The sequence below is a fragment of the Cryptomeria japonica genome, chromosome 7 (genome assembly GCF_030272615.1).
Source record: "Cryptomeria japonica chromosome 7, Sugi_1.0, whole genome shotgun sequence".
Classification (NCBI taxonomy): domain Eukaryota; kingdom Viridiplantae; phylum Streptophyta; class Pinopsida; order Cupressales; family Cupressaceae; genus Cryptomeria; species Cryptomeria japonica.
The window spans coordinates 356,706,769-356,995,126 of NC_081411.1; the positions used below are offsets into that span (position 1 = coordinate 356,706,769).

General features: G+C 35.8%; 2 protein-coding genes across 2 annotated transcripts; both read left to right on the plus strand.

The window, feature by feature from the left end:
- The first annotated feature begins 231,132 nt into the window (after positions 1-231,132).
- On the plus strand, positions 231,133-238,174 carry LOC131054598 (uncharacterized). Its single transcript, XM_057989140.2, has 5 exons — positions 231,133-231,206; positions 235,641-235,718; positions 236,094-236,948; positions 237,310-237,402; positions 238,070-238,174. Exons 2-5 carry the CDS (start codon positions 235,656-235,658, stop codon positions 238,172-238,174), a joined length of 1,116 nt encoding a protein of 371 aa, XP_057845123.2. The 5' UTR covers positions 231,133-231,206; positions 235,641-235,655.
- A 217-nt stretch (positions 238,175-238,391) lies between these two features.
- Positions 238,392-239,487, plus strand: LOC131857050 (uncharacterized). The gene is made up of 3 exons (XM_059209062.1): positions 238,392-238,435; positions 238,686-238,756; positions 238,851-239,487. The coding sequence occupies exons 1-3, from the start codon at positions 238,414-238,416 to the stop codon at positions 239,298-239,300; spliced, it is 543 nt and encodes a 180-aa protein (XP_059065045.1). The 5' UTR covers positions 238,392-238,413; the 3' UTR covers positions 239,301-239,487.
- Positions 239,488-288,358: the final 48,871 nt, after the last annotated feature.

Genomic DNA, 288,358 nt, shown 5'->3' on the forward strand with positions numbered 1-288,358 from the left:
GAAAGAAGACAATTGAAGATGTGAAGAATGAAATGAAAAAGACATGGATTAAGAAAGATGAAAGAAAAGAAGGAGAAATTCCTCTGGAAACTAAGTCATCATCCACCGGTGATGACAATTCCTCTTCAAACTAGGCATACCGATGCTTAGGGGGAGCACATATGGTAAGTTTACTTTTGAATTCCCTTAACAAATATAAGGTTATGTCTATCTACATAGTTAATATGCATAAAATTTAGTGTGAAAGTTCTTGGTTGAAGAATGTCTGGTGGGTTAGTTGTTTGTGTATCGGTATCGATAACAAACAACAAGTAAAGGGTAAATCGGTGTACCTTAAGTTGTAAGTTTTAAAGCTAGCCGTTGTATCATAACACCAATAAATCTCAACGGATAAATAAGAAAATGTCAATACATTTCACTTACCCTTATTTCTTGTAAACTTTCTTGAGCTCTTATGCGACCAAAGGCAATTGAAAACTTGCTAGTAATATTTGCACAAAGAGTTCAACCAGAGTGATAGTGTGTTTGATATTTTTGAGGAGAAGGTATTCAAACCTTTCTTGATAAATTTGTTTGAAGATCATCATGGTAGCACCAATATCGACTCCTATGTTGGTTGAAGCTATCAAAGAACCCCAACCCAAGTTCAAGCTGCATCTGATGAAAGATGATGAGATCAACATGATCGGTGCCTTATCATATGTTCCCTCTAGTGTATTATTGGTTGAAGATATTCGCTCCTACATCCACTACAAGCTCAAAACACTTGGAGATAAATTCATTTGAAATTTATTTAAAGGGTTTTGTGTTAATGATCAGTTGAAGGCAAAATATCTACCTTTGAAGACCAAGGGTTTGTCTAATACTATCAATTTTCTCGATCAGTTTCATGTTGACTAGGTTAGGTATGTACTAAGAAGAGTTCATGATCAATTCTTGTGGATGGAAACTCAAGCACCAATCAAGATCACAAAGGATGTGATTCGAAGAGTTATAGGGTTTAGTGCAACCTGTGAAGCATTAACCCTAAGAATAATTTCATCAACTGAAGTCACTAGGTTAACCAAATCCAAATGTGATAGTAGAGCAATGACAATCGCTCATATTGAGGATGCTAAAGTAAGATTTGCTTCTACAGTGCTGGGTTACAAGGTTTATCAATCAAGCTAAATAAATAGTGTACTGAGTGGTGCCATACATGCTACTTATCGAATCATCAAGGAGGATGCTCCATATGATATCTATGAGATTATCATAAGCCAATTTTTGGTAAACATGGATAGAATCAAGAAGGAAAAGAAGTAGTCTTTCAAATATGGGTCACTATTGGTATGTATATTTTTCTATGTGCAAAACTTCTTTCTTGGTAAGGGTAATATAGTATGCTCTAAAGAAAAACCTATCATGGTTCAGATAGGTGAGATGGTTAGGGATCTAGGAGATAGGTTTGGTGAAACAATGTGGGGATACTTTAAGGAATTTCATGAAATTAGGATGCACAAAAGGGAAATACTTCCAACCAGTATAATGCTGAAATACAAAGACAACATTTCCTTTCTTGTAGAAATAGATTGTTGTATCATTCAAGCGGTTCAACTTAGAACCTTTTGGGTTCCACCTGTGGGCTATGAGGTTGCAACAAATATTGTTAAAATACATGTCAATATGCTACTATCCAAACCGGTAGACTCGAAGGAAAAGAGATTTGGAACCTGTGAGGAGGCAAGCTCCAAAATAAAACAAGAACTTCAGGTGCCAACCATGAAAAGAAAAGTAAGAAGAATGATTGATACTCCCAACAAAAAATATGGAGGTGAAGCATCTGGTGCCACTACCTCCACTGGTGCTAATGAACAATCAGGGGTCAACCCTAATAAATATGAAGAATTAACAGGTGAAAAGAAGAAAGTGTCAAAGACAAAACCAAAGGGGACTGCAACAACCAAGCCTGCAACATATACAAAAGAAAAGGATTTAGGTACTTCGGTATCTTCCCTAAGTAAAGATAGACCAATAGGACTGACTTATACCAGAAAGAAGAAGAGTGAAGGAAATGTTGATACAAAGACCCAAAAGGATGAAAAAGAGGGTGATATCACTGACACCCAATCAGATGTAGAAATTAAAGAGGTTAGAAGAAGTGGAAGAAACAAAGCCCCAATAGTTGATGAATTGGTCCATGGGATCAAATAATTTGAAGGCCTATCTGGTGTTCAGAAAACATATTCCCTCTGTAATGAAGAAGACAAAAGGAAAATTAAAGAAGCCCTAATCTGGAACTTGCACAAGTTTTGTAGGACTCCCAGAGAATTATATGGAATAATCCCATTAGATTTGCAAGATAAAATTGAAGGGAGATGGAAAATGACTCTGGCTATTAAGAAAGAACATAGAATAAAAGCACTCATGGAAGTGCAACATGATTTAAACCTTGATCAAGCTTCACTAGTGGCTAAAACATGCATTCAACATTTCAAGATAAGAAATAGAACTGGGAGAGTGGAAGTAGGTGAAGTTGAAACAGTGCCTGAAGAAGGTGTTTCCTTGTGGAAGAAAATCATGAATCAACAAAAGGAAGATGAAGAAGAAAGAGCAAAGGAAGCAAAACAGGACCAAGGTGCAGCCGCCCTTGACAAAGAAAAAGGTAAGGAAAAAGACTCTACTGAAGATTTTGATGTTTTCTCAGTTATTGAGATAATAGGAAATGTTGTGTCAGACATTCCTAATTTGACAAAGGATGTCGAGCAACCGGTTCACACTACACCGGTGAAGGGAGGTGATCAAACTAAGCATCCTGGTCAAGATGAAGTGAGAAATTGAAGACATTACTTATGAAGATACACCTCATAGAAATTCATTAACACCAAATCCTATTCTATCAGAAGAGGGCAAAGAGGAAGAGAAGAAAGTAGAGGATAAGAAAGCAATGATGGATACTCCTCCAGAAAAGAGGAAGTTAGACTTAGAAAAGGAAAGTGAAAAGAAGAAAGTAAAAATATTCACAACAACTAGTTCAGAGGTTGAGACTACAGAAAAGGAAGAAGAAACAGAGGAGGAAGAAGAGGGAGAATCGATCATTGATATAAATAAAATGGCTCCCAAGTAATTGATGAAAGTCTTAGAAAAACTAAAAAATTCAAGCTGAAATGGCTAAATTAAGAGTAAAGAAAAAGAAGGCAAGAATTCTCAATTCTGCCAAGACAATTCTATTTGACCTAATTCTTGATATTGTAGTTGATGACATTGAACCCATCATTATTCAATTGAGTACTCTTGTAACAACAATTGGTTCAAAGGCAATATGAATCAAAGAGAGGAGAAATTATAATGGAACAAATATCAGTTGGAAAAGTTGCCCTCTCCACCCAAACATAAGAGGTAAAAAATATACTACAGGAAGTTGGCCAATTATTGGTCAAATCTTCAAGTTTTACTGATTTAATCAAAGATCTAGAAGATAAAAGAAATCAGACTCAAAAAGAAATTCAAGATCTGATAAGTTCTTTTGATCCTCTTACCAGTTCAACATCAACTTTTAGTGGCAAGGTCAAATTGCTTAATCATGAAATCAAAAGGTTGAAAGAAGAAGAGGACAAATGAGGTCTTATTTTGTTAGAGATATAGTGCTATCTGGCATCAATTATTAATTTCATGCAAATGAATATTAAAGAAGAAGAATGCCTCATAAGTGAACCTAACTACAAGACAATCAATGATATGGAGGTTTTTATTGCAGTTTTGCATGGACACTTCACCAAGTCATCAAACAGGTAAAATCTTCATGGGAATCCTCTTTGAAAGTAGGTCAAGAAAATTTCAAAGAGATTTTTTCTTTACTTTGACAAATTACTTTGTATAGTCTTTGCCATTGATGGAAAAAGGGGGATTTTTGGAGATTTATACATTGTGAGTAATAGGGGTCAGAAATAGGGGCCAGAACCGACACATTTTTGTAGTGTTTTCAACCAATGCCAAAGGGGGAGTTTGTTGGCATCTTGTTGCATTTTGTATGACTGATGAATGAAATGGTTGTCATTGTTGGAAACATCATCTTCCAAGTCTTCATAGTCTATCAACAACGAAGTAAAGGATAACTAGTAAGCAATGTGTAGATAGGGCAAGCAGTGAGTAGACTAACACATAGGAGGTCAACCGACAAGTAGTGAGTAGACTGACACATAGGAGTTCAATTGGCTAAGTAGTGAACAGATTGACACATAGGAGGATAATTGACTAAGTAGTTATTAGGTTGGTATACAGGAGGTAACTGACTAGGTAGATTTTGATCCGTACATCGACAGAGTCTGAAACCAACAGACTTGGTAACGTTTAGTTAACATCCAGTTAAACCGTCAACCTTCTCTAGTCAACTGATAGACTTATCGGCATGAATGACTATTTTGACAGATATTCATGGAATAATTTATGGAGAGTGATTTATGGCATGGTAATAGAATTTTGAATCTGATGTTTTGGAGGGAAAGTTGGCAACAGATCCAAAGGGTAATAAATTCACATAATTCATTTTTGATGAGGTTGTTGTTAATGAGAAAGGAGATCTGTGAAAGTAAACATAGGGGGACCAAAACAAAGTGTAGAGCTGAGGGATAGAGGACTGACAGAGTGAAGAGCCAAGGGATAGAGAACTGACAGAGTGAAGAGCCAAGGGATAGAGGACCGATAGAGTGAAGAGTCGAGGATCAGTAAATAGGAAAACTGCAGAGATGAAGGTATATTTAGGAAACCGGTGTTGTGCAGAGAAGACATAACCAGTGTAGATAGAGTATGATTTTCAATGTGATATGATCAAGCTATCAATTTCCACTCCAATAGATCATCTTTCTATTTCTTTCTAACCATCACAACTAAAATCCCTTAATAGGGTGGACTTTAACAGGTCCCATTGCAAAAATCCCTTAACTGGGTGTCATCTTAATTGATGATCCTAAGACCTTTAACTAGGCTACCTTTAACAGGGTAGAGGCACTAACATGCCTTAAAAAAATCCCTTAACAGGGTGGCACCTAACAATGTCTTTGTAATCTCCTAACAGGGATGGATCCTCACCGAGCATACTCTAAAAGAGTACAAATTTTGTGATTTCCTACTCACACCGTGGTTTTCTCCCATTTGGGTTTCCATGAGATAAATATTTGTGTCAGTATGTACCTTTTTATGCATGCATATTCTTCTCCATTAATTATTTATATTGATGAATGTTAAGTTAGTGCATACTTGAGTTAAAAGTTTTAATTGTGTAAAACCGGTAAAGTGTTGATTCACCCCTCCCCTCTCAGCACCGGTTGGGACTAACAACTTGCTCTATTCCTAACAACAATGCCTCATATTGTGTGGTGTTATTAGTGTTCTTAAATTATAATTTGAATGAAAAGGGAATCTTTTCACCTTGTGGGAAAATAAGCACCACTCCAGCACCAGATCCAGTCGATGCATAGCTACCATCAAATTCCATCTCCCACAAGCCTGCAGTAAGATCGACTTCAACTTCTAGTGTACCTTTCTTATCATCGGAGAAGAGAAAATAATTGCCAAAATCACATTCATGATACAATATTTGAGATTTTGTGTCATCAGAGGGAAAAACGATATACTTGGACTTTGGTTCAGGTTGAAGAGAAAATTTCTATTTACCAATGGGAATTATTGCCTCAGACCAATCCATTTTAATTTCTCCTCCCAAATCCTTACAAAAGGTCCCACTTAACAAAATTCCATACTTTGTGGGAATATCAACAACTAGAATACTCAACTTCATTCTTTTGTTAGGATGTACCGCTAGAGCAACCTACACATCTTTGATTTGACCTAGTAAAGGAATTTTGTTTGAGTCCATTGATTAACATTTACCAAATGTTTTAGTGAGTGAAAGGTCTAATGCTTTAGCAACTGTAGAAGGTATAATATTATTGGAGGCTCTAGAGTCAATAATGCAATTATTATGTTTAAACCCATTGATAAATAAGGACACATAAAATGGCTCAGGCATTTGGTCACATAATAATGGTGATTCAATTGTTTCATTAACTAATGTCTTTAGAATAGTACTAGATAACTTTGTAGACTTGGTATCTTTTCATCCTATGAAGACTCAAGATTAATCAATTGTGTGTTGGTGTATTACAACTAAGAAGTTTCCCCTTGAACATATTTGATCAACTTCTCTAATTATTTAGGATTCAACCTAAGATATTCAGCGAGAGAAATCTGAATCTTTGATACCTTACAAAATTCAACAATATCAAAATAAGAATCGGGATCAGCACGCTTTAACGTCTAACCTCTTAAACTCTTGAACCATTCTCTAAGTTCCAGTTCAAAGGTTCTTTAACTTTAGCTATAGTTTTGGGAAAGGTTGTGGTACCTATATTTTTGGATTGACAATGACCTCTAGTGAGGATGGCACAAGAAGGATCTCCAAGGGTCACCAATATATCACCTCCTCTGTCTGAATCTGATTCATACTCTAGGAAGTGTAATCCAGAGTCACCAGGCTTCCCATGGAATTCTTCTTCTGGACCAAGTTCACTTATGGCCTCTTTTGTATTTATCATTTGTGCATACTGCACCATCTCCCAACAAGAATTACCATCATGATCATCAGTGAGATGAAAAACACACATATTCCCCTTAAGTGGTGGAGCTTAAATTGCTAGTCTTTGTTGAGCTGAAGGTAATTGTAAGGCTTTATTCCCAGTTCCCATAGACTGATTTGTAATCCTCCTTGGTATGTCTTGATAAGGATGTGAGTAAGATGTACTAGCCTTGGGTAATAGTCTTTTGAGTGTTATGACATCATTCATCAGTCTTTGAATTACAGGGACTTAAAGAGGTAGAGGGTTGTGAATTAGCCACCTGCACTTCTCTCTTCCATTTTCCCACAGTAATCAAGTCATCTTCTATTAGTCCCAATCGGTGTTGAGAGGAGAGGGGTGAATCAACACTTTACCAATGAAAAGATACACAATGACACACAAATTTATCTCATGGAAACCCAATAGGGAGAAAACCATGGTGTGAGTAGGAACTCACAAAATTTGTACTCTTCTGAAGTATGCCCAGTTAAGAGCCATCCCTGTTAGGAGATTACAAAGACATTGTTAGGTGCCACCTAGTTAAGGGATTTTGAACAAGGTCGGTTAGTGCCTTAACCCTGTTAAAGGTAGCCTGGTTAGAGGACTTAGAACATTAGTTAAGATGTCACCTGGTTAAGGGATTTTGAACAAGGCCGGTTAGTGCCTTTACCCCGTTAAAGGTAGACTGGTTAAGGGACTTAGAACATCAATTAAGATGTCACCCGGTTAAGGTATTTTACAATAGGGACCTATTAAAGTCCACCCAATTAAGGGATTTATGTTGCATTTATTAGAAAGCAATAGATGAATGGTCTACTAAAACTACTACTCATTAGCCTGGTTAGATCACATTGAAGAATCACACTAAATTTGTATTAGTTCTATCTCTTCTACACAACTCTAATTTGTTGAATGCTCTATATTGTTAGTCCTATGTTACTTGAGTCATCACTCTTTAAAACTCCACTCTACCGGTTCTCCATCATTTAGCTCTGCAGTCTCTTAAACTCCCCCTGCGTCCACTTTCACACTATCTTCATTCACTTTGACAACAACCATCTCAAGAATAAGATATGTGTATTTATAGACCCTTTAGTCTATCACCAACTTTCCCTCCAAAACATACCATTTAAAATTCCATTATTAGGCCTTAAATTATGCCTCTAAATTATGCAAGAATCTCTGTCAAATAGTTGAACATGCTGATAAGTCCACCGGTTGACTGGAGAAGACTCCTGATTTAGCTGGATGTAACTGAATGTTACCAGTCTATCAGTTACCAAATCTTCCAGTGAACCGATCAAAATTTGTCTAGCCGGTTCCTCCTAAATATCAGTCTATTCTTTGCTTAGCCGATGGACCTCTTCTGTGCCGATCACCCGATCTTCTTACCGTTTGCCAATCTACTTATAGTTTTCTGGTCTACTTACTGCTTATACCATTTACTTATTGCTTAGCCGATGTATCCTAGTCTGCTTACTACTGATGGACTATGAAGACTTAAGAGATGATGTTGCCAACAATGACAACCATATCATTAACCGGTCATACAAAACTGCATCACAATGCCAACAAACTCCCCCTTTGGCATTGGTGGCAAATACTAATAGCTGCTACACAACTTGTTGGCATATGTGTAGAGCTTGATGACATGATGATACTGTATGTTCTCATTGATGTCAATATGCTGAAGTATGAACCGATATATTGAAGTAATCAAATTGGCAAGAGAACCGATATGATATTGTGAACCGGTATATGTTGTCAATATGCTGAAGTATGAACTGGTATATTGAACTAAGCAAACTGGCAAGAGAACTAGCATGATATTGTGAACTGGTATATGTGAAAAAGTGAAGCGGTATTTTGGAATGAGAACTGATATATGGGAAGTCTTGTATCGAGGTTTCATTTGGCATGACTACCGGTTGGTAGTCTCAGCTTCAGGGTTTCCAATTGATGCATTCAAAGCCCGCGTGATTCAACCGATGACATCTTGTGATGAGTTAGCATTGTAATGAAGATCAGATCATGTTGCCACATCAGCCTTGTGCACATGAAGGGTTTCCTTGAGGATCTTGCATGAAGAAGTCTGATCCTATCTACCTCAGGAATGTGCGAGGTCTCTGTAAACGGTGGAGAGCATGTGATGAGTTATCAACTTCCTGAAGAGGCAAAGAATGAATGTTGGATTACATCTTGAGATCTATTCAAGACTGTTGTATTCAATGCAGTATGATTAACGGTCAGGATTGAACCAACTGAATTGTTAAACCTAAATGTTTAGGGTTTAGGGTTTATGCTATCGACCTATCTATTTCCTATAAGGTCAATGATGTTTTTCATTTTGAAGTTGTTGGCAAATGTTATGTGTGTATTCAAGTGAAGAGATACTTGATTCTTGCTAGACCAGAGTAGTGTGTGGATACCTGCAGAGTGTGATTGTAGAAGCAAAGGAGCTAAAGAGGATCTGCCTTGGCATTTTGTGTTGTTATCAGATCAATGTATGACCTGTTGACTTCTAACCATTTCAGCAGTTGGAAAATCCCTTAACCGGGTAGCTTTAACAGGATTTTGTGTAAATCCTTTAACAGGGTGACTCAATTCAATGAGTTCTTCAAATCCTCTTGCGAGGTAACCTTTAACAGGGTTCTAACCTTTAACCGGGTATTTAGATATCCCTTAACCGGGTGATCCCTAGAAGGATCGATTCCTAGCAGAACCTATTGTAAAAGTCTTTAACCAGACTAGGCTCCTAATAGAGAGGACTTTAGAAGAGTTCAAAGAATAGATTGTGTGTATTCATCCCCACCATGGTTTTTCCCAGTTGGGTTTCCACGTGAAAAATCAGTGTGTCATGTGTGATGCTTTTCATGTGATTCTTTAATATTTTCTATCAAGTGGTAAAGCATGTTGAAATAGTAGTCATTATATTTATGATGATATATTACTTGTTTATGCATATGGGTGAAGTGGAAATGAGATATTAGATTGCGTGGAGATCTAAGTGTTACCAGTTTATATCTTTCACATTCTCACTGTGTTTTACCGGTAGTGCCCTGATTTAGACCGGTGTTACTGTTTACCAGTTAAGTGCAGTCTTTGCAGTCAAATTGGTTCAGGGAAAGTTTTTTTTGTCTGTACTGATTCACCCCCCTCTCAGTACTAGTTTGGTATTAACTATTCATCATTATTCATCATAACTGTGCTGGTTTTGGCCCCTATTCCTGACAAAATTCCAAAATTCTCCCTTTTGCCATCAATGGGAAAGACTATCCAAAAAGAGTTATCAAAATAACGGAAAAATCTCTTTAAATTTTTCTCGAGCCACTTTCAAGGAAGATTCCCATGAGGTTTGAATTTGTTTCATGGTGGTGAAATGGCCATGTAAAACTACAATGAAGACCTCCATATCATCAACTATCTTGCAGTTGGGTTCAGTAATAAGGCAGTCTGCTTCTTTGATATTTAGTTGCATGAAGTCAATGATTGGTGCTAGATAGCACTGGAACTCTAACAAACTAAGACTTCTTTGGTCTTCTTCTTTCAACCCTCTGAATTTAAGATTGAGCAGTTTGACTTTTCCAGTGAAGTTTGATGCTGAACTGGTAAGAGGATCAAAAGAGGTTACCAGCTCTTGAATCTTCTTTTGAATCTAATGTCTTTTATCTTCTAAGTCTTTGATTAAAGCAAGAATACTTGAATATTTCACTAATAGTTGACCAACTTGTCGTAGTATATTTTTAACTTCTTCTATTTTGGTGGAAAGAGCAACTTTTCAAACTGTTATCTGCTCCATTAGGTTATCTCCTCGCTTTGTTTCATATCGCCTTACTACAACCTTTTCCAGATCGGTTGAATCTGAACCGATTTATTTAACTAGAGTGTCCAATTGATCAATAATGGGTGCAATATCATCAACTTCAATGTCCAGGATGAGATCAGAGAGAATTATTTTGGTAGAAGTGAGGATTATAAGAGTTGAGAAATACAACCCCACAGTAGCCTGAAGATCTTCTGCAAGCTGAATAACCTGTTACAAGGAGAAGCAATGAAGCAATAATTTGAAGAACACACAAAACATAGGAAAAATATTCTCAAAATATGAGAGCTCCAATTTACCAAAAAAGTATTGTAAAAAGATAATACAATGAAAAGAAAAAATAACCTCTAATAGGTCAAGAAACCCTAAAAAGGGAAAACCCTAGGCTTGCACATAATAATTAATTAAAATAATTAATTATATGCACCTAATGTTAGCTTAAGTGTAAAAAGATAATTGGGAACTTAAATAATTAAACAAATATTGTTTAATTAATCAAGTAAAGACCCAATTAATCCAACACCCCCTCTTAAGCTAGACTTAGGGAGAAGCTAAAACCTGGAACAACTACTGAAAGCATGAAAGATAGGTCCCAGCAAAAAGGCCTGATCAAGTACCCAAATACACAGAAATCTCTATGAAATGGAGACAAAGGAGAAAACCCAGTGGGAAAAAACTCCTCTCCAAAAAGAGATAAAAGAACATGCTGAAAGAAGAAGAAGGAAGGAAGGCCTCATAAAGACCCTCCAAGGACAACTTCCTTCACCCCAAGCATAGAGCGCAATTGAAGATAGCACGTTGATGCAAAAGGTTTCATGAAGATGTCTGCAACCTGCTCAGAAGTGGGAATGTACTCCAGAATGAGAACACCATCCTGAATCAACTGACAGATGAAATGCATGTGAGGCTCAATGTGCTTCATCTGCTGATGCTCTACTAGGTTGTAAGAAATATGAATAGCACTCTGATTGTCACACCAAAGAATAGTGGGACTATCAGGAGGAAAACCAAACTCAGTCATCAACTGTCGAAGCCATAAGATCTCCTGACTAGCAAGCACAACAACTCAGTACTCAGCCACAGTAGATGATAATGCATAAGCAGTCTGCTTCTTACAAGACCATGTGATAGGACTAGAGCCAAGATAGAAAACAAAGCTAGAAGTAGACTTCTGATCAGTGACATCACCAGCCCAATCTGAGTCAGTGTAGCCAACAATGTGAGGGTCCCCTGATGTGTAGTGAATGCCATGAGAACTAGTGCCCTAAATGTACCTCAAAATACGTTTGGTAGCTTGACAATGAATCTCATGAGAATCATGGGAGAATCAAGAGACAAGACCAACCGCAAAGGAAATATCAGGATGGGTGTGAGTCAGGTACAACAAACTGCCAACCAACTGCCTGTAAAGTGTAGAATCGACTAAAGGAGTGGGACAAGCTGTAGTCAAAACAACCCCTGACTGGAATGGAGTGGGAGAAGGCTTGCAATCAAGCATACCAAAGTGCTGAAGCATGTCAAGAGCATACTTCTGCTGGTAGAGAGAGATCCCATTATAAGATTGAATCACCTGAAGACCAAGGAAATAGTGCAAAAGACCAAGATCTGTCATCTCAAACTGATCCATCAAGGCATGCTGAATATGCTGAATCATAGAGGATGAGCTACCTGTGATGAGAAGATCATCAATATATAGCACAAGAATCAAGATGTCACCCTCAAGAAGCTGAATGTAGATGGTGTGATCAGAATGACTACGAGAGAATCCAATGGAGAGCAAGAAAGAGTCCATCTTCTCATACCAAGCCCGAGGGGCCTGTTTGAGACCATACAATGAACGCCAAAGTCTGCAAACCAAAGAACTATCCTACACAAATCCCTGAGGTTGTTCCATGTAGATTTCCTCTTGTAGATCCCCGTGCAAGAAGGCACTCTTCACATCCATCTGAAAAAATAGGCCAACTCCGAGAAGCTGCAAGAGATAGGACAAAGTGAATGGAATTCATCTTGGCAATAGGGGCAAATGTCTCAGAGTAATCAATTCCCTCAACCTGTGAAAACCCCTTCGCAACAAGATGGGATTTGTACTTATCAATGGAACCATCAGTAACATATTTAGTGTGAAACAACCAGCAACACCTAACCATCTTTCTACCCTTAGGAAGAGGATAGAGATCCCAAGTATGATTCCTCATCAAAGAAGAATACTCCTCCTCCATAGCACAATCCCACTCAGGGTGACCTGTCACCTCTGACAACTTTTGAGGATCATCTAAAATAGCATGACTCAAAATACTAGAACCCACAGTATGAGAATGAGTGCAACGAGTATCTGAAGGATCACCAACCATAGGACCTGCCGCCTCAACAGTAAGGCGAGCTCACTTGGGCATCTGAGGTGGAGCAGGTGGAGGTGGGGATGGTGGATCATCAGCACCATCATCAAAATCATCCTCAAAAAGATCCTGAAGGGGTGTAGTGGCCGGAGTAGGCAGAGGAGTAGACACTGGAGTTGGGGTATCCATTGTGGGAAGACGCTCATCAAACTAAACATCCCGTCGAAACAAGACCTCTCTGGAAGCAGGATCAAACAACCTGTATGCCTTAACATCCTCACAGTAGCCAACAAAAATGAGTGGTCAGCTCTTCCACTCCATGGATTTCCTCTGAGCATCAAGAATAAAGGCCCATGCCTCACTGCCAAACATTCGAAAAAAGGAAACATCAGGCTTGTCATGAGACCAAGCCTCCTCATGAGTCATATGTCGAATAGCCTTGTGAGGCATCCAATTCTGAATATAGTTGGCACAATTGATGACCTCAGCCCAAAAAGCCAAATACATGGACCTAGACTGAATCATACGATTCGCCATCTCCTGTAAAGCTCTATTCTTGTGTTTAGCAACACCATTCTACTGAGGGGTGTAGGGAATAGTAAACTGATGCTGCAAACCATGCTTAGTGCAAAAATCTCTGAAAGCTTGATTCACATACTCCCCCCCATTATCTGTACGTATCCGCTAAATAGAACAGTCAGACTGCTTCTCTACATATGTCTTGAAGATTTGAAATGAATCAAAGACATCAGACTTGTACTTAAGAAAGTACACCCATGTGCGTCTAGAGAAGTCATCAATAAACGCGAGTACATACTTGGCCCTTGAAAAAGAAGGAGTGGGAAATGACATGAGGTCACTATGAATTAACTCCAAGGGTGCCAAAGCATGAGAGGCTCTCCCCTTTGGAAAGGGATCTCTGTGATGCTTGCCAAGAACACAACCATGACAAACACCATTAGTGCAGGAAATCTGTGGGAGCCCAAGAACAAGTGCTTGTGTACTCCTCTGCTAAAGATATCTGTAATTGACATGGCCTAATCGCTCATGCCAAAGCTTACTCACTGAATCTGCATGTGTTATGAGAGATGAACCTATACCCGAAAAGGGCTCAAATTCATCAAATCTGTAGAGACGAGATGCAGAATCAACACTACGAGAAGCCACAACCAAATCAGGGTCATGGAGGTCCCGAATAACCACATCATGTGGTAAGAACTCAACTATCTTACCAGAGCCAGAGTGGCAAATCTGATAAATGGACAGGAGGTTCGTTGAGATGTCAAGGACAACCAAAACATCCTGTAGAGTACCCCCATCCAAAGAGACAGAACCTGAACCCAAGATGGAAAGTTGAACTAAGTCACCCACTAAAATTTGTGAAATACCACAAGAGGCAAGAGAAGTAACCAACTGCTGAGTGTGTGTCATATGGTGAGAAGCACCAGAATCTAGAATCCATGTGGACCAATAGGTCAAAGCTCTAGCAGTGAGAGTATGACCTTTCCCTATGGAAGGAGAAGATGCTTGAGATGAGGAAATGTGATGCTACTACATGGCTTCCTCTAAAGCCTCTAATCGTTTCCAACACTTGGAAACTGGATGTCCTTCCTTGCCACAAAAATTGCAAGTGTCTGATGATTTCTTCTTAGTCTTGGAGGAAGACTCGCCAGACTGTGAAGATTTCCCTTGTTTGGGAGGAAATGGTTTTGAATCAGACTTAGGAGCAAGCTTGGAGGAATTCTCACTACCTGCAGAAGGCTTCTTCGGCTTCGGTTTCTACTTTTGTTTCTCCTTCTCCTTAGAGGACTGAGAAACCAATGCTTTGTTCTTGGAGTCTGAGAGCGTATCCAACTGAGAAAGATGAGACTGCTCACAAGACAATCGCTCACAAAAGACATCAAAGGTAGGCATGTTGAAAGGAGTACCCAAGCCATCCATGGTGGAGTAGAAAGCAGAGGCAAAAAACTGAAAGTGACCCCGAAGCTTTGAAAGAATCAAATGAATGCACTCTGTATCAGTCTTGTTCTTTCCACATCCCTGAAGAACAGATCTAGTAGTCTTGAATTTGTTAAAAAAATCCTCAATAGTGGGAAAGGAATCAGGTAACAAAGAAGTCAACTCTGCCTCAATCTGTAATGCCTGAATCTCATTGACCCTCCTGAAGAGAGAATCAAACTTCAACCACATATCTCGAGGAGTAAGCAACTCATCAAGATGAAACATAAGACTGTTAGAGACATGCAAAGAGATCAAACCCATGGCATCATCCAACTTGTTCCGGTGCATAAGAATCTCATAAGGACACTGCAGGAAAGGCTAAACCTCATCCAAAGAAGCCCACAACCCTCGTTCCCTGAGAATCCTCGTGATACGAGGCTTCCAGGTGTGATAGTTGTATGAAGTCAACAACTCAACTGAAGGATCTGCCATGAGAACAAAGAAAACTTTGCACTTGCACTTGCTTTTTGGTTGTTTTTATTATGTGATCTTTCAGAATAGACAGAAGATGTAGAAGGGTTTGTTTGTTTTGAGAGTTTAGGTGTTCTTGATTTCTGATATAAATGATAGAAAGCGAGAAAAAAAACACCCCCCCATAATAGAGAAACCCAAACCCTAGTACATAGTAATGAGAAGGAAGTAGTGCATAAGCACAAAAACTTCAAAATGATATCTCATATACCTAGTGAAAATTCTAAGAAAAAAAATCACAAATATGAATAGAGCATGCTGAGAGCTTTCCAACACCTATTTGTTTTCGAAAAACGGAGTCTGTTTGCCCATTCTACGGCCTCGGAAGTGCAAAAAAGAAGCCCAACTTTGACTAGTAAAAAATATATCCAAACAATAGATTCCAGAAAAAAATCCACCACCACTAGGTCCAGCTCAGAATCACCTTTCCGATGCCTATTTGTTCGTCAAAATCTGACTCCTGATGCACAATCTAGGCCCAAAAAACCAACCCCTTCTCAAAAAGACTAGAGAGGAGGAGCTGGTGGTGTTTTGGGCAGAGGTGGTGCAGCCCAAGCTGAGTGGAGCACTGGCCAGGTGTAGGTGGCATGGCCCTGGCTGAGTGGAGCTTGGCGGGCTGCCGGAAGGGATGGTCGAAGGCTGCAGGGGATGCCGGAGCCAGCGGGTGTGGGCGTCGGTGTTTATAGCCGACGGTGGGGGCTGTCGGAGCTGGAGGTGGGGGCCGAAAGCTGTAGCCAGTGAGGCCAAGTGACCGGAGGGTGGGTGGGGCCGATGGGGCCGGCCTGACTAGCCTACAGGCGCCATACAGTGCTGGACAGTTAGGACCGGTGCCCAAAACAATGAAAAAAAACTTTTTGCCTACCAATTGCAGTTGATTTTTTTTTTGATTTTTTTGTGTGAATTTTTTTTTTTTTAAATAAAAAAAATCCAGCCTACATGCTGTAAAAAGGCAATTTTTTTTTCTTTAATTTTTTTTCTCGATTTGTGTGTCAGGGCCATATGACTTGGTTGGGATAAAAAAATCACCCAGATGCTCAGGAGTAAAAAATGGACAAATTTTATATGACTATAGGGGTTTTTGGGCCTTCTGAGCATGTTGGTGAGGTCTGTTTAGGCCCAAAGTGCTTAGAAAAAAAAAACCTTAACCCTAAGCACACAAAAAATGCTTGAAACCCTAGATCTGCTTCAAATGCAAAATTCTCAAAAAATAGGAACAGGTAGTTGTAGATCTGAGCTCTGATACCACATAGGAGTTGAGAAATACAACCCCACAGTAGCCTGAAGATCTTCTACAAGCTGAATAACTTGTTACAAGGAGAAGCAATGAAGCAATAATCTGAAGAACACACAAAACACAGGAAAAATATTCTCAAAATATGAGAGCTCCAATTTACCAAAAAAGTATTGTGAAAAGATAGTACAATGAAAAGAAAAAATAACCTCTAATAGGTCAAGAAACCCTAAAAAGGGAAAACCCTAGGCTTGCACATAATAATTAATCATATGCACCTAATGTTAGCTTAAGTGTAAAAAGATAATTGGGAACTTAAAGAATTAAACAAATATTGTTTAATTAATCAAGTAAAGACCCAATTACTCTAACAAGGATTCTTGTCTTCTTTTTCTTTTCTCTTAGTTTTAGCTTTTCAACTTGGATTCTCATTTTTTCTGAGACTTTCATCAACTGCTTGGGGGTCATTTTCTTCATATCAATGACCGAGTCACCTTCTTCTTCCTCCTCTATTCCTTCTTCCCTTTCTAGAGTCAACCTTTGAGCTAGTGGTTGTGATGATTCTTACCTTTTTCTTTTAACTTTCATTGTCTAAGTTTAAATTCCTATTTTACAGAGGGGTATTCATCACTAGTGTGGTATCCTTTATTATCTTCTCTTCCTCTTTTCCTTCCTCTGCTTTCTTCTCTTCCTCTTTTCCTTCCTCTTCTTTCTTCTCTTCATCTTTGGCTTCCTCTATTCTCTTATCCTCCTCCATCTTCTTTTCTTCCTCTTTCTCTTCTTGAGAGAGAATAAGATTAGGTGACAATAAGGTTTTGTGAGGTGTATCTTCATAAGTAATGTCTTCAATTAACACTTCATCTTGACTGGAAAGCTTAGTTTTATCATCTTCCTTCACCTGTGAAGTATGAACCGGTTGTTTGATGCCCTTTGTCAGATTGGGGATGTCTCACACAGTAGTTCCTAAGATGTCCTCAACTGTGAAAGAATCAAATCCTTCATTGAAATATTTTTCTTTAGCTTTTCTTTTGTCAAGAACAACTACAACTTTGTCCTATTTTGTTTCTCTTTCAATTTCTTCTGCAACTTCCTTTTGCTGGACCATAATTTCCTTCCACAAGGCAACACCTTCAATGTGCATTGCTTCAACTTCACCAATTGCTACTCTCCCAATTCTATTCTTGATTTTGAAATGTTGAACACAAGCTTCAGCCACTAGTGAAGCTTGATCTAAATCTAACTCATATTGTACTTCCATGAGTGCTTTTATTCTGAGCTCCTTTTCAAGAGCTAGAGCTGATTTCCATCTCCCTTCAATTTGATCTTGAAAATTTGATGGGATTAAGCCATACAATTCACTAGGGGTTCTAAAAAAAATTGTGCAAGTTCCAGGTTAGGGCTTCCTCTATTTTTCTTTTATCTTCTTTGTTGTAGAGGGAATATCTTCTTCCAACACCTTCTAGACCTCCAAATTCTTTTATCCCATGCACCAACTCATAAATTGTTGGGGCTTTGTTTCTTCCACTTCTTCTAACCTCTGTTATTTCCACATATAATGGGTTGTCAATGATATCACCCTTTTTCTCATCCTTTTTAAGCTTAGTATCACTCTTTTTTTTTCTGGTGTAAGTTACTTCTACTAGTCTCTCTTTACTTGGTGAAGACAGAGGAGTACCTAGATCCTTTTCCTTTAAGTATGTTGTAGGCTTAGTTGTTGCAATCCCCTTAGGTTTTGTCTTTGGCACTCTCTTCTTTCCACCTGTTGATTCTTCATCTTTACTAGGTGTGACCCCTATTTTCTCACTAACACCGGTGGAGGTAGTGGCACCAGATGCTTCACCTCCATTTTTCTTATCAAGTGTATCAATGATTTTCCTTACTTTTCTTTTTATGATAGGCGAATGAATTTTCTATTTAATTTTAAAGATTGCCTCCTCATAAGTTCCAAACCTCTTTGCCTTAGAGTCTATCGGTTTAGACAGAAGCATATTAATATGAATTTTAACTAAATCTGCTACAACCTCATAGCCCATAGGTGGAACCCAAAAGGTTTTGGGTTGAACTGCTTGAATAATACAACAATCTATGTCTACAAGAAAACAAATGTTGTCTTTGTATTTCAGCACTATTCTGGTTGGAATTATTTCTCTTTTGTACATCCTGATTTGAAATTCCTTAAAATATCCCCACATTGCTTCCCCAAATTTATTTCCCATATCCCTAATCATCTCACCTATCTAAACCATAACAGGCTTCTCCTATGACCATACTACACTACACTTACTGGGAAAATATTGTTGCACATAGAAAAATATACATACTAGTACAGAGCCATATTTGAAAGACTACTTCTTGTCCTTCTTTATTCTCTCCATGTTCACCATGAATTGACTTTGAATCATCTCACATATATCATACGTTGCATCTTCTTTGATAATTCAATATCCAGCATGAATGGCACCACTCAGAACACTATTCATCCGACTCAATTGGTAAACCCTGTAACCCAATATTGCAGAGGCAAATCTTACTTCAAAATCCTCAATATGGGTGATTGTCATTGCTCTACTATCACACTGAGATTTTGTTAACCAAATGACTTCATTTGATGAAATTGTTCTTAGGGTTAATACTTCATCGGTTGCACTGAACCCTGTCACTCTTTGAATCACCTCCTTTGTAATCTTAACTGGTGCATTAGCTTCTAGCCACAAAATTTGATCATGAACCCTGCTCAGTACATATATAACCCAATCGTCATGAAATTGATCAGGAAAATCAATCACATTAGCCAAACCCTTTCTCTTCAGAGATAGAAATTTTGGATTCAATTGATTATTGTCATGAAACCCTTTGAACTCAATTCAAATGAACTTGTCTCTAATTTCTTCGAGCTTGCAGTGAATGTAGGAGCAAATATCTTCTACCAACAATACACCAAAGGGCACAGATGATAAAGCACCTATCTTGTCAATTTCACCGGCTTTCATTAGGTGCAGTTTGAACTTGGGTTGGGGTTCTTTGATAGCTTTGACCAACATAAGAGTTGACAATGGCATTTCCATGATGACCTTCTAACAAGATTTTCTCAGATGAGGATGAAAACCTTTTCTTAGGGAATATCAAACACTACTACCACTCAACTTGAATTTTCGCACAATCTAAACTTAGCAAGTTTCAACTCACCTTTGATCACACATGAGATCAAGAAAGTTCATAAGAAGTCAGTGTGAATGAGAATGTGCTAACATTTCCCTATTTATCCATTGATATTTATCGACACTATGATCCAACGGTCAGTTTTGAAACTTATAACTTAAAGTACACTAATTTGACTTTACTAGTTATTTGTTGCCGAAACCAACACACAAATAAATAACTCACTGGACATACTTCAATTAAGAAGTTTTATACCAGCTTTTATGCATCACATCTATGTTGATAAACAAATCCTTATATTTGTTAAGGGGATTCAAAAGTAATCTTACCATATGTTCTCCCCCTAGGCATCAATATGCCTAGTTAGAAGAGGAACTGTCATCACCGATGGATGATGACTTGGTTTTAGAATGTCCTTCTCCTTCTTTTCCTTCATTCTTCTTGATCCATGTTCTTTTCATTTTAATTCTTACTTCTTCAGTTGTCTTCTTACCTTTCAGGTCATTTTGTTCTTTCTTTTTGCTAAACTGGTTCTTATCTACAAACTGGTTGTAGGATTGGCTCTTGCATTCTCTGGCTAAGTGACCGGTCTTATGGAAGTTAAAGCATGCCATACCAATTGTCCTCCATGGTTTTGAATTGTTTCTTTGACCAATTCTCATTCTACAATTTTTTGTAACATGACCAAAATTACCACATGTGGAACATGTGGCAATCAACTGATTACTCCTTTTCTAGGATTGACCGGTTTGAACGATGATCTTGATACATTTGTCTTGAACTTGCATTCTTCAGATCTATGTCCAAACTTGTTGCATGTGAAGCAACGTCCATTAAATCTTCTTCCATTTGTCATACTTCTATATTGAGATCTACACTCATAAGTAGTGTGGCCATACTTATGATAATTATGGCAATAACCATGAAAGGTGAAGGTCTTCTTTTGACTAACTAGTTTATTTCTACAGTCATTGGTCTTATGACCAGATTTACCACAATGATTACAAGAGAATTTGAAAGACTTCATACTTTTAGCTTCTAGATGGTTTCTTTTATCATCCTTCATCCTTTTTGATTTAGATTATTCTCCAGTTTCCATAGGACCTGAATCGAGGTAACCAAGACTGGTTGTTTCCTTTGTTCTTCTCTAAGCTTTCAGCTGTTTATCTACCTTCTCAATGTTAGGTCCCAGAGACAACTAAGGGGGGGGGGGGGGGTGAATCAATTGTCAAATAAATTTAAACCAAAAACTTATTAACCAACTTAATGCTTAATACCGATAAACTAGTTAAGTATGTCAGTAGACAGTGTCAATAGTAAATTGCCATACCGGTAAGAATTAATGCATGAAACATAAACACAAAGTCATCCACAACACATGACACCAATATTTGTACATGGAAACCCTATAAGGGGAAAAACTATGGTGGGAAACCTTACCCACAATCAGATGATACTACTGGAGATAGTAAGTGTACAAAGAGGGGTTTGCACATGCAGAAAGGCCAACAGCCTAGAGCTCACTGCTCAATCACAAATGGGAGTCACACTGACTACATTTGGATGGTTAAATCCAATAAGAATGTACTGTACAAAATTGCATCTTTATATGCTAAATTCAGTACCGGTGTAATGCTGATATGCTTCTACAAAAACCTAACTTCACCTTCAGATGATGTCTTCATGTATACCTCTACTTGATCTAGCATATACCTTCACTCAAATCTTTTTCACATTCCACACTTGATCTTACAAATAAGATCTTACATTTATACCATACCCTAAGACCAATTTTAGTAGGTCGGCTCTACAAGATATTACAATAAAAACATTTTACAAATAATATAATATCCGATGCAATAATCAATTAAACATGTCGACTTAATGCATTTAAAACAATAATAAATCATCTCCATAGCGTGCCATGCTGATCTAGAAAAGATAAACCTGTCGGTGTAACCCTAGATAACCTGGACCTATTTGCCGGTAAAAGCAAATATGCAAATAAGATTATATCAATGATTATTACTTCAAAATAAAGTGTCCACATGATGTCTTCGACATTACCAAGTGTCTGCCATGTCATTCCAGGTACCGGTGAACAATATATCCTGCCGGTGAACCATATACCAGTAACTGTTGCACAGTTTACTGTTTGTCGGTGAATGTTGCTGGATCTCCAAAGTAGGTGTATTTAGTAGGTGTTGACATCAATGACAAAACCATACCAAAATACCAACAATCTCCCCCTTTGGCATTGATGGCAACACAAGATGGAAAAACCATCAAAGTGCCAAATACAAAAACCAACAATCTTCATTTCTCCCCCAATCTTTCATGTGTTTTTCAAAATCTCTCCCCTAAAATCTCTTTTTCTTACCAAAAGGATAATTTGTTTTTTCATAGATATCTCTCCCCCTTTGACATCAAATGCCAAAGTCACAAAAGGTCAAGTTCATACAAAATACCAACCAATTTAATATACCAACTACTCCCCCTAAGAAGTAGCTTCCTCATCAAATACCAGAATAAAAGATTTGTCCATTTAATTCTGTCGGTTGATGACAATCATCAACTATCTAAGTCACTACCAGTGGAGGTATGACTCTGAGCTGATCTCTGAGATACTCAAAAGTTTCCTTAGGCAAGGGTTTTGTGAAAATATCTGCAAGTTGTTCTTTAGTATTCACATAAACTAGTTTTATCTCTTTTTCTTCAACTTTTTCCCTTAGAAAATTTAGTTTGATAGAAACATGTTTTGTTTAGAATGTAATACCGGATTTTTAGATATATCAATTGCTGCAGTGTTATCATGGTATATAGTAATAGGTTCCTTGCATTTTACCTTTCTGTCTTTCAACATTTGCTTAAGCCAAAGTACTTGTGTACAGTTTGTTGCTTCTGCAACATATTCTAATTCTGCTGTTGATAAAGATGTACAACTCTGTTTCTTACTCAACCAAGAAACTAATCTCTTTCCAAGAAAGAATGCTCCTCCAGTGGTGCTTTTTCTATCATCCACATCTCCTGCCCAATTTGCATCTGTATATGCATATAGATCAAAATTTTCATCTTTAGGATACCATAACCCAAGATTTGTTATGCCTTGTAAGTACCGGAAAATCCTTTTTACTGCTAATTTATGATTTTCCCTAGGATTACTCTAAAATCTAGAAGCTATACATACTGCATTCATAATATCAGGTCTGGTTTGTGTCAAATATAGTAAACCTCCTATCATAGATTTGTATCTAGTTGGATTAATAGGTGTAGATTCATCCCTTTGAGATAATTTATCATTTGTAGTCATAGGTGTGCTTACCGGTTTAGAGTTCTCCATCCCAAATTTCTTAAGTATTTCTTTCAAGTACTTAGATTGACTCAAAAATATACCTTTATCAGTTTGTAAAATCTGTAATCCTAAAAAGAATTTTATTTCTCCAATCATAGACATTTCAAATTCTTGCTGCATTTCAAGAGAAAATTCTTTGCATAATTCATCTTCTCCTCCAAAGATTATGTCATCAACAAATACCTCAATAATCAAGATGTCATCATTAGTTACTTTGTAATATAAATTGCTATCTGCATTTCCTTTAGTAAAACCAATCTTTAAAAGATACTTATCCAATCTTGCATACCAAGCTCTTGGGGCTTGTTTTAATCCATACAAAGCTTTTCTTAATCTACAAACCATATCATTGTCATTTGTTAAAGAAAATCCATCAGGTTGTTCAATATAGACTTCCTCTTCAAGATCTCCATTCAAAAATGCACATTTAATATCCATTTGATAAAATTTGTAATCCTTGTGAGCTACAAAGCCCAAGAATAATATAACTGCCTCAATTCTGGCTACCGGTACAAAGGTTTCATTGTAATCAACTCCTTCTTTCTGAGAATATCCTTTACATACTAGTCTTGCTTTATTTCTGACAACCTTACCATCTTCATTAAGTTTGTTTCTAAATACCCATTTGGTTCCAATTACATTTTAATTTTTAGGCCGGGGAACTAATGTCCAAGTATTATTTTTCTCAATTTGTCCTAATTCTTCTTCCATAGCTTTAATCCAAAATTTATCTTCACATGCCTCATTGATAGATAATGGTTCAATTTGAGAAATAAGACATACCTCTTCATTTGCCAATCTTCCTGCTGTCATAACTCCTTTAAATTTGCTTTCAATTATCTGATCTTCAGAATAATTCAGTCTTACATACCGAGGTGTCTTAGTCTATTGTTGTTCTTCAATTACTGTGGAATCCTTTGATGATACCAGAGTAACTAGATCATCATTATGTACTGGTAAATTAATTGTAGGTTCATTTGTCATAATTTCTATTTCTGGTTCAGAGTCTATATATCTTGAAGTTTCTCTGAATTGTTCATCAAATTTTACATTTGTACCCTCAACAATTTTCTGTAATCTTTTATTAAAACATCTATATGCCTTTCTCTTAGATGAATAACCAAGAAATATTCCTTCATCACTTCTAGGATCAAACTTGCCAATATACTCATCTCTTCTAATATAACATTTACTTCCAAAAATTTTGAAGTACTTAAGAGTAGGAATATTACCAAACCATAGTTCATGAGGGGTCTTACCGATTTCACCTTTGATGTGAACTTTGTTGAATGTATAGATAGCAGTACTTACTGCCTCTCTCTAGTACACATGGTAGATTTGCTTCTAATAACATACTTCTTACTACATCCAAGATAGTTCTATTTTTCCTTTCAACAACTCCATTCTGTTGTGGTGTTTGAGGTGCTGATAACTGTCTTTTGATTCCATTCACTTCACAGAATGTATTAAAATCTTTAGATGTGAATTCTCCTCCTTGATCTAATCTTAAACATTTGATTTTCTTACTGGTTTCATTTTCAACCATTGCTTTGAATAGTTTGAATTTTCCAATTGCTTCTGATTTTTCTCTGAGAAAAGTAACCCAACACATTCTAGAATAATCATCAATAATTAGCATGAAATATCTATCACCTTGTAAGCTTTTAGTTCTAGCTGGACCACATAAATTAGTGTGAATTAAATCAAGAGCATTATTGGATTTTTCTGGAATACTTTTGAAACTAGCTCTAACTTGTTTTCCAAATTGACATTCCTTGCAAATTGTATTCTGAGGTTTCACAATTTTAGGTAGATCTCTAACTGCCTTAGAAGTACTGATTTTTACCATGCAATCAAAATTTACATGACATAGTCTTTTATGCCATAGTCAAATTTCATCTATATGTGTAATTAAGAATGCCTTTTCACTGTTATTCAAATGAAAGATATTACCTCTAGTCTGATTATCGGTTGCAATTTCCAAACCAGTTCTATTCATGATTTTGCATTTTCCATTTTTAAATTGTAACTAAAAACCTTTCTCAACTAATTGACCAACACTTAAAAGATTATGTTTTAATCCTTCAACATAGTAGACATTGTCAATGTTATGTTTACCATCAAGAGATATTGAACCCTTACCTTTGATTGAATAGGCTTTGTCATCTCCGAATCTTACTAAACCTCCATTGTATTCTTGAAAGTTCAAGAATTTACCTTTGTCTCCAGTCATGTGATGTGAGCATCCTGAGTCAATAATCCATTCATCCTTTGATTCAACTTTAGCTGATAGGGCTTGTTCTACCGGTTGAGTAATAGGTGCCAGTTGATCTTCTGTTATAGCAACAAAGACCAATCCATTGTCTACTGGATCCTCATCGGAATCATCAATCACACCTTCATCAGCAATGTAACAAGATTTATCTTTGTTTTTCTTAAATTTGTATCTCTGATATTCAAGATTAGGTTTGTATGTTCTTCTAGCTTCTTCTCATAGTCTAGCATGTCTATCAAGGCATCTTGAAGCCATATGACCAATCTTATTGCAGTTAAAACATTTAAAGGGTGCTTTACCTTCATACTTACTTCCAATTGGGCCTTTTGGCATTTTTCTTGCAAATAGTGCTTCAAGTTCTTCAAGCTCTTCATTTTCCTTCCTGGTTTCTTCAAGTTCACTTGCATAAAAGGCTCTCTAGTCTGATTTGTCAAAAGATGGAGCAAATGATGTTGATGCTTTGAAGGCCAAATCAGTTTTTATAGGAGCAACAGGACCAAATTCCTCAATTTCAAAAGCTGAAAGTTTTCCAATCAATGTATCCCTAGTTACTGATGTATTAGGCATTGTTCTCAACTCATTTATAGTAGTAACCTTCATTTTATATGCTTGTGGCAAACCTCTTAAGATTTTTGAAACAATCTCATCCTCACTCAAGGTTCCTCCACAACATTTGATACCCAAAACAATTTCATTTACTCTTTCCATAAAAGCAGAAATCCTTTCATCTTCTTCCATTTTCAAATGTTCATACCTGACTCGGAAGCTTTCAAGTTTTGCAATTTTGACTATGGAGTCTCCTTCATTCAATGTTTCCAAATGATCCCAAATAGCTTTAGTAGTATACCTATCTGATAGTCCCACGATTTGTTGATCCGATAATGCGCTCAAGAGTGCTTCTCTTGCTTTGCAACCATTTTCTTCATCTTTAGCTAAAGTAGTTGGAGCAGTCTGACCAGCTACAATAGCAGTATAACCATTCTTAGTAACTTCCTAGATGTCTTTACCAATGCAATTCAGATGTGTCTCCATTCTGATCTTCCATATCCCATAGTTGGTTCCATCAAGTTTAGGACTATCCTTTTTGAAATTAGTAGTCATTGGATCTTCTCAAGTTGTTAAACTTCTACAAAAAGAGGACTAGGCTCTGATACCAATTGTTAGGTCCCGGAGACAACTGAGGGGGGGAGGGGGTGAATTACTTGTCAAATAAATTCAAACCAAAAACTTATTAACCAACTTAATGCTTAATACCGGTAAACCAGTTAAGTATGCCGGTAGATAATGTCAATAGTAAATTGCCATACTGGTAAGAATTAATGCATGAAACATAAATACAAAGTCATCCACAATACATGACACCAGTATTTGTACATGGAAACCCTGTAAGGGGAAAAACCACAGTGGGAAACCTTACCCACAATTAGATGATACTACTGCAGATAGTAAGTGTACAAAGAGGGGTCTGCACATGCAGAAAGGCCAACAGCCTAGAGCTCACTGTTCAATCACAAATGGGAGTCACACTAACTACAGTTGGATGGTTAAATCCAATAAGAATGTACTATACAAAATTGCATCTTTATATGCTGAATTCAGTACTGGTGTAATGCTGATATGCTTCTACAAAAACCTAACTTCACCTTCAGATGATGTCTTTGTGTATACCTCTGCTTGATCTTGCATATACCTTCACTCAAATCTTTTTCACATTCCACACTTGATCTTACAAATAAGATCTTACATTTATACCATACCCTAAGACCAATTTTAGTAGGTCGGCTCTACAAGATATTACAATAAAAACATTTTACAAATAATATAATATCCGATGCAATAACTGATTAAACATGTCAGCTTAATGTATTTACAACAATAATAAATCATCTCCATAGTGTGCCATGTTGATCTGGAAAAGATAAACCTATCGGTGTAACCTTAGATAACCTGGACCTATTTGTCGGTAAAAGCAAATATGCAAATAAGATTATATCAATTATTATTACTTCAAAATAAAGTGTCCACATGATGTCTTTGACATTACCAAGTGTCTTCCATGTCATTCCAAGTACCGGTGAACAATATATCCTGCTGGTGAACCATATACCAGTAACTGTTGCACAGTTTACTATTTGCCAGTGTATGTTGCTGGATCTCCAAAGTAGGTGTATTTAGTAGGTGTTGACATCAATGACAAAACCATACCAAAATACCAACACTCAGAGCATTCATTGAACTTTCTCAGCTTCTCATTTCTCTCATTCTCAGTTTTCAACTCACTCTTGAGTTATTCAATCTCTTTCATCATCTTCTCCTTTTCTTCTGCATTTTCATTCATATGTTTGTGTATGTATTCATTCTCCTCAGTAAGAACTCAGATTTCTTCATCTTTATCAATCATGATTGCATCATTTTCTCTCAGGGCATCTTCAGCAAGCCTCTTGACTCTTTTAGTTTTTGATAGTTCTTCATCTACCTCCCTTTTTATTTCATCAACACTTCTTCTGGCTTCTAGTATCTCAGTCATTCTTAGGGCCTGACCTTCATGTTCTCTTTTGAGATGTGTGACTTCTTTGGTCAACTTCTTGTTCTTTTCCATGAGTTATGAGACTACTTCTTCAACTTCTTTAGATCCACTTTGTTTAGAGAGTTGATCTATGATATCCTGACTCCCATTAAGCTATTGAGCTAATTCCTTCCTTTTTACAAGAGATTTTCTTAGTCTCTCCTTTAGTTGAGAAATGATTTCATTGGCTTCATCGATCTACTTCTAATACCTGTACTCTTCCATGATCTTTTTCCTCAAGCTGTCAAGCTTCACTTCAGAGGAACTTGGCTCTGATACAAATTGTTAGTCCCAACCAGTGCTAAGAGGGGAGGGGTGAATCAACACTTTACCAGTTTTAACCAATTGAAACTTTTACTTTAAGTTTGAATTAATTCACTATTCATCAATATAAACATTTACTTCAGAAGATTAAGCATACATAAAAAGATACACAATGACACACAGATTTATCTCGTGGAAACCCAATAGGGAGAAAACCACAGTGTGAGTAGGAACTCACAAGATTTGTACTCTTCTGAAGTACACCCGGTTAAGAGCCATCCCTATTAGGAGATTACAAAGACACTGTTAGGTGCCACCCGGTTAAGGGATTTTGATCAAGGCCGGTTAGTGCCTTTACCCTGTTAAAGGTAGCTTGGTTAGAGGACTTAGAACACCAGTTAAGATGTCACCTAGTTAAGGGATTTTGAACAAGGTTGGTTAGTGCCTTTACCTTGTTAAAGGTAACCTGGTTAGAGGACTTAGAACATTAATTAAGATGTCACCCGGTTAAGGGATTTTATAATAGGGACCTAATAAAGTCCACCTAGTTAAGGGATTTATGTTGCAGTTGTTAGAAATCAACAGATGGATGATCTGCTAAAACTACTACTCATTAGCCTAGTCAGATCACATTGAAGAATCACACTAAATCTGCATTAGTTGTGTCTCTTCTACACAACTATGATTTGCTCAATGCTCTATCAACTCTGCCTTCTACTGATTTACTAATCCTTGAATATCACACTGCTAGTCCTTTGTTACTTGAGTCACCACTCTACTGGTCCTCTATCATTCAGCTCTCTAGTCTCTTAAACTCCCCCTGAGTCCACTTTCACACTATCTTCATTCGCCTTGACAACAACCATCTCAAGAATAAGATATGTATATTTATAGACCCTTTAGTCTATCACCAACTTTCCCTCCAAAACATACCATTCAAAATTCCATTATTAATCCTTAAATTACACCTCTGAAATCATGCAGGAATCTCTGTCAAAATAGTCAAACATGCCGATAAGTCTGCCGGTTGATTAGAGATGACTCTCGATTTAACTAGATGTAACTAAATGTTACCAGTCTGTTGGTTACCAACTTTTCTGGTGAATCGATCAAAATTTGTCTAGCCAATTTCCTCTTGAATACTGATCTTTTCTTTTCTTAGCCGATGGACCTCTTCTGTGCCGATCTACTCACCGCTACCTGATCTTCACACTATTTGTCGATCTACTCACTGTTTGCTAGTCTACTCATTGGTTATCCTATTTACTTATTGCTTAGTCAGTGTATCCTAGACTTCTTACTACCGATGGATTGTGAAGACTTAAGAGATGATGTTGCCAACAATGACAACCTTATCATTAACCGGTCATACAAAATTGCATCACAATGCCAACATATTCTAACTCAACAGAGAGTGTTTTAACATCATTCATAGTTGCAACTCTCTGTTTGCAAATCAAGAAACTTATCTCTGAGAGAATAGAGTTTATAAAAAAACATTTCAAATTATCATCTAAAGGTTTCCGATTTGTAGGAAAATTAAGATCAATTTTATCAAACCTAGCTACGAAATTTCTCATAGATTCGGGGATCTATTTTTTTAATTGAGATAATTGGGCCAAAAGGGAATGCTCATCTTCTAGTACTTTGAAGCTAGCTTCAAATCTAGTTTTCAAGTCTTGCTAGTTTGTTATTACACTATTTGGCAAATGATAAAACCAATCTGCAATGACTTCAGTTAATGTTTGTACAAACAACCTTACTACAACATCTTCATGTTGGACAACTATTATACCACATGCAATATTAAATGCATTCAAATGTTCATCAACCGTGACCTTCCAATCACCATTGAATTTTGGCAAATGATCCCTCGCTTATTTGGGTAAAGCATTCAAATTCAAACCAAGATTCAATGAACCTACTACGGACCCCCAAGGATTGTTGGCTGCCATTGGAAGAATGATATTAAGAGGTGTTGGTTTTATTACACTGGGTAAGGTAACACCATGCAAGGTTAGGGATTGACAAACTGAAGATACAAGGAATGAAGGGGATGGAGAAGGAGGTCTACTTCTTGCTCATCTCTTAGGTGAAAAGGACAACTGAAAGTTTAGGTTCTACAATTCCTGAAAGACAGAGTCAACTATTCCTTCATGCCTTTGAGACCTAGTGTATCTTCTTGGCTCCAACTTGTTCACAATAAAATAACCCTAAATTCTTAAACTCTACCCTAGAGTTAAAAGAAACTATTTGCTTCAAATTGGATAAAACTTAAATGAACAAAGGCCACAGACAGGATGACAACTCATCCATAAACTGATCAAGACTCCAACGTCGTAGAAGAAGCTGATGATTTGTCTTGTTTTGTTGCAGTACATATTCACCTTTATTTTTCCCTGATGTAAGTTTTTTTGATGGGCCCGATTGTGATCATTTTTTTTAGCCAGCAGGGCAGAGCGCACAAGACACTTGGTGGCCCGGTGTTGCTCCGTCATTACGTCTTTGGCATCCAATTTTTGAAGTAGTGCGGAAGTGACAAATGGCAATGCTTGCTGACTGTTCTTCTGGCCAGACCCACTCATTAGCACAGTATCTGAGTAGTTTCTTGCAGCTGTGCCCTTTTCCACAGTCCTTTCTCTTCTGGCAGAATCTTTTTAGTTCTTGATAACCTCCAGTCCGTTGTAGGTGTAAAGTCGAGTTGTAGGGATTGTTTTGCTGGGTACAGTCTCTGTAGTGACACGCCGTGTTTTTCTGTTCAAAGGGGGTTGTACCATTTTTGGCTTTTAGGGAAGTTGTTTTAGGAGCGGTGGCCTATTTAAATGCAGTATTCTTCTTTCCCAAAAGAAAAAAGAAAAAAAAGAGAGAAGTGTTTGGGGAACACAGAAGAGAAACGTATAGTCCAGTTTGCTAAGTAGGAGTTTTCTTTTGTTTCCAGCCTTAAAAAACTATTTTGGTCTTGCTATAAGAAGATTATTCATATTGTGCCTGCAGCCTTTATGATGTCTCTTTTGGCCTACTATTGATAGTGTTTTTTGTGCTATTGTTGTTGAAAATTCTAATAAATTTTGGGAATATATCTATCCAAGACTTCACCGATTAAACTATGTTTCTATACTTGTTATCTTGTGAATGCGTGATGAATGTTTCCCTTATGTTTTCAAGTAAATTTGGTTGTAACTTTTGATTATGTTCTCGATCCAGATTTGTGGATTATTGGATGGACTTACAGAAGTTATGCATGTTTGTTAATTTCTATTAGTTCATTGTCTCTTAATGATCTGGCGTATCGCCTAAGTATTTTAGTATCTCTTTTTTAAAAAGAGTATTTGTCTCCTTCCCTTTCCTCAAAACCCCAAGGAAGAGCTGACTTCTCAATCCCAGAGGTCATTCAGTGTTTCCCTGCACAACTTGGTTCCCCAACACTGAATTTCCCATAAGGTTGTTCATCCCCAAAGCAAAATTTAGAGTCAACAGTTCTTTTTCTGGCATGCCTGGTGGGACCATTTTCTTTAGAAAATTAAAAAAAAACACATCTTAGCTAGTTTATGAGTCATAGGCCTGTCACTAGGAGTCAAACAACCCTACATCCTCATCTTCTTTTTCCTCCATTGGTGACCGTCCATTCCACCTCAGTTTCACCTCCACAGGGTCTCCCCACTATCATATATGTTGCAATGGCCCAAGTCCCTCCCCAAAATTTCATGATGTGGGACAATGGTAGCCCTCTCATTCCTCCAGTTCCACCCATAGTTTGGGGAGCCATTCCAGCAGTTGCGCTAAAGGTCGTTCCCAAATTCACAGGAGAGTGTCATAAAACCCCCGAAGAACATCTGCAGGATGTAGCTACTGTTTGTACTGTACATGGCATCACCGAGCAGAATGTGGCTTTGCGATTGCTCGTAGCGTCTTTCAAAGGAAAAGCTCTGGACTGGTTTAGATCTCTAGGCCCTAGTACCATAGGGGACTGGGATCAATTGGGAAATTGCTTCTTTCAGAGATTTTTAGACAAAGTTGATAGATCATCCCTAATGCACCAGCTCATTATGTTCAAAAGAGCTCCTACAGAGGCATTAACTGACTTCAACCTGAGATTCTAGCAAACCTAGCAAAGGATACCATTGTTTGCCCACCTCCCATTAGATATGGCTTTCATATTTTATCTAAAAGCTTTCAATTCTAACATATCAGTAATGATTCAATCCTTAGGGGGTAACACTCTTCCGCGAGCTTTTGACTTAGTGGTTCAGGCTAAAAATAACCTTATCGACACTGGAAAGCTCGCACCTCACCCTACAATGCCAGTGTTCCCCGAAATATCTACCCAAGTAATGGAGGAAGCCGCCCCAAGCACCTCCGCTCCACAATTTATGTATTCATTCCCCACTCCTCAAGCTGCTCCCCAAACTACCTCTCTAGCTGCTGAGGTCAACGATATGAAAAATCTCTTAAGATCCTTCTCTAATGAAATTGTCAACCTAAAAAGGGCCTAGGTCTCTCCTACCAAGCCTCCTTTTCAAGAAAACTTCCAAGGAAACCGACCTCCCTATCAACATCCTAATTATTGGGCTAAGAAAAATACCATGCCTAATGGCCAAATAGTCCCTGACCCTAATCCGTTACAGGCCATCCACCCAAACGGTGGTAGAGAATTGACTGTAGGTTAGAAAATTTGGCTGACGATACCAATTCTTGGTGTTTTCCATGCAACAATGCTCATACCCCGAGGAATTGCCCAAGGGGGAATTTGCAACAAAAGGTCATGGAACAAAGGAACTTAGGTATAATACAAGATGAATCCATGTATACATCCTCGGGCATGGATAATGCGGCTTTTGTTGCTCAGATGCAAGGAATGTCATTACAACAGGAAGTGGAAATCACCCCTGATCATGTGCTTTTTTCATGGATGGAGGATGACGATACAATGCTAACTATTGATGGAGGAACTCTGAAAGATGGAGCCCCTATGGTGCATTTAGACTACAACCTATGCTCTAAAAGGTGTTTGACCGGGGAGGATGCCAGCAATATAAGGTCAATACCCATGAATAGGCCCCCGGAACCACCAGTCATCGTCTCTGCCTATCCCAGGAAGGAGTTCATCCCTTACAAGCTGAAAGAGCCTAGGGTTTTCATGCCCTCGGCGTTAGATGTAGTAGATCAGTTGAAGAAAGCTCCAGCTCATGTCTCTCTCTAGGACCTCCTGAGTATACCAGAACATAAAATCTGGCTAAGGGAGGCATTGTCCCATGATCAAAAGGATACAGGTGCGGTAGCTCCGCCACTCTCTCAGACGAATGGAATGGATCGCCACCCAGCAGTTAGAAAGACATGTCCCCCTGCTACTTTGATGAATGAAGGATCACCCTCCACTGCACAAGGAGAAGGTAAACCTAAGTTGAATCCTTTTTACCTTACCTTGATAGTTGGAAATAAACTTTTGCATAACTCCATGATAGATTTTGCTACTAGTACCACGGTCATGCCTAAGAAAATTGCTGAAGTATTAAACATTAAGTATGACCCTTTAAGTAAGGGGGTAATGCAGCTCGATGGGAATAAAGTCGAGATGATAGGTCTCATCAAAAGCCTCCCTTTTGCTTTATTTGTAGGTCCTCCCATCTTTGGGCTATGTCCCTAGATTGGTCCCACCTAATTCTCCATACCCGACACTGCGCTAAGATGAAGATCCTTTCAGAACCCCTTCATGTCGAGCATATAGATGACCAAGCCTTGATCAATTTTGAGCCTACTCACACCTCTATAACTCATGATGAGCGAAAGGTGGTAGAAATTTTAGAAGATGAAGAAGTAATCGAGGAAATGCTACCTGAACAAGAAGCTTTCCTAAATGAGTTCATAGACTCTAATCCCTTCTCTAATTACCATGCCACTGGCCTAGGAACTTATTGCATTTTTTAAGAGGATCAGCTGATCCCAAAAATCACCAAGGATTCGTTCTCCAAAGATCAACTGTGTTTGACACTATGGACCCTACACTTTGATGACACCAAATACAAAATGGGCTCTGGAGCTGGAGTTTGTCTCACCCCTCTTGCGGGCGATCAAATACGAAGGTATTTCTGACTGTAGTTCGCATGTTTGTATAATGAAGCAGAGTATGAAGGGTTAATTCAAGGTCTGAACATGGTAGAAAAAATGGGCATCAAGAAGTTTAAAGTCTTTGGTGATTCTGAATTAGTAGTACACCAAGTTCGAGGGATATCAAGTGCCAAGCATGTCCATATGAGATCCTACCGCTCTAGAGTCTGGGATTTAATAGAAAGTTTTAATGCTTTCAATATCACCAAAATTCCCTCGACACTAAATACTGAAGCAAATCACATGACAACCATAGGAGCTCATTTTGATCTAGCTGTAGACCTCTTGGCTGGCCACTCAGCAGTCAGCATGGTGGTCTATCCGACTGTTCCTGATAATGATACATATTAGTAGGTTTTTGAAACTGATGAGCAGATTGCTTTGTTTATTCAAAGCTTGGGAGAATTTGCTGACCACCTGCAACCCAGGGTTAAAGAGGCTTACGGAAACCAGATTATCCAGCTAAAATCCAACAAGCTCCCTAATGGTTTTATCACCTTGGAGAATTTGTTTGATCATGAGGATGTTAAGAAGGATAAGTAGAAGCTCACAACATACAAAGGAGATTGTGCTGAAATGTCAGTTGGAAGCAAAAGAATCCTCAAAGTGGGCAAATGTGTTTCCTCTAAAGATAGGGAGAAATTGGCTTGATACTATGATGAGTATGAAGGCATCATGGCTTGGTCTTATGATGATTTAAAAGGTTACGATCCTAGCATCATTTAGCACACCATCGAGCTCACAAATGAAGCTAAGCCAGTCCGACAGAGACTTGTTAATCCCAAGATCAAATCCCTCATGGCTCAAGAGTTGAAGAAACTGATCGAGTCAAGGATTATTTACCCTATAAAACATAGTACATGGGTGTCAAATCTGGTCCCTATGAGAAAAAAGAATGGAGATATTCGACTCTGTGTGAACTTCCGGGACTTGAATTGAGCATCGCTCAAAGATCATTATCCCTTGGTGTCAATGGAGCAATTATTAAGCATTGTAGCTGGATCAGAAATGTTCTCTATGCTCGATGGTTTCTCAGGATATAATCAAGTAAGTGTCAAAATGGAGGATCAACACAAGACCACTTTCACCACCAAGTGGGGAACGTTTGCATATCAAAAGATGCCCTTCGGCTTGTCAAATGCTGGGGCCACTTTCCAAAGGGCCATGGATTTGTCTTTCAAAGAGCTAATAAATAATATTATCTTGATATATTTAGATGACCTAACCATGTTTTCTAAACACTGGGAGGATCATTTTGATCATCTTGAGTTAGTCCTGCAAAAATGTTTTGAACTTGGGATCTCCCTGAACCCAAAAAAGTGTATTTTTGGGGTTCCTCAAGGGAAGTTGCTGGGGCATATAGTTTCTAAAGAACACGTCTCTATTGACACTGATCAAGTCAAAGCTATTAAAGAGCTTCCCCTTCTGGTCAACAAAAAGGGAGTGCAATCATTCTTGGGAAAGGTTAATTTTGTCTGCGTTTCATTTCTAACTTTGCTAGGATAATAAGACCTATCACCCTCATGCTTAAGAAAGATATACATTTTAAATGGACTGCTGAAGCCAAAAATGCCTTCGACCAAATAAAGCATGCCATCTATTCAGCTCCAGTATTATCTAATCCAGACATGTCGAAGGATTTCATAATGTATGTCTATTCTGGTCAACATAGTATCGCAATGGTGCTAACTCAAAAGGACACCCAAAAGGGAGAAGAGAACCCTATCACTTTCCATTCAAAAACTCTCAAAGATTATGAGCTCTACTATAACTTTGTGGAAAAGCAAGCCTTAGCTGCCGTAAAAGGACTAAAGAAATTCAAGCATTTTATTGTCTGCAACAAGACCATAGTGTATGTAGCTCATCCCAAAGTAAGAGAGTACATCATGGAGGGAAACATCACAGAAAAAAGAGCGAATTGGATCACCAAGATCCTAGAATACGATGTTGACATCAAGCCCACAAAGCTGGTCCACGGGAGAGGTTTATGTGAGTATATAGTGCAGGATAGTGAACCCTATGGTTTTGAAGCCATCTCAGAAGAGATGGTTATGTTTATGCCTGACACCCCCAGTGAAAGTTGGATTGACAAAAGAAAATATTTCATGAAGATAGGGACCTTTCCTAAAAATCTTCCCCCAGCCAAGAGGAGATTTTATCGAGTCCAAAACAATGGTTTTCGCCTCATAAATGAAATTATTTTTAAAAGAAATTTTGATGGAGTTCTACTCTGATGTGTGGACCGAGGCCAAGCTGATAAAATTCTCCAAGAATTTCACTATGGCCCCTCAGGAGGCCATTTCTCCACACCTACAACCGTGATCAAAATTACTCAAGCCAAATACTTTTGGCCATCCATGTTAAAGATGTACATGCTCTAGTAAGAGGATGTAAAGAATGCCAATATTACACAAGGAGGGGTAAGAAAGCGGCCATGCCACTTAGGCCTGTGTAAGTAGAAGAGACCTTTTCTCAATGGGGCCTCGATTTTGTCAAGATGATCAATACTCCAAGTTCAGCTAGACATAAATGGATCTTGACTGCCACGGACTATTTCACCAGATGGTCTGAAGTCGTTCCCCTACGGAATTCATCTGAAAATGAAGTGTTATCTTTCCTAGAAGAACTGACTTGTCGGTACGGTCCCCCCAAAACCATTATAGCAGATAATGTGCGTGCATTCATTGGCTCGCGAATCACACAATTCACTCTTAGCAGAGGTATTTATCTCAAAACCTCCTCTAACTACTACCCCCAAGGGAATGGTCTGGCAAAATCTACTAACAAGAACCTGATCTAACTTATCAAGAGGATAGGCGCAGAATATAAGAGGGAGTGGCACCATCACCTAAGGAGTGCATTATGGGCTGACCGCATAACACCCAAGCAGATTCTCAAAACTTCCCCGTACAAGCTGGTATATGGGAAAGACACATTTTTTCCTCTCTCACTAGAAATTTTGGCGTTATAGTTGCTAAAATCTATGGATATTGCCAAAAATGGCCCAATGGCCGTAAGTCTAGCAGAGATTATGGAGTTAGATGAAGCAAGGGAAACTGCCTTCACAACTCTCTAGGACAGGCAAGAAGTCATAAAAAGGTGGTTCAATAGTAAAAAGAGTTCTGATGTTATATTCACCCTCAGAGACCTTGTTCTGAAGTACAATGAGAGGATGGCAAAGCCAGGTTAGCACAACAAGTTTGACTGCCTATGGGAGGGTCCTTTCCGCATCATAGGATGTAAGGGTTTCAACGCTTTTGAGTTAGAGGACATGAATGGAGACTCCCTCTCCATCCCAGTTAACGGTTTTCATCTTAAGCCTTATTATTAAGGGTCCCTTCCCCTTTTCCATGTAAATAGTGTATACTATGTGCATATTTGTGGTGTATATTTATTTTAATTATTTCCAGCTCAGCAAGCATCGGGAAAGAGAGACTAGATAAAGAGAAAAGTAAAATCATTATATTAAGTCTTTCTTGTATATTTTTACAAAATGTGTGGGCCCTCGGCCTCTGTCTTGTTTACATCTTACAATTTCAAGCACAAGTCATGCTTTGCCACTCTTCTAAGAGGCTAGCTTTAGTATCTTCCTCCTTAGTATCGGAGTCCCCTTCTTCCCCTAGCCATTCTGAATAAGAAGAACTCTTAGGCTTCCCGTGCATGAATATAACCACTAGGTTAGGAGGCTGATACAACAATAGGACTCTTGGGAAGATATAGTCCCTAAAGCCAGTATACCATTCCGTGCCTTCCGAAATGGAGACCATCATATGTACTTGCAGGATAAACTCTGCAGCTAGCTCAGTGTGGTACTTATGGGAAGACAATGACATGGTTTTCAAGCTATTGATAAGTGGATACCACCTCACTTCTTCATTCTGTAAGATAAAGCATCCTAAGTCAGACGCCACAGGGAGTCTGAGGAAAGGTACATGATACACGACTACATCTTCAAGGCCTCCCAGATAGTCTAAAGGAAAGAGTGCTTGAGTCAGCTGTGTTTCCAGTAGCCCAGATTGGCCACAATCCAGCAGAGAAGCCACAAAATGCAAACAAATATCCGTATTCACTCGGTATCGGTCTGAATTGCCAATGAAATCTTCCCTAAGTATCCATTTGATGGCAGCAATTATTAATGGATTTTTCCTTCTCGTCATCCCTTGCAGCCTCTGGTCTGATATATTCCCTAGGAAAGCGACTTGCACCCTTCTGCTAACGAGCCGAACCGAAGTATCCATTTCTTCAGAAACTCTACCGTTATAGCTCATGTTGTGATGAGAGAATATCTAAAAGACATATTTATAGCAAAAATATTGGTAGGTAAGCAATCAACAACTTGAGCTTACCCTTGTCCCATTTTAATGTCTCTGTCACACCTCTATTAATTCGCGTCACGTGAAATGGATTATTTCCAAGATATCAACGTCTCGTCAGTCACTTTGAAAAGAGGAATGGATGGAAACAAAGAGCCATACGTACTTTCAGGTACGTCACCCTTAAATGTGAAAGCTCCGCCAGCCTATTTTAGCTCACGTGGAAATTATTCCTAGCTGATACTCTCAATTATAGAAAGATTTTGCCTAAGGAACTTTTCCCGAGGAATGCCAAATCAACCAAGTAGTTTTTCTAGGAAAGTGGGAATGACGGCTCCCCTCATTCATGGAGGTTGATCGCAACAGCATTTTGAGTTGGCATGTATGTAAGCCGAGCCTTACCTTTCACAAAAAATAAGGCATGTCATGCCTTTAAAAGTTCAAAGGTTCTCCTGGTCATCAATCTGTTCATTTTGTTGCCAAGGAGTGAGGCTAGAGGAAGATGTGCAAGTTTCCATTCCTTATCTTTGGTTTGATAGCAAAACAAGAAAGGACGATTGTCTGCCTTGATGGATTTTGAGGCTTCATCCACAAAAGCTACTCTCAGAGGTTTCTAGGTTGATATTTTCAAAGAACTATCTTACTCCTCTCATGCCATTCCACCAAAGAAGGATTATCCAAAGACAAAGGCAAAAAAGAAAATGGTGATTTGGAACTCATCGGTTGTTCTGGATTCCTTAGAAAACATCTATGAGCCTGAGGTATGAAAGTATCCCAAAAACCTTAGAGAGGCTGCTTGTTTGAGGATGTTGCATCACAAAAATGATCCTCATTCCGCCGTGGTGCATTTCTAGAAGAGTGGTGCTCCCCAATCTTTGGTCCCCATAGTTCCCTACTGTCTTGAACTCATGGCCACCTGTGTGGAAGTTTTTTATCCCACCTCATTTTCTATCAGCGGCTCACACCTGAAACTGATCATATCTCCAGAGGCCATTAGGAAAATGCTATGCTCCCCAATCTTGGAAAATACTGAAGTCTTCTTGGAAAAATCCATGGAGGGATTCTGGAGCACTAGGAGAGATGCGTTAACTTTATGTCAAAATGCCCTCAACCAGAGTTTGTTAGTGGGGCTTCCAAAGTTCCATTTGTCTTATAGTGATCTGAAACAAGATGACCTTAGAGATATCTCGTCTACCCTGGCATGGCTATGTGGTCATGATAATGACCGGGATATCACAACTTCCATGATGGGCTTTCTTTTTAAATGCAAGAAGAAAAGGGAACCTTTCCACTTCGACTTCTCCATGATTATCACTAAGGCAATGGTCATGCAATTATCCAAGTTTTAACAGTTGTGACATTTTAGGTTCTCTTTAGTATTGGTGCATCTACTTCTACATTAGAATGAAGCTTTCTTCGCACAATTCATGCGTTTGGCCACTTTCGATGAGGCAAGAAATGTAATGCCGGTGTCTTGTTGGATGCCTCTATTGCTGGCCTCTTATGACTCCTACTAGTTTTCAGATTTGTTCTTGGCTCTTGTGCACAAGGATTTTGAAGTGATTCCCAATGAACCTCTTGCTCGTTTCTCACAAGTTCAAATGAACTGGATGTAGAATGAAAGCCCTCCTTGTGACTGGTTCATGGGCCTTGATTTCTCTTTCATCCACATACATGGTTTCTCTAAAGAGCTGTTCCAACTACCTACTTACATGACTGGCAGAACCCTAGCTCTGGAATGGCAAGGCAGCTAACAAGAGTCGAGCAAGCAATTGGCACTGGGAAGAACGATAACTCCATTACAGAGGATAACAAGGCCATTGCCCCAATTACCCTAGTAAGAAGAAAAGTAGCTGAGGAAAGCCTGACTTCAAAGATGGTGCAACTAGGTTTCATGGTAATTGATGACTCTTAGAGTTATGACCTGGATGACTTCTTAAGAAAAAGAAAAAACACTATGAGGCATGAGCCTCGAGACTCATGGGCAGAACGTACCAACCCCCAGGTTGATGATCCAAGAAAATATGTGGGTCCTGACGATTTTCCTATTTTGGATCACTCCTCGTGGTTAAAATTTTATACCCCAGTACAAAGGTTCAACCCCGTGAAGCCTATTCCTCGGGCGTTGTTGGAGGGCATGAAAACTTTATCTTGGCCCAAAAGGAAAAGGGAAAATTTTTGGGTCTATCGTCAGGAAGTAAATCAACTTAGAGCTAGCCTTGGAAATGCACCCCTGGATGAGTGTTTCGAGCAGGAATGGAGTAAGGAAAATAAATCTGACGATGAGATAGGTGACAGTTGCTCACGAGGGGACTCATCTCCCGAGATAGCTTCTCAACAGGAAGTTGGGATTATAAATATCAAAAGGCAGGACCTAGAGCCAAAAATCCCCCTTTCTTTAGATAGTGCAACTTGCAAACCTCGTTTGTAGTCTTGTAAGAGGTGGTCAAAGAAACAGTCTTCTGAGGGCCCCCTGAGGAAGAAGCCATATCTTAGTGGGTCAGAAGGGGTTTCATCTAATACATCAATGACAACATCTACAGATCTTCAGCCACTACATCCTTCAGTCGATCAGGTACGCCCCTTTTTTCCCTCTTCCCATTCTCTAGATGTTCTTGCAGCTACCCTCACACCCATCATGCAAACCTTAGTCCCTACTACTCTTACTTTGGCCCTGGCGGGTATGATGGTTAATCCCCAAGACGTACTCACACAAGCTTCCATTCCTTTCTCAGGCACGATCCCCATATCTACAACTTTTCAGTCGCCCACATCAGAAGCAGTCCTTGTGTCGCGTAAGCTAGGTTTTGAAGAGTCTTCCCCCCAGAGTATGGTTGCGACGTCTGTCAGTTCCTTCCTATTAGTGGGCTCCCCTTTTGTCCCATTATTTTCCTCGCTGGCAATGACTCATCCGGTCCAATCCTCTTTCGCTGCCCCTTTTTCACATTTCCTTTTCATTGTCCCTCCTGGTGCAGTTTTTGCAGGTCAAACCATCGATCATCCAGATAGTTTCCAACAATAGGTTGTTTATGATAGAGCCGTTGGTTTGAATAAAGCAAATAAGCAGAAGGAGAAGGAAGGTGCTCGTCATGCTTGCCCTCGCCTACAGACCCATTTTAGTGAGCAAAGAGATTGCCTTTACTTTGCAAATCTAGTTCCCAAGGTTGACAAGCTGGAATCTTAGATGAGGCCCGATGATTATGAGCTACAGGAAATGGGTGTTAGTCTCCAAAGTACCACGACATCTGAAAAGGTTGGAATGATGGAAGAAAATTCTAAAGCAGTGTCCACGGACTTTATTAAGAAGAGTCATCGTTTAGAAAAGCTCCAAGTAGAAAATGTTAGCCTCCGTGATTCTCTTTCCCAGCAAACAAAGGAAGATAAGGCTCGAGTATCAAAGATCAATCATCTGTAGAGCCTACTAACTCAAGCTAATTCAGAGAAAGGAAAGTTGCAGTCAACCCTTAACAGCGTAGGTTCCCAGCTAAACGGTCAAGAAGTGACAAGAAATGTAATTCTGAAGGAATTACAAGATAAAGATTCTGAGATACAACGATTGAAAGCTTCTTCAAGGGATGTCACCCAGGTTTAGATGCAATTGCATGAAGAAATCCCTCTCAAAGAAGGTTATGCCCATCAACTGAGTGAAGCCCAAGTATCATGATCAGACGAGATGATGAATTTCGAAGCTGAGCTAAAAGTGAGAGAAACTAATCTCGAACAATTCGGCAAACGCGTTTCAAAATTGGAGACTCTTCTGCAGTAGGAACAAAATCATACATTGCAGTTGCAACAGACCGACAGGACTAGGGAGGCAAAAATCTTAGCCTTAGAAAATCAAGTGGCTATTAAGCAAAGCAAAATCTAGTAGCTCCAGTAGGAGACGATTGGGAAAGATAATGAGATATCTCGATTGATGAATCTCCCACCCCCACAGTCGATTGCTCCAGACTTCTCCACCATGCTGATAAAGTTGTATGTTTTCCATTGGAAAAAAGTAAAGCAGTACTACCCATCTTTGTAGCCGGTGTTAAGATTTCTCAGTAATGCGCAGTCCCTCTGTGTCGAAGCTGGGCACCTTATTAATAATTCTATACTTATCATCAGTCTGAAGTTCCCAATAGCCCAAAATCTTATTTAGTTGCTTTATTCTACTCAAGAGGAGGAGCTTAGGAAGAAAGGGATTGCAGATCACCGGCAATTAATCAAAAAGACTAATGTCTTCATAAACCGCCATAGGATAATTATGCAGGTGTTAGCTGCTCTGGCACCTTTGCAATTTTTAGTACTAGACATTAAACGTCGTGTCAAGAAATTTGTTTCTCTAGGCTTACCTTCTCCTTTCCCTGTGGATGGTTTTGTGCTACGGATTGAGCAAGTATTGCAGTAGATCGAGAATGTACAGCAGGATAAATTTTTCCTATCACGACTGGGAAGCCCTATTTTAGTAAATGAGGTAGAATGCCTTTCACATCCTCTAGCCCAGCTCTCCGCCCTCCTGAACCAGGTCCAAGAAGAGCCTTTACTTCTTCCCTTGGATGAAGTAATTTGCCTTGAGCAATATTTCCAAGATTTGGAAGCACAAGTTACACTCTCTGAAGACAAGTGGTTGCCTTTGCAGCAAGCTTTTGATCTTTTCCATCCTATTGTGGCTTGAGGTCTGGTCTGTGAAACCAGTAATTTTGGGTTCTTCTATTTCGTAGGTAGAATCGCCCTTGATAGTCGCAAGGAAATGTTCACCTTTATTTTTCCCTGATGTAAGTTTTTTTGGCAGGCTCGGTTGTGATCCTTTTTTTTAGCCAGCAGGGCAGAGCGCATCGGACACTTGGTGGCCCGGCGTTGCTCCCTCGTTTCGTCATTGGCATCCAGTTTTTGAAGCAGCGTAGGAGTGACAAATGGCAATGCTTGCTGACTGTTCTTCTAGGCAGACCCACTCGTTAGCACAGTATGCGAGCAGTTTCTTGCGGCTGTGCCCTTTTCCACAGTCCTTTCTCTTCTAGCAGAATCTTTTTAGTTCTTGGTAACCTTTAGTCTGTTGCAGGTGTAAAGTTGAGTTGTAGGGTTTATTTTTCTGGGTGAGGCCTCCATAGTGACACGCCATGTTTTTCTGTTCAAAGGGGGTTGTGCCATTTTTGGCTTTTAGGGAAGCTATTTTAGGAGCAGTGGTCTATTTAAATGCAATGTTCTTCTTTCCTGAAAGAAAAAAGAAAAAAAAGAGAGAAGTTTTTCGGGAACATAGAAGAGAAAAGTACAGTCCAGTTTGCTAAGTAGGAGTTTTCTTTTGTTTCCAGCCTTTAAAAACTATTTTGGTCTTGCTATAAGAAGATTATTCAGATTGTACCTGTGACCTTTATGATGTTTCTTTTGGCCTACTATTGATAGTGTTTTTTGTGCTATTGTTGTTGAAAATTCTGATAAACTTTGGGAATATATCTATCCAAGACTTCACCGATTAAACTATGTTTCTATACTTGTTATCTTGTGAATGTGTGATGAATGTTTCCCTTATGTTTTCAAGTAAATTTGGTTGTAACTTTTGATTATGTTCTAGATCCGGATTTGTGGATTATCGGATGGACTTACAGAAGTTATGTAGGTTTTTTAATTTCTGTTAGTTCATTGTCTCTTAACGATCTGGTGTATCACCTAAGTATTTTAGTATCTCTTTTTTAAAAAGAGTATTTGTCTCCTTCCCTTTCCTCAAAACCCCAAGGAAGAGCTGATTTCTCAATCCCGGAGGTCATTAAGTGTTTCCCTATGCAACTTGGTTCCCCAACATTGAATTTCCCATAAGGTTGTTCATCCCCAAAGAAAAATTTAGTGTCAATAGTACCACGTACATTTTTCCACTCGAAATATGTTGTTGAGAAATTAAGAATAACCTGATAGTGTTGGAGTCTAATGTGCAGAATGCACTGCTTCCAAACTTCTTTGTCCATTTTCACCCGCATAAATTTAATTTTATGTGCTTCCAAGTGATTGAAGCAAACTGCTAACATTGATTCTATCCTTGCCACTTTGGATAAGTCATCTGTAGTTATAGACTTTGTCTCTTTAAAAATTTGCACCCTTTCTTTAAAGGTTTTGACCATATATGTCACTGGTTCAATTGTCTGTCCATCCTCCTTCAAGAGTTGTATATCGATGCATTTTAGATCTTTTTGCATCGTATCAATAAGTTCTTTTAATCCTTTTAGTAACTTGACAAATTCTTCACGACCTTGTTTAATGATAGAGTTCCTCCATTCAACATTCATTCTTGATACATACAACATGTTGTCATCCAGGTTATCCACTGGCTTCTCAGTAAGAAATTTCACGATGCCAAATTTTTACATCATTCATCTGTGCCAAGACTACTACCCATTTAGTTCTTTCTTTTTCCCATGTGGTAGCTTCCAATTCCATCTCTCTACTCACAGTTATGGCGTTATCATATACCTTGATCAGGTTAGTAATGTAGTCCATGCCCTGCTGCACTATGGAGTCAAGACACTCATAAAAAACTTTAGCTATCATGCAGCTTCTCTGGACCTAATCTAATAGCTTTTGATTCCCTTGTGATTTGGGATCAAAAGATAATGTCATTTGTGTTAGGGGCTGAGGACTCGGGTGATGTATGGCATTAATATATTCTACCATCTGGGTAACAACTTGTTTCAACTCCCGTTTGTCTTTCTCATCTTTCTAGGTCTTGGATATCATTATCTTAGTAGAGAATTCTAAATGTTTGGCATCCACAGCCCTTGAAGCAACTCCGAGGTTGATTTTCTCAATAATAAAATCATTCTCACTGTCTTTATCTGGATCTCTATCTAAGATAGGCTTGGCTACTTTCGCTACCTAATGGTCTGTTTCATCATCAACTTCCATCATTGCATGTGGTTTAAGCTTCTTGGGTTTGGACATTTTCCCAAGGCACTTAATTACCATATCCTCCATGGGAATAGTAATAGGAACAATACTACATTTCTTCCCAATTGAAGCTCCAAGCCATCAAGAAGTACTAAAAATTTCTTTGGGCGGAGGTGTCTGATCATCAAGTGGGTTGACAATAGTCATAGTGCTCATCAGATTTGTATCTTCTTCAAGTTATTTTTCTGCATCCACATCCTTTACTGAAGGGTTATTTAACACTTGTTGATCCATGATTACGTGGGTTTCTTTGCTTGAATTCAAATCCACAACAATTTGATCCACCATTGGTTCCCTATTTTTCTTTTTGCTCCTTGAACGAGTGATTCAAACTGATGAAGAACTCAATGGGGATCTCTTTGATCTTCTAGTTTGAACCTCTCCAATTTTAATCCTTGTTGCACCTGCAACATCAAAAATTTTGTTAGAGGAGGAAGTGGGAATCTGTGTTGTAGCAAGTGGACCAACTGTTAGTTCATTAGGAGTGATAATCGACTCTTTTCTAAATTTGCGGTCTCTTAACCACTTCTCCATTCTTCTTATGACATTGAAGGACTTGGGTTGAATATTATATTCTTCTCTCCTATCCCAATCAATTTCAGGGATAGGTGCCCTTGAACCCTTTCATTGAATTTAGGATCTAATACATCTTCCCCTTCCTCTTCTTATATTCTAGTAACATTAATGGACAACCTCATTGTGGAAATTTGTTGCAGAGTGAATATTGACCACAATATCCTCCTCCCTTCAAACTCATCACAATAATTTTCCCAATAATCTTCTAATTGAGGTACATGGAAGAAATGGTCATCAACATTTAGATGTTCTACAACATATCTCCTACTATCAAACTTATGTCTGACAATGTAGGGCTGCAAATTCATTTTCTTGAACCCTAATTATAGGTTCAAGGCATCAGAAACAAATTTACAACTATAGTATCCAAGTTCAATCGAAAAGGCAACCCCAGATTTACACTTCATCCCTAACCTTTTGTCAATGTGGGTTAACTGTCTGCAAACTTCAATAAGCACATAACTATCAAAGGCATACCTGGGCAATTTGAATGGTTCACCTTCAAAGCCCCCCACTCTAATGTAAGTAAAAATAGGAAATTGGATAAAGTAGCTTCCGTATATACTGACCATCTGCATGGCCTTAGCTGACATTCTTTTAATTACGTCTCCCTACAGCTCAAAGGCAAGACTTCCTGTAAAAACATGATTCCATCTTGTGAAATTTTTTGCATGTCTCTATCATTGTAGGTATGGGTAATAATCATAAACCTTCATGTTGTCCACCCAAGGCTCATTATGAAAGCCTTTCCATTCTCTGGTACAAGACAATATATAAAATAGATATGAGGACATGTAAAAACTGGACATTCCAACAAAGTTACTCAAACCCTCATGGAGCCTTTCAACAATAACCTATGCCCAGTCAAGATATTTCTCGTCATCTAACAAACCTAAATATAAAAGTACATCCAATATTCCCAATAGAAAGCATGTGAATTTCCTTTGAGTTTGTTCAACAATATTATAATATCCCACACCTCCGTGATGAAATTTTCTCTTGTAAGAGGCTTGGGTAACCGAGACCCCCCTTTCTGAACCTTTAGAAGCCAATTCCTTGCAATGACACTTTTATAAATGCTTTTCTTCTAAGAGAAAAATGCATATGAGATACCAATTGACCAATCTTCATATGGCTCTTTATGTGGGATTCAAATTGCATCCATCACTATTTCTTTGTTAATTTCTATTAACAGTTCACCACTTCTAGTCCTAATGCACCTACTATCGACATCATATTTGTTCATACATGTTATCACTAATTTTGGACAAGGAGCTAGCAGCAGTTGGGAAAGAAACAACTTCAATCAAGCCACTTCTAAATATTCTTTCCATCATCAAGTTAGCCCTAGGGTTTCTAGCTCTTACTAAGAAATCTCCTAAGTCGGATTGGGCTTAAGAAGTGTCACCCAGCTCTGGAAGTATACTATCTAGGCATGATGTGCGACCAAGTTTTGGAAGAGTTGGCCTCATAATAGCCACTTTTACATTCATCAAACAAGTCCTAGAAAGAACAAAATTCTATTCCAAAACAAAGAATTTTCCTACACTGACTTTTTGAGCTAGTAACACAGAGGAGGGGAAATTATCAAAACTCACCAGTTACCACCATCAAATATGTGAAACCCTCAGAAGTATGGAGTTGATATTACCTTCGACGTCTTTCTCTCCTGCAGCAAAACAACTACCACTTTCACAATTTAAGAATTCACATGTTAAGAAGCAGAAAAAATGAGTAAAACCTACACATGCCTCATAATGATTTATTTGAACATGTGAGATAATCAATGATTTGATGGGAACTTGACAAATTTCTTAATTACACATCAAATCCGCACAAATGGCTTGATTTTTCATGTTTTCTTTCCAAAATTAGAATTTTAAAATATAAGATGACCAAAATATTCCTTTTGTCGCACCACCTTTTGTGTTATTAATGTCCTCGGGGCCAACTTGAAATGAACCTTTAAAATTTGAACCATCTCACAAGAAGTTCAATGGTTCAAGTTCAATCCTGAGACCCACACAAAGGGTTGAGTTGAACTTTTAACCTTTAACCAATACATAGGTTCAATCGATGGGTTCATTGGAGCAGAAAAGGTGAAACATAAAGGAACAAAGGAACATGACTAAAGACAGATCAAACCAAATGAGGGAAACAAAATTAAATAAACATTATTTTGTTCAAGAAAAATAATGGGGTAACAATTCTTCTCATGTATCACATAGAAAAACACATCTAGCATGTATTTGTGCTCTCTCTTTCGTTCTTCTCATGAGCTAATAGATTTTCTATTGGTGGTTCATGGATGATGCATGCTTTTCTCTTTATGTGATAACTTGTGTTCTTGGATGACATCTTTCAAGAATGATATTAGTTGTTGAGAGATTTTGATATTGAGATCTCTTTGGCTACTTGACTTGAGGCCTTGTTTTTGGTGTTTAGCTTTTGTGTTATGCATCTTTTTCCTTTTTGTCTTTATTTGTCTTTGTTTGCCTTTTTTTCTTGTTTTGTGTTCCCTTCCATGTATCCTTTGCTTCTCTCCTTCTTCTCTCTTTCATCTACTTTACTACGAGTATTTCCATAGGCTCATACTCTCGCTAAGGTGGGGGATAAATGTAGCATTTCAAATTGTCACTAGGACAATTTACACCTCATGTTTGTGCCCCTACTTTAGCATGTCTCCTCCTCACCTCCTATCTAGGTTTGTTCAGTGCCTTGACTCCAAATTTTATGCTTAGTACACGTACCAAGTGATTCCCTGGAGAGGTGTCCTCCTCCCTTGGCCATAAATCTAGTCCCTACTTGTAAAGGAATAGAGCACTAGTGTCCTGGTCTTGGGCCAAAGCACCCAACACCTTGGTGCCCCTCTTTGGGGCCCAATTTTAATGGAGGAGGTGATACTTCTCTAGTGGGAAAATAAATCGGTTTCCCAATATGACCGTTGGAGGTCATCCTAATTAGTAAATTGGCCTAGATCCTTATTTGATTACATTTAAGAAGCAAGGCATCATTATCAGTCATTGCACATCTAAGGTATACCTTTCCATTAACTATTTTAGTATTTGCAATATTTCAATCAAGGTTAATTCCTAAACTAGGGTTTGACTTAGGTAAACCCCTATTTTGAACCTATTTCCCCTTCTTTATGTGTGTAAGAAGCAGGTACAAAGTAGCAATTTTTAGGATAAGCTTTATTTATAGTGATGAATCATTCCCCCATTGGAGTGCATTCAACATATGTTATTACATTCAAGAAACAAGGCATCATCATTAGACATTGTAGATCTGAGGTAAACCTTTTGATTATCTATTTCAGTATTTGCAATATTTCATTCAAGGTTAATTCCTAAATTGGGGATTAACTTAGGCAAACCCCTATTTCCAAACTATTTACCCTTCTTTATATTGGCATTATGGAGGAATTGATTATGTATTGTCATTGATGTCAACATTGGTTTGGTTTGTTACTGACTTGCTCCAGTTGGTTGCTAACCTGTTCTGGTTTGACATGGTCTTGCCTGGGTTTATCAGAGATTTTGATCTGGTATGATCAGATTGTTGGATTTAGTTCTGGATGGTTATTCATGATGATTGTATGCTTGTCACATTCAGTTGGTTCATGATTTGGTGCTCCGGAAGCTATCATTTATGTTTTGGTTTGCCGGTTGATATTCTTGGTACTAGTTGGCGATATTGGTTGGTGATATTTGGTGAAATGGTTAATTGGTTTTGGTCTGGCTTCTAGGAATGGTTCATAACATGTTGAAGGTGTTCTTGATCATGTCTTAATTGTTTGGTGGCTTTACATTGGCTAGCATGATTATTTGGTGATCCTATTTGGATCCGGTTAGTTATTTTGTGTCATTGACACTGAGGGTTTCTACTAGTTGGTGAAACGTGTTACATTTGGTCTTGGCAAATATTTTGCTGGTTATAATTGTTTGGGAATTTGTATTAGGTCCATGCTATGTAATGTAAATCATAATATTGGTCTGGTGGTATCATGTGATGTAATTTTGTAACTATGGGTTATGGGTTTAGGGTTTAGCCGACATTGTTTATCAAGGTTGATGATATGTATATATAGGTGATGATGAGCTGAGATGAGTTCTTTTTATTTCTAGGACTCATAAGTTTTTGTCATGTTTTGATTTATATGATGGGATGGTGATGATGTATTAAAATTTGACTATATGCATTTCAGATGTTAACTGAACCCATTAAATCATGTTTTATCTTTGCCAGTTATTCCTGCAGCCATGTGATTGATTCTTGTGCCTTTGTTAAAATTAGTTTTCTTCTTTTGCTGCAGTAGATGTCCTTGCATCAACTATTCTTGCATCCATTGGAAATAGATCCATTGACTGTTCCTACAGCCAAAGCAAACAGAGTAATTCTTGTTTGGCAACATTGGACTTAGCTAGTATTTCTTGAGTGAAATTTATGTTAATGCAGTTTTTCCTGTAGCCATTCAGTTGTTTCAATTCTTGCTTACTTTTCCCGTATAAGATTTTAGTTGTTGCAGTAATGCAGGGTAGCTATCATAGGAACTTAGTGCATATATAGTGTAGGCCCATTTCAAGTATTACGTCTCTGGGTTGACAATCAAATGAAATTCAGCTACGGAGATAGTAACTTCACAAAGTGAATGTCCAAACTTCGGGTTGAGACTTTAACTACAGTTATTGTTCCTATTATTGAACTAAACATTTTTGGTGCTATTGCCGAGGATGGTGTCAAACTAAGAACCTGTTATGGTTATTATCTTTCTAGCTTTTAGTTTAGTTATTCTTAATAGATCTTGTTGTTAAATAATTTCTATGAACCTGCATGCATAGGTGAAGAAGAGATGCTTAAGGTAGATTCATTCTCAGTCATCTTAATCATGCAAGAATTGATCCCCCAGATGTAAATCCTTTTTTTGAACTTTATCAAACCCCAGATAATTTTAACCACCTCAAATTTGAATTTCCTGAGAACAACCTCCATTTCCTTTTTGGACCTCTAGAAGAACTTCATCTAGTAAATTCCCCAAAAATTCCAATGCAAGGGAATCCACCTCATGGTGGGAATAATCCACCCCCACCTTTGACACCAACATTTGAGTTTCCTATCTTTGATCAACATGATAATGCTAATGTCAAGATCATTCCATCTTCTTCTCTCCCTAAATTCTATGGATTGGTGACAGAGGATCCAAACACATTCCTGTTTGAGTTTGATGTTCTCTGTAGGAGTTTTGATTATACTACAGATGCCCATAGACTCAAAATATTCCCTGCCACTCTGAAAGAATCATCTTTAAGATGGTTTATGAGTCTAGGGAGTAGCACAATTACTACATGGGATGAGATGAAATGGTTGTTTCTTGCAAAGTACAAGGATTATTGTAGAGGCACTGATCACCATGGGGATTATATTTTTAGAATGACACAGAAAGAAGATTAGAGTCTTGAAGATTATCTAGAGAGATTTCTTTTCAGTGTCAAAAAGTCCAAGCATAGAACCCTAAATGAAGATTCTCTTAAGCTAATATTTTTTAGAGGCATTAGTGATGAATGCACTGATGCTTTGGATCTTATGGGAGGAGGTGACATAATAGAATCCACATGGAATGACATTGGAAAAATTTGTCAGAAGTACTCCAGATCTGCTTCTAAGAAAAATAGACATTTCAGGCTAGGAGTTTCTTCATCAACATCTGGTACTAGAGTTTCTAGAACATAACTTAGCAATTTGTTGAAGGACTTTAAAGAGGATATCATAAATAATATGGCTACTCAACTGGACACACTCTAAGCTAAGAAGAAGCACAAGGAAGCTAATGCATTTCTTATAGAATTCTACCCCCATTGTAGACAAAAGAAAAGAGATTGCATATGTAAAATGGTTGCAAATATTGATGTTGCTGACTTCAAGACAATACAAAGTGATGATGAACAAGTTTTCTATGTTGCTCAAAGAAGGCCAAATTTTCCAAGACAAGGTATGCCCCTTGATCCACTTTGTTTTTCTTATTATAGTGGAAATTCCTATGCACCAAATAATCAATGGCAATCTCCATATTCTCAAAATTTTGGTAGTTATCCAAATTGGTATGGTCCTCAAGGCCAAGGGAAATATTTTGTCAATCAAACGCCATAGTGGCAGTAGCCACAAGGAAATTGGTCTCTACCTCAACCACAGTGGCAACCACAAGGAGATTGGCAACCTATTCCTCAATGGAGAGGAAGCCAACCATGGATAAATCAGCCTACTAGATACCAACAACCTATGCAACAACCACAACCACCTGCAATAATGCCTCCCCCTGCAGCCACCACTATTCCACCCAAACCCACATAGTTGCCCACTCAATCAATGCCTAATCCTAATAGCAAATCTCAACAACAACAACAACAAGTTTATTCAGCTGATCCTAATCAATACCCAACCTATTCTCTATCTATAAGTGATATTCATCTTAGATCTGGGACAACCTTGCCTAATCCATCCCCTCTAGTTATAACTAAAATACCCAAAGAATAAGAGATCTCTAGTCCAACAGTCTCAATACCTCAAAATCAACAACTACCCCCATTTCCTTAGAGGCTGGAAGAAAAAGAGATTCCTTCATAACAGGAACAAAATTTTGATATTATAGATCAAATGAAACATGTGTGTTAAAATCCCATTATTACAAGCTATAAAGGATGTCCCTATATATAGTAAGGTGCTTAGGGAAGCATGTCTAAAGAAGCCTAGAAGAAAGAAAAAAGATCCACAAACAGTGCATTTAATGGGTCAATTGGCTGATATTATGTTAGGAAAAGTTTTAGTTCCTAAAAATGTTGATCTTGGTAGCCCTGTTGTGATATAGTCATCAACGACACACAGATAAAGAATGCTTTGATAGATTTAGGAGTGACCATTAATGTTATGACAAGATATATTATGCAGTGGCTTGAAATAACTAGTCTTAGATCTACACCTACAGTCCTACATCTTACTGATAGTTCTACAGTTAGATCTGATGGTATGATTGAAGACATAGTTGTTGCTTTGGATTCTTGGGAATACCCTGTAGATTTTATAATCCTGTCTCCTAAAGATACATTGGAAGGGTACCCAGTAATTTTGGGAAGACCTTGGCTTGCTACAACTGATGCACATATTGGATGTTGGTCAGGGGATATGACTATTTCAGATGAAAACACTACCAAAATATGAGCTTTGTATTCCCCTTCTCAGCCCCAAGTTGATCAACAACAAGTCATTTGGCCTAATTTGGGTAAAGAATTTGAAGAAGGAGTTGACTCTATCAATCACCTTATGATGATTAATAGAGGGCCATTCATCCAACTTCAAGATGACAACTTAGTCTTTAATAAAATACTAACAAATGAGTTCAGTTAAGAACAATAGTCGCAAGAGTTGGTACCAAATATTTCAGAATCAAACTTTCCAGCAACCACTGATATATTGCATACTTTGTTGCCATGGGAAGTCTGCACTTCTCGTTTTTTTGATGTATCTTAGATTGATCTTACTATCAAAGTGGAAGTTGATTCATATAAATATTTGAATATCAATAGTACTCTTACAGAAATTGAAATCATAGCACTTATGGATTTGCTCAAATGTCATAGACATGCTTTTACATGGGATTACAAGGATATGCATGGAGTTAATAATACAGTTTGTACCCATCATATTTACATAAAAGAAGATTGTAGACCACTTAGACAACCACAAAGAAGAATCAATCCTGCATTAAGAGAATAGTTAAAGAGGAATTGCAGAAGTTGTTGAATGTTGGATTTATCTATCCTATTTCTGATAGTCAATGGGTATCACCTTTGGTAATAGTTCCTAAGAAAGGAGGAAAATGGAGGGTATGTGTTGATTACAGAGCCTTGAAATTGGCAACCAGAAAAGATCATTTTCCATTACCATTTGTGGATCAGGTATTGGATTCTTTGGTAGGGAAGCAATATTTCTCATTTTTAGATGGAGTTAGTGGTTATAACTAGATTTAGATTGCCCCAGAGGATCAAGAGAAGACTACATTTACTTGTCCTTAAGGAACATATGCATATTATGTTCTTCCTTTTGGATTATGTAATGCTCCAACTACTTTTCAAAGAGTAGTAATAAGCATATTGTCAGATATTTCTCAGGACACCATGGAAATTTATATGGATGATTTTACAACTTATGGTTCAGAATTCAAGGAAGCATTGGAGAACCTAAAGAAAGTTTTGCAATAGTGTGAAGACTATAATTTGTCATTGAATAGTGAAAAGTGTTTCATAATGATGCAGGAAGGTATAGTCCTTCATCATCATATCTTATAAATGGAATACAAGTTGACCCAACAAAAATTGAAGTTATTCAAAATATCACTACACTAGTAAAGAAAAAAGATGTCAAAAGTTTTCTTGGTGATGCTGGATATTATAGAAGGTTTATCAAAGATTTCAACAAAATTGTAAGCCCCTTATATTCTCTGTTGACCAAGGATATGGAATTTAAATGGACTCCTTCATACAATAAATCTTTTTTAAAGCTCAAACAAGCTTTGACCCAAGCACCAGTTCTAAAAGGTCCAAACTGGTCCTTAACATTTCAAATTCATACAAATGCATCTGATTATGCAATAGGAGTAGTCTTAGGATAGAAGACTAATAAGTTGGAGAGTGCAATATATTATATCAGCAAGAACATGCAGGGGCCTGAATTAAATTACACGGTCACTGAAAAGGAAATGTTAGCAGTTATATATGCACTCAAGAAATTGAGGCACTATATAACAGGATATCCTATATTTGTGAACACTGATCGTACTGCAATCAAATATCTCATGCAGAAGCTTTTAATTATAGGAAGATTAAATCGCTGGTTATTGTTGATGTAGGAATTTGATATCATAGTTATTGATAAACCAAGAAAGTTTAATGTGGTTGTAGATTATCTTTCTAGGCTCCAATTGCAGGATGATCTTGCAGCCATAGATGATGCTTTTCCAGATGAACATTTATTCCTTATACAAGGACACTCCCTTGTATGTTGATATTGCCAATTATTTAGCTGCTAGTAAAATGCCTATTCATTTCTCTCCTAAAGAAAGATGGTTGTTAGTTGAGAAAAGTTGTATCTTCTCATGGATTTCTGATTGTTTATTCTATACTAGACCTAACCAAGTTATGAGAAGATGTGTTAGAGAGGATGAAACATATGATATCCTGCATGCATGTCATGATGAACCATGTGGAGAATATTTTGCTGCTAAGAGAACATCACTTAAAATACTGAATACAGGATATTATTGGCCAACATTATATAAGGATGCAACACAATATAAAAGAAAATGTGACAGATGCCAGCACATGGGTAGGCCTACTAGATCTGATCAGATGCCATTATATCCATAGATATTAGTTGCACCATTTGATAAATGGGGATTGGATTTTGTTGGGCAATTGATCCCCCTTCTAATGGAAAATCTTACATTCTGGTATGTACTGATTATGTAACCAAATGGGTGGAAGCACGAGCTATAACACATGCAAGAGATAATAAAGTGGCTGAGTTCTTCTATGAAGAAATATTTACCAAGTATGGGGTTCCAAGAGAAATTGTTTCAGACCAAGGACCACAATTTACATTCACATTAAATGCTGCATTGGTCAACGAATACAATATAAGGGACAAAAAATCTACCCCATGTTGGCATTCTACACTCTTATGAGAATAGTTGATGTTGTCATTGATGGCAACCGACTGGCAACTCACTGACAACTGGTTTCTATATGCCTGACATCACAAACGTCATACATTGGTAGGCACTTTCAATGATATTCAGATTACATCGACAACAAAGCATACCAGCACTCCAGCTAACATGGGATGAACTTTTGTTTATTGTAATATAATTATCTTTTGTAATCTGACATGGTATATTGTAAAAGACTCATATATGTATGAGATCTTATAAGTCAATTTGGTGTGTGTGGAAGAAGACATGCATGGTAGATAATAATTGTTTAGTGGCAATGAAGGTTTTTGGATAAGGTATCTATCTGAGCTTAAATTGGTACTAAACATGGCATTAGAGATGTTGTTTTAAGAAGTACATTGTATTGAATTTATTAATCCATTTTGTAGTCATTGTGACTCTTCATTGAGTAGTGAGCTCTAGGTTGTTTGCCTCCCTGCATGTGCAGGCCCCTTATTGTAAGTAGTATTTATTCATTGGCCAGTGAGTAAATATTTTGGGTCACAAATCCCACTGAGATTTTTCCCACATCGGGTCTCCTCGTTAAAGATCTTGTGTTATGGTGTGTTTCTATGTTGTCTCTATTATTTTTGTTTACTGCAATAATTCTTATTTATCGGTACACTATTTTGGGTTGCAAAGTTATCAATAAGTTTAAATATTCTACTAACTGGTTAGACACTGATTCACCCCCCCTTCTTAGTGTCTTTGGGACTGTCATTGAATCTAACAATTGGTATCAGAGTTTGGTCCTCTATTTGTAAAAGCCTAACAACTTGAGGGAGATTCTGACACCAGTACAAATAGAGAACTTAAGAAAATAGCTGGAAGGAGCTCTTGAAGATTTTGATGTAGAAAAATTGAAGAATATCAAACTTGAAGATGATCTGAGGACTGCTAAGGAATTCATTAAAGGACTTCAAGAAAATCTGGTTATAGCACAAAATAAGAGAAAGGAACTTCATGAGAAGATGTAGAATGATGATGATGAAAGGAAACTCTTAGAGACATTGCATATAAGTTGAGACAAGAAAATAGTAATATGAAGAATGAAATGCAAGATATGACTATGAGGTTATGTAAGGATATTGAAGACAAGAAGATGAATGAAGAAGACTTGACTAGGAGATGTAATGATGCTGGAAATGAAAATCCGAGACTTGGTCATGAAAATGATATGTTAAAGATAGATCTGATTCACATGCAACATGAAAAAGATGATCTTGTGAGACAAGTTGGAATTCTAGAAAATGAGCTGGTTATTGCAAATAAACACAGAGACAAATTCAAGTAAAGTTTAGAAGAACTCTATGACATGCTTAAAAGACATAAACCTGATGGAGATACAAATGGACTTGGATTTAAAATTGGAGAAAGTTTCGGTACTACAAATAATCAAGATCAGAACAAACCGGTAAGACAACCTAATGCTTATAAATTTAATGGGAAATGTTTCAATTACAACAAATATGGTCACAAAGAAAATCAATGTAGATTTAGAAATAATCAAAATATAAACTAACCCACCTATCAATGTTCCAAATGCAACAAAGTTGGTCATAATTCAAAAAATTGTAGAATGAATGTGAAATGCTATGTTTGTGGAAGATTTGGGCATTTATCTAATCAATGCAAATCGCAAACCAGTCAAGGATATGGAGAGGATATTTAGAGGAATAATGTAACTTGTTATGCATGCAACAAGATTGGACATATTGCAAAATTTTGTAGAAGCAAGAATGCACCGACGAACAACAAAGGATCTAGTTTGAAGGGAAAAGAAAAGGTAGATGAAGTAAAGCAAGAATTTTCAAAACAATGGATTAAGAAGAGTGATCAAAAAACTGATGAAACTATCTTTGCACCAGTAGAACAGAGTAATCCTCCACCGACGAGAGATTCTTCATCTAACCGAGGAATAATCCTTAGGGGGTATTGCAACAAGTTGAAAATCATGCATTCTACCCTCGGTTGATGGTGAGAAGATACAATTCTTCTTTACTGACAGATGTGTTAAGTTTTCACTTAACCGATGAGCATTTAATGCAGTTTTTAAGAACCTTTTTGGCTATAAAGCACCGAAAAACCCTCATTTCAAACTCACCGAGCATTCAAACAATCAGAGAGCATGAAACTGAGCAAGGGAATTCTAAGGCAAAGTTGCGAAGTGTTTTTCAGGCATTTAAAAATTTGGTTAAGAGGTATCTATCTTTGAAATGGCTTCCCCATCTTCTATTCTAGAGTTTATTGCAAAGCCCATCATTGTGGAAAATGTCAAACACCCTAGACCCGTATTTAGGATTATCCCTGAGATTGCAAAACAAGATGATTTTGTCAGAGCTTTTTCAAAAATTCCAAAGAGTGTAGCATTTGCAGAAGACCCTAGAATCTACATACATTGCAACATAGAAAACCTAGGGACTGAGGATCTAAAGAAAATATTTAATGAGGTTATTACCGATGGAAATGATGTGATTAAACCTGAACATAAGATTGTGGGAGACTTAGGTTTTGTAGAGATTCTGAACATTCCCAAATTTCCAAAGGAAGTTGTTAGACTTGTATTGAGCAGAGTCCATGGAGAATTCATGTGGTTAGAGTCAATTTGCAAGATAACCAGGGAAGCAATTAAGGCAGTTACTGGTTTACCTTCAACCTGTAGTAGACTTGATAAAACCAAGAAAATACCTCAGGGAGTTCTGGATTTAATCGGAGCCACATTTGGTAACAGGTCACTTAGAGTGAATGATTTTAAGGATATAAATGTGAGATATGTGATTATGGTACTAGGATACAAAGCAACTCATGCAAATAGACTGAATTTTGTTTCTAGCCTTTGTATTCATAGTGCACATGAGATGGTGAACAATAGTGCTAAGATTGATGTGTGTGAATGACATAAAGATGAATTAATTGACAATTTGAAGAAGATAAAGGGAGACAAGAAATGTACTTTCCATTTTGGAAACCTACTAGTATGCCTAATGTTATACTTTACTAAAGAGATACTTGACATAGGTCACAAGGATTTTGGTTATGACATCCCGGTAGGAAGACAAATACAGGAAGATTTCATCAATATGTGCACTGACAGTGTTAAGAAAATCACAGACTACTTCAAAAAAAATTAAACTAAGATGAGAGCAAGAGAGAGACTACCGCATAGCATAATTGATAAATATGACAAGGAAATCTATTTTGTCATTAAGCAAGATGAAACTTCGATGGAAGAAGTAAGCCCTAGAACTATTTGGGTTACTGAGATGGGATATAAGGTAGACCTATTTGTTTTGGAGACATATGCTAAAGCTCTACTTGATGCACCAAGGGAGCCATCTGCGAAATTCTTTGGAAATGTAGAAACTATTGAGAGTAATATATCTATTGAGAAGAGGAAAAAAAGAAGAGAAAAATTTATCAGAGATGCCTCCAAGAATGTCATTGAAATCAAAGAAAATTTCATGAATATCAGTGGTATATCAGTAAGTGAGCTTGAAGGACTACAACCTAAAGCACATGTTTCACCGGTTGTAATATCCTCTGATATTGATAGTGGTAAGGTTGTTGAGTTTAAAAGAGTAGAAAGGAAGAGAAAACCCTTACCAGTACCCTCTCCTTCACCTAAGAAAACCAAAACACTAAGGAAGAAACAACAAGCAGTTAGGGAACCAAAGAAGAAGCTTACACCTAAGAAGAAACAGACACCAATTACCCCCACACTGGATGATCTATTGAATGAGATTATAGAGGAAGGTAGTATGTCTAATGTAAATAAATCGTATAATTCTTCCAATGATTATGATGAAAATACAATTGAAGAAAGCATTATTTTGCACTTAGATATTTACAAGAAAGTTTTGATAGAAGTGATTGATGAGTTACCCAATGATTTATACATGAGATTGGAAGCTAAAAGGCTATCTGTAATGGAACTGGACAAGAAGTTGAAAGTTAAAGCACTCTTGGCTGTACATCCAGTAAATTCTATGGAAGAGATAGATGAGCTTATCTCTGAAGCTAACCGGTCAGTATTTGTTAGTGGACACCAACAAGTGAGCCTGATGGCTAGAAGGGTTAAGGAAATTGCAGATGAGACTACAGATAAATGGGACATATTCTTTGTAGAGAAGGAAAATCAAGAGGAAAGAAGCAGACCAAAAATGGAAAAGTCATTCAAGGTATATCAAAAGGACAAAGGAAAAGGTAAAGTAGGTGGTATACTCTATATAAAGATAATAGATAAAATTCCTCCACCAACCCAGAACACCCCTCCATTAGCACCTTCATCACTGGTTCATATAGCTAATCCATCAGATATAGCTACTAAAGGTATAACACATGATGACACTAATCCAAAGTTGGGGATACTTTTTACAATAAATGTAGATACTCAGGAGGTAAATATTGTTGTGGACAAAGAATCTACAGAGGTTAAGGAAGATAGTGTTGAGGACAACAAGACTTAAGAGAAATCGACACAAACTATTGACTCTTAGGAAAATAAGATACCAACTCAAGTAGAGAAACCAAAGACTGAGAAACAAACAAAGGACAAGACAGCTAGCATAGGGCCACCAGAATCTGAGAAACCGACAGTGGTATAGATAGAAAAACAATCTGAGATAGAAGTTCATGTTGAGTTCATGACACTGATAGTTACAAAGAAGCCTAATAAAATTTAGAAACCATTAAAGGTCGAGGTATAGACATAGATAGATCCACCAAAAGAAAAGATAAATAAAGTGGATGCATCTGATGGAAATAAAGATGATATAGTGAAGGTGATTGGTCAGACATCTGTTGAGAAGAAACCTACAACAAAACCAAGAACATCTACAGGTGAATTCACACCCATTAATATTACAGAGGTACTTTTGGATTCAATTAAAAGGATTACTGATTGCAATGCCTTAGCATTTAAGGCAATTGATAACACATTACCTATTTTGAAGATGATTGCACCTAATTGTAAGATAGATCACATTAATGATTCTTTAGGGAAATTGGACACATTGTCCAAATTCATTGCCGATAATGTAATAACTATAGATAAGGTGAATGAGGATACCATAAAGGAGAGAGTTGACAAAGAGAAAAACACATTCTTTGAAAACACCATAAAGAAATACACCAATCACTTGGATACACTTTTATCGGTACTCAATTCTACAATTTTGGAGTATAAGGAGTTATATAGAGAAGCATGTAAACCTCATTGTTTAACAAAGGACATTGATGAGGAGATCAAAAAGACACACAAAAAAAATTAATGACATTGCGGATAATATAATAGGTTCATTTGGACTTATATCTGTTTTTGAGCAAGAAATGACAGTTTTTGAGGAGAAATTGGAAAAACTTGAGAAAGAGAAGGCAAGAATAAGGTCTAATGCCCGAGAACTAAAGGATAAACTTGGTCCAAGGTTAGATAGTCTTATTACTTAGAGAGTTGAAATATCTAAGGCAACAGTTCAAGGAGAACGATCACTGGAGCAACAAATGCACTATCTCATCACTGGAGCAACAAATGCACTATCTCACTGGTATGATCCAACAGACAGAGGCAACTCTAACTGACAGCAATAAGTTTATGTAGAGTTTGAATATGATTTTGGTAGACATCTTTCAGATTGTAACCAACCAGTTATAGACTTTGAGGTAGCATTTTTGTACTCTTTTGATTACTTTTTATATCCTTTTTCATTGATGTCAAAGGGGGAGTAGTGATGAGAAAAATGCATGTACAGAGGAGATCACTTGCTCAGGGGGAGCACATCATTTTGGATTTTAGTTTTGGATAACAGTTTTTTTATTTTTCTCATGAGTGTTGCCATCAATGCCAAAGGGGGAGATTGTTGGCATTCTACACTCTTATGAGAATAGTTGATGTTGTCATTGATGGCAACCAACTGGCAACTCATCGACAATTGCTTTGTACACTCCCGACATCACAAACATCATACACCGACAGACACCAGCACCGATGGGCACTTTCACCGGCATTCAGATTACATCGACAAGAAAGCATACCGACACTCCAGCTGACATGGGATGAACTTTTGTTTATTGTAATATAATTATCTTTTGTAAGCCGACATGGTATATTGTAAAAGACTCATATATGTATGAGATCTTATAAGTCATTTTGGTGTGCGTAGAAGAAGACATGCATGGTAGATAGTAATTGTTTAGTGGCAGTGAAGGTTTTTGGATAAGGTATCTATCTAAGCTTAAATTGGTACTGAACCTGGCATTAGAGATGTTGTTTTCAGTAGTACATTGTATTGGATTTATTAATCCATTTTGTAGTTAGTGTGACTCTTCATTGAGCAGTGAGCTCTAGGCTGTTGGCCTCCTTGCATGTGCAGGCCCCTTATTGTAAGTAGTATTTATTCATTGGCCAGTGAGTAAATATTGTGGGTCACAAATCCCACCGAGGTTTTTCCCACACTGGGTTTCCTCATTAAATATCTTGTATTATGGTGTGTTTCTATGTTGTTTCTATTATTTCTATTTATTGCAATAATTCTTATTTATCGGTACACTATTTTGGGTTGTAAAGTTATCAGTAAGTTTAAATATTCTGCTAACCAGTTAGACACCGATTCACCCCCCCTCTTAGTGTCTTTGGGACTGTCATTGAATCTAACACCCCATACCATCCACAAGAAAATGGACAAGTAGAGGTCACAAATAGGGATCTAGAAGCCATTCTTACTAAAACAGTAGTTGTTCATAAAAAATATTGGTCTCAAAGACTTCTAGAAGCCATTTGGGCATATAGAACATTGAAAACACTAGTTGGTTTTACACCTTTTGAAATGGTGTATGAAAAGACAAAAATGATACCTATTGAGTTTGAACATAAAACTCTAAGAACAACTCTAAAATTGAATATGACACTTTCTGAAGAACAAAAGAATTGTATTCAACAATTGAATGCTTTGGATGAGTGGAGAAAAATGGTTGTTGAACAGATAGAACTAATTCAACATTAGAGAGCTAGGTGGCATGATAAATACATCAAGGAGAAGAAGTTTCAAGTAGGTGAATGGGTGTTACTGTATGATTCAAGATATAAAGATACTATGGGAAAGCTACAAACTAGATGGTTAGGCCCATATGAGATAGAAGAAGTTTTCAAAAATGAAGTTGTTCGTTTGACCACTATTGATCCAGTTTGATTTAAGCTTTTAGTAAATGGTCACCGAATACGTCTCTATTGTAAGCTTGCAACCAAAGAGTAGTTCCTATAGAAATTCACCAGTAAAGATCAAACATCAGTTCCTGCAGCAACTGGGAAAGTTCCTGCTGCTACTGAAGATGATATTTGGGGTGCACTTCCTACAGTTTCTGCAAAGAACATTCCTAACACTGCATAAATCTTCCACTATCATTTCATAAATATATTTCCATGTCTTATGGAAATATTATTCTCCATAAATAATTTTTCTTTCCATCCATGTCATCCCACTTCATTTCTTTATCTATCATCTCATTCATGTCACATCATTTCATTTCACCATTCTTTTGGCTAACTGTTTTCATGCAACATTTATTCACACGACTACAGGTATGTACATATTTTATTTTTTTAAATTGTGAATTTATTATTTTGTTGTGATTATTGCCTACTTCAAATCCATGTACACTTCCCTAAATCCTTTCTGTATGTGCGGACACATGCCAAAATAAGTTTTGATTGATTGAAAAATAGGTTTTAAGGACCTGAAACCATTACATCATAGAAAGAAAGAAAGCAGCAAAAGGAATAAAAGTCGACATACAAAACGACTGGCCAAAAGACCAGTGAATAGAAAGAACAACAAACCAACAAAACACAACAAAGAGACCAAGGAGACACTACATTGAAATTTTCTTTAGCAGATCCTCTGCCTTTATCACCAGCTCATCATAGGTCACCCCGACTGCTTTCAGCTCCTCCATATCCTTATTCACTTTCTTTTCCTTCCTCTTGCCTCTGGTGCGGGTTCTGGGACCTTGGGCTTCCCCTGTTCCTTCAGCATCCAGGTCAATTTCCTAGATTTACTTGTCATCATCAAGCTTGCTAATGAGGGTATGGGTATTATTGGCCAAGATTTTCAGAATGCTAAGGCTCTGCTCCACAATATTCTTAAGGCACTCCTCAATCTTTTCCACTTTGATGACTGTGTCTGAGAGTGTTTTTTCACTAGTTTCCGCCAGGGTTTTTCTGTCCAGCATCTCCTTTTCAATCTTCTCAAACCTGGGATTAAAAGCATCTCTGATGTCTTCCGCTTTAGCAATAGTGTTTTTTAGATCCTTGATATAATCGGCCATTGTATTCCCCTCACCAATGTTAATGGTCTCCAGAATCAGGACTCTGTTGCAAATTTTTTTATACTCATCCGCTGCTTTCTTATACCCATCAATAAGCCATTCAATAGTTTTCATAAAACCATTCAAGGCCTCGAGAGGAGGGTCAAAAGAGGCATTCACTTTTCCAGGGGTTACCTGTTCATTTTTAGGAATATGGAGGGCAGAAATAGTGTCAGTGGCCCTGAGAGTCTCCTCCATTGTCTTCATATCCAAGCTATGCTCGGCTTCTAGGGTCCTAGTTTGCTTGTCATCTTCCAATTCCTTGCCAGTCTCCTCCGGTTCCTTGCTAGTTTCTATTTTCTTATGCTTTTTCTGGGTCTGGGCTTGGTTTTTACTTTTCTTCTTCAGCAACTCCTTAGGGTTCTTCTTTTCTTTAGAAAAATCAGAGTACTCTTCTTCCGAAGAGATACTGATCAAGGGTTTGCTTTGATGTTTTTTTCTCTTAGAAGAAGAGGGTCTTGATTTCCTCTTCTTACTACTCTCATACTCTGAATCATCATAGCTATCCTCATTATCAATCGAGGAATCATTATCTAATTCCTCCTCCTCCGAAAAATCAAAATCAGACATATCTTCCTCAGAGTCCATAGAGAGCTACTTCCGGTTGATTTGACTGGCCTTTAAATGGTCATAAATGAGGACCATAAGACCTTGATGCATTGTGATATCGCCTCGAGGATTTTCTTTGTAGGATTTTAGGGAGGCATTCATTAAGCAGAGAAAGAAGTAAGGAAAATTTACCTTATCATTATGCCTAAAATGGTTTAACAGAACAAAATGATACCCATAGACTTTCGTAAACCTACCATCTAGAGTTATATACCGCATTAAAACAAAGATAATTTCCTGCCAGGGTTTTGCAAAAGCCCTAGGTGGGTAATAGGTTTTGCTCAACTTTACATGTTTTTTTTTCTCTTTCTCTATAACCGGGTACCTTTCGATGGCTTCCCTATTGACCTTCCTATCTCTATAGAAGTTGTAGCCCTCCCTGTTGAGGCCTATAGCTTTAGCTATTAAATCTTCATCAATTTCCACCATTTGGTCACCCATTTTTAGCATATCCTTCTTCCAATTTTTGCAGAAGAGGCTAGTTACCTTTCCATCATGACCGTGGAGTCTCTCTATGAAGCTTGAAAGACCACCCTTCTGCAAAATTTCCCACACCTCTTCTTTCTGTTTCCACTCCTTGCAACTACTTGGCTCATATCATCTCCTATTTTTGCCCATGGTGTCGTTTCTCACAGCCAAATTTTGAAGTTTACAGAACTGGTAAAATAGAGAGCTTTTCGGAGCTAAAACAAATACCCAAAAAGCATGTGTAGCCTTAATGATCTGATAGATTATAAAACATGTTTTGCTGGCTTTGATGTTATAATGAGTGGTTTTCTCATTATAGAAGTAACTCGAGGTGCTTACATCAGTCCTTTTCATAATTACCCTATCAATCAAGAGTCTTTGGGGTACTTCGATATCTTTCATCAATTATGATTTGTCTAACATCTTCAGGGAGACCGCTCTCACCCATCCACGTGGTAATAGTCTCATTCTTAACCGCCACATTTGCATCCCAATCAGCAGAACAGTTGGCCTCCCGATAGATATGGGATATATGGCATTTTTTAAAGGTTCTAATGATGTCAATAGTAGAAGTAATTATATTGTGAATCGACCAAGAGGGGTTTGAAGTCCCATTGAGGCACTTTATTATATTATTAGAGTCCCCTTCTATCCAAATATAGGGGCAGTTCCATTTTTTGGCTAGGATAATGCCTTGAAGGGCTGCCATAGCTTCCGCTTTATGATTGGTTTGAGTACCAATAGGGACAAAAATCATACCTTTGCAAATGCCTCTGTAATCTCTAAGAATTGCTCCATAGCTTGAAGGACCTGGGTTTCCTTTGGCTACACCATCGAAATTGATTTTGAGCCAGCCTTGGGGAGGGGTTTGCCATTTAGCTTCAAGCCTTTTATTGTAGCTGAGATTAGGACCATCAGTAATCTTCATATTCCACACTCTTAAGATATTTGACTCTAGGGAGTTATTTGAGTAACAAGAGACCTCCATGATTCCCATATTTTCCTGGATAGCCCTTTGAATTTTCTAAAAAACAATGTCTTGTTTTAGGGACACATCCCTGAATATTCAGTTGTTTCTTTCTTTCCAAAGACCCCATAAAATGTGAGGAAGAGAGAGCTGCCACATACATCTCAGAAAAGAGTTAGTCCATTGAATTTTCCAGGATGAGAACAAATCTCTGATGTTACTGGGAAACACCCAAGCTAAACTAAAGCTCTTGAGGAAACTTTCCCAAATAGAGGCTAAGAAGGAACAGTGGAGGGAAAGATGGTCCACTAACTCTTCCTCTTGAAAGCACAACACACACCTATTTGGAAGGGCAAAACCTCTGCATTTTAGGTTGTCAATAGTAAGGATCTTATTTTGGAGGATAGTCCAAAAGAAAAAATTGATTTTGGGAGTGAGACCTTTTAACCAAGCTTTAGACCAGAAAGGATTTATAGGAGGGGGGGATTAGGATATAATACATCGAAGACACAGTTAAAATGCCTTTGGGATCATGTTTCCAAATCAAGGAGTCCTCTTCCTTATTCAGCCAAATAGCAGACAGATGGGTTTTGAGCTTAGAAAGGCTAGGGTGAATACTATCAATGTTCTGCCAATTGTTCCCATCCCAGTAATCTGCCACTAAGGAACCAACAGAGCTAATACAGGAAGGGGCATGAGAGGCCCACTCATGGGAATCCAAAAGGGTTTTATCAAAAAGCCAAGGATCCTCCTAGAATCTAACTTTTTTGCCATTTCCAAGTTTCCATATCACTCCTTTAGCAATCACATCTTTATATTTGGAAACATGGTTCCAAATATGGGATCCATTTATGCTGAAATCCGAATTAAGAAAAGAAGAGAGAGAAGAAGACAGGAGAGAATACTTACTTCTCCAAATTTTGCACCATTCAAAATCAGAGTGAAACCATCTCCAAGCTTGTTTGGACAAGAGAGCTTCATTTAAAGTGTGAATCCTCTTGAGCCCCATACCACCTTTGCTTTTCGGCCTACAGACCTGATCCCATGCCACCAAGGACATTCTTTTCTTTTCCTCAATCCCAGACCATAGGAATCTTCTTTGAATTTTCTCAATAGCTTCAACAAACTTAACTAGAATTCTGAATAGGCTAAGAGCATGAATAGGGATACTTTGAAGAGTAGCCTTAAGGAGAAGGAGCTTACCAGCTTGACTTAAGAGGGCCCCTTTCCAACCTGCAAGTTTTTTGTGAATTTTATCAACAAGAGAACTCCAAAAGGAGTCAGGAGGGGCAATCCCCATGGGGAGTCCAAGGTAGGTAGTAGGAAGGTCAGCAATCTTACACTCCAGAATTCTGCAGATCCTCTATTGTCTTCTCTCAGGAGTATTAATGAAAAAGACATCACTTTTGGCCCAGTTAATAAGCTGCCCTGTTGCAGATGCAAATTTGCACAAGGTACTCTTCAGTACTTTAGCTTCTGAGATGCTTGACTCCCCCATAATTATTGTATCATCAACAAACTACTGGTGTGAACAAATAAGGTCAGTAGAAGAAGGTTGGAGGCCCTTAAAGGATCCGTGTTGCACCAAATTTTCCATGGTCCGATCAAAGCATTCTGCCATAATAATGAAAAGGATGGAGGAGATAGGATCTCCTTGCCTAAGACCTCTCGATGCTTGGAAAAAAGTTGAAGGAGAACCATTGACAAGAATAGCAAAGGATGCAGATGTGATAAGTTGGGAGAAAATATCCACAACTCTAGGGGCAAACCCAAAAGAATTAAGAACTTTCTGAAGAAGAGACTAGTCAACCCTATCATAGGCTTTGGAAAGGTCAAGCTTAAGGATGAGACCCTGCTTCTTCGCTCTCACAAGAGAGTGAATATTCTCATGAACTGTAATAATGGAATCAAGAATTTGTCTTCTAGGAACAAAACCATTCTGCTGGTGTTTAATTAAGGCAGGGAGGATAGACAAAAGTCTAGAAGTTAGGACCTTAGATATGATCTTGTAAAAGGAGTTGCAGAAGCTAATAGGTTTGAACTTGTCCAAAGAGTTAGCACCTTGAATCTTGGGGATGAGGGCAATAAAAGTACCATTGATTTCTTTCAAGAGTTTTCTAGCCCCACAGAATTCCTTAACCCCATTGGCTACATCAATCCCAATAATGTCCCAAAACTCTTGAAAAAAGAGCATTGGGAAACCATCAGGTCTAGGTGCTTTGTTTCCATCAAAGGAGAAAACAACATTTTTAATTTCTAAGATAGATGGAATGGAAGAGAGGAAGGCATTATTTTGGGCATTAATGAGACAAGGGATGTTCTGAAGAAAAGAGGACTGAGCTTCAGCATCCAGACTATGATCCCTCTTAGGAGGTCTGAGAAATACCTCTTAGCTTCATTCCTTATTTCATCTTCCTTGACTAGCTCCCCACTTTCCACAGCTAACTTGTTAATCTTGTTGGCTACTTTATGCTTGATAGTTGACATATGGAAGAATCTTGTATTCCTGTCCCCTTCCTTGAGCCAAATGCATCTCGATCTCTGCTTCTAGAACATTTCCTCTTTGGCAATAATGTCATGGTATTTCTTAAGGATCTCATTTTCATCAGCAATAGACACGGTACTAAAACCATCCTTCTGGATCTGGTCCTGTATTTCTTTAAGGTTTTCCTGAATTTTACTCTTAGCCTCAAATATATTCCCAAAGCTGTTCTTATTCCAGAGTTGAATGTTGTCCTTCACACTTTTGAGCTTCTTAACAACTTTGAACATAGCTGTTTCCTCAACTTGGATACTCCACCATTTTTGAATATTTTTTTTAATGTCTGGGTGAAGGGTCCACATTTTTTCATATCTAAAGGGATATTTTCTCCTTCTATTGATAAGATCAGCATTGAAGGTGATTGGAAAGTGATCGGAACCAACCCGAATATGTGCAGACAAAGAACAGAAGTACTAACTATACCAGTCATCAGAAATGAGAGTTCGGTCAAGACGCACTTGAATAAGGTCATTACCACTTCTCCTATTTGTCCAAGTGAAATTGCAACCATGTATCTCCAAGTCATTAAGAGCTTGGGAATTAATAAAATCCATGAGGGCCATCCTACTTTCCAGCTGAGGAGGACTACCTCCAAATTTTTCCTCCTCTTTCAAAGGCATATTGAAATCCCCCATAACCATCCAACTAAGATTTTTGAAGCTATCCCTAGCCTGTCTGATCTTTTTCCAAAAAGAGTTTCTAGCCTTTAAGGTATTAGGAGCATAAATGTTTGTGAGAACCCATGAAGAACCATCTTTAAGATGCTTGAATTTGATACAAGAAAAATTACTTTCCTGAATAATGACCTGGCCTTTAACAGTGCTAAGATTCCAAATGGTAGCAATGCCTCCAGAAGCACCCTCAAAACTACCCCCACTAACATTACCATTTTTGAAGAACTTCAAAGATTCAACTTCTTCTCTACTCATTTTGGTTTCTTGAATAAGAAAAATGTCAGGATTGCTGTCTCTTATCATATTCCTAATAATATCATGTTTATGGGGATTGTTTAGTCCCCTTATGTTCCAAGAAATTATCTTCATAGCTACTTACCAATTCCCAGCTCCTTTAGAGTTTTTTGAGTTCCTTCTGCTATGTTCTTGCTGGCCTCCATGTCTCTAACTTTTTGGTTAGAGGGTCATCCTGGGGAAGAGGAGATGTATCCCACATCAACTTGAGCTATTCTACTGGATTTCCTTATCAGAGATGTTGAGGGAGTTGTTGCTTTCTTGTTCCTGTGTTTAGGCTGCTTCCATTCTATTTCTGTCAAAGGAGCCGCTTCCAGATTGATGAGGATTTTGGAAATTTCTTCTTCATTACTCCATTTAGGAGCTCTGGAATCAGTTGAAACATTGTTTGATGTTCTTGATTTCTCATCCGAATCTGAAAGATTCATACCCAAAATTGCACAATTTTGGGCTTCTTGAATTTCAAAACTAGGTATGGCTATAGAAGAGTCAGTCCTTTCAACTTGGGGATCAGGGATCTCTCCTTCCTCAGGTTGATAATCTCTTTCTTCTACTGCCTTGTTTTCGTATGTGTCATCAACCACTTCAGCTATCACATTTGGAGGATCACTCTGATCGTTCAATTCCTTTTTTTGAGTTGTTCTTATGGGACTGGCTTTGGTTGTTTCATTTCTCTCTACTTCCTGAGTAGTGGGACTGAAGATAGAGTTTGAGGCTTCCTTCTGTTCCCTCAAAGGAGAAAAGCGATTGGAATTTTCTTCCTTATTTTCTGTGTTTTTAACTTGCCACACCCGTTTCTCTGGCATATTTTGACTTTCAATCTGAGGTTTGAGCTACTTGGGCTCCACCTTTTGCTTTTTTTGGGCAGGATTTTGCCAAATGACCTACTCTTTTATAGTGGAAGCACGCGAAAGGAATAGTTTCATATTCTATATGTTGCTTCTAGGTTCCTAGTTTTGAAACTAGGTCTATCTATTCCAGCATATTTGCCTCAAGGGCTACTCCAACACAGAACCTTGCATGGGTTAATCTTCTTTTTGAAGCGGTGACTAGGTCTATAGAGAGTAGCTCGCCAAAAGAACTTGCTATTCTAGAGAAGATAGTTTCTGCCCAATATTCAAGAGGCAATCCTAGTTTCTGCCCAATATTCAAGAGGCAATCCTGGAAGCTTTATCCAAACTAGAACTTGGGCCAAAAGAGAATCATTCATGTTTAGTTTCGGATGCCATTTTCTTAGAACCAGAGCTATCTTTCCTACCATCCAGGGACTCCCGCACAAGATCTTAACCTTATCTTCTTCACACGAAAAGGAAAAAGACAGAAAACCCTTGGGTAGCACAAAGACCTCAACGTTTCCTTTAAGGGCCCATTTTTGTTTGACAAAGGCCCTAAAAACTTCAATGTTGGGGCATGAACCCATAAATTTCCCTACCAAGGAGTTCGACATACTATTGATATTATGGTCCAGAACCTAGTCAGGGATGGAGATAGCAAACTTACCACCACAAGGGTCAAAAATGTTCTTAATAGGAGGAAGGGAGGATTTACCAGTTGGTCTAGTTCCAAAAAGGGAAGACCATTTTTTTCCCTCCCTCCTGCTATCCACAGGGTCATCTCGTGGAATGGGCCCCCCATTGGACCCTTCCCCCAAATGCCCAGATGAATCTGCTATCACCGCAAATAGAGTACCATCAGACTGTGAGTCAGCAACAACAACTGGGAAGTCTGGGGGCTTGTCCTTATCGCCAATAGGACCAGCACCATTGATTTGGCCGATCTCACCATTGGAACCAGGGTTCCCGCCTTGCTGAGAATTTGAAATTTGAGCTCCCGCTCCCGCTCCTGCTTCTACCATCATAATCTCCACATGCCAAAATAAGTTGGGTGGTATTTTATGGTCCGATTTCCAAGATTAGTAATTATTCATCCTTTTTAGTAACTTGATTTGATTGCCAACCATCATTATTTTTAATGAGATATTCTTTAACATAAGTAATGAATTCTACTACCAAATTTGGAAGTAAGGAAGGAATTTTCAAGAAAATATTTTCAGTCTACTGATTACATCAGTTCCTCATTCTCAGTTGCAGAAATTGTTTCATTAACTAAGATAGTTATGGGTGGAGATCCTATCCACCATGAACCAGTTGATGCTCTGCAAAATGGACAATGGTTAGACTAATCCTATAGTGGAATAACACACAAAAACACAAGAAACTATTAGTGTTAATCAACCAAAAACTAATCTAAGCAGGCATATCAAAAGAGACGCTAAAAACATGATAAAGGATTTAACTATGGAAGTAAATACCACAAGGCATCTCCAAATTCCTTTTATCATGCTCTTAGCTCCTTCTCCCTTGTTCCTCTCCTCTCCAAGTTCCAAATTAGTGTACCTCTCAACAACTTTTTGCACTATGGATGCTTATGGAGGTTCAAGATTGAAATGTTTTAACTATGTTATGCAAGTGTAAAACAAACTTAATTAGACATGGTATGAAAATGAACTAAGATTTATTTTAGTCCAAAATGACAAGATATGTGATTTATGCTAAATGCTCTCTCTAAAATTCCCTATAGAATAAATGCATACAAGTTTTCAGGATTATGACTATGAATGCTAAATGCTTGAGGCTTGAAAATGAGGAATGAGAGCTTTATTTATAGTGAAAATGGGGCAATGGATGGTTGAGATTGTGTAATCTCAACAAGGGGCAGGATTGAATGGTATTCAATCCATGTGAAGGCTTTCAACCCAATCCCAGGATGACAAGTGTCAATATGAGATAGGTTGAGAGGAGAGGGAATAAGCATTAAATGCTTGACATGACCTGAGAGTTAACTTAGGAGTTAAGGTCAAGGTTGGGTTGAGTGAATAAATTCTTTATCCAAAGAATAAAGTCTTTATCCAATGGATAAACTCTTGTGCAAAGGTAAAAGGGATAACCATGGTCAAAGCAATAAATGCTTGAGGAGACACATGAGTCACATGAGGGTTGAGCTAGGGGTTAACCATAAATGGTCATGTAAGAGCCATTAATGGTTTGGAAGACTTTAGAGGTTAAATTGTTGAACACATAAAGCATTAAATGTTTTTCAAAGACTTTGAAGTCTTTGAGAAGTGACTCCAAGTTGCTTAGGAATGTGACAATAATTAGGGGATGGATTAGGCTAATTGATTAGGGTTTAGAAGAATCTAGAAGGGGGTTTTAGGAGTGCAAGTGGATTTGGTGGGTGAGGGAAAATAGGATTTTAATTAAAATAAAATAAATTTATTTCAACTTGTGGTTGCAACTTGCATTTGTAGGAAAATGCAAGTGGGGGGGGATAATGATTTAAATAAATATTTTATTTTATTTATTTAAAAGAGGAAAATGAAATAAATAGGATTTATTCATTTAATTGAGTGTGAATTTGGTTTAATGAATTAATTAAAATAAATTGAATAATTTATTTAATTAATAGGAGAATGTTTTGAAGATGAATTAATTAAATATTAATTTAATTAACTGATGGCTAGTAGATTTTTAATTAAATAAATAGCAAATATTCATTTAATTAAAATGGACAGACTTATGTGACCAGTAATCCATGATGTGTTGCTACAGGATGCCCCGTGTGAGCATTATTTTTGGCTGCATGGTTGGATTGATTACTTCCTGAAAAATAACAGATTATAATGAGGAAATTGCCTATAAGTTCATGCATTCATTCAACCAAGGGGAAGCTATTGTCAAAGGATTAAGGGTAATTGCTATAGAGCAGCGAATAGCTAAAGTTACTGGGTTGCTGCATGAAGGGGAACTATTTCCCGAATCAAAGGATTCAAGAAGCGCCAGAGCAGAATTTACGCAACCCACGGATGGACCTCTAATGGTGGATAAGTAGGGAACCAGATGGGTGTCTCTTCCAACAAAATGGCCCCAGGTGGCCTTGTATATAATGAAGTACATTACCTACGATGAAAGATTCAAATTTACATTCAACCCATTTCAAATTTCTTAGTCATTTACGACATGGCCAGAGGATAAATGTTCCAATTTTTTTATACCACCTCATTTTCACAAGTGCCAAAGAAACACGAAAGAATGGAAATTGTTCTGTCAGTCATCATGGTCTGATAAAATTGTTGGTAGAACGTTCTCTTAGGTATGTTTCACAAATGGCATGGGGGGTATTTAAAGACACTACAGTTTAGGTTTGAAGATGCTCCTATTGCAAATGAGTTAGCAGTTCAAGAGGAGGATACAGGAGGGCCCTTGTCTCCTATAATTTCTGCAAGAAATGAATCTCTTGTCGCCAAAGAAGCTTTGACTATTACAAAGGAAGAGATGGCGGAAACAAACATTGAGCAACCCTCCACTTCTTTCCAAAGAGGAGCGACATCTTCTAAAAGAAAAGGGAAAGAATTAGAAGCAATTAATGCAGAAGATGAAACTATGGCTCGATCGCAAACAACGTAGGTTTCTCCTGCAGCCAAGAGGCATAAGCCAAAGGAAAATACCCCTGCAATAAAGCCTCTAGTAGAAACCGTTCCTGTAGCCACTCTAAAGGTTTATGCAAGAAGAACATAGAATAGTACGCAGAAAGTTTATCCAACAAGTGATGCAACAGAGGTTATTTCAGTTGAAACATCAAAAGAGGAATGAGAGAGTCCAACAAAGGTTGAAATCCAGGAGGAACATGATGTTGATAGAATTTCAAGTCTGGCATATGGGGTAGAACAATTTGAAGAACCTATTGAAGAAATTCTATGCCTTAAGGTAACAGTTATTATACCTCCATCATCTCTCACTAGTTTATCTATTGCATTAACATTCTATAGGCAGTGGGAGATAGAGAGGGTTAGGTTATAGGGAATTATTGATAAGCAACAGAGGGAAATAGAAAAGAGGGATGATAAAATTGAAGAATTAGAAGCCAAAATTGATATAATTACCAGGATGGTCCCTAAGTTAATGCAATGTAGGGCTCCGCCAAGAGTTTATGCTATGCATTTAATGAAGTAGTATTTAAATTTTAAGTTAAACCGCATTATTAGGGACCTTAGCCATTCTTTAGACACCCTTGAAGAATTTTATGATGCCTATCAGACCTCTCCAGCAGGTGTAAAAAAATTATTGTGTGAATTCTACTTGCATAACTATGTTGTGACTTTTGACAATGAGTGAAATCCCTTGCTTTACATCGGTGATATCCACATAAAAACCTTAATGTCATGGGTTCAAAATGAGATCATCAAAAATCAGGCCAAAATATATAAGAATATTGAATTTGATTGTCCATTGCCATTTAGGAAGGAAGCAAAAGACCCAAGGGTTCTTTATTATGATTGGTAGAAGCTTTTAGCAAGGCCAAATGTAAGGGATCGAGTATTACCAATGAGGGAAGAAATATTCCAAGCATATGAACACTTGATTCAGAATGACAATGCAACTGCAATTGACTGCCTGACTCAGCTTTGGAAAAACTTGCTAGAGGAATTGAAATAGGGAGAACCTCATTCACTGCCAAATTTTCATGCAACTATACAAAGAGCCCTTAAATATATCCATCTGGGTAGGATGAAAAACTATAACTGGTTACCCTTGATCTTTCAGCCCCCTATTCTCATGTGGCCATTGTTGGGATGTAGGATTATAGAAAAAACCTATGAGGTGGCTACAGAAGAGGCTAGATGGTCCATGATAGAAAAGATGAAGGGTTTTTATTGGAATTTGGCTTTAGGAGGGATAAGTAAAGGAACCATTGGTGACTTAAGAGTTAGTGCCTGAATCGGGAACTTTCCTCTTGCTGGAGGATCAACAAGACCTTAAGTTGGGGGGCATGATGAGTTGAGACATTAGTTCTTTTTATTTCCAGAAGTCATAAGTTTTTGTCATGTTTTGATTTATATGATGGGATGGTGATGATGTATTAAAAGTTGACTATATGCATTTCAGATGTTAACTGAACCCATTAAATCATGTTTTGTCTTTGCCAGTTATTCCTACAACCATTTGATTCATTCCCGTGCCTTTGTTAAAATTAGTTTTCTTTTGTTGCTGCATTAGATGTCCTTGTATCGATTGTTCCTGCAATGATTGGAAATAGATCCATTGATTGTTCCTACAGCCAAAGAAAACAGAGTAATTCATATTTGGCAACATTGGATTTAGCTAGTATTTCTTGAGTGAAATTTATGTTAATGCAAAGTTTTTCCTGTAGCCATTCAGTTGTTTCAATTCTTTCTTACTTTTCCCATATAAGATTTTAGTTGCTGCAGTAATGCAAGGTAGCTATCATAGGAACTTAGTGCATATATAGTGCAGAACCATTTCAAGTATTACGTCCATGGGTTGACAATTAAATGAAATTCAACTATGAAGATAGTAACTTCACAGAGTGAATGTCCAAACTTCGGGTTGAGACTTTAACTATAGTTATTGTTCCTATTGTTGAACTGAACAGATGATAGACTCATGTAATTTGTATGGTATGGTATATGTCTATATTATCAGAGAGTAGTTTATGTGCAAACAAGGTTATATCTTTCAGCGAAGGGTTGTGAAGGAATTGGTGTTGCAGGACAGACATCTATGCTTAACCAGAACTTTATCAATAATGAGGAGATGATATTTCCATAGTTCATTTCCTCCAGATTGTATTTCGATGTTTATGTAAATTAGTGAGACTTCCCTTTTGTGTTGAGCAGTGCGCTCTATGTGGTTGGCGTGATTGCAAGTGAATTCCCCATTGTAGTATCTCACATACTACTGCAGAAGTATTATCTGACTATGGGTAGGGTTTCCCATCATGGTTTGTCCCTTAACCGAGTTTTCCACATCAAAAATATTGGTGTTGTGTGTTCTGTAATTTCATGCTTTATCTTTCACTATGTTATTTTCATTGTGCTCTGGTAGAAGGTTTATAACCTGCAATAATTGTTTAACTTGTAGAAAACTGATTCACCCCCCCTCCTTAGTTTTCCTCCAGTTCATTGGAATGAAAACTTGTTAACAATTGGTATCAGAGCAAGATCCTCTTTGAACCAGCTTAACTACTTGAGGAGATCCGATGATATAAAGTTCTTCATTTAATCCTTAGCAGAAAGAGAGCCCTAGATTTGATGGTACAAATTACAAATTATGGAAGGAGCGAATGAAGATTCATCTAAGATGTCTTGGAGCTAAAGTTTGGGAGATATTAGAAAAAGGATATACACCTCATGATCCTAATTCTGGAACATTGGCACCTGCTGATGAACAAAAGAGAGCTAATAATGATGTTAGTGAAAAAGAAGCATTGTTAAGTGCCCTATCTGATGAGAAATTGTTGAGTGTCATAGAGATAGAAAATGCAAAGTAGATCTAGTTGAAGCTTGAAACTCTATATGAAGGCGACCAAGTAGTAAAGATTGAAAAACTTGAAGGTTTTTGGGTGATATGAAAATTTGAAGATGGAAGAAGATGAGAAGACAAGTTCTTTCATGGATAGAGTGAATGAGATTGTCATGGGAATCAAATGCTGTAGTGGAACAATTAATGTAGATGAGTTAGTTTTAAATTTTTTGAGAGTTCTACCTTTGGCTTATAAGATGAAGGCTACTACAATAAATGAACTCCAGACTATGTCAAATGCCCTTGTTACTAGAGATACATTACTTGTGAAACTGACTACTTTTGAACTTGAGTAGCTTGGAGATCAGAGTGCTACTAAAATAGAGACTACATTTAAAGCATCTGCCTCTGGTAAGCAAAAGATAGATTGGAAAGAGTTATATGATAAAGAGTTGGAAGACATTGAGAGGGAAGACAAAGAACTTGAAGAGCTGGAAGCCCTAATAGCTAGAAGAATCCCTAAAGGACCAGTTGGAAGTAAGTATGAAGGAAAAGTTCCTTTTAAATATTTTTCATGCAATAAGATTGGTCATTTTGCTTCTAGATGTCCTAAAAGAGCTGCTAGAAATCATGAAAGATTTATGAGGAATTATAAACCTAATATATAATATCAAATTAAACCTAGATATATAAGGAATAAGGACAAATTATGTTATTATGTTGGCGATGATGATTTTGGTAATACGGATGATTCTGATGATGATGAACCTATAAGTGGATATAGAAATGAAAACTTGGGTAAATATTGGGTCATTGTTGCTATCAAGGATGAATCTCTAGAACCTATCAATGCTACAACTCATATTGAGGAGAAAGCTCTAGCCGCTAAAATTGAAGAGAAAGATGAATGGGTTATAGACAGTGGTTGCTCATATCATATGACCGATGATAAGAGGAAATTCCTAACTCTGTAAGAATTTGATGGTGGACTAGTTAGATTTGGAGACAACAAGGCATGCAGGATCAAAGGAAAAGGGGCACTATCCTTGGATGGTAAGACTAATACTAACAATGTTTATTATGTTGAAGGTTTGAAGCATAATCTTTTTAGTGTAAGTCAAATGGTGGATAGACGATTTCATTTGCAATTCAAAGATGGAAAGTGCAAGATTATAAATAGATATGGATTGGAAGTTGAACCCAATACTCAAACCAAATGAAACATTTTTCATTTGAACTCTGGTGAGAAAGCTTGCTTGATTTCTCAGATTGATGAAAGTTGGCTTTGGCATAAGAGGACATGTCATGTGAATTTTGATTGCATAGTGAAGATCAGTTCAACCCAGACTGTCAGAGATTTGTCCATGATTATTAAACCTCACAATTCGGTATGTAGAGAATGTCAAATAGGTAAGCAAGTTAGAACTTCTTTCATAAGAATACATGATAGATCTAATGGAATTATTGATCTTATTCAGACCGATCTATGTGGATCGACAAAGACTAAAAGTTTTTAAGGTGATAGATATTTTATGTTTCTTATTGATGATTATTCTAGAATGATGTGGGTTGCATTTTTGAAAGAAAAATCAAAAGCTCTTGAGAAATTAAAAATTTTCAAAGCTATGATTGAGACAGAAACATGATTGAAGATAAAATGCTTAAGATCAGATCAAGGTGGTGAATTTACATCCAGTGAGTTCAACAATTTTTGTGAGAAGCATGGAATCAGAAGGCAATTGTCTACACCTGAAACTCCACAACAAAATGGAATATATCAAGGTATCTTCATTTGTCTGCACCTATTACTCAGACTGATAAAGGTATCTTTATTTGTCAAACTAAATATGTGAAGGAATTGCTTAAGAAATTTTGATGTGAAAACTCAATTCCTGTTGGAACTCCTATGATAACCGGTTGCAAACTATCAAAAGAAGATGAATCTCCTAGAGTGAACCCAAGTAGATACAAATAAATGATTGGTGGATTACTATACTTAACTTAGACCAGACCAGATATAATGAATGTTGTTTGCATTGCTTCTAGATTTTAGTTAGATCTAAGAGAAATTCATGATATTGTTGTTAAAAGGATATTCAGCTATTTGGCAGGAACAAAAGATTATGGGTTATGGTATCCAAAGGATGATGATTTTAGATTATGTGCCTATATAGATTCTGATTGGGTAGGAGATGTTGATGATAGGAAGACTACTATAGGTGGTGCATTCTTTCTTGGGAATAAATTGGTCTCATGGCTTAGCAAGAAACAATCATGCACTTCATTATCTATTGTTGAAGCTGAATATGTAGTTGCTACAACTAACTGCACCCAGATCTATGGATGAATCAGATGTTGAAAGATATAAGGGTAAGTTATGATGAGACTATTATTATTCACTATGATAATACAACTGCTATTGATATGTCAAAGAATCTAGTATTTCATTCCAAATCAAAACACATATCTATAAGGTATAACTTCTTAAGGAAAAGGTTGAAGCAAATGAATTCAAATTGGTTTATGTACCCACTAAGGAACAAATTGTAGATATTCTAACTAAAAAATTACCTAAAGATACTTTTCAATATCTCAAAGATCAGTTGGGGGTCACGACTCGTCTGGAAGAGACTTAGAGATGCAGGGATGCATCAATCTGTTGAGCTTATCAGAAATATCTTCTGATCCGAGTTGATGGGATGTTGCTGCTGCTCAGGGGGAGTAGTCAGTTGTTTAGTTTGGTGGTATCAACCCTTTTTCATTGATGACAAAGGGGGAGAGTTTCTCGTATGAAAAATAAGAAATCTTAGGCAGAGAGATATTATATGGTGGAGAGATATTTTAGATTAGTTTTGGGAGATTGTTTGGGATTTCTTGGTACTTGGATGTTTTTCACATTCACTGTTGCCATCAATTCCAAAGGGGGAGATTATTAGCATTATGAAGGAATTGATTATGTGTTGTCATTGATGTCAATACTGGTCCAGTTGGTTGCTGACCTATTCCAATTTGACATGGTTTTGGCTGAGTTTATTAGCAATTCTTATTTGGTATGATCAAATTGTTGGATTCAATTTTGGATGGTTATTCAAGATGATTATATGCTTGCCACATTTAGTTGGTTCATGATTTGGTACTTTGGTAGCTATCGTTTATGTTATGGTTTTCCGGTTGATATTCATGGTACCAATTGGCAATACCAGTTGGCGATATTTGATGAAATAGTTAATTGGTTTTGGTAAAACTTCTAGAAATGGTTCATAATGTGTTGAAGGTTTTCTTGATTGTGTCCTAATTGTTTGGTGGCTTTGCATTGGCTGGCATGATGATTTGGTAATTTTATTTGGATCCAGTTGGTTATTATATGTCATTAACACTAAGGGTTTCTATCAGTTGGTGAAACGTGTTGCATTTGGGCTTGGTAGAATTAATGGTGGTTATAATTGTTTGGGAATTTGTATTAGGTTCATGCTATGTAATGTAAATCATAATATTGGTTTGGTGGTATCGTATGATGTAATTTTGTAATTATGGGTTATGGGTTTAGGGTTTAGCCAGCCTTGTTTATCAAGTTTGATGATCTATATATATAGGTGATATATTCATGTAATTTGTATTGTATGGTATATGTCTACATTGTCAGAGAGTAGATTATGTGCGAACAAGGTTATATCATTAAGCGAAGGGTTGTGAAGGAATTGGTGTTGTAGGGAAGACATCTGTAATTAACCAAAACTATACCAAGCATTAGGAGATGCTATTTCCATAGTTCATTTCCTCTGGATTGTAGTCTGATGTTTATGTAAGTCAGTGAGACTTCCCTTTTGTGTTGATCCTTGCACTCTAGGTGGTTGGTCTGATTGCAAGTGCAATCCCCATTGTCATAATTCATATACTACTGCAGAAGTATTATCTGACTGTGGGTAGGGTTTCCCACCATGGTTTTTCCCTTAACCAGGTTTTCTAAGTCAAAAATATTGTTGATGTGTGTTTTGTACTTTCATGCTTTATCTTTTATTGTGATGTTTTCATTATGCTCCAGTAGAAGGTTTATAACTCGCAGTAATTGTTTAACTTGTGGAAAAATGATTCACCCCTATCTCAGTGTTCCTCCAGTTCATTGGAATCAAAACTTCTTAACACTTTCTATGTGTAGGAAGTAGGTACATAATTGCGATTTTCGGAATAAGCTTTATTTACAATGACGAATCATTCCCCCATTGGAGTACAAAAAGTGTGGAGGACTAGAGCGACCGTCACACCAGTCCCAACAAATTAGGAGCTCCTTCTGAGAACATGTTCAAATCCTCTCACAATCCTTAGATCTAGGTTCCTAGATTTATTTGATGACTGTACTTCATTTTTTTCACATAATTACTTTAATTTCAATGTTTTTACTCTAATTTCGACATCTTCAACAAAATCAATTCAACTCAAGGGAAAGAAGAGGCACACTTAACCCCTTGGAATTAGAACAAAATTTAAACCTCTTATGTTTAGATCTATCTATTTCCTATGTTTCCCTAATGTAATGGTCCCTAAGTCATAAATTAGTGGTTTTTATCCTTCTTGTGGTGGAAACCCTAAGTTTTCACCATTACAAGAAGCAAAAGTTCTTTTCCTGAACAAGAACCTTAGAGGATTCCTACACCACCATTTCCAAAGAGGCTTATTATGCAAAAATCAAACTTTGAACCATCCTTTGATATCCAAGACCAACTCAAGAATGTTAATGTAAAAATCTCATTAATCCAAGCAATTAAAAATTTACATTTATAATTAAATGATTAAGGAATTTTGGCTCAAGAAACCAGGTAAGAAAAAGGATCCAACAACTATTCATATGGTGGAGCAACTAACACATATTATTCTAGGAGGGGTAATTGTTCGTAAGTATACTAATCCTGGTAGCCCTTTGGTCAATATCATAATTTATGGAATGTTAATACCAAATACAATGCTTGACTTAGGGGCAACCATCCATGTAATTATTAGACAAACAATACAAAATTTGTAGTTATCAGTCTTAAGGCCTACACCAATAGTCCTACAACTAGTTGATAGTTCAATAGTAAAACCAGGAGGATTGTGGAAAGTCTAGTATTAACATTAGAATCTTGGGAGTCTCCTACATATTTAATAATCTTGCAGCCAAAGGCTAACTTGAGAGGGTATTTTTAGGAAGACCTTATCTTGAAACAATAGATTCCTTCATAGGATGTAGATCAGGTGAAATGATCATTTCAAATGGGAATGTTACTAGGAAACTTGTTTTATAAGTACCATCTCAACCCCACCCAAAGATTGATCAAACAATATGGCCTAGCATTGGGTATAATGGAGAATATACTCTATAAACTCTTATGATGATATAAAGAGACCAAATGTTTTAGATGCAAGATGAAGATATAATCTTAATCCATATAATTCAAAATGACTACAATAGAGATGTGGAAAATCTATCATGTAGGCTTGCAACTCCTCTTAATTGTTGTATTCCTTATAGTGTCCTACAACGCCTTCTAAAAACTACTTATCTACTGTACAATTGCATCATCAATTAATTCCTCATACCATTAATTTTGGTATCACATGCTTGAATATTGCATCAATGAGTCTTCTCACTACCTAGGTGGAGATCACTCTTGGTAATCATTTTAATAGAAAAAACACATTGGGTTAGCAGTATCACTTGTAGTTAACTTCTTTGTTGTAGGAATAGAGAGCAAATTTTACATAGGATTATAGTGGCATGAAGAGACTTGACCCAATCCTTTATACTCATAGAATATATAAAGGATAGTTGCAGACCAATTAGATATCCTCAAATAAGGATGAATCCACTTATCAAGGAAATGGCTAAAACAAAGCTGAATAAATTGTTGAGCATTGGACTCATATACCCCATCCCTGATATACAGTGTACATTTCACCTCTTGTTATTGTTCCTGAGAAAGGAGTAAAATGAGGAGTCTACATGAACAACATAGAGTTTAGTTCATAAAAAAGAAAAGATTGTTTCCCTCTTCCATTTATTTACCAAGTTATGGACTATTTAATAGGCAAGAAGTGTTTTTCATTCTTGGATTGTTTTAGCAGCTACAATCAGATAAGAATTGCACTAGAAGAGACAATGTTCACTTGGCTTGGGGCACCTATGCTTATGTTATTTTTCCATTTGGCCTTTGTAATGCCCTTTCTACCTTCCAAAGAGAAGCCTTTAGTATTTTCTCAAACCTTACCCATGATTGCATATAAGTATATATGGATGACTTCACCACACATGGTGATACTTTTTATTAAGCCTTGACAAATCTAATTAAAGTACTTCAAACATGTAAGGACCATAATTTTTCATTAAGTAATGAAAAGTGTTATATGATGATGCAATAAATTGTGGTGCTTGGCCATCATGTTTCTCAACAAGGAAAATATGTTGATCCTATAATTGAGGTAATCAAAGGTCTTTTTATTACTTTCAAATAAAAATATGTTATAAGTTTTCTAGCACATGCTAGTTACTATAGAAGAGTCATAAAATATTTCAACAAATAAGCATCACCATTATTTTTTTCACTTACCAAAGATGTAGAATTTGAATGGACCGATGCTTGTTAGAAAGCATTTCAAACATTGAAGGATGTATTGATTGAAGCACATGTTATCAAAGGCCCAAATTAGAATATTCCATTTTATATACATACAGATGCTTCATAACATGGTATTGGAGTAGTCCTATTATAGAAAGAAGGAATGATTTAGTATGTCATATGTATTATATTATCACAAACTTGCAATCAACATAGCATAACTACACAAAGAATGAGATGTTAGTAGTCATCTATGTTATTAACAAATTTAGACATTGCATAACAAGGTATCATGTTTATATGCATACAAACCATGCAACAATAAGATTCTTGATGAATAAACCTATTATCATTGGTAGGTTGGTCAGATGGTTACTATTTTTATAGGAATTTGATATCACAATAGTACATAAGCCTAGAAAAGAAAATGTAGCTGTAAATTTTTTATCTAGACTAACAAATGCAAATCCAGACTCTTTCATAGATGATTCCTTTCCTAATGAGCATCTCTTTATTCTACAAGTTCATGACTCATGGTATGAAAATATTTCTAATTAATTAGTTTCAAGTGATATGCCTCCCAATTTCTCTCTAAGAGAAAAGCATTAGCTTGTGGAAAAGCATTTTCCCTACTCATGGATATTAGGTTGCCTCTTTTATACCAGACCAAACTATGTCATGAGAAGATGTATAAGAGAATGTAATGAGATACATGATATCCTTCTTGCATGACATGATGAACCTTGTGGGGGCCATTTTACAATAAAAATAACAACTATGAAAGTGCTCAACATAGGTTACTTTTGGCTAGCCTTACACAAAGGTTTAGTCACATATACTAGACATAGTGACAGATTCCAAAGGATGGGACAACCCACAAAATCAAATGAGATGCCTTTAAATCCTTAATTGGTCTTGGCACCATTTGATACATGGGTTCTAGGCTTCATTGGACCAATCAACCCACCATCAAACAACAAAGAGTACATATTAGTTTTCAAAGACTACTTGATAGAGTGGGTTGAGGTTAGGACAATGAAACATACCAAAGACAAAAAGATTACAAAATTCCTTTATGTAGAAATGTTTACCAGATATGTGGTTCCATGGGAGATTGTGATGGATTGGGGTACCTATAGACACCTAAATTTGATTAATTTAATTAATTGAATTTGGCTATCCTAAATGTCTTTAATTAAACAATTACACATTATTTAATTAACTATTGTTCCTCCTTCTAGCTAATTAATTTTATTAATTATGATATAGTCCCCTTTTAATTAATTATTTGATAATAATAAATCATTTAATTAATTAAATTCTACCTTCTTCTATTAAATTTATCAAATGCACAATTTGATTATTTAATTCATTTTGTCGTTTCCTCCTAATTTCCCTTATAGAATTAATTTATTTTGTTTCCCCACATGTCTCCTAACTCTAACTCTCCTCAAACCCTCATAGCCCTTCTTCTAAATCTACCCACATAGATAACCAAGGTTTTAGTCAACTTTATCTCATTTGCTTCACCATATGTGTGCACATTCCCAAAATATCCCAAATTTCCTAGAATTTGGGGAATTTTCCTAAAATTTGGGGAAATGTCTTAAATATTGGTACAATATGGGAGTATCTTGAAATTTGGAGTAGAACCTTCCTATTTAGGTGTCTCTCTCCCAAATGGGCATGTTTCTTGAAGGACACATCTCATCCCTTCCCATGACACTCGTCCTTCTTAAGGACACTTTTCATTTCCATGCATGCCCCTTGCCCTTCTAAGGGACAAGTGTCTCATTTTCATGCCTCTTCCTCCCCTCATCCAAACCTATTTAATCCCCTCATTATCCTTCACAATCCATCCACTTTCATTTTCATACCATCATAATGTATAATTGTTCACTCACCTTGAATTGCACATCCATATCCATTTAGCATACTTCCTTTAATCCCATTTTAGCCTAATTTTTATCTTGTATTTACCATCATGGAATGAAATCTATTAGAATATGTTGATACCGGGAGTAAACTAAGAGGGGGGGGTGTGAATCATTTTACTAACAACAACCAATTTAATTATAAACCTTAAACCAGAGCACAACAGAGTGAAGAATATAACATGAAGAAATAACACACATAACACCAATATTTTTACATGGAGAACCCAAAAAGGGAAACAACATGGTGGGAAAACCTACCCACAATCAAATGAATATTTTGTAGTAGTATTGTAAAAGATTACAATGGGGTTATCACATGCAAAAAGGCCAACAGCCTAGAGCACATTGCTCATCAAAAAGGGAAGTCTCACTGACTTACAAAATCATCGGACTACAATTCGGAAAGTAATGAATTGTGAAAGTAACATCTACTAATGCCTGATATAGTTCCAGTTAAGCACTGTTGTCTGCTCTACAATACAAAACCTTCCTCAAACCTTCACTGAATGATATAACCTTGTTCTCTCATAAACCAATCTCTGATAATGCAGACTTAACCAACTATTTCATCGATCATACAAATTACATGAATAAGTCACCTATAAATACAAAACATCAACCTTATTGACAAGGTCGACTAAACCCTAAACCCATAAACCAATATTTATAAAAAATACATCACATGATACCACCTGACCAATATTATAATTTACATTACATAGAATGGACCTAAATCAATAAATCAAACAATTAAATCCATCGAGAATTCTGCTAAGACCAAAATCCAACATGCTTCACTTGTTGGTAAAAACCCTTAGTGAAAGCTTAACCAGATCCAAATAGGACCATCATAATAGCACACCATCCAATGAAAAGTCATCATACACTTGAGATATGACCAAGAAGAACCACCAACATCATAGAAACCAATTCCATAAGCCAGACCCAAAATCCATAGATGAAGTCACCAAATAATGCATACTGGTAAAGCTAAACGAGAACGCTAGAAACCGGTAAAGCCAAAAGCTAGCCAAGAAAGCCAAGAACAAGGTGGGTATTGGTAGATACCAAAAGTGATAACTAAATCATGAAACCACCCAAATATAGAAAGAATATAACCATCAGAATAAGCATCCAAAATTGATTCCAGAGATCTAATCATACCAAATCAGAAACACAACCAAAGTCAAGATGATCACCAAGACTAACCAGGATAGATCCAACTGAGATACAGTGTTGAGATCAATGAAAACACTTAACCAAATCCAACATATTTCTAAGAATCTCCCCCTTTGGCATTAATGGCAACACTAAATGTGAAAAACATCCAAGTGCCAAGGAATGCCAACAATCTCCCAAAAGATGAACTGAAAAATATCTCCCCCTTAGATTAACATGAATACCTTGCCCCCAAAAAGATATAAAAGTTTTTCACATGAATACCTATCTCCCCCTTTGACATCAATTACAAAAGGATGAATACCAAATCAAGAATATTGAACCAAATAGTTGACTACTCCTCCTGAGTAGTAGCACCATATTCATCAATCCAAATCAGAAAAGTAAGACTAATAAGCTCACCAAATTGATGCATCCTTGAATCTCTAAGTCTATATGGAGGGATAGTAACCTCTAATTGATTTATAATATATTCAAAGGTTCCTTTGAGGTAATGCTTTAGTTAGAATATCTACAATCTATTCCTTAGTAGGCACACAAACCAATTTGACTTCCTTTGCTTCAACCTTTTCCTTCAAGAAATTATACCTTATAGAAATGTGTTTTGATTTGGAATGAAAGATCAGATTCTTTGACATATCAATAGAAATAGTATTATCACAGTGAATAACAATAGGCTCATTATAACTTACCCTTATGTCCTTTAACATCTTTTTCATCCATAAAATCTAAGTACAGTTGGTAGTAGTTGCAACATATTTTGCTTCAGCAGTACACAATGAAGTGCATGATTGTTTCTTACTAAGCCATGAAACCAACTTCTTCCCAAGAAATAATGCACCACCATTAGTGCTCTTCCGATCATCCACATCTCCTACCCAATCAGAATTTGTATATGCACATAATATGAAGTCATCATCCTTGGGATACCATAACCCAAAGTTTGTTGTACTTGCCAAATATTTGAATATTTTCTTGATGGAAATATCATGAGTTTCTCTAGGATCTTACTGAAATCTAGAAGCAATACAAACAACATTCATTATATCAGGTCTAGTCTAACTTAGGTACATCAATCCACCAATCACTGATTTGTACTTGCTTGGATTAACTTTAGGTGATTCACTATGCTTTGAAAATTTCCAACTGGTTATCATAGGAGTACTGATAGGTTTAGAATTCTCAAGTGTAGATTTCTTAAGTAACTCCTTCACATACAAATGAAAATACCTTTATCAGTTTGAGTAATTTGCAAGCCTAAGAAAGATTTCATCTCACCAATCATAGACATTTCAAATTCATTCTTCATGTCATCAACAAATTTCATGCATAAACCTTCTTCTCCTCCAAAAATCATATCATCCACAAAGAATTCAATAATCAATATGTCATCATGCTCAATTTTGTAATATAAATTACTATCAGCATTACATTTACTAAATCCAAGCTTTGAAAGATACTTGTCCAATATAGCATGCCATTCTCTAGGGGCCTATTTCCATCCATATAAAGCTTTCTTTAGCCTGCAAACCATGTCCTTGTCTTCTGATAAGGAAAATCCATCAGGCTGCTCAATGTAAACTTCTTCTTCAAGGTCTCCATTCATAAATTCACATTTAATATCCATCTGATATACTTTGTAGTTCTTGTGTGCAACATATTAAGCAAGAAAAAGTCTCATCGCTTCAATTCTAGCAACCAAATCATAAGTCTCTCCATAATCAACACCTTCTTCCTTTGAATGGCCTTTGCAAACCAATATAGCCTTGTTCCTTATCACTTGACCTTCCTCATTCAATTTATTCCTAAAAACCCATTTAGTTCCATTAATGTTCTTGTCTTTAGGTCTAGGTACAAGTTCCCATGTCTTATTCTTTTCAATCCGATCTAATTCTTCTTCCATTGCTTTTATCCAATTTTCATCCTTACTTGCTTCAATAAAAGATTCAAGTTCAATTTGAGAAATTAAATACACCTCTTTAGCAGTTAACCTTCTCCTAACCATCACACCTTTCCTTTTATCTCCAATGATCTAATCTTTGGAATGATTTAGATTTACATACCTGGGAGTATTTGAATTTTCTTTATTTGCTGACTCATTCTACTATTCTTCTATCACTGTTGAATTTTTTTATGTTACCAAAGTCATTGGTTCACTGTTCTGAACTCATTCTTGCATTACTGGTTTAGGTCTAATAAATTGATCATCTAGTGTATAATCATATGCTCTGATCTGATTACTGCCATGTTCATCCACCTTGACATTTATACTTTCCATTATCCTATTCAATCTTTTGTTACAACATCTATATGCTTTTCTCTTAGTAGAATAACCCAAAAAATATTCCTTCATCACTTCTAGGATCAAACTTTCCTAATGCATCATCTCTTCTAATGTAACATTTGCTTCCAAAAATTCTGAAATATTTGACAGTAGGAGTATGACCAAACCATAATTCATAAGGAGTCTTACTGATATCGCCTTTAATGTGTACTCCATTGAAAGTGTATACATCGATATTGACAACCTCTCTCTAATAGATATCATGTAATTTAGCTTCAGACATCATAGTCCTTGCTACATCCAAAATTGTTCTTTTCTTCCTTTCCACCAATCCATTCTGCTATAGAGTTCTAGGTGCAGAAATTTGTCTCCTAATACCATTCCTTTCACAAAATTTGTTGAACTCACCAGACGTAAACTCATCGCCATTATTTGATCTCAAGCATTTTATCTTCAGTCTTGTCTTAGTCTCAACCATAGCCTTCAAGATTTTGAATTTCTCAAGAGCTTCAGATTTTTCCTTCAAAAATACTACCCACAACATTCTAGAATAGTCATCAATAAGTAACATAAAATATCTATCACCTTGAAAACTTTTAGTCCTTGTCGGTCCACACAAATAAGTATGAATAAGATCAAGAATTTCATTAGATTTATCATCTATACTTCTGAAAGAAGTTCTAACTTGCTTACCCATTTGACATTCTCTTCATACTGGATTATGAGCTTTAACAATTTTAGACAAATCTATGACAACCAGTATTGAACTGATCTTTACTATGCAATCAAAAATTTACATGACAAATCCTCTTATGCCATAACCAACTATCATCAATCTGAGCAATCAAGCAAGCCTTCTCACCAAAGTTCAAATGAAAGATATTACATTTAGTTTGAGTTCCAGAAGCAATCTCCAATCCAGATTTATTAATGATCTTGCATTTTTTATCTTTGAAATGCAAATGAAATCCTCTATCCATCATCTGACCTACACTGAAAAGATTATTCTTTAAAATCCTTCAACATAGTAAACACTATCAGTATTAGTCTTACCATCCAATGACATTGTTCCTTTGCCTTTGATCCTACATGCCTTGTTGTCTCCAAATCTAACCAATCCACCATCAAATTCTTGCAGTGATAGAAAATTTTCTTTGTCACCAGTCATGTGATGTGAGCATCCACTATCTATAACCCATTCATTGTTGGCATATGCACACTCTAATGAGACATTTTAGGTGATTGAAGGTTTTGTCATTGATGGAAACCTTACAATCCTATGACACCAGCAAGGCATTCCACCAGCACTAGCAAGATCAGACTCTACACCGGCACTTAGATCACCGGCACCAATAGTGAAAGGTAGCATACCGGCACAAAGGTCGACAAGATTTTTTATTGTAATATATTTTGTTTAATATTTGTAAAATCATTGTAAGCCGACTTGGAAAGTTGTAAAATGACTCTTATATAAGAGAGATCATTGTAGAACATTTGAAATGAAGGAAGAAGATTGTAATTAGGCAAAATAAGGTAGACCTATTATGCGAATTATAGGTTAAGGGTTTATGTAAGAAGTGGAGCACAAACCGATACTGGATCTGGCATTATAGATGTTATTTTGAAGCACTACAAGACACTGGATTTATATAATCCATTTTGTAAGTCAGTGAGACTTCCTATTTTGTATTTGAGCAGTGAGCTCTAGGCAGTTGGCCTTCCTGCATGTCCAGGCCCCTCTTGTACCAGTAATATTCTCTTATTGGCCAGTAAGTGAATATTGTGGGTCACAAATCCCACTAAGGTTTTTCCCACACCGGGTATTCTCATTAAATCTTTGTGTTATGGTGTGTTTTTCATGTGGTCATTTTTATCTCTGTTTATTGTATTACTTTCTGCTTATCGGTACACAGTATTAATATGCTCTACATGTTTTAAGTCAAGAAAATCTTATAACCGGTTAGATACTGATTCACCCCCCCCCTCTCAGTATCTATGGGAATCCTAACATTCATCCTTTTCTTCAATTTTAGTAGCCAAATCCTTTTCCTCGATATGTGTTGCTTCAATGATAGATTCTAGAGAATCATCCTTGATAGAAATAAATACCCAATATTTGTCAAAGGAAGATCCATTACTGGATCCACTCATAGGTTCATCATCATCAGAAATACCAAAATCATCATCACCAACATAATAGAATGATTTATCCTTATTCCTTCTGAATCTAGGTCTGCTCTAATATTCAAGATTAGGCTTATAATTCCTCACAAATCTTTCATGATTCCAAAAGTTCTTTCAGGACATCTAGAAGAAATTTGACCAATCTTATTGCATGAAAAACATTTAAAAGGGACTTTCCTTCATACTTACTTCCAGCTAGTCCTTTAGCGATTCTTCTAGAAATTAGGGCTTCTAGCTCTTCAACCCCTCTTTCTTCTTTCTTAATTTCCTCCATATCTTTAGCATACATCTCTTTCCAATCTATCTTTTGTTTATCGAAGGTAGACACTTTAAATGCAATCTTAGTTTTAGTAGCATTTTGATCTCCAAGTTCTTCAAGTTCAAAAGCAATCAGTTTCCCAATTAATGTATCTCTGGTCATAGGGGTACTTGACATTGTCTGAAGTTCATTGATAACAGTAACCTTCATCTTGTAAGCCAGAGGTAGAAATCTTAGAAATTTTGACACTATTTCATCTTCACTAATAAATCTATCACAATATTTGATACCCACGACAATCTCATTGATTCTATCCATGAAAGAACTTATCTTCTCATCCTCTTCCATCTTCAAAGTTTCATACCTTACCCAGAAACCTTCAAGTCTAAAAAAATATTTACTACCTGATCACCTTCATAAAGAGTTTCAAGCTTCAACCAAATCTGCTTAGCATTCTCCAATTCTATGACATTCAATAACTTTTCATATGATAGAGCACTCAATAAAGTTTCTTTTCTCTTACATAATTTTTCAGCTCTTTTATTTTCATCAGCAGGTGCCGATGTACCAGAATTAGGATCATGAGGTGTATACCCTTTCTCTACTATCTCCCAAACTTTTGTTCCAAGACATCTGAGATGAATTTTCATTTTCTCCTTCCATATCTTATAATTTGTACCATCAAATCTGAGACTCTCCTTTTGGTAAGGATTGAAGGTAGAACTAGATGATAATACCATTGGATTTTCTCAAGTAGTTAAGCTTCTACAAAGAGGACCTTGCTCTGATACCAATTGTTAGAATATGTTGATACCGAGAGTAAAATGAGAGGGGGGGTGAATCAGTTTACTAACAACAATTAATTTAATTATAAACCTTAAATCATAGTACAACACAGTGAAGAATATAACATGAAGAAACAACAAACATAACACCAATATTTTCACGTGGAAAACCTAGAAAAGGAAAAACCATGGTGGGAAACCCTACCCATAATCAAATGAATACTCTATAGTAGTATTGTAAAAGATTACAATGGGGTGTGCACATGCAGAAAGGCCAAGAGCCTAGAGCGCACTGCTCATCACAAAGGGAAGTCTCACTAACTTACAAAATTATCAGACCAATCTGGAAAGTAATGATTTGTGAAAGTAGCATCTACTAATGCCTGATACAGTTCCGATTAAGCATTGATATCTACTTTGCAATATAAAACCTTCCTGAAACCTTCACTGAATGATATAACCTTGTTTCCTCATAAAACAATCTCTGATAATGCAAACTTAACCAACCATAACCATCGATCATACAAATTACATGAATAAGTCACCTATAAATACAGATCATCAACCTTATTGACAAGGTCGGCTAAACCCTAAACCCATAAACCCATAATTACAAAAATTACATCACACGATACCACCAGACCAATATTATGATTTAAATTACATAGAATGGACCTAAATCAAGTGATCAAACAATTAAATCCATTGGGAATTCCGCTAAGACCAAAATCCTACATGCTTCACTTGCCCCATACAAATCCTTAATGAAAGTTTAACCGGATGCAACTAGGACCATCATAAAAACACGCCATCCAATGCAAAGTCATCAAATAGTTGAGACATGACCAAGAAGCACCGACATCATGATAGAAACTGATTCCATAAGCTGAACCCAAAATCCACATATGAAGTCACCAAATAATGCATACCAATAAAGCTAACCGAGAACGCCAAAAGTTGGTAAAGCCAAAATCTGGTCGGTAAAGACAATTACAAGTAGGGTACTAGTAGATACCCAAAGTGATAGCTAGATCATGAAACCACCAGAATATAGAAAGCATATAACCATCAGAATAAGCATCCAAAACTGATTCCAGAGATTTGATCATACTGGATCAGAAACATAGTCAAAGCCATGATGATCACCAAGACTAACCAGGATAGATCCAACCGGAATACAGTGTTGACATCAATGACAATACTTAACCAAATCCAACATATTGCCAACAAAATCAAGCATCTATTACATAGTGAGAACACATCGAACCAAATCGAAGGATAAATCTTCACCAAAATGAGCTATTAAGTTTGCATTTTCTTCCTCATTAATTGTCTTTTTAGCTTTCTTTTTATTGTCCAATCTTGAGTGTTTTGTTTGTTTATTGTGTAGTTAGATTGTTAGAATAACTTTCAATCATTTTATTTCTCACATTTTCATGCACACATTTTTGGCATGCCTGGTGGGACCCACTGTATGGCTAATTTTAATTCTTTTTTGTTATTTTAGTGACTATTGATTACAAATTTTCAATATTTAGAGGTAGAAACGTGATCTTAGAGGTTGACTACCACTTTAGCGGGAGTCATTTTGTCACCACGTTAATTTTTATAGTTGTAGCATCCTAAAATTGTGACACTTGCAATTTCAACTGCATTTCGGTCTTCACGATGGCGACGCAACACGCAACCTGAATGGAGACCCTGAAACTTGCTCACGACACCAAAAACTGCATTTTTCAAGCACCCTGGCCTGAACCTCCTTGCACCCTATTGTCCCGGGAGGTGGGACCAGAGCGCCCAGTGCCCTGGTCCCTCAGGACCAGGGCGCCCAGCGCCCTGGTCCCTGGGTCCTATTTTGGGCCCGGTCTCCTAAGGGGCTCGGGTCTTTTTGTTTGCAATTTGGAAATTAACTTTCCCTGGTCGGCCTAAGGTCGGGAAAACCAGTCTATCAGCCCTAAATGACAAGTATATAAACTACATTTTTCTCTCTCATTTGGGATATGAAGAGGATATGTGTACAAGGCGTGGAAATTATACTCAAGCATTCAAGCATTCAAGCATTCCTTCAAGCAATTGATCATCTCAAGTCTCCATTCAAGGCTAAGTGTTGCATTCAAGACAAGGATTCAACCATTGAAGAGGAGATCACATACTACATGCTACAACATACAACATACAACATACAACATCTAAACCTTCGCACATAAGGATACAAACATCCTTAGAACAAGGTATTAGTACTTGTTTTACAGTCATTTACATTTACAGCTCTTGCTCATTTCTTGGTTAATTCCAAAACCGGAGTTTGACCTAAAGGCAAACCCCCAATCCCTAACCCCCCAATCGTCTTCGCTTTTCTATGTGTAGGTTGCAGGTACGCGACTGAAATTGAAGATCTGGAATCCTTGTGCAAAGACGAATAGATCCCCCTTCGTTTCGCGGATTTTTCGGAGGACCGTGGCGCCGGGCGCCATCGTCCCAACAACTTTTGCTCAAATTTGCAGGACAGCACCGTATCGACATTTTACTGCTAATTCCAGGTCCGCAGCTTCATCCTATAACCCGAACTCAGTTTATAAGCGAATCTTTATGACTTTCTATACATGCTTAGCTTAATTTCCTTAACAACATTCTTTACAAAAGAGGGTAGCCTTGCTTTCCTAACCCTTGAAATTCATTTAGCATCTAATCTTGCATTGCGTGGGATTGGATCTTATGATTTTCAACCCCTCTTTTGAATGTAAAGTCTCTCCCCTAAGTGAAAAACCATCGAATCCTAGCAAACCTCCCTTCTCTCTCCTCGGAGTCGGAAGAGGGGAGAACAACTAGGGTTCGATCGCGATTTTTCCGCTTTACATTTTGGTGAACCCGATGTGAACATCCTTTCTGATTTTTCATGCTTAGATCTAAAAAAATTGATTACATTTCCATGTTTGATCTTTTGCAAAATTTTAGAGGTGATTGCATAAAAACCCTAAATTTTCTTTTTGGTAATTGAACTTGCGAAATGTCTAAATGTTAATGCCTGTTTCAGATCTGCCTTTCTATTACAAATTTTCAATTCATATTTGTGCTTTAATTCTGAAAATTAAGTGGTTAAATGTCAAAACCCTAATTTTTGAAACCCTCTTAATTCAACCTTTGTCCGATAATTTGACCAATCAAAACATCTCCAAATCAGCTGTAACTTTGGATTCTGCAATAAAATCACAATATCCTTCATCCCTGAAAATTTGGAAAAAAGTTGCGAGGACCGTGTTGCACTCCGAGCGCCCTCGTCCTTGACATTTTTTCCAAAATTTCAGGAGCGAGATCTTGCTGTATTTTCCTGCTAAAATCCAGAATTTTGGATGATTTTGTCAATTATAACACTTTCAAAATTACAGTCAAAGTTGGTCTTGCGATTGCTTGGTCTAAGGCTTCTAATCATTCAAAAGTCATTGAAATTAAAATTTTTTGTCAAAATTGTGTTCTTACTGTCCTAAATCTGAAAAGTGTGTCATCATTCATTAAAAATTTTAGTGCTTTATTCAAATTCTTGCATTTTGTGACTTTTGAAATTAAGTGCTTAATTACAACAACTTTGATTTCCGCTTTCAAAATTGAATTTTGCGTGAAATTGAGTCAATTTTCAAATTTCAAAATTTGCATTGCTCTTGACATTCCCTCTAAAATCATAAAATTCAAAATTTCAGTTTCCCTCTCTTTTTCAAAATTCAAATTTTGCATTTTTCGACAATCTTGATAGGGTTCAATTTTGAGATTACAACTTTAATTTGGCCTATCTACAGATCATAAAATCACTCAATTTTTTCAGATTAGCTCTAAAATCATCATACCTCTCATCCCTGCAAATTTCGAAAAAAGTTGCAAGGACCGTGTTGCACTCTGGGCGCCACGGTCCTGGACATTTTTTCCGAAATTTCGGGAGATTGTTGTGATTGCATTTAACAACTTAAATCCAGAAGATTGGCTGATTTTACTGAAAATTGCTACCTCTAAATTCAAAATCTTCTCTCTCTTTCTAGTGCATGAGTTTTACAACAATAAGCCCTACTTACACTATTCCCGTTAGACGAAGCCGTAGAATTAAGTCTTTCCGAGGTTTAACTACTGAGGAGATGGAACCTAATTTGAATAGCCTTTTTAATGAGGACATGGGTAATTCCTCTAATCCTCTTAATGATGAAGAAGCTCTCCATGAGGTTTCTGTAGAACAACTTTCAAAATTGGATAACCAATTTGACGATTTTCGACAATGGATGTCTCAAGAATACCCTGATAGTCAAGCTCTTCCTTTAATTGAGGGTCTAAAACGTATGCTTCAAAGTGATAAGAATGGAATTGATATTTTGTGTGGTATTGCACACATTGTGGATTCAAATGTGATGCCTATGAAGAGTTGTGCCGAAACCTTAGGTTATACACAACCTCCTACTCAACACAATCATTCTATTCCTTTGACGACTCCTATTGCTAGTATACCTACCTTTACATCAAACATCATGGCTACTACTATACAAGACATTCCTCCTGTGATCACCAGTCATGGGGGCAACCCTTCTTCTTCAATTAACCCTCTTCCTTCATTCAATCCGACTTCTTCATTCATTCCTTCAATGAGTGTCCCTATTATATCTCCACAAATGAACATGATGCAAGGGGGCAATTCATTTAACCATTCCATCCCTCCTTGTAGTGTTCCTCTTGTCCAATCATCTCCTATGACTAATTATCATAGGGTCCCACCACCTTACTCTTTACCTTCTTTCAATAACATAACACCTCCATCTCAATCTAACACATCCAATATGAATTCTTCGACTGAAGCGACCATTAACAATCTAGCACAAACTGTCTCTTCTTTACAGCAACAAATTGCCTCTATGAATCAATCTAAGTTCAGTGTGCCCACATTTGACGTTGCGAGCCCACTTTCTCTTGACATTGTTCGAGCTATCCCTCCTAAACATGTTGAAATCCCGCATTTGGAACTTTATAATGGTAAAGGAGATCCTCTAACACATGTTAAGACTTTTCAAACAATTTGTACTGATTTTGCTTATGACCAAAGGTTGCTTGCAAAACTGTTTACTAGAACATTAAGAGACAAAGCCCTACAATGGTATTGCTCATTGCCTTCCTATTCTATTACTTCTTTCGAACAACTTGCAAATGCTTTCATTCAACAATTTCAAAACAATATAAGTCCTAAAGTTACTTTGATTGATTTAATGCATTGTAAACAAGGTGTTAAAGAAAAAGTGACTGATTTCATTGGTAGATATAAGCATTTGTATGCTCAAATTTCTTTTCCAGTGCCTGACAATGATATTCAAAGAATCTTTATTTCTAATTTACAAAAAGATATTCGAGACAAACTTCTGTTTTCTGAGTTTACTTCTTTCCAACAGTTGTGCGCCACTCTTCACAATTATCAACTGACTGTGAGTCAAATGGAACAATCACATCCTATGGCTCTGAGTGATAAGGGTGATAGCAGTCAACAACCATTTGGGAAGTTTAAACTGAACAGAGATTCCATCAAATTCAATAACAATGTGAATGCAGCATCAGGTGTGCCTCCTATTTCTAAATTTTTCAAGAAAGAAAGAAAGTATACTCCTTTGAATGAATCATTGCATAGTATTATGAATAAGTTATTGGAACAAAATGTGCTTACTCTTCCTCCTATAAGACAAATTGATCCTGCAAAGATTACTTCACCTTATTTTGATAACAAAGCTTTTTGTCAATTTCATCGTCAACCTGGGCATGATACTGAAAAATGTTTTTCTTTAAAGGGTAAAATTCAAGATTTGATTGATAATAATACTATCTCTGTTTCTGGAGTGAATGATAAAGGCAACACATCTGTAGCTCCTCCTAATCAAAATCTTCAGATTTTCACTGATCCATTGCCTTCTCATACCTCTAATGCGATTGAGACTAATGATTCCTCTCTCTCATCTGATGGTCTTGTGTCTATGACTCCGAATGTGATTAACTTTGTAGAGCAGCAAGAAATCCCTGAAGAACCTTCCATCACATTTGATTCTAGCGAAACCATTAGGGCACCTGATGGTCCTTTATACATAGTTGCAAAAGTTAAGAATACACCTTGCCGTGGAGTGCTTATTGATCCTTCGTGCATGGTTAACGTTATTACTAAAGAACTTCTTTTTACTTTGCAATTGAATCAAGTGATATATGACAAAATAGATGTGATTGTGAAATTATTTGATGCATTTTCTTCTCCTGCAATTGGTTCTATTACATTGCCTATTGAAGTCCATAACAAATCCCTTGATGTGAACTTTGCTATTATTCCATCTTCCGAACAATTTCGTGTGAAGCTTGGCTATCCTTGGCTATCTTCCATGAAAGCTATTGCTTCTCCTATTCATAAGTGTTTGAAATTTCCCCATAATGGTGAAGTTGTTACTGTCAATCATAGTCTCTTTAAACCAGCTGAAAGAACTTCTAGTGTTCCTATAGACTACTTTTGGCCTAAACAATTCCAATCTCTTCCTCCATGAAGTGATCATCTTTTCAAATCTTATCAAAAGTGGAAAACAGATATGATCTTATCTCTAAGTGAACCTAGAGCACCTAAACTTGACATTCCTATCATTCTTGAGAAGGAAGTTCTTCCTTTGAAAGATAAAACTAATGTCTTTCCTCAAGAAGAATCTCAACCCATCCCTATGGATGTGACTATGTCTATACCTAATAAACTTCCTAAGAGTAGACCTATACCTCCTTGTCATGATGGACTTGGTCTTCTCCCTAAACCAAAAATTCCTCCTTTGTATGGAGCAGTTCCTCCTCCTTCTTTTTATAGAGAGAAGAGACCTTCTTCTTCTCCTATTATCCAGCCTAAGAGACCACAACCTAAACACCCAAGTGCTAAGGATGAGAACATTCCTCCTCCTCAGTCTTCGCAACTTCCTACTAAGACTAGATGAAATCGTTCTGCACGTGAACGCCGATGAAAGCGTCATCTTAGAGCTCAGGCAGCTGCTTCTCAAACTTTGCAATCTCCAAAAACACCTTCAACAAGCATTATTCCATTTTCTCCTCAGCCGGACATTGAGCCTAAATCTCCTAAACATAAGATGCATGATGGTCTTGATCCTGTGCGAGTTAAAGATCCTATTTTTATAAATCTTGATGATGATATAGATGAAAATGTTACTCCACTTGCTTCTGATAGTGAATATGAACTTGTTGATGTTGATAACCATTTATCTAATGAATTTTCTAAAGCACTTATCCTAGCTCCTAGACAAGAACAATGTGGCTCGGAACATGAACATAGCCCTTGTTTGGATCTTGTGATAGCTCCATCTGCTGTGTTGGATGTTCCTCCTCTAGCGTGTTCCCTGCCTTCCCGAAACATTGATCAGCAAGATCGGGGGGTAGATGACGTGCTAGACTAGTTACATTAGCATAGTAGACTCTCTCCCCCTCTCTTTTGTTACTTCTTCTATATGTTATTCTCATTCTTCTATTTGTTGTCCTTGGTGTTGTCTACTTGAGGACGATGCAAAGCATTGAGATCTCTCGATCTCTCTCATGTTGACTCAAAAGACACATGTGTTCCCTTCTTCTAGGTGACCTTCCTTGATTGGGGAATGAAGAACAATTATGCATACATACATATGATATATATACATGAATTATCATACAGCATACTGACCCCAAGGAAAGCGAAGTCACCTCGTGCTTTGTGTTTTGTGTCTATTATCCTTGGGTTTATCTCACACTTGGGGGCTAAATCCTTGCGATAACGTGCTCCTTTCTCATTTCTTATATGTATCACTACGTTAAAACAATCACCCCCGGTGAGGCGTGTGCGATCGCTTTAACGTAGGGGGGCATACATCCCGTTCATATCTTTTCAAGATACTTGAAAATTTCTTGGTAAATTTAACCTTGCCTTGAAAATTTTTGATATCTTTCTTGCATGACTCATAGTGAGGGAACCTTACTACTGACAGTCATGGCTCTCCCTCGTGATCTTCCCTTTTACTTTGTCAATCGAAGTCGTAAGATCCTTAGTCCACTGGGGGCTTGGTGTATCTTACCTCCTTGACGTGGTGAAAGTCTTTCAATGTTGTTTCCTTGTACTTTACTGGAAGTATGAGCATACATACTCCCGCTAAAGTGGGGGCTAAATGTAGAGTCCTAAAATTGTGACACTTGCAATTTTGACTGCATTTCGGTCTTCACGATGGCGACGCAACACGCAACCTGAATGGAGACCCTGAAACTTGCTCACGACACCAAAAAATGCATTTTTCAAGCACCCTGGCCTGAACCTCCTTGCACCCTGCTGTCCCAGGAGGTGGGACCAGAGCGCCCAGTGCCCTGGTCCCTCAGGACCAGGGCGCCCAGCGCCCTGGTCCCTGGGTCCTATTTTGGGCCCGGTCTCCTAAGGGGCTCGGGTCTTTTTGTTTGCAATTTGGAAATTAACTTTCCCTGGTTGGCCTAAGGTCGGGAAAATCAGTCTATCAGCCCTAAATGACAAGTATATAAACTACATTTTTCTCTCTCATTTGGGATATGAAGAGGATGTGTACAAGGCGTGGAAATTATACTCAAGCATTCAAGCATTCAAGCATTCCTTCAAGCAATTGATCATCTCAAGTCTCCATTCAAGGCTAAGTGTTGCATTCAAGACAAGGATTCAACCATTGAAGAGGAGATCACATACTACATGCTACAACATACAACATACAACATACAACATACAACATCTAAACCTTCGCACATAAGGATACAAACATCCTTAGAACAAGGTATTAGTACTTGTTTTACAGTCATTTACATTTATAGCTCTTGCTCATTTCTTGGTTAATTCCAAAACCGGGGTTTGACCTAAAGGCAAACCCCAATCCCTAACCCCCCAATCGTCTTCGCTTTTCTGTGTGTAGGTTGCAGGTACGCGACTGAAATTGAAGATCCGGAATCCTTGTGCAGAGACGAATAGATCCCCCTTCGTTTCGTGGATTTTTCGGAGGACCGTGGCGCCGGGCGCCATCGTCCCAACAACTTTTGCTCAAATTTGCAGGACAGCGCCGTATCGACATTTTACTGCTAATTCCAGGTCCGCAGCTTCATCCTATAACCCGAACTCAGTTTATAAGCGAATCTTTATGACTTTCTATGCATGCTTAGCTTAATTTCCTTAACAACATTCTTTACAAAAGAGGGTAGCCTTGCTTTCCTAACCCTTGAAATTAATTTAGCATCCAATCTTGCATTGCGTGGGATTGGATCTTATGAGTTTCAACCCCTCTTTTGAATGTAAAGTCTCTCCCCTAAGTGAAAAACCATCGAATCCTAGCGAACCTCCCTTCTCTCTCCTTGGAGTCAGAAGAGGGGAGAACAACTAGGGTTCGATCGCGATTTTTCCGCTTTACAATAGTCTAGCAAGAAAATGGCTAGAAACAATGAATTCTCTACCAACTCTAGCATGAACACATTCTTGTCATTTCATTTGCAAGTATAAAAAAATTATCATTTTTTCATACTATAGCGGGTTTGAAGGTGATTCCCACGGGTTTTTATTGGTGAATTTATCTTTGTGTCTTTTTGTTCTTGTTGGGAAAATGGTGTCTCAACCTTGAATTTACATGAGGTTAATATTTATGGTAAGTTTTCATTTGAGCACGAAATGGTGCGAAATTATCCCAAAGCTTCTGATTGGCTAGATAAGCATTCCGGTACAATTGCATTGCAAGATCACAACTAGTTTTGAAGATATTAAATTTTTTGTTTTGGAGGGTCTAATGAAAGGTTTAAATTTGATTTTGATGACTTTAGAGGCCTTAAAATTCCTTTAAAAGTGTGTGTAAATGGCATAGCATTTTATGAGGCAATAAAGCACTTAGTGAGCTTTCCAACACTTCAAACGGTTCATCAATTGGACACAGGGTTCTCAAGTTATGGCCTTCGAAAGTTTGTACTCCTAAAATAAGAAATATAATTTGTATTGGACACATAAATGAGTTGTAAAAGGGAGGGACACATGTTGATGTGTGTTATAACATGTCATAGGGAATCTAGAAGGGAGATAAATTTGGCTACACCTTATTGGGTGGTTTTAGCCCATGGTTTTATAATACCATTTGATAGTTTCTTGTATTGTATCTCCTATATATGAGGTGCGTGAGATAGAGGTTGTGTAAGAGTCTTATAGCTATTGAATTACCTTTGAATATCTGATTAGTGGTACTCTTGCGAAGAGCTTGCTTTGCAAGTATATTGAAATTTGTTTTGATTACGGAATAATATATTGGGCAGCTTTTGGATTGTGAGGTTTTTCTCCTGAAAGGGTTTTCCCCACATAAATCATTGTGTTATGGTTTGAATGTTATTATATCTATTTCTATTTTCTATAACTGTTGTGATGATCTGTAAAAGTTTTTTTGCATTATCCTCCTCTCAAGGTTAGTGTAGGAAGTTGTTCTACTACTTAACTTCCTTACAAGTGGTATCAGAGCTTTATCGCCTCTGGTTTCAGTTGTGGATTGTTGGGTTTTTTTAACTAATCCAGTTTTGAGTGGGAGTTTTTGCAGAAGACACTTTCTGATCTTGTTGTAGGAATTTTCAGATGGCAAGTTCATAAAAAAACAATAGAGGTGGATAAATTTAATGGAACAAATTTTGAGATGTGAAAGATGAAGATGGAAGATCTGCTAATAGATCAAGATCTATGGGATGTTGTTGATGTGAATGTCCAAAGGCCCTAAGATCCTACTACGATGGTTCAATATGATGTTATGGACCAAAAAATCAAGGGTCTAATCAGACTGTGCCTGTCAAACTCTATTTTGATCAATGTCCATGAAGAAAACACAACAAAGAAGCTATGGACTAAGCTTGGTGAAATGTATCAAGTGAAATCTTTATTAAATCATATTTTCTTGAGGAAGAAATTGTATTCCTTGAAGATGGAAGAGGATGGAAGAGTTGCAGACCACCTGGAAGCATTCAATATGTTGGTGTCTCAATTAGTATATGTCAGTGTTAAGATGAACGAAGAGGAGAAATTCTAGATCTTGCGTTGTTCTTTGCTTGATTCATGGGATTCTCTTGTTATGGCTATCAGTAGTACTTTTGTTGTTTTGAAGTGTGAAGATGTGGTGGGTGCCCTACTTAGTGAAGAGATGTGAAGGAAGGTATCCCATAGTTCAAAGGAAGCCCTAACTGTTCATCGAAGACCTAAGGAGAAAGGCAAGAAGAATTAAAAGTGTGATAAGTACAAATCAAAAGGGAGATTGAAATCTCCTAGAAAATCCAATGTTATTTGCTAGAATTGCAGTAAACTAGGTCACATCTGCAAGGACTGTAAAGAATAAAACAAGAAGAAAAAGAAGAAGATTGATTTTGATTCTTAATCCCACAAGGAAGATGGTGATGCATTCATTGCGGCTTTGGCGACTCATGCAGGTAATGATGCCTGGTTAATTGAATCAGGTGCATCTTTTCATATGACTACCAATAGAGATTGGTTTTCTGAATATGAAGAATTTAATAAAGGTAAGGTGTACTTGGGTGATTATTCACATTTAGAAATTGTTGGTTGAAGTAAAGTTAGAATTAGGTTTTCTGATGGTAGAATAATAATGATTAATGGTGTCCTACATATCCCTAGTTTAAAATGAAATATTTTATTTGTGAGAAAACTGATAGATGTGGGTGTGTAGGTAGCATTTTATGAAGAAGGATGTAAGATTATTAAGTGTGCTATGGTAATTGCTAGAGGTGTCAAGTTTAAAACTTTGTATAAGCTAGACACATACACTATTAAGTGTAATAAAACTTCTGTAAAAAGTAAATCTGTGGAAGATTTTAGGGTTTCACCTTCAGCAAATGGAAATGGATTTGGGGTACCTAAGGGTGCTCTTTCTTTTGAAGAAAAGTTATCTATAGAGAAGACTATGTTATGGCACCAGAGGATTGGCCACATTGGACAAAAGGGTCTAAGGACCTTGAAAAATAAAAACCTTGTTGAAGGTTTGAATGATTGTAATCTTGACTTTGATTTTTGTGAGCATTGCATTTATGGAAAACAAAACCGTGTTTAGTTTTACTCGAGTTCTCATAAAACTTGTGGTGTTTTAGATCTTATTCATTTTGATGTGTTTGGAAAATACACATATTATGTTTCATTTATTGATGATTTTAGTAGGACATAGGTATATTTTCTAAAGAGAATCTGAAGTTTTCAGTCGATTTAAATTTAAAGCAATGGTTGAGTTGCAGACTGGAAAGAAAATTAAAAGTCTGAGGACTAATAATGACCGTTAATTTTTCTCTAATGATTTTGATAGATTCTGTAGAGACCGTGGCATTAACAGACAAAAGACAACTCCATATTCTCCACAGTAGAATGGAGTTACAAAAAGAATGAATAGGACACTGATGGAGCAGGCTAGAAGTATGCTGAGTGATGTTGTTCTAGGACAAAATTTTTGGGCTAAAGTTGTTGCCACTTCTTGCTAACTGGTTAATAGGTCTCCTACATCAACCCTTGTTGATAAAACACCTATGGAAGCATGGTTGGTTTACAAGCCTTCATTGAGGCATATTAGAGTTTTTGGTTGTTAGGTATATGTACATGTGCCAAAGGAGAAGCAGACAAAGTTGGAGAACAAGGATGTGAAATGTATCTTCATTGGGTACAGTTATGGTGTGAAAGGATACAAGCTTTGGGACCTATTGCACAAAAGGTAATTCATGGTAGAAGTGTTATTTTTAGAGAAATTAAGTCTCCTTGTGTTACATTGCAACCAGAACAGACTAAAAAGGAAGATGTGATTCAATTCCCTTCTACATTTGAAAGAGTTGAATCAAGACCCCTAGATAGGCAAGAAGTTGAGGAGAGCTCGTCTAGCTTTGAATCTTCAAAAGAGGAGGAAGAACCTCCAACTCAGCTTGTTCGAAGGTCTACAAGACATAGACAACCATTTGAAAGGTATTCACCTGATGATTGAAGATGTATTTTTTATTTGAATACTAATTTGGATGAATCAAAATCAGTAGAAGAGGCATTAGGTTTGAATGATTCAGAATCCTGGAAGATTTATATGGAAGAAGAAATGACAACTTTGAAAAAGAATGATACATGGGATCTTGTACCATTTCCTGAAGGGCGAAAGCATGTTGGCTGCAAATGGGTGTTCAAGAAAAAGATTGGTTCAGATGGAAGCATTGTGAAGTATAACATGAGGTTGGTTGCAAAAGGCTACTCTCAGGTTGAGGGTGTTGATTATGCTGAGATATTTTTTGTTGTTACAAAAATGACATCCATTAGATTTTTGCTTTCTATTGTTGTTTCATATGATTTAGAGGTTGAGAAAATGGATATAAAAACTGCTTTCCTTCATGGTGATTTGGAGGAGGATATTTATATGACACAGTTGGAGCACTATGTGGTGAAAGGTAAAAGTAATTTGGTCTGTAAATTAAAGAAATCCATGTATGGCCTCAAACAGAGTCCTGGGATGTGGTACCATAAATTTGATACATATGTGTTGAGTTTGGGATTTGAGCGTTTTAAATCAGATCATTGTGTTTATTATAAATCCGATGGTGATCATTTCCTATAAATTGCATTGTATGTTGATGATATGTTATTCATTGGTAAAGGGAAAGGTATGATTTTAGAACTAAACTCTTAGCTCCCTGCTAAATTTGAAATGAAAGATCTTGGTGCAATGAAACACATTCTTGAGATGGAAATTAAAAGAGATAGAATGAACGAAAATCTATGGCTAGGTCAGAGTAAGTATGTATGTGAATTTAGTGTTATAGAGGTTCAACATGCATGATTGTAGACCATTGTGTGTTCCTTTTACTGTTGGAACAAAATTAACTACTTGAGATTGTCATACATCCCCATAAAAGATGGAAGACATGAGAAAAGTTCCTTACCAAAGTGCAATTCAAAGTTTGATGTATGCTATGGTCTGTACTAGACCAGACATTGCCTAAGCCGTGGGATTTTTATCCAAATATATGTCTAATCCTAGTAGAGTTCACTGGGATGAAATCAAAAGAGTCTTCAGATATTTGAAGGGTACCTCAGAGTATTATTTGTGTTATCATGGTAATACAGTGGGAGACATGATTTCCCTTGATATTCATGGTTATGTGGATTCAAACTGGGCAGGTGATATTGATAGCAAAAGATCTAGCATTGCTTATGTGTTTACTTTATTTGGTGGTGCAATTAGTTGGATGAGTAAGCGAGAGGTTGTGGTTACTTTGTCCACTACTAAATTAGAGTATATGGAAACTAATCATGCTTATAAAGAGCCCATTTGGCTTAAGAGACTGTATTCTGATATTGGAATAAAATAAGGAGCCGTGATAATTTATTGTGACAGTTAGAGTGTGATCTTCCTAGCTAAGGACCCAACATTTCATGCCCAAACTAAGCAAATTGATGTTTAGTATCATTTTGTCAGAGATTTGGTCAAAGATGGTAGGGTGAAGCTAGTTAAGGTAGAAAATTTGATGAATGTTGCAGATTCTTTAACTAAGGTTGTGAGCACAAAGAAGTTCAGATGGTGTTCGAAGTCTATGGGCCTCATGACCCCTAGAAATTGATTCATTGTGTCAGATACTCCATTTTCTCTTACAAGGTGTTCGACAAGTGGGAGATTTGTCGGGAAAATGGTGTCTCAACCTTGCATTTACATGAGGTTACTATCTATAGTAAGTTTTCATTTGAGCACAAAATGGTGAGAAATTATCCCCGAAGCTTTTGGTTGGCTAGATAAGCATTCCGTTAAAGTTACATCGCAAGATCACAACTAATTTTGAAGATATTAAATTTTTTGTTTTGGAGGGTCCAATGAAAGGTTTAAATTTGTTTTTTGAGGATTTTAGAGGCCCTGAAATGCCCTCAAAAGTAGGCATAAATGGTGTAGTGATTTATAAGGTAATAGAGAACTTCACAAGCTTTTTGACGCTTCAAACAGTTCATCAATCGGACACACGGTTCTCAAGTTATGGCCTCCAAAAGTTTGCACTCCTAAAATAGGAAATATAAATTACATCAGACACATAAATGAGTTGTAAAAGGGAGGGACATGTGATGATGTGTGTTGTAACACGCCTTAGGGCATCTAGAAGGGAGGTAAGGTCAGCTACACCTTATTGGGTGGTTTTAGCCCATGGTTTTGTAATACCGTTTGATGGTTTCTTGTATTGTATCTCCTATTTATGAGGTGCGTGAAATAGAGGTTGTGTGTAAGAGTTTTATAGCTATTGAATTACCTTTTAATCTCTGATTAGTGGTAATCCTGCGAAGAGCTTTCTCTACAAGTATATTGCAATTTGTTTTGATTGCGAAATAATATGTTAGGTAGCTTTTGGAGTGTAGGTTTTTTCTCTTGAAAGGGTTTTCCCCACATAAATCACTGTGTTATGGTTTGAATGTTATTATATCTATTTTTGTTTTTTGTAACTATTGTGATGATTTGTAAAATTTGTTTGCATTACCCTCCTCTCAAGGTTAGTGTAGGAATTTTTTCCACTACCTAACTTCCTTACAATTCTCAGGTCTTTCTAGTTGTTACTTAGTCATTTAAGCAGTGTAGCGGGTTTGATGTTAACTCACACAAGTTCACATTAGTTAACTTTTCTTTGTGTTTATACTTTGGGGTCTGCATTCTACATTCAATAGTTTAGCAGGTTTGATGCATACTACAGTGGGTTTGAAGTATACTATAGCGAGTTTGCATGTTCCATTGAAACTCTAGTGGGTTTGAATTGTGGTTTAGTAGGTTCGGGGTTTAGGCATTTTACTATGTTTTTCCCAATTCTTGATTTCATTATTTTTCTACAAACGCATTAATCTATTTTTGGCTTGTTGTTTCTTTACTAATGTTGGTGCAAGTTGGATAGTAGAAGGGACCAAAGATTAAAACTCTAACTTGTTTGTTGTAGGACCACCAAAGAGGGGTGCATTTTCAAATAATTTATATTACAATGAATCATGTGTCTTCTCTTAGTTATTAAACACTTAAATTTCATAAGGAAATTAACTTATGTATTCTATATTTAGCACACTTGTGCATGTGAGTCGACCTACTGCTAACATACACTACCTTGTCTTTCGTGATCCTAAGTGCAACATAAAAGTGTTAGCCAAACTCATTTTTTATATTTATTAGAGGGGAGGGCCTGCCTCTTGAGAAGCCATTAAGGCCGAGTGAGAGGGAACAACCCAAGCAGTACTTCTTCAGCCCACTATATAAATTAAAATTTTGGGTAAAAATCATGACTACTTGGTGATGTGCATCTACACCAATGGATAGACTCTTAAGTGAGTCACCACTACAAGGGTAGACACCAATTTTTGTTGAAGTTCCTTTACTATGAACCATAGTTTTAGTAATCCAAAACCTTTTTTCTTGTTGGTGCAAGAGGTCGGACCTCCATAACCACCCCAATTCGTACCTTACATTGTCAAGATAGATGTCACTCGGTTCACAAGATCTTCAGATCTTAGAGGTATGAGATTTTGCTGTGCTTGAGATGTGTGTGTCATGGTGGGGGAGCCAATGTCACTGAAATCTCTTTATGTCTACCTTTCCTAGGTATTTGAAGAAATTCAAGTGGGGATTCAACAAGTAGTAGATCATGTTTCCAGCTCAGGAAGTACATGTTTACTACTACATTTTGTTTTGTTCATACTAATGAATCATTATGGGCCAATCTAGGCCTCTATTTTCCAATTGATTCAAACTTTATGCTTGCCTTGATTGCTATTATGTTGTGTTACAAAATGATCTTTTGTCGAAACTCGTCCAACAATCAAACCAACTTATCACAATTGTCCTTTAGTGGGTTCATCTTTTACTCTAGTAGGAATATCCTTACTTTGAGTAGGGAATGACATACTTAGCATAGTCACTATCATCTTAGCTCTCCTAAGTTCACTTTGAGGACCAATGGGTTTGATTCAAGAAATGATGGGTTTTCTTTTTGGTCTGTCTTACTTGAGTGTATCATTATCCAACACGTTCGCCTTTCATTATAGAGAGTTTTCATATGTTGTCCTATTATTTTACCAAAATTTTGTTATTCAACGGGTTTTCAACTTAGTTTAGCAGGTGGGCCTTTCTCTTCAATAGGTTTTCTTCTTAGTCTCAAAGGTTCATGTTTGTGATCTTGTTATACTTTCAAAAAACTTGTCTTTAGTGGGTTTGCGTCTATGTTTGGTGGGTTCACTTTTATCCAAGCTTGGTTGGTCCATTTTGGCATCATTATTATCGCCTACCAAGATTTTAGCTTGTTTCATCACTTTTATTGTCCAACTTGTCATAATTATCGATGTTTACTCTAGCAAGAATGTCCTTACTTGGAGTCGAACATACTTAGTGCAGTCACTGTCATCTTAGCTCTTGTGGGTTTTCTTTGAGAACTAGTGAGTTTGATTTGAGAAATGGTGGGTTTTCTTTATGGTCTGTCTTACCCAATTTTATCATTGTCTAGTAGGATTACCTTTCATTCTAGTGGGTTTGCATTTGTTGTCCTATTATTCTATCAAAATTTTGTTCTTCGATGGGTTCACAGCTTAGTTTATTGGGTTCACCTTGTTCTTTGATAGGTTTGCTTCTTAGTCTCATGGGTTCATGTCTATGATCTTGTTATGCTACTAAAAATCTTATCTTTGGTGGATTTACAGGTTTAGGTCTAGTGGGTTTGCTTTTGTCTAGGCTTGGTCAGTCTATTTCAACATCATTATTATTATGTACCAAGATCTTAGCTTGCATCATCACTTTGATCTCTTCTAGTTGTCAAGCCAATCTTGGTCATCATCTCGAGCTTGTATCATCATTACCTTCTTCCTAAGTAATTAATCCAAACATCAAACATCAAACTTCATCCTCTTTCCAACTTCCTTAAAGTTAGTATACATCCTAGTCTGAGCTTGTCATCATCCTATTCTAATCTTTAGTCTATCATCCATTTACATCTTTCATCTAGCTCCAACTCATCAACTAATCATCCTGTCACAATTTTATTATGATGAGTTTGGCCCTCTTTCATTTTCTTCCACGTCATCCCATGCTGATGATGATAAGAATCTTGTCGATCAAGATAAATATGAAGTTGAAAACCTTGATTCCCTCATCCTTAACAAGCTTGTGCCAAGTGTTAGATACCAAAATCCAACTATTCATCCTAGCTACCCTACCATTCCTCCATGCACATCCACTGATAATCCTTATCACACTTTTGAAAAGGGAAATCCATTATGTCTTCCACCCACAACTCCCTCATATATTACATCCATGTATCCCTCATATGCAACATCCATGCCTATATCTTCTCCCATGATCCTATCCCAACCTCCATCTTTTCATAACAATACTACTACTTACATCCATAATCCAAATCCACCATCTCATTATCCCCATATCAATTACACAATCCATAATCATAATCCCCCATCCTACTTCAATCCTCCATCCAATCCTAATCTCTCATCCTATCTTAATCCTCCATCATATCCTAATCCTCCATCCTACTTCTAGCCTCCATCCAATCCTAATACTTCATGCTACCTCAATCCACCACCATCCACTTCATCCTATCTCAATCAACCATCCACTTCATCCTACCTTAATCCACCACATTCCACTCCATCTTATATCAATACACCACCCTCTATTCCCTCCTCCATTTCTGAAACTTCCCTTCTACCTCCCACACCTATCATAACTCTCCCACCTCCTAACACCATAAAAAACCTCCCATTCATTAAGACCATGCAACCACAATCGTCATCTCCTACTCCTACCATCATTCAAGCTCAAACCAATGAACCTCCCATCCTTCCATCCACTTTGTCTACCCTAGTTGATGGACCTACCATCCTTCCATCCACTTCATCTACCCCAGTTGATGAACCTCCAATCCTTTCATCCACTTCTTTTACCCTGGTTGATGAACCTCACATCCTTCCGTCCACTTCATCTACCCTAGTTGATGAACCTCCCATCCACTTCATCTACCCCCATTGATGAACCTTCTATGGAATCCTTCCACCCACTCCATCTACCCCTATTGAATAACCTCCCATCCTTCCATCCACTCCATCTACCCAAGTTGCAGAATCTCCCATCCTTAAATTTACTCCATCTACCCTAGTCGATGACTCTCCCATCCTTATATCCACACCAATCCCATCATGCCAAGATATTGTTCCAAAGCATGTTGACATATTTGTTGATCCAAATCAAGTTACTGTCATTCTGTCTCCTCCATCTCAAGATCTCTTATCATCCCTTCATCCAAGTCAAGATCCTCCCATCCCATATACTCCACTTCTTAATCCTTTATTACCTCCTATCTAAACCATCCCACCACCATCACTTTATCCCCTTGGTTCACTTACATTCATCCACAATGGTTCACTTACAGTAGAAGAACACCTCATGTTCACCACCCATCCATCCCCATCTGATAAAGGACTCACATCTTGTTAGCTAGAGAACAAGTATCGATTTTAGATCAAATAATCAAAAAAATGAACTATCAAGGTAAAGGCTTAGGCCTACATGAGCAAAGTACTTTAGATCCTATTCATCTCAAGCACATCCAGGTTCTTGCGATCTTGGTTATATATCCCAAGGAAATTCATCCAAAAATGTTGGTACAACTAATGCAAAATCCAAGTGTGTCTCCAAACCTACCATCCCATCTTATTATCATTCCTCTAAATCATTTATCAACATCCCCCCTCCTCCATTATATAAAGCCAAAACAATCATCCATCTCCCTCTTTCATCCTTTAATTCCATTTTGGGTACCTATATCCCAAATTCCACCATCATCACATATTCCCTCACATGCTAAATCCATTTTGGGCCCTTATATTCCAAAAACCCATCCTCCATCTTTCTTTGCTCATCCCCCCATACACAGATCCCATATCCCTGTCACCAATCATAAACATCCTAGTCCTTTAATTCCCAATCAAGATCAATAAAGACACATATTTCCACATTCCATCCAACATCCTACATCCATCACTCCATCCATATTCTCTCCATCTCCTACACCTTTGTTTTGAATCTTTGGGACTTGACTGAACTGAATGGCAGTAAAATTTGTTGTAAAGAAGTCCACCAATTTCTTATAGGGGGTGATTTTTCATCTTTTGTATCATAATCATCATTTACTTGTTGACTGACAAGTTGGGAATTCCCATAGACCTAAAGATTTGCACGATATTCCACTAGATTTCTATTGAAATCCCTATGAATGAAGACTGGTACTCTGCAATATTGTTGGTATAGTCAAAAGTGATCCTATATGACTTTGGAATGGCATCATCTTGAGGAGTCACAAATAATATTCCTATTCCTGAGCCAAATCTTATGTATGATCCATCAAAATACAACTATGATACATTAGAAGGGGACACTGTAAAGACTGACTCATCAGGAAAACCGGTCAACAATGGGTGATCATCTTGAATAGGTGCGTCAGCGAGTTGATTAGCAATGAATTGTCCTTTTATTACCTTTTTATCAGTGTACTTAATATCAAACTCACTCAAGATCATCACCCATTTTTCTAGCCAGCGAGTGAGATTTTCTTTGTTAAGTACATATTTTAATGGATCATTGTTGGCTACTTGTAATATATTTTGGTTCAACATATAGTGGGGAAGCTTTTGGACTATAAAGACCACTACTAAGCATGCTCACTCAATGGTAGAATAATTCAGTCCGTAGCCAACTAATATCTGACTGATGTAATAAATTGCTTGCTCTTTACCTTCTTCATCTTATTAAGCTAAGAGTACTCCTATTGCTATGGTAGTTGCAGATATGTACAAAATAAAAGGTTCCCCTTTTATTGGAGGCATCAATACTGGCGATGACAAGAAATAATCTTTAAGTACTTGAAATTCTTGTTAGCATTGCTTAGTCCATCTGAAAGCTACTCCTTTATGAAGCAGATGTTGAAAAGGGTGGTACTTATTTGCCAATTCTTCTATAAACCATTGAATTAATCATAATTTTGTTTGATGGCTTCTCAGTTGATCTAGATTTATGGGCAGAGGCATATCCATAATTTTTTTTACCTTTATAGGGTCTACTTTGATACCTCTGTGAGAGATAATATAGCCTAGTAGTTTTCTAGATGTTACTCTAAAAACACAATTCATTGGATTAAGTCTAAGCTTATAACCCTCCATTCTATCAAATATTGGGTGTAAGATGCCAAGATGACTGTCTCTATTGATTGATTTGCATAACAAGTCATAGACATAGTCTTGCATCTATGTATGCCTGAATTCATGAAATATTATTGTCATGGTGTGTTGATATGTTTCTCTTGCATTTTTTAGGCCAAATGGCATCACATTCCAACAAGATCCCCATGCACATGTGAAAGCAGTTTTGTGTTGGTCTTTAGGAGCTATTCGGATCTAGTTGTATTCAGAGAAGCCTTCCATTAGTGACAAAATATCATAACCCATTGTCATGTCCACTATGATATATATATTTGGTAGAGGAAAATCATCTTTAGGGCATGCTTTATTTAGGTCCCTAAAATCAATGCAGATTCTTATGCCCCCAGTGGCTTTACTGACTGGTACTATATTGGAAATCCATTCTACATAATCAATTGGTCTCATAACACCCACATCCAATAATTTTTTGAGCTCTTCTTTTATTAACAAGGCAACTTGTGGGTGAATCTTCCTTTATTTTTGCTTTAACAGTTTTGAGCCTGACTTTAATGGTAAGTGATGAAGTACAAGCTCAATATTTAGGCTTGACATGTCTGCATAAGACCATGCAAAGTTGATGTGTTTCTCAATAAATAATTTGTTGGCATATGTGTAGAGCATGATGACATGATGATATTGTATATTTTCATCGATGTCAATATGATGAAGTATGAACTGGTATGGTGTAGTAAGAAAACTAGCAAGAGAACCGGTATGATGATGTAAACTGGTATTTGTGAAAAAGTGAAGCGGTATGTTTGTTCAAGGTGAACCAGCATGTTGGTATGAGAACCGGTAAATAGAATTTTTGCATTGGGGTTTCATTTTATATGACTACCGGTTGGTAGTCTCAGCTTCAGGGTTTTCGGTTGATGCATTCCAATATTGTGTATTTCAACCGATGACATCTTGTGATGAGCTAGCATTGTAATGAAGATCAGATAAGTGTTGTCATGTCAGCTTTGTGTGCGTGAAGGATTTCCTTGAGGATCTTGCATGGAGATTGATCCTATCTACCTCGGGAATGTGTGAAGTCTTTGTAAATGGTGGAGAGCGTGTGATGGGTTATCAGCTTTCTGAAGTGACAAAGAATGAATGTTGGAGAAAGTCTTGAGATCTGTTCAAGACTGTTGTATTCGACGCAGTGTGATTAACGATCAGGATTGAACCGACTAGATTGTAAAACCTAAATGTTTAGGGTTTAGGGTTTATGATACCGACCTATCTGTTTCCTATAAGGTCGATGATGTTTTTCATTTTGAAGTTGTTGGAAAATGGTATGTATGTATCCCAATGAGTGATACTTGATTCTTGCCAGACCGAAGAAGTGTGTTGACACCTGTAGAGTGTGACTATAGAAGAAAAGGAGCTTAAGTGGATCTGCCTTGGCATTAAGTGTTGTTATCATATTAGTGTATTACCTATTGACTTCTAACCATTTCAAGAGTTGGAAAATCCCTTAACCAGGTAGCTTTAACAAGATTTTGTGTAAATCCTTTAATACAGTGACTCAACTTAATGAGTTCTTCAAATCCTCTTGCAAGGTAACCTTTAAAAAGGTTCCAACCTTTAACCAAGTATTTAGCCATCCCTTAACTGGGTGATCCCTAGCAGGATCGGTTCCTAGCAGAACCTATTGTAAAAGTCTCTAACTGGACTAGGCTCCTAATAGAGTGGACTTCAAAAGAGTTCAAGAAAAGCTTGTGGGTATTCATCCCCACCATGGTTTTTCCCAGTTGGATTTCCACGTGAAAAATCAGTGTGTCATGTGTGATGCCTTTCATGTGATGGTTTAGTGTTTTATGTCACACTGGTAAAATATGTTGAACTAGTAGTCATTATATTTTTTGATGGTAGATTACTTGTTTATGCATAAGGGTGAAGTGGAAATGAGGAATTAGATTGTATGGAAAGCTAAGAGTTACTAGTTCATGTCTTTCACTGGTTTAGACCAGTGTTAGTGATTGCCAGTCAAGTGCACTGTTTGCAGCCAAACCGGTTCAGGAAAAGTGTTTTTGACTATACTGATTCACCCCCCCTCTCAGTATTGGTTTGGTACTAATTGTTCACCAATTATTCATCAATTGGTATTAGAGAATCTTCTAGGTCCTCTGTGTTGTAAGCTTAACCGCTTGAGGAAAAGATCCTACTCTAATAACGAAGAGGGAAGGTCCAAAGTTCGACAGAGACAACTTTAAAATATGGAAGGATAGAATGAAGATATACATCAAAAGCATGGTTGCTCAACACTGGAGCTATGTTGAGAATGCTTATGTTATCCCTACCAGTACTCTCACTGATGATCAAAAGAGAGAGATTTAGGAGAATGGGCAAGTCATGGAAGCCCTAATCAGCAGTCTATCTGACATTGAGTTTATTGATGTTCAGGATAAAAACAATCCCAAACAAGTATGGGATGCTCTTGAGAATATCTACGGTGGAGATGAACATGTGAAACAAGCTAAGGAAGAGAGCCTTAGGGGAAAGTTTGAAGACATGTGGATGGTTGAAGGAGAGACCATTCAACAATATGGAATAAGAATCAAAATTGTTGTTGGAGACATCAAGAATGCAGGTGGTATAATAGATGATTCCACTATTGTTAGCAAAGTCTTGAGATCCTTATTACTGGTCTATGCAATAAGGGTTGTTGCTATTCAGGAATTGAGGTCTATAGACAAGACAAAGGTATCCCTAGACTCCATCATTGCTAAGTTGACAACTTATGAGCTAAATAATTATGATGATAGTATTCAGAAGACTGAATCAGCCTTTAGAACATCTGTTGCACCATCTAGAAAGGGCAAAGAAGCTAGTACTAGTGGTGAACCAAGACAAAGTAGAGAAATGGATGATGAGGAGATCCTAATGGAATTTGAAGCTCTTCTTGCCAAGAGACTTCCTAAGGGAACTGGCAAATACAGAGGTAGGCTCCTTTTGAAATTATTTTCTTGCAATAGGATAGGACACATTGTTGTAAACTATCCTATTGGTGATAACAAGGACAAACCAAAGAAGTTCAAGAAGTTCAAAGGAGGAAACCGGAGAAACTATTTTGTAGCAGTTGATGAAGGTGTCACTGATGAGGAATCAGAAGATGAAGAAAGTGAAGACATTATGTTTGTAGCAGTTAAGGAAGATGTCTCAAACAAGAAGGCTATTGTCTCCTACTTTAATAATTCCAATGAGTGGATTATTGATAGTGGTTGTTCTCACCATATGACTGGTGACTGGAGTAAGTTTATATCTCTGGAAGAGTATGATGGTGGTGTGGTTCATTTCGGTAATGATGCACCATGTATGGTAAAAGGCAGAGGGTCCATCTCTCTGAATGGAAAAAGAAGTGCTAACAATGTCTATTGGGTAGAATGTCTCAGACACAACCTTTTGAGTGTTGCCCAGCTGAATGATAATAGAATCACTCTAGAATTCATAGATGGAATATGTAAAATGAAAGGTAATAATGGTGAACTGATGGCCACAGGTATGCAGACCAAAGGTAACCTATTTCAGCTGAATGCTAATGTCAGTACATGTCTAATGGCTAAGTTTGATGATAGCTAGATATGGCATAGGAGACTCTACCATATAAACCTTGATAATATTGTGAAGGCCAGTAAGATCAAGGCAGTTAGAGGATTGCCCATGTTGAGCAAACTGGAGAATCCTTTGTGCAGAGAGTGTCAACTGGGAAAAATGTCTTCCTCAACCTTCAAAGGTAAATCTTTCACTGTAGACAATTTAATTGATCTTGTGCATACTGATTTGTGTGGTCCTATGAAAACTAGAGGTGTGCAGGGAGATAGGTATTTTATGATTCTTACTGATAATTTCTCAAGAATGATGTGGGTCACATTCTTGAAGGACAAGTCTGAAGCCTTTGGAAAGTTCAAAGCCTTCAGAGCACTGGTTGAAAAAGAAAGCGGTAAGAGGATTAAGTGCCTAAGAATTGATCAAGGAGGATAATTCACTTCTGGTGAATTCAACAAGTACTGTGAAGAGAATGGAACCAAGAGGCAACTATCTGCCCCCCAGACTCCACAACAGAATGGCCTAACAGAGAGAAACAACCAGACTGTAGTTGAATTAGCCAGAACAATGTTGATTCAAGGAAAAGTTGCTCACACCTTTTGGAGAGAAGCAGTGAGCATTGTAGTTTACACAATGAACTAGGTACTCATCAAAAAGGGTAAGGATAAAACACCTTATGAGTATTGGACTGGTAAGACACCAGTGGTAAGCTACTTTAGAGTGTTTGGTAGCAAATATTATATCAAGAGAAGTGAACATCAGAGCAAGTTTGATGCTAAATGTGACGAGGGAATATTCCTAGGGTATTCCACCAAGAATAAAACTCTCAAATGTTTCAATAATAAGACTCAGAGAATTGTTGAAAAAATCAATGTTAGAGTTGATGAAACCTTTGAGAAACCTAAGGAAACTGACAGTGAGAAAGTAGGAGATGAACCGGTAGTAACCTTCTAGGAACTAGTTGCAAAACAACCTACCACCAATAGTAGTGCTCCTACACTGGTAGATGTCGATGCGGATGAAGATGAGGATGAAGAAGAAAAGCAAGAGGAAACAACTAAGATCACTCCTAGGTATGTAAAGCTTAATCGTGATCCAAATCAGATCATAGGAGACAAGGATGCAGGAATTCTTACAAGAAGAAAGGTCAGAGAAAACTCTTGCATGATCTTTGAATTTGAGCCTAAAACATTCAAAGAGGCACATAAAGATGAAGATTGGATCAAAGCAATGGAAGAGGAACTTGACCAGATAGACAAGAATGGTACATGGTCTTTGGTACCCAGACCTAAGCATAAAAATGTCATAGGCACCAAATGGGTTTTCAGAAATCAGTTGAATGAAGATGGCTCAGTGGTTAGATAAAAAGCCAGATTGGTGTGTAAAGGATGTGCTCAAGAAGAAGGAGAAGACTATGGAGAAACCTTTGCTCCAGTGGCCAGATTGGAAGGAGTTCGTATGCTTCTTGCATATGCAGCCTTCAAGGGATTCAAAGTATACCAAATGGATGTAAAATCTGCATTCCTAAATGGAATACTAGAAGAGGAGGTGTATATAGAGCAACCAGATGGGTTTGCCCTATCAGAAGATAGTGACATGGTGTGTAGGCTATATAAAGCCTTGTATGGACTAAAGTAGGCACCCAGAGCATGGTATGAATGCTTGCACTCTCATGTTGTGAAGATTGGATTTGAAAAAACAAGTGAAGATAGCAATATCTACTTGAAATTAGAAGGAGATCAGATTCTAATCTGTGAGGTATTTGTTGATGACATAATTTTTTGAGGAGATGACAAGATGAGTCATGATTTTGTAGATGAGATGAAAAGGAATTTGAGATGTCACTTATAGGGGAGATTAAGTTCTTGAGTGGACTACAGATTCAAAAAATGAAAGATGGAATCTTTATCACTCAGTCCAAGTATGTCAAAGAGGTATTGAAGACCTTTGGCATGGAAGATAGCAAACCGGTTGGTACACTGATGGTGACCGGTTGTAAGTTATCAAAAGAGGATGACTCAGTGTTGGTAAATGAGAAATAATATTGATCAATGATTGGTAAATTACACTATGTAGTACATAGCAGACCAGACATTGCACATGTAGTGGGCATTACTGCACGGTTCCAGAAAAGTCCAAGAGAATCCCACTTGGTAGTAGTCAAGCGGATTCTGAGATATTTGAAGGGAACTATTGACTATGGATTATGGTATCCATATAGTAATGATTTCAACCTGAAAGTGTTTACAGATGTTGACTGGGCTGGTAATGTAGATGACTAGAAGAGCACAACTGGTGGTGTATTCTTTCTTGGTGGTAGACTAGTCTCATGGATGAGTAAGAAGCAGAGTTGTATCTCTCAGCCTACAGCAGAAGCGGAGTATGTTGCAACATTTATGAACTACACCCAAACAATCTGGATGAAGCATATATTAAATGGCTTCAAAGTTCCTGTATTTGAACTGGTAAGTATACTTTGTGACAACACAAGTGCAATTAACATCTCCCAAAATCCGGTTTTACATGCTAGAACCAAGCACTTCGAGCTCAAGTATCATTTCTTGAGGGAAAAGGTTCAGAACAAAGAAGTTGTACTAGAACATGTTTCCAGTAAGGAGTAGTTAGTAGACATATTCACCAAGCCACTACCTATTTGAGAGGTGAATTAGGGGTGCTGCCCCTTCAAGAGGTGAACTAAAGGTGTGTGCTCCACATCAGTCTGGACTTACATTGATATATCTTTTTCAGGATTGGTGTGTTGAAGGATGCTAGTCCTCAGGGGGAGCATCATAGTGGAACATAGATGTGTATGCCTCCACTTTGGCATTGTTGTCAAAGGGGGAGAAGATGTGAAGTGGAGAAGATATCTACAGTATTGGGGAGAAGATATGAAGCAAAAGTAGAAAGATATCTTTGTATATGTGAAGTAGAGAAGATATCTGCAGTATTAGGGAGAAGATGTGAAGCAGAAGCAAAAAGATATCTTTGTATATTGCCATCAATGCCAAAGGGAGATATTGTTGGCATATGTGCAGAGAATGATGACATGATATTATTGTATGTTGTCATTGATGTCAATATACTAAAGTATGAACTGGTATGGTGTAGTAAGCAAACTGGCAAGAGAATCGGTATGATGATGTAAACCGGTATTTGTGAAAAAGTGAAGCGGTGTGTTTGTTCAAGGTGAATCGACATGTTGGTATGAGAACCGGTAAATGGAAGTTTTACATTGGGGTTTCATTTGGAATGACTACCGGTTGGTAGTCTCAGCTTCAGGGTTTCTAGTTGATGCATTCCAAGATTGTGTGATTCAACCAATGACATCTTGTGATGAGTTAGCATTGTAATGAAGATCAGATAAATGTTGCCATGTCAGCCTTGTGCGTGTGAAGGATATCCTTGAGGATCTTGCATGGACATTGATCCTATCTACCTTGGGAATGTTCAAAGACTCTGTAAACACTGGAGAGCGTGTGATGGGTTATCAGCTTCCTGAAGCGGAAAAGAATGAACATTGGAGAATATCTTAAGATCTATTCAAGACTGTAGTATTCGATGTAGTGTGATTAACGGTCAGGATAGAACCGACTAGATTGTAAAACCTAAATGTTTAGGGTTTAGGGTTTATGATGCTAACCTATCTGTTTCCTATAAGGTTGATGATGTTTTTCATTTTGAAGTTGTTGGAAAATGGTATGTATGTATCCCAGTGAATGATACTTGATTCTTGCCGGACTGGAGAAGTGTGTTGACACCTACAGAGTGTGACTGCAGAAGAAAAGGAGCTTAAGTGGATCTGCCTTGGCATTGAGCATTATTATCAGATCAATGTATTACCTATTGACTTCTAACCATTTCAGCAGTTGGAAAATCCCTTAACTGGGTAGCTTTAACAGGCTTTTGTGTGAATCCTTTAACAGGGTGATTCAATTTAATGAGTTATTCAAATCCTCTTGCGAGGTAACCTTTAACAGGGTTCCAACCTTTAACCGGGTATTTAGCCATCCCTTAACCAAGTGATCCCTAGCAGGATCAGTTCCTAGCAGAACCTATTATAAAAGTCTCTAACTGGACTAGGCTCCTAACAGAGCGGATTTCAAAAGAAATCAAGAATAGATTGTGGGTATTCGTCCCCACCGTGGTTTTTCCCAGTTGGGTTTCCACGTAAAAAATCAGTGTGTCATGTGTGATGCCTTTCATGTGATGGTTTAGTGTTTTATGTCAAACTGGTAAAATATGTTGAACTAGCAGTCATTATATTTTTTAATGGTAGATTACCTATTTATGCATAAGGGTGAAGTGGAAATGAGGTATTAGATTGTATGGAAAGGTAAGGGTTACCAGTTCATGTCTTTCACATTCTCACTGTGTTTTACCGGTAGTAATCTGGTTTAAATAGGTGTTAGTGATTGCCAGTCAAGTGCACTATTTGCAGCCAAACCGGTTCAGGAAAAGTGTTTTTGACTATATTGATTCACCCCCCCCTCCCCCCCTCTCAGTACCGGTTTGGTACTAACTGTTCATCATTTATTCATCATAATTTTATAAAATTTGTTTTGTCTTCTTTTAACAATGAAGTGACAAAATGGATAATTTAAGGGCTATCTAGTGCACCCAAGTTAATTTATTCAATCATCTCCACAAGCAATGCTGATTTTTATTGAATTGACGGGGGTATGTCCAATCTTTCATCCATGGGTGCCTCAAAGAGGTTTTCACCCTTCGATACATCCTTTGTTTTTACTTTTTAATAGTCTAAAGGCACCTTTCAGTTTTCACCCAAAGACCTATTGTTTTTATTTTATCCTTTTTAGTTTTTAGTTTTGCGATAGGAAGATGGTGTTGACTCCCTAAAGTATGATGTGGAGTCCAAATAAATAGAAATTTTAGCCTTGTAATCACCTCATGGTATGCGTTCATGAAGTTCAATTTCTTTTGCAATGACTTTGTCATTTTCAAAGCAGTGTAAACTTGGTGGCTCTTGTTGGTCCCATTGGATAAGATTAGGATAAATGAGGGGAACGTCATCATTGGTATTGGATAAATATTAGGTAGAGATAGTGAATACATTAATGTAAGTGGAATCACTATCTGAACTACCTATTCCAGGTTTTGTGCTAGGATGCCAAAATATTTTGATCCAATCTTGGGGACAAGTTTTGACAGGAAGGGGGATATTTTCATGTTGTTCTTCCATAGGTAAGTCATCAGGGTCAATGAAGACATTATCTAAGGCATATGAGCTAGAGCAATAAGAGTCCCACTCCAATTCATTTGAGTTAGTTTGGGAATAGGGATCCTCGGGTGTCATTTCATCATTAGAATCACACCCTTTACACATGAAGTCACTTTGGTAGATAAGGTTCCAATTCATAATGATACAAAATCTAACCCCAAAGTTGTATGTCATATCTCAAGTATGATTGGCTCTATCATTCCTTACTTGTTTGGTCCCAAACCACTGTGTCCATCATTTCCTTTTTTCTACATTATACTAAAACCTTTGCCATATTGTTCCCCTAGTAATTTCATAGGTGGTATATCTGCTTCATCTTTATAGAGCCAATCTGACACATCTTTATCCAAAGTTTCTTTGTTTGATTTGCCCCACTCAAAACAAATGTAGTGGGAGGTTGATATTGAATGATAGTCTTGCTTTCTTGGTGCAAGAGATGTGGTTTCCCATGTGATTTTGGTGAGACAGATAGCTTACCAATAAGAAATTTTTGGGCCATATAATACTCCCCACATCCTCGATCTTAAATCTTCATCTTGCCCTTGATTGATTTTAACAATGTCTAGGGATCTACATACTCAGAGGTGGTAGGAGAAGGTGCTTCTCTATATATTGGTACTTGGTGCTCAAGAATTCTCTTTGGGTTAGCACAAAATTGAAAAGGGTTGGGGTCACCAGGAATTGTTATCTTGGTCCCATTGTATGGATACTTTAAACACTGATGATAGGTTGAAGGAACTACTTTCATTTCATGGATCCAAGGGCAGCCAAGAATTATGTTATAAGGGAGGTATAGGTCTAGAACTTGTAGAAAAGTGTTCTCTATCATGAGACCCAGTTTGATAGACAAAATGATCACTCCTTTAGATGGGTGCTCAACATCATCATAATCTTTTATTGTTATCCTCTTAGAAGTATATAAATCACTTTCAATGAAGCTGAGAGCAACCATGACTCTTAAAGAACAAATGTTTAGGCCCGCTTCATCATCTATCAAAACTCTTTTGATTTTGCAATCATGGATAAATAATTCAAGTTGTATGGGATCATTATGGTGTGGTTTGTCACTAGGGATGTCATTATCTGTGAAAGCAACATGTTGAGAGTGTTGGCATATGCACACTTCAATGAGACATTGTAGGTGATTGAAGGTTTTGTCATTGATGGCAACCTTACAATTCTATAGCATCGGCAAGGCATTACACTGGCACTAGAAAGATCAAACTCTACACTGGCACTCAGACCACCAGCACCGATAGAGAAAGGAAGCATACCGGCACAGAGGCCGACAGAATTTTTGTTATATTATATTTTGTTTATTATTGTAAAATCTTTGTAAGCCAACTTGGCATCATCGTAAAATGACTCATATATATAAGAGATCATTGTAGAACATTTGTAATGAAGAAAGAAGATTAATTTTTAGGCGCAATAAAGCAGACCTATTATGCAAATTATAGGTTAAGGGTTTATGTAAGAAGCAGAGCAGAAACCGATACTAGATCTGGCATTATAGATGCTATTTTGAAGCAGTACAAGACACTGGATTTATATAATCCTTCATTGTAAGTCAGTGAGACTTCCCATTTTGTATTTGAGCAGTGAGCTCTAGGCAGTTGGCCTTCTTGCATGTACAGGCCCCTCTTGTAGCAGTAATATTCTCTTATTGGCCAGTAAGTGAATATTGTGGGTCACAAATCCTACCAAGGTTTTTCCCACATCAGGTTTCCTCATTAAATCCTTGTGTTATGGTGTGTTTTTCATGTGGTTGCTTTTAATTCTATTTATTACATTATTTCTTGCATATCGGTACACTGTTATAATATGTTCTACATGTTTTAAGTTAATAAATTCAATTCACCAGTCAGATACTGATTCACCCCCCCCCCCTCTCAGTATCTGTGGGAATCCTAACAGAGAGGAAGAGAGATGCCATAGCCTTTCTTGGAACTAGTCAATATTGATATCATTAGCATAGTAGACTCTTGCAGAGCTTTCTCTAAGATAACTATGTGCATAGGAGACATTCTCAATGACTCAAGGATTGATATTTGTGTAGGTGTTGGAGACATTCTCAATGACTCAAGGATTGATATTTGTGGAGGTGTTTTTTTCCAAATGGTCTAGAAGGTTATACTAACTCATTAGGGTTGGCTTAGGATGATTTGAAGGGGCTCCTTTTAGGACTACCTTGGACTGACAAGTAGCCATTGCACTTGGGACATTCTTCTCTTAAATCCTTATGGTTAATACATTATTGTTTATTGCACAAAAGTAATTAGTAGTGTAGTTATTAGAAGTGCTAATGTAATTTGCATTGCCTTTTTGGTTTGAGTTTGAAGTGGAGGCATTTTCCTTGTCATGATAAAGTAAGGGATTTTTGAAACTAGTGTGATTGGCATTAGAATTTCTGATGGATGAATTGACCTTAATTATGCCTTGATCAACAAAATCTTGGATAAGATGTTTTAGTTGAAAACATGACAGTTTTGTGTCCTTTGGAATGATGATACTCATAATATGCATTGTCATTCCACCAATGTGGTTCTACTGGTAGTTCTTCTTTGATATCCAATAGCTTAAAGAAATTGGCTTGAATCAACTATTTCATAACTGATTCAATCGACTCTCTCAATGGCATAAATTATTAAGGAGGCATATCTTATGATCAGAAAGGCCTATGTTGTTGACAACAAAATCAACAATAAAGTCAATAGGCGTGTCTTTTGAAGGTACTATTGCACATTGTGTAGTATGATGTCTTTTTTGTTCTCGATTTTTTGTCACATTTGAAGGCACTTGTTGTATTCCAATTAATTGTTATAATAATTTTTGTGCCTATGGATTATTGTTCACTCGATGTGTAGCCATAATAGAGGGTCCTACCAATAAATTCTATGTTTGTGCATAAGTTTTCATATATGCTAAACTTGATTGCATATTAATATCTGGTTGTGACATCAAATTAGTCTGAATATCAGGGATATGAGGCATCCCTTTAGTGAAATGGACTTGCATCTTTGGTTGTGAACCAACTTGAGGAACTTTAGATGCCTTTTGTTGTGTTGCATTTGTCAATGTTTTTGGTATTACCTTTTGATCTTCCGAAAATGGTGTTGAATTAAACAAGAGATTATTGTTATGCTTCAAACATTGGTTTTGGAGCCTATATGTTCTCACTCAAAGTCTTAAATGCTCATTTCTCAAGTATTATAGTTGCAACCTCTTGTTACAAATTACCTTCATTTTGTGGAGGCTCAAAATTTATGATTATTTGTTTCATGTTGAACTTGAACATTAGCTTGAGCATTTGAGGTTGTAGAGAAATTACCTTGGAACATACTCAAGTATTTATTGGGAAACATTTAAAATATCTTAGTCATGAATTTATCCATTTTCTCGGTCATTTGGGATTGTTGAAAACCAAATCAAAATCTATGGAAATGTTTAAATTTGACAATGAATTTGATTGATCATTTGGGTTAATTTCTTGTTGAAGGTCCTTAGTTGAACTAAAGCCTTGTAAAAGATTTGTTCTCCATATGAAATTGATGTTTTTTGGACATGTTCTTGTGATGTAGGAGCATCCTTTATCGATAAGAAATCTTGCATCAACCAAAAACATTTCCTTTCAGTTTAGTTTTTTGTATAGTTTCGGTATTCTTACCGGTATGTACTGGTAGTTGCTTGTTCTTCATGGAAGATCTTGTTTGTAGTTCCTTGGCAGTTTCATGTGGTTGATTATAGATTTCTAGTTCATTTGGGTTCTTCTCTAGTTAGTTATCGCTTTTGGTTGGATGTTTCTAGGTTCTCGGGATAGTTCTTGTGCTTACCAGTTGGTTTTCCTTCATTACCAATGTGATTCTTGGTGTGTGGATCCATCTTGGGTCTTGTTTGATATTCTTTCACATGTGGCCAACCTTCCTGGTGAACCACATTACTTGGTTGTTATTTTCTAAAAAGATTTTTTAAAACTTAGGGCCGACCTAATTACACATTTCATTTACCTAGATTGGTGAATATAATCTTTTGAGGCCGACCTAGATATGTTCTGATGGGTATAAATATATGATGTTATGTAGTCATTTTTAAGGATAGAGGAAGTAGAACTTGGAATAAGGATTGAGATTCACATGTGGTGATCTGGTTTATCTTTAGAGTCTTGGTTGGGTTGTTTCTAGCTTGAAACCTACATGTAACTAGTTAACTATTGAATGTTCTTTGATGATCATATGAAGATGGCTGAATGATTGTCAGAAGTTCTATGGCTTGAATATGATCTGTTTATATGATTTTTTAATGTTTTCTTGTTGTTTTAGTTGTGTCTCTCTTGTTGCATAAGTTGGTTGACTCTTTTGATGGTTTTTACCGGTTATGGCCGCATCAATTGGTATCAGAGCTGGTTATGGACCGGCTGGTGGAAGAATCATTTGCAAACATTGAGGCATTCTTGGAGGTGGACATATCGTCGATTGGAGGCAACCTGCATGTGTGTTCAATAGATCATCGAGGGGAGGCAATTGAAACTGGTAGTCAGATTGTTGAGTTAAGGCAGTTCGCTAGAGTGGAAGGAGAGATGCCACCAAGGAGAACAAACCCTCGAAGGGTAGAACAAATGATGGAAGACTTCAAGAATGAAGTGAGGAATTAAATCCAGAATACTTTGGCCAGTTTGCAAAGAAACCTTGATTCTAAGGATGAATATGAGGAAGCTAAAGGATCAAAAGATGAGAGAGAGGAAAGATTCCTAAGACCAGTGGCGCAAGCAAGTAAAATGCATAAAGTTGAGGTTTATAAAATTTTAGGAACGTTGAACCCAAAGGATCTGATCAATTGGATTAAAGAGTTGGAGGACTACTTTGAGTTTGAGGATGTCAAGGACCCGTAGAGAGTCCAGTTGGCACAGACCAAGTTGAAAGGGCATGCTTCCTTGTGGTGGAAAGAGTTGTAGAAAGACAGAGTGGAGAATGGTGAATTGAAGATCACCAGGTGGAGATAGATGGTTGCAAGGTTGAAGGCCAAGTTCATACTAGGAGACTATGAACTGGAGTTGTTCAAGAAGTTGCAAAACCTAAAACAGAGAAACATGGTTGTGAAGGAATATACTGAGGAATTCTACAAGGTGGTAATCAGATCTGGACATAGAGAGATTGACAAAGAAAAGGTGGTGAGGTACATTAATGGACTTGCTTTTAACATTAAACATGAGATGAGTATGTTGAAGGTTTCAATAGTTGAAGAAGCTTACCAGTATGCATTGAAGGCTAAGGAGAATGTGAGAAGAAAAAAACTGAATAAGGGAAAGGAGAAATTCAAGATAAATGATAGTATGAAGAAATCGGTTGAAGAAGAGGAGGCAAAACCTAAGTGGAGTAAAGAACCAGAGTAGAAGACACCGAGGAAAGGTAGCAGCAGTACCGATAGAGAATTTATTGGAAAATGTTTCAAGTGTGGAGAAACCGGACATAGATCCTATGAATGTAAGCAAGGAATGGCAAGAAGTTTTGTGGCAAGTGAAGAACCAAATGGTATCAGATCTGACTGTGCATGAGAGCAAGGAGAATCCCTTATGTTTAGAAGAAAGGATATCAAATCTACTCAGAGGAAGAGTCTTTTCCAGACAATATGCAAATCATGTGGTAAGTGTTGCAAGGTCATTGTAGATAGTGGAAGTATTAATAATTTAGTATTTGAGGAGATGGTTGAGAATCTTGGGTTGAAGAGGCTTCAAAATCCTTGTCATTATGAGGTAAGTTGGTTACAAGATGATCAAAAGATAGAGATAAAGGAGCAGTGTTGGGTGAGTTTCAATATTGGGCCTTTCAGAGATGAAGTTTTATGTGATATTGTGTGAAGGAATGTTTGTCATGTGTTGTTGGGAAAACCTTGGCAGTATGATAGAGGAGCTATTTATGAGTGTAGAAGAAACCTAGTAACTATTGAAAAGGATGGGCAGAAGTTCACATTGATTTATTTGAAGGAGAAAGAGAAGGAGGTGAAGAATCTAAGTCCTAAGAAAAGTTTCAAGAAACCGGTGGTAGAGGTTATACCGAAAGGTTTGAAGGAACTAGTGGTAGAGATTATACTAGAAGGTTTGATAGAACCGGTTGCAGAGGTTATACCTGAGGTTTTGAAGAAAGATCTGATAGAACCAATTGAAAAGATTATACCTGAGGGTGACATGAGTTGGCAGAAGGATCTAACAGATGGGTCTGATGGATAGATGGAACCAGATGACAGGGAGCTGATGGTAACAAACCAGATAAGGTCTTGTGGCAAAACCAAATCAGAATTGCAGAAACAAAGGCAATGTCCAGATCTGAAGCAAAGAAAGATAAAGAAGATGTTTGGATCAGAAATGAGAATGGGATCTTCATTTTGAATCATTTTAGATGTTCACGAGTTGCCTCTCATGGAACATCTTTTTCTACCTAGGTTGTCTAATGCAAGAGCATCCCTGGTCGATGAGAAATCTTACATCAACCAAGAACATTTCCTTTTAGTTTTGTTCTTGTTTAGTTCTTTGTGCAGTTTCAGTATTCCTACCAGTATGTACCGGTAGTTGCTTGTTCTTCATGGAAGATCTTGCTTGCAGTTTCTTGGTGGTTTCATGTGGTTGATTTCAAATTTCTAGTTCATTTGGGTTCTTCTCGGGCCAGTTATCACTTCCAGCTGGCTATTTCTGGATTTCCATGATAGTTCATGTGCTTATCGGTTGGTTTTCGTTCATTACTAGTGTGATTCATGGCATGTGGATCCATCTTGGGTCTTGTCCGATGTTCTTTGGCATGTGGTTGACCTTCCTGTTGAACCACATCACTTGGTTGTTATTTTCTGGAAAGATTTCTTAAATCTTAGGGCCAACCTAATTACACATTTCATTTTCCTATGTTGATGAATGTAATCTTTTGAGGCTGACCCATATATGTTCCAGTGGGTATAAATATGATGTTATGAAATCATTTGTAAGGACAGAGGAAATAGAACTTGGAATAAGGATTGAGATTCACATGTGGTGATCTAGTTGATCTTTAGAGTCCCGGTTGGGTTGTTTCTAGCTTGAAGCCTGTATGTAACTGGTTAACTACCAAATGTTCTTTGATGATAATATGAAGATTATCGAATGATTTTCAAAAGTTCTATGGCTTGAATATGATATGTTTATATGAATTTATTATGTTTTATTTCTGTTTCTGTTGTGTCTCTCTTGCTGCATATGTGGGTTGAATCTTTTTTAGGGTTTTTACTAGTTATGGCTGCATCATCTTGGTTAAATTTCTTAATGTCAAATGATGCACTCCCTGATCATGTTAGTGGTACACTTCCACATCCTAGTTTCATTGGGACAAATATGGGTTCATAATATAGTGTGATCCTAGTTGTATCCTTTCCTTTTAAATCATGTTGTACCAAGAGTACTCCTACAACAGTAGTAGTACTGAGGAGGACCCACATTAAAATCAGGTAGTTGGGTCTAGTATTTCTAAATTTGTGTGTTTGGTACATTATCCATTGGAAAAGACATGGATTGATATGTAGATTCTTGCAATTTCTTGGAGTTGGACCTTGTTTCAACAAGCATGTCACTATGCAATTTTTTTGGATTTTTGAATTTAAGGATGATATATGCAACTAATGCAACCTAAAAGGATGAAAATGAAACTTATGTTTCTATGATATTTTGAAGTTTGGAATGACAATGATATGCAGCTTAAATGCAATCTTAGAGAATACAAATGTGACCTTGGACTAGAATGCAATCTATTATTTTGGAGTTTTGAATTTTTGGGTGACAATGAGATGATAATGATATACAACTAAATGAAATCTTAGAAAATGATGATACAACCTATGGCAAGAATGTGACCTATGTTTTTGGGCTTTTCAAGATTTGGACAAACTTTTGGAATGCAAACCTAAAGACACAACTTTGGGAAATTGGAATGAAGTCTAGACCTTAAAGGCACAAAAGAAAAAGAAATAATGATAGGACAAGTGAGAATGTCTCGCCTATTGCTTAGATACTAAGGTAGGTTTGATATGATAATGTTGATAAAAGGGCAAATTTTGGACAAGGTGAAGAGTTCCTAACAACAACTTAGGGTATAATCTAAAGTTTTTATTTTTCAAGTTTGGCAAACCTAATTCTAGAACTAATATGCAAGAGGGCAATGGTAATGACAAGACCTAAAGATATGTTATGAATGTGATATGATCTCAAGATATGTTATGATATAAGGATATGATCTGATCTTGGAACATGATATGGAAATGATATGATAAAATCAACCTGAGAAGAAACTAGGGTTTATGACAATGCAATAATAAAGTAAATGTAATAAGGATATGTGAGGACCAATGACTTGGAATATGCGAAATGCAACCTAATCCATGACCTAATTTTGGTAGAATAATGATAATGCAATGGAAATGAATGATCAAAACTTAGGTAAATTATTTTATAACCTATATGCAAAGGGAATTATGATAATGCAGAAGGACTCTTGTGAAGGAAATGAGTATGTCCCAAAACATAAGATTGAACTATGAAAAGCCTAATCCTAAGTGACATGAATTTTTCAACCAAGGAGTCCAATGTTTTGACAACCCATGTTTATTGAGAACCCTTTTAATGTTGGATGATAACTTAGATTATTTTGAAACAAGTTTGAATTTTTAAAATGTTTATTTAAATCTTGTGACCAAGGTTGTTTATGAATTTGTCTTGATATGAACCGTTGTGTTTGTTTATGTTGCTTGTGATCTTTTTCTTTAATATGTTTCTTTAACAATCATGAAAAATAGAATGGCCATCTGACTTTTACATGAAATAAACACATCCAAGTACAACCATAGCTTTGGCTATGACAATATTTACTCAATTCCCACTTTGGATTTCTCCAAGTCACGCTTATTCATATTGGATATCATACAAGTTTGGTGACACTAGCTCCCCTCCATGACATACACTTCTTGGACACACCAAAATTCAAATTCCCAAAGGTCCGATGATCTCAGGGAATATTCTGTGTCGATTATGAACTACAAGATTGTGGGAATTCTTCAAAGGTTCAACCTCCTATGCCAGAGAAAATAGAGCGATTTTAGAAATAGTAAATAATAGGTTCTTTAGTTTGGGCATCTGTTCAAGTGGCCATACATGTGACATTTCACTCAATTAAGAGACCTCCCACCCCTTGCGGGTTTTTCACACCACTATGGGTACTAGAGGAGATAGACATTGGTATGAAATATCAACACCTATTGCCTATGAGTTTCCTCACAAACACATTTATTTATAGTGGCTTAGAAGGGCTTGGCCTTTGGGTCATTCCCTCTTACCCAACCTTGTGGGCCTCTTAGGAAGAAGACCCTCTAATAAAAGAAAAAATGAGCATTACTAACACTTTTCTCATGCACCCAGGACCACAAAGTCCAAGGGAAGAGAATAGTGTGTGTTAGTAGTGGGTCTGATCTAATGCACAAATGTGATGGGTATCACTGCATGACTAGCTATGATGTAAATGGATCAAAGAAGAGGAGTTCATGTAAAAGATATCAGTGATGATGAAGAGGAAGAGAATTCTATTGAAGGAGGTGAAGAGGAGAATAGGCCAAGACTTGATCTAAGAGAAGAGAGTTTTGTTAAAGAAATTACAAGAATAAATTCCAAACCCTAATTTGATCAACCAAATTACAAAGGAGGATTGAATGTAGAAGAATTATTGGATTTGATCATTGCGATGGAAAATACTTCGTATATGACACCACAGAAGAAGACCAAAAGGTAAAATCTACACACACAATTTAGATGAAGAGATATGCTTCCATATGGTGGGAATATTTGCAGACAAATAGATACGGAAGAGAAAAGGAGAAAATTAAAACATGGAATTGAATGACCTGACACAACTTAAATCCAAATTCCTACCAAGAAACTACCAAATTACTTTGATAAAGAAGCTACAATATTTGAGGAAAAATGAAAGTAGTGTAGAGGAGTATACAAAATAATTTTACTAGCTAATCATAAGTGTTGATCAAGTTGAAGAAGACATTGAACAAGTTGCAAGATATGTGAATGGTCTACGCCCATCTATCTAAGATGAAATAAGTTTGATGAATATGAATATTGTGGAGGAGGCATATCAATATACCTTCAAAGTGGATGAGAAACTCAATAGGAGGCAACAAAATAACTCTTGGGGTAGAGGTAGATTCTCATGTGGAAGAGAACAACCAACTAGTGGAAGAGGACAACCAACTAAGAAAGAGGAAGCAAACATGACAAGGGAAATCATGAGGGACGATAAAAGCATAGGATATTTTGTAAAGGAAGAGGAGACTGTTCTCATGGAAGAGGGTCATTTGAGGAGACTGCTCTCATGGAAGAGGTTTCAATGTCACGTGTTTCCAATGTGGGGAAATGAGACATCAAGCATTTGAATTTTCATAGCTCCAATATGATGAAGGCTGAGGAAATGAGGCAATAGAGCATATAGAACAAGTACAAAATGAGAAGGAGACCACTAAGCATGGAGAAGACCTCGAGGATGGAGAATAATTCATGTTGTGAAGGGTGCTGTTGAATCCTTAAAAAGAGAAATCAAAACTAACCCAAACGCAAAATTTGTTTTGAACAAGGTGTAAGGTGAATGGAAACTACTACAAAGTTATTATGGATAACAGTAGCATTGATAGTATTGTGTTTGAAGAAATAGTAAGTAAGATGAAATTATAAAGAATTAAGAATCCAAGCCCATATAGAGTTTTGTGGTTACAAAAAGAGCATCACATATTGGTAAATGAACAAAGTTTGGTGAGCTTTCATATTGGTAACTACAAAGATGAAATTATAAGTGACATAATGCCAATGGATGTGTGATATGTTCTCTTGGATAGATCATGGAAATTTGATAGAAAGGTTGTCTCTGATGGTGAAAACAATACATACACAATCAAAAAAGATGGAAAGGAGTACACCTTGAATCTAATTAAGAATAGAGAAGATGAAATGGAAGACAAATCAAAGGTATGTTTGGTCATAAGAAAGAAATTTTTGAGAGAATTCAAAAGGGAGAGGACATGTTTTGCCACAGTCCCCAAATTTGCAGTGGTTGGTGCAAAAAATAAAGAGGATGAATTACCAAAATAAATACAAAATATTTTGGAGGAGTATGCAAAAATATTGATGAAAGAGTTGTTGGATGGATTTCTACCCATGAGAGGTATTATTCATGATATGGATTTAGTTCTTGGTGCAAGTTTGTCAAATAAAGCACCATATCAAATGTCACCAAAAGAGAATTAGGAGATTAATGGGAAAGTGTAAGAGTTACTTGATATGAGGCTGATTAAAGAAAGCTTGAGTCCATGTGTAGTTTCAATGGTGTTGAAACCAAAGAAAGATGGATATTGACAAATGCATACGAATTCAAGGGCAATGAACAAGATAACAATCAAGTATCACTTCTGATTGCTAAGAATGGACGATATGATGGATTGCTTGAGTGAAGCCATGTGCTTCACTAATATTTATTTGAAGAGAAGTTATTATCAAATAAGAAGAAGAGAAAAGGATGAATGAAACACTACCTTTAAAGTAAAAGATGGATAGTATGAATGGTTGGTGATGTCATTTGGATTGATGAATACACTCAACACTTTCATGAAGTGAATGAATTAAGTTTTGAAGCCCTATCTTGGTAAGTTTGTAATTGTATATTTAAATCATATATTGATATTTAGTAAGACCAAAGAAGAGAGCTTACAACATATTAAAGCAGCCAAACAAAGGCTGAAAGAAGAGAACTTAATGGTGAATTTGAAAACGTGTAGTTTTATGAAGGAAGAATTAGTGTATTTGGGTTTGTTACTTCTAGTAGTGGTCAGAAAATGGACCCAAAAAAAGGTTAAAATAATTGTTGATTAGCCTTTGCCAAAGTATGTTTGAAGCAATAATTTTACATGGGTTGGTAATCTTCTATAATAAGTTTATCATAAATTCTAGTAGGATTTTTCCATCAATTATAGAGACACTGAAGGGGAATTAAAAGGAATTTCTCTGAACCATTGTAGTAGAAAGAAGTTCTAATATTTTGAAGGAAAAGGTAATGGAGCAGCTTGTTTTAGCACTTCCTGACTTTGGAAAAGTGTTCCCAATTGATTGTGATGCAAGTGGGAGAACAATAGGGGGAGTTTTAAGTCAATAGTGTTGACTAATTATTTACTTTAGTGATAAGTTAAATAAGGTAAAGAAGTAGTACTTCATGTATGATCAAGAGTTCTATGCAATCGTGAAAGAACTCAAAAAGTGGAGACATTGCTTATTGCCAAATGAGTTTGTGATGTACAGTGAATATCATGCATTGCAATTTATCAATAGCCAAGGTAAGTTGAGTCAAAAACATGTGAAGTGGGTTGAGTTTCTACAAAGTTACTCCTTTTTTTTGAAACATAGATGTGGAAATTCAAATAGATTTATTGATGTATTGACTAGAAGGTGTCTGTTATTGAATGAAATGAGAGTGAATGTTGCTGATTTTGATTATGTGGGAGAGTTGTATGAAGAAGGTGCATATTTCAAATAATCTTAGACAAGGTGTAAGAGTTATATTTGTACAAATACAGCTTCATGGTTAAAATATTTTATACAAGAAAATTTGTTCTTCAGAGGAAAGGGATTATGCATACCCCAAGGTTCAACCAGGGAAAACCTAATGAAGAAAAAATATAGTAGAGGTTTGAATGGACATTTTGGAGCCAACAAGAAATTAGTGAAACTAAATGAAAGAACTTATTATTGGCTAGGGATGAGTGTAGATGTAAAAATGATGATGCAAGTTTGTCAAGTATGTTAATATGCCAATGGAATGAAGAAAAACAATGGATTATACCAGCCATTACCAATATCAGAGAGACCATTGAAATGCATTAGCATGGATATTTTTTAGGACTTCCATAAACACAAAGAGGTAATGATTTTTATTTTGTTGTAGTGGACAAATTTTCAAAAAAGGCTCATTTTATACCATTTCATAAATCTGGTGATGCTTCCCATATAGTGTTGTTTTTCAAAGAGGTAGTATGGTTGCATGGTTTGCCAAAAAGTATTGTTTCAAATTGGGATATAAAATTTATTGGTCATTTTTGGCATACATTTGTGGAAAAAGATGGGAACACAATTGGTTTTAAGTTCAACATACCATCGTGAAACCGATGGTTAAACCAAAGTTGTTAATCGAAGCTTGGAAAATTTGTTCAGGTGCTTAATTGAAAATAAACCATATCAATGGGATTTAATATTAGCACAAGTTGAATTTTCATATAACAATTTTATAAATTGAGGAGTAGGAAAGAGTAAATTCCATGTAGTGCATGGGTATAGCCCAAGAGGTGTTGATGACTCGAGAGATAATGTGAATTTGAGAAGAAAGAGTGTTGTCATTGTATCATCCTAAAATTTCACCCCTGTACAATGTTGGCCACATTGGGTCCCTACTTTAGTGTTTGTACTCCTAGGCCTAATTAGGACCTAATTTTTCTCATATCCCTTAAGAATGACTGCATTTTTTACTTTTGCATCAGTTAGACACCCTATCCTAGCCTCAAAATGGGGTAGGGCCAAAGAGCCACGCCCTTGTCCTAATTAGGAATAGGGTGCCATGCTCTAGTACTCCCTATTTTGAGCCCCTTTTAAACCCTTTTTCCTATTTAAAAAATGAGTAGGATTCCTAGCTCTATGTCGGATCATGTCAAAAAATTAATCAGTTTTTTTATGGGAAAATATTAAAGAAGGATATCCTCTCATTTTGGGATCCTTCAAAAATAAGAATACATTATACATGTGCTAGATCAATAATTCAAGCAATTAAGCAAGAAATCAGTCTTCCTACAAGCCTTGGAGTAGCAACAAATTCAAGATTCAAGCATTGAAGTGGAGATTTACATCATATTTTATCAAAGACTTCATGAAAACCTAATCTCATGTGGAGACAAACAAAACTTCACATAGAGGTATTATATTTTGTTTTTTAGTCATTACTCAACATCTCCCTCAAAAGGAGAATCATCAATTGCAACAATTCATTTATTTTTTTTTATCTATATTTAATGATTAATTCTAAAACTAAGGTTATACTTCGGAAAGCCCCTATTCCCAACATATTTCCCTTTCTTTCCATGTGTAGGAAATAGGTATGGAGTTGCGGTCTTTCGAATAGGTATTATTTACAGAGATGAATCAACTCCTTTTGGTGTGCGAAAAGTTAGGACTAGAGTGACAAGCACTCTGGTCCCAATAATTTTAGAGGTTTTTTAGGGATCATATCCAAATCTACATATATAGCTTAGATCCAAGTGTGTGCCTTAATTCAATGACTGTAGCTCATTGTTTCCACATTTTTACCTTCATTACTTTTCCCTAATTTTAGCAATTCAACTAAAAAATAATCAACTAAAAAATAAGGGCAAACCAACTCATCCCTTGAATCCAATCAGTATTTTCAATACTTATCATTATTGGTTTGTGACTAAATCTCTTGGTTCTACCCCTCTTTTGAATGTAATTGCAAATTAGTGGCTTTCATCTCTCATTGTGAAAACCCTAATTTTAAACCCAATATATTTTGGTGAACACAACTCCAACACCTTTAATTTTGATTTATGTTCTCATATCTGAGTGTGTATATAGTTTAAAATTCAAATTTTCATTTACAAGTTTGATTTTCAAAGTGTATTTTAAAAATTTAGAGGTTAAATTCAATAAAACCCTAATTTTTAAATATAAAATTGAGCTTGTGAATTGCTTAATTTAAATTAATTATTTCAGATCTAAGTGTGTATGCGATTTAAAATTCAAATTTTTTGCTTTAATTTTCAAATAAATTTCAAAAAATTAGAGGTTAATCTCAAAAACCCTAATTTTTAAATTAAAAATTGAACTTGTGGGTTGTTTAAATTTTGGATTCTTTGTTTCATATTTGATTTTTAATGTTAATTAAAATTCAAAATTGAAATCTTACATCCAATTTCAAATTAATTTTAAAAGTTAAGAGGTTGTTTTCACAAAACCCTAATTTTTAAATTTAAATTTACTAGTGGGTTGCATACTCTTTATAAATTTATCTTTTAAAAATCATAAATCAATTTGCTCAATTAATTGAACAATAATTTTAACCAAAATGTTAATTTGTTTAATTAGTCTTAAATTCAAAATTCAAATTTCCAATTTCTCTCCCTTAGTGCATGAGTTTTACTACTATTAGTCCAACCTATAATATCCCCGTGAGAAGTTGTAGAATAAAGGCTTCCCAAGGTTTAATTACCGAGGAGATGGAGCCTAATTTGGATAACTTGTTTCATGAGGATGTTGGTGGTTCTTCCAACCCTACCAATGACCATGTTTATCCCACATTCTTTCCTTAATAATCATGATGTAGATGAATCACTAACTAGGGTTTTTATTGACCAATTGGAAAAGATTGAAAATAAATTTGAAAATATTCAACAGTAGATGAGTCAATAATACCTGAAAAGTGAAGCTCTACCATTGATTCAAGGATTAAAAAGAATGGTTCAAAGTGATAAACTTGGTGTTGATGTGTTGGGTGGTATTTCTCATATTGTTGATACTAATATTATTCCTATGAAGAGTTGTGCTGAAATCCTTGGTTATACACCACCTCCTAGTCAAGTTAACCATTCCATTTCTTTGACTACTCCTATGACTAGTGTTCCCACTTTCACATCTAATATCATTGATACCTCTACACAATATGTCATACCTACCCATGTTACTCCTCTAATCATAATGTTTTCATGCCTTCTCCTATTAGTCTTCCATTTATTACCCAATCCTCTCCCATACCTACCTATCATAGTGTCCCACCTCCTTATTCTCAATCTCCTCCTTTATTTAACAAAGTTATTCCTCCTTCCCAATCCAACATGTCTAATTTCAATGGTTCTACCAAAGCTACCATCAATAATCTATCCCAAACAATGTCTTCCTTAGAATAACAAATAGCTTCCATGAATTAATCTAAGTAAAATGCACTAACATTTATTGTAGCAAGCCCATTATCTAATGAAATTGTTCAAGTTGTCCCTCCTAAACATGTTGAAGTCCCTCAACTGGAGATTTATAATGGAAAGTGTGATCCTTTGGCTCGTGTCAAAATATTCCAAACTTTGTATAGTGACTTTGCTGATGACCAAAGACTATTTGCTAAATTGTTTACTAAAACACTTAGGAATAAAGCATTGCAACGTTTTTTTCTTTGTCTCCTTATTATATCACTTCTTTTCAACAATTGGCTAATTCTTTCATTCAACAACTTCACAATACAATTGGTCCTAAGATTACTTTCACTAATTTGATGCATTGTTTAAGTAAGGTATTAAAGGAAAATGTTAGAGTATTCGGGTATTTACTTGATTAATTAAACAATATTTGTTTAATTATTTAAGTTCTCTTTATCTCTTTTACACTTAAGCTAACTTTAGGTGCATAATACTTAATTCTTTTATTAGTTATTATGTGCAAACCTAGGTTTTCCCTTTTAGGGTTTCTTGACCTATTAAAGGTTGAGTTCATTCTTTTCATTGTAAGAAGAAGGTTTTTTACATTACACATTTTGTGAATATTGAGCTCTCTCTTTTTGAGCATATTTTCTGTGTATTTCTTTCTTCTATGATTTGCTTCCTTGCTTCTCCTTGTAACAGGTTTTTCAGCTTGCAGAGATCATTTGGGCTCCTGTGGTGTTGTATTTTCTCAACTCCAACATGGTATCAGAGCTCAAATCTGCAGCCATCTGTTCCTATTTTTGAGTATTTTTTCTGTGGAAGCAAATTTGGGGTTTCAGGTTTTTTTATGTACTTATGGATTGGCCTTTTTTCTAAGCACTTTGGGCCTAAATGGACCTCACCATAATGCTCATAAGGCCTAAAAACCCCTATGGTCATATAAAATTTGACCTATTTTGGTTCCTGAGCCTCTAGGAGTATTTTTTTCTCGAGATTCAGGTCATGCCTAGCACATAAATCAAGAAATTTTTATTTTATTTTTTGCCTTTTTACGGCATGCAGGCTGAAATTAAAAATTGATTTTTTGTTTTGGGGGTTCCCCATGGTACGCAAGGTACCGTGGGGCCCCTTGCAGATCTGTCAGGCCTCAAGCCCCGTCATCCTTGGCTTCCGGCCCCCGCCATCCTCGTCTTCCGACCCTCGCCATCTCCAGCTCCAGCCCCCGCCACCAACTTCTCCTACCAACCTCCCAGCAGCTCCCTGATGAACCGCCCTCCTATTGCTTTTATTATACCTTTTTATTTGCTTTTCCTTGATTTTTTGATTATTTTTTACTTTTTTCATGCATTAGACTACTCAAGTGTAGTATTTCTTCATATGAATGTTGTTAGTTGGTTCACCAAGCACATCTCCTTCTGAAGTTGTTAGCTAATAAGCACCTGATCCATAGACTGATATGATGACATAGGGACCTAACCAGTTAGGTTCAAATTTCCCTTTCTTTTCTCGATCTTGCTGATTTCTTGGATTTTCCTTGAGGACTAGGTCACCAACCTTGAAATTTCAGGGAATGACCTTGTGATTGTAGCTTCTGTACATGTGTTTCTGATATGTTTTGAGATGAGTGTAAGCATGTTGACGTCTTTCATCTAATAGTTCCAATTCTTGTAGTCGGTTGACTCGATACTCTTCATCTGGGATTAAGCCTTTTAGAGAGACTCTGAGAGATGGAATTTCTACCTCCAGGGGTAAAATAGCTTCTGATCCATAGACCAATGAGAAAGGTGCTTCTCCTGTAGGTGTGTGGATGCTAGTTTTGTATGCACAAAGTGTTGGATTGAGTTGTACATGCCAATCTTTGCCTACATCATTCATTATTTTCTTTAGGATTTTCAATATTGTCTTGTTGGATGCTTCTGCTTGACCATTCCCCTGTGGGTAGTATGGTGTAGAGAACTGATGTTGTATTTTGAATTGTTCACATAGTTCTCAGACATCTTGGTTTTTGAAAGGTTATCCATTATCGGTGATGATGGAGCTTGGAATACCATATCTGCAGATCAGATAGTTTAGGATAAAAGAGGCAATTTGTTTTCCAGTCACTGTGGTCATGGGGACTGCTTCTATCCACTTGGTAAAGTATTTTGTTGCAGCTATAATGAACTTGTGTCCATGTGAAGATGAAGGATGAATTTTGCCAACCAAGTCGATTCCCCACTGACAGAAGGGCCAGGATGTTGTAAATGGCTGCAATTCTTGTGCTGGTGCATGTATCAGATTGCCATGGATCTGGCATTTAGGACACTTTTTTGCAAAATGATAAGAATCTTTTTCCATTGTTGGCTAGTAATATCCCATTCTTAGAAGCTTTTAGCAAGAGTAGTCCCACTAGAATGTGTGCCACAAATACCTTCATGAAGCTCGTGTAAAGCGGAATCAGATTCATTATGATCAAGGCAATGAAGAAGAGTACCATCTAGACCTCGACAGTACAAAGTATCTGTAGTAAGGGTATAATGGGCGGCTTGTCGAATAAAATTATGTTTTTGGTTTCGAGATAGGTCAATGGGTAGGATTTTGTTCTTTAGATAATCATATATCAGTCCATACAAAGGAGAATCTGAACTAGTCAAGACATAGATAACATGGGATTCAGAGTGGTCATAGGCTGGGGAGAACATTTGCTCTACTAGAAACTCGTAATGACTGTGTCGCTCTAGAATCTATAGTAATGAAGTGATAGTAGCCATTGCATCGGCTACTTTGTTGTTTAACCTTGGTATTTGCTCGAAGGTGATGTGTACAAAATATTGTTTGAAGTCATCCACCATTTGTTTGTAGGGTAGTAGCTTGTCATCTTTTGTCTGATAGTCGTTATTGATTTGATTGACGACTAGTTGTGAATCTTCGTAGACCATTAACTCTGTGATTTTCCATTCTATAGCCATTTTGCTACCTATAACCAATGCCTCATATTCAACCACATTATTTGTGCATGGAAACATCAGTCTATATGATCTTGGTATAGTGTGTCCTTTAGGAGTGATAAATAGAATGCCAGCACCTAAACCATGTTGTATGTAGGATCCATCAAAGTATAGGGTCCATTGTTTGGTAGAAATAGCAAGAACGTCTCTGTCCGGAAATTCAATCTCCATAGTTTGTTTTCCTGGTAGCGGTGCTTCAGCTAGTTGATCTGCAATTGCTTGTCCTTTGATAGCTCTTCGTTCTGTGTAGTGGATATCAAATTCACTGAGAATCATGACCCATTTAGCCAATCGGCCTGTAAGAGCTGCCTTGTTGAGTAGATATTTGAGAGGATCAATTTTTGCCACTAGCTTAATTGTGTGTGCTAGCATATAATGTCGGAACTTTTGAGAAGCCAAGACTACTGTTAGACAAGCCTTCTCAATGAATGTATAGTTAAGTTCATAGCCATTCAATGTCATGCTGATGTAGTATATGGCTCATTCCTTTCCTTGTTGATCTTCTTGTGCCAATAGTACCCCCAGTGATATATCTGTTGTTGAAATGTATAAAATGAGTGGCTTTCCTGCTATTGGTGGTACTAGAACTGGTGGGTTTATTAGATACTATTTGATTTGATAAAAATATTCTGCACACTTGGCTTCCCATCTGAAAGGTACATTCTTATGTAGCAAGTGATTGAATGGTAGACTTTTATCGGCTATTTGAGCGATGAATCACCTGATTGATTGAAGTCATCCTTGTAGAGAGTGGAGCTGATTGATATTCTTTGGTGGTGGCATCTCCATAATGGCTTGTACCTTTGTTGTATCCACTTCAATACCTTTAGCTGAGACTATGTAGCCTACTAACTTGCCTAATGTAACCCCGAAGACACACTTCTTAGGGTTGAGCCTAACTTGGAATTTTTCCAATCGATCAAAAATCTTTGTTAGGATGCTAAGGTGTTCAACTCTGGTGAAGGATTTAGCTAGTAAATCATCCACATAGTCTTCCATGAAGGTATGCATCATGTCATGAAAGATTGTTGTCATTGCTCGTTGATAAGTAGCTCCTGCATTCTTTAAGCCAAAAGGCATAACATTCCAATAGTACATTCCCCAAGGACAAGTAAACGTTGTTCTATCTTGATCTTTTGGGGCTATTTTTATTTGATTATAGCCTAAAAAACCATCCATTAGTGAGAGCATTGCATGGCCCACTGTGAGGTCTATAATTATGTCGATACTGAGCAAAGGAAAGTCATCCTTTGGATAGGCTTTGTTGACATCTCTGAAATCAATGCAGATTCTGATACTGTCATCTGGTTTTGTTTCTGGTACTATGTTGGAAATCCATTCTGCATAGTCGATGGGTCGAATGAATTCGACATCTAATAGTTTCTTTAGTTCAGCTTTGACCATGAGTGCCACCTGTGGATTCATCTTTCGTAGTTCTTGCTTGACTGGCTTAACTCCTGGAGAGATGGACAAGTGATGCATGATTAACTGTGGATCAATTCTGGGCATATCTACATATGACCAAGCAAAGTTAATTTGCTTTTTTTTATAAAAAAATGATAAATGTTGATCTTTCCTCCTTTGTCAGAGATTCTGCCAGGTGTATGTTTTTTGTTGCTTCTGTAGTACCAATGTTGATTGATTGAGTGGGCTCAATCAATATGGGTGATCGCTCATGAAAATGTTCAGGAAGAGTGTCAAGTATCCCATCTTTAGGTGCCTTAAAAAGGTTTTCACCCTCAGATGCATCCTTTATTTTTACTTTTTTGTGATCTAGAGCTGCCATTGACTGGTTTTCAGCATTAGATCTTTTATTTGGTTCATTTTTGGGACTGAGCGACTTGGCACTCCCTTGGTTGCAGACATCATTATTTCATTCACTGGTAGAGCATGTTTCTGGGTTAATGGTACATAGGTAGTTGATAATAGATTCATCATCTGGGAAATTTGGTATATCATGTATTTCGGGTTCATCCCAGTCAATGAGGTCAGGAAAGATAAGTGGTAAGGAATCGTTTGGTGGATCAAGTTCTGCTACTGTAAGTGTCAAGACAGAGGTTTCATCGTGATTGGTTCGGGTGCTAAAGAAGTTCAAGATTCCCTCAAGGTCTTCGATGGTATCATCCTCCATATAGACTTGTTCATAATGTTTTTGCTCGCTTTCCTTAGCATCATAGATATTTTGTGGTCCAAATTCAGGTAGTCTAATTTCTGCATTATGCTCTTCTTGAGAAAGGGATATGGAACTAGTATTTTCAGCGGTATCTCCAGTAGCATTTGAGCAGCTACCCCATTCATATTCATTGGAATTAGTCTCAAAGTTATCATCCCAAATCTTTTTAGTGTTGTAAACAGGTATGTTGTATGATGAAAATAGATCTTTGATGATTGATACCAGTTTGATAGTTTTTGTCGATTTTGTTTCACATCCTGCTTCTACCTGTTGTATTTGCTCATATACTATTCCTCTTTGGGGAGGAATAATGATATCATGATGTAGTTCTTCTTTTTTAGATATTGGTGCTTGAATATGAGCTACTACTGCAGATATGGTTTTCTGGTGATTGAGGAGTTTCTCCTGATGTTGCTTCTGTTCTTTACGTTCATGGTCCTTGCGAATTATTTTGGCTGACTCAAATAGTGCTTCCTGCCAGGATTCTTCTTTGTACTTCTTCTTTGCTTTCCATTGAGGTTTTGGATTCTTGCGTGGTATCTTTCTCAGTAGGAAAGTGAGTTTATAGCCCAATCATGTTTTGTCTCTACTGAGCTGTGAAGGAAGGTCTATTGGTTCAGTGACTCCTTCTTTGTGTTTTCCAATAGGTCCTTTACCATTATATCCCATTTGTTGCATGATTAAGTAGCCCTTTCCATATAGGTGTGTTGGTAGAACTATATCCAGGGCAGCTGCTCTATTATCTTCTTCCTCATCTTTGTATAACCAGCTAAGGATGTCCTTTTCCTCTGATTCATATGCTAGAGTGTTGAGTTGGATGAAGGTACCATCAAATTTGATGATGGGTTGAGTTACCTGATGTGTTGATGTTGTAGGTAATCCATGAGATTCGGGTGATGTTGGTAAGTTATCCAAACACATGGGTTCCAAAGAGCATTCCCCCATGCCTTGTTCTCTGATTTGCATTTTCTGCTTGAAATCTCCAAGTAATGATTCAGACTTTGCCTTCTATAGATCTGATGTTGAGGATTTCTATTTTTCCCTATTATGGGGAACCAAACTGTCCTGGGCTGCCCCCATTGCATTACAATGTTGAAATGGTTTGTGATCAGCAGATATGGAGACCTTTTGTTCATTATAGGGAAATTTGACACACTGGTGATATGTAGAAGGCACTGCTTGCATTTCATGTATCCACGGTCAACCTAATAAAATATTGTATGTGAGGTCTATGTCTAAGACCTGGCACATAGTATCTCTTTGTATGGGGCCAACTTGAATTGGTAACAATACTGTCCCTTTAGAGGATCTTTCCTCATCATCATATGCCTTTATAGTAATTTTTTTGCGTGGATCAATAGACTCCTCTGAGAAGCCTAATGCACGGATAAGTTTTAAGGTACATATATTAAGTCCAGCTCCTCCATCTATCAATACTCGTTTTACTCGATGTTTATAGACAATGACTTCAATATGGAGAGAAGTGTTATGTGGATGACTTAAGGAAGTATTATCATGCTCTGAGAAGGTGAGATTATGAGGCCCTGTCATATGAGTGACCATGGCTTGGAATTTGTCATCATCCAGATCTTGAGGTACATTGGTTTCCAACAGCGCTTGTTGCAATATGTTTTTGTGTTTTGGCGAAAGTTTCAATAACTCTAGTATAGATATTTGAGCAGGAGTTTTGCGCGGTTGGCTGACTAAATCATATTGGATTTTTGGTATAGTGTTTGTTGTTGGTGTATGGCCCTTCAAGACATATTTCTGAGCTCTGGTTGTTACATTGACATATTCATGATTATGTTGGTCTCGAATTGTGATGACGTTTACATGATTGTCTTCAGCTGATATGTGATTGATGGTGTTATTGTAGATGTGATTGATACAAGCTCCACGTGTATCGTTTGAGGTTGAAGCTCCATCTTTGTTGTAGTTTGGAAGAGGATTTTTAAAGGCTCCATGGTCACCATTTGTCTTGAGACCATCCACTGTTAACACCTCTATCGATCATGTCTTGAACAATGTTTTTCAATCTCATGCAATCGTTCGTTTGATGATTTTTGTTGCGATGAAAATCACAAAAGTGTGAGTCATTCCACCAAGGTGGTTTGATTTGTGGTTCATAGTTGTTGATTGTGGGCAAAGAGATAATCTTGTTTGCTAGGAGTTCTTTGAATGCTAACTCCAGTGATTGTCCCAATGGTGTGAAGACACATTTTTGGAAATTGTTGGTGTCGTCTCGTGAATTTTTATTAGGTCCCTGATTTGTGGTCTTGTTTTGAGTATTGTTGGTGTTGTTGTTGGGTTGACCTTGATTGGTATTCAGTGCGTATGTGTTAGCGTCCAGGTTAGCACCCTTGGGGTTCTTTGTAGCTTGAGAATTTCCTGATAATGCGAGCACTGGCTGTTTAGATTTCGGATCATGTGATTCATTGCCTCCTTCATTTCCATTGTTTTTGTTTCGAGTCCAGAATCTAGATTTGTCTAAGTTGTTGTTATTTTGGTTATTGTAGTTTGATGAACCTGTTCCTTCTTTGAAGAATTTGAGCGTCCCTTTCTTGATACATGCCTCTTCTACTTGAATAATGTTTTCAATCAGTTTAGCGAAAGACAGTAGTTTGAGCTTGTAACTCATCTCACCATTCAAGTTGTCAATGAAAATTTCCATTTTCTCTTTTTCAGGAATATCTCGAGGATATCATGAAACCATATGTCGCCAATGTTGAAGGAATACCATGAATGTTTCATTATTTTTCTGTTTGGTGTTACAGACGTCTAGCATGGTTATAGCATGTTGAATGTTATAGGAATACTGAGTGATGAATTTGTTGACTAGTTCATCAAATGATCTGACAGGAGGTGTAATTTTGGATAACCATTCTATTGTTTGTCCTCCCAAACTTCTTGGGAATAACCTCATCAGATAGGCGTCGTCATGAGCGAATTCAAGGCTCATGGTACAGAATTCTCTAATGTGATCACGGGGATCACTTTTCCCATTGTACTTATCAAATTTAGGTGCGTCTGAATTCAAAGGAAAAGGGATCATGTGCAATCTTCTGTCAAATGGATAAGGACAAATTTCATTTAGTGAGTACCGTATTGTTGTCCCTTGTTGCATATCTTGCATTTGTCTTTGTAACATTTGCATTTGTTGAGTAAGGGCAACCAAAGGCGCATTGTTTTGCCAAGGGAAGAGTTCTTCCCTTGCATTAATCCTGGGTTGAAATGGTGTATGGAACAGTATGTTTTCCTCAGGGATGTGTTGTTCAGGAATTTCTTACTCAGGGTCACATGCATCTTCTTCTCTTTGTCTTTCTTGATATTCATAATTTTGAGATCTTGTTCGAAAAATGTTTGGGTCAAGGTCCTTACGAATTTTAACTCCTTTGCTTGTGAGCATGAGCAAGTATTTCTCTTTATCATTTTCCATGAGTCTTTCTACGAGTTTTTGGAATGAAGCACTTTCTTGGCATTCCTAAAGAAGTTCTTCAGAAATTTCAGTATCCTCTAGATGTGGACCTTCAAAAGGATTTGATAACCTCCGATTCATACTAGATCCTGCTTGTGCCTCTCTTTGTTTGTTTTGTTGAGAGCGAGTAACATGCATTTTAGCAGAAGTTTTTTGTGATAAAGGGGACAAAATCTTCTTTGATATGTTGCTCATGGGTTGGTGGTTCAAATTGGGGTGTGTTGTAAGTGATGCACTCATTGGGAAAGAATGTCGGATTGATCTTTCCTCCACAGTTTATGATTTGACTGAATACAGATTTTTGACAATATGCCCTAGTCTTCAAAGGCTCTTTGTCAAGTTCATTGGATTTGTTCTGGATATAAAGTTTGACGTGATGAAGGAATATGCAATGAGATTTGAAGAGTTGACGATTGATGTATAAAAATTTATTTCTTTTGACAAATTTGGAAAAACTTGGTTGTTGTTTCTTCAACGTGGTGTTACGATAAATATTCTTTCTTCTCAAAATATGGGGATTAGTCATGCATAAGTGATTTAATGGTTTCCTTTGAATTGTTTTGGATTTATTTGATCTTGTTTTGAAAACTCAAGTTTTACTTTATCAAAGTGAAGGTTTAGATGCCCCCTCACGACAAAGCGTGTCAAATGATATGGATAAAGTCTCTCGATATGGAAACTTGATTTGACAACCTGAGATTTTGAACAAGAGTTTTTGAGATATAATCCATGAGATAATAAAGGACTTATTCGTCACTTGCGATGATGTTTCCCAATTTTGATAGGATAGATATGTTTATCGTGCGATCAATTTTGGATTCTGGACAACTTTTGTTTTGACACGAAATTTGCTCAAGAAATAGTTTTTAAAGCTCTATTTTTGATACTCTAGTTTGACGAAGATGAAGCTGATGAAAGGATGTTTCAAAAATGCTTTCTAAATTTTCAAAATTTTCCTCTGTTTTGCCCCCTATTTTTCTGGGTTTGATCACGCACTAAAATAGAGACCGAATGCGCTATAGAAATTTCTTGATGCACTAGGGAAAAGACCCCACGCGCTAGGCTGCTCCGATCTATGCGCTAATTGGTTAAGACTGTTAAAATTTGTTTTCAATTTTTGCCTAAGAGATCATGCGCTAGTATGGGCCTTCCACGCGCTAACTGATAAACCTGATGTGCTAGGTTTGATGCACTAAAAGATGTATCACATGCGCAAAGAAGTTGCTCTCACGCGCTAGACTGCCCTGATATTTTCTTTTGTTTGGTTGTTGCAATTTTTGAAATTTGTTTTGAGTTTTTCAATACTGATAGATGATTTTCTGAAGTAATAAATGCAAACACAACACCAAAGAGACAACCATTTTACTTAATCTAACAATAAGTGTATGTTATGTAAGGATGTGTTCAAATCCCCAATGTTTTAACAGGTTTGGATACAAATAATACACTTCAGAAAGACTCTTTATTCAAGAGTCATAAATAATACCATAGCCCACTAGTCTCAATACTCCGTCAGCTCAAACAGCCATGTCACCCCCTAAGGGGTGCCCGTTTTTTAGCCTTTTGCCAGAAATTAACCCAAAGTGAATTGCTTCACAATTGAGTAGTTATCTTGGGAGATATATGGTGAGTGATCTTGGGGGTGGATTCTTCCCCACCCTTGCACTATGATATTATAAATGTCTAGTTACTGACTCGGCTCAAAGTTTCTACTTCTAAGGTTCGTAATCAGGCTTCCTATTTGGCCGTCCATGATAAACTCCCTTAGGAAGCTTCCCAACCTTTAGAACAAAGGCTTTGTGTATCTCAAGGATACTGGGGGAAGGCTAATCGCTGCGCGCAACCATTGAAAAGGACTTTCGTCACTTTCCACTTTTGATTATAATGGGTTGGAACACTTGGCGTCAAATTCATTTCCCACTTAGGTTGTTCCCTTCGCACCAGCCAAAGAATGGCTTTAAGAGTTGATTTCAACCCCTCAAGAAGGCAGGCCTGCTAAAGGTTTTTATTACTTGAAATACCGAAAACATAATAGTGGTTTGGCTTTTTGGTCACTCAGTTAAGGGGAGAGCATATACCTTCCACTTTCGAGACAAGGAAAACAAAGTTCTTTTTACCTTTTAAGTCAATGATTTTCTAAGATCTATATGGAGATGTTGCCCCACAAAACATGGTGTTTTTTTTACTTCCTTAAAGCAATGATTATCTAATCTAGCAAAAGAACTTAGTCAACAAAGCAAAACTTTGATTTGGTCAACAAAAGAAAATCGGAAAAGGGGAAGAACTTCCCTTTTTGATTGTAAACAAAAACTTTTAAGTATGGTTCTTTTCCTTGCAAAAATTTAAAATGAATCCTTTTATACACCAAAGGATGGTGAGGTTCTTTTTAAAGCTACTTTTGCAAAAAGGAAAGTTTGTTTGGTTCTTTTTATAGCCCAAAATAAAGTTTTTCTCCTATGAAAGCCAGAAATTTTTTGATTGTGATTCTTTTTATAGCCCAAAAATAAAGTGAGTTCAATTTATCCAAACAGAAGTAAAAGAATCCCAAGCTTTAACTAACTTAACTAAGTTAGTAAAAAAAATAAAATTCTTTGCAATTTTGTCAATAAAATCCAAGCTCCCCCTGCAAGAAAATGTTAAAACCCTGCAAAAGTCAATCAAACTGTTAGAAACATTTTTGGTTTGGTTACAAATTTTGATTTTGTCTTGGTCTGTGATGTGCTATAGAAAAAACTGTACATGCTATAATATGGCAGTGATGCGCTACAAGATGACAGTGATGCGCTAGGCTGTTCTCAAGATGCGCTAAGCTGATTTTCGGATGCGCTGCTCTATTTTTCTCCCACACTAAGACCTACAGGAAAATATTAGTGGGATGATGTGTTATAGAAAAGACCTCATGCACTACAAGACGGGCCCAACGTGCTGGACAATAAGTGGGATGCGCTAGGATGTTAACCAGATGCGCTAGGAAACGCTTCCCACGCACTAATTCTTAATTCCCGCGTACCTGCAAAAGGGGTTAAATTCAAAAACCAATTTGATATATGGGTTCGGGCCCCACGATGGATGCCAAAAATGTATGCAAGAAAAGCGGGTCAATAGAACTTAAAATGTGAAAAATGAAGCCTAAGGAACCTTGCTCACACACCCACATGACTTCTTGGTGCAAGCTATGGAGTCAGGAAGTACGGCTCAGCTTCCCAAGGTTGGTTCCATGGTTCTCTATCTCACAAGGTCCCTCAAACCAATTTCTTTGCTCTCAAATCATTGAGCAAAGAGGTTTAGGGATGACAAATGCAAGAACGAGGGATGCTTTGGTTGATTTTAAGGTGAAATGCATCATAAGCTATGCATGATCCTATAAATGCAATAAACTATATTATAAGATGACAAGATTAGTAGCAAGACTATCCTAGCATGATATACTAGTCTATGATTAAGCTAAATGATAAGGAAAATACTCTAAACATGCATATTTAGATTAATTCCTATTTAAAAGAGAGGCTAAATGATGAGCACAAATGATATATTAAAGCTTGGATGGATTTTAGTATAATTATGATGCTAAAGACTTGGATGATTCAAATGGAGGATGGAGAGCTCTATTTATAGCAAAAATAGGGCAATGAATGGCTAGGATTGAAAGAGGTAATCAAGGGTTGAGTTTGAAAGTTGGGAATCCATGTTTGTAACTTGCACCAATGAAATGGTGACAAATGTCAATATAAGACTGGTTGAGAGGAGATGTAAGAAGCATTAAATGCTTGAGAAGACCTCATGGTTATCGTAGGGGGTAAGGGTTATGGTTAAGTTAGGATTACCCATTGGATAAAGGTTTTATCCAAAGGATAAACTCTTGTGCAAAGGATTAAGGATAACCATGGTCAAAGCAATAAATGCCTGATGAGACCCTTGAGTTACATGGAGGTTGAGTTTAGGGAAATTCTTTAATCATGCTAGAGGGTTGAGTTAACCATTAATGGTTTGGGAGACTTCCAAAGTTAAGTGGTTGAAGCCTTTAAGGGTTTTCAAAGACTTTGAAGGTTTGAGAAGTGACTTCCCCTTGCTTAGTGATGTGACAATATTTAGAAGATGGGCTAGGTTAATTTAGAAGTGATTAGAAGAGTCTAGAAGGGGTTAGGAATAGGGTTTAGGAAGCAAGTGGGAGATGTAGGATTTTGCAAGTGGATGAAGGGATAATAGGATTTAATTGAATAAAATGAATTTAATTCAATTTGGTTGTAATTGGGGAAATTAAATAAATTAGATTTATTCAATTTAGGATAAACTATTTAATTAAATTTAAATTTAATTAAAAAGTGGATAGGGGATTTAATTGAATAAAATGATTTATCCTATTAAATGGTAAAAGAGGTCTAGTGAATTTAATTTAAATAAATGGAGTAATTTACTTAATTAAATAGAGGAATGTGAGTAATTCAATTAAATTGGATTTAATTAAATAGAGAAATGAACATAAGATATTCATTTAGGAATATGGTCATTTTTATACGTCTACAGCATGTATCAACCTACGGTGAGGAATGGAGATGTTTGTCTTAATCATTTTTGCTCCAAACAATTCCAGCCTCTTCAGCCTAGAAGTGATGCTCTCTTTAAATCATATCAAAAATGGAAGAATGAGATGATTTTATCCTTGAGTAAACCTAGAAATCCAGCACTTAGTTTTTCTCCTCGTAATGAATATATTCCTTCCCCTAAGAATATGGTTCCTCTTCCTCCTAAGAATATACCTATTCTTCCTCCTAAGGATGAACATATTATTTCTTCTAAGGTATACCTATTCCTCCTCCTCATGATGGACCTAGTCTCCTTTCTACACCTTCCATTGCTAATTTATATGGTTTGGTTTTTCCTCCTACATCTTACAAAGGAAAGCATATGACACCTCCTATTGTTCAACCTAAAAGACCTTCCCCTATGCATCCTTCCTTATAAGAATAAAATAAGCCTATACCCGATAAACCTAATCCTTCACAACCTTTGGCTAAAACTAAACAAAATTGTTGTGTGAGAGTTCATGCTGATGGAGACAATGTGCTAGAGCTCATGAACTTGGTTCTCAAACCATTTCTTCTCCAAAGACACCAACTACTAATATAATCCCATTTTCTCAAACTTCTCCTAACTAGGAAGTTCAACCTAAATAGCCAAGATGTAAAATGATTAATAAATGATGGTTCAAGTTCTACTCCTATTAGGATTATATTTACTTTCGTCATTAAATTTTTCATCACGATCTCTAATACCTGTGTTAGAGAGAATAGTACCTTAATTCTTAGGGATTCTATGTTCAAAACCCAAAAGCGCTAGGAACTATAGAGTCTTATGCAATCTATTATTAATTTTTCAAAATATTTTATTGAATTATTTGAACAACCTTTACCATGTTGAGTGCAACTACAAGATCTTCCTATTATTTATTTATTTGAATTTTGTTGGTATTCCTTTGCAAAAAGATAAATAAAGGTATGTATGTGCAAATAACTATAAATTTTGAAGCGTACAATGGTAAAATATAGCACCTAGAATATGCTCCAACTTCTTGCATTCAGTGGCCTAGATCACTCCAGTTCTCTCAAGCTTTTGTTTGTCCTAGTCAAGTTCTACAATGTTCAATTTCAAGATTGGTAGGGGTGGTGCAGCTGACAACTGCCACCATTTACTGACATTTAATAGTACAGAGTTAACATATGTGGAAGGTAAATAAACTATAAAAAATAAAGTCTAACATGGCTAATAGAAATATCCAGGTGACATAACAAAAATAACTGAAAATTTTCCTGACAAGGTAACAAAAAATTATGGTGTGAGACAATTGTGGTGGGGGTTTCCAACCTAGAAAAGACTATCATTAAAAAATAGTACTTCCACCTTCACAAGATGCAATGGTTACATGGATAACAAGATATCCTTTGAGTAATATAGTGGAGGGCATGTAAAAGTTGAAGGCAATGAATAATATCTTTGTTAGGAGTAGCTTGATTAATTCCTTTCTGTTATCTTTTGTAATCACATTACACCAAAAAAAAACAACTAATTTCCACCAAATTTGTGGGAAGTTCATGTACCATATGTCATGCAAGAAGGTCTAGAGTCTATATTTTAGAGTAGAAGCATTGTACAGTCTATAATATTAATCATACTTTGATTCTTGTAAGAAATTGCAATGTGCCTTTAATACCCCACATGTGCAAAATTTTCATATAGTTTCTTACATCATTTTGATTTCATAATTTTGCACATGGTGTGCATCTTGACTCATTTGGCTAACTTCTTTGATATGATGATAACCTTTTGAGGTATTTTTAAATTTGTCATAATCTAAAAGTATAGGTCAAGATATAATAATCTAAATATCTTATTAATACTAATATCACTATTATTATTGATAACTCCCAAGTCTTTTATTAACCTACAATGGAAATATAATTATAGTTCAAGAGAGAACAATCTAAATACCTTGTTGATACTAATATCACTATTATTATTGATAACTCTAAACCTAATAATTATAATATTTAAACAGATAAATCAAAATAATTAGCTACTTAAAATAAATGTAAAATTTAAGTAAAAAATACCAAAAATTTAACTGATAAGAAAAAACATAATTAAATATGATATATAAAAGTAGAAAATATATATAATAATTGTCAAATTATTTAAATGTAAAATCTACTCAATTTATTAAAGAATTTTTATTTTTTTAATTTAAATATTATATTCAATTTATATAAATATTTTATGAAATTATAAATTTATAATTAAACTAATATTAGTAAAGTGTTCTTTTAGTTCACTTAAAGATATCCTCAACTCTTTGCATTTTAGAAAGTTAGTTCAATAAATGATAAATGAATAGACAACATTAAATATTTTGAGTGTTTTTTTTGGTTTTGGCTTCTAAATACCTTAGAGCTTCCATTACTTAAAAAACTATTGTATTTCAAATTGAAGGTTAAAACTATTTAAATAACTATTAAATTCTATTTGTATTCTTTACTTCTAAATTTATATTACTACCTAAATTTTATCAATATTAACAAGTATTAATAACGATATATTGTTGAAAATATATTTGTAGACACCTAAAATCGTCCTGTCTAATTAAATAAATATTTTTATTTATTTAATTATTTTATCATAATTATTCTATTAATTAAATAAATTCTTATTTATTTAATTAATACATTAATCATGAAAATACAATAATATATTTGTAGACACCTAAAATTGTCTTATATAATTAAATAAATATTTTTTATTTATTTAATTATTTTATCCTAAGTCTTCTATTAATTAAATAAATAAGAATTTATTTAATTAATCCATTAATCATCTTCTAAGACTTTCCTCATTTAAATAAATAATTTTATTTATTTAAATTTTCCTTTTCCTAAATTAAATAAATATTTTATTTATTTAATTGATCCCCCTTCCTCTATTAATTAATTAAATCTTTATTTATTTAATTAATTCATTATCCTTTTCTACCCATGACACATGTCATTCATCTCTTAATTCTTATCTTACCTACCCCTTTATCATTTAATTATTTCTTCTACTTCACCTTTTAATCTTATCTCTCCATTTCCTAGAGTGTTATCTATATTGTGCACACATAAAATGTGAGAGCAAATATATCAAACAAGATCAATATTGTTTATTTGCATGATCTTAGGTATCTCTATTGGTATTTGTGAATGTTTAATTGTAGGACTTAGATTGTTTGTGGTTGGATCTTTATGGTTTTACAATAGTTTATCATCATTACATTTTCACCATATACAATATTGTACATTGTAAATGAGTAAGTTAAAATAAATATCTATTTTTAAAATTATTCAACAATCACTTATTATATTAAGTTTTAATATCATTAAGCATTATAATATTATAAATCATAATAAAAATGATTAAACTATTTTTTTTAATAAGCCAATTGTTCTTTTAATCTATGTTAAATAAATGCTTTTAAAATTGCTTTAATTTTGAAGTAGATATTAATTGTTTATAAAAAAAAATTTTAATTAAATTAGTGAATTAATATTAATAACTAGTTAAATAAATTGCTTATTCATAATTAGTTTTGATGAAGAAATGTCATATAGGGTGTATGCTCTTAATGATCTTTCAAATTAGCTAGGATGAAGAGATGAGAGAAGACTAAACCAAATATAATAGCTTTACTTAATTCAATTAATTAGTTAAACTATTGCTTCATCATTGAGTATCAATCTATGATGTTATCATAAGAGTAAGGTTAATTTAGACTGGCATTAAGATTGTAGAATAATAAATTAGGAGTCACATTGATAAGAAATAGAACCGATGTCATCATAGGAGTAAGGGAGTCACAATGATAAGAGATAGAATTGATGTCATCATAAGAATAAGGTTAATATTGATTGGTATTAAGGCTTTAGAATAATAAATGAAGAGTCACATTGATAAGAGATAGAACTATTTGGAAACAAACTTAGATGGAATAGAGGATATCACTAAGATGATGGAAATAGATGTGACTTCAATTATTTGGAAGTAGAATAGTTTAAATTCTTAAAAAAGTTGTTTCCCAATATATTAGTAAATAGTGAAATGAAAAATCATTTTATTTTATATAAATTTTAAATAAATAATTTAAGTATTTAGAATTCATTTGTATTGTAAGAAAAATATAAAATATTTTTATAAAAAACAATGATATTTAACAGAAATTATTATAATGATCTCACATCTCCCAATGATATCATCTCTAGAAACCGAAAATATTCCAACATAACTTTTTTATGATCTCACATCTCCCAATTATAATGATCTCACATCTCCCACATCTCCCAATTAAGTTACAAAGAGAACAACTTATAGTCTCTAGAAACCGAAAATATTCCAACATAACTTTTTTTAAATAGATAAGTCAAGGTTGTATGATGCTTGAAACCTTTATCCCGGTGCTCTGTTTAGTTCAAGACTCAAATTTGTGATGCTTTCACCTTCAATGAGAGAATATCAATACCTTAGTTGAGGGCATCACAAACCCTTTCTAAGGAAATTTATGATGTGCGACTCACAAATCAAACTCGCAAAATTTCACATTCAGGAGTTTCACATCAGGCCTAATTGAATTTTGTTTTCTAACTCCATTGGTGCAAATTTAATACCCGTTCCCTCATCTCTGTCCACATGGGCACACTTATCCAGATACTGATTTCTAAGAAAGAAATTTGCTTCACAAGTTGGAATTCCTTGTAGTGAATATTCATCATTAGCATAGCTAAATTATTTGTAGTTTGCCTCACTCACTCACATTATAATGTTTTTAGCCTTGGGAAAACAAGACATAAAAGACTAGATGCAATTGGGTAAACACTCAAGGAAAATCTGAAATTCTGTAACCATAAAAGATCAAATGTTCTTAGCCTCTGGGGAAAACACGACATAAAAGATCAAATCCAAATTGGTAAACATTCAAGGAAAAATCTAACATTCTGTAATCATATTAACAGATTAGAGTTCAACCATGTGCTCTCATTGTGTTGGTGAATATTAGATTTTGTACCTCATGGTTTTTGTTCGAGGTGATGTATGTGTTTCTGTGCAAGCACCTGATACTATAATTGTCTAGTCAAAAATTATTTTCTGACGTGAGACATTACATTCAGGTGGAAGGTTTCTCCCAAATAATAGCCTAGCGGCTAATTACTCATTGACCAGTTATGGCCTAATTGGTATTTTATGAGCTCCTCTAGCAAGATGTCTGATCATGTTTGAAATTGTTTTGGTTGGAGGTGACAAAATTAGTGTTTTGATGAAAGGGGCAAAGTGTTTGAGTTGGAGGTGAGAAAATTTGTGTGTCTAATGTGAAGGCTATATCCCTGTCAAAGTGGTTATGTAAAAGAAGATTGCTAGATTTCAAATATATTTCTCAAATGTTGTAAGTTATGAAGATTGTGAGAATTCACAAAGGAATAGTTTAGTGTTGTTTGTGAAGTTAACAAGTGTGCTGATGTAAATGGGCATAAGTAGCTTTTTGGGCAAATGTTTGAGTGCATGTCACCTTTGTTAAAAGGCAAAACTGAAGTGTATATTGTATCTCGTAAGGGGTGCATGATCGGTAGTACCCAACATTCCTATAGAACTGGTGAGCTATGGTTGGTTACCTATGTGTCTCAGAAGATGGTTTGCTTTTTATATAGACTCAATAATTTTAGGAAAAAATTTTGAAGTGATAAAAGTTTCCCCATCGTGATGGTCATTGGAACCATGTTAGTGCTAAGTCTCTTGTAATGATTTGTGGTAATCCAAAACCATTTGTTTGGGTTAAAAAACCAAAGTAATGTGAACTTTAAAGTGATTGTATCGGTTGGGGAAAACCCAAATGATTATAGGTAAACCACTTAAAAACCCAAAAGTTATTGTATTCTTTAAAAATCTTTTAAATTTGTCAGAAGTCACATGACTCTCTAATGATTGTAATTCAGCGGTGAATAAGTGATTGTAAATGGATACTGAACGAGGTTTTAGGCAGGGACCCATATTTATATGAGTATATTTAGGATAGTTAGTGTAATTAATTTAGGGGGATGTTAGAGTAAATCAATTGGACGATGGTCGGCACAGACTAATAGCTGTCAGGAGAAGTTTCTAGATTTGTATGTATTTCACGTGCAATAGTGTTTTGCTGACTAGCAGGTGTCTCATTACCGTCCATAATAAATGGACTAAGTAACTTTTTGTACAGTCAAAGTGTAATGCATTTGTCTATAAATAGATTTCCTGGGCGTAGCTTTTTCAAGCGCTCAGTTCTAAAAGTGCTATGTTTTGTGTTTTGGTGTGCTGTTTGTCTCTATTTTTTCTCACATTCTTGGTGAAATTTTAAGCAATTAAGAGAAAGGTGAATGGCACGCCTATTTTGAGAGAAGGCCGAGTACCCTTCAACAACTAAGTTTTATTTGGATATTTTCTATTCCCACCCATACAACAGGCTGTTAGAGCGTCCACGTTTTCCATGGAGCTGAATCATTATATATATATATGTGGCTCAATAATTTCTCGGGCCACCTTATGTGCATTTACTCGACAGTTAAACTAGTTTAATGGAAGACGGATTATAATATTATATGCTTTTACTTGGATTTGACTAACAGTTTGAGATATCAATAATTATCGATGGATTCCATTTAAATATATATGCGCACCCTTGAATAGTATTCATCTATAAATGTGTTATTAAAAATGTAGTGAGTTTTATCTCGGTTCTAGTATGTATGTTTATATATGAATGAATAAATGAATGATTTTATTGACGAGACTGAACAGTCTATGGGACCAAGAAAAATAACACCAACACTAAACCTCTTGAATATAATTTTCCGTGTCTGATCTCTTGTTATGAATCTTGACCAGGAAGCTTGTGGTTTCGTTGATCTTGTCCTCGTCAAATAACTGATGCATGTTGTCGGCCTTCAGAATGATCTCATACTGAGCCCAAATATTATCATACGATGTGCATTCAGTAAGAAAGTGTCATTCTATAAAACAAACAAGTTCTCTCTTCCCATATCTCCTTGGGCCTTTGCCACCTACCTGTTTCACACCTAAGATGATGCGAACTAGTCCTCAGTTGTGCCACAAAAAGCCTAGCTTTCCCTTTAATGACTGCCCCTAAATGTGCTTTCTCACTATGTTCTCCAGTTGGGTTAAATTCTTTAATATAGTACGCCTTTTTGTGTTCAATGTGAATATTCCACATGGCGGTTTGAAACTTTTCAATGACAAACTTTTTTATTTCCTTGTTGGTATTAGGACAATCGTGCAGTTTAATGTTCCATTTATTCAACAACTTTATGTTTTGGTTCATCCAAGTTTTCTTCCTACGGATAAGACCTTCTTCCACCACAATCTTGGGCCACCGGTGGTTATCCATGTTCTCAACCTTCTTTAGATAACTTATTAACCGAGTTAATGCTGATGCTTCCAATGGGAACATACCCGCTTCCGCCAAAAGAATTTCATATGGCATTGATGTTTTAACTTTGAGATTGTTTGTGATTAGGTGTTTTTGAATTCTTTCTAACTGTCTCCATCCACATTTTGACATGCTGCCTCCCCAAACTTCACAACCATAGAGAACAACCGATGTGACCAGCAAACCAAAAGAATTTTTTTGATTTTCCAATCCCATAATTCAGCATTTCTGCACCTATATTTAGCTACAATTGGCAGAGGGAAATCCTATCATGTCCAAGTAAGCATCTATTATCCATTTTTATTATTTATATCTTTGGAACTCCTCCGTTCACTAATATTTTAGTGAATATGAAAATAATTATTCATTCTTAAATATGGTAGCTTTATTTGTATTAATGTTGGTGATATCCCTTTATTTATTTCATTGCAAGAAAGCAAGGCTACAACTTCACTACTTTTTCATTAACTTGGAATATGTAATGCATGTCTGAACTTGTTTACGATGAATGCGATCTTCAACAAAGTGTTTCAAATGATATAAAGTGATTATAGGCATGCTTAAAGGCCAAGCAAACAGATTTAAAATGAGAACACCTCTGAAACAAAACTTGCTCTTATCTCTTGATAAACTAGAAACGCTTACATCGCATTTTTTTCATGATAAAAGGGCTACAATCCTTTCCATTCTATGACATTTTTTTAACGAAAGATCTTCGAGGGAAATGAATACCATCCATATAACTCTATTTGCCAATCCAACACTCGCAAAGTATACAAAATTATTTATTCCAGAATAAAAATCTGCTAGAAAATCAAGTGTTTCTCTGTAGCGAGATGAACAAGTTGTAAGTAAGAGAGAGCAAAATCAACGGATAATACAGCAATATCCGACTCCCGCAGCACATTGTCCGACCTCGCAGCAGTTAAAGTCATTACCAGGGGTGTCGAATGCGTTACAATCATCATTACTGCCGCACTGTTGATAATCGCACAGATTAACAGCAGCTACTGATACACCTAAAATCACCATTGCCAATGCTAATACTAACACTACGCACACAACTTTCTTCGCCATTTTCTTATATGCTCCCAGGAAAAGTGTTGTGGATAAGAGGAGAGGAGGCATCGAATTTATATGGAATTGGATGGCCATAGCCGGCTGTTTAATCCGTGCAAGGCCAATTTTCATTCTTCGATTTGTTCCCCATTCTGTGTTTTATTCCTTCTCCGGCAGTGTGGAGGAGCTGGAATTCCTCAATTTCTCCGGCACTGTGGATTTGGAATTACTATAACAATTATATATATATATGATTGAAACTAAATTATTTGCAGATCTCTTTTTTTAATTATTTTCTTGATTTTGTTAGATATATCTCTTTATTTTTTTAATAGATTCTTGATAGATTTGAGATAACTAATTTTTAAATTTATTTTGTCAATATCTATATGTTTTTATAGAAATTTTCATACTAAAATAATTAAAATTTATGGTGTTGTATATTTTATGAATGTCTTAATTTATGTTTGGGCTTACATGACATTTTACTTCCTAAAAGTAATATTAATGGAAGTCTTGAATACATTTTTTACCTTTTTAATGTAAAGATGGATGACTCCACCCTAAAGACTTGTATAAGTCAATCATCCCATATCCAAATCCAAGTACTACAATATTGTATATGATTGTCATAGAGAAGAAATAATTTAACATCATCAATATAAAAAGGAGTGAATTCATGTTCCATGTCATGTATGCCCTCATGGTGTAGTAAAACTAGAATAGTCACAAAATTAGCTTTCACTTAGATACTATAACAGTACCAAAAAACTTGGCTTATCATTTCACAAGTTTAAGAATCCTTTTTATCATATTCAAATCAACATAAAACCATGAGTAGAAATGATAGATAGTTTTCAAGAAAATAGGCTAGGAGAACCTTTGGTTTAGAGGAAGGCGACGATGAAGATGAAAAAGATACATCTAATATTGATGTATGGTTTGCCTCATTTGAGGTTAACAAGGAAACACTCAATGTTCCCCTTTTAGTGTTGTGGATTGAGAACAAAGGACTGTTCAAGCTTTTTCATCGTCTAGGGGTTCATACTCTTCTTTACCTATGATAGAGGACCTTCTAAGTGCTCTCTTAAGGGAATTCAAGTAGCAAACATATTTTTGGAGGGAAAAAAAAACCCTTGAGGTAATTGTTAACTCGCTTTACTCCTATTTTGGCATCTCTAATGATGGGGTTTTGGGTGTTTTACATAATGAGCATTCTTTGTTGAACTCTTGCTTAATGATTATGACTTAGGAGGATGATAAGATGCTTCTTGATCTGCTTTTCAATGATTTCTTGATGTAGAAAGGTTGTATCCTTGAGATTGTCTAAGAGGCTTTCAAGGAGGCTCATAATGGAGCTCAAATTCAATGGCTAACTAAAAGATTTCTTCTCACTCAAATGATTTCTTCTAGGTCTCTTCTATTTGGTCTTGGCATGATGTCTTACCTAGCATTTATCCATAGCTTTTTGACCAGACTTTTCTCTTGCCTCTACTCAAGTGAGCTAGAGGATAGTTAATTCAATTGTTGGTGATGTTTTAAGCTATACTATTTATGTAGGCATTGGTAAATACCATGATGGTGCGATGAAAGGGATTTTTTAATGTTTGGTAGCTTGGTTGTTGGGATTCACTACTTTGGGAATTCCCCCCTTCACTTTTTTGGGATGCGCCTATTTTGTCCATATTTACTTTAGTCTTAGATGGCATTATTTTTCATGTTATATGTCAATTTTGTGAAGGGTAAATGAGTCAATTTTACTTTGAAGGTTCCCAATGAAGTTTTTGATCATGATAGGACATGCATGAGTCATGCTTTCATTGGGTGGTTTTTTGGCTTCCATCTACCATCCAAAACTAGACTACAAACAGATGGTGTATTATTGATCAAATTAAAGTGGATATTATGACAAATGGATTCTTTCATTTTTCCTTCCAAAAGATGGAGAAAAACTTGTGAATTCAATAAGGAGGTCCCTAGTTCCTTGGTACTTATCTATCCTTTTTCTTAAATATGTTTAATTAATTTTGATGGTACTAAGGAAAACACTGGTTTGACTTCTATTTGAGTTAGACTCCCAAGAATCCATTTGAGGTTTTTGCATGAACATTTTTTTTTAAGTTATTGCAAATTATTTTGGTTATATTTAATCTATTGATAATGTCAAAATGTCTAGTAAACATTTAGTATTTTCTATATTTAGTATTTGTGTTGATATAAATAGGATGCTACAAATAGTTATTAAACTTTATTCCAAAAAATCCACTATGAGTCTTCCTCAAAAGTGTGAAAGAATTGCCATAAAGTTGGGAACTTCTCTAGTTCTTATCAAAATGTCAAATAATATTATTGAAAAAATACTACTACCAATACTCCCATGGTTAGGAAATATAGTTAAAAAGTAGTTAGATAACAATGTAACAAAATAAAGGTTGTTGATCTTGGTACAAGCTTTATGTAATAAGTGAAGGGATATACAACAACTAAGTGAAGGCCTATCAAATTTAGTTCCTCTTTGAGGTGGACCCTTAAGAACATAGATTCTACTCATTAGAATTTGTTGATTAGGTTTGGCTTTAAACATCCATAATCTATTTTGGATTGCTCTTTTACTGAGAATTTGTTGTTTCCTAGTGGTTTATTTGGTTTATTTGTTATTTTTAATGTTCTTGATTTAATTTTCCAGTCTCATCTAGTTGTTCCTTGTTCCTACTATAAAATATTTTAGGGACCTTTATATACCATCTTCTAGTTTATAGCTTTGGCAAATGTGCTTTTTTAATTAAAAAAATACCAAAATTTGTTCCACAAATCTTTAAACACCTAAGTATTTCAATATATAGACAATTCCTAATAGGAAGAAAGTGTTGTGGTTATTAAATATATATATCACATGTCAGGAATGCAATTGAATAGATTAAACATGACCCATATTACACAAATCTTGAAATAGATATAAACACACTAAGCTTGTCACCTAATGTAACTATAAATATTTTGAGTAAGTTGCACTACTTTAAAAAAAACAATTACTAGAGAAATAAAGGTAGTTGTATGTGTCCAAATTTTTATATACCTATATTTTAGTCAACTAATGATTTAGTAACTTAACATATAACTTGTCGGGCTTGAAAAAGTCCATGTCCCTACCTTTATAATATTGATGGAAATTCCCTACATGTCTATTATAATTCATTAAGTATTTGACATAGATGCATGTGCTTAACTTGCACATTCATATCATATTATAAATTTTATATTTATAGGGTCACTTGATAGATTGTATGATCACCCAAGTAACCTATGTTAAGATATAAGGTAACATGGATGACCTACCTAGTAAAATGAGTGGCCCACCTACATGAAAGATGTAACCATGTAATATTTGTTTGGCATTTGAAACCCTAAGTTTTATCTATTTCTCTTCTAATTTGGCCTATGGTTCAAAGTTTAATTTAGTTGTAATCATGAGTTTAATTGTTATTTACCTCCCCAAATAATGTCTTCAATCTTCCTAACAAATGGCTTTTGGATATCGGTTCTTGGTTTATTTATGAATTTATTTTATTTCCCTTTATCCACATGTTCTTGAGTAGGAGTTGATCCTTTTATTTCATACAAATTTCTATTTTATAAGCTTTTAGACTATCCTAGCAAGTTTCAAATGAATCATGCTTCAAAATATTATGTTACCATTATCACAATATTTCACATGTTATTGACTAAGATTGGTTTTATTTACTAAATTATTTTATCATTCAAAGTACCCTAATAGGAGGGGAGAGAAGAAAAAAAAAATATAAACTTTTAAGGATAAATACAACACAAGCTTTATAGAAGGTCTTGACAATTTTTAATTTAAGGTTAGGATCCAAGTTAAGTGTCATCATGCAAAGTTAAGTTAGGATAATTTAACTTGGATCCTAAACTATTGTTGAAGGCACCGAGACTTTTCTTGGATCCTAACCTATAATTTAAGGTTGCCTAAGGTACCAATCAAAAGTAATTTCCAAACATAAATCAACAAATTTTTTAATCCATTTTAAATATACTAGTAGGGAATCAAAATGCTAGAAATTTGTAGCCTTGGATGTACAATTTGTGACTATCATCCTTGAAAATAGGGAAATAAATGATTAGGAAAACCTAACCAATGACACCTTACATAAGAAATTGTTACAATTTCAAGATGCCGAAATTTCTATATGATATCATATCGGGTTTATCTTATAGCAAGGAAAGGTACTTAATTTGGACTAGTTAAAGTTGGAATAATTGCCCTGTAAAAAAAAAGGTTTATGAATCCTATGAATAATTATGCAAGACAAAAAAAATTTAAAAGAGGATAAAATGTTATGTTTTATTTGATCAACTTGATAGAGAAAATATAAAGAACTTAGATCCCTAGAGGATACAACTGTACAACTGCAAAATTAAAAAATTGGTTAATCTAAATTCTAATGTTTAAATATAATTTGCACCTATTTCTTCTCCTCCCCTACACACTTGTGTTCAATATGTTCAAGATGTAAAGAGTAGGGGAAAGAGTCAAAAGAAGTTGATTCATCTCTTGTTGAATTTTTAACATGCCCTAATATCACTACCAAGAAAATAAAGAGGGTTTCCAAACCTTTAGTAATGGATTTGTAAATAATTTAAACAATGATATACAAACCACCTCAAGCAAAGAAAAATGTAATATATTAATATATACTAATAAACCATAGTTGAGGATAAAAATATTGGTACTCTAGTTGTGGATAAAGATGAAAAGATCTCTAGCCATTTGATTATCAAGTGTTGAAGATTAATTTGGGAGTATAGATAAGAAAATTATAAATTGAGAATATTCAGTCTATAATTATGTCCATCACTTGTAATATGAATAAGCAATTAGACCAACAAAAGATAAAAGAATAGGTGCTTCGATTGACCTCTTATGTTAAACACCTAGTTATACCTCTTCAATATTCTCAAGTGTTATTTTCTATACCTACTATTATCTCTCATGAGCATGCCTTAATGATTAATGAGGTGAAATAAATTGCTAATGCAACAAAGCAATGATTCAATGAGTCACTAGCTCATGAGTCCATGGTAATTAAAGAGTTCACAACCATAAATTAAAGAGTTAACAAATATTTTAAGCTAATCAAAGTGTTGGTTATCAAGTTTGATGATGAATTAAAAATACAACCTTCACCAAATCAAGGATATGCTCAAAATTGATTTGAAAATTTTAAATGTCTTAAGGAATTCTAGATAGAGAATATTAGACTTTGTTAATAGAATGGTTAGAAATCATAAAGAAAAGAGTTGGTTTTATTGAAGAAGAATTGAAAGTCATAATATGTAGAATATTAAACTATTAAACTACTTAACGTGGTTGGCCCTGTTAAGTAGAGAATATTAAAATATTATTGAAACAAAGAGAAGCTCAATAAGATGCCACACTTTTCAATATTTCATTATGCTCCATTGTTGATCTCATTGAATAATATGTATTGAATCTTAATTGTAGGGTCCAACAAAGCCAACACGAACAACACCACAAGAAGTTACTTAATGGAGACCATCAAAGGTAAGGTCCTTGATTAAGATTTTGTTGTTTATATTCATATTGCTGATTACAGAAAATAGATTTTGTTGTTTATATTCATATTATTGATTATATAGGCAAACATTTATTTAACTTTTTAAAAGGGCAATCACCAAATGTTGGTATTAACAAAATAGGTCAATCCATGGAACCATTATATGAGCTAAGATTTATCATTGATGTATAACACTGAGCGGTGAAGTGGTATCGGTAGAGTGGTGTATTCCAATAAGCTAAGGTGATGACTTGCAAACACATGGAAACCGCATTGGAAACAGATGACCAAAAGTTCAATCAGCTCAAGGGAAGGTAGACTAAGTCAATCGGTCTGTCATTCAAGAAGATCGATCATTCTGATGATGATGAAGTCACAAAAGATGACTCAGGCAAGAAGACTTGAGGTTGTATGCAAACCGGAACCTCATTGGCAAACAGGGAAAGAGACTTGATGCTAGCACAACAAACTGACAATCTAAGGATGAACCGGTAATATAGAAGTGTAGTGGTATACCGGTACACCGGTATGATAGAAGGAAGATAGGTGATCACCCTAAATCTCGGAGCAGTAATCAGTTATTCAGTTGTGGTGGCAAAAGGTGAGTTGGTGAACCTGTTTCTATGCCAAATCACAAGTTGGTAAAGTCAACTTCAGTTATCATGCAGTCAAGCCATGATTACTTCCATATTTTCTGGTTCGCACTTAAATGACTGAACTCGACCCAAATGTTACTATTTTTGGGAGATGCAGTGACAGAATTGTTGCATGAATGTTGGTGATATCCCTTTATTTATTTCATTGGAAGAAAGTAAGGCTACAACTTTACTACTTTTTCATTAACTTGGAATATGTAATGCATGTCTGAACTTCAACAAAGTGTTTCAAATGATATGAAGTAATTATAGGCATGCTTAAAGGCCAAGCAAACAGATCTAAAATGAGAACACCTCTAAAAGAAAACTTGCTCTTATCTCTTAATAAAAACTAGAAACTCTTACATCGCATTTTTTTTTCATGATGAAAGAGATACAATTATTTCCATTATATGACACTTTTTAACAAAAGATCTTCGAGGGAAATGAATACAATCCATATTCTAACCGTGCAATCTTAAACTATTAACTCTATTTGCCAATCCAACACTCGCAAATCATACTAAATTATTTATTCCGGGATAAAAATCTTCTAGAAAATGAAGTGTTTCTCTGTAGCGAGATGAACAAGTTGTAAGTAAGAGAAAGCAAAATCAACGGATAATACAACAATATCCGACTCCCGCCGCACATTGTCCGACCTCGCAGCAGTTAAAGTCATTTCCAGGGGTGTCGAATTCGTTACAATCATCATTACTGCCGCACTGTTGATAATCAAACAGATTAACAGCAGCTACTGATACACCTAAAATCACCATTGCCAATGCTAATACTAACACTACGCACACAACTTTCTTCGCCATTTTCTTATATGCTCCCAGGAAAAGTGTTGCGGATAAGAGGAGAGGAGGCATCGAATTTATATGGAATTGGATGGCCATCGCCGGCAGTTGAATCCGTGCAAGGCCAATTTTCATTCTTCGATTTGTTCGCCATTCTGTGTTTTATTCCTTCTCCGGCAGTGTGGAGGATTTGGGATTCCTCAATTTCTGGGGGAGTGTGGATTTGGAATTACTATAACAATTTTATATATATGATTGTGTAGACATATAAAAATGATTATATTCTTAAATGAATATTTTTTTCATTCATTTCTATATTTAATTAAATCTAATTTAATTAAATTATCCACATTCTTTTATTTAATTAAGTAAATTACTCAATTTATTTAATTAAATTCAATTAACCTGTTTTAGGTCATTTAATTGAATAAATCATTTTATTTAATTAAATCTATTCTTCTAAACTTTTTAATTAAATTTACATTTAATTAAATAGGGAATTTCAATGAAATAAATCTAATTTATTAAAAAACCTCCACTTGCAACCAAATTAAAATAAAACAATTTATTTTAATTAAACCTATTATCCCTCACCCACTTGCATTTTCCTACATCTCCCACTTGCATCCTAAACCCTCTTCTAGATTCTTCTAATCACTTCTAAATTAGCCTAACCCATCTCCTAAATATTGTCACATCCCTAAGCAAGAGGAAGTCACTTCTCAAACCCTTAAAGTCTTTGATAACCATTAAAGGCTTCAAGTTTCCAACAACTTTCTCTTCCAAACCATTAATAGTTAACTCAACCCTCTTGCATGATTAGAGACTTTTTCTAAACTCAACCCTCAATCTAACCCAAGGGTCTCATCAAGCATTCATTGCTTTGACCATGGTTATGCCTTAAACCTTGCACAAGAGTTTATCCTTTGGGTAAAAGCTTTATTCAATGGATAATCTTAACCTAACTTTAACCCTTACCCCCTAAGGTAACCATGAGGTCTTCTCAGGCATTTAATGTCTCCAACCCCTTCTCTCAACCAGTCTTATGTTAACAATTGTCACCATTTCATTGGTGAGAATTGCAAACATGGATTCCCAACTTTCAAACTTGACCTTTGATTAAATCTTTCAATCATGGCCATCCATTGCCCTATTTTTACTATAAATAGAGCTCTTCATGTTCCATTTTAAGAGATCCAAGTCTTTAGCATCATACTTATACTCAAATCCATCCAACCTTTAATATATCATTTATGCTCATCATTTAGCCTCTCTTTTAAATAGGAATTAATATAAATATGCATGTTTAGAGTATTTTCCTTATCATTTAGCTTAATCATAGACTAGTATATCATGCTACGATAGTCTTGCTACTAATCTTGTCATCTTCTAATCTAGTTTATTGCATTTATGAGATCATGCATAGCTTAGGATGCATTTCATAATAAAATCAAATCAAAACATCCCTCGTTCTTGCATTAGTCATCCCTAAGTCACTTTGCTCAGAGATCTGAGAGCAAAGGCATTGGTTTGAGGGACTTTGTGAGATAGAGAACCATGGAACCAACCTTGGGAAGTTGAGTCATCCTTCATGACTCCATAACTCGCACCAAGAAGTCTTGTGGGTGTGTGAGCAAGCCTCTTTGAACTTTTTTTTCACATTTTAAGTTCCATCGACCCGCTTTTCCGGCGCACATTTCTGGTGCCCACTGTGGGGCCCGACCCCATATATCAAATCGGTTTTTGAATTTAACCCCTTTTGCAGGTACGCAGGAAACAGGAAACAGCACGTGGGAAACATTCCCTAGTGCATCTAGTTAACAGTCTAGCGCATCCCGCTTGCTGTTCAGTGCGTTGGGTCCATCTTGTAGTGCATACAGTCTTTACTATAGCGCATTACCCCGCTAACATTTTCCTATAGGTCTCGGTGTGGGAGAAAAACAGAGCAGCGCATTTGGAAACCATCTTAGCGCGTCCAAAAGATAGCCTAGCGCATCATTGTCATCTTGTAGCGCATCACTGTCATATTGTAGCGCGTACGGTTTGTTCTGTAGTGCATCACAAACAGATACAAAAACCAAAAATTGTAACCAAACTTAAATTTAGACTTGTAGAAGTCCACAAGATCCAAAAATTTTCTAACGGTTTGATTGACATTTTGCAGGGTTTTGACATTTTCTTGCAAAGGGAGCTCAGTTCTATTTACAGAATTACAAAGAATTTTTTTTTTTTACTAACTTAGTTAAGTTAGTTAAAATTTGGAATTCTTTTACTTCTGGTTGGATAAAATTGAACTCACCTTATTTTGGGTTGTAAAAAGAACCACAATCAAAAAATCTTTCTTGCTTTCATAGGAGAAAAACTTTCCTTTTTGGGCTCTAAAAAGAACAAAACAACCTTTCTTTTTTGCAAAAATAGCTTTAAAAAGAACCTCACCATCCTTTGGTGCATAAAAAGATCCATTTTAAATTTTTGCAAAGAAAAAGAATCACACTTAAAAAGTTTTGTTTACAATCAAAGAGGGAAGTTCTTCCCCTTTTTTCGATTTTCTTTTGTTGACCCAATCGAAGTTTTGCTTTGTTGACCAGGTTCTTTTCTAGATTAGATAATCACTGCTTTGAAGAAATAAAAAGAACACCGTGTTTTTGTGGAGCAACATCTCCATATAGATCTTAGAAAATCATTGACTTGAAGGCTAAAAAGAACAACTTGATTACCTTGTCTCAAAAGTGGAAGGTATATGCTTTCCCCTTAAGTGGGTGACCAAAAAGTCAAACCACTCTTATGTTTTCAGTCATTTCAAGCATTTTAAAACCTTTAGCAGGCCTGCCTTCCCGAGGCGTTGAAAACAACTCTTAAAGTCATTTATGGCAGGTGTGAAGGGAACGACCTAAGTGGGGAACGAATTTTTTGCCAAGAGTTCCAACCCACTATAATCAAAAGTGGAGGTTGATGAAAGTCCCTTCAATGGTTTTGCTCAGTGATTAGCCTTCCCCCAGTATCCTTGAGATACGTAAAGCCTTTTTTCTAAAGGTTGGGAAACCTCCCGAGGGAGTTTATCACTGAAGACCGAACGGGAAGCTTGATTACGAACCTTAGCATAGAAACTTTAAGCCAAGTCAGTAACCAGACATTTGTAATATCATAGTGCAAGGGTGGGGAAGAATCTGCCCCCAAAATTACTCACCATATATCTGCCAAGATAACTACTCAATTGTGAAGCAATTCACTTTGAGTTAATTTCTGGCAAAAGGCAAAAAAACGGGCGCCCCTTAGGGGGTGACATGGTTGTTTGAGTTGACAGAGTATCGAGACTAGTGGGCTATGATATTACTTATGACCTTTGAATAAAGAATCTTCTTGAAGTGTATTATTTGTATCCAAACCTATTAAAATATTGGGGATTTGAAAACATCCTCACAGAACGTACACTTATTGTTAGATTAAGCAAAATGGTTGTCTCTTTGGTGTCGTGCTTTCATTTGTTACTTCAGAAAATCATCTGTCAACACTAAAAAATTCAAAACAAACATCCAAAAATCACAGAAAACAACCAAATCAATACATCAGGGCAGTCTAGTGCGTAAGAACAACCTCTTAGTGCATGTGAACTATCTTTTAGCACATTAAAACTGAACTTTAGCGCGTCAAGTCTTAATAGTAACGCTTTACTAGGAATCCAAAACCCACAATCGTAACTTAACGCATTTTAAGAACAGTCTAGTGTGTGGAAGCATCAACTTAGCGCATAGGAGTCAAAAATTAGCGCATAGAGTTGATCAGTTAGTGCTTAGCAGGCCCATACTAGCGCATGACTTTTTGAGTAAAACAAAAAGCAAAAATAAATAGTCTAAACCAGTTAGCGCGTAGCCGGGGGCAGCCTAGTGCGTGTGATCTTTTCCTTAGCGCATTGAAAACTTTCTGTAGCGCATCTTGTCTCTGCTTTAGCACGTAAAAAAAAAAAAACTAGGGGGCAGAACAGAGATAAATTTGAAAAAAATTAAAAACATTTTTGATAACCTCCTTTCAGCAGTTTCATTTTCATCAAAACAGAGTATCAAAAATAGAACATTAAAAGCTATTTCCAAGGCAAATTTCTAGTCAAACAAAAGTTGTCCAGAATCCAACATTGGTTACACAATAACCATATCTATCTTATCAGAATCAGGAAACATCATCACGAGTGACGAATAGGTCCTTTATTATCTCACGGATTTTATCCAAAACACACTTGTTCAAAGCCTCAAGTTGTCAAATCAAGTTTCCATATCGGGAAACTTTATCCATATCATTTGGCACACTTTGTCGTGAGGGGGCATCTAAACCTTCAGTTTGATAAAGTAAAACTTGAAGTCTTCAAAACAAGATAACCTGAATCTAAAACAATTCAAAAGGAAACCATTAATCACTTATGCATGACTAATCCTCATATTCTGAGAAGAAAGAATATTTATCGTAACACCACGTTGAAGAAACAACAACGAAGTTTTTCCAAATTTGTCAAAAGAAATAAATTTTTATACATCAATCATTAACTCTTCAAATCTCATAGAACATTCCTTCGTCACATACGACTCTTTATTCAGAACAAATCAAATGAGTTTGACAAGGAACCTTTAAAGACTAGAGCATTCTGCCAAAAGTCCGCATTCAATCAACAAATCAATCAAGGAGGAAAGATCAATCCCGCATTCTTTCCTAAGGAGTGCATCACTTATAACTTCCCAAAGTTACCACCACCAACCCCTGAGAAACATATCGAAGAGGATTTTGTCCCCTTTGTCACAGAAAGTTTCTATTAAATGCCTATTGTCACTCGCTCTCAACAAAACAAACAAAGCGAAGCACCACCAGAATCAAGCATGAATCAAAGATTGTCTAATCCCTTTGAAGGTCCACACCTAGAGGACGCTGAAATTTCTAAAGAACTTCTTTAGGAGTGCCAAGAAAGTGCTTCGTTTCAAAAACTTGTGGAAAGACTCATGGAAAATGACAAAGAAAAATATTTGCTCATGCTCACAAGAAAAGGAGTTAAACTTCCAGAGGACTTAGACACTGACATTTTTAGAACTAGCTCTCAACATTACGAATATCAAGAACGACAGAGAGAAGAAAAAGCACGTGACCGTGAACAAAATATCCCAGAGCAAAATATCCCAGAACAAAACATCCCCGAACAAAACATACCGTTCCATACACCATTTCAACCCAGGATTAATGCCAGGGAAGAACTCTTTCCTCGGCAAAATAATGCACCTTTGATTGCTCTTACTCAACAAATGCAAATGCTACAAAGACAAATTCAAGACATACAACAAGAGACAACAGTACGGTACTCATTAAACAAAATTTGTCCTTATCCCTTTGACAGAAGATTGAACATGGTTCCTTTTCCTCCAAACTCAGATGTTCCTAAATTTGACAAGTACGATGGAAAAAATGATCCCCGTGATCATATTCGAGAATTCTGCATGATGAGTCTCGAATTTGCTCATGATGACACCTATTTGATGAGGTTATTCCCAAGAAGCTTGGGGGACAAACAATGGAATGGTTATCCAAAATCATACCTCCTGTCAGATCATTTGATGAAGTCATCAACAAATTCATAGCACAATATTCCTATAACATTCAACATGCTATCACCATGCTAGACGTCTGTAACACCAAAGAGAAAAACAATGAAATATTCATGGTATTCCTTCAACGTTGGCGACGTATGGTTTCACGATATCCTCGAGATATTCCTGAAAAGGAGAAAATGGAAATTTTCATTGACAACTTGAATAGTGAGATGAGTTACAGGCTCAAGCTCCAATGCATACCATCTTTCGCTAAACTAATTGAAAATAGCATTCAAGTAGAAGAAGCATGTGTCAAGAAAGAAACGCTCAAATTCTTCAAAGAAGGAACAGGTTCATCAAACTACAATAACCAAAATAACAACAACTTAGACAAATCTAGATTCTGGACTCGAAACAAAAACAATGGAAATGAAGGAGGCAATGAATCACATGATCCAAAATCTAAACAACCAGTGCTCGCATTATCAGGGAATCCCCAAGCTACCAAAAATCCCAAAGGTACTAACCTAGACACTAACACTTGCGCACCAAATACCAATCAAGGTCAACCCCACACCAACAATGCTCAAAACAATAACACAAATCGAGGACCTAATAACAATTCACAAGGTAACACCAACAACTTTCAAAAGTGTGTCTACACACCATTGGGGCAATCACTAGAGTCGGCATTCAGAGAACTCTTGGCCAACAAAGTTATCTCATTACCAGTAATCAGCAACTACGAACCCCAAATCAAACCACCCTGGTGGAATGACTCACACTTTTGTGATTTTCATCATAACAAAGGTCATCAAACAAATGATTGCATGAGATTGAAAAACATTGTTCAAGACATGATTGATCGAGGTGATCTAACAGTGGATGGTCTCAAGACAAACAGTGACCATGGAGCTTTTAAAAATCCTCTTCCAAACTATAACAAAGATGGAGCTTCGACCTCAAACGATACACGTGGAGCTCGTATCAATCACATCTACAATAACACTATCAATCACATATCAGCTGCAGACAATCAAGTAAACGTTATCACTATCCGGGACCAGCATGAACACAAATCCATCAACATAACAACCAGAGCTCAAAAATATGTGTTGAAGGGACATATGTCAATGGCAAACATAGTACCCAAGGTTCAATATGATCTAGTTAGCCAACTACGCAAAACTCCTGCTCAAATATCTATTCTGGAGTTGCTAAAACTTTCGCCAAAACACAAAGACATATTGGAACAAGCCTTATTAGAAACGAATGTGCCTCAAGATCTGGATGCTGACAAATTCCAAGCCATGGTCGCTCATATGACAGGGCCTCATAATCTCACTTTTTCGGAGCATGATAATATCTCATTAAGCCATCCACATAACACTCCTCTCCATATTGAAGTCGTAGTCTATAAACACCGAGTAAAACGAGTCTTGATAGATGGAGGAGCTGGACTTAGTATATGTACCTTAAAACTTATCTGTGCATTAGGCTTCTCTGAGCAGTCTATTGATCCACGCAAAAAGATTACCATAAAGGCATATGATGATGAAGAAAGGTCATCTAAAGGAACCGTGATGTTACCAATTCAAGTTGGACCAATACAAAAGGATACTATATGCCAAATATTACTACAATATTTTATTGGGTCGACCCTGGATACATGAAATGCAAGCATTGCCTTCTACCTATCACCAGTGTGTAAAGTTTCCCTACAATGGACAAAAAATTTCTATATCAGTTGATCACAATCCATTTCAACATTGCAACGCAATGGGGGCAGCCAAGACAGCCTGGTTCCGCATAATAGAGAGAAACAAAATTCCTCAGCACCAAGTCATCAACAGGAACAGTCTAGAGATTTTAAGCGAAAATTGACAATCAAAGAGCAAGGCATGGGGGAATACTCTTTGGAACCCATGTGTTTGGCTAACTTACCAACATCACCTAAATCTCATGGCTTGCCTACAGCATCAACACATCAAGCAAATTAGCCCATCACAAAGTTTGATGGCACATTCATCCAACTTGGCACTCTAGCACATGAATCAAAGGAAAAGGACATCCTTAGCTGGTTATACAAAGATGAAGAAGAAGAAGATAGAGCAGCTATTGTAGAAGTAGTTATACCAACACACTTGTATGGAAAAGGCTACTTAATCATGCAACAAATGGGATACAATGGCAAAGGACCTATTGGTAAACGTCAAGATGGCATCACAGAACCATTAGATCTTCCTTCACAGCTCAGTAGGGACAAAACAGGATTGGGTTGTGAACTCACTCTCCTACCAAGAAAGAGACCACACAAGAATCCAAAACCTTAGTGGAAAGCAAAGAAGAAGTACAAATAAGAATCCTGGCAAGAAGCATTATTTGAATCCGTAGAGATAGTCCGTAAGGAACATGAGCATCAAGAAAAGAAGCAACGTCAGGGGAAGCTCATCATTCACAAGAAGGCAACATCTACAGCAGCAGCTCATATTCAAGCACCAATATCTAAAAAAATAGAATCATCTCCTGATACCATTATTCCACCCCAAGGAGGAATAGTATATGAGCAAATACAAAAGGTAGAAGCAGGATTCGACACAGAATCAGAGAAAACTATCAAACTGGTATCAATCATTAAGGACCTATTCTCACCATACAACATACTAGTTCACAGCACTAATAAAATCTGGGATGATACCTCTGAGACTGATTCAAATGACTATGAATGGGGCAATTGTTCTAATATTCCTGATGATATTGCGGAAAATAGCAGTCATACACCCATTTATAAAGAAGCATGCAGCACAGAGTACAGACCACTTGAATTTGGTCCACAAAATATCTATGACGCCGCGGCAAACGAGTAGCGATATTATGAGCAAGTCTATATAGAAAATGATACCATCGAAGACCTCAATCAAATCCTTGACTTCTTTAAAACCAAAACCAATCATGATGAAACCTCCATCTTAACACTTACAGTAGAAGAACTTGATCCACCAAATGATTCCTTACCACTTGTCTTTCCTGACCTCATCGACTAGGACGAACCCAAAATACATGATATACCAATTTTCCCAAATGATGAATCTATTATCCACTACCTATGTATCGTTAACCTAGAAACAAACTCTACTAGTGAACAGAATAACAACATCTGCACCCCAGGGAGTGCCAAGTCTCTCAGTCACAAAAATGAATCAAAAAATGGATCTATTGTTGAAAACCTGTCAATGGCAGCAATAAATCCCAAAAAAGTAAAAATAAAGGACGCATCTGAGGGTGAAAACCTTTTTAAGGCACCTAAAGATGGGAGACTTGACTCTCTTCCAGAGCATTACCATGAGCGATCACCTATATTGATTGAGTAGCCCACTCAATCAATCAACATTGGTACTACAGAAGCAGTCCAAAACATACACCTAGCAAAATCTCTCACGAAGGAAGAAAAATCAAAATTTATCAAGTTTTTTAAAGAAAAGAAAATCAACTTTGCTTGGTCATACACAGATATGCCCGGGATCGATCCATAATTGATCATGCATCACTTATCTATGGCTCCAGGAGCTAAGCCAGTTAAGCAAAAACTGAGAAAAATGAATCCCCATGTAGCACTCATGGTTAAGGCTGAGCTGAAGAAACTATTGGATGTGGGATTCATTTGACCTATAGACTATGCTGAGTGGATTTCAAACATTGTGCCAAAACCAGATGACAGTATCAGGATATGCACAGATTTTAGAGACGTCAACAACGCCTGTCCAAAGGATGACTTTCCTTTGCCGAGTATTGACATAATTGTAGACCTCACAGCAGGCCATGCAATGCTATCACTAATGGACGGTTTCTCAGGCTATAACCAAATCAAGATTGCTCCATAGGATCAAGATAAAATGGTGTTCACCTATCCTTGGGGAATGTATTGTTGGAACGTCATGTCTTTTGGCTTAAAGAATGTTGGGGCAACTTATCAAAGAGCCATGACAACAATATTCCATGACATGAGGCATACCTTCATGGAAGATTATGTGGATGATTTACTAGCTAAATCCTTCACTAGAGCAGAACACCTAAGCATCTTAGCAAAGATTTTTGATCGATTGGAGAAATTACAAGTCAGGCTCAACCCTAAGAAGTGTGTCTTCAGGGTTACATTAGGAAAGTTACTAGGCTACATAGTCTCAGCTAAGGGTATTGAAGTGGATCCAACAAAGGTACAAGCCATCATGGAGATGTCACCGCCAAAAAACATCAGCCAACTCAGATCTCTACAAGGACGGCTCCAATCAATCAGGTGATTCATCGCTCAATTAGCAGATAAAAGCCTACCATTCAATCATTTGTTACATAAAAATGTACCATTCAGATGGGAAGCCAAATGTGCAGAATCTTTCTATCAAATCAAACACTATCTGATGAACCCACCAGTTCTAGTACCACCGATAGCAGGGAAGCCACTCATTCTCTACATTTCCACAATAGATATATCACTAGGGGCACTATTGGCACAAGAAGATCAACAAGGAAAGGAATGAGCTATATACTGAATGGATATGAGCTCAATTACACATTTATTAAGAAAGCCTGCTTGGTTGTAGTCTTCGCCTCCCAAAATTTTTGACATTACATGCTAGCTCACACAATCAAGCTAGTCACAAAAATGATCCTCTCAAATATTTACTCAGCAAAGTAGCTCTTACAGGTTGATTGGCTAAATGGGTCATGATTCTCAGTGAATTTGATATCCACTACATGGAACGACGAGCTATCAAGGGATAGGTAATAGCAGATCAACTGGCAGAAGCACCACTACTTGGTAAGCAACCCATAGGGATCAAATTTCTAGACAAAGATGTTCTTTCTATCTCTACAACACAATGGACCTTATACTTTGACAGATCATTCAATCTACATGGTTCAGGTGCAGGCATTTTGTTCATCACTCCTAAAGGGAACACCATACCAAGATCATATAGGCTTATGTTTCCATGCACCAATAATGTTGTTGAATATGAGGCATTGGTTACAGGTATCAAGATGGCGGTAGAATAGAAAATCACATAACTCAAAGTGTATGGAGATTCACAATTAGTCATCAACTAGATCAATGATGATTATCAGACAAAAGATGATAAACTGCTACCCTACAAGCGAATGGTGGATGATTTCAAACAATATTTTGTGCACATCACCTTCGAACAAATACCAAGGTTGAACAACAAAGCAGCCGATGCAATGGCTACTATCACTTCACTACTACAAATTCCAGACCAACAGAGTCGTTATGAGTTTCTAGTAGAGCAGCTATTCTCCCCCGCTTATGACCATTATGAATCCCATGTTATCTATGCCTTTACTGGTTCAGACTCCCCCTTGTATGGACCAATATACAATTATCTAAAGAACAATATCCTACCCATTGACCAATCCTGAAACCAAAAAAGTAATTTTATCGGACAAGTCGCCCATTATACCCTTACTGTTGATACTTTGTACCATCGAGGTCTAGATGGTACTCTTCTTCGTTGCCTTGATCGTAACGAATCTGACTCCGCTTTACACAAGCTTCACAAAGGTATATGTGGTACACATTCAAGTGGTACAACTCTTGCTAAAAAGATTTTGTGAATGGGATATTACTGGCCGACAATGGAAAAAGATTCTTACCACTTCGCCAAGAAGTGTCCTAAATGCCAAATCCATGGAAATCTGATACATGCACCAGCACAGGAACTGCAGCCATTTACAACATCCTGGCCCTTTTGTCAATGGGGTTTGGACTTAATCGGCAAAAGTCATCCTTCCTCATCAAATAGACACAAGTTCATTATCACTGCAACAGAATACTTTACCAAATGGATCGAAGCAGTCCCCATGACCACGGTAATTGGGAAACAAATTGCCTCTTTTATCCTTAACTATCTGATCTACAGATATGGCATCCTGAGTTCCATCATCACAGATAATGGATGACCTTTCAAAAACCAAGATGTATGAGAACTATGTGAAAAATTCAAAATCCAACATCATTTCTCTACACCTTTCTACCCACAAGGGAATGATCAGACAGAAGCATCCAACAAAATAATACTGAAAATCTTGAAGAAAACAGTGAATGATGCAGGCAAAGATTGGCATGTGCAACTCAATCCAGCACTTTGGGCATACAGAACTAGCATCCACACACCTACAGGAGCTACACCATATTCATTAGTATATGGATTAGAAGTAATTTTACCCCTAGAGGTAGAAATTTCATCTCTCAGAGTCTCTTTGAAAGGCTTAATCTCAGATGAAGAGTATCGAGTTAACCGACTGCAAGAACTCGAACTTCTAGATGAAAGACGCCAATGTGCATACACTCATCTCAAAGCATATCATCAACGCATGTGTCGAAGCTACAATCACAAGGTCATACCTAGAATCTTCAAAATAGGTGATCTAGTCCTCAAAGAAAATCCAAGAAATCAGCAGGATCGGGAAAAGCAAGGGAAATTTGAACCTAACTGGTTGGGTCCCTATGTCATCATATCAGCCTATGGATCAAGCACTTAAAAGGAGATGTGCTCGACGAACCTACCAATAGCATCCATTTGAAGAAATACTACACTTGAGCAATCTAATGCACAGAAAAGTGAAAAATACAAAAAAACAATAAAAACAAACTAGTGAAAACCTGGCAAACAAGTGCTACTTGTGAGAGGACGGCTCCTCTATCTATCTTTATCCTCGAACCTCTAATATATTCAGAAATCCAAGTACTAATGGCCATCGACCAACACTTTATCTAGGACAGACTTAGCATAGTCACTGTCCTTACCACAACTCCATTTCATCATATCTCACCATGGCTTGGTAATTACTATACATATCCACGTCAGATAGTACATTTAGCTAGGGGAAACATTCATCTACAACCTATCCTATCAACATGTCAAGCATTGCAATACACCAAGAAAATCATGTCAACACCAACATTCAACAACACACAAAGTGAACCAAACACGGATACATTTAACGGATTCAAAACACATGATGGATGATTTTCTGAAGTAACAAATGTTTGCATATTGCATAAAGTCTTGACTATTTTTTTGCACTTGAAATCTTTTTGAACTATTGGATCCTCTACATTTTCTCAACAATGCATCGAGCTAGAGAAAGTAACACGAACTCCAATATCTTTTTAGTCTTTATATATCTATATATATCTGTCTATGAGGCGATCACTTGTACTATACGAAAGACTTGTCTCGAGACGTGATTCAATGAATATCACTGAAGACATGATTCCACTTTGCACATACAAATGGTTTACTCTTATCTATTAATCCACAAGTACCATTTAGGTCATCCTAGTTCAATTATACCTTGACGCTTATGCTATCTTGCAAAATCAAAAATCATGTAAATTTTTCTCAGGTCATTATGGTTCAATTATACAATTATGCTTGTATAAATTTTCAACATATCTCAACAAACCAATGCTCAATGATGATACCTACAAAAAAAAGCAAAAACATGTGACTATATCGAGATGACCAATGTAGAATAAGGATGCTCAAAATTAGTTGCATATCATTTTACAATTAGTTGCATATCATTTACAATTAGTTGCATATCATTTTCCAATTAGTTGCATATCATTTTCCAATTAGTTGCGCATCATTATCATATCATACATCTCATTTTCAAGATACATCTCATAAATCAAACATCATAAATCATGTTCATCACATCTGAATCAATCTATCTAAGCATTACATCATCATCAATAGAAGCATTAACATCATATACATAGCATTATCCATAACACATCACATGAGGATCAAAACAAATGGTGTCGTATATATCAAAAATGATCAAAATATACAAAATATGTCGTGTCTATGCCCACCACAACAAAAATGCTAAAAATACAATAGAGACAACGTCTCTCAAGTATGACTATCTCCCGAGGGTGATGGTCTCACCATAGATGTACTAGCACCAGGATCCCCAGGTGGATCCTAACGAATAGGCCCTGTCAGGCCTCTTCTCTCTGTCCTCGACCCAGTCTCTCTGGATCGACTAGATCTAGACGTTGTGAAACTCTACACTCGGTGCTCCCTAGGCACCGCATCCTCATAATGTCTCCTATAATACTCCGTCTCCTTGGCTCTCAAGGCTAGCTCTCTCAAGGTGTCTCTCATCGAGCCACCTACTGCCGCTCTCTATAAGCTCCATGTCAGCTCCTCAGGTCGACCTAGCCACTCCAAAATAGTATCTCACTCTGTGGTCAGCTGTGTAATCTGACGCTGCTGTGACAATAACTATGCCTATAGCTGCTACACTCAACTGTAGGGTCCTAATCTGAGAATCCTCTAGATGCGTCAGAACCTAGATCTGAAGGGGTACCTGGGAAGATGCACTCCACGCCTTCCCCCGTCCTCGGTGCTAGTGGAGGTAACACATTAGTACTCCTCCTTTGAGCCGGTCATCTCAACTCATCAGTCCCTCCCACCATCGCTATCACCTCTCCTACTCTCCCCTCACCCCCTACTCCAATCGCCAAACCTCCTCTCCCTCTATCCATCACAACTCAATGAACTGCTCTCTCCACCTGCACCCCTTTATCACCACCATCTCTACCTCTGTCTCCTCTCCTCCCCCAATCTCCTCTCCCTCGTCATCCTCCTCCACCTCCACCATCATCTTCCTCATCCCCATCTCCATCTCCCTCATCCTCATCATCATCGAAAGCAGGCCGCATCTCCATTGGATCTGATATCCTTGCCACGACACAAGCTCCGAACAATCAGGCAAACTCATCCATCATACCAACATCTAGTATCTCAGGGGCATAGTCCCATGTCTGGCTCGCTAACTACAGAAACTCCTCTACGGTCGCCTAACTATCAATAGTCAGACCCCAATCTGGTATATCCTGCCTCTGGCACACATACAACCAAGTCCCCTGTGGTATCCCCTACTGACGACCATACTGCTACAAAACTCTAGTAACCAAAAATCTCTCGATCACAAACGGGGTCTGCCCTATCAAAAATCGAGTCATGAAGACATATGGCATCTCCAGCCCATCCTCAGCCCATACCTCGCAATCTATATAAGGTCGTCAGATAACCGTATCAATGTCATCTAATACCCTCCTCCAATGCTCAAGTTTGCCCAGCTTCCGCTGGATAACTAACCCCCTGTATCCATATGCGTATGCACACCCAACAGGCCTATCTCTATCCACCAATGGCCTAGCTCCGGGAATGTGCTCCCAACACTATACCTGTAGAAGTGTCACGCCAGCTGACAAACTGTCATAACCCAAGTATACCACCTCATGCAAGTCCCTGTACAAGTGGGCTAGCATAGCCGATCCCCATGCGAACTTGTGACCCTGTGTCACCATCTCCTCCAGCACCAATCTCCATCCAATAGATAGTCCCTTCGACCTACGGTTGGGATAGAGGAAACCACCTATAAAGCCTGCCAGTACTGATGGAAGAGGTGCATAGTCCAAATCCAAAAACTCCTACCAAGGGATCTCATATCTGCAAACTGTGTCATCATGAACTATCCAACGAAGTGCCTCTATCCCACCCTCCTCTGACTACTCATAAGGTAATAGTGCACCTACTATAGGTATACGCAGGATCCGGTAATAATCCTCTGGGGTCACCGTAATCTCACCTGTGGCAAAGTGGAAGGTATTCGTGTCACTATGCCATCTCTCTGCCAGCACTTTAAGTAAACCCCAGTTCACAGTAAACTGAGGCATATCTAGTAGGGAAGATAGGCCACATCTGTCAATAATCTCTAGATCAGCCTGTGACAACTGTGGTATCAATGCCCATGGTCTAGGGAACCGCTCATGTGACTGAACCACTCCCAATCGCTCCTGTCGAAAAGCAAAAAAAGTCCAATATCAGTTTCCTCAACAAAACATAGATATCAAAATCAAAATCACATCAAAACTTTAAAACTTTAAAAATCTAATCAAGTTCTACATCATATCCATCCATATCAACTTGTAACACAACTCAAGTTTCCACATCACATCAACTTGTAACACAACTCAAGTTTCCAACCCATATCAACTTGTCAAACAACTCAAGTTTCCACATCACATCAACTTGTAACACAACTCAAGTTTCCAACTCATATCAACTTGTCAAACAACTCAAGTTCCACAATCATATCAGCTTGTAACACAATTCAAGCTCCACATATATCAACTTGAAACAATGCAAATCAAATCAAGTTCATATCAATTCCACATTAATATCTATAAATAACTTGAAAAATCGCAAATCAAACCAAGTTATATCACCACTCATATTGGACAAACTATCAAAACCATGACAGCAGACACAGAAATGAACAATTTACACTTATCCTAGCAACACTGACCTTATCCTATAAATTTTCCTCATTCACAAATCATCCTATCTCACAAAACTACCACATGCGCTAACTAAATTTGGCTAAGCGTTGAAATCTTACTCATGCGCTAACCTATTTTCTCCACACGCTATCCTATCTACCCCACGCGCTAGATTGACTCTATGCGCTATCTGTTTCTTCCAATGCACCATCTAATCTACCCTAAGCGCTAAACCTATCCCATGTGCTAACCTATCCTATGTCTACGCTACCTATCTAACCCTATGCGCTAGGTTTGACCTATGTGCTACTTACCCCTACCCATGCGACCCCCTATGCACCCAATGCACTAGGTTTACCCGATGCACTACCCGTTTAACCCTATGCGCTACCCTGTGTCCCTAATGCACTAATCTATGGCTATGCGCTAACCTAGAAAATCTATGTGTTGCCCTAAGTTTTCGGACGCCACCCAAAATATTAAACCTTATGCGCTACGAAATTTTTTCGTATGCGCTAACCGACGACCCCTATGCGCTAAAACGAAAAAACTGCATGCCAAAATTCAAAACATGACCAAAAATGACAAAATAAAAATCAAAAAGGGGTCAAAAAGGTTGACTTACCAGTGGTCCTTACGCAGCAGGCCTCCAATACCTCCGAACACGCTCGAATCGATGCATAGAATACGGAATAGGCATTTTGTCTTCTCTCCAAAAGTTTCTCTCTCCAAGGTCAACAAGCACAAATGAGACAAAACAATGCACTTTTCCCCTTTTATAGGGTAAAATAAAATTAGGGTTAGGGGATTGAGCATGTAATTCAGTCGTGGTCTTCCTCGTACCCTCGCACACATCAATATCAGGAGATGAATTAATTTTAGCATTCCACATAGCCAAAATTTTACAATGCAAACACGATTATCAAATCAAATCAAATTTTTCAAATTTAGATTCATCTCCTGAGGGGGCATTATCAAACATCGTTTATCAAATCTGGGGCATCACACATCAAATATGGGGCATGACATGAAAATCTAAAAACAACACTGATCATAATCAAATTTTAGCAACACATAATTTTCTTTGAATTAACATGTGCACACACGTCACTTCAAAGAGGGGCAAAATGTAGACGTATAAAAATGACTATATTCCTAAATGAATATTTTATATTCATTTCTCTATTTAATTAAATCTAATTTAATTAAATTATCCGCATTCCTCTATTTAATTAAGTTACTCAATTTATTTAATTAAATTCAATTAACCCCTTTTAGGTCATTTAATTGAATAAATCATTTTATTTAATTAAATCTATTCTTCTAAACCTTTTAATTAAATTTGCATTTAATTAAATAGGGAATCCCAACTAAATAAATCTAATTTATTTTAAAAACCTCCACTTGCAACCAAATTAAAATAAAATAATTTATTTTAATTAAACCTATTATCCCTCACCCACTTGCATTTTCCTACATCTCCCACTTGGATCCTAAACCCTCTTCTAGATTCTTCTAATCACTTCTAAATTAGCCTAACCCATCTCCTAAATGTTGTCACATCCCTAAGCAAGAGGAAGTCACTTCTCAAACCCTTAAAGTCTTTGATAACCATTAAAGGCTTCAAGTCTCCAACAACTTTCTCTTCCAAACCATTAATGGTTAACTAAACCCTCTTGCATGATTAGAGACTTTTCTAAACTCAACCCTCAATCTAACCCAAGGGTCTCATCAAGCATTCATTGCTTTGACCATGGTTATCCCTTAAACCTTGCACAAGAGTTTATCCTTTGGGTAAAAGCTTTATCCAATGGATAATCTTAACCTAACCTTAACCCTTACCCCCTAAGGTAACCATGAGGTCTTCTTAGGCATTTAATGTCTCCAACCCCTTCTCTCAACCAGTCTTATGTTAACAATTGTCACCATTTCATTGGTGAGAATTGAAAACATGGATTCCCAACTTTCAAACTTGACCCTTGATTAAATCTTTCAATCCTGGCCATCCATTGCCCTATTTTTACTATAAATAGAGCTCTCCATCCTCCATTTTAAGAGATCCAAGTCTTTAGCATCATACTTATACTCAAATTCATCCAAGCTTTAATATATCATTTATGCTCATCATTTAGCCTCTCTTTTAAATAGGAATTAATCTAAATATTCATGTTTAGAGTATTTTCCCTTATCATTTAGCTTAATCATAGACTAGTATATCATGCTAGGATAGTCTTGCTACTAATCTTGTCATCTTATAATCTAGTTTATTGCATTTGTAAGATCATGCATAGCTTAGGATGCATTTCATAATAAAATAAAATCAAAACATCCCTCGTTCTTGCATTAGTCATCCCTAAGTCACTTTGCTCAGTGATCTAAGAGCAAAGGCATTGGCTTGAGGGACCTTGTGAGATAGAGAACCATGGAACCAACCTTGGGAAGTTGAGTTATCCTTCATGACTCCATAACTTGCACCAAGAAGTCCTGTGGGTGTGTGAGCAAGCCTCTTTGAACTTTTTTTTCACATTTTAAGTTCCATCGACCCACTTTTCCCGCACACAGATTGAAACTAAATTATTTGCAGATCTCTTTTTTAAATTATTTTCTTGATTTTGTTAGATATATGTCTTTATTTTTTTAATAGATTGATGATTGATTTGAGATAACTAATTTTTAAATTTATTTTGTCAATATCTATATATTTTATACAAATTTTTATACTATTTTAATTAAAATATATGGTGTTGTATATTTTATGAATGTCTTTATCTTGGGCTTACACAACTTTTACTTCCTAAAAGTAATATTTATGGAAGTCTTAATACATTTTTTACTTTTTCAATGTAAAGATGGATGACTCCACCCTAAAGACTTGTACAAGACAATCATCCCATATCCAAATCCAAAAACTATAATATTGTAAATGATTGTCATAGAGAAGAAATAATTTAACATCATCAATATAAAAAGGAGTGAATTCATGTTCCATGCCATGTATGCCCTCATGGTATAGTAAAAATAAAATAGTCACAAAATTAGCTTTCACTTATATACTATAACAGTACCAAAAACTTGGCTTATCATTTCACAAGTTTAAGAATCCTTTTATCATGAACAAATCAACATAAAACCATGTGTAGAAGTGAGAGATAGTTAAATAGGCTAGGAGCACCTTTGGTTTAGAGGAAGGCGACGATGAAGATGAAAAATGTACATCTAATCTTGATGTATGGTTTTCCCCATTTGAGGTTAAAAAGGAAACACTCAATGTTCCCCTTTTAGTGTTGTGGATTGAGAACAAAGGACTGTTCAAGCTTTTTCATCATCTAGGGGGTCATACTCTTTTTTACCTATGATAGAGGACCTTCTAAGTGCTCTCTCAAGGGAATTCATGTAGCAAAGGTATTTTTGGAGGGAAAAAAAAACCCTTGAGGTAATTGTTAACTCACTTTACTCCTATTTTGGCATCTCTAATGATGGGGTTTTGGGTGTTTTACATGATGAGGATTCTTTGTTGAACTCTTGGTTAATGATTACGACTTAGGAGGATGATAAGATGCTTCTTGATCTTCTTTTCAATGATTTCTTAATGTAGAAAGGTTGTATCCTTGAGATTGTCTAAGAGGCTTTCAAGGAGGCTCATAATGGAGCTCAAATTCAATGGCTAACTAAAAAAATTCTTCTCACTCAAATGATTTCTTCTAGGTCTCTTCTATTTGGTCTTGGCATGTTGTCTTACTTAGCATTTATCCCTAGCTTATTGACCAGACTTTTCTCTTGCCTCTACTCAACTGGGCTAGAGAATAGTTAATTCAATTGCTGGTGATGTTTTAAGCTAGACTATTTATGTAGGCATTGCTAAATACCATGACAGGGCGATAAAAGGGATTTTTTGATGTTTGGTAGCTTAGTTGTTGGGATTCACTACTTTGGGAATTCCCCCCTTCACTTTTTCGAGATGTGCCTATTTTGTCCATATTTTCTTTAGTCTTAGATGGTGTTATTTTTCATCTTATTTGTCAATTTTCAGAAGGGTAAATGAGTCAATTAATTTGAAGGTTCCCAATGAAGTTGTTGGTCATGATAGGACATGCATGAGGCATGCTTTCATTGGGTGGTTTTTTGGCTTCCATCTACCATCCAACACTAGACTACAAACGGATGGTGTATTGTTGATCAAATTAAAGTGGATATTATGACAAATGGATTATTTCATTTTTCCTTCCAAAATATGGAGAAAAACTTGTGAATTTAATAAGGAGGTCCCTAGTTCCTTGGTACTTATCTATCCTTTTTCTTAAATATGGGTTAGTGCAGGATCAAGGGGTGCCAAAAAGTGGCGATGTGAAAAAAATAGCCTTCCTCACTCGCCTAAAAATGCAAAAATCTGTGTTGACTTTTTGCTTGGCCTGGTAATTACCTATGCAAATCAGATATCCGATTTTTATTTGTAATTTTAATTTAAAAAATATATTATATGTTACATATTATATAATACGTATTATATAATATATTATTATATTATATTATATTCTAATATAATAATATATTATATAATACGTATTGTATTATATTATATACATTATAATATATAATATAATATTATATTATATTATATTATAATATTATATTATATATAATATAATATTATATTATATTATATTATATATAATATAATATTATATTATATTATATTATATATAATATAATATTATATTATATTATATATAATATAATATTATATTATATTATATTATACGTATTTTATATTATATATAATATAATATAATATAATATTATATAATATGTATTATATAATATTATATAATATGTATTATATAATATAATATAATATTATATTATATTATATTATATATTATAATATATATAATATAATACAATACGTATTATATAACTATATAATATATTATTATATTATATAATATATTATTATATTATATAATATATTATTATATTATATAATATATTATTATATTATATAATATATTATTATATTATATAATATATTATTATATTATATATGTTATTTAAAAATAATTTAAGTATAAAAATCATATATCTGATTTTCTGAGACTTTTATATTTTGACAGTGACAGCCCATGAGTCATTTTGAACTCATGAGCCACGCGATTTCATCAAAATCTGATATCTGGTGCATTCGATATCCAGTGTTTTGGCAAAAAATTGCTAAAAAATAGATTAAGAGGTAAGAATTTTATCGTTTTCAATCATTTTCATTCATTTTTTGTATTTTTTGTTAATGTTTATTTGATTTTCATTGAAAATATGGTTTTTTCATATGAAAACTAGGATTTTTTAAATCAAATACCTAATTGTTTAAATTTGTTAACTAAATTTAATTGTTTACATTCTATTAGGTTAAAATGGGGGATAACAATGAAAACCCTGACCAACCACAACTGCAACAACCAAACCCTCATTTGCCAAACCCTCCCTCAATTCAGGATTTGAATGAATTGAGGGGGATTGCAGAAGTATATCATAGGATCCCTCGTCTAAACCCAATGTTTGATCCTCTCACGTCGATCATAAAAAGTATGGAAACCATGACTGAGGAGCACAATGCCACCCTTTTGTGGTGAGATTCTATGAGAGAAAAATATGTAGATGGCTTGTCTTATAAGGATATCAAGGATCTCGAGATATCCAAAGCCAAAATCGCCTCATTGTTTGTCAATTTCCATATAGGTCAACCCGTAGATCCCAAAAAAACAAAACTTTCTATTAAATGGTGCACAAGTAATGGGATTGTGAAAAACTTTTGGGATCGTTGGTGGATGGTTTACAACAAACCACCCAACAACAATCTTGATATCCCCTTCTATTTCATAAAAAAATTATATGCTGAGTTTGTTTTAAACAAACATGTGAACTACTTTGACATCCAACCTTTCTAGGGTGTAGGTTTAGGTATGCCCCAAAATAGACTTGGGGTAGTCAGAGTAGTCCAGGGCCCATATGTTCCCCCTCCTCCTATTGATCCCCCACCTGTAGTGCAGCATCTTGATATCATTTGTGAGGCGGCTTCATGAACCATATCGGCTATTCACTCTTTGAGTAGCCTTTTGGTTTCTCAGGTTGTGTCAGTAGCTTAGCCTACTCTTGATGGTAGCATTGCATCTGGTGTCGTTGACATGTCTTCCTCAGCTCTACACATATGTGTGCCCCATAGTTGTGTCATGTGTGGGCACGTATGCTTGGGTCCAGTTGGACAGCCCGTTGATCCTCCTTTGAACAGTGCAGATTATGAGGTGCATGAGATGCATGATGCAGTAGATGTTATTACACAGACTGGAGGATACCCTGGGGAGTCCTCACGTGCTAGAGGTGAGGAGGCACCGTCATCATACATTGATGATGTAGTGGTAAGATTTGTATTTTCACAGTTCATGTTATATTTTAATTAAATATTTATAAATTAGATAATATTAAGTACTAATTTTTATTTACATGGTCTATTTAATAGTTGATGACCGAGGATGAGTTGAGACACATTCAGGAGGGCACCTTGTCGGCCATTTCATTTGGCCTTGATATCTTGACAGTACATATATTATTGCACCTAGTCGTTTGTATTTTATTGTACATACATGCTCATCATTTATATTGGTATTAATTAGATTATGTAGTAACTTGCATGTATATCTCATTTTACTCTTGTAGGGAAAAAGTAGCATGAGTGCGGGGTAGTGTGATTTAGGATCTGGTAGTGCACCTCGAGACAAGGGAAAGGTAATTGAATGCAAATATGATTGAATGAATAGTTTAAATAACTTATAGTGATTATACATGTCTAGACATAGATTGATAGTTTCATATACTTGTTGTGTATATATACAGAGAATTTTTGGCTTCACATCCTTGCCCAGTATACCTGAAGAACAAGAAGAGATGCCTCGAGTAGATGTGTGTTTATTTTATTTTTTGATTAGTAGATATAATTTGTTATTATCAGTGACAATTATATGTTGACTTGTATCAATGTCATGTTTCTGAACATATGTAGGTTGTGTATCAAAATATTCAAAACATACCTCCTCTACCGAAGACATACATCAAGAGTTCTGCAAAGCTGAAGAGAAAATGTGGAGATGAGGTAAACATGAATAGTTCAATTATAGTTCATTTTTATGTTAACTTTTCGAATGTGAATTATATAATATAACTAATATTAATCATGGTTTTTTTTTCTTGTGCGGGATCCTTCAGAGCCAAGCAGTGTGGTGAAGAGGATCGATTTTGATGATCCATCAGCAGCTTAGGATGTTATAGATAGTTTTGGGATGCTTACATGTCTAGTTGGCATGTATATTTTGTATATGGACATACATTCACATATTTAGACATACATTTTGTTTCAGTTGGCATTTATGCCATATTTGTGTATGGACATACATTTGTAATCATTTGACATTTTTATATATACAGAAGTTGATATTCGATCATATAAATTTTTGCTCGGGGTCATACCCTATCGGAGTCGTCCCTTGAGTGCCCTAAGTGCTCAAAATTGTCAAACATTGATGGGCCCTAACTCATAATCCATGGCAAATGCAAATGATCCATTTGAACCTACAGGGCCACGAGAGGGGTCCCTACAAAAGCCTGTCTTAGTTTTTCAATTTTCCCTACGGTTTTATTAGGGCAGTAATTTTTTTGTTGGCGAAAAAAATCGTCAGTCTCACTCAATCGAATGTTGTCGCATGGCCGATTTCTCATTCTGCTCGTCGCGATGATGAACCGTTAGCTCTGACATGTCTAGTTAGGCATTATTACCCTACACATGCTCCTATTTCCCCCCCACTTGATCTTACGCTTGGGGTCATACCCTACCGGCATCGTCCCTTGAGTGCCCTAAGTGCTCAAAATTGTCAAACTTTGATGGGCTCTAACTCAGAATCCGTGGCACCCGCGAACGATCCATTTTAACCTCTGGGGCCATGAGAGGGGTCCCTAAAAAGCCTATCTCAGTTTTTCAAGTTGCCCTACGGTTTTATTAGGGCAGCAATTTTTCTGTTGGCAAAAAAATCGTCAGTCTCACTCAATCGAATGTTGTCGTGTGGTCGATTTCTCATTCTACTCATCGCAATGATGAACCGTCAGCTCCGACATGTCCAGTTAGGCATTATTACCCTACGCATGCTCCTATTTTCCCCCCCACTGGATCCAACACTCGGGGTCATACCCTACTGGCGTCATCCCTTGAGTGCCCTAAGTGCTCAAAATTGTCAAACGTTGGCATGCCCTAACTCGGAATCTATGGCACCTGCGAGCAATCCATTTGAACCTACAGGGCCATGATAGGGGTCCCTACAAAATCCTATCTCGGTTTTTCAAGTTTCCCTACGGTTTTATTAGGGCAGCAATTTTTCTGTTGGCGAAAAAATTGTCAGTCTCACTCAATCGAATGTTGTCACGTGGTCGATTTCTCATTCTGCTCGTCACAATGACGAACTGTCAACTCTGACATGTCCAGTTTGGCATTATTACCCTACGCATGCTCCTATTTTTCCCCCCACTCGATCCAACGCTCGCGGTCATACCCTACCAATGTCGTCCCTTGAGTGCCCTAAGTGCTCAAAATTGTCAAACTTTGACGAGCCCTAACTCAGAATCCATGGCACTTGCGAATGATCTGTTTGAACCTACGAAACCACAAGAGGGGTCCCTACAAAAGCCTATCTCAGGTTTTCAATTTGCCCTACGGTTTTATTAGGGAGGCAATTTTTCTGTTAGCGAAAAAATCATCAGTCTCACTCAATCGAATGTTGTTGCGTGGCCGATTTCTCGTTCTGCTCATCGCGATGACAAACTGTCAACTCTGACATGTCCAATTAGGCATTATTACCCTACGCATGCTCCTATTTGGCCCCCCCACTCGATCCAATGCTCAGGGTCATACCCTATCGGCGTCGTCCCTTGAGTGCTCTAAGTGCTCAAAATTGTCAAACTTTGGCGGGCCCTAACTCAGAATCTGTGGCACCTGCAAATGATTTGTTTGAATCTATGAGGCCATGAGAGGGGTCCCTAAAAAATCCTATCTTGGTTTTTCAATTTTCCCTACGGTTTTATTAGGGCAACAATTTTTCGGTTGGCAAAAAAATCGTCAGTCTCACTCAATAGAATGTTGTCGCGTGGCCAATTTCTCATTATGCTCGTCGCGATGATGAACCGTTGGCTCCAACATGTCCAGTTAGGCATTATTACCCTACGCATGCTCTTTTTTTTCCCCCTCACTCGATCCAACGCTTGGGGTCATACCCTATCGGCATCGTCCCTTGAGTGCCCTAAGTGCTCAAAATTGTCAAACGTTGAAGGGCCCTAATTCAGAATCCATGGCACCTATGAATGATCCATTTGAACCTACGGGGCCATGAGAGGGGTCCCTACAAAAGCCTATCTCAGTTTTTCAAGTTGCCCTATGGTTTTATTAGGTTAGCAATTTTTTGGTTGGCAAAAAAATCGTCAGTCTCACTCAATCTAATGTTGTCGTGTGGTCGATTTCTCATTTTGCTCGTCATGATGATGAACTGTCTACTCCGACATGTCCAGTTAGGCACTATTACCCTACGCATGCTCGTATTTTGCCCCCCCATTCGATCCAATGCTCGGTGTCATACCCTACCGACATCGTCCCTTGAGCGCTAAAATTATATATAAACAAGCATTACACTGTAGACACATAATAATCATCAATATTTCCATGTATTGTATACACAAAATTACCATTACACTTGCATGTGACATCCATGAAGGGATATGCAAACATGATTTTTTTTTTCATTATAAATACAACTACACCAATGTACTCATGTACAAATACATGGACATTATCATCAATATAACTAAACCAATTTGCTCATGGACATTGCATATCATCATAAAAATGTTACATCAATTCACATCCATATACAAATACAACATCCTACTTCATCTGCATCAAACATCCTCATGTCCTAAGAGAAAAGCTTATGTACAGCAATGCCTGCATATAAATGAAGACCAAAATAAGTAACCTTTTTATGCGAAATGAATGTGCTACAAGAAACAAATTATAACACTTAATACAAATTAGTTTGGCAAATTATAAATAGATCATTTCAAACATTTTTAAGACACACAAGATTGTATAATTATGAAACTTACCAGTTTCTCTGCAAAGTATACAAGCATAACTTTGAAGAAAGACTCATGTTGATTAAAGGCCTTCTCACTGCATTTCTCTGCATAGTTGAAGATGATGGTAGATATGGTCATTTCTAAATAGCAATACATTCACTTGACTTAATGTTTATGCACAAAAATTTATCAAAATAATGCACAAAATAATATATACCATCACCAAGAGAGGGTCTTGTCAATGGCGAATGATCTAGCATGAACCTGTATATCATCAAAAACCATAATGTGATGTACTATTGTATATCGTCAATAAAGACCTGCATGAGCATAAAGGTTTTGCGATAATTATATCATCAAAAATTGTAAAACTTATCAAATGCATGATAATAAGTCGTGTTGCAAAAATATGTCCCTTCCGATTATATCGTGTACCCGCTATGTGCATGCAAAAACCGTGTTGCCAAAAAAACCGTTCATCAATAGACCTGCATTTTCAAGACATCCTTAATATACACATAACAAACTTGATCATTAAGGTTTAATGAGCATTGTTCGAAATGAAATGCATGATAAAAAAATAAGGCACCATTTAAGACCTACTACTCAAGTGTGCCTGAAGGGTCATCTCTTTGTTTAAGAGTATCTAGTATTGCTTCATGATCAACAGTAGTCACTGTCCATAGCTCTTTGGTCTTCAGTTTTGCTTGATGCTTCAACAACTTGACATTTGTAGCTATAATAAGGTGTGAATACATTATAATGGTTTTGTGTCTCTCATAGTCTTCAAATGTAGGTATGTCATTCTTTCTAATCATGTATGCTCGCAACCAAGTTCCCACAACAACAACTAAACCTGTAGGATATGTGAACTCATCATCATCTATCACTGGTTTTGTTAGCTTTTATTTTCCCTGTACACATCATGCCAACCAATATTCTGATCTCTCTTCATTCCCTTGCGGTGCAACAACTGCAAAAACATGTCCTGGTTGTACAAGATCTGATAGACGATCATACTCAAGTGAACTTTCCATGTCATCATTTGACAAGGATATTGTTTGAGATAAAGGAGTTAGATAATGGGGAGAAAGACAGACAGACAGACAGACAGACAGATAGAGACAGACAGACAGAGACAGAGAAAGAAAGAGAGAGAGAGAGAGAGGGGGGGGGAGAGGGACTCGTTAGGGTAGAGGGAGAGAGGGAGAGAGAGAGAGGGGGGGAGGGAGAGGAACTTGAGAACGAGTCCCTCTCTCTCTCCCTCTCGAGTCCCTCTCTCTCTCTCTCTCTCTCTCTCTCTCTCTCTCTCTCTCTCTCTCCTCCTCTCTCTTTCTCCCTCTCTCCCTCTCCTTCTCTCTCTCTCTCTAAAATATGACTAATAAAATCCTATATCAGATTTTATCAGATATCGAATTTCTGTCATCGCCATTAATGTGGCAATTCAGTAAATAAAAGGCAGTAACGGGAAACTTTTTGGGGACCACAAATTTATATATTAAAATTGGATATCCGATTTTTGTAGTCAAATTTTCAAATTTCAAATTTTGGCTCGGGAATGCTTTGGTATTTGGCTTGGAAGTGACAAGCCTAGAAAGTCAACTAAAAAAATGTATTTTTCAGTATTCCTTGATTTTCTAGACTTTACACTGGTGGCTGACGACTTTTTTTGTAGCCAAAATTGATAAAACGAAAAGGGTTTTTTAAGGACGTTCCCAGCTTTCCAACAATATAAGGCTTGTCTTATTTTGACTTTAATAATTATTATTATTTATTTTCTAATTGAATTCTGACAATAGTCCTAATTGATATACTGATTGAAAAACACTCATAACTTTCAAATGGTATAACATTTTTTGAATCTGAAACATGCGTCACATCCTATGCTTTGTCTACTATAGGGAAATAAATTTTAAAAAAATCATAAGGTTTTGACCAAGTTAAGGTGGTCAGACATAGGAGTTTCTGAATTTTTGAAAAGTTGTAGTAAAAAATTCATAAATAATTATTTACTTTATAAAAAATTTAAAAAAAATGTGTGCCACATCCGGACATGAGTCTAATACTTATATTATAAATATTATGATTTGATTGTGATTAGGGCAGTCAGACATACGTCTACTTCTTATTTTTTTCCTGAAGTTTTAGTACCACTGCATTGAAATTTAAAATTTTCATCAAATAAGATTTTTTTTTCCAAAAAACAACTAGTGGCTTAGAAACTAAATTCAATTTTCTATATATTCTCTTCTTACATATTTTAAAAATAATGTTCACAACTTATTCAAATTTTCATGTCAAGTTGCATAACTCTGATTTTTTGAAATTTCATTGCCACTTAAGGGTCTGTTTTGGCACACCATGATCCTGCACATACCCATATGTTTAATTAATTTTGATGGTACTAAGGAAAATACTGGTTTGACCTCTATTTGAGTTAAACTCCCATGAATCCATTTGAGTTTTTTGCATGAACAATTTTTTTAAGTTATTGCAAATTATTTTGGTTATATTTAATCTATTGATGATGTCAAAATGTCTAGTAAACATTTAGTATTTTCTATATTTAGTATTTGTGTTGATATAAATAGGATGCTACAAATAGTTATTAAACTTTATTCCAAAAAATCCACTACGAGTCTTCCTCAAAAGTGTGCAAGCATTGCCATAGAGTTGAGAACTTCTCCAGTTCTTATCAAAATGTCAAATAATATTATCAAAAAAATAGTACTACCAATACTCCCATGGTTAGGAAATATAGTTAAAAATTAGTTAGATAACAATGTAACAAAATAAAGGTTGTTGATCTTGGTACAAGCTTTATGTAATAAGTGAAGGGATGTACAACAACTAAGTGAAGGTTTGTCAAATTTAGTTCCTCTTTGAGGTGGACCCTTAAGAACATAGATTCTACTCATTAGAACTTGTTGAGTAGGTTTGGCTTTAAACATCCACGATCTATTTTGGATTGCTCTTTTATTGAGAATTTGTTGTTTCCTAGTGGTTTATTTGGTTTTTTCTTGATTTAATTTTCTAGTCTCATGTGGTTGTTCATTGTTCCTACTATAAAATATTTTAGGGACCTTGAAAAACCATCTTCTAGTTTATAGCTTTGGCAAATGTGCTTGTGTAATAAAAATAATATCAAAATTTGTTCCACAAATATTTAAACGCGTAAGTATTTCAATATATAGACAATTCCTAATAGGAAGAAAGTGTTGTGGTTATTAAATAAATATATCACATGTCAAGAATGCAATTGAATATATTAAACATGACCCATATTACACAAATGTTGAAATAGATACAAACTCACTAAGCTTGTCACCTAATGTAACTATAAATATTTTGAACAAGTTGCTCTACTTTCAAAAAAAAATTACTAGAGAAATAAAGGTAGTTGTATGTGACCAAATTTGTATATCCCTCTATTTTAATCAACTAATGATTTAGCAACTTAACTTATAACTTGTGAAGCATGAAAAATTCTATCTCCCTACCTTTATAATATTGATGGAAATTCCCCTACATGTCTACTATAAATCATTAAGCGTTTGAAATAGATGCATGTGCTTAACTTGCACATCCCTATCATATTATAAATTTTATGGGTCACTTGATAGATTGTATGATCACCCAAGTAACCTATGTTAAAATATAAGGTAGCATGGGTGACCTACCTAGTAAAATGAGTGGCCCACCTACATGAAAGATGTAGCCATTTAATGTTTGTTTGGCATGTGAAACCCTAAGTTTTATCGATTTCTCTTTTAATTTGGCCTATGGTTCAAAGTTTAATTTAGTTGTAATCACAAGTTTAATTGTTAGTTAGCTCCCCAAATAATGGTTTCAATCTTTTTAACAAATGGCCTTTGGATATCAATTCTTGGTTTATTTATGAATTTATTATATTTCCCTTTATCCACATGTGCTTGAGTAGGATTTGATCCTTTTCTTTCATATGAATTTCTATTTTATAAACTTTTCGACTATCCTAGCAAGTTTCAAATGAATCATTCTTTGCAATGCTTCAAAATATTATGTTACCATTATCACAATATTTCACATGTTTTTTTATTAAGGATAAACAGGTTTTGAGGGGACCCGAAAACCTATACAACGGGTTTTGAAGGGACCCAAAACCCTCAGATTTTACTAGGATCTGGAACCCAAAAAAACAACACTACCTAGAGGAATAATCATCAAAAAACCAGCAGCCCAACCACAGTCGAGACTAAAAAGACCAACCTCTAAAACATACACAATGGTTTTACTAAGGCTCCCATAACCTTCGACTAACAACATGGGTGTTCTAGGCACCCATAACTTTCAAAGACACTAGAATACAATAGGTAGCCATACATTCTAGATCAGGACTCAGAGGGTTTTGAAAGGCTCCCCTAACCATCATCCTGGGTTTTGCACTAGCCCCAAAACCAGCAAAGAAGGGTTTTCCCAAGCTCCCTTAACCTACAACATAGACTTTAGGTTGCCAAAAATAAAACCTATTCTTAACCCAAAACAAAAATAGCAAGTGGCTAGGCTTGGCCCTTGAAAACTACTAGCATCTAGCCTGGCTATGGGTTTTACAAGGCTTCCACAACCTGAACCAGACATCAATAAAATAAACATAAAGCAATATCCAACAGGGGGATTTTGAAAGGCATCCTGAACCTTCAAAATGGGTTTTAAAGTGGCTCCCATAACCAATAGGAGGGCACCTATCACCACCCAACATCTGATCAGAACCCGCCTTCTAGCACAACACCTCTCCACCTCTATAGGAAAGGGAGCCACCTCAATAAGATTTGGAAGGAAAGAAACCATGAGTAGAGAAAATGAAGTAGATAACCCCAAAGCAAAGACCAGCAACCAACAAATATTCACATGATGCTTAGCTAGAAAGAAAGGTTTTGAAAAGGCTCCCAAAACCTTGAACAGAAACAAATGCCAATACCAAAAGGACTCTATGCCAATAAGCTTCACCAAAATCTCCACCTCTAAAGGAGAAGAGGGAAAGAAACCCATCAGCAAAGAGACAATCACAGAAGCACATCCAACCTCGAATAGAAAGGTATCCAATACCCCCATCAGGAGCCAACCCACCAAACTCTTCCCACAACTCTTCCCCTCTATAGAAGAGTGGTCCACCTCAATAAGACAAAATGAGACAAAAGGAAGGAAGACAGCCTATAAAACACCATAGAATCTCTTGAAAAGAATAGATCCATAAAAGCACTCACAATCTCCAAGAGAAGACTCAAAAATACCACACCAAAAAGATGTAGGGACCTCCCACATAGAGTTCCCCATCCACACCAAATCATTCCCAAAGGGAAAAACACAACCCACGAGGAGAAAGGACTCCAAAAAAACAAAACCTCCACCCAGATCCCAAACATCCCCCTCACACCAAGGTGCAACTAGGAGAGTACAAACTACGAACAAAGCCACCCCCAAAACCTTCCTACGAAGCAATATGACCAGCATTATGATCTCCACCTCATGGGCCGACCAGGTCCAGAAGAAAGCTCGACCCAAATCCAGATCCAAGCATCCATAGATCCAATGGCCTCTGTTGACAACACATAAAGGAAGAGAAGCAATGGGGTAAGGGAAAAGAACCCCAACACCATCCACAGTCTTAGTCGAGCCCACAATACCCATGATAAAAAGCACCAATGGGAAAATTATTCTGCCATCGGCCAAACAGGGCAACGGGGAGCAGAGCCAGGACACACCCCCCCCCAATGACCAAAGAAGATACCAATGTGTCCATAGTACTAGCAAAAACATTGACCCCCACCAAGACCTCAACCCCACCAAGATCAACCACCTCCCCATCTCCATCATCTCCTTCCTCCATCGCATCTTCTCCTCCATCGGCTATCCCCGAAACCCTTGCTCCACCAACGCTTCCCACTTTTCCTTCTCCATTTGAGTGGGGACTACAATATTTCACATGTTATTGACTAAGATTAGTTTTATTTACACTAAATTATTTTATCATTCAAACTACCTTAATAGGAGGGAAGAGAAGAAGAAAAAAAGATAAACCTTTAAGGATAAATACAACACAAGCTTTACAAAAGGTCTTCACAATTTATAATTTATTCAACTCTAATATCAAATTTTATAATATATTTTTGAAAAAAGGTAACCTAATTTTTTTTAAAGAAGATCACGATTTTGTTGACTACACCACATTGTTGTTGTTTCTGAATTAGATTTATAATTTCAAAAGTACATTTAGGTGCTTCTTATATTAGATTTGATTTATCTTCAATTTAACAATCCTTAGAAATCCCTTGATTCCAAGATAAGAAACTTAAAAATCAAAATCCTTCAATGACAACACAAGGTATTTTAAAAGATTCAACAAATCAAATTGTAAAATATAAAAATTATTAGTTTAAAATACATTTAAATCATATATTCTTCTAAATTACATATAGATAATTAGATCACACTTAAATGTGGAAAAGTGCAAAAAGATAGAATAGTTTTTATCTTCATTCTTTTAAATTAGATTATTTAACAAACTACAATTGCTCATGAGGATAGAGAGTAAAAAGTAAAATTTGATAATAACATGAGGAACTCAACAAACTTAGCAAAGATAAGAAACAGTTAATATGAATAAGAAAATAATGTAAACAACAATAAAATAATAACATTAAATGGAATACAAGCCAGAGAAATAACACAATAGACGAGGTGACTTTTGGGTGTTTCTTAGAGTTTTTCTCTGCTTTCCTTCTCTGCTTTCCTTCTCTACAGCCTATCCAAGTATTAGATCTAGTGTTCTTGGGTTTGGAGTGGTTGCATTGGTTCATTTGTGTTGTGTGCTGGTGCTTTCCCTATTCCCCCATTGAAATTGGGCTCGATTTATAACCATTATTATCAGATGCTACAAATGGAAATCCTATGTTTGACATGTTTGCAAAATGGGGAAGTATAGACAAGCCATATGAACTGTTTGATAGGAAGCCTCAAAGAAACGTGCTCTCATGGAATGCTATGGTTGCAGGATATGCACAAAACATGTTTGTTGAAAAGGATTTAGAAACTTACAACCAAATGTGATTGGCGGGTATAAAGCCAGACTTTGCGACCTTTGCCAGCCTGTGGGGAAATGAAAGCTTTAGAACAAGGTATGGATCGGACATCCATCACTTACAGAGATTATGTAGCTACAACTTCCATGGTATATGTATGTAAAATATGTAAGCTTACACAAGGAACACGAACTGATTTCATCTGAACGCCCTTGATTGCATGATATTAACAAAATGGAATTTGAGGTATCTTCACAAACTCCAAAAATATCCAAAGATGGTCTGTAAAAACACACCAAATATTTGATTCAAACCTTAAATCTTTACAATTTCATTGGATGGTCACCAAATGTTAATAATATTTATTATCTTGGAAAAAAACTATTAATTTTTTAAATTACAATATTATTAGGTTTTATGATTTCTTTACCTACACCCTTCTTTACATATAATCTTGTTTTAAAATATAATTCCCTTAATTATTTTGGATTTGTTACATGTTTGTCATTCATTTTTCAAGTTTCTTTCTTTATGAGCTTACAAAATTACATCCTCTAAATCATTTCAAGAATGATATTTTGTCATTACTAAGTGCTTATACATATGAAAGATTTTATATACTAATATCTCATAAGATTGTAGTACTCACATGTACATTTACAAAACTTCCATGTTTCCACATTTTCCTAGTATTAAATAACTTTGTGAGGTTATGCACACTGGAGGAATTCCAAACATTTAAGAATCCTAATAATTTTGTCACTTTCTTAGAGTCTCCCACATTTTACACTTCTATGACATTCGCATATTATAAACTTTTATAATTTTTAAATTTTCAACAAGGCTAGTTATCGTCTACCTATTGTCATGCCTAATAGTATCATAAGATCGCTACATGAAAACTAACTCCTCTATAGCCCTTATATATGAATTCACTCAAACCAGAAGAGATGAAGCATGAATTTAAGGGAGTGTCCCCTCCATTTAACGTCATCTCTTCATTCAAAGATATATCAAATATAGATGATCATGGACATATAACTATGGAAAACTTCTTGTAAAGTATATATTTAGATAATTAAAAAACCCATGCAAGATGTATTATTAATAGTGTGGTAGTCTAAGTTGTTGATTTCCCTACACCTATTCAGTATCTTGAATTAGTTAAATTACTTGTGTAAAGAACTATGATCCCAGCCTAAAAGAAAAACTATTGGCCTTGCTAATCAATTGTTCCTAGTTATCATGCAATAGTGGATTGAGGAGACATTTCAAATTTATCATCATGCAAAGTATATTGCACTAACTATTGTTGAAGGCACCCAAACAATCTCATAGAATATTAGGGGACTTGAATCTCTTGATAGGAAATTTATTGTTAAAAGATTCCTCAGTTTGCATAATCAATTAGATTGTGTGATGTTACAAGAAGTAAAGGCAGTTGGGTTTACTTTAGAGATTCATCTCAAGTGTATTTGGAGGGGTGCCACCCCCTACTTCACTAATCACGCTAAGGGGAAAGGGGGAGTTGCTATTTTTCTTAAACCCTATTGGGCTAATAAGGTTGTCAGGTGGGGCCAGTCAACGTGTGCTAGGGCCTTATGGATGGTTGTGGAATATGATCACGGGGAGTTTGGGGTATGTGCTCTTTATGCTCCAAATGACTACAGGGAGAGGATGAATTTTTGGAACTGGATGTCCTCTCTTGAGGATATCCCCTGGTTTGTTGGGGGAGACTTTAATATGGTTGAGTGGAAAGGGTTGGAGAGGTTATTCTAGGAAAAAATGATTAATAAACTGAATTTGTTTAATCCTATTGCAAGTAAAAAGGAAGAACATAAGGATATTTGGTATACATGGTGTTACTACCAGCAGCCTAGTAGGAGAGTCTATTGTAGACTGGACAAATTTTACTACAACAAAGATGTGTTCACAATTCTAAAAGACAATAAAGGTGATAAATACAATGTGGTTCCATATACCCTTTCTGGTCATCACCCTATTTGGATCTCTTTGGGATTCTCGGATATGTATGTTGATCTATATGAGAGGAATAACTCTTTCTTGTTGAATGTCAACCTACTGGAGGATGAGGATATCAATTGTGCATTGAGGATTATCAGAATGTTTAACAAGAACAATAAAATGTATTATTCACACAGACAAAAATGGAACCAGAACATCTCCTCCTGGAAAGTCATGTGTGAAATAATTGGTAAAAAAAATGCCAAGGATGTGAGGAGGAATGAACTCTTGTGGTATAGTAATTTATGCAATGATAAACTTAATCTTCAGAATAACCCCTATAATGAGGATCTTGTTAATAAAATGTCGAGTACTAAATCCATGCTTAGAAAGATTTAAAATGCCAAAATTAAGGGACAGAGAACCAGGGCCAAGTTGAATTGGATAGATGCAGGGGACAAAGGTTCCAAATACTTTTTCCACATGTTGAAAATAAAAGAGGCCAAGGAAAGAATTCACAGTATCTAGGAGGCTAATATGAACATCTCAGATCCCCAAGCTATCCTTAATTCCTTTGCATAGTTTTACAAGAATTTGTTCACCTCAGATCATGGGGGGGAACAACAATCTAGGGCTAGGAATATCATTAATATGGTTGTCCCAAAGAAACTTTCAGATGGGGATCAAGAGTTATTGGGAAAAGCTATTACTAAGGAGGAAATAAATATTGCCATCACCTCTTTAAATAATGACAAATCGCCTGGTCCGGATGGTTTCCCAATTGAATTCTACAAAAAGAACATTGACTAGGTAGCTAATGGTCTTATTCTTTTATATGAGGAAGCCATTGGGGTTGGCACTATGGGGAAGGAGATCAATCAAGGGCTCATTAAATTTCTTCCTAAAGATGGAGACAGGATCTTAATAAAAAGTTGGAGACCGATCACCCTTCTAAATGTTTCTTATAAGATCTTGGCAAAAGTGATTGCTTTGAGATTGGAAAGCATTCTTCCTAGGATTATTTGTCCAAATCAGACTGGTTTTGTTAAAGGCATGTATATCTTGGAAAATCTCATAACTTGATGGGAAGCTTTAAGTTGGTCCAAACACTCTGGGCAAAAGAGTTCCATGCTACTCAATGACTTTGAAAAGGCCTATGATAGGATAGAGTGGGATTTTATCCTCCAAATGCTTAAAACTTTAGGTTTTCCTGGTTCATTCTGTAAGATTATCAATACTCTTCTCTCTGATGCTAAAGCCATGATTGAAGTTAATGGATTAAGATCTGAAAGCTTCCTCTCTCTAGGTCTATCAGATAGGGGTGTCCCCTAGCACCTACTCTCTATGTTCTTGTTGTTGATGCTCTTTCCTACCTTTTGAATAACAATGAAGTTTCTCCCAGGGTCAAAGGTATCAGTCTCCCTAATGGGGATGAAGTAAGAAACATTCAATTTGCTGATGACACAGTAGTTTTGATGGAAATGGAAGAAGGTAATCTATCGACCCTGTTGGAGAACCCAGATATATTTTGCCATGCTTCTAGAAGCAAAATAGAATTACATAAATCATGTTTCCTAGGATGGGAGGAAGCTCCACCGAGATGGCTTTATAAATTCCCTCTCAAATGGGAAGGTCCAAATCAAATTGTGAAGTACCTTGGCATTCCCTTCTCCGTTGTCCCTAGTTTGAAAGAAATGTGGTAGTGGATTAGAAACAAGATTGATAAGAATTTATCTAAATGGAATAGAAATTTTTTGTCTTTGGCAGGAAGATTCTAGGTATGCCAAAAGATTATGTCTTCATATAACATTTACTATTCCTCAGCCTAGCTCTTTTGCAACTACCAATTTAACTATATCCAAAAACAAATCAGAAATTTTCTTTGGTTTGATGGGAAAGGTAGCATGAAGTAACGTGCTATTAAATGAGAATGGTGTATTATCAAGAAACAAAAGGGCGGTATGGGGCTCAGAGATCTGAGGTTGCAAGGTATTATTCTAGCATCCAAATGGATTTTCAGGGCCATGGATGGCAATAAGCCTTGGAAGGTTCTTATTAGACACAATATTTCCCGACAAGTTCCAAAGAGAGCTAGAAAATGGAAGAATCTTCCTTTAGGTGACTTGCTGGCAGGTGAATTTCAGGTGGCTCCATCTGGGTCTGAGGTATTCAAGTCACCATGGAAAGCCTAGGAAGTTGTAAGGAAGTTTACTAGACCATCTGCTAATTTAGATTCTATCACAAGGAATAAATCCATCTGGTGGAATTTGAAGCATAATGGTAAACCTCATGTTTTATTGCAAGGCTACTCTGCCCTCAATTAGCATAACCGAGGCATTAGGGTATTGGATGATATTATGCAGAATGGAAATTTTCTCTCTTGGAAGGAGCTCTCCATCAAATTTGGTATTCCTCACTCCCAATCTAGAACCTTTAAAGTACTGAGAGATGCCCTCTCCCCTATCTTGTCCCAGCACCCCCTTGTCCCTCTCAATCTCCCCACAATCAACTTTCCATTGCATCCACACTTTACCCCGGATTTCCTAGGTAAAAGAACAATGAATGAATAAATGATCCATAGACTTAGCCTCTTTTTGACATAACTCACACCTATTAGGGATCATAAATCCTCTTCTGACTAGGTTATCAATAGTGAGAATCTTGTTATGAGTGGCAAGGCAGAAAAACATGTTAACTTTAGGAATGAGGAATCTATTCCAAACTTCACTCCATATAGGGTTACAAACCTGAGTTGATATCTTTTTTTAAGTAGAAGCAATAGTAAAAGTACCCCTAGGATTACTCTTCCATAAGAAGACATCATTTGAGTCTTTGCTGACAAAAAAGGACAGCAAATCATGTTGGAGCGAAGAGAATCCAGCATAAACAGCATCAAGTCTAACCCATTTATTCTCATCCCAATAATTATAGACCATAGAACCAAACCTCATTTTACAATCTTCAATGATATGATTGCAATCCTGGTTAAAAAGAGGCTCATCTTTGATCCAGACATCCTCCCAAAATCTGATTTTGTTACCTTTGCCAAGGACCCAACCAGCTCCAACTTTAGCAACTTTAATAAATGTTATCATACTATTCCAAATAAAAGATCCAGCAGGGATATCTTCAAAATAGAGAAGGGAATGAATGGGTTGATTATGGATGTATTTGTCAAACCACACCCTACTCCAATCTCTCTTAATACCATAGGCCCTCCAAACCTATTTGGCTAACAAAGCTTTATTGAAAGGTTTAAGGGATTTGATACCTAACCCTTCACTACTTTTAGGACCACAGACTTTATCCCAAGAAACCAAAGTAATCCTTTTCTTATCTTCCACACCAAACCAAATAAATATTTTTTGAATTCTTTCTAACGCTTCTGAAAATTTGACCGGTATACTAAACAAACTAAGAGCATAAACAGGTATATTCTGAATGGTAGCTTGAAGAAGCTGGAGTTTACTAGTCTGCGACAACATAGAGCCTTTCCATCTAGCCAATTTTTTGTTGAACTTATCAATCAAATAATTCCAAAAAGAGTTTGGAGGAGACAAACCAAGAGGGAAGCCCAAATAAGTAGAGGGGAGCAGCTCAACCTTACAACCAATTATGTTAGCAATCCTCTGCTATCTCAATAAGAGAGTGTTGATGAAGTAAATAGAAGATTTCTCCCAATTAACCTGCTGGCCAGTAGCAAGGGAATAAGAGCTGAGAGCATTTTTTAAGGCAGAAACTTCACTCACAGAAGAGTATCCCAATAATATAGTATCATCAACAAACTGTTGATGAGTGCAGAAGAAATTAGCTAAAGAGGGTTGCAATCCTTTGATGACCCTTTTCTCCTTCAAATTTTGAATCAATCTACTCAAATAGTCTGCCAAAATAGCAAAAAGAATGGGTGAGATAGGATCTCCTTGCCTGAGACCCCTTGAAGACTTAAAAAATCTGGAAGGAGATCCATTAACAAGAATAAAAAAATTCAGCGTAGATATCAGCTCTCTAGTGATTTTGATAACCTTCTCATCAAATCCAAAGGCTTCCATGATCCTAAAAAGAACCTGCCATTCAACCTTGTCATAGGCTTTTGCCAAATCCAGCTTTATGAGGAATCCCTCTTTGTTTGCAACATTAAGAGAATGGATATTCTCATGCACAAGAATTATAGAGTCCAAAATCTGCCTACCCGGCACAAATCATTTTTGCTCCTCGGAGATAACAAGAGGAAGAAAAGCCAACGATCTAGAAGTCAGGACTTTTGAGATTATCTTGTAAAAATAATTGCATAGACTTATTGGCCTAAACTTACCCATAGAATCAGCTCCAACCACCTTAGGAATTAGAGCAATGAAGGTAGAGTTGATATCTTTAAGAATTCTTCTGGAACCAAAGAATTCTTTGACAGCATTGACCACATCAGCCCCAACAATGTGCCAATATTCCTGAAAGAAAAACATGGGGAAGCCATACGGGCCCGGTGCCTTATCCCCTCGGAAGGAGAAAACAACTCTTTTAATTTTGTCAACTGAGGGGATGGAAGATAAAATCCTATTCTGACTAGGTCCAATAATCTTAGGAATATTTTCAACCAGATCTTGCTACCTAACAAGGTCAAGTTCCTTGCTACCAGTCAGAAGGTTAGAGAAGAACCTTACAGCTTCATCAGCTATATCATCATCTTTGACAAGATTTTTATCATTAACAATCAATCTAGAAATTCTACTTGTCGCTTTATGCTTCATTGATGTCATATAAAAGAGTTTAATATTTTTGTCACCGGCCTCTAACCAAATTGCCCTGGATCTCTACCTCCAATAATTTCTTCTCTTGAAATAGTGTTGTGTAATTTGGCTAGAACCTCATCTTTTTTAGCCTTGGGGACCTTCTTATAACCATGTTTCTGAATAGAATTTTGAATCTATTCTAATTACTTCTTGAGCTTCCTCTTAGATTCAAAAATATCCCCAAAAACCTTTTTATTCCAAACCTTGATGTTATCTTTGATGTTTCTTAACTTTTTTGAAATTTTGAACATGGCAGAACCATCCACAATTATATTCCGCCATTTGGAAATGGAAGCTTCCAAGGAAGGGTGTGAGATCCACATTTTTTCAAACTCGAAGGGAAAGCAGTGTTTGCCCTTAATAGAATCAGCAACAAAAGAAATAGGATAATGGTCTGATCCAATTCTGTTAATAACTGATAGAGAGCATCTATACTTAAGGACCCAGTGAGGAGTAATAAGAGATCTTTCAAGCCTTACCTGAATAAGTTCTCCTCCATCCCTTCGATTAGACCAAGTGTAGGAAGCTCCAGAAAGGTCAACATCAATGAGGGCATTGGCATTGATAAAGTCCATAAGATCAATCCTGCTATCCAGTTGAGCTTGGGTTCCACCAAACTTTTCAATTTCCTATAGAGGAGTGTTGAAATCTCCCATCAAAAGCCAACTATCCTGGGTAAAAGTCCCTCTTTTCTGCTAGATTTTGTTCCAAAACTTGCTCCAAGCAGCTTTAGAGTTGGGGGCATAAATGTTGGTTACCACCCAGTCATGTCCTTCAGCAATGCATTTGACTCTCATAGAAATGATATTACCATCTTCATCAATCATGTCTCCATCAATAGTTTTCTTATTCCAAAATATGGAAACCCCACCAGATGCTCCATTAGAACTACTGCCACACACACCCCCAAGTTTAAAGAATTTTAATTTTTCAACTTTTTCCTTACTCATTTTAGTTTCCTGAACCAGGATAATGTCTGGCTTATGATCTTTGATAAAATTCTTGAGCACATCCTTCTTATGGAGACCATTTAGGCCTCTAATGTTTCAAGAGATTACCTTCATTTGGAAACCTAGGAGTAGGATTCCTGAATGGTTCGCTGCCTTCCATCAGCTATATTTTTGTTTTCTCTCCTAGTCCCTGTGCCACTTCATAGTTTTGCACCCCTGTGGAGATTTGGAAAGTCCAATATCCGCCTTAGATTTGGTTCTAGTTTTAACCCCATTAGTACACCCTATTTTCTTGTTTTTCTTTTTTCCCACTTCTATTAACTCTTCATCTTCTTCATTTTTATATGCAAACTTCTTACTATTCCAAGGTTCTCCTTTTCACTGAGATGAGGTGGGCGAATCAGTCCCAAAGTTCTGGAATAGAGAGTTAAGGTTAACCTGGGGTGATCTAAACTAGGTCTTTTCTTCTAAGATTACATTTGGAGCTCTAGAGTCCTTTGAGCACACTTTATTACATTCTTGTTCTATTTCTTTTGGAATCTCATATTGTGATTCAATTGTGTCTCCAATCTCACCGTCTTCAAGAATTTCTTCTATAATTACATTTTCTTCTTCTTGAATATGTAAAGCTTCAAATTCATTGCTTGTTTTAACTTCAAATACATTCTCTTCATCCTTTTTGATTTCCTTCTGAGGACTCTCCTTGGAAGGACTAGCTTTCATTTCATCCCTTGTTATATCTTTTGAGATACTAGGGAATCCAATTCCTCCTTTCGATCTACCCTCCTCATTTTTGTTCAGCTTCTCTTTCCAGATCTGTTTAACATGATTATTGTTCTTCTGACCATTCTTTGGGTTACTAGGACAAGCCTTTGCCCAATGTCCAGCTTTCTTACATGAAAAGAATACGAAAGGGAGGAATTCAAACTCTATGACTTGTTCCCACTTACCTAGCTTGGAGTTTATTTCGATAGAGTTAGGAAGGTCCGTGTCCAGTGAGATATTAACGCATATCCTCACATACACCAGTCTCTTTCATGTTGTTGTCATAAAATATATAGCCACAAGCTCCCCGAAGGATTTAGCAATGCCTGAAAACACATCCTCCAACCAAAATTTAAGCAGCAAATGAGGAAGTCGCACCTAGACCAGAGCAGATTCAATAAAGGAGTCATTGAGCTCCATTTTTGGAGACCATTTTCTTAAAGATAAAGAAGACTTCCCAAGCATCCAGGGTCCTCCACTCAGAGCCATTTCCAAGTCTTCACCACAAGAGAAGGAAAAGACAAAAAAACCCCTTGACAGGGTTGAAACATCAACCTGTCCTTTCACCCTCCATTTTCTCGTCACAAAAGACCTAACAACATCAATATTAGGTCTAGGTCCAATAAATTTCCCCACAAGAGAAAATGCCATAAGAGAAATACTGTGATCTATGACCATGTTCAGTACAGCAATAGCTAATTTGCCTACCTTTCTATCAGAAATATCTTACACTGAGGGAAAGGTAGATTTACCAGTAGGCTTGTTTGCAAAGAAACTATTCCAGGATTTGACCACCTTGTCTCCAGTCGTCTTTTCCAACTCAGCGTTCAAGATCTCGTGACCCAACTTTGTAGAATCTTCAGTATTTTTAAAGTCAAGAGGAGGGTCCCAATGTCGTGGGTCCCCATCCTTTTGACCATCCTCATCACCCGCCATAGATCCCAAAGAGACAAGTTGTCCTTGAGCTACAGAGGCTACAGAACCAGAGGAAAAACCAGCCGTGTTGATCCCTCCATTCGTAAAATTCAAATTTCCCTCCATTCGTTGTCTGCAAGTTGATGTTACTAGTATGCAAGTAGGAGTATTGGAGATTGTTGGCATGTTGATGTTAACAGATAAGTATATCAACTAGTAAGAAAGAAAAGTGTGTGACCCGGATAAGTAAATGAAAGAATGTGAATTGTTTGCCATTTTGGCAAAACGGTTGAGGACTCTCACCAGTAAATGATGAAATTTTCTGACAATAGCTTACCCCAGATATGTTTTTTATTGTTTGGCAAGTGCAGACTGGGTTAACATGACCTACTTGGTAGAACAGAGAAGTGCATGATATGAAGGTTAACCGGTTGGTGTATACCGATAGTATGTTTTGGTCGGTGACTGAGTTTGAACCGAAATGATCAAGTAAGTTGGATGCTGAAAAAGATGACACGTGAACTTCAGGTGGCTAACATGTAGTGGTAGGTGAATTGTGCATTGGCCAGGTAGTTATCAATTAGGTCGATATTAAATAAAAATTGCAGAAATCACGGATCTATTGTAGAGGATTATGGCTTGAAGCATATCAAAAGGTAGAGATTTTTGGTATTATGGTCGACAAAATCAAGGTCGATGAACAAGATCTAGTTTGTTAAATATAGTGAATGTGTATTGGAAGGATCAAAAATGGCGGTGATGTTCGATTTATTGTAGGTTGTCAATCCCAAAAATGATATTTGATTTGATACAGATCGTGATCGGTGAAGAAAACCCTAGGCGTGATTCTGGTGGCTGCAATCTTTGTGCTCTAGTATGGGGCCACCCCAATTGTTCCTGCAAACAGTCCTTTTGAGTAGGAGAGTGATTATTTGTCAAAATCCTTACCATTGCCTTCTATTTAGGTGGAGACAATTTTAGGTGTTCTTGGCGTCTTTTGTAGATGATGGATTTGGTTTTCACTCAGTTTTAGTCTCATCCATTGTTGTGCTTGGCTTGGGTTTGGGTGTTATTTCATTCCACTTGGAGTGGGTTGTTAGTTCTTCCTTTGTGTAGTAAATGGTCTTTTGGCTTGTGTGTTGTTAGTGACCTATTATGGTCTCAGTGTTGTAAGTGGCATGCTTGGCCTATCTAAAAGTGGCTTGTTTGGCCTTGGGTTTTAGCCCTTGTGGTTTGGGTTTTTACCATATTCTACTACATTACTAGTCTCTAAATTTGTGTATTATTAGTGGCCTATTTGCCTATGTATTTTTAATAGCATGTTGACTTATCTAAGTGGCCTTTTTTTGGCATAGCTTCTTGGACCTTGGGGCCTTTGTAATATGGTCTACACCCTTGTTTTGTTTCTTTTAATATCAAAAATATTAAATGGAATACTTGATACTGAATAAATTCACAAAATGGTTTATATATTATACCAAATCTTAAAAGACAATAATAGGAGTACTGAAAGGAAACTATCCTATGTAATATCTAGTTTGATCTCCTTAAATAAATTATTAAAGTAAAGACCTATAGGCTCAATATCACCCACTCATTTTCTTATGAAAAAAGTGTAGTTCCTACTTGTTTACAACTTTATGATGCAAGAGGAGTCATTTAGATTCATTTTTTATTTGGATTATGTTTTTTCTCTACTTGGTGTGTTTGGAAGTGGCTTGTTTGGCCTTGGTTTTTATCCCTAATTCATCTAATTTCCCATCATCTATATTAATTAAATATTATATTTAATTATTTAATTGATATTACTTATGTTATTTTATTTCCTTAAATCTTGTCCTAAAGTAAATAAATAAATCTTTAATTTTTTACTCCCATCCATATCTCCTACTTCCAAAAATTAAGTAAAGAATTATATTTATTTAATTTTCTATCAAATGTCACATCCTCCAATATTTTTCATTAATTTATAATATATTCCTAATATTGTTTGTGATCAATTACATAGACTTGATCCTTGACTGAGTTAGGCAACCATCCACATCACTTCATTCACATCGTGGGTCTTGCTTACTCAAATACCCAGAAAGAATTTATATTCCTTTATTCCCCTCCAATCATCTACCTTTCCATGAATGAGTATTTTAAATTCCAATGTGCCCCCTCAAAACATCCCCATCCCCTTATCTCATCCACCTGGCACAATATCATGGATTAAGAGATCGTGTCATAACCTGATCCTTGATCCTTTGATATGATCTTATACCTTGATCCAAAATCTAAAAATCGATTAAACTCTACCACTTAGCCATCTTCATAATTCTCTCTCCAATTTTGTGAAGGCATCATAATCCCACTGAAATCATTATTAAGAACACATTAAATTGAAAATATTGGAACAATTGTTCCAATAAGGAGATAAATGTAGTTCATTTACACCAAATTTTATGTTGGTTTGATCTTCTCTTGTTTAATCCAAATGTTTGTTTGTTTTGTCTTTTTCTTGGTTTTTGATAATTAATTTATGCACATTAGAGTATATTTCATGAAAATAACATCTGTATGGATACATGTTAGGTACCATACAAACATGTTTTTTTTAATCCATACCTAGACACTAATGCACATAATCACGCAAAACTTTCACATGAAGTGACTAATAAATTTTGTGTGCCTACCAGTGAACATAATATTAATACGAATTCCCCTAGAGGAAAAATTCTTTCGATTCATACAAATAACAAGGGTTAAATACATGTGCTTTCCTACATCCAACTCATACATATTTAAATTGACTAGATTTAGACTGAGAATAAGACAATGATCAATGTTTAAACTCCTTACAAAATCATGGAACCAACATGAAATGTAATTATACATTATTATAAATTTTAAGATTACAAATGCCTCAGAACTGGTGAAACTATGCCTCGAACGTGAAACTATGCCTCTGAACTAGTGATGATAACATCATTACTTGTCTTGAAATTAACTCCTATATAAAAAGTAAATATAATATTGAGGGGCTTATAGACAGAGAAAATACACCAACTATTAAATAAAAGACCATATTTTCTTGATTATCAACTACCTAACCCACCCATGTGCTTCAAATCATCTCTAAGGAGTGTGACCACATTGGACAAGGTGCCATAGAAATCCAATAAATATACTAAACTAATTAGTATCCCCCACTATAATATTCTCATCGAGTATAGCCAATTAAATTTATAGACTAATTTACAAAATTAATATTAATAAATTCCTAACACAAAGATATCATTCTAGAACATTATTTATTAATAACGCAATTCAAAAATTACATTCAATATATGTATATATTCACTAATGGGTTCTCATATTATGCAAATATGTTAGAGAGAATCTCCTACACATAAAGTATTATTGGTACAAATATGATTGAAAAAATAAATGTTTTTCTTAGGTGCATGCATATTTTGAACTAGAGAGATATAAAATTATCCAAAAATTAATTCACATATTTGAAATGAAGATGATCTCCTATGAGTAACAAATGTAGTTCATAATACCCTATGAATAGAACACATAAATTCCATTCAAATAATACATGGAATTGGAGAGTTGTATCTCTTCAATAATAACCCATATCTAAAGGTAGGCATCCAAAACACTCACCAATCTTATATGAGAACCATCAACAATATTAAAGACACTCCACTACTCAATTCTCATTCCCAAGTTGAGAATTTTTTAAAAATTATCTTCATAATAAGTACTCATAACTCTATCTCCTCCGTGAATGCATATAACAGCTAATATCAAGATTACTAAAGAATCTAAATTACAAATAATTGTTTAATTACATCTTAGGCAAGTACTTCCCAAGAGTATTATAAATACATAAACAATATATGAGATTACAAGGTAAAGAACACCTTAATCTTAACAAGTACAATAATTATAAAAATTTACAGTGATTGAATTATGAACAACGAGAACAACAATTTAGAAAAAAGAATTTGCAATAATCACATGACAATGCATAAATAATAGATGAAACCATAGTGCAGAGTTTTAATTGAGATAAAAAAATATTCTCAAAATATATGATTTAGGCTTTCCTAATTTAATTTTTAATATAAATTAAAAAAGTGTAATTAGGAAATTTGACATTTTCATATTTTATGATAAGAACTATTAAAAAAAAAAATTAAATGTATTCAAAGGTACTGATTTTTTCCTTTAAAAATTTAAACTGTTGTATATTAGAATACACCTAAATACTATATGAATATAAACTTTAAAAACATTAAAATTAAAAAATTTAGGTGCAATATATTATTAAATAATGGAAAAACTCTATACAAAACTAGTATTTGCAAAGAGGTACAAGGTTAAATAAAAAGCAGAAAACAATGGACTGTACTTCAACTGGAGATATCAATAGTGGGCATGGTCATGTAAAGTTTGAACTAATATTTAAATTTAAATTTGATGAAATTTGAAATTATATTTTATGGCTCATCAAGTCTTTAATTTCAATGAAATAATTTATCAAGTTCAAAACTGGCAAAATTGAAGAATTCAAAAATACGACGTAAATAATCATAGGCTGTTACAGCAAATAGAGAATTCACAACAACAAACAGAGCTTTCTTCGCTATTTTGTTGGATGTTGTGAGGAAAAATTCTGAGAGAAGACATCGAATTTATAAGGAATTAGACCAGCCATTTTTTTAATTCACTCTAGTGATTCACATAAACAATATGACATATCGTCATGGTAGTGATTTAACTAATATGGAAGGTGAGCCAATAAACTTCACAAATCCTTTATTAGTATAAGCTATGACTAGTTTCATGATTTAAACAATGATATCTAATGCTATTAGTATATATAGGAATTCAAACCCATGTGTACACAAAATTTAATATGGTTGTAGATTATCCAACTAACTAGTCCCTTACCTCTAAAGGGTAACTCAATAGCATATAGGAGAGAAATCACCTAATGAATTGATCCTAATTTAGAAGATTTTAGCTACAAACTATATGTTTAGGAAAGGTGTTGGTAGGGGATACTCCCATGATACAAATTGTTATCTCACAAAATCTTCTAGGATTGACTTGATCATTTTTGAAAGTGGAGCTTATTGGATCTTGAGAACCTTCACTATTGTTTGAGATAATTTTGGTGGGGATACTTGGTCAACGGTGTTGATTAGACGATTTGATGAAGTATATAGTAGAGAAAATATGGAATAATGGTTTAGAAACCAACATAGAATCTAACATGTTGAATTGTGTAAGATCTAGATAAACACATTAGTTTTGAGTATTCTAAAAAGGGTGGCATCACTCTAGATTTGTGTAATACAAGTTTCAATGGCACTTCTCTAAGGGCTAGTATAATAGGTAAGTATTTATGCAAAGAATTAATATTGTGGTAACTATAAAAGTTATCTAAGAGGATACTAAGGTTTTGATGGATGGTATTATGGTATTTGGATAGAATACTTGCAGAATAATATCATGTGCTAACTCAAATGTGACAATAAACCTTTTTTTTTAAGGCATGAAAATACAGTCATCATGATCATCTAACTTATATTGAAATGTCTTCCTAATGTTTGCATTGGATGAGGTTTCTTGTGACACTATATCAATCACACTACCAAAATGTGAGGGGGTGAACCCACAATAGTGGGTTACACTTTTTTGGGTGAAGTAATTGCACTCGTTTGTCCAAAACATAATTTTTACCACTTTCAATCGAATGACATGTTCAATTGAACCCAAAAAATGATTTGATCAAACGTATTATTTTAAATACATTCAATTGAATATAAAATTATTAAAAAAGGGGGTTTGATCGAACACCCTTTTTTAAAGGTTTTTTAAAAGGAACATGGTTGTTTAAAAAAGTTTTTCTCAAAGGGGTTTGATAGAACATGGGTTTGATCGAACCCAAGGGGGTTCGATAGAACCCCTTTTGATAGAACATATGTTCTATCAAACCCACTTGCTAGAGATCTCCCCCCCAAACTCTCCTGGTTTCTGCATTTTTTTGTTTTTGGCTTTTGAAGCTCAAATGGGGGGCTCGAATGGATGAATTTTGACAAACACAAATGCATGATAGTAGTAATCGAAGAGATCTTTCCAATGATTATTACTTTAATATATATTGATTTTATTAAGATTATTTTTTTTAGGTTAACTGAACATAGGTTTCACACCAAGCATCAATTTATGACTTCAACGCTTATTGAAAAATAGTAAATAAGTGAAAAAAATTCTGAAAAAATATTTACGAACTAGGTATTGAAGTCCTCTTTCTAACAACCAAAAAAAAATTGATTATGGTTGGGGATAGGCCTTGGTCTCAGCTGTTGGATTATGAGGGCTTGCCCTTGCATTGTCGAAAATGTTTCTCAATGAAGCATCATGCTTCAAACTGTCCTCTTCCTCGCCATAAGGGTCCTGCTACTTGGTGGAAAGATGCCACCATTGAACATTTGACTGTCAATGCGTTGGATACTACTTGTTCCTCTCATGAGGATGATGTTTCCTCCTCTGATGAAGAGCCTCTCACTACTATTGAACCTTCTAGTGATCCTCTCACTGTTCTTCAACAGCCTTGTTCTACTACTGTTGAGCCTGCTTTTAGTGTTGCTTTGCTTCGACAGCCTACCCTGCAAAAATTTGTCATTGTTTGTCAGCTTCCTACTGCGGTTCTACAGCAACACTCTATAGCTACTCCTGATCACAACTCTATTGAATCACTTCCACCTGATCTCTCACTTGGTCCTAATGATTGTATCACCTGGACTGTGGTTCATCGAAGACAGAAGGGGAGGTCTTTATCCCTTGTCCTAACCTCTCCCTCTCAAGCTGTGGGTGTCTCTTCCCCTCCTTGAGTTGGGTCTAGTTTGGTTTTTTATCTATTTATTGTAAAGGGGCTTTCTCCCTTGTTTTTTTTTTGTCTTTTTGATAGCCTCTGACTATGTTAAGGGTCGGGGCTCTAGCTAACGCTGCTTTTTTAATCAAAAACAAGTTATGTAATATCAAATGGACATATGTCAAAATTAGAGTTAACTCAACTTCAAATATTAATAAAATTTGAAATATTGAAGATAATGTTACAGAACCAATTGCACACACACTAGATATGGATCTTACAATCATATCTATTATAGAAAAAAAGTTATGCTATATCAAGTGAGTATCACTCTTTAAAAATGTTGTGTTTTGAAAAAAACTAGTTTTTGAGGGAGATAGAAAAATAGAAGCAAATTCATTCCAAAACTTATCAAAAAATATTTTTAGAATCTACATAAAAAATGACACAAATCACTAGTTCACATAATCTACAAATTCCTTATGCTTTAGCAGTAATAGGTATCTGAATCTGAAGTTTTTTTTCTGAAAATGAATCATGTAGTGTCAAAGTTGGCAAAAAAGTGTAACCCACTATTGTGGGTTCACCCGACTTGGTAAGAGTAATGATTGTCTAATTTTTTTAATAAAGTTAACTCTTTCAATCATTACTCTTTTTTCTTACTTGGGATACTTCTAAATTTTTAGGATATGGTAAGGTAGGAAGTGTTGATATAATCATGACCACCATGAGTCAAGGATTTGCACCTTTTGTAGTCACTCGCCCTTCCTAGATAGTGCCAGTAGATATTTTCTCACAAGATTGTTGATATGTGGTGATTCATCATGCAATTATTATACACTTGTTATGTACTGTTAAAAAAAAAGACATTAAAAAAACCCTAAAAATAACTGACTTTGAGTGTTTCCCTCAAAATTGCTTGTTATTAGAAGCTGGAATGTAAAAAGGCATTGTAATGGTGTTGTACAAATTTACTGGATAATAAGAAAAGATTGGACGGTTGTGTTATGTGGATGTAGCCCATCTTGGGTGAACCACATTAAATTTTTGTGTTATCTATGTTGTGTATTTTTTCTTCATCTTTTGTGTTTGTATATGCATATAATTATTAATTTGTATTTGCTTTGAATCTGCCTAAACCCTAACAAAGATTAGGAGGCAATTTAGGATGGGGTAGTGCTAGAAAAGTTATTGAAGAGAAAAAATGGTGAGAAGGTTAATTGCATAAATTAAATCATGAAATACAATAAAAGCATTCAAAATGAACAAATAACCTTATACCTTCTTCTCACCTCCTCTGACTGAGCTTGAAGTGGTGTGCACCCAATGCTCCACTTGAATTTCACCTTGTGATGGAAAAATGTGAATTTCTCTCCACTATACAACAAAAGGATAGTGATTAGATGATGAAGGATGGATTAGCTATGGCAAAATTTTGGTATAATGTGAGTGCTATGAATGGGTTTGCTCAAAGTAGCAGCATAACAATACTCAAAAGGTGGATATGGGAATCAAAAGGGAAGCATAATCATGCAATGGAAGTGGATCATTTGTGAAGGGAGGAAACTCCAATTTATAGATTGGAGGGGCCCAAAATGGACGGCCATGATTGAATGGAGATGAAGGGCTAGGATTGAATGTGAGTGGGAAAGGATTTGAGAGGACAAGTGGGAGATCCAAGGGATTTTCCATAAAGTAATTTCTTATCTCCACACTTTTCAAGTGCATGGGGAAGAGTTCCCCAAGTACATTTGGAAGAGAGGAAAGAAATATAAAATTCGTTGGGAGAGGACAAAGGAAAAAAAATTCCCAAATAAGAGGATGTGTGGGAAGAATAAAGGATAAAAGAATTTTTTTTAAATTGGGGAAAGGGGGCATGGGGATATTCAAGGGATGTGACATTCCTTGAATGGACCAAAAGCTACCAGCATTTAAGGTTTAGAAGGTGGGATGTGCAAATGATTTGGAGGACAAATTAGGTGGGTTAATGAGGGATTAGAGTGCAAGTGGGCAAGTTAGGATGATGGGACATGAGGAGAGAGAATGAGTGGAGGAATATAAAATTGGAGGAAATGATAATCATGGGATTAAGGCTAGATGATGGGATTAAGGGGGTGATTTGCAAGAATCAAGGGATTAATTAATTAACTAATTTATGATTTAGAAGAGATCTTGGAGGTTGAAATGTTTTTAGAAGAATAAGGAATATAATTAATTTTGTAAGGACTATAGTGACAAAATTAATTAAAATATAATTTAATTAATTTTAAGAAGAAGAGGACTAGCATAATTAATTTAATTAATTATGTGGAAATTCTAAATTAATTAAATATTAATTTGATTAATTTTAGGTGTCTACAATTTGCCTTTCTTTGATATAGCATCATGAAGTGATGTTATATCAAAGAAGAATAAAACATAGTAGATAAAAGGGATTAAGACTAGCATCACGATGCCCTAGTCACTGATGAGTGAGGATTAGGAAGGATGAGGAGGAGGTATTAGTATCTCCCTCGAGAAGACATGTGGGTTCTAGAAACAAAGGTGTGATCTCAAAATGGATAGGAGGACTAGATAATTAAGGTTGTAATAAGGATAAGGAGGATGAAGTGGTGGACAAATGAATAAATTATAGTCGCCAAGACAAATGGATGAAATGGTGCTTGAAATGTGTTGGTGTAAATAAATATTCATTTTGGATATTATTACACTTTACTTAAGTTAACTTAGGATAATGCATCTCTTCGTAGTTTGGATTTGAGACACTTAGGGAAGTGTGCACATAGGGATAGAGCTTGTAGGAGAAATTCCACCTTTTGTGGTCTTATTTTGCTGTTACACTCCACATTCGGTGGGTCATCCACCTCTTGTGGAATATTATATTATTTCTCCTACCTACCCCTAGTATTTCTTACCTACCCTTGTTTCTCATTGAGCCACATGTCATGATTGTGTGCTCGTACATCCATATGGCCTTGCCTATATAAGCAGGCCTATATTCATTGTATTGGTTAATCCAGTTGATCATTTGCATATTGATGAGAATACAGTTTGTTCTTATCATTCTATTGTCTCTCTTTTTATGCTTTTCATTGTGCCCTTGATCTTGGCAAAATCCTACATGGTATCAGAGCCATTGGGGCTTCATTGATTAGTTTTTTTTTGGAGACATTTTGGAGGCTTCAATTTTTGGATTTGGGGGTCTTCATTTTTGGGGGGCGTCATACAGCAATTTGGACATCACGGTTGAATCCAGAAGGCCGTTTCCATGAATTTCGACTATAAAGTCGACCTATTTTGGTGAGAAATTTTTTTTTCCCCATTTTGGCTATTATTGTATGGATTTCGAAAAAAATTTAATTATTTTTCGAAAAAAAAAATTCTGGAAAAACAAAAAAAAAAATTCAAAAAAAAAAAATTGGGGGGGGGTTCCGCAGACCCCCACCCCCGTGACCCCGCAGTACTCTACAGGTTGCAGGTTGCAAGGCCGTACCGCCGCAGTTGCCCCGTACTCTCCTCGGCCACCACAGCTCCGGAGCCTCCCGCCGCCGGAACCTTCTGACCCCGCCGCCGACAATACCACTGGCCTCGACCATTAATTAAACCAGCAGACCCGCACCCGCCACGTGGCAGGCGGCCACTGGCCCGCGGTCAACATCCATACGACAGTTCATCGCCCAGTCACAGCTGCCACTTCAGCATGTTCGTACCGTACGGACGCCACGCAAGGGGGAGATGACATTTTTGTGACAGCCAAACAGGCGTCAAATTTAAGCCTATCATTTGCTAACGTCAGCACCACATCAGCAGACTTTTGAAATTTTTTGACACCCTCTTCATTGAGCTTTTCAGTTTTGTAGTTCAACTTTGAAAGGCCATATCTTGCTCATTTTTGCTCCTTTTTTGGTGCAATTTTTTTTGAAATGGACTAAAATTTCGTGATCTTCATAGTGGTGTGGTTATTTTCTGATTTGGGTGCATAGGTTTTTCATAATTTTTGGATTCTCTGAGCTGTACCTATCCAATCCTCAATTCTACAACTTCAAAGGCCTCGTTTGAGCTCATACGACCTCCTTTTCAGGTGCCATTTTTTTTTAAAGTGCATGTTTTTTCATCTACTTTCATAATCTATGATCAGATTTCAGAGATTTTGAGTGGAAGTTATACTTTCAGATATTGGTCTTATTTGGCCTATTAGGTACTTGTAAAGTGTTTGGATCTTAGTTTAGATCTCTTGCATTATTAGTTTGAGTCTCTTTTGGCCTTATTGAGGCAGTTGTAAAAATGTAATCAGAAGCCCACTTTGCCATTTTTTGCAAGTGGCCCATTGTATACGCACTAAGTATAAAGTGCCAAATCATCACTTTTGGGGGGGTTCTTTGATTGAGTGAATTTGGGGGGGTGTCTTGTATGATTTTGCCTCTCTTTGTGCTCTTTCATTTTTGTTGCAATGAGTCCTCATAAATTTCCACCTTTAACTCCACATAATTATGCATCATGGAAAATTAAAGTATGGAGTAAATTAATGGAAAAGGGTCTCACGCATTACATAGATGGAACAATAGAAACACCACCTGATCCTAAGGCTGATCCTAATGCTCAATTAGAATGGCTCACAAAGAATTGCATGGCTCTTGGAACTTTGCGCAAGTATGTATCAGATGACCTCATCTTTCATATTGAAAAGTGTACTACAATCAAAGATGCTTGGGATATGTTTCAGAAATTGTATGGTCAAGTTGATGAAATCGAAGGTTATAAGATTGACAATGAGCTCACCAACTTGGATCCCAAGAGTTTTGATACAATCCAAGATTATGTCACCAAAGCAAATGAGCTAAGAGCAAAGCTTAAGGATTGTGGAATTGACAAAAAGGATGCTCAGTTGATATTCAACTTGTTGGACAAGCTTGCACCAGAATATGCAGCATTTGTGTCTAGCTTCCAAACTCATCGTTTGACAGTGGGAAGTTCCTATGTTATGCCTTCATTTGATGCTTTCACAGAAATGTTGATATTGGAACAATCTAAGTTGTTGAACATGGGACTTCTCAAGTCTTCAAAGTCCAAGGCTTTGGTGGCTAATCAAGGGAATCAAGGAAGTCAAGGCAAAGATTCCAACAAGAAGAAGAAGCAATCCAAGTCCAAGCCACACCAGGAAAAAGGACAATCATCCTCTCCATCACAAGGCAATTTTTCATCCTCTTCCAAGAAGGGGACACCACCTAAGAAGGATAAACCAACTTGTGCATATTGCAAAAAGTATGGTCATGATGAGCTTCGCTGCCACGCAAAGCAAGTTGATGAGTTAACTAATCTTCTTAAGAAAAACAACATCAACTTACCATCCCCATACACAAAGAAGGATTCATCTCCTTCCTCTTCCTCACATTCTAAGGGAAAAGGGCAAGCATTTGTGGCTACAATAGGTTCTTCACAGCAATGGATACTTGACTTAGGTGCTTCATATCACATGGGTTCTACAAAGGAGCAGTTTTCTTCATTGGAGCCATCTAAAGTACCTCACATTTACATAGGTGATGATACACAAGTAGAGGTTGAAGGGAAAGGTTCAGTTGACATGGATGATGGAACATTTTAGAATGTTCTCTATGTTCCTAACTTGTCTACCAACCTTCTCTCCATCTACCAAATCACTCACTATGGAAATGGGAAAAAGGTTGAGTTTACACCAAATTCAGTTGTGGTAAAGGAACTTGATGATGATGCCTTGGTAGCAGTGGGACAAGTCAATGACAACTCAAGGCTTTATTCATTCTCCCACTTTGTGCCAAGTTCACCTTCTAGGGCCTTGCTTACTCATTCAAATTCAGAAAGTAAGCTATGGCATGAGCGGTTTGGTCACCTCAACTACCGCTATCTTCAGCATCTCAGCACTAAAGACATGGTCACAGGTCTACCTTGAATTAGTTTTTCAGAGGGTGTATGTTCAGGTTGTTCCATGGGCAAGCATCCTGGGGAGAAGTTTGATAAGGGGAAAGCTTGGAGAGCTTTGGAAGTTCTTCAACTTATTCACAGCGATGTAGCAGGTCCATTTCCAGCACCTTCATTTAGTAAGGCCCACTATGTCGTCACCTTCATTGATGACTACTCCCGCTTCACTTGGGTCTACTTTCTTATTCATAGGAGTGAAGTATTTGACAAATTTCAGGACTTCAAGACTCGTGTGGAGCAATCAAGGAAAGTGGTCAAGATTCTTCGTACAGATAATGGAAGGGAATATGTGAACAAAAGACTTGAGGATTTTTGTACATTTGAGGGGATTGATCTTCAGCATTCTGTTGCATACACTCCATAGTAGAACGAAGTTACAGAACGCAAGAATCGAACTCTCAAAGAAATGGCTAGTTGTATGATACATGCATGTTCTCTTGATCCCGCCTTTTGGGCAGAGGCTATCAGTTGTGCCACACACATCCAGAATCGGGTTCCTCGCAAAGCTTTGCAAAGTATTACTCCTTTTGAGGCTTGGGCTGGTAGGAAACTGATTGTGACACATTTCAAAGTCTTTGGGTGTCCAGCATGGGCTCGCATACCTCCGCAGAAACGCAAGGCATTGGAACCACAAAGTCGACCTTGCATATTTGTTGGATATCCTGAGGGTTTTAAGGCATATAGATTGATGGATCCTGAGACACATGAGGTGTTCATTGAGAGGAGTGTTCACTTTGAGGAAAGCTCTCCTAGCTTAGCCTCTCTAATATTTCTAATAAATATGGAGAATGGATGGATGGACAGGAGTTGTTATGTAAAATGTGGAGATAAAACCTTGTTTTGATGTTGCAATGGACTATCTACACCACTAACCATAAAGTCAAGATGTTGTGAATACCTAATGCATGGACTAGACTCTCAAACAATAGGTTATCTCAATGCACACAGATCCGCAAACACCAATGATGGTGTAAATGAGAGACTATTGGACCGTGCAAGGGAAACCATCAAATACGCCATACCACAAAAAGATGCCCCAATATACACCAATCCCAAACATGCAAAGATAGAGGATGATCAAGGCAACCCTAAAAAAGTATAGTCCTACGACACAAGATAAAGTCAAAGCAAAAAGATCATACATGCAAATGAACTGTTTGGCCAAGAAACATCTCTTACCAAGAGAAGGATGTGGATTTGGATAAATTTCTAGAAATGGGAAGGATACATCATGATGGGAAAGATGATGGATTTGGATAAACTGGTAGACATGGGAAGGATGTTTGGATAGATTGATGGGAGGCAATAGATAAGCTAATTGGGAGAGATGTTATTCAAGAGGATCTTTTCTTGGATTTGATTAACACGTCATGGATAGGTGTTTGGATGGCACGCAAGTAAAGATAAGCTCAATTAGATGGGAAAGATCAATGTATAGGGGAAAGTCTTAGTGTGATGGGGATCATAAATGGATTGGATAGGATGGGATGAGGATAAATGATTGGATATTATAGGATTGGATTGTGGATATAGGATAAATGGATTGGTACTAATGACAAGAGAGAACCAAAGCTTGGTAAAAGGATGGAATGGATGAATAGATTGCTTCGATATGAGATGGAGGGATTAAGAATATGGCTAGTGATACGATATGAAGGGCTAATAGATGAAAGATATGCTAATCGAGATCCAAGGACTATGTTGCAAAGGAATGAAATGCCCCACATTAGAAGGAAGTTCAATTTTAAGGATGGTGGATAAAGATGTATGTGAAGAAATGATAGAGCATAATGGATATGGGTGGAGGAGGAATTAATGCTTGCATTTTGTAAAACATGCATATTGTTTTTTTCTAATAGCTTGATCAAGACCAAAAGGTATGAATGGAAGATGCATTTGGATAGGATGAGGGGTATGAGATGGATTATATGGATTGGATAGTCAAGATCAAAGATAGGAAAGGAGAATTGGCTTTCATAGGATGTGGATAGAGGATAAGATATATGATAAAATGTGGGTAGAGGATAGAGGATATGGAAGATGTGGACGGTATGATGGCACGGATGAAGCTTGCCCCAAATTTTATATTGCAAGAGGATGGAGGATTGCACATGATGCTTGTTTGCCAAGTTTTTATCATGATACTTACCCAAGGAGCCACAAGAAGTGATTTTCACCATTGGATGGATTTTTTCTATTTCTTTTTTTTTTCTTTTATTTTGGAATAGTTGGGATGGTTAAGGATGAGGATAAGTGGATGTATATAAGCTAATTTAGAGGATAGTGGATGGGCGATAAGAGATGGAGGAAGGACTCAACCATCTAGTTACATGGATGGTATCCCTTAAAGATGTGCCATATTGAACCAAGATAACTAGAGGTATGCTCGTAGATGTTGGTAGAAATATATTGGGAGATGGAATGGATGGAAGATGGAGGGGGATAAGGATTTATGCAAAAACTCGAATTAAAGGGATGGGATTATGAAGAATGGATGTAGGATAATGGTTGGGGTTGTGAAAGACTTGTAGATAAATGGATGAGGATGTTCAAAAGATCAACATTAGCACACACCTTGAAGGGGGGTGGAATTGAAGAGGAGAGGATTTAAAATTAGATGGAGGATAAAATATGGATTTTGGGACATGAGGGCCTAAAATAGATGAAGGGGCATAAGCACCTAAAATGGATTTTAAACATGAATGATTTTTAAATGGGGGATTGGAGGAATTATGAGTGGAGGAAGCTTTTGGATCAAGAAGTTTGGATACCAATTTGGATTTTACTCTGAGATGCATTTCTTCTAGGAGTTTCTTAGGAATCCAAATAGTTTTTTATTTTTTCTTTTTGGTCCTTTGTGGTCTTTTGGATTTTCTTTCTTTTCTTGAGCATGTTTTTTTTATGGGACATGTTCAAGATCCTTGGATTTTTGTGAATTTCTATCTTTATGCATTTTAGATTTGGCATCCAAATTGCTTCCAATATTAATGGTATGGGTGCATGAGGCTGGATAACTTAGATATGCTATGGATGGTATGGTGGAAGGAGAGTGGGGGAAGGATTCACATATGTGTACCTTTAATGATCTTTCTTAGGGATCATTTGAGGTGATGGAGTGGTGGATGGAGGGAGGTAAGGATCCAAGATGGATCGAAGAAATGAAGGGTTTAGATTTGTAACATAAGGACCCAAAATGGATGTGGATGATGAAGGAATGGACTTTTGGATATAAGTGGCCAAAATGGATGTGGAAGATGGGGGATGGTGTGATTTTCATTTATATGAAGGGATTTTGGATTTAGGAGGAACGCAAAAATATATCAACACCTTGAGCATGATATTTGTAGCCAATTCCATATTAGATTTCATTTTATTTGACTCGAAGGGGTACCAATATGCCTTTTTCATAGAGGCCTGACCCTTTGCCTTGATAATTCATTTTTTCAAAAATTATTTTTCCAATAGGATACTTGTTATTTTTCAAATAAGATGCGAGCCCATTTTGAGAGGGAGGTAAGGTGAAAGGGACTGTAAGTTCTTGGAGGAAATCGTAGTGGATAAAGTGGAAGCACCAAGTTGGTAGGTATAGGATTCATGGATGGATTGGATAGGGGTGATGGGATCTTGTGGATGACTAGGATCATATGGAGGGTTAAAATCATGTGGAGGATTAGGATCATGTGTGTGATTAGGAGGAATGTTAGGATCAAGACATGGAGATGAGGGGATACTTTGATCTTGACTTGGGATGGGAACATTTGGTGGAGTGGAATGGATGATGGGATCTTAAGAGGGAAAGGGTTCATGCAATGAGGTGGAGGAAATACTTTGATTTTGAGATGGAATGGGATTACAAGGGGAATGAGGAGAGGTAAGAGGAACATGGGATGGATTGGGATCATAGGATGGAGTAGAGGGTAGACTTGAATTTTGAGGAGGGATGCTTTGATCTTGAGGTGGAGAGTAATTGATGCTAGCATGATCTAGAACAAGCTCTTCACATGTTTTGGGTTGCAAGGATGGTGTGATGAAGGAGGATATGGAAGCTTTAACTTGTGTAGATGGAGGGATGGTAGTATCATGAAACTTAGGGAATTGAGGGTTGCCTTGTGTAGTGTCATAAAATTGCGACCCTGGCAATTTTAGACCGCATTAGGGTCCTCACGCATACGAAATTGAATCCCCCAGCCTGATCGAAGACCGAAGACTGCTCAACCCTCAGAATCTGCTTCTCCCTTGGCCTCCGAACCACCTTGTCTACACTCTGCCTTGGAGAAAGGGGTAGGACAAGGGAATGGTGCCCCTGTTCCTACCCTATTTCAGGGCAAGACCTTTCTTGAGCATGCATTGTAGGTTGTGTAGTGAGCAGGAAAACTTCCTCGATGTCGGCCTGTGAAAAAAATCGGTTTCATTAAACCCTAATTAAATGTATTTAAGTTGCATTTTCCCTCTCATTTGGATAAGTTGAAAATTTTGGATGAGTGGGAAGTTTACATGTGATCAAAAATTCAAGAGCATTCAAGCATTCAAGTATTCTTTTTCAAAAAAAAGCTTTTAATGTGTTTGAAAAAATCTTATTATAAATACTTACATTCCTTTCCACCATGAGGTGAGAGAAAAGAATCCATGGGATTCCAAAGGATTAAAGAGAGATGAATTAAATAATTTATCTCCAAAAATTCATGGATTATAAAGAAGATAAATATTTATCATACTAGTATTCTAGAAGAATCTCTTCTAGAGGATCAAAGATAAATTCTAGTCTCTATAGGATGAAAGATAAATTATAGTATTCTAGAAGAGATCCTTCTATAGGATCAAATGCATAGAATTAAGTAATTTTTGGTCTCAAAAACTTCATGGATTAAAACAAAGATAAATAAGTCATACTAATAAAGAAGATAAATTCATAAATTCATCATACTAGTAGGATCTTTTCTAGAAGATCAAATCCCACTTTCTATGGTGTGATGAATAAACGTACTCAATTGAAAAGTGATGTCCTCATTGAAAGCTCATATTTTGATAAGCCATTCTTTTTAAAATTAAATTAAAAAATGAGATTTTCATGTTTAAATCATAAGGCCTTATCAACACAAAAAACATGGTTGAAGGATAAATGGTCCCTCTAGACCCCCTCCAAATATAGACATGCACACCAAAACCCACAAGTAATAGTAGGAAAATACAAGAAAAATGAATAAATATTCCTAATACAACAAAATGAATAAATATTTCTAATACATCCGCAATGCATGATGCACCATCCCATCATCATCCCATTGATGTGTTGGAATTAGGGATCACTAAGAGGGGGGGTGAATTAGTGATCTACCAGTTATCAGATTTTCAAACTTAACTTTTAGCCACCAGATGCAAACACTTAAAACTGAAATGTTGAAACATGAAACAAACAACCACAAGATCATAACACCGGTATTTTTACATGGAAACCCAAATGGGAAAAACCATGGTAGGATTTGAACCCACAATATTATTCCACTATGGCTAGTAGAAAAAAAATATTACAAAATGGGAATGCACAGGAATTCAAGCACACTTCCTAGAGCTCACTACTCAATTACAATAACTCGGAAGGCTACAACCCTCAGGGAAGTCTCACCGACTTACAAAGTTGATATAGTGATGAATTAAAATAATTTAACTCTAAAATAGCATCTGCAATGCTTGGATGAGTTCCAATTGAGTGTTGAATACACTGACTGGATCACCTTTTCTGTTCAGCTCAGTTCTACCCTGTACTTTGTCTCAGTCAGCTATCTAATCAAGAATGCACATGTGAAACTAAGCAAAAATAGATTCTCGATCACCTATCACTCGTATACAATCACACCATATGTCAAAAAGATCACCCACACCAAACTTATATATTGGCAACCACAAAATAGATCATTTACCATATCAGCCTTAAGGTGTAACATGCAGTCACATGTCGGCTTGACAGGATTCAAAAAGTTAAGTGTGGATCACCAAAACAATAATAGAATGATGTGTCTATATCGGCCCAATCATCCCAAACACACTTCAATGCACCGCAATAACCAGAAAGCTTTCGGACCCAAAAATGCTCTGTTCTTCCTGAAATACTAGTTAACACTTACTTCTAGATAAGAAAAAATATGATCACCAAATCGAATCTCCATGAAGAGTTGCCATTAATGACAACCCTAAACCAATATTCAGCCACTGAAAACCACCAAAAACCACCAGATGAGTGTCAATTGCCAACATGATGGTAAATTACCTATGAGATATAGAGCATAATTAAAATATATATATAATTCCAACATGAAATAAATTAATATAAATAAAAATTGTACAAATTTTATTATTTATTTGACAATTAATAATATAATAATAAACTATAAAGCTATAATAGGATCATTGAAAACACATTAAACAAGTCTATATTTTAGTTTAGTTTATAGGAATTGTCCATGGTTAAAGTATGCAATAATTATAAATGGTTTGAATCTTTTCCCTTAGTTTATAGGAATTGTCCATGGTTAAAGTATGCAATAATTATAAACGGTTTGAATCTTTTCCCTCGATAGCTACATATTTTAGGGTAAATAGTCACAATTATGGTCTAGGCCTATGAAACCTTCAAAGATAACCCAATCATATTACAAACACCACCATTGGAGAATTGGAGATGGAATTCTAAAGTAATTCATCTCAAAGAATGAAGGGTAGAAGGGTAGATGCCCAATGCAACATTGCACCATTGTACCTCTTCACTTGAAAGGATTTAATGCACTTCGCACCATTGTACCTCTTCACATTGATGGATGCACTGGAAATAGATTTAATGCATTACTTGTCAAGATAAACAACATGAAGGGTAGAAGGGTAGATGCCCAATGCAAGATTGCACCATTGTACCTCTTCATATTGGATCGTGTACCTCTTCATATTGATGGATCTAATGAATTTACCTCTTCATATTGATGGATCTAATGCATTTCTTGATGGATCTAATGCATTTCTTGTTAAGCATGTTGAGATAGTGTATGTAAATTATCATTTCGTTTGTAGGAGAGGAAGTATAAAGAATAATGGGCGTATCACCCTAATAATAATAAAAAAGCTATATTCTTTGTTCATAACTCTTAATTTAGATTTGAAATTTAAATTTTATTTTATTATATGTTAAAATTAAAATTGAACATATAATTTTTTTTTATAGGTAATGGGTCAAAACCAATAAGGTGTACATACCCTACCCCTTGTGGGATTTGAACTTGTGACCTCTCTTTCAAGAGCACAAGTTCTCCACCACTAGGCTAACTCAAGTTGTACTAAAATTGAACATATAATTAAGTTTTAAGTTTGAATTTTATTTATATAAAATAAAATTAAAATTGAACATATAATTTTATTATATAACTTAAAATTAAAATTGAACATACAATTTGATTTTTAGATTTTAAGTTCGAATTTTATTTTATTATATAACTTAAAATTAAAATTGAACATATAATTAGATTAAATTTAAAAACCACATTAAATAGTTCTCCTATCTCTTACCTAAAAGATTTTTTTAAAAAATTAAATTAAATAGACTAATATATTTTTTAATTAAAATAAATATGTTAACTATTGTTTAAAATAAACTATATATAATTTAATGAAAGAAATAATTTAGAAAAATTATAAATTTATATACAAAATTAAAATAAAACGTTCTTCAATGCTTAATTTTTTCTGTTTTTACTTGCTGGAAAATCGAAAAGTTAACCAGTCACTTACAGCTCACAATCATAGTCGTGCATGTACAGCCTCACTTACCATTCCGAATATTATGGAATATTCGGATAATGTTTATAGTCTTGGGTTCGGCTCTGCAAGTGGAGTAAAAAAATTAATTATAATAACTAACTAGAATGAAAAGAATATTAATAACCGTCTTGTTAGAAGAGTCTTTTATTTAAACAATCAAAATCTAACTTTTAATTAAACCATCAAAATTTTCTATTAATAATATTATCTATTAAAATAATATATATATATTAGTGAATATATATATATATATATATATATATATATATATATATAATTTTATTTATGAAAAAATGTAATTTATATTTTACAATTGTAGTGAATAAATATATTTAACTATTTTAATATTAAGTTTTATTTTATTTTCATATAAAAAGATAAAAATAAAAATTTATTAATTGCAAATCAAAATTAGAACTAAAATATCTTTATTTTAAAAAACGACGATCTTATCTTAAACTAATAATATCTTAAAAGTAATAATATCTTAAAAGTAATAAATGTAGATATTCTCATACAAATCTCAACATTGCAAATCTCAACATTACAAACTGTTCTTATTTCACAGGAATTAAAAATTAACAAGAAAATAGCACAAAATAATATTTTTTATTATATTGTTAGACCTATCTCAAGCTATACGGTTACACTAGATGCTATAAGATAACATTATTATTATATTATTTTGGCTCTAATTATATGGTTAAACTAGACGTTATAAAAGCAATGTTATTACAGAGTTATGTCTCAGACTATGTTATTCTCACATCAGCTATAATCTAGTCATCAGCTTTTGTCTTGAGAATGAGTGTTGTGACCGAGTTCAGTTTATTAAGAGCTGTTAAACTGAACTTCACTATAAGTGGGAGTTCAATTTGATTCATCGACCATACCACCAGCTTGAGATTTTGACAAAGCTATTACACACTTTCGCTTACGTCGTTCATTACAAGAAAGGCTATTTGTTCCTTCCTTCTTTTTGCTCTGGGGAAGTAGCTCACTCAAGAACCGAAGAAGCCAGAATCCCGGCAATTTGCAGGTGAGTTTATTTCATGTACGCTCGGTGGATTTTCGTTTCAGAAAATTTTCAGAATATTACACCTTATTCTGTCTTTGTCAAATCTCTTCTGTATTTATTCTTTGTTTTCGGTTCTCGAGTCTATTTCATGTACGCTATCTCGGTGGATTTTTGTTTCAGAAACAAAAAAAATCTTTTTTTCAGAAGTATTTCAGCGGGCTTTCCATATCACAGCTTATCAAATCTCTTCAGTAAGTTCTTACTGGATTTCTTCTGTCTTTGTCAAATCTCTTCTGTATTTATTAATAACTTCTGCAATTGATTGATCGATTCATAGGATTTTTATCAGTCTTTTGTTTACGTTGTTCACAATGAAGTGAAAAGATGGTTGTTGAATCCACAAACTCTTAATGGAAGAGTCACTCCTCTATTGGACCAGACTTTGAATTTTAGGTCTTAGGAAGTATTTCAGTGTTGATAAAAATTTCTCTAATTGCTGGTGCGTCATAATTTCACAGTTTGAAGCAGCTCTTAATAAAAGAGGAATAGCAATATATGATTTGTTTCGTTGCGCTACCAGCTTCCCCATAAAAGATATAATGGAAAATTTAAGAATGTGGTACGGTGAAGAAAAAGGAGAATATAATAGTCAGGAAAATTGGCATACTTGCTAAATTGCTGCAGTTGTCTTGAAACAAAATCTAGTGTGCTGGAAATAAAAAGATTTTATAGAAGGGATTAATGAATGATAAGAAGATGAATTTGTGAGCAAATTTAGATGACAATGAAATTGTGTTGACATAGTGTAACTGTTCTGCCATTACTTGAGTTTAAGATGTTGTTCTAATGTTTACAAAAGTATGAGAAAGTTGAACAAAATACCCAAAAAACTAGGAGGCATAAAAAAAATAGCCACCTTGCTGGATAGATATAGGACAGTATTTAAAGAGTATCTTTGAATACAATCTAGCAATTTTTATCCCAACCAGCTTTACTGTACACACCAGCTTCAGCTTTTACTTCTTCATCAGATCTATTCAGTTGTTCTCCATATCTATCTAATATCTACAAAAGTTCTACATGTTTCCAATTAAATATAGTAGATTCAAAAAATAAATAATGGGGAAAAATCAGACCAGTATAGAAAATTTGATATTCACTGTAATATTAGTTGTAGCAGCTCTTGCTGGTATGGAGTTCTCTTCTTCTCCTTGGTATTCTTATGCCTACTTTCATAAAACATAAAATCAAAAAGTATAAAAGCCTTTGAAAATAAGTCCTAGAAAATATTTAGCATCTCAACCCCCCTCTAATCTGCAGAAGGGTCGAGCATCAAAAATAACAAATGTTGATTACATATACAAGAAAAATTAACAGCACTGCCAAACTTTGTTATACATCTGACCCATAAATTCAACTATAAGGCATTCACTAGATACTAAGAGTCATTTAGCTCTTGTGTGTCCCTACTATTGGTTATAGGCTTATTGTCATCGTTTTCCCAGATGATAGGTAGAACTGAGAATTAGAAACATCATCAATGATGTGCCCTTTTACTGGAAAGTGAACATTCCATTTGTCATGTTGCCAAGAGACACGTTGAAAAGGCAAAACTCCATAGCCTTTGTAATTGCTATTCTAGTCTCTGACAGAAAATCGTATATGCAAAGTACAACTGTTGTCGATCAATTGCAAAGGAAATGAATGAAAATATTTGTAATAAAAAAGTTGAGTTTTTAAAAAAAATATTTGTATTTATTTTTCTTTTTTGAAAATTAAAATTTATCTACAATAAGTAGGCAGCATATTCTGTTCAACCTGCCAGCTGTTTACATTAGTCTGGTGAAACGTTGAGCACAACAGGTTGATAAACTATCAAGATGGATTTAGCTAAAAGCCAGCAAAGCATGGCTGCCAGCAGTAGAGATAGTCATTTTGGATTTAATTTTTCCTTAAAACAATAGATAAGTAAAAGTGTAGACCTAGAAACTTGTATTTGCTGTGAAAAAAGGAATCTGTTAGTGTTTACATAGAGCCTATCAGATTGTAAAGGTGGAAATTTAGCCCTGCCTCCTATTGTTGACAAACAAATGCCTATGATCAATTCTTGCCCAACAGCATTAAAGCTGAATCTTCAGACAGTTTGAAGGCATCTGATGAAAATGCAAGTACTTAGCACAAAATACTACTTTGGAGCAAGGAGGGAAATTGTCCATATGAAGTCATATTGCAGAATCGAAGCATTTGAATTGGGTGCAAAGCTTGTGGGTTTTTGTGTTTGAATACATTTCAAGTTTTTCATTTACCATGAGCTCTCAAGCAATAGCTTTAAGAAATTTATTATTTTGCTAACTTAGATCTTAGAACTTAACCAAGGGAAACATTTTTATTCAGCATTAACAAATAAATGGCATTATAGAAGCTGGGAATCTGGGACAATATTTGCCTACTCCTTGTTGACTAATAGATTGTCATGGATGTCCCAAATTGTTCTAGTGACATAGCCTCTGAGGAAGAGCTCTGCTAGGTGCTTAGGAACAGAGTGGGGACAAGTTATTTGAAAATAGATCCTTGAATCCATTCCTGCAAACCATGATCTAGATGCTATGGATGATGAAGACTACAGTGAAAATATCCAAAACCCCATAAAGCTATTGTTATAGCTGGAAGATAATACATATAAAAACCAACATAATACTCTATATCTTCAAAAGAAAACTGCAATCTCACAGCTATAAAACTAATTTCTAGTGCTCAGAATAAACCAACAGGGAAATCTTACAGAGCCAAAACGTTTCAAACTGATGTAGCAGCCTTCAAAAGAGCCTCTCCAAACAACAACCTGCAGAATGAATAGCATAACAAAGCCAAAAAAAATAGAATGTTTTTTACAATATATATTACACTTCATATACAGTCGCGTGGTGTATATTTTAAACATTTGTAATGACACTTAACAGCTGTCTTAAAATGGTACAGACAAACAATTAAGAGACAAATTTCCAACACGTGTCAAACCTGTCGGTGAAAGACGGCGTTGGTGTATACTTGAGTACTTTCCCTCCATTTTGCAAGTAGAGTGTCTAATCATTAGGAAAGTGGAAATATTTTGTGGTTGCACAATTTTCTATGACGATTGATTCCAGTTTGATCAATTCAAAACATGTGTATCCACCTATAAATATGAATCTCCAATATTTTTTAAGATAAATATGTTAGTAAAACATGTTATTATAATGTTAGGCGCTACAGAAATGGTTAAGCAGTTCTATTGATGTATCAATAAATTTATTATAGTGTATGTGGGATATGAATGCTTTGGTGCATGTTATTTCAGATATTCATCCCTTTCATATATCATAATGGATGTTTTAGTGGAGACAGTGATCTATTTGTCTGCATCAAGATATCCATTATGTTGTATGAGGGATGTTTAGATATATAATGGATGTTTTAGTGGAGATATCAATGATCAGACATAAAGAAAATGGTTATCCAAATTTATGACATAGATGTCTTGATACTGGGACTGGATTTCTTGTCACAAATCTACCATCAAAGGTATCTGAGTTTTATTTGTCTGTATCAAGATATCCATTATGTTGTATGAGGGATGTTTAGATATATAATGGATGTTTTAGTAGAGATATCAATGATCAGTCACAAAGAAAATGGTTATCCATATTTATGACATAGATGTCTTGATATTGGGACTGGATTTCTTGTCACAAACCTACCATCAAAGGTATCTGAGTTCTATTTGTCTGTATCAAGATATCCATTATGTTGTATGAGGGATGTTTAGATATATAATGGATGTTTTAGTAGAGATATCAATGATTAGTCACAAAGAAAATGGTTATCCATATTTATAACATAGATGTCTTGATACTGGGACTGGATTTCTTGTCACAAACCTACCATCAAAGGTATTTGAGTTTTTTAAGTTTTTTCCCATTTGATAAAATAGGGATATCCATAGTTCAGGAGTTTCACATATATCACTAGCCACCCTTTTTTTAACATTTTTGGACCATAATTGTCCCATTTTTCGTACCATTATTGGTACCTATAGTGCAGGGCTAGTGGGACATTTGTGCATAAGAATTGGCAACTTTAAATGCATCTTTAAGTAGATATCCGACAACACTTTAAAATGTGTACGTTTTGACCCTTGCACCCATTACTACCAGAGTCCAGAACGATGCACAAATCTAGCTATACCAACTACTGATATGCTTCCCCTAATTATTTTTCTCTGACACTTTTCATTATCATGATATTTTTTCTAGATATTCATAATTTATTCCAATTTCTTAATATTTTCTTATAACCAATCTTCTTTCATCCATAAATGAGATAGTTCCTCTAGATTATATAAATGTTAGCTTACAAAGATAATTATTTTGATGGGGGTATCTTCTAAATTTTCCATCTGTGACTATGAATTTGCAGGAAATATTCACCACTATGAACGGAGGTCTTGAGACTATATGGAAATACAAATCTTCTACTCAGATTGCTCAGGATGAGGTTGGTTTTTGACTACTGATTCTTCAAAAAGTACGTTAAGATAGTTCACATGTTTCAATGGTTCGTTATGTCAATTATGCTAATTACTGAATATCTAAATTAATCAATATAATATCATAAATATATTTATCTAACAAAATTAAATTTATTCGAAAATATCTAAGAAAAAGTTGAAAGTAAATAAATGTTGGGACTAAACCCTGGATGAACTTGGAATTAATTGCAAAAGAACTTGGGATTAAAATCCCTGATATGCTAAAAATTTAATTTTAATTTCTTAAAACCCTTCTATAATAATCTTCTTTCATCCATTTTGTGTTACAGAAATGTTATCTTTAAAAAAATTATACTTATCGAGACACTTTGAATCTGCAGGAAAAATTCCACACTATGAATGAAGGCCTTGAGTGTATAGTCAATCCCAGACAATCTACTGTTAAGAAAGAATTTGATCTCCCATGGTCAACTTCACAGAACGCACATGAAGATTTTTCACACATTCCAATGGCCAATTATGCGAATCCACTCTCTCATCAAGTTCTTCAGTTTCAGTCTCATTTATCAGTAAACACACATTTTCCATTGTTACCAAAACTAGAACCTGCTATTGTTGAGCCACATTTTCAGAACCCTGCGTCACTTCCCATTTCCACAAATTTTTCTGGCAATTTCAGTTACCAAACTCCTCAAATACAGTCTCCTTTCCCAGCAACCACAAATATACCATTGTTACCACAGACATCACTTCCCATTTCAAAAAATTTATCTGGCAATTCCACATACCAAATTCCTCTAACTCAGTCTCCTAGACCAACAGCCACAGATTTGCATTTGTTACCACTGACAGAATCTATTAGTGTTAAACCAAATTTCCAAAACCCTACTTCACTTCCCATTACAATAAATATGCATGCCAGTTCAAATTGGTTTCATAATGAGAACACGGCCTTTCAAGGAAATTTTGATAGAGCACAACTTGCTTACCAGGCTTCAGATGGAAAGTACACACAACAAATTGCATATAAGGAAATGCAACCATATACCATTGACATGAAGGCATCTAGTTTTGCAAGAAGATATCACAGATCCAAGATAAGAAGGGATTGCAGGTCTAAAGAACATCATTCGTATCAGGTCTCTGAGAAGAAGGGCTCTAAATATGAGAGTGAAAAAATCTATAGCTCTATACAGGCTTCTCTGCAACCAGCAAACACTGAAGTAGAAACCAAGGTATTTTCTCTATAAACACTAAAGTAGAAACCAAGGTATTTTCTCTATAAATTTAAGGACACTGAGATATTACAGTTCACAATATTCTAGCTATTGATTTTTCTGAATTCAATTCTATAGATTTTTTAATATCTAATATTTTAGATCAAATTCTATGATCCATCAGAAAATTTTTAAAAATGAAAATGCTTTTGTTTTCTGATGATGGATCATAGAGTTTAATCTGAAACATTGAACATCAAATATTTACAAAATTGAATTCAGAAAAAATCAATAACTAAAACACTAAAATATTTATTGATTTTACAAATAACTTGCCATATATTAGAATCTGACATGTTGGTTTCTTTGATATACCTAGACACAGATCTCACATGGAGGAAAGAGACTGTTGTTGCAGAAGCAGTTGCAAACTAGTGATGTTAGTAATCTTGGACGAGTAGTTCTTCCTAAGGTTGGTAAATTGTAAATGGCTTCATATTATTTTATAAGAACAACATTTAGATCAGAGTCTTTGGTGTTGTCATTGTTTTAAATATGTTTTAAGAGTTTGTTGAAATCTATTTGTTTTTAAATTGTTTCTGCATTAAATTGTGCTATAGATTTTTCTTTTAACTATTACAAATGTTGATGCAAAAATCTATAATGCAATCTAATTTAGAAACAATTTAGCAATAATTTTTATTGATTGTGAAAATCTAATATCGTTAATCTATTTGTCTTTTCAATTAAAAAATTAGATGATAATATTTTACATGAATTGGATTACTCTCCTCCAAATTGGTTGTATTATCGTTTCATTAATCTTAATTTTTAGCTATTTCTAATTATCCGTTGGACAGCTTTGTTGTTTTTGTTCAGGATTTAGGTCTTGTCAAACACCCACCTTATCTTAATAAAAAAATATATATCTATTTAAATTTAAAATTTCTTATTTTCATTTCTCTCCATTGCAAAGCAAGCCTCTCATGCAGGCATAATGCTATTTCTTTCATAGATTACTATACTGAAAAAATATGTATCTATTAGATTCAAGCTTCCACCTCAGATTTACCTATTCTAAGACTTTTATAAAATAAATGGGATCTTTAATATTCCTTTTTATTCTTATCACATGTTAGAAAGCTGCAGAGGCAAACCTTCCACGCCTAGAGATGAAGGAAGGCATTGTCATATCAGCAAAGGACCATGACAATGATCGCAGCTGGATTCTCAAATACAAGTAATTCATTGAATTATGTTTTTATTGAATATTATGATATCCATATGAAGATTCAAAATGGTAAAAGACTTAATTAGTCTACAAACAATAAGTTTAAATGAAAACAACCATTTGTAGAGATTTTGGAGGTTGAAGCTGCTTATATTATAAAATATATTTCTAAGAAAAGGAAAAGGAACAAATTTATGTGATCTAATCTTGTACTGTATAATGTGCAGGTTCTGGCCAAACAATAAGACTAGAATGTATATATTGGAAAATACAGGTAAGTTTGAAGTAATTTAAATATTCAATTGTCAAACATTAAGAGTAAGATACATGCAATTGAAAATGCTAGTAGATCTCAAGAAATCTGAAATGGGGTCGTAGAATTGGAGTTCTCTGAATTATTTTTTACTTATATTTTGTCCAATTCTATGGATAGTTGTTTTACATATATTTTGGAGCTTTATATGGAGGATTGTTTTCTTCATATATTTTAGAGTTTTATGGATTGTATTTAACACATATTGTAGGGGCTTTCATTCGAGAACATGGTCTTCAAAAAGGAGATTTGTTGATGCTATATGAAGATGAAGATAGATATGTAAGTTTTCCTGATTCATAAGTTCACATTCTCCTTTTGCATGTTTGAATATATAATATCATTAGTTCAAATAATAAGGGTATGTCATGCACAGGTGATCAGAGGTATGAAAGCAACTCACTCGGAAGAAATTAATTCATCTCCATGTAAGACTGAGCCAAAGTTGGAATCTAGTGAAGATGGAGGTGACCAAATCCCAGTTGAGGATAGCATTCTTGTTTCACAAGGTATAGAAAATACAAGCATACCTGAAACTACTCATGAAATGAACCAGAATGTCTTATCAATAAAAGGAGAGGAGGTGAATATCATGGCTCATGAACCTAAACCTCCATTGATAGAAAATATGCCTTTTGAAGAGATTGAATTTCCATTGATAGGTAATACGCCTTTTGAAGAGTCTGACGAGTCTGAAGTTCCATTGATAGCTGATATGCCTTTTGAAGAGTCTGAAGAGTCTGAAGTTCCATTGATAACTAATCCGCGTTTTGAAGAGAGAGAAATATTTTCTTCATTGGAGGACCTGTGGTATTTACCTTCTTAAGGCAACAAATTGGAGGGTATCCTAAACTAACCCACCCTAAGTATAAGAGATCAATTATTGATTAACCATGGAGGTTTAATTTTTCTTTATTATTTTTATATATACCTATTGATATGGTTCATATGTTTCAGGAACTTAGTAAGTTATGGTTTCATTATATATCTATTGACATAGTTCTTATGTTTAAGGAACCTTGTAAGTCATGGTTTCATTATATATGTATTTATATATATATTTATTGACATGGTTCTTATGTTTGAAGAAACTTGTAAGTCATGGTTTCATTATATATGCATTTTTATATATACCTATTGACATGGTTCTTATGTTTGAGGAACCTTGTTAGTCATTGTTTCATTATATATGCATTTTTTTATATATAACTATTGACATGGTTTGTATGTTTGAGGAACCTCATAAGTCATGGTTTCATTATATGTGTATATTTATATATACCTACTGACATGGTTTTTGTAAGTCTATGGTCTCATTATATATGTATTTGTATATGTATCTATTGACAAGGTTTTTATGCTTGAGGAACCTCCTAATTCATGGTTTCATTATATATGTGCTTTTGTATGTATATCTGTTGACGTGGTTTTTATGAATGAGAAACCTCATAAGTTATGATTTCATTAACTTATTTTTATGTGGGTTCTAAGAATATTTGAATGGGTTTATTCATTTATATATTATTCTATATATTTTTAATATATTTGTAAAAGAATAATATGAATTGAAATTGTATATTTAATTAATTTTTTAGTGAAACATATATTATGTATTTTTTTAAATATATTGCATTACAAGAAAAAGTGGATATATTTATTAATATTTTAAAGTTAGATTCAATCTTTGATATCAAATTCAGAAACAAAAACAATGCAATCAATAGTAGTTATACAATCAAGAGCAAGAAGTGGGTCATGGTTTTCTAGTTTCCACATATCAAGAATAGATGGCTTCTAGCCAATAAGTGTACTATTACGAATACCCTCATTATTTTGCACATAATTTGTAAGATGAGTAATATAGCTAAGAAGAGAAATGGATAGGGAAAGACAAGGATTTTTGCTAGTGTAAAGCTAATTAAGAGCTTCTCTAGAGAAAAAATGAGAAGTTGAACATTGGTGAGATGATTGAGATTGTTCATAAACATTATGACCACATGATTTATGCTAGGAAGGATGCGAGTCATCATGGCCATTAATGTTCTAACCAACCCATGTTGAAGGGGAGGAGAAGTCAATATTGTTCTAACAACTATATAAAATCCATTACACCAATGTTTAGGAACTTCTTATAGGTGAGAAAATTCAAGTGTAATATTTTTATCTTACACTTATGTATTAACACATTAGAATAAATCATAGATTTAAAATACATGGAGAAATTTATGTCAACAATACATCCAAAAAATAGCACAATTATTATCTTTCCAATCACTAAATAGGATTTGCATGTGTAATATTTGATAAATTTAGTAGTAATTTTGGACCTATCTCCTAATAAAATCGTATGTGGAGAAAAAGGCTCAATTGTAGTCTTGAAAAAATCATGAAAACAATACCAAGCTCCTTGGGCTCTAGGAAAAAAATAAAAAGGCATTATGAGAGTTTCCTAATCCCTACATAAAGGTCACCAAGAATTAGAAAATATTAAATGAATCAATATGGAGCCAATAGGAATACCCCGATATATAATACATCAAGAAAAATAGGTAATATATAGCTCAATTATTCCTACCAAATAGTTTTAAATCTACATTTTCATGTGTCATATAGTATGAAAAGCCTATCTATCATTGATTTTTTTCACCATATGTGAATGTGGAGAAATCCAAGCATAACCTTTATGAGGTTTATGGCTATGAAATGGTGTATCAAGATACCATTTATAGTCTTTCCACCATGGTTTAAAAATTTTGACCCCACTTTATATGTAATAGTTCCATATTGTAGTACTTTTGCTTATTACTACTTAATACTTTTTCTTATTAATACTTAGTACTTTTTCTTATTATAGTTTTAACTAGAAAAAAGATGGTAACAATCTATTTGAATTGGATTGTTGTTTTGCAAATTGGTTGTATTGTTGTTTCATTTCTCTTAGTTTTTTGTTGTTTCTAATTATCCTTTGGACAACCTCCCTATTTTCATTGCAGGGTTTAGGCCCTATCAAAAACCCACCTTATCTTAATCAAAAACAATCTATTTAAATTTTAAACATTTTAAAGATGTCAACAAAGCAAATGAGAAAATTGCTAATATTTCTTATTTTCAATTCTCTTCGTTGTTAGAGAAATGCAGAAGCAAGCATCTCATGCTTAATCATGAGGTAAGCATGATGTTATTTCTTTTTAAAAGTCACTATCTTGAAAAAATATGTATCTATTAGACTACAAACTTCCACCTTAGATTTACATTATTATAGTCTTTTATGAAGTAAATGGGACCTTTAATCTTTCTTTGTATTCTTATCACATGTTAGAAAGTTGTAGAGGCAAACCTTCCATGCCTAGAGATAAAGCCATTATCATGTCAACAAAGGACTTTGAACATGGTCATAAATGGATTTTTAAGTACATGTAAATTGTTTAAATTAATATCATTGTTGAATATCATTATATTGATATGAAAAAAAGATTTGAAATGGAAAAAGACTTAATTATAGTTGAAATTTATTTAGTTCACAAACAATAAGTTTCAGTTTCAAGGTTCAAAGGCTATAATATTTATGAATAAACATATAGACCAAAGAAAATTAAGAAAGAACCCATTTTTAGACCTTATGGAGGTCGAAGTTGCTTATATCATATAAAAGATCCTTATAATAATAGTAGAAGGAACAAATCTATGTGATCTAAACTTGTAATGTACAATGTGTAGGTTATGGCCAAACAATATGAGTAGAATGTATATATTGGAAAATACAAGTAAATTTAAATAATTTTAAATATTCAATTCTCAAACAATAAGAGAAAGATATATGCAGTTGAAAATCCTAATAGATTTCAAGAAATCTGAAATGGGGTAGTGGAATTGGAGTTCTCTAATGATTTTTTACTTATATCTTGGAGTTATACATGCATAGTTTTTTTACATATATTTTGAAGTTTATGAGGATTGTTTACTTCATATATTTTAGATTTTTATGGATTGTATTTTACATATGTTTGGGATTTCATTTGAGAATACTTTCTTTAAAAAAAAGAGAGAAATTTATTGATGCTATATGAGGATGAAGATAGATATGTAAGTTTTCATGATTCATAAGTTCATATTCTCTCTTGAATTTTTGAATATATAATATCATTAGTTCAAATAATAAGGGTATGTCATCAATAGGTTATTAGAGGTATGAAAGAAACTTGATCAAAAGACAATAATTCATCTACATGTAAGACTAAGTCAAAGTTAGAATCTAATGGGAGCTGACTAAATCTCACTTGGGGATGGTATTCTTGTTTCACAAGGTATAGAAAATACAAGAAAACATGAAATTATTCATGATTTAAACCAAATCATCTTACCAATAAAAGAAGAGGAGCTTAACATCATGGCTCATAAACCTAAACTTCCATTGATAAATTTTATGCATTTTGAATAGAAATAATTCTTTCATCTATTGGATGAAAGGAACGCACCTTTTGAAGACAAGGAATTGGAGGAGCTCCTAAACTTTGATGCAATGACTAACCAACCCTAAGTATAAGAATATAAGAGATATGTTATTGATTAACTATGGAGGCTTAATTTTTAATTTATTTTTATATATACCTATTTGTAAAGAAGTTAAGTAGTGGAACAACTTCCTACACTAACCTTTGAGAGGAGGGTAATGAAAAAAAATTATAGATCTTTACAACAATTACAAAAAATTAACAAAAATAAACCTGAATAGAATGCATTCAACACTATGAATTACATGGGAAAACCCTTTTAGGATTAAAAAACTCACATTCTAAAATTTCCCCAATATATTTTTCAGAAATCAACAAATTACAATATACTTGTAGAGAAAGCTTCTCATAGGATTTATACCCATGAAGATCCAAAGGCAAGTCAACAACTATCAAACTCTTACACACACCCTCCATCTCACACATCTAATATATAGGAGATACAATACATGAACCCATAAAACAATGTTACAAACCATAGGGTAAAACCACCCAAGAGTGGTGCTCACATGTCTCCAATACAAGATGACCTATTATGTGTCAAACACACACCAACATGTGTAACTCCTTTTTACAACTCATTTATGTGACCAACACATTTTTTATATTTCCTATTTCAAGAGCCCCAACATTCGTACACCATAACTTTTGAACCGAGTGTCCTATTGGTGAACCATTTGAAGTGCCAAAAATCTAGCAACATTCTCTATCAAGCTATAAGCCACTACACTAGTTACAAACATGTTTAGGCCATTTTAGAACCTCAAAATTGACGCCAAAATTTTCATTTGAAACTTTTGAAAATTAAAAACTTTAATATCTTCAAATATAGACATGATCTTGCAACGAAAAAATTTACTAGCATGCTTATCTAGCTGATTCGAAGCTTTAGGGAAAATTTTACACCAATATGTGCTTACATGAAGACTTACCAAAAATGGTGACTTTATGTATATGTAATTTTGAGACACCATTTTCCTAACATTCTCTCACTTTTTGAACACCTTGCAAGAGAAAAGGGATTATATAAACAATAATCTAATTGCTAGGGGCCATGAGGCCCATAGACTTTGAACACCATCTGAACTTATTGGTGCTCACTGCCTTAGACTTTAGTTAAAGACTCTGCAACATTCATCAAATTCTCTACCTTAACGAAGTTCACCATGCCATCCTTGAACATATCTATGATTAAATGGTACTAAACATCAATATGTTTGGTTTAGGCATGAAATGCCATGTTCTTAGCTAGGCAGATTTCACTCTGACTATCATAATAAATTGTAAGTGCACCTTGTTTTATTTTAATATTTGAACACAATCTCTTAAACCAAATGGCTTATTTACAATAATGAGTAGCTTACATATACTTTGCTTCAATAGTGGATAAAGCAACCACAATTTGTTGCTTACTCATCTAGTTGATTGCACCACCAAATAAATTGAACGCATAGGCCCTGGTAGATCTTCTACTATCAATATCACCTACCTATTATGAATCCACATAACCATGAATATCAAGGAAAATCTTTTATCCTATCAAATTACCATGATAACATATAAATAATATTCAAAGGTATCCTTCAAATATCTGAAGACCCTTTTAACTACATCCCACTGAACTCTACCAAGATAAGACATATATCTAGAAATAACTCTCACTGCTTGGGCAATGTCTGGTCTAGTACAAACCATAGCATACATCAAACTTTCAACTGCACTCTGGTAAGGTACTTTTCTCATGTCTTCCATCTTTGATGGGGATGTAGGACAATTTGAAATAGATAACTTTGTTCCAACTATAAAAGGAACACATAATTGTCTATAATATTACATGTTGAACTTTATAAAATTAAACCTGGGCATACTTACTCTAGCCTATTCAAAGCTTTCTATTCACTTTAGCTCTTTTAATTTCCATCCCAAGAATGTGTTTCAATTCACCAATATCATTCATTTCAAATTTAGCAGCAAGCTGAGACTTTAGTTCTAAAATTATCCATTTCCCTTTACCAATGAGTAGCATACCGTCAACATATAATTCAATCCACAATAAATAATCACCATTAGATTTATAATAAACATAATGATCCAATTTAGAATGCTCAAATCCCAAACTCAACACATATGTATCAAATCTTTGGTACCACATCCTAGCACTTTGTTTAAGGTTGTACAAAAATTCCTTCAATTTACAAACCAAATTACAAGTTTTACCTTTTACAACATAGTGATCTAGTTGTGTCATATAAATATCCTCCAAATCATGATGAAGAAAAGCAATTTTCACATCTATTTACTCAAACTCTAAATTGTAAGCTACAACAATAGAAAGAAAAAATTTAATGGATGGAATATTTGCAACAAGAGAAAATATCTAACCATAATCAACACCCTCAACTTTCAGAGAGTATCCTTTCACAACCAACATTGCTTTTCACTCTCCAATGCCTCCATCTGAACCAAAAAAATTCTAGATTACCAATATGCAACCAACAAGTTTGTGTCCTTTAGGAAAAGGCACAAGATCTCATGCAAAATTATTTTTTAAAGTTGTCATTTCATCTTCCATAGCAATATTCCAAGATTCTACATCATTCATACCTAATGTCTCTCCTACAAATCTAGGTTCATCAATGTTAGTATTCAAAGAAAAAATACATCTTCGGTCATCAGGTGAATATCTTTTAGGTAGTTGTTTGTGTCTTGTAGACCTTCAACTAAGCTAAGTTGGAGGTTCGTCCTCCTATTATAATAATTTGGAGCTATATAAGCTACCCTTAACCTCTTGCTTATCTAGGGATCTCGATTCAAATATTTCAAGTGTAGAAGGAAATTGAATCAAATCTTCTTGTTTAGTTTGTTATGGTTACAAAGTAATGAAAAGAGGCTTAGTTCCTCTAAAAATAATACTTCTACTATGTATTAATTTTTGTGGAACAAGGTCTCAAGCTTGTACCCTTTCACACCATAATTGTATCTAATGAAGATACATTTCATAGCCTTGTTCTCCAACTTTGTTCACTTCTCCTTTGGCACATGTGCATATGCCTTGCAACCAAAAACTCTAAGATGTCTCAATGAAGTCTTATGACTCGATCATGCCTCCATAGACATTTTCTCAGCAAGAGTTGATGTAGGAGACCTATTAATCAAGTAGCAAATAGTGGAAACATATTCAACCCAACAAAATTGTTCTAGAACAACACCACTCAACATACTCCTAGTATTATCCCTCAGTGCCGTTTTCATTATTTCTACAACTCCATTTTATTGTGGAGAATACAAAGATGTCTTATTTCTATGAATACCACAATATTTAAACAATATATCAAAATCATTAAAGAAAAATTTACTACCATTATCAAGCCTCAAACATTTTATTTTCTTCCCATTCTTCAAATCAACCATTGCTTTATATTCTTTAAATCGATTCAAAAATTCAAATTTAACATATCCATGTCCTTTTGCTATAATCATCAATAAATTAAATATAATATGTGGATTTTTAAGTGGAAGGAACATATACAAGACCAAACACATTAGAATGAATAAGATCCAACACACCACAAGATTTATGATAATTTGAGTAAAAATGAATGTGTCAATACACAAACCAACATGTGTAACTCCCTTTTACAGCTCATTTACGTGACCACGCATTTTTATATTTCATAGTTTAAGAGAGCCAACTTTCAAAGGCCATAACTTTTGAATCAAGTGTCCAATTGATGAATTGTTTGAAGTACTCAAAATATTGTGTGTTATCTATCAAGATATAACTTGTTACATTAGTTACAAACACTTTTGGTCCATTTTGGAGCCTGTAAGGCCCTCAAAATTGACACTAAAACTTTTGTTCACAACTTTGGAAAACAAAAAATTTAATATCTTCAAATATAGACATAATATTATAATAAAAATTTACTAGCATGTTTATCTAGCCAATTCAAAGCTTTGGGAAAAATATTGGACCAATCCATGCTTAAATGAAAATTTGCTAAAAAAAAGTAACCTTATGTATATGCAAGGTTGAGATACCATTTTCCTAACATTGTTGGCATGGTTCTTATGTTTGAGGAGCTTCATATGTAATGGTTTTATTAGATGTGTGTGTGTGTGTGTGTGTGTGTGTGTGTGTGTGTGTGTGTGTGTGTGTGTGTGTGTGTGTGTGTGTGTGTGTGTGTGTGTGTGTGTGTGTGTGTGTGTGTTTAATCTATATTGCATCACAAAGTGGATAGAAATGTTATTATTTTACCATTAGATTAAATTTTCATATCAAATTTAGAAAGAAAAATTAAACTACTAGCCAATAATAGTTATAGAATCAAGAGAAAAAGGTAGGTCATTTTTTTCTAGTTTCCACATATTGAGAATAAGCTTCTAGCCAATAAGAGTGTCATTATGAATATCATTATTAGTTTTCACATACTTTGAAAGGTGAGTAGTAACCCTAACAAGAGAAATAGCTAGGGAATGAAAAGGAATTTTTATATTGTAAGGCTAACCAAGAGATTCTCTACAGGAAATTTGAGAAATTTACCATTGGTGAGATGATTGATATTGTCCATAAAAATTATGACCACATGATTTACGCTATGAAGGATGAGAATCATCATGGTCATGGATATTCTAACTAGCCCATGTTGAAGGGGAGGGAGGGGAAGTCAATAGTGTTCTAGCAACTATACAAAATGCATTACCCTAATGTTCAAGAAGAACTTATAGGCAAGCCACTTCAAGTGTAACCTTTTTAGCTTGCACTTGTATATGAAGTGACACATTACAATAAATAATAGATTTGGGATACAAGGAGAAATTCAACACGACTTCCAAAGATAGCACAATTCTTATCTTTCCAAGTACTAAATTATAGGATTTGCACATGTATGATATTCAAAAAATTAAGTAGGAATTTTGGACCTACCGAGAAAATCATGTGCCAAGGAAAACGTTCGACTCTAGTCTTGAAAAAATCATGAAACCAATACCAAGATACTCAAGCTCTAGGAAAAAAATTAAAAAGGGAGTTATGGGAGTTTCCTAATCCCCATAAAAAGGTCACCAAGAATTGGAAAATATCAAATTAATCAACATGGATCTAATAGGAAGACCCTAGTATATAAAGAACCAAGAAATTTGGGTAAGCTTCAATACAATGATAGCCTACCATAGTCTAACATATACATGTCATATGCCAATTGAAAATTGAAAAACTCATCTATCATTGATTTTTTCACCATATGTGAATGTGGTGAAATCAAAGCATAAGCTTTATGGGGTTTATGGTTATTAAATGGTGTATCAAAATACCATTTATAGTTTTTCAACCATGGTTTAAATTTTTGACCCCACCTTTCAAGGCAATATTGAACTACAATAATAAAAATAGTCATAATTTGGGATTTAAAATCCTAATTGATAAGTCTATGATTCTCCTTGGCTTCAATAAAAGAAAATTGAAGAGCCCAATTATCATTGAACTTTTACACCATATGTAAATGTAATGAAAAAACCTAAGCATGACCTTTTTTAGGGCTATAGTATAAAAAAATGTATTTTGATACCATTTCTAGTCTTTACACTATGGTTGTAAGTTTATTTGATGATGACTATCCCACACACACTTGTAGTGTTTCTTGAGAACCTTGTGCATAACTATGTGAAAGAAAACTATGGTTCTCCCTTTTCTTGCAAGTTAACTTGCAATAACTCACAAGTTATGACAACCTACCCCTAATACTATTACAAATAGAAAACATGAAATAAATATAAATAACATACTTTATTACATTCTTTCTTTTTTGTATATAGGAACTTGTACTTCCTTTGTCAAAATTCAGAAACATCAAACATGCACGCTCAACTCCTCAACTATACATAGACACTCTCTCTTGCCCTCCACATGCTATGGTACTCAATCGTTATTATGTTGAGTCTTCACCCTTCACTTGCCATTCTACCCAATTGATCTTACACTTTGTCTTTTCCTATTCATGCTTCACATTCCAATCAGTCTTATGTGGGATTTTCACCTTTTCTCATCATAATACCCAATCAATCTGATGCAATCCTCTTCAATCAATATCCTTCTCATGGACCATTCTTTCTTGTTGGCTCCTTTTTGTTAAACATGCCAAAATATTAATATGAGGGGGGGGGGGGGGGAGGTGGATCATTATTCAAGTATAGCCCAAACCTTTTAGATTCTATATTAATTCAAACCCTTACTCAAGGCAAATCAGAAGTAATGTAACACAATATTCATCGCAATTGCACAAGAAGACACTAGAAATTCACGTGTAAAACCCAATAAGGGAAAAAATGATGGTGAGAAAGCTACTTGGAGCTACTATCCAAATCCAGTACACAAATTAAAGCAAGATTATATTAGGTTTTATGGGCTACACACATAGTTTTATGGATACAACCAAAGGAAGTTCACTACTCCCTACAAATCACAACACTTACAAAACAAGTTTGCAACCTTAAAATAACATGAATTTTTGGTTATCTTCCTCTGTATCACTCCTAGCAGATAATGTCAACTACTTTTGGCTCACTACCTATAGCAAACTTCCTTGCTCATATGATACCTTCATTTCACTACCTTTGGTTCATTTCAAAATATTTATTTACATGTACTCTTTTCCACAATTTCCAATAGTTTTATCTTTCATTTGTATCATCTGCAAGCATCAATAAACCTTCTCCCAATCAGCCAAGATGAAACATGTAGACATTAAATATGCACCATTGAAATCTTACTTTAAAATCTCTCGTGGAGAATGAAATCAGCTATATTCTAAACCAAGAGTAAATAGGACCAAGATCACCTTAGAACTCATCTTATGTGGGCACATACATTAAAGTATTGGTGCGAAATTTCCAAGTTGGCCCAACAAGAATTTTTTCTTCCATACATTTTCTCTAGACCACAACCAATACCAAAAAGAAAAAACACTCCCAAATACCTCATTTTACATTATCACACAAAATTGGGTTGGTGCAGGCAAACAGATACTAAATCCAACAACACATGCAAACTAGAAAATATTATTTTTAGATAATATATATATACTTGTGGTACACTTAAAAATTGTGATGATATAGTATACATACATTGTAAACAAGACCCTCAAACCGCAAGAACAAATATTGAAGTGCAAAGAAGTGAAAAGAATTCTTCTGATCCATCATGCTAGGCAACAATACCAACTTTACTCTACATACCCTTAAAACTTATACCTTACCTTTAGTGACCTAAGGTGAGAAACATAAATACTTCACATCTTCCTCTGTCTTACTTCCAAACTGCAAAGTTATATCTTCAAATGTAGAGAAATGTGGTAGATTCTTCAGGACCTATGTGACACCTTTCCTACCTTGGCCACAACTAGACATCTTCAAACTACTTGCAAACATGAACTTAAAAATATAAGGTGCGGAGAGAGAACTAAAACATAAATAGATAGTACAAATTCTTAATCTTTCAATTTCTAATTTTCCATCATCACTACTCTTCTAAACTACTTCATTGTCATACAATTGACATCAATGGAAACATATACAAACAACCCCTTCGTCATTTATGGCAACACTAATTTGATGTGCACTTTCTCCCCCTTTCACATCAAGAGAAAAGGGCAAGTAGTCTTCTCAAAAAGTAGCAATAATAAACATGCTCCCCCTATTAGTAGCACCCTTATCAACAACTGCCTACTCCCTCTAAGTAGTGCCCTTCATCAATCCACAAATAAAAATAAGTTTTGAATTTCTCCTCCTAGACAGATGCACCATATAAGCATCTAGTTAGAAGGAGGGATAACAACTCCTAACTTCTATCTGAGTTACTCAAACAAGAAATTTTGAAAGAGCCTTTCTAAAGATATTGTAACTTGATCCTTGGTAGGTACATATTCCAATTTTACCTCTTAATAGGCAACCTTTTCTCTTAGAAAATGATACCGAATAGATGCGTACTTGGTTCTAGAATGCATTACGATATTATTTAAAACATTGATAGCACTTGTGTTGTCGCATAGAATAGGAATGTGATCATCACTTATTACCTTGATTTCCTTCAAGATTTTCTTCATCCATAACACTTGGCTGCAACAGGATGCTATAACTATATATTTTGCTTTTGTTGTTGACAAGGACATTGAATCCTACATCTTACTAAACCACAAGACCAACTTGCTTTCAAAAAAGAAGTCTCCACCACTGGTACTTCTTATATCATCAACATCACTATCCCAATCAGCAACAATATAAGCACTTATGTCAAAGTGGTCACCCTTTTGATACAATAATCCATAATCTAGAGTGCTTTTCAAATATCTAAAAATTATCTTGGCTACCTTCACATGAGTTTATGTTGGATTTTATTGAAAACTTGCAACCAAGCATATACTACATGCATAATTTTAAACCTAGATGTGGTTAAGTACTATAGGGCCCCAATCATAGATCTATACAGAGTCTGATTAGCCTATGGTGACTCATTATCTTTACTTTAATGACAACTTGTTGTCATAGTTATTGCTCACAAGTTTAATTTCATCCATCCCAAACTTTTTTCAACATCTCCTTGACATATTTAGCTTGAGAGATAAAGATACCATCATCTAATTGAGCAATTTTAAGACCAAGGAAGAATGATAACTCACCTATCATAGAGAATTCAAATTCCTTATGCATTTCTTCAACAAACTTCTCGCACATTGCATCATCTCCACCAAAGATTATATCATCAACATATACAACAACTCTTATGAAATTATTTCATCCTCAATTTTGATGTAAATATTGCTATATGTGGTACCTTTGTTGAACATATGTTGGAGTAATTACCTGTCTAACCCTGCATACCATGCCCTAGGAGCTTGTTTGAGACCATATAATGTCTTCTTTAGTTTGCATGTCATGTTCAGATTTTCTAATAGTTGAATTCCATTAGACTACTTTATGTAGACTTATTCTTATAGAACACCATTCAAGAAGGTAGATTTAACGTTCATCTAATAAACTCTTAAGTTTTTGTGAACTACAAAGGCAAGAATCATTCTGATTGCATCATTTCTTGCCACAAAATTAAATTTCTCCTCAAATTCAATTCTTTCAACTTGTGAATAACGTTTACACACCATCCTTTCTTTATTTTTACAGCTTCTCCATCTTCTTCTAATTTCCTTCTAAATACCCATTCCTATCAATTTTTTTCTATAGGCGTTGGTACTAATCCTCAAGTTTGATTCTTCTCAATTTGATTTAATTCTTCTTCTATTGCTTGTGTCCAGCCTCCATCCTTGCTAGCATTAAATAAAAATTTTGGTTCTATCTTTGATAGTAAACAAAGATTCACCTATTCATAATTTGTCCTTACAAGTGCTCTTCTAGTCTCCACACCTTCATATTTATCTCCAATGATTCGATCTTCTGAGTGATTCTTCTAAAAATACTTAAGAAGCATCTTAGTTATCTTTTGTGGTGCTTCTTCCTTTTCTTTAGTTTCTTCCTCTTCTTATGTGCAGTCTTCATATAATTTTTGATGTGATCCTTCATCAACTAGTTTTAACATTTGAAATTTCAACTATCTTTATCAATATTTTATTATAACACCTATAAGCTTTACTCCTAGTTGAATATCTATTAGCCCCATTTTTAAGTTACCCAAATTTTGAACTTCTATATTAAATCTATCCCCTAACTAGTCAAGTACATGCACAATTCTCAAGTTCTTTAAGAATTTGCAACTTGATGTTTTCAATCAAAAGCTCTCACTCTCAATCTTGTGATGGGTTGATTCACGTAACTTGGCAATTCCTATTACAATATCAATGAAAAGGTTGGTAAATCATTTTCATATACTGATCCATAGCCCATAAAATGTTAATCAACAAGTTCATTAAAGTTGGAAACTTCGAAAATGGTTGATGATTTTCTCTATAATGTTGATACGGCTAAATCGGTCTTTTAAATAAGTCTCCAGAGTGACTCAAACGACCGAAACCTTGTGGATGGAGACTTTTATGTAGACAAAGTATATTGCATCAATCGACTATTTGGCCCAGTTGTTCAAAATGCCAAAAAAGAGAATAATGAGTGAAGGAGTTTCAAGTTAAAATAAGTCGGTGTTTTTACCAAGACTCACAACTTACCTAAAGGTGGTAAATCTTATTTAACGACAATCTTCACCAGCGGCCTTCCAATTGGAGCACTGGGAGTGGAATCACAAAGCACCTCAAAGAAATAAAACCTCATTGCATGCGATGGTTCCAGGATTTGCACAAAATGAATTTGTCAAAAGGCTTTACTGTATCCAAATCAAGAGTAACAATAGTTCACGACAAAGGAAGTTACACTCACTTATGAAGATAAGAGGAAAGATTGAAAACTTTTGCAAGAAATGGATATCTTTATACTCCATATCATATGACTTTAAGGAATGTGGAGGCTCCTTGCATTATTCACTTTTGATATGAGCAATAGTCAAGAATCTTACAAGTGGTGAATAAACTTTGAGGTTTCATCTCAACTATCATTCGGTGGATCAAGTATGACAAGAGGGCAGAAAACTATTGTAGGGATTTGCTTTTAAGATATTGAAAGGATTTGTTTTTGAGATATTGAAACATTGGCTTCATCAATTCAATTTAGTAAAAACACATGGTATTCATGAAGTGATTCTCGTATTCTAGATATGGCTATAATGACTCAATCCAACTATTCCAAAGTGAATGTATAGAGAGGAGATCATTGGTGAAATGTGTGACTTCTCAAAGAAACAATTTGTACTAAGTGTTTTTATTATATTAATCCTTCATATAAGATGATCAATGAAGATGTTGGACTTGATGTCCGTGATTTGTGCATTGGAAGAAAACATAACGCTCACATCAACAAAACTGGCAACTTTCTCTTTTCTTCAAAAGTTATGATTTTTTTTTTTGTTGTAAAAGAGACTTATGTTACTTGTTGTAACTACAAGTTAGAGCTTAGGCTTAAGTTTTGTAAGAAGTTAGGTGAATCCTTTTTCCTAAAAGGGTAGTTACTAGAAGTACTCACTTAGATAGTTATTCTAAGTGGTTACTTAGGTGGTTATTTCAAGTGGTTACCTAGGTGGTTATGCTAAATGGCTATAGAGTAGGTATCTTCTAAAGCCTATAAATACAAGGATTTTGCAATGTAAAGGGGACTCTTACGAAGGGGAAGCTCTAGAGAATTTTCTGGGGAACCTTTTGGAAAGCTTTTGTGCTTACACATTGCACTAAGGGTTTTTAAACTAGTATGTTTTCAAAATGACAATAAGGACTACATTTGATTTGTATGTCTTGAATGTGTTTCTAAGTTATTGTTATTGATTTCTTGTATGTTAAATTGACAACCCCTTTATGTATCTATGTGATCTATTAGTTTTCAGTTCCAATGATATATGTAAAAGATGAAACACAATCATACCTTGGAAACTTGGTTTGAATGTGATAAGAAAACCTATTTCCCCATATGTTGAGATTTGTTGTCCTTCTTTTGTCATTGCATATCCAAACTTATTTTGTGCTAAAAACCCCCTTGTAATCTGTCATCCATTGTCAAATCTCAATTGATATTCATATGTCTACTATTGGGGTTTCTACTATCCATTTTTCATAATTTTTTATTTTGTCCTTTATGTACTTTCAAATTAAAAGTACACAAAAATCCCAAATACCCCCAACATACAAGGGATTTTCTCCTCTCAAACACAGAGGAAGATTGTGATTCTATTGTAATCTCTCCCACTATTGGTGTTATTGTCATTGCTCTTTGATTGAACAGAGAGTTTCAAAGAAACAACTGCAGTGACAAATCTATTTACCAACAGTATCCAAGAAAGATTCCTTCATTAGATCTTGAGTTGGAAACTTCCCCAAATATTCTTCATCTCTTTTGATGTAACATTTGCTACCATATATTCTGAAATACTTGATATTTGTTGGTCTTCAATGTCATAACTCATAAGGGTTCTTGTTGTTGTTTACTATCAATCTTCCTCTATTAATAATATAGACTGCAGTATGAACTGCTATGTCGAATATGATTCAATTGGATTGGCTTATTTTAGCATTGTTCTTGTCATCTCTTGAATAGTTATGTTCTTACTTTCTACTGCTCCATTTTGTTGAGGAGATCTAGAGGCATATAGATGCATCTTTATTCCATGTTCTTCACAAAATTTCTCAAATTCATTTGAAGTGAACTCACCTCCTCTATCAAATCTCAGACACTTGATTCTATCATTCATTTCATTGTCAACCATTGACTTGAAGGCCTTATACAAACTAAAAGAATTTGATTATTTTTTTAGGAATGTAACCCAAGTCATTCTAAAAAAGTCAGCAATGAGTAACATGAAGTATCTTTCATCTTGAATAATCTTTGTTTTGGTAGATCTGCACAAGTCAGTATGAATCAATTCCAATGGTTTTGTAGAAGAAAACTTATTGGTCTTGAATCTTGTCCTTGTTTGCTTCCTAATCTAGCATTCTTTATACAAGGTGTTTGTAGGCTTGATGATCTTTGGCATATCTCTTACTGCATGGGTGGAGTTGATCTTCACAAGATTCCCAAATTTGATATGTCCCATTCTTTTGTGCCACAACCAAGATTCACTTGTCATTCCTAGAATGTAGTTTCTCCCAATAGCCTCCTTTAGGTTGTATACATTGTCTTCAATATTGATTCCTTTTGCTACCAATCTTCCAAAGATTGCCTTTTTTATTCCACATCCTTTATTATGAAATGTAAGACTCTATTTTTTTATCCATATTAGACTTGCATTGACAAGATTATAACATAGAGACCATCTTATGTCTTATTCTTTCCATCAATTCTTAATTTTTCCTTTTCACAAATATTTGCAAAGGTATCACTCCAAAACCTAACTGATCCTCCATTCCACTTGACAAGATTGATTAACTTTCTCTTATCACCTACCATGTGGTTGTCACAACCACTATCAATCACTCAGGAATTTGCCTCTTCTCTTGCATGAAAAGTGGTCCACACAATCATTGAATTTTTGATACCATTATCACTCTCCAAAGTGCGATTTTTCTTAGCAAAATTTGAATCCTTAAGAGAAATCTTCTTCACACAATTTTCAACATTAGTGACATTATTCCCAACATTCAGGTCCATGAAAATTGTTTCTTCCATGTCATCATCTATGGATTGTGTTCCTCATCATCTAAAGAGAAACAACTTTTCTTGGAATAGAGATTTTTTTTTAATTTATTTCCTTTGGAATTCTTGTTGCATTTTACTAACTCTCTTAAGGGGCATTTAGAAGCATACTGGTCAATTTTTCTAAAATTAAAACATTTTAAGGATAACTTACCTTTGTATTTATCAGTACCTTTCTTTAGCTTTATTACAAGGTTTGATTCCTCCTCATTAGAGCCATTTCTTTGATTAGATGCTTCATTCTTCTCCTTCTTAATGGTCTTGAAAGTCATTTCCTTCTTTGGAGCTTCCATATCAAACTCTCATTTCATAGGCAATGAGAGTACCATATGATAGATCCATTGAAAAAATATTTAAATACCTAGCTTCCTCAATAGAAGATAATTTGGGATTATAAGCTTTAGTGATAAATTTGAGTACTTTTTGTACTACAATTGCTTATTTTAGTTCTTCACTAAGACCTCTGATACTACTGACCAGTTCATCTACTCAAAGCAAATAGCCAACAATATCCTCATCTTTTGACATCTTCAAGTTCTCAAATTTGCCTATGTATATCTATAACTTAGCATGATTTACTTTAATATCTCCTTCATAAATGCTACTAAATTTTTATGAGACATACTTAGCAGTACCACGATGCATCGCCTTTACAACTTTAGCATCTGCTAATCCACTCATGATAATATTTTTTATTTTAGTATTGTTCTCGTATGCCTTAATCTTAGCTAGATCAATTGGAGGAGTAGCATGAAGAGTATAACCATTCTCAATTGATTTCAAAACACCAAACTCTAAAGAGTTCAGACAGGCTTCCATCCTTACTAGCCAAAAAGTGTAATTTGTTCCATCAAACGAAGGTGTCTTGTATGATTGAGATGCTTCTTGGGCCATCTCAAATATCCCTAAAGCTATTAGGCTTCTTTCAAGGAAACTTGGCTTTGATACCAATTATTAAAACACTAGAATACTGAGAAGGGGTGAAATAGTATTCAAGTATACCCCAAACCTTCAACATCTATGTTAATTCAAACCCTTTCTCAAGACAAATAAATAATAATGTAACACAACATTCACCACAATTGCACAAGAAGACATTAGATTTACATGGAAAAGCCAACAAGGGAAAAACCATGGTAAGCAAGATTCTTGGAACTCTATCCAAATTGATTCTCACACATTAAAACAAGATTACTTAGGTTTTATGGGCCACAACCTCAAAATAACATGAATTGACAATTAACTTCATCAATCAAACTTATACTAGACAATGTTAGTTGCTTTTAGTTCACTGCCTCCAACACACTTCCTTTCTCTTATGATACCTTATGCTCACTACCTCTATTTTATTTTAAATATTTCTTTGCATGTACTATTTTCCATAGTTTTCAATGATTTGATCTTTCATTTATATCATCTGCAAGCATCGAAAAGCTTTCTCCCAGTCGATCAAGATGTAACATGCAACATCAAAAGGTCAACCCCAAATTCTTCCATAAAGAAAGAAAATTAGCTAGGTTCCAAACCAATTGTAAATAGGACCAATATCACCTTAGCACTCATCTTCATGTGGGTGCATACATCAAACTATTGACACAAAATCTCTAATTCAACCCAACAAACTTCTATCCTTCCATAAATTTTCTCCAAACCATGAATAGTATCGTAGACAATAGTAACAATTTTGCAGAGCACAAATAATCATTGTATGAAATCCAAAAATGTTCAAAAACACACCCTTTAACATTATCACACAAAATTGAGTTGGCACAAGCAAACAGGTACTAAAATTAGCAACACATGCAAACTAGAAAACAAATTTTGAGATAAATCATTTAATTCCATACCTATGGTACACTTGAACACCTAAAACTTGTGATAAGATAGTATATAGACAATGTAAACAAGTCCCCCAAAATGCAAAAATAATTATTGAAGTGTAGAGAAGTGCGGAGCATTCTTCTGATCCATCATGTTAGGCAACAATACCAACTTTACTCTACAAGCCTCTAAAACTTTTACTTAGCTTTTGTGACCTAAGGTGAGAAACATTCATACTTCACATCTTCCTTTGTATTTCTTCTAAATTGTGAAGTCATATCTTTAAATGTAGAGAAATGCAATAGATTCTTCAAGACCTATGTCACACCTTTAATGCCTTCACCATAACCAAGAATCTTCAAACTACTCACAAACATGAACTTCAAAATATAAAGTGCAGAGAGTGAACAAAAATAGATGGTACTAATTCCTAATCTTCTAATTTCTAGTCTTCCATCATCATAGCTCGTCTAAATTGCTTCATTGTCATACAATTGGCATCAATGACAAAACATGTTAACACTTTGCTCAACCTCTTTCCCCTACTTATCTCCTTGCAAAAGCATCTAGGTGAACTAGCGAATGACATCAACCAAAACTATTCTCAAGTTTATTTTTAGTTTGGATTTGTTTTGGTCCTATTTGTAATTGCTCAATAATAGGAAAAATAATAATAATTTGATCAAATGTGAAATTTTCAAGTTTTTGTTGAATTGTTGTTTTAAGGATCTGCATCCAGTTTTCAGAAATTATTTTTGGAAAACTTGTAAAGACTCAAGTAAAATCCTTTTGTAGGAACATTCTTGGAGGTACTACATGGAATGTGCATAAGGGATCATAGTGAAATTTCTTGTTGTTTAAAAGATTTTAATGCCCAAAGTTTATGCTGGTGATTTTACAGGAAAATTGACTTTTAGAATTTTATGATAGCTAAAGAAAATAAATTCTTGGAAAGCTTTATGTAGTCACTTGCAAGTTTTTGTGAAAAAATAAGCATATGGATGAAATTTATAAAAAAAAGTCACTTTTCAACCATTTTTTGGCATCCCATTCCACAAAATCAAATCTCTAAATGGATTATTTAATTTATTGACAAGGAAATTAAAGATTTTGTAATTGATATCTAACCTTTTATAATTCCATTCAAAAGGTGGAGAATATTTTTGTAAATTGAATAATGGAGCTGGAAAGAAAGTTTTAATGTCAATTCTCTTTGGAAATTAATATCTTCCTCAATGCCCAACTATTGTCATCATTTTAACAGATTTGAAAGGAGACTTATTCTCATCATTTGCAAGGAAATGAAATGCCAAAATAGAAGAACAAGCAGATTTCAAAAAATTACAAATTTAATCTCTTATTTAGAGAAGAGGATTTGAATGATTGCACTAACTTTTGAAATGCAATTGATAGATAAAACAAAGAGGATTTAAATTTCATTAGTAAAATGAAAGGTCATTATTTGTTGGAGGAATTTCTTTTTCTTTTTCATTATGTTGTTTGGGTATTTTTAAATGTAGTTTATTAATCATTTGGGGCAACAGAGAAATGTGAGGTGAATGGGAAGAAAGGAACAGAAGGTGTAAGGAAGAGAGAGCAACTTCTTCTCAGTAATGAGGAAAAAAAAAATCAATTATTGAATATATTTTATGCACAACAATGAAAAAAGAGGAAAGAGACATAGTTGCAAATAGAGAAGAAGTGAGGGAAAAAAAATCAATTATTGAATCTATTTTATGCACAACAATAAAAAAAGAGGAAAGAGACATAGTTGCAAATACAGAAGAAGTCAAAGTGAAGTGGGAAGAAGATTGAGAAAGAGATACACAGAGATGAATTGTGAGAGGTTATGAGTGACTTTGAAAGCCAATTTTGTAATTAACTTTGTTTTTAATAAATTTATTATGTATTTTTTGTTTTTTTTTTATATTGAGCATATGTTTGTTTGAGGGAATTTTTGGTATTTTTCAAATGGAATTAGAGATAGTGTTTTTGAGTGTGCAAACTAAGTGTCGAATATGAGGCATTTTGGCACTAGGACTTATGAGTAGAGTTTGAAGCGATACACTTGTCTTAGAGGCCCAAGCATTGATGTAAAAGTACTGAGCAATTAAGAAAAAAGAGGAATTTGATATTGGTGTTTCATTTAATTAAAAGTATTATACAAATGCCTCCAAGGAGAAGAAATCTTGAAATAGAGGAGATGTTTGATCAGTTAAAAGTGGAGAAGAGAAATAAAATGAGGAACCTATTTGCTACCTGCTAAGAAGGAATATTGAAAACATTTAAGACCATGTTAGCAAAGAGGAGAGTGGAGTGCATGAAAGGGATAGGAAAAATGAATAACCGGAGGATGCTAGAGAAGAGAGATATTTTAGATCTCTTGCTAGAATATCTAAAAGTAGCCAAATATATGTGCCTAAATTTTATGGAACATTAAATCTAGATGAGTTAATAGATTGGATGGTTGAAGTAGATTATTACTTTGATTTGAAATAAATTAGAGACCCACAGAGGTTAAAGTTAGCACAAACAAAATTGAATGGGCATGTTGCACTATGGTGAAAAGAATTGTAAAGATAGCGGGTAGAAAATAGAGAACCCAAAATAAAGACCTTAATATTGTTAATATCTTGGGAGTTTGTACACATCCTCCATTCCCTATTCTTTGTTGGTGCTAGTACTGTAGGTACCGCACATGGACTCAAACTCTCTCAAATCAACCCCTTTTACAATAGCTCTTGTAGTTCTCAGTTCAACTCTTCACTTAATGTTGGAGTTATTATGTGCAATGTCAAATTTGGCAAACTGGCTCTAGGAATCAGGTCCATTTGGTGACTTATATTTCTCATCAATTGTAATTCTTTAGGTACATTATCAAATACAATATCATGAAACTCATCCAACAAATTTGCAACTTATACAAGTATATCTTCTTCATATTTGTTAACTTTAAGAATTAAATTAAAAAACATATGCTCATGCTTCATTCCATCTAAAAGATTTATTCCATCTACTAAACAAATTCTTGCATTATTATATATCTTTTCCTCTACCTCCTTCAATGGATTTATCTTGTATTGAAATGCATCCCTTGTCAAAGAATAGGCACCTACATGTGTGTGTGTGTGTGTGTGCACGTATGTGTGTGTACTATAGCATACCTATCTTTAAAGGAATATAAGTGAATCGTATTTATTTATTATTTCACTTAAAAAATTATTATACTATTAGATTTCTATTGAACTATTGACCAAATGCAAAAAAAATCTCATTATTACGCCAAGAGGCGTATTATACTCACATAATGGATTGATAGCTATCTGTGATTTTAAAAAACCCCTATGATTAAAATTGACGCCTATCATATTGTATAACACCTGTCATAATTACAATTAGTTTTACTATTACTTAAATAAAATAATTTAAATAACTTTAATCTTGTCAACCACTTATAATAAGAGTTCTCAAATTAAATATTTAAATTTTTATTATATTACTCTCTATATATGTATAAATAAAAATCAATAATTAATCTTATGGCTCTGCAAGTCTATGCGACATCTAATCTGCTATCGAGGTCTTTGTATGGCAACTTTCTGGGCTTCGGGAATAGATTTTTTGTTCTTGCTAGCAATCACCGGGAAGATGGCCTTATCTCTACAGCAACGAAAACTCGGGAACAACAGATCTTCTTCACGAAAACCAATTATTCACTGATAGAGATGGGAAGGGCTCTCCCTCCTCCCCCATTCATTGACGACCGAAAGTGGCAGAAGGTTGGATGCATGCAACCCAAATGCCCAGCTAGTGGGCTGAATTGTCAACCAATATGCCATGGCCGTCGTCCTCTGTATTATTCAGAGAAGGGGTTTTTAAAACCTACCCATAAAGACAGAACCTTTAACCAAGGAAGCACTCTCCGGCGGAAATTTACAGCAAAGATTTCGAGGGGCATGGAAACCCTTGCTAGTCATTCACTACAACACCATCAGAATTCAGCGGTGGAAAAACATTTTAAGGGTGTCCAATTGAAGCGTCCATCAGCCATAGAGGAAAGTTTTGTGTTAGAAATCAACAATCAAGCCCTATCAAAGTATCACAATTTAAAGGAGGCTAAGCATCCTAAGCCGAATTCACCTTCAAATCCTCCAGCTAATCCTAATGGGTTGGTCATTGAAATTGATACCCATACTAAGATCAGGTATCAATTCCATTGCAACGACCGAATGCTCTTTGCTCAGTGGAAAGGTTGGGGGATCTCATCTGATCAAATTGCTAATTCAGTGTCGGCTTCTCTCAATATCCAAGTAAAAATTGATATCCTTCCTGATAATTTCTTAGCTATTGAATGTGGTAATCAGAGTTTGAGAAATTATTTGCTAAACGGGGACATATTAACATTCAAAGGTCTAGGGTTTGATTCTTGGGAATGGTAACCCATCTTTCTTCCATCTCAACTTAATTCCTGCATGATTAACAGAGCAATTTCACTTGATAAATTCCCTGTAGAATTGTGAAATAATGAGTTCTTAAGAATAATAGGTAACAAAATAGGCAAATTTGTAGAAGTTAAAAAATCAGCCCTAAGCTTCTTTAACCAGCTTTTGATTGTTAATATGAATATTAACATTAAATCTTTAGAGCCCATAACAGTGAAATGCGACCATTTATGCTTAACCCTAGAATTTCCCTTTTATAATGGCTCTTTCAAAGATTCTACGCCAAGGAAGATCCCCTCTGAGAAACCTTTCTCCGAATCGGTCCTCAAATCTAATGGCACCCCATTTAGATTTATGGCAGGAGGGGGTTTTACCTTCGAAGGCTATAAGTTTAATATCAACCCTAATCATCTCACCACGGACTTATGTCCTCACAGCTCCCCTGTTATGATATCTCGCCCACCTCTTCCTCCATTGCCAACTATTAGTCCACCTATAGTTGACTTATCACTTTGGGATCAAGACCTGGAAGAAGGTGAAATTAGTGAGGTACTCCCTCAGAAAGAGCAGCCCGGACTGAATAATTTGCCATCATCTAGCTCTCTCATCCCACCAGAGAGGCTAAGTCCTTTGAGGTCTTCCCCTTTAATGGAACCCACCTCCTCCTTTGAGCATTCAGAGAGGGATAGGCCTCCCCTGAATCCAGGAATGGCACCTGTGCAGGGTCAACCAATCTCTCAAGTCTCAAGAATTGAGACCTTTGAGGGGTCAGAGGTCCATCCTCCTTCTGTGATGGTTGTTTCATATTCAATTGCAGAATCTGAGAGTGATTGAGTTTTTAGGGAAGTTAATATCGTTGCCAAATTTGTAGGGGAAGAAGTAGTAAACGACCTCATGAATCAATTGGTTGATGAAATTTGTGATGATGAGGAACTTGAAAGACAAAGGGATTTATATGTCAAAAATCTAATGGATATTGCCAGAGTCGACATAGAAATAGATGATCTATTTACAACATTAGATAACTTAGAAATCGATAACCCAAATACTCTAGGCATTTTCAGCTCAGACAGAAGCAAAGACTCTCTTGGCTGTGTTAAACACAGTAAGAGAAGAGGTAGGAGATCCCTTTTTGAACTAAGATCAAAGGATGGAGATGCCAAGGGTCATGCTAAAATATCTACTCTTTTTAATGCAGGGGAGGGGAATTTCCTCCCCAGAGAGCCATGAAAATCATAACATGGAATGTTAGGGGTCTGAATGCCCCTAACAAACAGCGCATCTTAAAGTGTTGCATCTCTGATTCTAAACCAGATATAATGTTAATCCAAGAAACCAAAATGAACTCCTCTGAGATAGCCTTTTTTGAGAAAAAACTAGGCGTTAGACAGCTAAAGCACTCCCCTACTTCAGGGGCCTCGGGGGGCTTAGCCATCATTTGGGACTCTAGATTCATCTCGTTTACACCTTTAGAGATTAAGAAAAAATGGATGGGAGGAGAAGTAGTAAGTTATAAAAATAACCTAAGATTCAAATTGATTAATGTCTATGGTCCTATCCAAAATAGGGATAAGGCTAGGGTGTGGGTGGAACTGGAGTCTTTCCTCAGAAGTTTCCCAAATCATGTATGCATTATTGGGGGAGATTTCAATGTTATCACTAACATAGCAGACAAAAGAGGAGGTAGCAACAAATTTCCTCCAATGGCTGTAGATTTCAATCATTGGATCAATAGGAACTCCCTGTTGGAAATCCAGACGGCAGATAATGCCTTCACCTGGAACAACAAAAGGCTTGGTTTATGTAACATTGTTGATAAACTAGATAGGTTCTTTATCCATGGAGGGCTCTCAGAGCTTAACTTTACCCTGAATGCAGAACTCCTCCCTTTAGCAGGGTCTGACCATTTCCCACTCCAACTAATCTTATCATATGACCACTCCCCTAAAAAATGTCCCTTCAAATTTGAGAGCATGTGGTTCAAAGATGATAACTTTTAAAACTTAATGGAGAACTAGTGGAGAAGCTCTGTTTTCTCTGGTTCGAAGATGTTTATTATCACAAGCAAGTTAAAGCTTATCAAAAGGAAGCTCTTAGAATGGAACAGGACTAATTTTGGAAATATTTTCGATAAAAAACTCCTAATAGAAAATGAGCTTAATAATGTTAACATTGAGGTTCTTGAGAAGGGGATGGATGAACATCTCTTCCTCAAAGAAGAGGCTCTACTCTCTGAGTATGAAAAGACACTCTCAAATGAAGAGATCTTTTGGAAACAAAAATCGAGGGAGACTTGGTTGAGTGATGGGGACCGAAATACTAAGTTTTTCCACAATAGTACTAAGCAGAGGCGATGGGTCAATTGAATTTCTAAAATTAAGAATTGCCAGGATTCCATCCTGTCTAAACCGGATGATGTTACCTCTGAGGTAGAAAGGTTTTTTGATAAAATCTTAAACAATATTGAAGGCTCCAACCTCATAGGCCAACTCAATATTATCAAGAATCTTCCAATACTCATTAATGATGACAACAACAAAATCATGTCAAAGAAATTCTCTAAGGAGGAGGCTAAATATGTCCTTATGAAGATGAATCCCGACAAGGCCTCGAGCCCGGATGGCTTCCCCACTAGTTTTTTCCAAAAATGTTGGGGTTTTATGGGGTCAGAGATCACGGACGCCTTAGAAGGTATTAGGAACTCTGGTAAGATTCTCAAAGAAATCAACAATACCTTCTTAGCTCTCATCCCCAAAAAATAGAATCCTGAAAGCTTTAATGACTTCAGACCAATAGCCCTTTGCAACACTCTGTACAAACTCTTAACCAAAACCCGAGCAGCTAGACTCCAGAATCTTCTCCCCATTATCATTAGTGAAGAACAAACCGACTTCGTAGCAGATAGATCAATTTATGATGGGGTTATTATAGCCCAAGAGGCCATTCATTTGGTCCAGCTCAATAGGGCCCCAAGTATGCTAGTCAAATTAGACATAAGCAAAGCTTACGACAAAGTTGATTGGCACTTCCTATGCAAATGCTTGGAGGCCTTTGGATTTTCCAAATCCTGGATCAACCTAATCTTTGAATGTATATCCACCCCCAAATTCTCGGTCTTGGTTAATGGTTCCCCGGAAGGTTTCTTCAGCAACTCAAGAGGGCTCAGGCAAGGAGATCCTATGTCCCCCTTCCTCTTCATCATCATGGCTAAAGCCCTAGGTAGATCCATCTCTAAGGCCAAAGAGGAAGGTGGGATCCAAGGAATCCCCATTACCAGTGGCCTCCCTCCCTTTACCCACCAGCAATTTGTCGACAACATGATGCTTTTTGGGCAGGGAAGTGTAAGGGAAGCGAGCGCCTTCAAAGGCATCCTTAATTCCTATATGCTAGCCTCGGGTCAAGAGGTGAATCTGGCCAAGTCTGCAGTTTTTATGTTCAACATATACCCCTCCTTAGGGAAAGTGATTAGCAATGTCCTGGAGATTAGTGAAGGAACTCTTCCTTGCAAATACCTAGGCATTCCCCTTGACAAGGGTAGAAGACCCTCAAAATTATGGGACAACTTGGTGGATAAAATCAAGTCTAGGATTAACACTTGGAAAGGAAAATGGCTCTCATCTGCAAGTAGAGAAACCTTGGTTAGATTGGTCTTGTCAGCTATGCCCATTTACCAGCTCTCTTGTCAACATTTGTCTTCTTCTAAACTTGCAGAGCTCAACAAGCATCTCGAGACTTTCTTTTGGCAAGGTGCTAATGACAATCATAAAATATCACTCATATCTTGAGACAAGATATGCAAACCTAAAGAAGAAGGTGGAATTGGCATTAAAAACCTTTGTGATCAGGGCAAAGCCTTGGGTGCCAAGTTGGTTTGGAGGATGTTCAAAACCCCCCACCTCAAATGGGCTCACTTGTTGCACCACAAATACCTTAATGGAGGGAATACTATCCAAATATTCAAAGAAGCCAACCCTCCCAAAGGGTCCTGCCTATGGAATTTTATGTTAGACTGCAGGAGGATTATCTCTGACAGACTTACTTGGAACCTAGGGTCCAGGGATAAAGCTCTTTTCTGGTCGGATTCATGGGGTGGATATAAGGCTATTGATAATATCCATGACTTTGGTGCTACTCGTATCCTTCTTGAATCTCATAGAGGACCCCTGTTAAACAACTATATCTCCCCTTCAAAGGATGGGGTTGGTTAGCAGTGGATCAAGAAGGAAGATGAGGGTATCTCAGTAAGGGATAAACAAAAACTTATGGCAATTCTTAAATCAAGGAATATTGCCTTAGGTCAGAATGAGAACAAGCTTGTCTGGGATGGCTCCCTAAGAGGAGAATACAAATCCAAGGATAGGTACTCTCTCATCTCCAAATCATTTTTAAGACCTATGACTGAGCTTCCCTTGAAACTTTGCTGGGATAAATAATGTCTGCCTAAGGCAGGTATCTTCTCCTGACTTGCGGTTCAGAACAAGCTCCTAACTGCGGACAAATTTAGAAGAATGGGGTATGAGGGCCCTAGTAGATGTCCTCTTTGTGAGGCAGACGAGGAAGACACCAATCATATCCTCCTTAACTGCCCCTTTGCTCACAAATGTTGGACCTAGTTCACCAACAAACTTGATTGGTCTGCGGCCTTCCCCCACACCATCTTTAGAATGCTCAAGGCATGGCCTCTCCTCAGGCGTGGTTGTCTCTTTGAAGGTTTATGGATAGCTCTTCCTTCTTCCATTATGTGGGTACTATGGAAGGAGAGAAATAGACATCTCTTTAAGAATGAAAAACTAGAGGTTCCCAAAATTATTAACAGGATAGAGTCAACTATCACTGAGCTCATGAACATCCAAATGTCATTAGGCACTTTGAAGAATGCCTCTATCACTTATTGGGATGAAAAGATGATTAAACGTTGGGAAGGCTTATCCTTTCCTCCCTTTGTAGGAGATGGTCCTATTGCAATTCTTCGATCAAGGGATGCATGTAGATGGCAGCCCCCAGGCGAAGGTTGGATGAAGCTAAACTTTGATGGGGCATCCCGTGGCAACCCAGGGCAAGCAGGGATAGGATGTGTTGTTCATAATTGGGAAGGAAAGGAACTAGCAACCCTTGCCTCTCCGGTTGGCATCAACACCAACAATTGGGTGGAACTTATGGCCCTGGTGGAGGGTCTGCATTTATGTAGGAAACTAGGAGTTAAGAACTTGGAAATTGAAGGAGATTCGGCTATAATTGTCAATGCTCTAAGGAAAGGTAGTATGCCTAATTGGAGACTAAATACTTTGTTGTCAAAATCTCTTGACTTATGCAGAGATTTTGATAGGTTCACAGTCAATCATATTTATAGGGAGGGCAATAAAAGTGCGGATGAGCAGGCCAACTTGGGAGCTGATGGCATCAATCTCCTGTCTGTACCACCTTAAGGCAACCCCCTCCTTTGTTTTCATGTCCTAAGTGATCGTTAGCATGTTTCTCCTTTCATCGCCTTATGTTTCGCTTGCCCAGACTCTGTTTTAACCCCCTTATTTATTCCTCTTCCTGCCCCGTGTATTTACGTATAGATACTCAAACAAATATTTAGTTTAAATATGCCCATATATTTGTTCTCCCAGTCTTTAACTCAGGTAGTTAGGCTCAATCCATGATCGGATTTAATCATTAAAAAACAAATCTCAATCATAGATTTTATTCCTCTCCTTCATACCCATTTAGTCTTCCATCCTTTAGCCCAAGGAGAGGCCCCTTGGCTAATATTTCTGTACATACTTATCTGAGAACTTTCATTATCAGATCCTCACCTTGATTCAGTCATCCAACCTCATATTCAGCCTCTCATCGGCACATATATATATATATATATATATATATATATATATATATATATATATGCAGGTTTTATCTCACATTCTTGCAGCCCAGGACCCTTTCATGAATTATCTGGGATAGATAAGCACTCTCAACACATGTATCCTTCTTTCATCAAAATACTATATTCGGTCACTATGGTTGTTTCCTCACCGATACCTATCTGATATCCATTGGGTTTTATGTCGAAGAAACCGCGGGCTTCGGTGACCTCCTTTATTTTTTCCACCGAAACACTTCTTCCATCGAAATCATCATGCCCCATCGGTGAATGGATCTATTGTCTCACCAAAGCCTTTCTTTATCCTCCCTTATCATCTCCCACCGATAAAGCCGCATCAGTGAAACCATGCGTATCGGAGGCATGTCTTTTAGCTTCCTCGAAACCTATTTCCTCATCGATATCTTTTATCGATGTAGCTTCCTTTTGTCTTATTGATATTATTCTTTCGATGAGAACATTCCTTTCGGTGAGTCCTTTTTATGTTACACTGATGGTATTATCTCCTCGAAGACCTTTTCCCGTTGATAAAAACCATCTCAGCTTTCTTTGATATCTTTTGTCGATGGAATTACTGTCTTTGATGAGTCTTTTATGAAGTTCATCGGCACTTCCTTTCTTCGATGGCCCTTCTATATCAATGAGACATCATTGGGTCTCATCGATATTATTTGAACTTGGATATCTTAATAGGATGCTATTACACCTGCTTGATGAGTTGTGGGATACCATGTCATCGAAACACTATATTCGATCACTATGGTTGTTTCCTCACCAATACCTATCTGATATCCATTGGGTTTTTATGTCAAACAAACTGTGGGCTTCGGTGACCTCCTTTATTTTTTCCACCGAAACACTTCTTCCATCAAAATCATCTTACCCTATCGGTGATTGGATCTATTGTCTCACTGAAGCCTTTCTTTGTCCTCCCTTATCATCTTCCACCGATAAAGCCGCATCGGTGAAACCATGCGTATCAGAGGCATGCCTTTTAGCTTCCTCGAAACCTATTTCCTCATCGATATCTCTTATCGATGTAGCTTCCTTTTGTCTAATCGACATTATTCTTTCGATGAGAATATTCCTTTCGGTGAGTCCTTTTATGTTACACCAATGGTATTATCTCCTCGAAGACCTTTTCCCGTCGATGAAAACCATCTCCGCTTTCCTCGATATCTTTTTTTGATGGAATTACTGTCTCTGATGAGTCTTTTCTAAAGTTCATCGGCGCTTCCTTTCTTCAATGGCCCTTTTATATCGATGAGACATTGTTGGGTCTCATCGATATTATTTGAAACCGGATATCTTAATAGGATGCTATTACACCTGCTTGATGACTTGTGGGCTACCATGGTATTAATGAAAATGATGATTTCTTTTAACAATAGGGGGATTTTATAATTTAATTCCACAGATAATCCTTCTTTCATCGAAATACTATATTCGGTCATTGTGGTTTCTTCCTCACCAATACCTATCCGATATCCATTGGGTTTTTATGCCGAAGAAACCACAAGCTTCGGTGACCTCCTTTATTTTTTCCAACGAAACACTTCTTCCATCGAAATCATCATGCCCTATCAGTGATTGGATCTATTGTCTCACCGAAGCCTTTCTTTATCCTCCCTTATCATCTTCCACCGATAAAGTCGCATCGATGAAACCATGCATATCGGAGGCATGCCTTTTAGCTTCCTCAAAACCTATTTCCTCATCGATATCTTTTATTGATGTAGCTTCCTTCTGTTTGATCGACATTACTCTTTCGATGAGAACATTCCTTTCAGTGAGTCCTATGTTACACCGATGGTGTTATCTCCTCAAAGACCTTTTCCCGTTGATGAAAACCATCTTCGCTTTCCTCGATATCTTTTGTTGATGGAATTACTGTCTTCGATGAGTCTTTTCTGAAGTTCATCAGCGCTTCCTTTCTTCAATGGCCCTTCTATATCGATGAGACATCGTTGGGTCTCATCGATATTTTTTGAACCCAGATATCTTAATAGAATGCTATTACACCCACTTGATGACTTGTGGGCTACCATGGTATTAATGAAAATGATTATTTTTTTTAACAATAGGAGGCTTTTATAATTTAACTCCACAGATAATCCTTCTTTCATCGAAATACTGTATTCAGTCACTATGGCTATTTCCTCACCGATACCTATATGATATCCATTGGGTTTTTATGTCAAAGAAACCTCGGGCTTCGATGACCTCCTTTATTTTTTCCACTAAAACACTTCTTCCATCGAAATTATCATGCCCTATCGGTGAATAGATTTATTGTCTCACCGAAGCCTTTCTTTATCCTCCCTTATCATCTTCCACCGATAAAGTCGCATCGGTGAAACCATGCCTATTGGAGGCATGCCTTTTAGCTTCCTTGAAACCTATTTCCTCATCTATATCTTTTATCGATGTATCTCCCTTTTGTCTGATCGACATTATTCTTTCGATGAGAACATTCCTTTTGGTGAGTCCTTTTTATGTTACATCAATGGTATTATCTCCTCGAAGACCTTTTCTCGTAGATGTAAACCATCTCCGCTTTCCTTGATATCTTTTGTCGATGGAATTACTGTCTTCGATGAGTCTTTTCTGAAGTTCATCGCCACTCTGCTAGGATAAGATTTAAGACTAGAAGGATGCAATACCTTACATTAATGAGCATAGGTACATATAAACGTGTTGGCATATCTCGCTCCTGGATATATGTTGTCATGGATATATAGGTATTATTATTTATGTAGATATTGCCTTCTTTTAGGACTAACACTTACCTAGATATCCTCATCTCTATTTTACCTTTTCGGTTCCCTGTATTCTTGATGTTTTGTCTCTTGTTTTGTTCTAAAGAAGCTTTCAAGCTTTAATGTCTCTAGGTTGCTTTAACTTAGCTTCGTAATCTTGTTAAGCTGTGTATATGCTTTGCGTCATCCTCTTCCCTGTGTATGATCGGCCCCAGCCACCTCCAGGCTTTCTAGGCCTTCCATGGTCGTAATATATATATATATATACTTGTATTTATATTTCTATATATATTTATCATCATTCACATTATATATTAGGATTTTGTTCAGACTCACATCTATATTATCATATTCATATATAGTTTCCTATCTTCCTGCTTGTTCTCTCGGTTTTAAGTTAAATCAATCTCAGATGCATATGTCAATTTTCCTCTCTCTTCCCAGTAATCCCCAACATCATATTATTAGATTAGGGGTTGACCTGATAAAAAAATTTCTCACTTAAGCTTTCCCATGACACTCAATTAGGGCCTGGAAGGCTCTAGAACCATATTCTTTAAGATGGTATCTCCCCGCGATCTCTTTGCAGGAATACTTATGAAATTTGCCTCGTTATTATTTATTGAGTTTATGCTCTCCGATGGGTAATCACTCTCGCATTATGTTTCTGGAGATTTTTTGAGACTAATATTTTGAGTTGTGTATCCTAATAGGGTGACCATCCAGGTAGGTATGATATATTGTATAAGTTGACCTATTCGGTTTCCTTTTCCTAACATTCTGGTGAGAGATTTTCTCAAGATTTTGTGCAGCATAAGGAGCAGAGCATGCTTAACCCTGTGTTTCAAGAATAGAAAGAATTGTCACCCACAAATGGCAGCATCACCCCAAGAGATGGGCAATCTATTGCTCAACTTTACATAGAGGATTTCTATATACAATCTTCATTATTTTGGACAAGTTCCCTTTGTGATCTTGTATCTTCATTTTGTATCGCATTCTTAATTTTTTTTTATCCTTAAGGGATCTGGGCTAGACCAAAGGTTTTCTTCCCTCCATTCTTTCCTACCAGTGCCCACACCGAATGGAGGTGTAAATGTTAATCTATCTATTTTTAAATTAATAAAATTCTTTGGCCTCGGCCTTTTATCGATCAAAAAAAAAAAATCAATAAAATATTTACTAGATTTTATTTCAAATTAATGTAAATAAAATAAAATATTAAATTAATAATAAATAATTATATAAAAATAATTTAATAACTTTAATCCGATCAACCAATTATAATAAGAGTTCTCAAATTAAATATTTAAATTTTTCATTATATTACTCTATATATAAAAATAAAAATCAATAAAATATTTACTAGATTTTATTTCAAAATAATGTAAATAAAATAAAATAATAAATTAAATTAAAAAATTTAAAATAATTAAAATTAAAATAAAATAACCTAAATTAAATTGAATAACTTTAATGAAAATAAATTAGATAACTTAAATTCAAACTAAATAAATTAAATAACTTACATTTAAATAAATAAAATTAAACCTTTTATGGTAAATAGAGCAATGTCAATTAATAACTTACTAGTAGAACTTCGTAATTTAGAAATCTTAAGAATGATAGGCAATAAGTTAGGGAAATTTGAAAGTGTCAAAAAAAACCCATTTAAATTCTCAAACAATGTTCTCATGGTGAATATGGATATCAATATCAAAACTTTAAAAAACATAGTTTTAAAAATCAATAACCACATGTTAAACGTCTAACCTTCCTTTTATAATGGCCCCATCATAGATGATATTCCTAGGAAAACCTCACCTGTGATGTCATACCCTCAGATAAAACATAATAAAGATGGTGTCAAAATTAAATTCATGGAAGGAACTGGGGGTTTCACTCTGGAAAGCGACGAGTCTTTAAAGATAGAAACTAAGCATCAAGCCTCTGCAACGGATATGGCATTGGATCGATGTTATGAGTCCTTATCTAAGGACTCCTTGAATAGGAAGACAAACTCCACCTTCCTCCCATCTCTGGAAGTAGTTATGACAAAAATAGTTGAACCTTGGAACAAGGAACAAGACTTAGAAGATGGGGAGATTAGTGAGCCACTAGTGCAGAAGGAAACGTCATGTATATGCACTCAAGGGGAAAACCTAAATATTAACTTTGGAATAAGCATAGACTTGGGGAAGGAAATAGTGAGCCCCTGGGGCATTCAACAAAAGTAAAATTAACCCTTTCAGAGCAACCATTGGTGAAGGAAATGTGTCCCCCTATTAAGGAAAATAGACCACCCCAGAATATTGATTCAATGGTGGCAGAAGTGGAAGAGAGAGAACAAGTAGAAAGGGAAGTCAACATTATTTCCAACTTTATTGGGGAAGAAGTAGTTAATGACCTAATGGAATAGTTTGTTAATGAGGTTTGTGACTCCAAAGAATTGGAAAGGTAGAGGGAGCTATATGTGAAAAATTTAGTGGATAGTGCCAGAGTTAATATGGAAATAGAAGAATTGTTCATTGACCTAGATAATTTGGAAAATGAGAACCCAAACATTCTAGGAATTCATAATATAGAGGAGAGCAAAGACTCTCCTGACTATGACAAGTCCATCAAAAGGAGGGGTAGGAGATCCCTTGTTGAATTAAGAGCCAAGGATGGGGAAGTTGTGGGCCAATCCAAAATTTCATCACTATTTAATGCAAGGGAGGGGAAGTTCCTCCCCACAAAGCCATGAAACTCTTATCAAGGAATGTTATGGGCATGAATGCCCCTAACAAGCAATGTGTCATAAAACGTTGTATATATGAATCAAACCAGACATAATTCTAATCCAAGAAACTAAAATGAACCCAACCGAGATAGACCTCTTTGAGAAGAAATTAGGTTTTAGAAAAGTGAAGTATTCCCTAGCACTTGGGGCTTCAGGAGGCTTAGCAATCATCTGGGATCCTAGATATTCCTCTTTTACACCATCAGAAATAAAATAGAATTGGATAGACGGAAAGGTAAACTACTATAATAATAAGTTAAGATTTAACTCAATCAATGTATATGGCCCTATTTAGAACAAGGATAAAGTTCAAGTTTGGATGGAACTTGAGACTTTCTTAAGAAACAATCTAAATGAGATGTGTATTATTGGAGGAGATTTCAATGCCATCACTAAGGCATCAGACAAAGGAGGAGGTAGTAAGAAGTTACCTACAGCGGCACTCGACTTCATTGATTGGATCAATAGGAATTCCTTGTTGGAAATCCAGACAGCAAAGAACACCTTTACATGGAACAACAGAAGGAAGGGCTTTAGCAATATTGCTGAAAAGCTAGACAGATTTTTTATTCATGGGGGGCTTATGAATTTCAATTACACTATGGAAGCAGAGATCCTTCCTTTATCCAGTTCAAACCATTATCCACTCCAACTTAACATTCTGGTAGAACAAGGTCCAAGAATATGCCTGTTCAAATTTGAGAACATGTCGTATAAGGATGATAACATCATCAACCTGATTGAAAAATGGTGGAGGGAATCAGTATTCTCAGGTTCAAAGATGTATATTGTTGCAAACAAACTGAAGTTAATCAAAAGGAGGCTCTTGGAGTGGAGTCGAGAGCATTTTGGTAACATCTTTGATGAGAAAATTTTAGTAGAAATGGACCTCAAGGATGTTAACAGGGAAGTTTTGGCTCGAGGGATGGATGAACCTCTCTTCTTGAAGGAAAAAATATTACTAACAGATTATGAAGAGATTCTAGCAAAAGAAGAAATCTTCTAGAGACAAAAATCCAGAGAAACATGGTTGAAAGATGGAGATCGCAACACAAAGTTCTTTCATAACAGTACCAAGCAGAAAAGATGGGTAAACCGAACCTCTAACATTAAGAACTACCAAGGATTAAATCTGGAAGACCCATCAGAGGTGGCAGAGGAAGCGGTAAGGTTTTTTCAAGGAATCCTTAACAATATAGTTGGTTCCAACCTTAGAGGCCAACATAATATAATTAAAAATATTCCAAAACTCATTGATGCGGAACACAACAGATGTCTGCTTAAGAAATTTACAGAGGAGAAGGTTAAATCTGCCCTCATGAAAATGAACCCAAATAAGGCTTCGAGCCCATATGGATTCCCAACTAGTTTCTTTCAAAAATGTTGGGGTTTTATGGGTCGAGAGATCACGGAGGCCTTAGAGGGTGCTAGAAACTCAGGTAAGATCCTGAAGGAGATTGACAATACTTTCTTAGTTCTAATTCCAAAAAAAGAGAAACCTGATAGCTTTAATGAATATAGACCCATAGCCTTGTGTAATACCCTTTATAAACTACTTACCAAAACTCTAGCAACTATACTTCAGAAACTTCTCCCTATCATCATTAGCGAAGAACAAACAGGCTTTGTGCCCGATAGATCAATCTATGACAGGTTAATCATAGCTCAAGAAGTTATACATTCAGTCCAGCATAATGGAGCACCAAGCATGTTGGTCAAATTAGATATTAGTAAAGCATATGACAAAGTGGATTGGAGATTTTTGTGCAAATGTTTGTAAGCATTTGACTTTGCCAAAACTTGGATCAACCTTATCTTTGAATGCATATCCACGCCCAAATTTTATGTCCTAGTCAATGGCACACCTGAAGGTTTTTTTAGTATCTCTAGGAGACTTAGGCAGGGAGACCCCATGTCTCCTTCCCTCTTCATCATTATGGCAGAGGCTCTTGGTAGGTCTATCTCAAAGGCTAAGGAAGAGGGTGGAATCACAGGTATACCCATTACCAGTGGACTAACTCCCATTACCCACTGGCAATTCATAGATGATACAATGCTTTTTGGACGGGGCGACATTGGGGAAGCAAGGGCCTTCAAAAGTATCCTCAAATCCTACATGGAAGCCTCGGGTCAAGAGGTCAAAGTGTTCATGTTCAACATAGAAATCGCATCCGAGAAAGAGATATGCAGGGTCTTGGAGATCAGGACTGGTCTCCTCCCTTGCAAATATTTAGGCATCCCTTTGGATAAGGGGAGCAGGACATCTAAGTCTTGGGATCACGTGGTGGAAAAAATCAAGAAGAGAATTAACACTTGGAAAGGGAAATGGTTGTCCTCTGCAGATAGGGCAACCTTGGTCAAATCAGTTCTGGCAGCAATGCCCATTTACCAACTATCTTGTCATAATTTATCGGTTAAAAAATTGAATGAGCTAAATAAACACCTTAGAACTTTCTTTTGGCAAGGTGCCAATGATGATAAGAAAATATCACTCCTATCTTGGGATAAGATTTGTAGACCAAAAGAAGAAGGAGGAGCTGGCATTAAAAATGTTAGTGACCAAAGTAGGGCCCTAGGGGCAAAATTAGTATGGAGAATGTTCAGACATCCCCATCTAAAATGGGCGAGAATCTTGTACCATAAATACCTTAAAGAAGACAGCCCTATCCAAATATTTAGAGAAAACAATTTGCCCAGAGGCTCTCGCATATGGAACTTTATGTTGAAATGCAAAAATATTATCACACATAAACTCACATGGAACCTAGGGTTAGGGGACGATGCCTTGTTTTGGTCAGACTCTTGGGGAGGGTATAAGGCAATCGAGAAAATCCATAATTTTGGGCCTATAAGAACACTCCTAAAATCAAATAGAGGGAAATTGATTGGGAACTACATTTCTCCCTCAGAGGATGGAGCGGGGTGGAAATGGATAGTCAGAGAAAATGAGGATATCCCTGTAAGGGATAAAGATAAACTCATGGCAATCCTAAAAGATAGAAACATTTCCTTTAGTCTAGGCAAGGATAGGCTTGTGTGGGATGGCTCCAAGAATGGAGAATACAACTCCAAGGATGGGTATAATCACATCACTAAATCTCAAATTATACCCAAGACGAAGCTGCCTCTGAAAGTCTGTTGGGATAGATACTGCCTACCCAAGGCTGGAGTCTTCACATGGCTTGCTCTCCAGAATAAGCTCTTGACTGCTGAAAAATTTAGAAGGATGGGGTATGAGGGACCCAGTAGATGCCCTCTATGTGAAAAGGATGAAGAGGACACAAATCACCTCCTCCTTAATTGCAACTATGGAAACAAATGTTGGGTGTGGTTTACCCAGAAACTAGGTTGGTCCTCTGCCTTTCCTCAAACTATTTTAGGAATGCTCAAAGCCTGGCCCATCCTACGAAGAGGTTGTCTATTTGAAGGCTTATGGATATCTCTTCCATCTACCATAATCTGGGAATTGTGGAAGGAAAGGAATAGACGTCTTTTCAAAGATGAAAAATTAGAAATGAAATGGGTAATCAATAAAATTGAGGCTGCTATGATTGAAAAAATCAATATTATGATCAACTTCGGTTTGAAGAAGAATGCCACAGTAACTTATTGGGATGAGAAGATGAAGGGGAAATGGAAAGGACTATCTATCCCAACCTATATTGAGGATGGTCCTGAAGTAAATCTAAGGAAAAGAACTTAATGTAAGTGGCAACCTATCAGTGAGGGATGGCTCAAGCTAAACTTTGATGGGGCCTCCAGAGGCAACCTTGGGGTGTCAGGGATAGGATTATCTATCCATAACTGGGAAGGGAAGGAAATTGCCCTCAGGGCTTACCCAATAGGTAATAAGACTAATAATTGGGCTGAATTGGTTGCCCTGTTGGAAGGCCTTAATATTTGCATAAAGATGGGAGTGAAGAAATTGGAAATTGAAGGAGACTCAACAATTATTATCAACACTCTAAGAAAAGGTAGTATGCCCAATTGGAGACTCAACTCACTATTGACATGGGTCATTGATTTATGCAAAGGTTTCGAGAGATTTAAGATCAACCACATCTATAGGGAAGGCAACAAAAGGGTTGATGAGTTAGATAACTTGGGAGCTGATGGCATTCATCTTCCCTGAAGCTCTATCTTAGGCCCTCATCCAATGTTTTATATAAAATGCCATATTATGGTTTTATAGCTTCTTCTCATTAAAATTTAGATATCATAACATCGACATCAGAATCCTAAAAATTATCGCTCAAACCAAGGCCATTGGATATACATACTAATCTGTTACCGAAACGCACAGTCTGGCCGAAATGACTCTATCGAAGAAGCTTACCTTTATCCTATCGATAAAGTGACTTATCAAACAAATCTTAGCGGCGATGAACTTCCAAAAGGATTCACCATAAACATTAGTTCCATCGACATAAAATACATCAAGGAAATCAAGAGTGGTCCCACCAATGAAATAAAGAGTTTCGATGAAACCACAGTATCAATGAGACATGTGAACAACTCGTCGAGGGCAAGAGTCTGGCTGAAAGAGTGATATCGAAGGAACCAATGGATATTTTATCAACGAAGCTATTTCGAGGAAGAGAGCGTATCAAAGATGCACAAAAGATGTTGACCAAAGATAGCTTTCTCATTGATAAGACTTTTCGAGAAAAGGAACGTGTCGTAGAGGTGCAAAAGTTATTGGTCGATGAGCACAGTTCCATCAAAAATCGAAAAGCCGAAGGAGGATATTTTTCTTTCGTCGACATAAAAAAAAATCATCAATGACCTAACCGATAAAACAGTTGCAAAACACGACGATGAAAGGATTCCCGTCGAAAATAAGGTTTCGATGAGCTGATGGAGGATTACATTGACATAAACACGTGAGGTAGAGCCTTTCGATGAAAGTGTAGAGATCGATGAAGCCTCAAAGCTCCTTAACGACGACAGTAGTTTCATCGAAACTAAGGAGACATCGATGAAACATGACATTTCGAGGGAAGATAAAGTTAAGCCACCGAAGTTCATGATTCCATCGAAAAAGGGTGCGGTCATAAAATTGATGAGCATCGATGGACAATATGTAGTGTTGCTAGATGAATGATTACTTCCTATCGCGAGGATCAATACAAATATTCTATGACCAAATGAAACTTGAATTAATAGCCTATGTTTCTGTTTATAATGCCAAAATAATTACAGAGTGGTCTCACCGATGAAATAAAGAGTTTTGATGAAACCACAGTATCGATGAGACATGTGTACAGCTCGCCGAGGGAAGGAGTCTAGCCAAAAGAGTGATATCGAAGGAACCAATGGATATTTTATTGACGAAGCTATTTCGAGGAAGAGAGTGTATCGAAGAGCCAAAAAAGATGTTGACCAAAGATAGCTTTCTCATCGATAAGACTTTTTGAGAAAAGGAAGGTGTCGTAGAGGTGCAAAAGTTATTGGCTGACGAGCACAGTTCCATCGAAAATTGAAAAGTCGAAGGAGGATATTTTTCTTTCGTCGACATAAAAAGTTTCATCAATTACCTGACCAATAAAACGGTTGCAAAACACAGTGATGAAAGGATTCCCACCGAAAATGGGGTTTCGATGAGCCGATGGAGGATTACATCGACATAAACACGTGAGGTAGAGCCTTTTGATGAAAGTATAGAGATCGATGAAGCCTCAAAGCCCCTTAATAGTGACGATAGTTTCATCGAAAATAAGGAGACATCGATGAAACATGACATTTCGAGGGAAGATAAAGTTAAGCCACAGAAGCTCATGATTTCATCGAAAAAGGGTGCGGTCATAAAATTGATGAGCATCGATGGACGATATGTAGTGCTCCTATACGAATGATTACTTTCTGCACGAGGATCAATACAAATATGTCTGTGACCGAATGAAACTTGGTCTATGAATCATAGCTAAAATTATATAATTCTCCTAGTCCTGGGATAAATCTTTGGAATTATGTGACCTAACTGGAGCATTTTCTGATTATCATCATGACATCCGTTATAATATGGCGGTCCATTTCAATGTGCTCCTTGATTTCGAACTAACATAGGCTGACATGGTAATTCAAGATGTTTGCAGACTTTGGGTTGGCTGGTCTGTTTTGCAAGGCAAGGATACTAGGAGGGAATGATAGTATCTTTCAAGCCTCAACCCAGGATCTATATCTGAGATAAAATATAAAGCTTCCAAAACTATCATAAAATCCACAGTATTTTTATAATTTTCACGTTTATATTTCAATGGCAATATGGCCATGCAATGTAAGGTAGAAATACCATCATAAAATTTTGTACTTTTTCTAGGAAGTTAATCTTCCTTGGGCTAGACTAGAGGTTTTCTTGCCTCGGTTCTTTCCTACCAATGCCCACACTGAACCGAGATGTAAAATAATTTAAATCAATAAAATTTCCTGACCCTTGGCCTATTACCTATCAAAAAATAAATTAATTAATTAAATTGCCTATTAAAAAATAAATTAAATTAAATAACTTAAATTGAAATAAATTACATATGTAGTATTGTAACAAGTTAGAATCAGTTTGATATTTATTTTTATTCAATTATATCCAGTTATTAATGCATGAAATTAAATAATTTAAATAAAACTAAACTAAATAGGTAGTCTTCATGTGTAGTATTGAGAATGCATGGTTGTACTTAGTCTAGTAAACTTGCAATTATAATAAAAGTTGTCAAATTAAATATTTAAATTTATCATTATTTTAGTGTGTCTATATAAACAGAAATCAATAAAATGTTTAATAGATTTTATTTCAGATTTAATTAAATTAAATTAAATTAAATAGTTTAAAATAATTAAAATTAAATTAAAATAAATTAAATAACTTATGTTAAAATAAATTGCATGTGTAGTATTGTAACAAGTTAGAATAAGTTTAATATTTAGTTTTATTCCATTATAGCACCCTTTATAATAACAATTAGTTTTACTATTGCTAAATAAAAATGATTTAAATTACTTTAATCTAGTTAAACAATTATAATAAGAGCTCTCAAATTAAATATTTAATTTTTTTATTATATTACTCTCTATATATAAATATAAATCAATAAAATATTTACTAGATTTTATTTCAAATTAATGTAAATAAAAAATTAAATTAAATTATTTAAAATAATTAAAATTAAATTAAAATAACCTAAATTAAATTAAATAACTTAAATAAAAATAAATTAAACAACTTTTATGAAATTAAATAATTTAAATCAAACATTCATCACAATTACAACTAGTTTTACTATTACTTAAATAATAATAATTTAAATAACTTTAATCCCATCAACCACTTATGATAAGATATATCAAATTAAATATTTAAAATTTTCATTATATTACTATATATATAAATAGAAATCAATAAAATATTTAAAATTTTCATTATATATATATATACACTAAATTTTATTTCAAAGTAATGTAAATAAAATAATAAATTAAATTAAATAATTTTAATCAAACTAAAAAAATTAAATAACTTACATTAAAATAAATAAATTAAATGAAATTAAATAACCAAAAAAAAAAATCTAAATTAAATTAAATAACTTAAATTAGAATAAATTAAATAACTTATATTAAAATAAATTACATGTGTAGTATTGTAACAAGTTGGAATAAATTTTAGTTTCATTCCACTATATATTGTAATGCATAACTACCAACTATAAAAAGACATCTCTATGTATTCAAATAGATAAATTCATTCTATATTTAAAACATTTTGTTTATACTTTATTTAAAGCAACAAAGTTTTATTAACTCACCTTGCCATATATTGCCCTTAATTTTAAAATATTTATCTTCTACTATTCAATATTGATTTAAAAGCTAAAAATGATTTCGAAATATGTAGCATTTTCTAAATATACGTTATGTAACCTTGCATCATTTTTTTGTTATGATAAGAGAAATTATGCTAGAAATATGTTGCTCTACTTTGTTTCCTATTTAACAACATATTTACTTCAAATAAAGAAAATTTCTATAAATTTATCAAATTAACTCACCTTATTTTATATAGCCTTTAAGTTTAAAATATTTATCTTCTACTATTCAATATTGATTTAAAAGCTAAAAATAATTTCCTTGCAAATGAACAAGATGTAACGTAATGCACGTGCATGTGTGTCCAATTGGTTGAAAAAGTACCACTATTGTCTTCCATTCAATGTCATCTTTTGTATAGAGGAATTAAGTATTTTTTACTAGTAGAGAAAAAATGATCAATAGAATTGACAAAAATGGACCAAAGAATAGTCAAAGAAATTCGATAATTATGCTTTATACTTTTACTTCCTCTATGGTTCCAAGGTGAAAATGAACTTAGATGTAAAATTTTATAAAGAACAAATTGAGATTATAAATTTAACTCACTAGCAAATTTCTCAATACCATGAGCTTCAGACCTTTACCTTGCTAGATGTATCTGGAAGATCACTATTAGGCCGATAGTGACAATCAAAAAACACAACCTATCTGAACAACTCAATATGAAGTTCATGAAATTTCTTAAGGGACAATGACAAATTAGTTTTCACACGGGACCACTTGAAGAATGGTTGTTTGCTACTCCTCAGTTTAATTATTCAATCAGATTCACAATGCATCAAGATGTGTCGTCATTCAGGTTGTTACATGCTCACCATGGGATACCTACATTGTATGCTATGATTTCCAATGATACAATTAATATTTGAGCTCTTCATGATATTGAAAATGAAGAGATATTACTAGTGCATAAATGGTTAGCAAATTTAAAAATGTTGATGTTATAGCAGCAAGAGATATCTTTCTCATGTCTTCTATCTTATTATTAATTATTATTGCATGTATTGTTGTCTTATATCAGCAATCTACTTGTTTATTTTTCTAACTAGTTACAAATTCACTTCTACATAATAACTACTTAGTTATCCTTTAATCGGCATATTTAGTATTAATTATCTTGGACGGTTTAATCTACATACCCTTTGGATCAGTCATATTCCAAAGACAACAGTTGTGTCATTTCACTATCTTTGATCGGGTATATAGATCCCTTGGGTGGGGTTGTCATAGGATATGTTGTGGTTGATATGCGATAGCTATGCTTAAACAGTATGGTATCGGAGCAGGATATATCTGCAGCTCCTATTTTGTTTTCCTCCTGAGCGGTAGCAGTACTGGTTGATATGTGGGAACCATGATCTCTGATTGAATGAATCGTAGACCAGATTTATTGTATTGGTTATGTTTTTCATTGACAAAGTGGGGCGGAGGTCGTTGTTGCTCACCAGTACAATTGGGTCGACTTTATCCCTAGCAGGTCTAGCTTTGTGTCTCATCATTGTGGGCAAAATGTCTGGTTCAGCCCGTGAAGCCTTTGTGTTTTTTAGTTGTGATTGCAACGATTTCTAATGTTGCCTTCTTTTCATCGGACTGGATCATGTTAACTATGTGATGGAAGCTGAGATATACCATCTTTGCCTACGAGCCAAGGCAGTTGGAATTGGCGTGGGGGTTAACAAACTTGTGAGCGGAGTGGTTTCCATCACATTTCTAAGCTTTTCGAAGGCAATCAATGTGCTCGATGTCTTCTTTTTTTATGCGAGCTTTTCTTTTCTGGCAATGGAGTTTGTGTATTGGTTTGTGCCGGAGACCAAACGTAAAACACTGGAAGAGATTGTCGAATTCTTCAACATCGGATCTTAAGGAAAGTGGGCCACTCCCAGCAAATTGGAGCTTGGGAATGGCAAAAGAATTACAAGACCGACAGAGGCAACACAAGCTACAGAGCCTACAAAATCAAAGGTGTAATGGAATGCTTACACTTGAAACTGAAAAGAAAAACTACCATCGCATTGTTGCTTATATTAGAAATAACATTGCGACAAGTATGCCATTAAAATTTGTATGATTGATTTTAAATTGTATGAGTTAAAGAGACGTAATCAGTTCAATATTTCTCCTCCCAAGACAAACATCGAGCAAAACATTGTGGTTTCTGATTATACAATGATGAATAGGATTTTGAAGGAGGAGAGGAACTATATTCTGGGGATCATAAATAAGGTCAAGGCTATTGGATGCAATGTGTTGTTGATTCAGAAGAGTATTCTGCGAGATGTCGTCACTGATCTTTCGCCACATTACCTATCCAAGGCAAAGATTTTGCTCGTAAGTGACATGGCAAATGGGAAGTTGTTCGTTAGAACCTTGAGATTGCTTAGTTGGCGTTGAGGACGTCACCTGTTTTAAGTGGGGGAGAATATAAGGGGATGGATATTCTTGTGGTGCAATATAGGAGTCTAACAAACCAACAGAGACAATCTTGGACGAGGAGGTCAGAAGGTTGATGCAAGTACTTAGAGATTCAAAGGGAGTCTGACAAACCAACAAAGGCAACCTTGGACAAGAGGTTGATACTAGTACTTGAAGCCCTTGCTAAGAGAAAGGCTTAGCATCATTAATTTGTGTTATCTATTGTTAATGCATTCTTCTCTGTGAGAGAGAAGTTTGAGATGCAAGCCCTTGTTAATGCATTCTTCTATGTGAGAGAGAAGTTTGAGGTGAAATCCCTTGTTCCACCCTTTAGGAGTAGCCATGGTGGATGTCATGTTTAGTGACTCCATGACAACATCACATTGAGAGACTCCATGATAAATACTTTGTACTCGTATTTTTCCACACATGGGAGTAGCCATGGTGGACGTCATGTTGAGTGACTCCATGATGACATCAAGTTGAGTGACTCTGTGATGGTCACTTGTGCACATATTCCTTTCCACACATGGGAGTAGCCATGGTGGACATCACGTTGAGTGATTCTGTGATGAACCTTCTTTCACAAATGGGTGTAGCCATTGTGAGTGTCATGTTGAGAGACTTCATGACTTAGATATTTGGAAAGATATCTCCCTAGCAAAGAGGGAGTGTTGATGTTATAGCAGCAGCTATCTTATTATTAATTATTAATGCATGTATCGTTGTCTTATATCAGTGATCTACTTGTTTATTTTTCTAACTAGTTACAAATTCACTTCTACGTAATAACTACTTTGTTATCCTTTGACCAACTTATTTAGTATTAATTATCTTGGGCAGTTGAATCTACATACCCTTTGGATCGGTCATACTCCAAAGACAACAATCGTATCATTTCACTATATTTGATCGGGTATATGGATCCCTTGGGCGGGGTTGTCATAGGACATGTTGTGGTTGATATGCGATACCTATGCTTAAGCAACAAAAAATTGCTACAAATTTTGAAAACCTATTAACACATTATATATATGACTAAATTCAATACTTATAATGTAATATAGATGTTACTACTCCGTGAATGATTAGCCAAGTGATGTTTTTTCCCTTTTTAAAATATCATTTTGACAAATGATTCCAAAGTTTTAATTTGCATAACATTTTACAAATGTTGTTATTATACCTCTAAAAAGTATGATATTGCCTTTATCTCATTTTAATTATCATTAATTCAAATTTTATCAAAATTAAATTAAAATCATCTATCATTGAATTTAATTGCACCTCATTCTTTATCATTGAATATATAAATATTCCATATTTTCAAACTTGATATCTCTCACCATACTTTACTTAGATTTTTTTTAATATAGGTATGCTAGTTATTATTATATTATCATATCATTATATTATAGTTTTATTTTATTTCTAATCTATTATCACACTACTGTTTTATAAAAAATTGATTCATTAGTTAAACTTGAAGTGAGTGGAAGTTGAAAGGTAGAAATGAAGATAAAATAATATGAAATTAAAAAATAATAATAAATTGATTTTTATTTTTATTTTTCATGAATTCAATATTAGAAATATGTCAAATTAAATGATTCTAGATTTTATCAATGAACATCTTTACATCCATATATGATGTCTTCAATGTAATAATAATTTTAAAAAAAACTATTTTTTTCAAAATAAACATTAGTTCTTTAAATAAAAAATAAAACTAGTATACCTATCTTTAGAGAAATGTAGGTAAAGTATGGTGAAAGATGTCATATTTGTTTACTATTCCACTTTAAAAATAATTATATTATTATTTTTTTTTATTTTTTATTTTTTTTATCGGTAATCGCTTTTTGGGTAGAGAAGAACTCCAATTTGCTATCTCGAATCAACTCCTTAATTATATTAATATAATTAATATTAATTTATTATTATATTATGATATTATAATCAATATTATATTATTATTAAGATATTGCTATATTTTTCAAGATATTGCTATATTTTTATATTTCTATTACTCTTCACCAAAACAAAAAAAATCTATTAAGATTAATTATTGTTTTTATTATATTATCATATCTTTATATTATTATTATAATATTATTTTGATGAAGTTAACTATTAGTATGATGGAGATAAATAGAATTGATTAAGATAAAATATTTTCTTTAAAAATTATTTTTCTATTTGAACCATCAAAGTAAAATAAGATAAATAGTTAAATAACTTAAAATTGTGATGACTAGAGTGATATCATACTTTATTTTTTATTTGATTGGTTTGTTATTAAAACAAACTTAAATTTTAAATAATTTATATTTTTATCACAATTTTACAAATTTATTAAAATAATGAAACAAATAAAAAAAAATTACTAAACTTTTCTTTGTTTTAATTATCAAACAAATTATACTTTTAAATAAAATATTACAATTTTACAAATATACTAGAATTATGAAATATAAAATATAAAATATAGAAACTATTAAAACAAATTCTTTAAAACAAAATATTTTTTATTTATTTAAAAAAAAATTAATTAAATTTTTCAATTAAAAATTATTTTATTTATTCAAAAATAATTAATACTATGGTTTCAATTCTTACTTTAACTTTTTATGCATATACTCTTGAAATTCTTATATTAATTTAATTCAGATTTATTTTCAATTTCAAATAAATAATATTAATTTTAACAAGTCAACAATATTTATATTTCACCTTATACAAATGACAATCTAGAGAATACCCCTCACACGTGTTTGAATTAAAAAGAATATATATAGGGGAAAGGACCCAATAGTTGTGCACCCTAACTTCGTGCTTCTCAAAATCCTACTTGGAAATTTCAAATCACTCCGATTTTTTTACAACAGCTTACTTGGCAAGTCCCCTGCTTATAACTAAGATTTCAGGGCCACATCATCAAATATGATGCCACATCAGCATGCTTTTTGCCAAGGTGTCCAAAACAGCCCCCAAAAAAAGTGAGACCAATAGGCGTGCAAAAGAGACCCCAATAGTTGTGCAGCTGACATGGCATGATTGGTTACTTTTTACAATATTAGTACATTTCTTAACAACTATTGGTACATTTCTTAACAACTGTTGGTACATTTCTTAACAAAAATTGATATTTTTTGTTTCAAACAATAAGTTTTATTTGTTCAATTTTTAGAACAAAAGGTATCAACAACCCTCACAACAATTGGTACATGCTCAACTACTGGGTCCTTTCCCCTATATCGGGTTAAAATATAAGTTATTTGTATTGTGACTCTAGTTGAGAAGAATTCTATAGCTTCTCTTTGTGGTCATGTTTTATTTATGTCTTTTATAAAGTATACAGGCAGTTTTCTTTTACTATATAATATTTGTGCAAAACTTCTATATAATTAAACTATAGAAGTTTTTTTATTAATAAATTTATAAATTAAAGACATTATAATATTAATGAATTTAAATTTTTTATTTTAAGCAAAAACTTATTATACTCACATAAAAACTATAAATGTATTTCATACACTCAATTTTTAATTATTTAATATTAATTTATAATTCACAACTAATAATCAGGTATATATTGGGGTTAACCCCGCACTGCAACGGCAATCTCTGCCCTGGTGTTCCCCCCGATCAAAAAAAATAATAATCAAGTATATATTTTATTTTGTTTTATTATTAAAATAATATTATTTATAACTGTAATGATACTCTCTTTAAAAGAAAACGATTCTACTAAACTCTCTCAAGCTATACAGTTAAACAAAATGTTAAAAATTAATGTATAAAAAATCCATCCCTGGTCATACCACATTAAAATTTGAGGCATATTAATTTTTTATTTACTTAATAAAATAATAATATTTACTATTTTAACTTCTGTAATTACACTCGAGTAAAAAAAATAGTATCGATGTACTAATTTTTTTAATTATATTGTTATACTTAGCTCAAGCTATTTAGTTAAACTAAATGTTATATGTCGTTAAAAAAGATTTTCCTCACAGAGCTTCGCTTGAAGAGTTAGTTTAGTTTATGAGGCCTCCAACCAACTTGAGATGTTCACTCACTCAAAATCTTCATTCAGCAATGTCAGAATTACATTCACGTCGTTCATTCCAAGAAGACTACTCGATGAATTTCACTCAAGAACCAGGAAGCACCGCTATTTGCAGGTGAG

Bases quoted from the DNA above. Each gene is read 5' to 3' on its own strand.
- LOC131054598 (XM_057989140.2), top strand. From the start codon at position 235,656: ATGAACGGAGGTCTTGAGACTATATGGAAATACAAATCTTCTACTCAG. The intron at 235,719-236,093 runs GTTGGTTTTTGA...TTGAATCTGCAG, and splicing joins CTCAGATTGCTCAGGATGAG to GAAAAATTCCACACTATGAA. The intron at 237,403-238,069 runs GTTGGTAAATTG...ATCACATGTTAG, and splicing joins GACGAGTAGTTCTTCCTAAG to AAAGCTGCAGAGGCAAACCT.
- LOC131857050 (XM_059209062.1), top strand. From the start codon at position 238,414: ATGTATATATTGGAAAATACAG. The intron at 238,436-238,685 runs GTAAGTTTGAAG...CACATATTGTAG, and splicing joins GTATATATTGGAAAATACAG to GGGCTTTCATTCGAGAACAT. The intron at 238,757-238,850 runs GTAAGTTTTCCT...TGTCATGCACAG, and splicing joins ATGAAGATGAAGATAGATAT to GTGATCAGAGGTATGAAAGC.